The sequence below is a fragment of the Chiloscyllium plagiosum genome, unplaced genomic scaffold, assembly GCF_037043375.1.
Source record: "Chiloscyllium plagiosum isolate Xiang-an unplaced genomic scaffold, Cpla_swu_hap1 HiC_scaffold_22, whole genome shotgun sequence".
Lineage (NCBI taxonomy): Eukaryota > Metazoa > Chordata > Chondrichthyes > Orectolobiformes > Hemiscylliidae > Chiloscyllium > Chiloscyllium plagiosum.
In genome coordinates, this window is record NW_028270160.1 from 41,943,848 (window position 1) to 42,231,937 (window position 288,090).

The following is a 288,090-nucleotide window of genomic DNA, read 5'->3' on the forward strand; positions in this document are numbered from 1 at the left end:
TAAACATCACTCAAATACTATGTTCATATATTACAAGGTGTGTTAGTAACTTTAAACTGGTAAAGTTGTGCTTCTCAAACCTTTTCCCACTGGGACAATATTTTGAGGCTTGAAAATTGTCATCACCTCTCTGTGAGACCTGAGAGTGCAGCTGGTGTGATGGGGGAGGGGGAGAGCTAATCAGAAGAAATGGCTGGAGCCTGTGAGAACAGGGGACTATCTGTCAGAGCAGATAAACTCAAATTCAAACGCTGTGGCTATTGCCACATCATGAGAGGACCTCCGGTTGCAGAAGCCACACCATGGGGCGACTGTATATCAGACAGGAACCAGAACCAGCTATTCTTGCTGTTGATATTCAGCCACCTTCTTCTACTCCCCTTCCAACTATTGGTAAATTAAGCAGAGTATGGAATCACTCCTCCCCTCTATATCATTGGAATCATTTTAATATGGTACTCAGGAGTGAAAACACAGAAGATACAATATTTGGATAAGTAAACATCTTTTATTATTGCTTTGTAATATTTTATCATTGTTTTATACATCAGGTAAATACTTCTATTTACTGCACTTTCTGATCCACACTCGTGACATTCTAATGTCATTCTATACTCAAATTGAAAAATTATTGGTCCAAAGTATTTTGGACTGGTGAGGTTGAACGAGAGAGTACTCTTGATCAACTGTGTACTGATTTCTAGCAGCTTACAGCAAAAAGATAGCAAAACTGCATAATAGAAGATTTAATATTGTGTCTTTCAATGGACTAGGTGACAATTAGATTTGGTAGTCCATATAGGATGAAATTAAAAGCAGTTTGCTGATTGTGAAATTCTTCTGGATGGTTGCTTGTCTGTAAGGTAAAGTGTCTGGTTAAGGAATCATCTTCCACTGCAAGGGAGAGAAAAAAAACAGAATTCTTTAAGTATGCAACCAAGCACATTATCACAACATATTTGAAATAGATTCATATTTACTCACGTTCACATTTACGTGACTTAAACATATGCAATTAATATGCCTGTATCAAGTTATTGGAAATACACTAAAATATTATTGTTAATCATGGGATACTAAATAATGCATTAATGGTGTAACGATAAGATTTCATATACTGGCAGACACCACTCCTTCAGCTTCAACAGGATCCAGCCAAATCTGCTGACATCCTGGGAGATGAGGCATAATGGACATCTGTCGGGCACCTGAGCTCACCATGAAGGGATCCATTCTGGAGACAAATATTAGGGATTTTTTTTTTAAAGCAACACCTTTACACAGAAAGTTGTGTTGATATTAGCTTCCAATTTCTCAGGGATGCAGATAATTTCACCTCACATTTCTTCATGAGATGCGCTTCCACAGTGCCAATGGTGGCTTAGGGAGGGGCTATCCTGAACTCCACAAATACTTGTCAATGTTTGGGTCAAACTTTGAGTTTGCACTGAAGCAAGTAATGCTGAGTCTTGAGATTCAATGAGTTACAGTGACACCTTTTACATTTTTTAAAATCACAGCTTTTCTCTTCAGAGAAACACACTGATGCTTGAGTGGTCAGTTTCTGGTCTGTGTGGACAACAGGCAGGTACTTGAGATGCAGTAGGACTCAGCCAGTACCTACATACCCTGTGTAAATAAGGCATCCTATCAATGTCCCTGTCAATTCAATGTTGAAGGCACAGTTATTGCACAACCTATTTGGTTCAAGTGGTGTTGTTTTCTCAATGGCCTGGTTACATTGAGCCATGACCTCCATGCTTTCTTCACCATCCCCTCCCCAGGAATATGTGGCAAGTTGAATCACCAGATACCTGCTCTGACTTTCTTTCTGTAACTGTCAGCAATTATTTTAATCCATGCATGGCAAATAGGAGAATGCATATCAATGAGGTGAGATTAAGTACTGGTAGCATGCAAATAAATGCAAATAGACCTCTCACCACTTACTAATGAGATTCACATCTAGCCATTCAAACTTGGTTGGAGAATGTGTTATTTTTTATCTCAGGTGATCACTTTTATCTACTTACCCCACTGCCTTCAGGGATCTATGGAAGAGGACTCAAAAGATCTCTCGCTGTTCATCATTATTTCTCAGAATCCTACCATTTTTTGTGTATTCCCTTGGTTTGTCTGTTCTCCTGCATTCTTATGTTTCTTCGACTTAAGTCCATTGATATCTTACTGCAGTCAACACTTTTCTTCCTTTCTGTTAATCACTGAGCCAGTTTTCCCAAGTTTCTGAATCATACTCCCAATATTTAAGCTAAAATTCACTGCTATACACTATGAACAATGACAGATCACTACTGAGCCCAATGAAATCCACTGGAAGCATCCCATCACAACACCCATTGACCACTAGGTTTGTTTTCTATCACTGCATCAATTTGGATTGAATTGACTACTTTCCCACAGATACACGAGCGTTTAAGTTTCTGAGCAGTCTGCCATATGGGACCTTGGTAAAAGGCATATTAAAATTCATGTATTATATTTCCTAATCAACCTGTTCAGATATGCTATACCATTCCTTTGGAGCAGATAGGACTTGAACACAGGCTTGTCTTCAGTAAAGCCTAGATCTGGGAGTCCTACTGTTTTTCTTTGAAGAAATCAACATATTTGTTCTGAACTGTAATTATTGCCTCTTTGAATGCTTCGAACGGCTCTGAAACTGATTAATCTTCAAGCAGCGATATCCAGTTTATATTTGCAAAATCACATTTCATCTGACTAAAATTTGCCTTTTCCCAGTTTAAAACTTATGCTTTTGATCTATCTTTATCCTCTGCCCCAACTTCACTAGATCTAAATGTGTTATGATTATTGCTTCTAAAATATTCTCTCACTGAGATCCCTTTTGTCTGACAAGCTTCATTTACATTCAGAACTATCCCTTCTCTTGCTGGACTCACTATATATGGGCTTAAAAAGTTATCTCAATGTATTTTAAGGAATCCTCTATACCTTTCAAACTGATTTGCACCTTGTTAATATTACCTACACTTGCTGCCGTACAGGTTCTGTGCCTCTGAACAATTTTCCTCTCTGCTTTGAGATCTAATGTATAGTTCCAGCAGTGTGATTGTCCTTCTTGTTGTTGCTCAGGTCAATCTTAATACCTCATTTGAGACCTTTCTAGCATGTCCAATGAGCTATTCAACTAATATTGCAATCCCTTCTGCTTTTTTTTAATCCTCCTCTGTATTCCTATGTTGAGCTGCCATTCTGCCTTTTCCAGTGATAGCTGTGATATTCCACATCCAAGTCTCTATGATTTGAGTTATTATAGTAACAGGTACCTAAGTATGTGAAATGCTTTGTTTGTGAGCAGTACAGGCAGATCATAGTAAGGACATACAGATCATAGAATGCTTATGCAGAGTGAGGCATACAGATTCCACCAGTGTCTAGATTAGAGTGATGCTGGAAAAGCACAGCAGTTCAGGCAGCATCCGAGGAGCAGGAAAATTGATGTTTCGGGCAAAAGCCCTTCATCAGGAATGAGTTGTGATGAAAGGCTTTTGCCCGAAACATTGATTTTCTGGCTCCTCGGATGCTGCCTGACCTGCTGTGCTTTTCCAGTATCACTCTAATCTAGACTCTAATCTCCCGCATTTGCAGTCCTCACCTTTGCCTATACAGATTCCGCCAGACAGGAGGTGCATGGAGCAAGATTAATATTAGCAAGAGCAACATTATTTGAAGTTAGAGAATCCATTCAACAGTCTAATAACAGCAGGGAAGAAGCTGTTCACGAACCTATTGGTACATGTGTTCACACTTCTGCATCTTCTGCCAAATGGAAAAGGCTGTAGGAGAGCATTATTGGTGTGGTAGGGGCCTTTGATGATGTTGGCAGCCTTTCTGCAGCAATGGGAAGTATAAATGGAGTCCATGGATGGAAAGTTGGCCTCCATGATGGTCTTGGCTGTGCACACCACCTTCTGTGTTTTCTTACGATCCTGGGCAGAGTGGTTGCCATATCAGGCCGTTATACACCCAAATAGAATGCTTTCTATATTGCAGCTGTAAGAGTTGGTGAGGGTCTTTATGCACAAGCTGAATTTCCTAAGCTGGCTGAGGAAGAAGAGGGGTTGTTGTGCCTTCTTGTCCACTGAATCTACATGGGAAGTCCAGGACTTACTTTTGGTTATCGTCACTCCGAGGAACTTGATGCTTTCAACCCTCTCAACCTCCATTCCATTGATGTAGATGGGTAACATGTTCTTCTCCTTTCTTCCTGTAGTCAATGATCAGTTCTTTTGTTTTGCTGACATTGAGAAAGAGCTTGTTATCATTGCATCATGACACCAAGTCTTCTATCTTCTTTCTGTATTCTGATTCACTGTTGTCTAATATCCGTTCTACCACAGTGGTATCATCAGCAAATTTGTGGATGGCATTCATTCAGAATTTGGCTACACACTTGTGGATGTACAGGGAGTACAGTAGGGGGCTGAGAAAGCATCCTTGGGGGGCTCCACTGTCGAGTGTTATTTTGGAGGAGGTACAGTTGTTTACCTTCACTGATTGCGGTCTGTGGATCAGGAAGCTGAGGATCCAGTTGCAGAAGGCAGAGCCAAGACCTAGGTCTCAGAGTTTTGAGATCAGCCTGGAGGGGATAATGTTGCTGAAGGCGGAGCTGTAGTTGATGAATAGGAATCTAATGTAGGTGTTCTTGTCCAGATGTTTGAGGGAAGAGTGCAGGGTTAGGAAAATGGCATCTGCTGTGAACCTGTTACATTGGGACGCAAATTTCAGGGGAGCGAGGCAGGCTGGGAATTGTGTGCCATGGTCATCCTCTCAAAGCACTTCATGGTTATGGAAGTGCTTTCAGCTCAGTTTGCTTGTTAGACTCCTTCCTTTGACAAATATGCTAATAGTTATTGAACAACTTCCTTTTATCTACTTTGTAGCCTTTCTTTTCTTGTCCTCCCATGTTCACTCTCAAACTTTCTGACTTTTAAAAATTTTTTTCACCCCTTTCTCAATCTACAGACACGTTTCCAAGTTAGTTTAAACTGTTCCACCAGCACTAGCAAACCTTCCCATCACAAGTCCTGGCTCTGTGAAAATTCCATCTATAGAAATTGTACTGGTCCCACCTCCTTCTACACCAGTCCAGGAGCCCCAGAAATCTAAAGTTTTCCCTCCCACATTATCTCCTCAGCCACATGTCCAGTTGCATGAACCTTTGATTTCTGTACTCACCAGTTTTGCAAAGTAGGATGACAACTGTTTACATACCTAAAGCATCTGGATTCTTATCAGGCAATTCATCACCATTTGTGGAATCATTTTGTGCTCCTGATTTAATTATTTCAAGAATTGTTTGGCCAGTTGTCTTGCCAACTTCTAACAAATCTAAAAACAAACATGACCATCAATTGTTAAAGTCATCACTCTTAGTATATTCACAAGTTAGCAATATTAACTCATCCAAATATAAATTCAGTAATCAACATAGTTTATTGAGAGCTTATAATTTATAACTTTTAGGCAGTGAAACATTTAAAGTAGTTAATATACTCAGAATAATGCTTGACATTGGAAAATGAGATTCTTGGCATTAACATTTAATCTAAATACAAATCAAGGTAAAGATGAGTGAGTGGTTTTATTCATATAACTCCAGGAATACTTTGTGCATATTCATGCACATTGTCTCAAAGTCATCCATGGAGGGAAAATAATGCAGTTCCTATTCCTAAATGTTTTACTAATATTGCTGTTGTTACTAAAATTGATAGAGACTTCTATTCTCGAGAAATATACATAATTATCACAGGTAAATTCATTCCACTGGTTCCTCAGCGCACACGTGAAGTTGCTTGTGATTTTTTTAAAAATCCGTGGATCCTTGAAGCAATGCACTAGATTAGTCTGACAAACAAACAGTTTTAAGGAAAGGTGAACACTTGCAGAAAAAACTCAGAGGGCCTGTTTTTAACCTTAAATACACACCAGGTGAACTCAATGTCTCCATAATCACTGGAAACCCACCGAGGACCAGTGAACTTGATAGCTGCCTCAAGTAGCATATGCAACTGTACAAAGCAAGTGCGTTGGTCATTTATAAAGTAAATAATAAAAATTGGTTTCCAGTGTAATTTTAGCTGGTTGAGAGAGCATATTGACTGAGTAAAATCTAGTGGAAATTGCTTCATTAAACTGAGTGGCATGGCTAAAAGCAGCATTTGATGGGACATTCACTGCAGGAAATCATTTAGATTCATGTATCATTGTGTTTGGAAGATTGTCAAAATAGTTCTGATGGTTGAATTCGCCTTCTTAGCATTCTTTGATTCCCTTGCCAAGGATATCAAATAAGAAATGCTACAAATGGCTGACATGAAGATAGTGCTGTAATGAAATATTAATATAGTATGCTTTTGTCAGAAACAGAATTTCTGGAAAAGCTCAGCAGGTCTGGAAGCATCTGAATTAAATTTATTGTCATGTGCACTGAGGCATAGTGAAAAGCTTTGTCTTGCAAGCAATACAGGCAGATCACACAGTTAAGTAGCATAGATAAGTAAATAATAGGTAAACAGTGGCAAAAACAAAAACACAGGTACAGGCGAATGGTAAGAGTTTATGAGTCCATTCAGTATTCTAACAACAGTAGGGTAGAAACTGTTTCAAAACCAGCTAGTGCACATGTTCAGGCTTCTGTACCTTCTCCCTGATTGTAGAGGTTGTAGAAAATCATTGCCAGGGTGGGATGGATCTTTGAGAATACTGGCGGCCCTTCCTTGACAGCGGGCCTGGTAGATGGATTCTATAGACGGGAGGTTGGCCTTTGTGATTGTCTGGATCGAGTTGACCATTCTCTGTAACCGTCTCTGATCTTGAATGGTACTGTTGCCATACCAGGTAGTGATACATCCAGACAGAATGCTCTCACTGGAGCACCTATAAAAGTTGGCAAGGGTATTCGCCGTCATGCCAAATTTCCTCAGTTGCCTGAGGAAGAAGCGATGTTGTTGGGCCTTTGTAACCAGTACGTCCACATGAAGAGTCCAAGAAAGTTTGTTGTGGATGATCACTCCCAGGAGCTTGACACTCTCCACTCATCCACCTCTGTGCTGTTAATGAGTAGGGGGGCATGAGTAATATCCCTCCGAAAGTCAATAATGAGTTCCATGGTTTTGCCAGCATTGAGAGCTAGGTTGTTCTCAGTGGAGACAAATCAGAGTTAGTGTTTTGGATTGAGCGAACCTTCCTCAGAACTGATTTATGAGGATTGGGAAGCCTTTAAAGACCAGCAGAGGGTAATTTTTTAAAAGAATTGTGGCCAGGAAAATGAAACGAGAGCAGGCTAGCAAGTAATATCAATAATTTGGAGGTTTCGGTGTTGGACTGGGGTCGACAAAGTTAAAAATCACACAATACCAGGACATAGGTTTATTTGGAGGCACTAACTTTCAAAGCGCTGCACCTTCATCAGGTGGTATAAAAGAAGAAGATTTCAAGCATTCTATTTTAGATATTTAAAAGTTGAGACAGGCAAGAAAGCACATTGGATAGCTAGAAACTGAGACCAGAGTAGTAACAGGAAAAACATAAATGGCAGGGGAACTGAATAAGTACTTTGCATCAGTTTCCACAATGGAAGACATCAGCAGCATATCTGAATTTCAAGAAAGTCGGGGCAATGGTGACTCCAAGTCATTGATTATACTTACAACAGAGCTTTGTAAGGGGATCAAGGGGTATGGGGAGAAGGCTGGAGAATGATATGTGTCTCAACCCCAATCATGATTGATTGGCTGAGCAGACTCAGTGGGTTGAATGGCCTAATTCTCTACCTATATCTTATGGTCTTATGATGGGAGGAACTATCTCCGAGATGCAATGTGCTAATCGTCAAAACGAAGCCTTATTGTTGGGCAACTAAAGTTGTAGTGGGCCAGTAATTGGATCCTTGTTATACTAGATTGCTGGCATGATGTACTTTATGAAAATATTTTAGGATTGCAACCTCCCAACTTGTTTGTACCATCTAAATTCTGAGGCCCTCCAAGTGGTCCAGGAAGCTAATCTGAATGCTGCAGCTCTTTTTCAGAGTCCTATTCACCATCCTTGTATAAGGATGCTGCATAATCTATGATGTCTTCTAAAGCCAGGACCTGTTCCCTGTATTGCTTGAGATCGCCTGCTACAACTTGCACATTCACAATTAGCAAGATTATTACTGGTATTACTATGCAATACTCCCTGATCAGTCCAGCCATCCAAAATCTCACTTAAGCAAATCAATGTCTGTTCTCTTTAATGTCGAATCAAATGTTCCTCATCAGTCATTTATTCGTGCTGCCTCTGTGAACTGAGGATGTATCCTGTCCATGGATTAGAGTTCATACAGTTACAGGATCCACTGTGGACCATTTGAACATTAAAGGAGCGAAGTCCCTTGTAATTCATGAGTGCTTCTGGCTGGCTATAGGAACCCTGATGACCACATGTGGCAGTCAAAGATTTCTTGGACTTGGGGCAATCCAGCCACATCTCCAGAGCCTATGGATCTATTTGATTGATTACCCTCAACCACTGTAAACTTGATGTTGTTGTTGAGGCCTAGGAATTCTGCATGTGTTTCTACTGAAGCACAGATCAAGTCTGAGGCCAAGATATTCAGAGCCACTAGCCACCAGCCTCAATGCAAGGAACTGGAATTGACCTGTACCATCATCTACCATCAAGTTGCACAGAATTATCACAGTCTGTCTGGACTGTAGTTATTGTAGACACTGACACCATAAGAAATGCAAGGCTTAATAATCTAAATCAGATGATATGGGGGCGGGGGGGGAGGGGGCGAGTGGGTGGTCTCATTTCACTCACTGCTTCCCATCCATGATGCTATTTCTTGGTATGATGACTTTAGAAGCCCAAATAGATGTCATGATATGCTACTGTACACCCCTGTACCACGAGAGGTCATCTGTTTTGACACTATTAAATCCTGGCCTCTGATGAAAACCAAAAGCCATGGATAAAAAATTATTCTTTGTTCATTTTTATCAAAATTGATACATTTTATAGATTTAAAAAATGATATTTTCTTTTTTTAAGACATGAAATTTAGAAAGAAATATTTCAAAGTTGGGTATTCACTCCGGTGGTAAAAACAATGACTGCAGATTCTGGAAACCAGATTCTGGATTAGTGGTGCTGGAAGAGCACAGCAGTTCAGGCAGCATCCAAGGAGCTTCGAAATCGACGTTTCGGGCAAAAGCCCTTCATCAGGAATCCCACAAGTTATTGAGATATAAGTCTCTTTATATAAGTCTTTTATGGCTAGTAAAGACAGGAGGCAATGTGGTTGCATCTTGAATGAATAGGGTGCCGTTCTCAAGTGATTTTGTTTAGATAGTCTGCTGCTTTAACTTGGCTGTGTGAAGGGCACAGGGACAGGAGAAATTGTAAATTTATTGAGATTAACATATAATTCAGTCCAGTCAGATCAGAGGTCAAAAATATAAATCATTGAAAAGCAGATTTAAAGCAGGTATTACGATCATGTGTCAAAACATGGATAGTATATACATAAACATTTGGGACAGTTTGGAGCCGGAGCCTACTGCCAATAGATCAAATGGCTTTTCCTTACTCCCAGCTGTTGTTGAATGCTTGTAAAGAACAGCAATGATCAATGCTAAACAAATGCACATACTCCTCCTGGCTTGCAGCTCCGATGCTGCAATTTGAAAGTAGCTACGACCATAATTTTTTTTTCAAAGTGCACAAATCGAACGCCTGACGCAAATGACATGGAAAAGCTTCATTCTAGTTTTGAAAAAATTCTTCAATCTATTTTTATTAGAGTTAAGAATATTGATAAACCTGTAAGAGTTATTCAAAAGTACAAGAATTATAAGGTAGACATGCTAAGATCTTCACATAATGTCAGAGAATTAAAGAAGATGTTATGAAGCAAATTTTTCTCGAATGTGGAGGCTGTGCCTTTTTTTGTTACATGGAATTACCTTTACTTAAAAAAAGGAATATTAAACGTTGTGCAAAACAATTGTAAGACTTACTTTTTGCAAGTTCATTAAATGTTTTGGCATTGTTTTGAAGTGTACTATGCCACTGATTCATCATAAGGCAGCGAACTCCAGTCAGGCTTAGAAGTATTGCTGCATCCATTTGTTTCTCTGTTGACAGCTGCATTGCACTACAGAAGATTAAAGAAAATTGAAATTAGTAAATACTTGGATAACATAGTGAGGCAAAAAAAGTCTTTTTTAGACCAAGGAGAGTGCAGAACGTGGAGTGAACTGTTCACAATAATTTCTCTTAACTGTCCATACAAATGTTGGACATCGCTTTGGTGGCAATCTTTGGGCTAAGTTATTACTGAGAATTAAAATAGTTTGTAATGGACCTCTAATTGTGCCTCTATATCCATCATGCTATCATTGACAAGTGAAACCATTCTCCCATAGCCCCAGTCAATAATTGACAAGTTAGTCCATGATTAAATTTTACTGAAGATTTTTGTGGTGCTTCTTAACTCAACAGCTTCTTGCCATTCCTGACAAGCTATGGCAGGATTTGTCTATGGTAACCTTGCCATTGGAGGTACGTCTGGCATAATTAAAGGATTCAAGTTGAAAACCTGTGTCAAGATATTGGTGAGTAAGGGATATAATGTAGAAGCAAGTTGTAGAGACTCAATGTTCTGTATATTCAAAACTACAACAATGGGATCTACCTGACAATATGGAAAGTCAACCTGATATGTCCTATACTCAAAGTGGGACAAATTGACCCAGTTAATTACTGCTGAAGAAAAAGCATGAGATTGGGATAAGGCAATGATGCTCGTTTGAAGAACCGGTGCATGTGCGATGGGATGAATGGTCTTCTTCTGCATTGCAAGAATCCTGTGATTCTTCCTCAGTGCTCTCCTCCTGATCATCAGTAGTGTGATGGAAGGGGTCATCACAAGTCCTCTCAAGCATTTGTTTCGCAATAACCTGCTTGCTGATGTTCAGTTTGGGTTCCTCCAGGAACACTCAACTCTTGACCTCAGTACAGCCTGAGTCTACACATGGAGAAAAGAGCTGAATTCTGGGGGTGAGGTGACAGTGACTTCTTTGACGATATTTGACCGAGTTTCAAGACGATATTTGACTGAGTGTGACCTCAAGGATCCTGAACAAAACTGGAGTTTGTTAGAACTGGGGTGGCAGGGTTGGGGGTTGGGTGGGGGGTTGCCCGGCAGCGAGTACTTCGCTGCTGGTTGGAATTATAGCCAGAACAAAGGAACATGGTTATGGTTATTGGAAGTCAATCAACCCATCTCCAGAAAATCTTTCAGGAGTTTGTCAGAGTTGTAACCTGGGCCAACCATCTTTGCCTGCTGCATAAATAATCTTTTCACTATCACAGTGTCAGAAGTGGGGATATTTACTGATGATTGCATAACGTTCAGCACTATTCGCAATTGCTCAGATATGAAGCAGCTCCTCTCCAAACGCAACAAGTCTTGCAACATCTCCAGGTTTGGGCTAACAAATGGTAAGTGACATTTTTGTCACAAAGTGCCAGACAATAATCAATAATCATCTCCAACAAGACCAAACCTAACCATCACCCCTGAATGTTCAAAAGCATTAGCATTGCTGAACTCCCCACTATCAATATCCTGGCATTACCATTAACCAGACACTGAAATGGACTAGCCATGTAAGTACTGTGATGACAAGTACAGGACCTGGGAATCCTGCAGTGAATAACTCATCTCCTGATGGACCAAAGTTTATCTAAATCTGCATGGCACGTTTCAGGAGTGCAATGGAATATTTCCCATTTGCCTGAATGAGTGCAGCTCCAAAAACACTCAAGAGACTCTGCAACAACCAGGATAAATCAGCCTGTTTTCGTTCCTCCATCAATAATGCCACCATCAGCTGCAGCATATACTATCCACAAGACTCACTGCAGAAATTCACCAAAGCACTTTCCAAACCCACAACCACTTTTACTGAGAAGGGCAGTGGTTGCAAATACACAAGAACACTGCTGCTTGCAAATTCCTTTTCAAGTCACTAACCATCCAGACGTAGGGATATATCACTGTTCCGTCGGTGTCACTGGGTCAAAATGCTGGAATATCCTCCGTAACAGCATTGTAGGGTATCTATGGCACAGGGACTGTCATGGTTCAAGAACATAGCTCACCTGCTTGAAGTTAACTAGGGATGGGCAATAAATGCTGGCTCAGCAGCTGATGCCCAGATCCCATGAATGAATAAGTTAAAAAGAACAAAACTGAAACTGGCAGAGTTTTGGTCTCTCAGAGAATCAATGGATTTGGGTAGAAAAGTTAAGTTGACATTGAAGTTCAGCCACGATCGTACTGAATGATAGATTAGCTTAAGGAGCTAAAGTGTTGAGAGTCATAGAGTTTTGGAGCGCTACAGCATGGTGACAGGCCCTTTGGCCCAAACTGGTCCATGCCAACCAAAATGTCCATCCATGCTAACCCCATTTCCCTGCACTTGGCCCATATCCTTCTCATCCTTTCCTATCCATGTATTTGTCCAAATGTGGTTAATGTACATGCCTCAACCACCTCCGCTGGCAGCTCATTCCATATGCATACCACCCTTTGTGTAAAAAAGATGCCTCTCAAGTTCCCTTTTATTCTTTCCCCCCTAACCTTAAACTGATGCCCTCTAGTCCTTGAATCCCCAACCCTGGGAAAAAGACTGAGTGCATTCACCCTATCCATGCCTTTCATGATCTTATACACCTCTATAAGGCCCCCGTCCTCAGTCTCCTTGGCTTGAAAGAAAAAAGTCCTAGCTTGTCCAACCTCTCCCTACATCTCAGACTATTGAGCCCAGGCAACATCCTTGTAAATTTCTTCTGTACTCTTTCCAGTTTAATAACATACCTCCTATAACAAGGTGACCAAAACGAAACACAATACTTCAAGTGCGGCCTCGCCAACATCAGTATAACTGCAACAAAACTTCCCAATTTCCTTACTCAGAACTCTGACTGATGAAGGCCAGCATGCCAAAAGCCTTCTTCACTGCCCTCTCTACCTGTGATTCCATTTTCTGAGAACCATGCACCTGAACTCCAAGCTCCCTCTGATCCACTGCGCCCCTTAAGGCCCTACCGTTCACCATGAAACTCCTCCCTTGATTCGACTTTCCAAAATGCAAGACCTCCCACTTACCTATATTAAACTCCATTTGCCATTTCTCAGCCCACTTCCCCAGCTGATCAAGGCCTTGCTGCAATTTCTGTTAACCTTCCGCACTGTCCATGGTACTGCCTATTTTAGTGTCATCAGCAAACTGACCAATCATGCCTTGTACATTCTCATCCAAATCATTGATATAGATAACAAACAGCAATGGGCCTAGCACCGACCTCTGAGGCTCCTAGCCTCATTTGCTATGATGTTATCTTGCCTTTGGTCGCTGTTTAAATTTCAGCCAGTTGGTGTTAACCATTTAACTACAACTAAGAGTCAAAATAAAATTGAGGTTCTGTTTCTGATGGGAAAGAGAATTGCACATAGTCTCCAGTAAATTTGAATTTAAGAAAAGGCAATGCATAAACATTCAAATGCTTAAGAAACAGACAACTTGTTTAACCATGTCAAATTTTCAATGCATTATGCATTACCTCTTTGGTCTGTCCAGAACGGACTGATGACGAAAACTTTGACATGTCTGAGCCAGGTCCAGAATAATCATCAACTGGCATTCTGGGTAAACAGAAGTGACAGAATAAAAGTCAAATCATAAGTTGTTAGAAAGCCAAAAGTTAATGTATCTTTTAATATCCAATCTGATAGTTTTTTATTCTTCCATATACTACTAATGTCTACGCACACAAAAGAATCTATGCCAATATCAAACCTTACAGTTTCAGTCCCTCTGAATTAAATTGCAAAGTGGGAAAAGTGTTGTTCTATGCTGATATGATGAGCAGAACTTTTTTGGGGGGATAGGAACCCTGATATTGTGCAAATTGCTAAATCCCAACCTTGTGTCTCATTGGTGTCAGATAGCTGATGCGATTTCTGTTAGGACAGTCTATCTGAAGTCAAACATCACATTTATTGTCCACTTGAGGATAAGGCAAGCCCCAAGATCAAAGCGTTAATAGAAGGATCTCCGGCAATGACTCAATTTCAGCCTCACCTTCTGAAGTATGAGTTGCCAATGCCTGTAAAAGAGAGGGCATCTCCAGGGAGGTAAAGTGAAAAATCTTAAAATGACAGAACTGCCAGGCTACCATGAAGGAGTAGCCCCTTGACTGGACAATCAACAGTTATAATTGTGGTTCAACTGTCACTAAGAGACATTCTTGGTGGGATGAAGAGCAGCTGCTTCATTCACTCTCTGGTTGGTTTTGTCCTCAGTGGTGGGCCCGGAAGCTCTGAACATTTCAACGATTGATGCAAGAACACGTCAGCAACAATTTTCTGGCTTTCCTATCTCTAATCTTGCCTCTGAAAGGAAATTCTGCTCTATGAAGTCCACAAGAAATATAACCCATGTATAATATTGTTTCAGTGATCCACAGCAAAGTATCAGTCACATGGGAACTTCAGTGGAAGTCAGTAAAATTGCACAGATCATGAAAATCTCAATATATAAGATTTTAAGAGGACTGGACAGGGTAGATGCTGAAAGATTGTTTCAGTTTTCTGGAGAATGCAGGACCAGAGGGCATCATCTCGGAATTCATATTTAAGACAGAGGTGAGGAGAAATTTCTTCTTTCAGAGGGTTGTTAATTTATGGAATTCTTTACCACAGAGGGCAGCTAAGGCTGGAATATTAAATATATTCAAGGCTAAGGTAGACAGATTTTTAATCAGTAAGGCAATCAAATATTATAGGGATAAAGCACAGAAGTAGAGCTGAGAATTATTAGTTCAGCCAGGATCTCATTAATTGGTAGAGCAGACCTGATGGGCTGAATGGCCTATCTCAGGTCCTATGTCTTTTGGTCTCAAGTATTTATCAGAGAGAGAGCTGCATGAGCTCTTCATAATGCTCCTGGTGGTATTTGAAGTCATGGGGCTGAATTTTACCAAAACACAATAAATCACAATGACCATATAAGTTGGCAGTGGGATATCATTGTGAATTTGGCCTCTAGTTTCCATATAACCAACAGGAAGTGTGGGAGCCAATCAATAATGATTGAAGCAGCTGAAAAGGGCACATCATATTTAAAGGGAAGACAACACTTACAACCATGGTATAATAAAGAGAAGGGAAGTGAAAGAGGGTCCTAACTAAGGGAGGCTATGTCAGGGTGGTTGGATTTACAGGAAGGTGACTGCAAAGTTTAGCAATGCCTCTCAGGAACTGTTTCTGAAGGCAGAAAATGCACTTTGGTGAGAGAGAGGTGCTCTTTCCAGTTGACTGAATGGGAAGACTACCAAGCTTTACCAAGAGGTCTGGCTGGTAGTCACATAGGGAATCAACTGCCGTGGAGTGGAATCTCAATGGCAAAGCCACTATCTGAGACAGTGTCACATCATATGGGCAGCATGGTGGCTCAGTGTTTAGCACTGCTGCCTCACAGAACCAGGGTTCGATTCCATCTCGGGTAACTGTGTGGAGTTTGCACATTCTCCCTATGTCTGCGTGGCTTTCATCCAGGTGCTCTGGTTTCCTCCCACAGTCCAAAGAAGTGCAGGTTAGCTGGATTGGCCATGCTAAATTACCCATAGTGTTCAGGAATGTATAGGTGAGATGTATTAGTCTGGGGTAAACAGGGAGTAATAGGGTAGGGGAATGGATCTGGGTAGGTTACTCTTTGGACGATCGGTGGGCCAAATAGCCCTGCAGGGATTCTATGATCATTCTTTGGCCCTTTCCAGCACAGTCAGTCTCATGTCAGTGGGCATTAGTTAGCAAAAGTGGAACCAGCTGCTGAGAATGGCACAGAAGTGTGCATGCAAGCATTCAACAGAGAAACAGACAGCTGCAGCCACCGAGTAGGCAATACTTCAGTGACAATGAGATTCTTGTAGATTGCCACTCCTGGAGTTTTCACCAACGTGGCAGGTGTTGAAACAAGGGAATGACATGTGTGGGCATCTGTCAAACTTTCCAGAGTATTTGATGCCATGCACACACAATGGAGTAGTGGCACCCACTTCTCTGGCTTGATTGCAAGCCTCTTCCATTGAGAGAATAATGACTAACATGTAACATTACATGCATGATATATGAATGTGTGCTCGCCTATACACGGAACTCTGTGGAGTAATGAACCTACAAGATGGACACAGCATACCTCGACCTATTCTCATGCACTCAACAGCTTAAAAATGTGTTACTGGAAAAGCGCAGCAGGCCAGGCAGCATCAAAGGAGAAGGACAATCGACATTTCGGGCATAAGCCCATCTTCAGGAATGAGGAGGGTGTGCCAAGCAGGTTAAGATAAAAGGTAGGGAGGAGGGACTTGGGGGAGGGGCGTTGGGAATGCGATAGGTGGAAGGAGGTTAAGGTGAGGGTTATAGGCCGGAGAGGGGGTGGGGGCGGAGAGGTCGGGAAGAAGATTGCAGGTCAAGAAGGCGGTGCTGAGTCTGAGGGCTGGGACTGAGAAAAGGTGGGGGGAGGGGAAATGAGGAAGCTGGAGATATCCGCATTCATCCCCTGTGGCTGGAGGGTTCCTAGGCGGAAGATGAGTCGCTCTTCCTGCAGGCGTCGTGTTGCCATGGTCTGGTGATGGAGGAGGCCAAGGACCTGCATGTCCTTGGTGGATTGGGAGGGGGAGTTAAAGTGTTCAGCCACGGGGCGGTTGGGTTGGTTGGTGCGGGTGTCCCAGAGGTGTTCTCTGAAACGTTCCGCAAGTAGGCGGCCTGTCTCCCCGATGTATAGGAGGGCACATCGGGTGCAGCGGATGCAGTAAATGATATGTGTGGAGGTGCAGGTGAATTTCTGATGGATATTGAAGGATCCCTTGGGGCCTTGGAGGGAAATGAGGGGGGAGGTGTGTGCACAAGTTTTGCATTTTTTTCGGTTGCAGGGGAAGGTGCCGGGAGTGGAGGTTGTGTTGGTGGGGGGTGTGGATCTGACAAGGGAGTCACGAAGGGAGTGGTCTTTCCGAAACGCTGATAGGGGTGGGGAGGGAAATATATCCTTGGTGGTGGGGTCCGTTTGGAGATGGCGGAAATGACGAGGGATGATCCGATGTATCTGGAGGTTGGTGGGGTGGTAGGTGAGGACTAGTGGGGTTCTGTCCTGGTGGCGATTGGAGGGGCGGGCTTCATGGGTGGAGGAGTGGGAAGTGGAGGAGATGTGGTGGAGAGCATCGTCAACTACGTCTGAGGGGAAATTGTGGTCTTTAAAGAAGGAAGCCATCTGGGTTGTTTGGTATTGGAATTGGTCCTCTTGGGAGCAGATGTGGTGAAGGCGAAGGAATTGGGAATATGGGATGGCGTTTTTACAGGGGGCAGGGTGGGAAGAGCTGTAATCTAGGTAGCTGTGGGAGTCAGTCGGTTTATAGTATATGTCCATGTTGAGTCGGTCGTCCGAGATAGAGATGGAGAGGTCTAGGAACGGGAGGGAGGAGTCTGAGACGGTCTAGGTCAATTTGAGGTCGGGGTGGAAGGTGTTAGTAAAGTGGATGAACTGTTCAACCTCCTCGTGGGAGCACGAGGTAGCGCCGATACAGTCATCAATGTAATGGAGGAAAATCCAGTCCCTATACACTTCGATCCCCCATCACGAAGGCCTCAAAGCCCTCCGCTTCTTCCTTTCCTGCCGAACCAACCAGTACCCTTCCACTGACACTCTCCTTCGACTGATTGAACTGGTCCTCACTCTTAATAACTTCTCCTTCCAATCCTCCCACTTCCTCCAAACCAAAAGGAGTAGCCAATACCGAACAGCCCAGATGGCCTCCTACTTTAAAGACCACAATTTCCCCTCTCCACCGCATCTCCTCCACTTCCCGCTCCTCCGCCCTTGAACCCCGGTCCTCCAATCGCCATCAGGACAGAACCCTACTGGTCCTCACCTACCACCCCACCAACCTCCAGATACATCGGATCGTCCTTCGTCACTTCCGCCACCTCCAAACGGACCCCACCACCAAGGATATATTTCCCTCCCCACCCCTATCAGCGTTCCGGAAAGACCACTCCCTCCGCGACTCCCTTGTCAGATCCACACCCCCTACCAACTCAACCTCCACTCCCGGCACCTTCCCCTGCAACCGCAAAAAATGCAAAACTTGCGCCGACACCTCCCCCCTCACTTCCCTCCAAGGCCCCAACGGAATCCTTCAATATCCATCAGAAATTCACCTGCACCTCCACACACATCACTTACTGCATCCGCTGCACCCGATGTGGCCTCCTACACATTGGGGAGACAGGCTGCCTACTTGCGGAACGTTTCAGAGAACACCTCTGGGACACCTGCACCAACCAACCCAACCGCCCCGTGGCTGAACACTTTAATTCCCCCTCCCAATCCACCAAGGACATGCAGGTCCTTGGCCTCCTCCATCGCCAGACCATGGCAACACGACACCTGGAGGAAGAGTGACTCATCTTCCGCCTAGGAACCCTCCAGCCACAGGGGATGGATGTAGATTTCTCCAGCTTCCTCATTTCCCCTCCCCCCACCTTTTCTCAGTCCCAGCCCTCAGACTCAGCACCGCCTTCTTGACCTGCAATCTTCTTCCCGACCTCTCCGCCCCCACCCCCTCTCCGGCCTACCACCCTCACCTTAACCTCCTTCCACCTATCGCATTCCCAACGCCCCTCCCCCAAGTCCCTCCTCCCTACCTTTTATCTTAGCCTGCTTGGCACATCCTCCTCATTCCTGAAGAAGGACTTATGCCTGAAACGTCGATTGTCCTTCTCCTTTGATGCTGCCTGGCCTGCTGCGCTTTTCCAGCAACACATGTTTAAGTTCTGATCTCCAGCATCTGCAGTCCTCACTTTCTACTAGTTGATTTCATGCACTCAACACTCAACATGGAGCAAGGGAAATGGGCCTTGCTAAGGTGGCAGAACAGGTGTGTGAAGCTCATGGGTACTCCTTTCATGATGGCTCAACAACATTGCATCAAGCCATGATGACAGAAGCAGCTCATGAACAGGTAGCAGGTGGACCTATGCTTTACCATTCTAGGTTTCAGGCATCCAAAGGACATCCAACACTGTCATCTAAAGCCACAAAGGAGCAAGGCCAGCAGCCTGTCTCCACTTCAACTGCATGTGCTGGATAGCACAAAATAGAACCACTCACAAGTGTTCATGTAAATCCATTTGATTACTCCTCGATTCAAACACTAAATAATACTTTAATGTATAACATGTATAACATGAAGGGTGTGGAATAATATATCAACAAAAAGTCTGGTTTTGTGTTAGATGCTACCTTGATTGCTCATTCAACATTTGTGGACTGTTCAGAGCTGTCTTGGGAAAGAGGTCATGAACAGGTCTGAATTGTATATGAGTAATGGTGCACAAATGCCCGGGCTTAAGTCATGATGGCCTGATTAGCAGGGGTGAGAGAGGCCAAAACAAACATAATTTAAAAATCTCTTATAACAAAGGATCATGAATGCATTATTGTGCAAAGCAGCCAATTCACTGCTGTCTGAGGGACTGAAAAATTATAGCAGGTTTTAAGGACTATTGGTGACATTCAAATGTTTCTAGGTCAGTTTGAGTTAAAAGAATGAGGCCAAACCGTTGCGGATGTGTTCAGCAAAATGTACATTACCTCTACCTGAGCACGCCATTACTGTTCCAGATTTATTTACAAACAAAATGATCAGTGAAAGCATGGTAGCATTTTAAATAGTATTATAATTGTAAAAGAGGGCCAGATAGCGAGAAAGAATTTTGAAGCAAAACCATTTCCTCGATAAATTTCTTGAACATTTTTTTTGTTCTGACACACAGTCCATTATCTCAAAGTACACATCGAATATGCAAGCCTTCAGTGTCATGCACTCTAACATGTCCTGACAGAATGTGAACTAGCACAGATTAGATTAGGTTACTTACAGTGTGGAAGCAGGCCCTTCGGCCCAACAAGTCCACACCCACCCGTCGAAGCCCACCCACCCAGACCCATTCCCCTACATTCACCCCTGCACCTAAGAGTACGGGCAATTTAGCATGGCCAATTCACCTAACCTGCACGTTTTTGGAATGTGGGAGGAAACCGGAGCACTCGGAGGAAACCTACGCAGACACGGGGAGAATGTGCAAACTCCACACAGTCAGTCACTCGGGTCTCTGGCGCTGTGAGGCAGCAGTGCTAACCACTGTGCCACTGTGCCGCCCACATAGGAGAGATTGTTGTCCTATATAATTGTAGGATAATTGGTAAGTGATCACATGATATAACCAGAACTTTTTGTAAGAAGTTTGAACTGCAACTGACATGAGAAGAACTCAGAAATCTTAATCATACAGCTCAGTATAACATGACTAACTATACCTGGAAGATTCATGGAAATGAGTTTTGAAGGTAATACATTTGCAAGAAAACGCTCTGTTCCATAAAAGACAAACGCACTGCAACTTTTTAGCATCTCTTCCCAATTTGCATGACTATGAAAGAAAGAAAATACCATTGATTACTCAATTGGAAAATTAAAATGCAAAAACTTGGGACGTCAGGGTGAACAGGAATTCAGAAAATAGTTATAATGCAGCTTCCTAAAGCAAATATTTACTGTACCTCAGTCATGAAGCACGTATCCAATTTTGGAGGATCATTTATTGCACTCAATGCTCACATTTTATCAAATATTCCCACTGCAAAAGCCATAGATTGCAATCAACGTTTCTTTAGGAATTCAGAAAATTCATCTCATTGCCAGACCATGCACAAGTGAAGAAGAGTTGTAATCAATAGAGTCTTTTGATTATTAGAAAAGTGATGGAAGGGATTGTTCAAAGTACTATCAAGTAGCATTTACTTTGCAATAACTGGCTCATTGATGCTTAGTTTGGGTTTTGCAAGGACCACTCAGTGTCAGATTTCATGACAACCTTGATCTAATCATGGACAAACAGTTAAATTCAGGAGGTAAGGTGAGAATGACATCAAGGTTGCATTTGACTGAATGTGGCACCAAGGAGCCCTGGCAAAACAGAACAATGTAAACTCACCAACTTCTAACTCTAAATGTTCTACCTGGTAATTAGATTTTTTTAAAAAAGTTCCTGAAAATGTGGCCTGAATCTTCCAAGCAGTGACAATACTGAGTGCAGTGCCTTGGTACACAAACATTCTCTCCAACTGACCCAGACATTTCTTCCGAGATCTTTTCAGGGGGCAACTTCTCCATTCATTGGAATCACATCCAGCACAAAGGAAGATGGCTGTGGTTTTTGAAGGCCAATCCCAGAGCATCCCTCCAAGAGTTCCTTAGCAGAGGGGCCTTCGACCAACAATCTTCAATTGCTGCATTAATGATGGAATACAATCCTTCACCATAAGGTGAGCAGTGGAAATGTTTGTAGATCACTGCACTATATTCAGAACGTTTGAGATTCCTCAGGTACTGGAGCATATGCAGCAAAACTGGAGCAACATTCAGGCTTGACCTAATAAGTGGCAAGTAACACAAGTACTGGACAATTAACATCTCAGAGAATCTAATCTTCATCACTTAACATTCAATGTGATGGCCATTGTTAAATCAGCATACAGGGCATTACCATTGACTAGAAACTGAACTGGGCTGATTACATAAACACTGACTACAAGAACAGATCAGAGGCTGGGAATTCTGTGGAGAGTAACTCATCTCCTGACTCCCAAAAGCTTGGTCGCTATCCTCAATGCACAAGTCAGGGGTGTGATGAAATATTCTCCACTTGCCTCAATGAATGCTAATTCAAAACACTCTTTAGAAGCTAACAGCATCCAAGACAAAACCACCAACTTAATTAGCATATTCAGAATAACCTCGGTTATCTGAACATCAATTATTCGAATTTCGGATTATCAGAACAAGATCTCAAGGTGCTGTAAAAACATTATCTGTTATCTGAACAATCAGTTATTCGAACAAAATACTCCCTGCCCATCTCGTTTGGATAATCTTGCTCTGTATACCCAAGCATTTTAAACATTAATTCCTCCCAGTACTGAATCACAATAGCAGCAGTGCATATCATCTAGAAGATGCACCACTGCAGCTTACCAAAGTAGCTTCTAAACATACAACTCATACCATCTAAATGGAGATGAGTCAAAACTTCAAAAGAACATCACCAACCACAAATTCTCTGGCAAGCCATTCACCATCCTTGGTGTTGGAGGAAACCAGGACATGCCCACCTGTCGTCCACCTTTTGGCAACAAGAGTAAATGAGTGAGATGGGTAGTTGTGTGATAAATGGATTAGGTGGATAAGATGGACAGCTAGATTATTGGGTAGGTCCGTAAAAGGGGTGAGACGGTAGCTGGATGTCAATAATTCAAATTGTCTAACATCATCCAGATAACTATCAATGTAAGTCATGTATATCTGTTAAAAATATACCTATTGCGAGATTTAAGTTGCATCAAATGCAATAATAATTACAAAGGCAAATAACATGGAAAAGAACAAGCAACAGAGTAGAAATGAGGATGTAATTAAGCACTTTGTTGGGACACTCACCTTCATTATAGAACCTTTTGACAAAACTAAAAAAGAAACTGAACAATTCAACATACCTTGGAACATAGTCAATACCCATGATTCCATCCCAGTGTGCTGTGAACTGTAAAAAGTATTTTTCTATAATGTCTGTCATTACTTTCACAGGACTGAACACTCCTAAAAAACATAGCAAATTAGCTGAGTATAGTCCAATTCTAATTAGTGTTTTAATGTTGCATTTAATAATTTTCAGATCACGGTACTCAATTTGATTCATGCAGACATACAAGTAGTTCATTTTAAACATTAAGTTATTTTAGTAATTATAGAGATTGTAGGTAAGGTTTAGGGTACACAATTTCTTGTGACTAGATGTTTAGAATAAAAAAACTCAACAATCTTAAGCACAGCTACTCAATTAAATAATGCAAGAACATGCTTCAGCCTCAAGCTTAAAAGAACACTGTCAATTTGACAGACTTTTATTTCCTATTGCCTTTCAATGGCCCTTAATGGACTTTGGCTGCATAACTGAAAATAATCTTCCCAACTAAATGTTTGGCAACGCAGAACGTTTGCTCAAAATAATCCAGAATTCAGTGTTTTTACCATATTCTTTTTTATCAGATATTTCAGCATTTTTCAAGTATTTCATACTGACAACATAAATAAAGACATTTAAGCTGTTCTTTTAGCTTAAAACTAAAATAACTCAAACCCTGTGCTTTTAGATGTATACACATTTTCTGCTGTAATATGGCCTCTTGTGTATAGTAGGCTGGTCCAATTACCTGACTATCTCTTTTTTTTGCAGCCAAGATAAAATTCATAGCCATTTAACCTTTAACCTAATCAACTGACACTTTTCTTAGTATTAATTGTGTCGAGTACTGATCTGAGCACTTCAGGCATTATGGTCCAGACATCACACTTGGTTTAAAAACCAATCAAATCTCAATTAAGTACTCTTAGAAAATATTTGCAAATAATCTTGACGTAAGAACAACCTCAAAAAGTGACAACATTAACTGACAGTTAACTAATTCAAGTTCATAGTTATATAATTTCCAAGGAAATATCTAAAGTGGAATCTTAAAAACAAAGGCCAAGTTAGCAGCTAAACATTTTAACTGCACATTATTAGGAAGCCCATAAGAAAAACCAAGGAAAATCAACATTTGACTGCTTCGCTATATCTGCTGGGATATCCAATGATGATGAATGTGATCAGTTGTGAGGTTCCTCTGTTGCTTTGAAACCTAACATACAGACTCACTTGTGAATGCACATTTATATTCTCCTTACCTGAGTCATTAGTTTCATCATAAGGATCCACAATATCTGACAAATCCAATTAAGGTTAAATAGTGGAGGCCACTTCCACTTTCAACCAACAGCACATAATCAATCTGCTAGCAGGATTATTGATATTGTCTTCCTCGATGTCTAAAAAGCTCACCCTTCCCTCAGGTTCTATAGCAGTAGTGTGAACTTGTCAAATTGGTGTTATCAGTGTTTTAGTAATCATATCATTTCAAGTGTTAAACTTAATCATCTCAGTTGGGAAAAAAGCAAGACAAGATGATCTTTCATTCTGCTTTGGATGCTATTTTAGAAAACTTGGGGAAAATGGGGTCTCCTTTACCCCAAGTGTTAGAAGCAAATTTGACCATCAGCAACCCAAAACAATTGAAATAAAGGAAACAATTGCGTGTATAATTATTTTATTTAATCAAACCTTAGGAAACACATGAAAGGGAGGAAAGATAAACCACTTCTATTTGAAGTCTTTTAAGATGAAGAGGTCCAACGGCCTTAAAACAACGACAATCTGCTGGAATACTGTCCTGAACTAGAGTCATTCCTAGTTCAAAGAAAAAAGGCTATGCTTGTCAGAAGCTAATCAGCCCAGAACATCAATGCAGACATTGATCAGTGCAGTGTCCTTGTCCCAACCATTTTAGATGCTTTGTCAATTACTTCCTTTCCATCATAAGATCAGAAATGGAAACCTTTGTTGATCATTACACAATTGTGTTCACATGTAAGACTTAGTTGGTAATTCCATCTCGCATTTGTGCCACACAAGTTCTAGGCAAGGACTAGGTCCAATGAGACAGAGTACAGAATGTCACCTTGACATTCAACTGCATTACACTATCAAATCTCCCACTAAGTATATAGTGTACTAAAGTATAGTATCAAATATACTAAAAGTCACCATTCACCAAAACATTAATTGGATCAGTTATGTAAATAACACAACAGAAGGTAAGAAGCTGAGCTCCACAAGAAATCACTAACTGTTTGACCCACAAAGCAACTCATTAGGCATGAGTCAGGAATAGGATTGATAATCTCCATTTGGCTGGTGAATGCAATAGCAACAATATTCAGGAAACTCAAACTTAACTGGAAAAACCACACACACTATGTTTGCACTACCTATACTATTTACTGCCTCCATCACTAAAACACTATCACTGCTTTCATGCCAGGGTAATTCACCAATATTTATTTCATCGCCAACACTTTGCAAGGAGAGGGTAGCAGGCACGTGGGGACTCCATTATGATCACTGATACAGTTCTTCTGAAGTCTGGGTCACAGTATGAATCCTATAAGATATGTGGATTTTATTACCCACCCCAGACTCACTAGTTTTGTGTGCTGGTGTGGGTTTTCTTCAAAGCCCTAAAAGCTTCCCTCAATGACAAGTTTGTGACCACTGGGGAAGGTGTACTGAGGAATCAAGAACATTCTGACTGGCAAGTGTTAAAGGCTTTGTAAATTTAAATGTCACTATTACATGCCGTATTGTTATAAACATTATTGTAACAGCTGTTATTGCTGATTTATCATATCGTGCTGTCCTGAAATTGAAGTCAAGCATGACATTGACCAGTATTGTCCAAATAATGTAAAGTTTTCCAGAGTAGACCTCCAAATTTGTTTCCAGTTCTGGGTAAGACACTCAAATTTTGTTATCATCTGGTTAAGTCTGACTTACATTTTTATTACAGTAGGTGAAATTTGAAGTTCCAGTTACTTATTGAGAGAATAAAACTACAAGATACTTTTAAAAAGATAAATATTTACAGTTTAAAAGTCAACAATACCAACAACTATATACTTTAATATTCCAAAATAACAAGAAGAAAGTATGAAAATATGAAAATAAGCATTTTATGACTACTTAATGTACAAATAAATGTTTTCTCATAACAACATTCAAATTAGATCATCTGGTCCTTTAAGCCTATTCCACCATTTAATAAGATCATGGGTGATTTGATTGCCGTTGAAAACAAGCTGAATGATGTTGACAATAAGGAACATCTTATGGGCAACCATGATTTTTATACTGCAATATCAAGCCCCCCAACAGCGCCACCTGAAACCCAGCCGTAGTCTGGTTGATTAACTGAAGGAGAAATTGTTGAGATTTTCAGCCATGTAATTGGAATTGCAACCTTCCCGTTTATGTCTTTGAAATAATACCCCTAAGCAATGACAACACAATGCTTCTCAACTGCATTCTCATGCCTTCTCCTTGTAACACTCAATCCTATTACATATCTATCTGTCTTAAATTCACTCATTGACTTGGCCTCCACAGCCTTCTGTGAAAAAGAGCTACATTGAATAACCACCCTCTGGTTGAAGAAACTCTTCCTCATCTCAATTATAAAGTGTCCCTTCACTCTGAGGCTATACCCTCAGTCCTAGTCTCTCCAATTATTGGAAACATCTTCTCTATATCCATTCTGTCCAGGCCTCTCAGTCGAATTAGAATTAGATTTATTGTCACATATATTCAAGTACAAAGTACAGGAGAATAGTGAAATGTGTTGCCACACACGGCATCGTCTTAGCACCTGCATATTGAAGCGCCCCATAATTATTAACATAGTGCCCATTGTAAATGCCTTTCCTTTCTCTTGATTTATTTTCTTCCCCATATCCTGATGACTTCTAGGAAACTTGGATACAACTCCCATCAGGGACTTTTTGCCATTGTAGTTCCTCAACTCTACCCACACAGTTTCCATGCTTACTGGCTCTAAATCACTTCTTGCTAACAATGCAATTTAATTTCTTGACAAAGAAATTCCATCCCTTCTACCCATCTGCCTGTCCTTTTGATAGGATTTGTATCCTTGGATATTTAGTTCCCAGTCTTGATCACCTTACAGCCATGTCTCTGTGATACCCATGTTGTACCTGCCAACTTCAATCTGCACTCCTAGCTCATTTATCATGTGCATTTAACTACACCAGCTTCAGTCCTGTATTGATTGTCTTCCTTTTCATAGTTGTCCCCTTATCGGCTATACCTGAGTTAGATTCATGACCACTTTCATACACTCTGTCCTATTACTTGTTTTGAAACTTTAACAATTTTTGCTTAAACTCTCCTCCACCTTTAACATTTTCTATGCATCTGAGTCCACCTCCCCTAATTTTGTTTAGAGCTCTATCCACAGCCTTAGTTAGGCAGTTCATAGGACTCTAGACCCAGCACGATTCAGGTAAAGCACATCCCATCGGAACAGCTCCCTCCTTCCCTAATATCCCATGAATTTGAACACGTTTCTTTCACACCAATCTTTCAGCCTTGCATTTACCTCTTTAATCGCATTGACTCGGTATCAATTTGCTTGTGGCTGAGGCAGTAATCCAGATTTTATTATCTTTTTGATTCTGTTTTCTGATTTAGCTCTAAGCTGCTCATAGTGCCTCAGCAGAACCTCTTTTCTCTGTCTATCTATATTGTGGTAGCTTTGTGGACCACAACAATTGGATCGTTCCCCTCCCACTCCAAGTTCCTCTGCAGCCCAGATGAGATATCCTGAACCTGGGCACCAGGCTGGCAACACAGCCTTTGGGACTCTCGATCCTGGCTACAGCCAGTAGTGTCTATTCCGGTGACCTATCTTATCCCCGTGCTGGTAATCACACCCTCCTGTCTTTAATTACTGACCTTATTGGAGGTCAGTGGTTAGAGGGATATAAACATCTTCTGAAACATAGATCCAGGTAACTCTCCCCCTCCCTAATGTGTTGCAGACTGAGAAGCTCAGATTCAAGCTCATCAACTCTGAGCCAGAGTTCCTCAAGCAACCAATACTTACTATAGATGTGGTCACTGTGAACCACAATGGGGCCTACCAGCTACCATATTGTGCAGTTACATGGCATGCCAGACCCAGCATCTCTAGGTTAATTACTAACTCAATTTGATTTTTAAAAAATTCATACTGGTCTTTTAGTTTGTAGCCTGTAACTATTCTTCCTATTTATCTTCAATCCAAATGTAACCTACAATAGATAGTCAAATTGATTTACAGTTTTTCTGCTCAGCGACTGATCTTAGGCTTCAATTTATTCTGTTTAAAAAAATCCTTACAAACTAGGAGATAAACAAAAGAGAAATAAAAAAGCTAAATGCACTTCGTCTCCTCTGCACTGAATTCCCAAGCTGCCTCAGAATTCTCCAAACTACTTACTCATTTAGGCAGTGTCTCACTCTGAATGTGATCTCTCCTTCCTGATTGTGTAAAGCTTACTTATAATACCAGTCAATTTCTCACAATATATTTTACCAATCTCTTTAATCATATAAATGACGTAACAGGTTAGAATGAACATTTTCAAAGAAATCTTAATAATGGAAAGGATACATTTGAAATTGTGAGTGTCCACTGGAAAACAGCTCGATGGCACAACACGGTTAATTGGTACCTGTAATTTAATGGAAGACAAGTGGCACACTGAAACTATCACAAAAATCAGTCAGGATATTGCATTTGGCAATAATCAACAATTACAAAAATCCTTCAAGTTTTCCTGACTACATGAGAGTTTTATATCCCTGATTTAAAATAAACAACAAGGGCTAAGTCTGCTACTACTTTGGTGGGAGTCTATTATAACACTCATAAACCTGGAAAATAGATTTTGCAGGTCTCAGCCATCAGACACTATTTTCAAGTGACAATAGGAAGCCTCCTAAACCTTCTAAATGGAGAGAAAGTCTCTAATTTGAGAGTTAGATCTTCAATTGGGTTGTAGACTATTATTGGCTAGTACGCCTGGTCACTAAAGAGTAAAAATGGCAGTGATGAATCTCACAGAGTCTTGATGGATTAGATGTGTCATTGAAGAGTTCTCTGCATCAACTTTTAGGAGGCCTCCAATACAAGACCCAGATCCCCACTTTCAGATGTCTATCCAAATTCTTCCCGAGTTTCCTAGATCTTTTTGCAGGGTAGCTGGGAGAAACACATACTGTAGCTGTAGCACTCCCACAGCGCAAATGTCTCATGTGCCTGTGTTGCTCAGCCTCACTCTTATTCACAAACATGCTCTCAGCCTCTGTTTTTTCCCCAAAGCCCTCACTATAATTTTTAGCTGAAAGTTTTTGATTTTTATTCTCTTTTTATAAAATTATTTGAACAAATGCTGCGATATGTAAAATACCAAAAATTCAATAAAAATATTCTGATAATACAGATAACTGAGCAGTACTGATGCATTCTAAAAATGTTGGACACTCAATCTTGACCTGCATAATCCAGATTCAAATCAATGTCTTAAATCTATGTAAAAATATCGAATTAAAGTTTATATTTTTGGGAAAGGCTAAGGCCAACAAGTAAAAAAAAGCATGAAGATTTCGAAAAAGAGTATGTAATTAAGTATAGGTATTTAATCGTTATTAATTGAACATTTTTATTTTGTTTAAAACAGTGGTTAATATGTTTCTTTTCTGGGTTCAAGTGTTTTGTCAAGTGCAAATCATGACACTCTTTCCACCATAATTTGAATCAAATTCTCTCTCACCATTTTCCACTCCTCACTTCATTCACTGTATAACAGGCTCTTGGATGTATTTCTTGAGGAACCTCACACACCTGGCACATAGGAAGATGGTTGTGGTTGATGGAGGTCAGTCATCCCAGTTCCCAGATGGCTCTGCAGCAGTGTACTGTCCTAGGCCCAACCATCTACAGTTGCTTCATCAATGCCCTTCCCTCCATCATAAGATCAGAACTGAGGATGTTTGCCAATGATTGCACAATGTTCAGCACCATTCGCAACTCCTCAGATACTGAAGCAGTCCATGTACAAATGCAACAAGATGTGGACAACATCCAAGCTGGGGCTGACATGTGGCAAGTAGCATTCGTGCCACACAAATGCCAGCCTAAGATCATTACCAATAAGAGACAAACTAACCACAGCCACTTGCCATTCAATGGTATTAGCATCACTGAAATACCCAATATCAACATCTTGGGTGCTATCATTGACCAGAAACTTAACTGGATTCACTACATACACATAGTTGCTACAAGAGCAGGTCAAAGGCTAGGAATACTGTGGCGCGTAACTCACCTCCAGACTCCTCAAAGCATGTCTATTATCTACAAGACACAAGTCAGGAGTGTGATGGAATACTCAACACTTGCCTGGATGAATGCAGTTCCAACAACACTCAAGAAGCTTGATACCATCCAGGACAAAGCAGCCCGCTGGATTAGTATTACATCCACAAACATCCACTCCCTCCATCACCTACAGTCAGTAGCAGCAGTGTATACTATGAACAAGATGCACTGAAGAAATTCACTAAAGATCCTCAGACAGCACCTTCCAAACCCACGATCACTTCCATCTAGAAGGACAAGGACAGCGGGTACATGTGAACCCCATCACCTTCAAGTATCTGTCCAAGCCACTCACCTTCCTGATTTGGAAATATATTGCAGTTCCTTTAATGTCACTGGGTCAAAATCCTGGAATCCCCTCCCTAATGGCAGTGTTGACCAACCTACAGCAGGAGGACTGCAACAGTAAAAAAGGCAGCTCACTACCACCTTCTCAAGGCCAATTAGGAATGGGCAATAAATGCTGGCCAGCCAGCGATGCCAACATCCCACAAATGAGTTTTTTAAAAATTGCACACTTGTAAATGTACAAGTGCTCACTACTGTTAGGAGCTTTTGGCATTCACACCACTGGGATCAAAGTTAAAGCCCAAATGCAGACACTTCAAATGCTACAAGCCAGAAACAGCCCCCCACACTGTGTCCAAGGGCAGTATGGTGGCTCAGTGGTTAGCATTTCTGCCTCACAGCATCAGATACCCATGTTTGATTCCACCCTCGGGTGACTGTCTGTGTGGAGTTTACATATTCACCCCATCTCTGTGTGGGTTTCCTCTGGGTGGCTCTGGTTTCCTCCCACAGTCTAAAGATGTGCAGGTTAGGTGGGAAATGCAAGGTTACAGGGATGGGGAGTGTGGGGGGGGGCGGGGGGGGAGGTGGTCTGGGACAGATGCTCTTTGATGTGGACTTGATGGGCTGAATGGCTGCTTCCACATTGCAGGGATTCTATGACATGGCCCAGAGGAAAGGAAAGTTCATGCCCAGCTTTGCAGGGGTCATGGAACTGGGTGGGACAGGAGATGATGTTTGTGTTTTAAATTCTGCTTTCCTACTTTGCTGTTAGAGAAACAAATCAAAATGTATCTACCTTCATCTTTAAAATATTCAATGACCGCATCTCCCCTGCCTTTTGAAGCTAAGCAGTCCAAAGTCACAGGACCTTCAGAGAAAATATCCCCTCAACTTTATTCTAAAGGGTGATCCCAATTTTAAAACATTTCGGGAGCCACTCTTTAGAGTAAATATCCTTTCCGCACTCACGTTATTAAGACATTCAGGATCTTAGAAATTTCTTTCAAATTACCCCTTAGTCTTCTGAACTCCAATGAAAACAAGTCTAGCCTATCCAATCCTTCCCCATATGACAACCTGTTCAGTCCAGGTGTCAACCTGGTAAATACAGTGTGACTGCTGTGAAGCATGGTCTTCCAGTGCTAGCTATGGAACATGTTTGTGAAATGGAGACTTCAGACGTTGCTTAGCTGACATGACAAGGAGACAATTAGTGAGCACAATATCATGGTTGAGATTGCTTGTGGCAATAATTCTTCATGTATGTTCTTTGACAATGAATGACCTGCTGATGAAGAGCAAATTGAAGCCAGCTGTGTGGTTTTACTGATTCAGTGGAAGCATAATTCCTACAGTTGCCCTTGGCAGAGCTACAAATTCCAAACGTCTTATGCTGCCTTCAAAGAGAGGAAGACTAAGGTTACTCTGTCCTGTTTGCATGCAGTCACATTCATGTTACAAAGTTATTCTGCAGATGAATTTCAATTGGACATGGCCAGGGTATAATTTTGTTTCATTGCCAGTGCAGGCTCTACCTGGGAGGCATGAATTTCCCTTATCCTTCTTGTTCTGATTTGTTTTGCTATCCCTGTAGTTCTATGACATTTCAGTGCCTCTCAATTTCCATTCAGTGTCTTTATATCACTATTAAAGTAATCATTTTATCCCTAATGCCCATGACTTAGGATATTCATGTGCCATTATGGGCCCTATTCCCGCTGCATGGAGTTACCATGACCTGTTTGAATTTCTATTCCAGGGCTCCTAGTCTCTACTGATTCACTATAAGATACTGTCTTACTACTACCAATTGCCACATCTTTCCTCAGTGAGACACGACAACAGAGTCCATCCACCTTCCCAGAACTCCAAGGAGTTCGTGGTAAGCCCCTGAATAGTATTGCTGACACTCCTGGCAGTGACCATATCCCAGCCCCTGGACTGATTTAACAGGACAGCACCAACTGACCGCAGCCCAGCTGCAATATAATTTTGTCACAGCACCACGACAGACCCATCTGTGATCCCCAGTTTGCTTACACTTGACCTGCAAGACTAACTGTGGTCCAATCCTTGGAGAGATCCTCTGACTAAGAAGACTAAATAACTGGCCTCCAGACAAGCCCTAGATTGATTGTGGCACTGTTACTCTTCACCCCTTTAATGGTTGCTCCCCTTTGATTTACATACATGGTCATTTGATGCATATGCAATATGTTTGCTGCTATATGTCTGATGTTGATGTAACAGAAACTCGTCACAACAGGTTGTGCTACATAGAAACAACATGAGCCTCACAGAGGCTGCTGACCATAAGTCAGTGCCGAAGTCAGCAAGTGTGCGTTTGGAAAGTCATAAGCTGTATACAGAGGTTGACACCCTTCAAATCAGTGAATGGGAAAAAGCAAGCTAAGAGCCAGAGATATATCCTGTGCAGATGCATGGGATGCTTGTATGCTCTTGCTCACAAATCATCTGACAAAAGCATGTAAGTCATGGATGTCTCTGAGCTCCAAATCAACGTCCCGAAGGGCTGACTGGTGGATGAATTGGTTTGACAGCAGACACGGCAAAGTAGTGAGGCTGATGCTGACCTGCGCGCGTGAAGAATTGATGAGGATGCTGAGCATGAAAGGACATGGGTGAAGAAATCGTTGGATGATAGTTGGGACAAGCATTTGGCAAGCTGCAGCTACAGCTCACAGCTCTGATTAAAATGTCAGGAATTTCCACAGCTGGATTTCTTGGGGAAGGAGAGAAGGACTGGGAGCTACTTGGAAGTAAGGCAGATTGGGTATCGAAAGAGATGCAGATTCATGGAAATAAGGTAGTTGCTTTTCAATGGTGAGGTTCTGAACTTGTCATTTAAGGCTTGAGGGGATTATTGCAACAATCTTTTTTGATGTCAAGATTCTGATATTTTCATTTTCTCCATATTTCGCTGTTATTCTCATCATTGCTCATGCTACCTCACAGAGGGGGATAGTCCACCCATTCTGACAGATATTAGATGATTCAGTTATTTAAGAAAACAAAAGGCTGAAGACATAGGCTGAGTTTTCAATGAATTGTGCATCTTAGAACAGAATTTAACACTTTCATAGGTGCATTTAAAAAAAGTTATGCAGGCACTGATTAAATTTGATTGTCAAATCTGAAGTCATTTTGAAGTGATCTTTGATCACCATAAATGAGTTATAAATAGCATTTGTGTTAAATGCATTTCAGTGATGAGGTTCTACCTTTAACAATTTCAGTTATGTCTGTCACATGGCACCATAACAATAAAAAAGATGTTTCCTTCTGAAACAATTGAGCAAATTATGAGTTACATAATATTCACAGAAAAAAAGTGACATGTTTGTAATTGTCAACGATTAAGATATTTGTAGAGGTTACCATTTTAATGGCTTTCTTGTGATCTCCTTTTGCTTTCGGACTTCTTGTGTCCTTGCGTACAGTGTCTGTTCAGAAAGGGAAGGCATCAACGTTTAAAAATTAGGAAGTCTCTCAGAGATTCAGACACATATAAAACAGTGCTCCCCCTATCTAATGGTTTAAGCTAATAAATATTTGTGAGCAGAATCAATACCTGCACTTTCTTAGTCTTTAAAAACTTTCACTCTCATGAACAGCCCATGTAAATCTATGAAGCTGCCCTTTTAAGAAAACCAGTGCCAATAGAAATGGCACAAGATTTCTACTTCCTTCACATTCTTTCGCTATGTTGATGGGTTAAATTGAACAATTCCAAAAGCTGGTGCAAGGAGTACTAAGTCTGAGTAAATCGTGCATTGTTGACTGAAATGCAAGCAGCATGCCATCTTTGTGTTGCCTGCTAACTGGAATGACTACTGTGTGCAGCTGTTGCTATCTACCTTCTACATCAGCAGAAATAATCCAAAACTGCAACATCAGAGTAATTCTTAGACTTTGTGCTGATTAAAGCTAACCTGCACCTCTTGGAGGGAAGTGTACTGCAGCTGGAGCAGGTGCTAGCTGTCATGCAAAAACTAATTCCAGTTTGGTTTGGGGGAAATGGTGGGAAATGCACAATGTGGGGAAGAAAGCAGGTTCTAAGATTTTTGGAAGCTTTGATAGAATGAGACAAGGAAGGATGTCCTCTAGACTTGACATCAACAGGCAGTGGGAGTAAGGAGTAGAGAATGACTCCTCATTTCAATCTCTATTTCAATTTATCATGCTGTCTCTCTTTTCAGTTCATTGTCTTCAGCTCCTCTATTAACTAGCTTCCCAATCCACCTCTCAGCAACTCCCTTTTAGATAGAAATGGGCTGTGAAAGAAAAATCAAAAGGGGCCAGGCTCATTGCCAATTTTTAAAATCTGGGCTTTTATTGCAACAAACTCATAGAACATAAAACATAGAACAGTAAAGCACAATACAGGCCCTTCAGCCCTTGATGTGTGCTTGGGTTCAAATTTCACACCAACTGATACTACCATGAAGGGCTCGCCTTCTTAACCTCTCCACTCACCTGCAGTATGGTGGCCCTCAGAGTAAACCACCACCAGCCACCTCTCTCAAATATGAGAACAGCCCTATGGTCTGTTAAGACTATAGCAACTTTACCTTTATTCCCTTCACACACCTTATGCTTTTTGGAAGATTTTTCTATCTTATAAATGTTAGGTGATTTTTCTGTGAACTGAACAACTTCAATTGATAAACCTATTATTTCATATTTTACCTGATGCATCTTTGTGTAGGCGATTGTATAGCAACTGTAATGAAAAATCTCTTGATACTGAGGTGATTGCATCCTCCTGCAAAACACTCAAAACCTCCAAAGGCAGTTCCAACAATAGTTTGTCAGCCAAGATGATTATAAATTCCCCTAAATCTTGAGAATGGCCTGCAACAAAAATGATAAAGTAAAACTAAGTTAGCTGCATAATAATTGTTTTAAAAAATTCAATATTTGTAATGCTGAGACCATCACTGTTTCTATTTTTCTCACTTTTGGTTTGGAACTGAGAGTCGGTGTTGAGAATTTAACTTTGAACAGCAGCTTGTTTTAAGAAAAGAAAACAAAAGACTGATGCTTGGTCACAAAAACAAAAATTGGTGGAAAAACTCAGCAAGTCTGGCAGCATCTGTGGAGAGAAAGCAGAGTAAATGTTTCAGGTCTACTGACTCTTCTGAAGAACAATTCCCAAAATGTTAACTCTGCTTTCGCTCCACAGATGCTGCTAGACCTGTTGCGTTTCTCCAACAATTTCCATTTTTCTCTCTGATTTCCAGCATTCACAGCTCTTTGGTTTATTTGTTGATGTTGGGTACTGGCACGAGAAAATAATGCAGATTATTTACTGCTGTAAGAACACTGGTGTTGGAGATAGACCACCGGATACTGTTACGCTCAGGAACTGGCAGCTGTTTCGGAGTTGAATTGGAGAATCAAGGGAGGACTGGTGCTGGCCAGCCAACGGGAGGAAGGAAAGGAAAGGAAGAAAGGAAGGAAGGAAAGGAAAGGAAGAAAGGAAGGAAGGAAGGAAAGGAAGAAAGGAAGGCAGGAAGGGAAAGGAAGAAAGGAAGGAAAGGGAAAGGGAAAGGAAGAAAGGAAGGAAGGAAAGGGAAGGAAGGAAGGAAGGAAGGAAGGAAGGAAAGGAAAAAAGAAAGGAAGGAAAGGAAAGAAGGAAGAAAGAAGGATGGAAGGAAAGAAGAAAAGAAGGAAAGACGTTAGTTAGTTAGTTAGTTAGTTAGTTAGTTCTCTGTTCAGGGAATTCCTAGAGGTTTGGCACTCATCCACAGATTCAATCAGTAAGCACATCGACCTGGACCCAATACACCGACCACTGCAACGGACAGCTGGAACTGACAACCGGAAGCGGCAGATTCAAACCACTACAAATGCCGGAGAAAAGATCACAGAAGCGCTTCACAGGAGGCTCCCAAGCACTGAGGATGTCACCTAGACAGGGGACGAAACGTCTGCAACACAAATTCCCAGCTTGGCGAACAGAACCACAACAACGAGCACCCGAGCTACAAATCTTCTCACAAACTTTGAGTAGTAGAAGTGTATTAAGAGGGATATCAGGAGGGCAAAAAGGGACTTGAGATAGCTTTGGCAAATAGAGTTAAGGAGAATCCAAAGAGATTCTAGAAATACATAAAGGACACACTGATGTTAGAAAAACCAAATAATGGTGGAGCTATAAATCAACATAATCCAAGATTAATCTCTTTAAAGCTTGTCCATGAAATCCTTTCCTAGATAACTGTCACATACCTGGAGTTGACTTTTCACCCACTGATTTTTCATCTTTCTTTTTGGATTTTGATTTCGCTGAATCCGCGGGTGCTACTGGGGAAGGCTGTTGACTAAAAAGATGCAAGATAAAAACATTCATTCAAAAAGGTATTCATCTCCCATACATCTTAGAAATATAGCCAATATTTATTGGTTTTAGAGCAGTTTTATTAAGCTATTTATTTGACCATTTGCTGCTCAGTCATCATTTTGCCCTGGATTTCACACAAACCATACTATAATTGTGGATGTCTTTGCAACACAGAGAATTTGAGATATTAAGAGTGCACTCGGATTATCCACATTGTGGTTTCATTGTTGTTATAGATTTTTAAAAAACTGGAACAATTTCTTCCCTGAATGAACTTTGAGTGACTACCTGTTTTCAGGTTTTCTGCTAGATATTGCTAGGTGGATGGAATTTAATGCTGACCCCCCACGTCGGGTATCGCGGTGGTAATGCGTTTAATCAAACCAGGGGATGGGGTTGGGGACCCAGCCTTTTGGTCAGCTATAAGCAAAACTCCTGTCTTATTTATAACAAAATGCAGATTGACAGGATCAGAGAAGAGAGAGAATGAAAGAAACAGATAGAGAAAGAAGAAGAGCTGCTTTGAGGCAGACCTGGGAACAAATATTAACATTTCATGTCAATTCTGCTACCTGTGGTGTTCTTGCTTCAGAACTGTTTTGCTAGAAGTGGGATAAACAAGTTAGTGGCTATCAGCCTGGCAATCAGGGTATCCAGTTAGAGTAATTAGATGCCTATTAAGCAACATACACTAACACTATGATTTCTTACCACAGCACTGGGCCTGGTGCAAGGCCTCATAGCCTTTCTACATGCTGCTTAATTGACCCCATTGAACTGTCTGAAGAAGTCATGCCAGACTCAAAATATTAACTCTGTTTTTCTCATTCGTAGATTCTGTGAGACTTGCTGAGTTTCTCCAGCATTTTCTGTGATGGTTTCAGATTTTCAGGATCCACAGTATTTTGCTTTTATCTAATTGACTTAACTGGATATCCCAAATGCCAGACTCGTAGCTATTAACATCTTTGTCCCCCCACTGGCAAGTTTTTGGAGGCAGGGACATCACAAGGAGCTGACCTGACATAAACCTTTCATATTTGTTCCTGGCTGTGCCTCCAAACAGCTGTCATGGAGCCGGGAAGATTTTGCTGTGAGTATCATGTGGCCACATTGAAGTTCATCAATTGAAAAACGGGTGAAACACTTTGGTTTAATATATAACAAAGTCGAGGCCTGTCATAGAAATCAATACTCCTTTCATCCCAATAAAATATTTTACACCTGAAATTCTGTAGCCTCGTAGTTTGTCAGACATGCTAGAAATTAAGCCATGGTCTGTGCTTGTTGTATCCTTTTCTGTCAATTTGTGAGGGGCTTCATTTTGGGTTAGACCCTCCACCAATGTCACAAGATCACATTACAGAGGTCACATGGCAGGAGGAAGAACCTCCCAACCCAGCTGAAAATATTCATTTTGCCACCCTGGGAAGAGTGACAGCAGCTGCATTGGCTTCCAGCTGGCATATATAAAATCCACCAGCAAATACAGTTGCATGATAGCTTAAGCTCCAGCAAATCTCGAGATGTTGCATGTCTTTATATTTAGAATCCATTGAGCCTTATGGGCATGTTTTTGGGTTGGAAAGATTTTTGTGGAGGGGAGACACAAAACAAAGCAGATAGCAATGATACATTTTGTTTCCTTCCTACACCAGGCTGCCTAAGACTAGCTGGTGGTGGCATGGATACCTATACAGATTAGGAAATTCAGAAAGCTACTCCTCAGTCAAAGTTTGCTAGAAGGCACACCCCAGCAGCTATACTTGCTAATCTTATAGACATTTAAGTTAGGGACTCTCAGGTGTTTTTGTTTCCCTCACCAAACAGAAATTCAAAGGCTCACCAAACCAAGTCAGATATTTTTTATGGCTGTTATGAGGAATGCATTGTGAGTACTTACGGAGAAAATGTAAGGTCAAACTGTGACAGAACGGGATTCAGGTAATCCTCCATAGTTTCAATAATACTGGAGAAATCTGCATCGAGGCTGAGTTCAAATCCTTGAATACTTTTTCCTTTCTTTTAATTTGAATATGAAAAAAATAAATTAAACTCCTAATCTTAATATCTTATACACATTTATTACTAATATGATAAACCACTTCGCAATAGACTTAAAGTGACTAATTCTGTTTTTATTGTCTGGTGTTCTAGAACTTACATAGCTTTCTGAGATTGAATTTCATGGCTCTTCATTTTCTGTGAAAACTGTAAACCAATAACTGTGTTGAATATGTAATGATGCTTATTTTCTTGAACGTTGTAAAAGAAGATTTGTTTTTTGACTCCACCTCAGTTGGGTGTAGTAAAAAAGGTTTATTTTAGAAACTACAGTCTAAAGAAGCTTTTAAGATGGATTAACTACTTCTTTTGTTTCTTTTCATTCATTGGATGCAAGTTTATTGCCAAGACAGGCATTCTTGCACAACCATCATGGAGTTGTGGACTTCGCTACCAAGGACAACATTTATTGCCTAATTCTAGTTACCCTTTAGAAGATGGTGGTGAGCTGCCTTCTTGAACAACGACAGTCCATTTGGTATAGGTAGACCCACAATATTGTAAGGGAGGGAGGGAGTTCCAGGATTTTGACCCAGCAACAGCAAAGGAACAGAAAAACATTTCCAAGTCAGGTTGGTGAGTGATTTAGAAGGGAGCTTGAAGGTGGTGATATAGCATGTATCTCTTTCATTTGTCTTACTTGATGGCAGTGGTCAAAGGTACTATCTCAGAAGTCTTGGTGAAGTTCTATAGTACATTTTGTAGATGGTACATACTGCTGCACTGTGTCTCATCAGAAGTAAATGTTTACAGATGTGGTTCCATTCAAGGAGGCTGCTTTGTCCTGGATGGTGTCAAGCTTCCTTGAGTTTGCTGGAACGACACTCATCCAGGCAAGTTAGGGAGTACACCATCGCACCTTATGATGGAAGCATTGTAAATGTGGGCAGACTTTAGGGAATCAGGAGATGAGTTGCTTACTGCACAATTCTTAGCTTCCGCACTGGTCTTGTAGCCACAATATCTATACAACTCTAGTTCTGTTTTTGATCTATAGTAATCCCAGGATGTTAATAGTGGGGTGTTCAGTGATAGTAATATCATTGAATGTCAAGGGGCGATTGTCAGAGGCACTTGGTACTTGTGTAATATGAAAGTTACTTGTTACTTGTCAGCAAAGCCTGAATATTGTCAAGGTCTTGCTGCATTTGGACAATGGACAGGTACAATAGAAAAATACAGCGCAGTACAGGCCCTTTGGCCCTCGATGTTGCACCGATCCAAGCCCACCTAACCTACACTAGCCCACTATCCTCCATATGCCTATCCAATGCCTGTTTAAATGCCCATAAAGAGGGAGAGTCCACCACTGCTACTGGCAGGGCATTCCATGAACTCACGACTCGCTGAGTAAAGAATCTACCTCAACATCTGTCCTATACCTACCACCCCTTAATTTAAAGCTGTGCCCCCTCGTAATAGCTGACTCCATACGTGGAAAAAGGTTCTCATGGTCAACCCTATCTAAACCCCTAATCATCTTGCACACCTCTATCAAGTCACCCCTAAACCTTCTTTTCTCCAATGAAAACAGCCCCAAGTGCCTCAGCCTTTCCTCATATGATCTTCCTACCATACCAGGCAACATCCTGGTAAACCTCCTCTGCACCCATTCCAGTGCCTCCACATCCTTCCTATAATATGGCGACCAAAACTGCACACAATACTCCAGATGCAGCCGCATCAGAGTCTTATACAACTACAACATGACCTCAGGACTCCGGCACTCAATTCCTCTACTAATAAAAGTCAGTACGCCATATGCCTTCTTCACCGCACTATTTACCTGGGTGGCAACTTTCAGAGATCTGTGTACATGGACACCAAGATCCCTCTGCTCATCCACACTACCAAGTATCCAACCATTAGCCCAGTACCCCATTTCTTGTTACTCTTACCAAAGTGAATCATCTCACACTTACCTACACTGAACTCCATTTGCCACCTTTCTGCCCAGTTCTGCAGCTTATCTATATCCTGCTGTAACTTGCCACATCCTTCCTCACTGTCAACAACTCCACCGACTTTCATATCATCCGCAAACTTGCTCACCCAACCTTCTAGCCCCTCCTCCAGGTCATTTATAAAAATGACAAACAGCAATGGTCCCAAAACAGATCCTTGCGGAACACCGCTAGTAACTGCACTCCAAGATGAACCTTTACCATCAATTACTACCCTCTGTCTTCTTCCAGCCAGCCAATTCCTAATCCAAACCTCCAACTCACCCTCAATGCCATACCTCCGTATTTTTTGCAGTAGCCTATCATGGGGAACCTTATCAAACGCCTTACTAAAATCCATATACACCACATCTACCGCTTTACCCTCGTCCACCTCCATAGTAACCTTCTCAAAGAATTCAATAAGGTTTGTGAGGCACGACCTGCCCTTCACAAAACCATGCTGACTATCCTTAATCACATTATTCCTATCCAGATGTTCATAAATCCTATCCCTTACAATTCTCTCTAAGACTTTGCCCACAACAGAAGTGAGACTCAACGGCCTATAGTTACTAGGATTATCCCTACTCCCCTTCTTGAACAAGGGAACCACATTTGCTATCCTCCAGTTTTCTGGCACTATTCCTGTAGACAACAAGGACATAAAAATCAAGGCCAATGGCTCTGCAATCTCCTCCCTTGCTTCCCAGAGAATCCTGGGATAAATGCCATCAGGTCCAGGCCCAGGGGACTTATCTATTTTCACCCTTTCCAGAATTCAGAATCCAGAATGTCTGAGGAGTCGCAAATTGTGCTGAACGTTGCGCAATCATCAGGGAACATTCCCCACTTCTGACCTTATGATGGAAGCAAGGTCATTGATGAGATAGTTGAAGGTGGTTGAACATTTCCCTGAGGAACCCCTACAGGGGTGTCCTGGAGTTGAGATGACTGACCTTTAGCAACCACTACTATCTTCCTTAGTGCTAGGTTTGATTGTGTGAACTGCGCCTATGGACAACTGCAGTTCACATCAAATAGGTGTGTTTATTGAAGGAATCACAATATAGTTCCAAGCCAGCATTATATGTACTTGAAGGGAAACCTATTGGTGATGATGTTCTCATGTACCTGTGGGCCTTATTCTTCAAAGTTATTGAGGTTGTCTGTTTGGAAAGTCATATTTAAGGCTAATCAATGCCTGATCGCAGGTGTGATGCTAATGTTACAGGTCCCTTAACAGTCAAAGGGTAATGGACCTGCTGAGGAACAGGTTACATCTCGCAGATGTACATTTTGCTATCACTGTGTGTTAGTGTGGTGAAACTGAATGTTTAAACTTCTGCATGGGTTCCATGACTCTGAATGGTGCTCGACTTTGACTAGTGATGGGAAACATTGTTGAGCATCAAGGAGAGAATGAGGCGAGAGTACATGCCTTTGATATCAAAGCAGCATTTGGCAAAATATAGCATCAAGGAGCTGTAGCAAAAGTGGGGTCAATGGGAATCAAGGGAAATCTGTCCCTTGGCTGGAGTTATCTCCAGTATACATGAAAGTGGTTGTGGTTCTTGGAGGCCAATTATCTCAATCCTGGGGCATCACAGCAGGATGTCCTTAGGGTAGTGTCCTATGACCAACTAGCTTCAATTGCTTTATCAATGACTATCCTTCCACCATGAGATCAAAATTGGGAATATTTGTTGATGTTTGAACAATGTTCAGTATCAGTTTTGACTCTGGAGAAATGTAGCAGACTATGCCCATATGCAGCAAAACCAAAACAACATCCAGACTTGTGCTGATAGGGGCAAGTAACATTTGTGCCACATACTTGTTCAGGCATTGACTGTCTCTAACAAGAAAATAAAACTATCTCCCCCTTCAACAGAATACCATCCCTCATTATCAATTTCCTGGGGTTGCCACTGACCAGGAACTGAACTAGACAAGTCACATAGATTAGACTACATTACAGTGTGAAAACAGGCCCTTCGGCCCAACAAGTTCACACCGACCCGCCGAAGCACAACCCACCCATACCCCTACCCCTACATTTACCCCTTACCTAACACTACGGGCAATTTAGCATGGCCAGTTCACCTTACCTGCACATCTTTGGACTGTGGGAGGAAACCGGAGCAACCGGAGGAAACCCACGCAGACACGGGGAGAACGTGCAAACTCCACACAGTCAGTCGCCTGAGGCGGGAATTGAACCCAGGTCTCTGGTGCTGTGAGGCAGCAGTGCTAACCACAGTGCCATCGTGCAGCCCGCACGATACATGAGTGTGTCAGAGATGAAGGAATTCTCAGGCAAGTAACTCACTCACTCTATCCATGTACACAGTATAAGTAAAAAATATGATGGAATATTCTTTATTTGCCTGGATGGATACAGACCTTAACACTCGGAATACTTAAGATGCTTGACACCTTTCAGGAAAAAGCCATCAACTTCAATAGCATCACATTCAACACCTTTGACTTTCACTGCCTTCACCATGTTACCACAGCATCTGCTCCTTAAACAGAACATCCAAACCCACAGCCTCTACCACGCAGAAGGGCAAGGGCAGTAGATGCAGGAGGACATTAACATTAAATAATATTCCCCTCCCAGCCACACACCATCCTGACCTGGGACCAAACTGTCATTCCTTCACCGTTCCTGGATCAATGTCCTCGAACTTCCTATCGGCATTCTGGTAGTATCTACAACGCATAAACTATCAGTTCAAGAAGGCAGATCATCAACATCTTCGTAAAGGCAATTTGGGATAGGAATTAAGTGCTGGTCTAGTCAGTGATGGCCATCACCTATACACAGATAAAAAGCTTGCTAGATTCCCTCTTATTGGAGATGTTTATTGTCTGATGGAGACATATTCAAGGACAAAACAAATTCTCGTTTGGAGAATTGTGAGTAAATAAGAAATAACCAACATGGATTTCGGACAGGCAAATCCATCTGATTAATGTGAATTAATTATTTCATGAAATTACTGTGGAAGTTGATGAAGACAGTGCAGTACATTTTTTGTATATGACATTTCAAAAGATGTTTGATAATGTATACAAAACAGACTTATTGGAGAAATAGAATGACTGATATGAAAGGGACAATGGTACCTTGGGTATGAAATTGGAGATACGATAGGGGGCAAAGAGTAGTTGTGAATGTAGTGATCACTAATTATGCTTTAGCTGCTGTATTGTGTAAAAATCAGGCCACCACATCTTAGGCATGACATTAAAGTTAGTAATTTTTGAGAAGATTTGTAGAAGGTGAGTGATGTCATTTCCGGTTTTTTTTCAAGGGTAGGTAGGTAGGATCTAAATTGATGTGTTTACTGATGGAGTTCTGGTTTGAATGCCATGCCTCTAAGAATTCTTGTGCATGTCTTTGTTTCACCTGTCCTAGGATGCGTGTGTTGTCAAAAGAACCAGAAATTACATCATCAACCTTAAGAAACCAAGACCTATAAGTAGAGAGATGGAACATACCATCAGCACTTCACCGGACACTCTTAGTGATGATGTTACCTAGTATGGTGATGAAATGTCAGAAAACAAACCTTCCAGCTCAGCGAGCTAACTTACATACTTATGATGTTAACGTCTTGATGAGCATGTGGAAAGGCTTACTGGGACAATATTAGGAAGATGGAATTTCTGTTATGTGGATAGATCGGAGATGCTGAGGTGGTTCTCCTTGTAGCTGAGGAAATCAAGAAGTGATCTAATTCAAAACTATGTGGAGTCATTTAATAGAGCAAGTTGGATCAAGCTATTTCCTCTAGCAACCAGAAATTATAGTTTTAAAATAATTAGCAAATAAATCAGAGTGAACTTGAGAAGCAATTGAAATTGCAGTAGAACCAGATTACACAGTAATTTTAAAAAGGGCAATGGACATGTACTTGAATAAGACTAATTTGAATGGTTCTAAGCAAAGCTGGGGAACAAGCAGAGATGATATAGCTGAATGGTCTCCTTTCAATTTTTGGACAGTTGTGCTAATTACTTCAAAATTCATTCAGTTTGCATGAAAACACAGTCAGCAGGCCATACGGATTCAAGTTCCTACAAGTGCAGGGTACAATAATTGCCTCCCTCAAATATCTTAACAGAAAGGGATACCACTTGGAACATGACCAGATTGTCTGTGACTACATGCAAAAGCTCCTCTTTACCATTGCCAAATGTATTAGAAGATAATTAACCCTGGAAATATGCTGTACTTGATCTGTACAAAAAAAGATGTTCAACTAAATTGTGAATGACAAAGAGTACCCCTTTCACCCATGAAAAATAATCTTCCGAAAATAGCAAAACATCAGTTGAGAAGGGCTATACTGAAATATATGTTTCTCTAAGAAATAGTAGAGAGAATAACCTGGTCTGAGGGGACAAAATAGTTGTCTTGTAACATTAAGGGTCACTATATTAGAAGTCCCAGAGCCAGCATGTATCCTATAATGGTTTGCTGAGGTCTGCAAACTATAGTCATCCAAAAGGACCTGAACATGGTTTCTGGTGAGACAGATATGTTTCTTTTGCCTAAAATGAAGATTTTTTTTCCAATTTGCAATAACATATTAGATCTGGGATATAAGTATAGGTTATTTATTGTTCCAAAATGACACTGCAAGTTGCTCGCAAAATGTCAAAGTGCAATGTTAGTGTTAAGAAAGATTTGCATACAAATATTTATTAAATAAAATCATGATATCTGTGTTATACAGTATCATAATGTAATTTGGTAGATTTGCAACAGAAAAAACATATACATAAAGCAAATAAACAGTTGTTTCTATAGAAATATTAACCTCTGTCTGAGTGACAAAGTGTATAAAAAATAATAATTGGCAAGCCAAATTAACTCACAACATCTAGATTCATGTTTTTTTCAAAATGTTGAAATTCGTCCTGCCTTTGCATCTTGTAATTACGCTGGTATTCGAGTTTTACAAAGTACTGTGCAAGCTTCTGCTTATAACTGGAGACTCTGGCCAATATGTTTGAAAATAATTCATGATTTACAAAACTACGAACAATTTTAGCTTGTGTTGGACTTGGATCTGAATCAATGAAATAAACATTAGTTCAGTTAAACTTGACAATAATCAAAGACAAGATAAACAAAGTTATGCTAAAATATTGGTGACAAAACAAAAACTCAATCAGCATTATACCAAGGTAATTATTTATCCAATAAATTAAAAAATAAATAAATATGATAATCTCGCTCTTTCATTTTATTTTAATTTCAAATCCTGTCTAGATTTATGTAATAAAACCTTGTAAAGAATCAAAAAAAATACAAACACATTAGGAGCAAGAATAGGCCACTTGGACCCTCGAACCTCCTCCCGCATTTGATGAGACTGTGACTGAACCTCAGCTCCACATTCCTGCCTTTCCCAAGAATCTTGCACCATTCACTAGCTTAACAAGAATCTAACTATCTTTGTTAATAATATTCAAACACTGCATCCACTACCTTTTGAGGAACATAGAACATAGAAAAATACAGCGCAGTACAGGCCCTTTGGCCCTCGATGTTGCGCCGATCCAAGCCCACCTAACCTACACTAGCCCACTATCCTCCATATGCCTATCCAATGCCCGTTTAAATGCCCATAAAGAGGGAGAGTCCACCACTGCTACTGGCAGGGCATTCCATGAACTCACGACTCGCTGAGTAAAGAATCTACCCCTAACATCTGTCCTATACCTACCACCCCTTAATTTAAAGCAATGCCCCCTCGTAATAGCTGACTTCATACGTGGAAAAAGGTTCTCATGGTCAGAGTTCCAAAGACTCACAACTCTCTGAGAGAAACATCTTCTCATTTTTGTTTTAAATGAACAATCTCCTTTTTTTAAAAATGGTGACACCCTAGTCTAGGTTGTTCCACAAGATGAAGCATCCTTTCGTATGCATCCTATCAAACCCCTTCAAGATTTTATATGTTTCAATCAAGTCACGTTTTACACTTACAAACTCAGTGGATACTAACCTATCCTATCCAATCTTTCCTCATTACGCAATCCACCATTCCATTAGTCTGTCAAATCTTCTCTGAACAGTTTGCAATACATTTATATCCTGCCTTAAATAAGGAGACCAATACTGTACACAGTACCCCAGAGGTGGTCTCATCAGTTCCTTGAATAACTGACACATATTTGCTCTCCCTTTGTATTCAATATCCCTCACAATAAATAATATTCTATTGGCTTTTTAAAAATTCTTACTGTACTTCTACACAAGCCTTTTGCTCTCAGCCTCTGCAATCTTTCGCTATTTAAAATAATATCCTTCTTTTTCATTTTTCTTGCCAAAATAGACAATTTCACATCTTTGTATACCATATTCCATTTGCCAGATCTTTGTCCACAATCCCTTTTCCGTCTCCTTGTGTTCTCTCAATAACTCAACTGCCAATTATCTGTGTTATAAACAAATTTACCGGCTGTACCTTCAATTCCTTCATCCAAATTATTTACATATTAGGTTAAATGCTGAGGCCCCAGCACCAATGCCTGTGGCATATCACTCATTACATCGTGCCAACCAAAAAAAAGGTACCTGTGCCCACTCCTATTAGGTAGCCAATGTCCTATCAATGCCACTGTGTTACCCTTTACATTATGGATTTTATTTTCTGCAATAATTTTTGATGCATCAATTTATTAATGTGCCAAATGTCTTCTGGAAACCCAAGTGCAGTCCATCCATTGGTTTCTATTTACAATAAGCTACTTCAAAGAACTCCAATAAATTGGTTAAATGTAAGTTCCCTTTAACAAAACCATGTGGTTCTGCCTAATCATCTCAATTTTTTCAAGGTGCCCTCCTTCTTTAACAACAGCTTCTAATTGTTTTTGTAAACCATACATTAAACTAACTGACCTATAATTTGCTGCATTATGTCTCTCTCAATTTTTGAATGAAAGAGTTACAGTCACTACCTTCGAATTAATGGATTACCTTCCCAAATTTAGGAAATGTTGCAAAAATTGAATCAATACATCAAATAGCCCATGAGCCAATTCTTTTAAGACCTTGAGATAAAGTCCATCAGGACCCCAGGATTGTCCGACTACAGCTCCAACAAATTTGCTCAGTCCCATTCCCTGGTGATTGTAATTTTCTCAAATTCCTCCTACCCTCTTATTTCCTGATTTATAGCCATTTCTGGGATGGGTTAACCAGCTTGCTCTCATACTTTTAATTTTTCCCTCCTTATTGTTCAGTCATCCTTTGCCTCTTTTTATATTCTGTCCAATGTTGTGACTTGCCACCCAATTGTGCAATTCAATGTTTTTTCTTAAAGTTTGCTACAATCTTTAAGTGTTCACATAACCATAGTTTTTTTTTAGGTCCTTCCTTGTAAGTTAAGGAAGAGGTAGACAGATTTTTAATTGGTAATGGACTGAAGGGTTATGGAGAGCAGGCAGGAAGCTGGAGGTAAGGCCGAGATGAGATCAGCCACGATTGCATCAAATGGTGCAGCAGGCTTGAGGAGCGGAATTGCCTAATCCTGCTTGCATGTATCCATGCTGTGTATTCTCAAATATTCCTATAGATGTTTGCAACTGCATTTCTATTGACCTATTCTTTAATCAACTGTGAAAGTTCATTTTAGCTATATCTATTTTTATGCCTAATTAATTAGAGTAAGTGGTTTAAAATGCTAGTCTTGGACACTTACTCCTCACCCTCAGCCTGAATGTAAACTTCAATCATATTATAATCGCAGCAATCTAGGGGCAGTGTCACTATCAGGTTATTAATTAATCCCATCTCATTGCACAATACCAGGTCTAGTAATAGCCTGCTCTTTGGTTAGCTCCAGAAGCACTGTTCTGAAAATCTATGAACCTTTCTTTAAGACTACTCTTGCCCATTTGATTTTTTCAGTCTGATTATATATTGAAATCCACACTATATCTTTCTGACAAGAAACATCATCCAAGCATTCAGTCTGTCTACCTTAGTCAAAATTTCACTCATTTCAATGAGATTTCCTCTCATTTCTCTCAATTCCAATGAATATAGGCCAGATTGATTTTTTTTTCTCTTCTCATACAGTACCTCTGCGGCAAACATATTCTTTCTTACATAAGGAGGCCAAAACTGCACAAAACATGCCACATGTGGGCTCACCAAGGCAACGCACAACTGCAGTAAATCATTCTTAGTCTTGTGCTCAATACCTTTTGCAACTAAGGCCAATATATAATTTGCCTCCCTAACGGCTTTCTGCATCTGCATGCTTGGTTTCAGTAAGTAGTGTACAGGGACATGTTTGTTTGTACATCAATTTTTCCCAATCTCAATTTAAATGATAAGGTTTGTGAGCAAATGAGGCTATTTGGTCCATCGGGTCTGGGTCCACCACTCAGAGTCATAGGGATGTAGAGCATGGAAACAGACCCTTTGGTACAACTCATCCATGTCGACCAGATATCCTAAATTAATCTAGTTCCATTTGCCAGCATTTGGCCTATATATCTCTAAATCCTTCCTAGTCACATAACCATCCTGATGCCTTATAAATGTTGTTAATGTACCAGCCTCCACCATTTCCTCTGGCAGCTCATTCCACGCATGAAAAAGTTACCCCTTTAGCTCCCTTACATAATCTTGCCCCTCTCACTCTAAACCAATGCCCTCTAGTTCTGGACTCCCCCACCACACGGAAAAAACCTTGCCTATTTATCCAATCCATGCCCCTCATGATTTTATAAACCTTTATAAGGTCACTCCTCAGCCTCTGACACGCCAGGGAAAACAGCCCCAGCCTATTCAGCCTCTCCCTACAGCTCAAACCCTCTAACCCTGGAAATAACCTCGTAAATAATTTCTGAACCCTTTCAAGCTCACACCATCTTTCCGATAGGAAGGAGACCAGAATTGTACACAATATTCCAACAATGGTCTAGTCAATGTTCTACACAGCCGCAACGTGACCTCCTAATTCCTATACTCAATTCTTTGACCAAACACCTTCTTCATTATACTATCTACTTGTGACTCCACTTTCAAGGAACTATGAACCTGAACCCCAAGGTCTCTTTGTTCAGCAACAGTCCCTAGGATGTTACCATTAAGTGTATAAGTCCTGCTCTGATTTGCTTTTCCAAAATGCAGCATCTCACATTTATCTAAATTGACCTCCATCTGCCACTCCTCAGCATATTGGCCCATCTGATCAAGATCCCATTGTACTCAGAGGTAACCCTCTTCGCTGTCCACTGCACCTCCAATTTTGGTGTCATCTGCAAACTTAGTATACCTCCAATGTTTAAAGCCAAATAGTTTATATTAATGACAAAAAGCAGTGGACCCAGCACTGATCCTTGTGGCACATCACTAGTCACAGGTCTCCAATCTGAAAAGCAATCATTCACCACCATCCTATGTCTTCTACCATTGAGCCATTTTTGTATCCAAATGGCTTGTTCTCCCTGTATTCCATGAGACCTAACTTTGCTAACCAGTCTACTATGAGGAACCTTGTTGAACGCCTTACTGAAGTCCATATGGATCATGTCCACCACGCTGCCCTCATCAATCCTCTTTGTTACTTCTTCAAAATACTTAATCAAGTTAGTGAGATATGATTTTCCATGCACAAAGCCATGCTGACTATCCCTAATCAATTCTTACCTTTCCAAATACATGTAAATACTGCCCCTCAGGATTCCCTCCAAAAACTTGCCCACTACTGATGTCAGGCTCACCAGTCCATAGTTCACTGGCTTTTCCTTAGCACCTTTCTTAAATAGTGGTACTACGTTAGACAACCTCCGTCTTCCGGCACCTCACCTGTGACTATCACTGATACAAATATCTCAGCAAGGGGCCCAGCAATCACTTCCCTAGCTTCCCACAAAGTTCTAGGGTATACTGATCAGGTCCTTGGGATTTATCCACCTTTGTGTGTTTTAAGACATCCAGCACCACTGTCTCTGTCAAATATGGACATTTTTCAAGATGTCACCATCTATTTCCCCACATTCTATATCTTCCATCTTCTTCTCCACAGTAAGCACTGATGCAAAATACTTGTTTAGTATCTCCCTAACACCTGCAGTTCTACAAATCGGGCCACCTTGCTGATCTTTGAGGAGCCCTATTGTCTCCCTAATTACCCTTTTGTCCTTAATGTATTTGTAGTGTCCCTTTGGATTCTCCTTAACCTTACTTGCCAAAGCTATCTCATGTCCCTTTTTGCCCTCCTGACTTCCCTCCTAAGTATACTCCTACTGCCTTTATACTCTTCCAGGGATTCACTCGATCTATCCTGTCTATACCTGGCATATACGTCTTTCTTCAATCATGGCTGATGTGTTTCTCACCCTATTCTCCTGCTTTCTCTCCATAATCCTTGATTCCCTTAATATTCAGGAACATATCTATCTTTGTCTTAAATACATTCTACAATTTGGCCTCGACAGCTTTCTATGGTAATAAATTCTACAGATTAATCACCCTCCAGCTGAAGAAATTCCTCCTCATCTCAGTTCTAATGGGTTATCTCTTCATTCTGAGGCTATGCCCTCAGGTCCTAGTCTCTGCTACTAATGGAAACCCCTTCTCCACCTCACTCAATCCAGGCCTCTCAGTCTTCTGTAAGTTTCGATGGGAATCCTCTCTCATCCTTCTAAACTCCAGAGTCCTCAACCACTTCTTGTATCACAAGCCCTTCATCCCTGGAATCATTCTTGTAATCCTCCTCTGGAATTCCTGCAATGCCAGTAAATCCTTCCTTCAATATGGGGCCCATAACTGCTCACAATATTCCAAATACAGTCTAACCAGACCCTTATACAGCCTCTGTAGTACTTCTGTATTCTAACCCTCTTGAAATTAATGCATTGCCCACTCTCCGAATCCGTCCAAGTCCTCTGCAACCTCCCCACTTCCTCAACACTACCATTTATCTTAAGTGTCATCTTCAATGTCGTCAGTTCCTTTGTCCATATTGTTAAGAGTCATAGAATCCCTGCAGTGTGGAAGTGGGCCATTTGGCCCATGGAAACTGCACTGACCCTCCAAACAGTATGGAAGTTATTCTGACAGTTATGTGGTTAACTTAGTGTTGCAATGCATGCCCAGGATCATGTTACAGGGCTCCAGGAACAGATAATGGTAGGGCATTGTGACAGGTTAGTTAAATGACTGGGAGATGAGCTAATGCTGAAGGTGATGGTGTTGTAATATGATAGGTCAAATGTGATGGAGGGAACTAGTTTGCCAGACGATGATCAGTTTAAAAAGGCAAAGCAAGCCAGTATGTTTGGGTATGCTAATGCAATCTGATAAGCACGGGAAGAATACCTGTATAAATTGCAGGAGAACAAAGAGATTGGGGAAGATATTTTGCGGGCTCCCACAGCTTTGATTTTTCAAGGATAAGGTTTAATTTCATGAAGGATTTACTGCGTCTCCTGGTAATTTTTTTATAGAGCATTGAGTGATTCTTCCACAACAAATTTGGCGACAAGGATGAGATCGGAAAGAGACCATTCCCTCTGAAAAGAAGATGCAGCTTCAAGGCACTTTTCAGCTGAACCAAGAACTTCCCTGAAGCAGAGAAGGGCTGGCCACCCACAACAACGATAAACATTTTGCTGTTAATTCGGACTATAACCTATCAAGTAAGGGAGGTCCTGGAAATGCAGAAGTGCAAAGAAAGCTGTTGGTGGATCTCTCCGATTCAAAGAACCAGAAGGTGGATGGTAGATGAAAGTTTGGGGAGACACAGAGGATTGTTCAGGAAAATTGCGCAGAGGGGTGAGTAGTATAGAATAAAGAGATTTGTAAAAATTCCACATGGTGGTTAGTAAAAATTCCACGTGATGGTTAGTAAAAATTCCACATGGTGATAATAAAATTCCATGTGGTGGTTAGTAAAAGTCCATGTGGTGGTAGTAAAAATTCCATGTGGTGAATATAAGACCCAATAGATACCACCTCGCGGGAAACAAGGGCCTGAACAGATAAGGCAGAATAAATAAGGGGAAATTGTTTTACTAAAAACACTAATAGACCTGTTTAGAAAGCCTGCAGATTGGTAGTGGATGGTTAAAAGCAAAATAGTAGAGAACAGTCATTGTGTTAAAGTGTTACTAGACTGTTGAATGTTTTAGAGGCCTGTATGATAATCAGACTGTACTTCTGGAAAACAACAAAGGATCTGTTTAGGCAAGGCTCTGAGAGAGAGAGAGACAGAAGCTCTGGTTTGTAGAAAGGCTTTGTCTGTGTGAGAGAAAGAGCAGCTCTAGCTTGCAGAACGATTCTGTGTGTGTGTGTGAGAGAGAGAGAGAGAGAGAGAGAGACTCTATAGTTTAATCATTGTGATCTGGTTTGTATGCATAATTGTTTGTTGGTGGTTGAATGTTTGTGTTTTGTTTCCCTGGAGCTCGAGATCTGGGGGTATTTCGATTTTATTTTGCACTGTCAGAATTTAAGAGTTTTTCAAGAAACTGTTAGTAATTTGCAGATGCACTCCTACATTGGTTTAAGCTGAATAAATGAGAATAGGTTGTTTGTATTAATTAGCTGCAATTGAAGACGTTTAGGAACTGATAGATTGATATGGGACTGAAATTGAGATACTGAGCAAGAAATTTCCAGTGTAAAAATTTCTGGAAAATATGAAAAAAGAACTAAGTATTTATTAATTAAATGGCCAAAAGAGGATACCTATGATAGAAATATGTGCACTGATATGAAAGGATTAATTAAGAATTACTGACCTAAGGGTAAATCAAACAAGAGGGAATAGGAGTAGGAAAGTTTTACGGCTGTATGGAATTTAGGGAAGGTTTGGGAATGACTTTCCAGGCACCAGTTGCGACCAGGGGGTGCCAGAGAGCAGGATGAGCAGTTTCTCTGCACAAAAGCTGGGATGAGAACATCTCCATGTTTAGTGCAGAATAAAGAAGCTTCCAGTATGGAGGCCCAGCAGGGGTCCACATCTGTATTTCCTGGGTTGGAAGGCTTGGGGCAACTCTCCCCCATTTGGGTGAGGAGAATGTAACACATTGTCTTGTGATAAGGGGACAATAGAGACAATGGGGGAATTAGATTTGGATGCAACTGATCCAGAACAGAATGTGTTTAAAAAAAGAAACAAGAGGGAGGACAGGTAACGAGGCAGTAACACAGGGGAGGATGCTGAAATACATGTTAGGTTAGAATTGAAATCTGGTGAGGAATCACAATGTAGCAATTTCAATAAGGGAAAGAAGCTCCCACTGGGGAAGGTGCTACGTTTGTTTATAAAAGAGGGGAGACAGCTGTTATACATTCCTTGGGGAACCCAGGATCTGGAAAGGCTGAGAAATGTGTTGCCCAGTTTACATGATGGAGTAGGAAAGTGGATTAGAGCCTTTGAAAATGAAACCACAGGACAGTTGTTGGCTGTGAAGGCACCGCTAATACAGTGGTGGGACTCTCAACATTAAGAGCGGTAATGGACTGAGCCCACCTGAAGAATGTGGTGGATAATCCGATGATTGATGGTGCTGGGTTTGATTGAATAAAACAAAGGCTATGGCAGGTCCTTAGACTGTTGCCCACGTAAGACTGATCCCATAGCTTTGAGAGGGGATCCATTTGGAGACACTGAAAACCAAGCAGCCTATTTGGACAATCAGTTGAAAAGATGGAGGCTTGAAACAGAACAGGCTGCGGAAGGTAGTCAGCTGCTGACCACGATGTTTCGGACTGCTATTGCTGAGGCAAAACCTTCTCAAGTCAAAGCTAAGTTGGAGGAGGTAGTGGGTCTGATATCCATGGCCCACCAGGAGTTCAGAGAACACATAGTCCATGCGGTTGAAAGATACTGGAAAGACATAAAGGAGCTGGCTGACCAGTAGGAGGAGGTGCAATGAAAGTTGACACTGCTGCAGCTCAGGAACTTAAAAAGAAAGAACAAGGGAAAAGCAAGACAATGTTGCCAGTGACAACTGGGCTGATCGGCGCTACTGTGATGAATAATATGCCTGTCCATGGAGCACCCTCTAACGCCACCTGGCAAGGGCCTGAAAACCCCATGCCGGTAATAAACATTTTTGGAGGGGCTTTTCCACAAGTACCATACCAAGGGCAAAACAAACTTAATCAACTGCCTAGACTGAACTGGGGTCTCCAAGGACAGGGACGAGGAGATGGTGGGGCCAAGCAGTATGGAGAGAAGTCAGATTCAGAGAACATCAGGAATAGTGTGTTGGGGGTGTTATCTACCAAGCCATTTTAGAAGAAATTGCCCATATCGTACCTGGCCCTCCTGGCCCCAGAGTGGACCTATGAGTAAGGGATATCCAGCTGTCCTGCCACAAAATCCCTGTACGGGCCCAATTGGCCTGTTAATCCGTATAGGGTGTGCTGAGGGTGCCCAGGGAACCCGAGTAGGAAGAGACAGCACCCTGTGATTATATACAGGAGGCTGAACAGAATCCTGTTTTACAGGTTAGTGTAGAAGGACGGTTTATGCCTATGATGATAGATACTGGAGCTACATATGTTTGCTTCCAACCTCAGTATGCCTCCCACCTTCCTATGCTGGGTAAATTTATTAGGACCGTAGTGTTCTCGGGTAGACCGCAGTTGAGTAGGCTTACAGTTTCAGTACGGTTACAAATGGATAGTTAACTAGTAGTTTTGCCTTTATTAGTCTCTCGGTAGGTAGGGATGCTTTATTGCAGTTAGAATTAAAATTGGGATGTACACATGAGGGGTTTAGTGTACGTAGAGCGACTTCTCACTTGCAGGAAGTCAGATAGGCCAATGTATATTGGATAGGCGACATAGATGGTTATATTTGGGAAACTTGGGGAAAATGGTGGACAGCTGCTTAAGCTTTACTGCCTTTGGCTAAGCAACCTTAGTCTGAGCTGCATTGTACAGTGATTTTTTGACGAGACTTGGAGTAAAGTCTTAGGGGAGTGGTGGCACTGTGAGGTTGTCAACCTGCAGCATTTACAGAGTGAAGCTGTCGTGATAAGGGGCTTCTGGAGGAGCAATGAGGATCCCGTACAACATTGGCAGCAGCTTGTCAAGTTGACAACCACATTGATGAAGCATCATTGATGATTATACAGTGTCAGACACACAAGGAAGGTGGTGATTTGGTGGTTAAGGGTAATCAGGCAGCAGATGAAGCAGATGGACTGGCTTGTGTCCGCGCTTCGGCTGTCATTGCGCTCCAGGTTTGTTTAGATCTGGAGCCAATCATAGTCGACACCATTGTGATACAAGGTGAAGCGACCTTTAAAGGCAAGGTTCGTGAACCGTGGATGACAGGAGAAATCAAATGACTAGCCAAGAGGAAAAGGGAAGCGCACGTAAAGGCCAGGCAAGGAAGAACAGAACAGGCTTTGAAGGAATATCGGGAGATTAGGACCAATCTTAAATGAAGAATCAAATGGGCTAAAAGGAGCCCTCTCAGATATCTTTGTAGCATCCATAATCACAGATGGGGTGCCAAAGGACTGGAGGGTTGTTCGCGCTGTCCCCCCTGTACAAGAAGGGTAGTAAAGATATTCCGGGTAACTACAGACCAGTGAGCCTAATGTCAGTGGTGGGAAAGTTGCTGGAGAAGGCACTGAGGGATAGGATCTATTTATATTTGGTAAAGAGTGCACTTATCAGTGATAGGCAACATGGTTTTGTTCGAGGGAGATTGTGCATTACCAACTTAATAGAGTTATTCAAGGAAGTGACCAAGTTGATAGATGAAGTAAGGGCTGTAGTTGTCATATACATGGACTTTAGTAAAGTGTTTGATAAGGTTCCTCATGGTAAACTAATCGAGAAAGTGAAGTCACATGGTGTACAGGGTGTTCTAGCTAGGTGGATACAGAACTGGTTGAGCAACAGGTGACAGTAGTAGTTGAAGGGAGTTTCTCGAAATGGAGAAAGGTGACCAGTAGTATTCCACAGGGATCAGTGCTGGGGCCACTGTTGTTTGTGATATACATAAATGATCTGGAAGAGGGTACTGTCGGTCTGATCAGTAAGTTTGCAGATGACATGAAGTAGTAGAAAGCACAGGGGACTATCAAAGAATACAGGAGGATATAGATAGACTGGAGAGTTGGACAGAGAAGCGGCAGATGGAGTTCAATCCAGGCAAATGTGAAGTGATGCATTTTGGGAAGTCCGGCAATTCTAGAGTGAACTATACTGTAAGCGGAAGAGCCTTGGGAAATGTTGATGAGCAGAGAGATCGAGGAATTTAGGTCCATTGTACACTGAGGATTGCTGCTCAGGTGGATAGAGTGGTCAAGAAGGCATTTGGTATGCTTGCCTTCATTGGACGGGGTATTGAGTATAAGAGCTGGCAGGCCAAGTTAAAATTGTACAAGACATTGGTTCAACTGAATTTAGAATACTGTGTACAGTTCTGGTCGCCACTTTACCAAAAGGATGTGAACGCTTTGGAGAGAGTGCAGAGAAGGTTTATGAGGATGTTGCCTGGTATGGCAGATGCTGATTATATAGAATAGGTTAGGATTGTTTTCATTAGAAAAAAGGAGATTGAGGGGGGACCTGATTGAGGTCTACAAAAGCATGAAGGGTATGGGCATGTTTAGACAGTGGATTTAGATTGGCTCAGGCTTACAAGGCCGGAGGGCCTGTGCTGGGCTGTAAATTTTCTTTGCTGTTTGGGGGGGGGAGGGTAGGCATAACCAGGAAGGCCTGTGGTGCACAGAAGAAGGTTTGTTGGTGGCACCCACCCGTTTGTTGACCATTCTCACCTCGGCAGCACATGGGTTGGATCACTGTGCTAGAGGGGAAGTGCTGAGGTAAATAGAAATGGATGGCTTTTGGTCACCTTACTTGTAGGGTTCAGTGGGTTATATATTATCGCAATGTGATATCTGTTCTCAAAGTAATGTCAGAAAGGGGATAGCAACCCCTGCAGGACATATGCCTGTATCTGATGGGCCATTTAAGCATTTGGTGATCAACTGTGCAGACATGATAAGGACAGTGAGAAAAAAGGGCGATCTGTTGGTGGTCATTGACAGGTTTAGTAGATGGGCAGAAGTGACCCTGTTGAAATATTCAGGGGCAGGCACAGTGGTAACGCTTTAAACGGCTGAAGTTATTCCATGGTTTGGCCTACCATCAGAGATCAGTTTGGGTAATGGGTCTGCCAATGACTTGGCAGATTAAGCAAAGGTTTGGTTGTGTGTATCATCCCCAGTCCCAGGTTATGGTGGAATGGATTAACAGTACTTTGAAAGCTAAGCGGAGTAAGATTTGTGCGAGCTCCAATCTTAACTGGGTTGATGCGCTGCACTAACTGAGCTACCATATGCAAACTAACTTGGTGCTGCATGAAATGCTTACCGGTAGACCCATGCCAGTGCCCAAGTGGAGGGATCCATATGAGGGACCGAGCTTGGAACAACTGGAACTTGAACTTAAGTAATACATGCAACAGCTAACTATCATACATGAGTCTATCCACACACAGGAAATACTGAGGGAGCCAGTGTCTGGTAACAGGAAGGGACCTATTGGTGGACCTGGCAGATCTCGCTTGCTCATGCCACTGCCCTATCATGCCCTAAACGGGAGTATGTCCCTGGTCTAGTAATACACATCCTTGGTATTGGTTAGCCAAGGAGTGTCTCCAATATGTTTTGGACCAGGAGTGACATTGCCCGTGGGCTGGGAGTCACTTATCCCTGCCACTGGGATTTGCACGAATGCTGGGTGGATTAATTATATCTGTTACGACCAGCAGCAATTTATTGATTAATCTGCTGATGCCCTCTCTGCAATGGGTGAGTAATTGGATGCGACTGGTCGGGTGGCATGGTGGACTCAGCAGGCCTTGGGCTGATTAGATGGTGTTTTGGGCAGATCAGGGGCTTGGTTTGCTGCATTTGGGATTGTTGCGGGTTTTGTATTGCTTGTTGTTGTCTTAGTCTTTTGCTGTGCTCTTCCTCTTGTTAAGTCTTTTTTTAAGTGTGTCCTGCTGTGCGACGGATCCCTGCTGTTCCAGTGGACTCTGGCCCAGTCCCCTCTTCCACTGCAGGTTCGCTGCTTTGCTTCAATAATCTGATGTCTGCTGTGGTGCTGAAGCCTTGTCCCAAAGGAGATGCCTGACTTGCATGTGTTGCGTGCACGTTCAGATTGTGTGGGGTCTTTTGGTCTTTTTTCCTGTTCCTGTTATTGGGGGACAGGTTTTTGGCCTGTGACTCCAGGTGTGGAGAGAGAATCCTTTGAGGTTTGGACCCTGGAAATTGTTATTGCCCGCTTTTGGAGATCTGGTGATAGATTTGGCCTTTGGGTGTTCACCTCCTTGTATTCTTTCTCTGTGTGAGACCTGTTGGTCTGAGATGAGCTAATGCTGAAGATGATGGTGTTGTAATGTAATAGGTTAAGTGTGCTGGAGGGAACCAGTGTGGCAGATGATGATTAGTTTAGAAAGGCAAAGCAAGCCAGTATGATTGGGTATGCTAATGCTATCAGATAAGCGCGGGAAGAATACCTGTATAAATTGCAGGAGAACAAAGAGATTATGGGGAGTCAGGAAGACATTTTGCTGGCTCCCACAACATTGATTTTGCAAGATTAAAGTTTAATTTCGTGAAGGATTTTCTGCGTCTGCTGGTAATTTTTTTAATAGAGCATTGAGTGATTATTCCATAACACCAGCATTCCATCCAGACCCACCCCATCCCTCTAATCCTGCATTCCCCATGGCTAGTCCACGTATCTTGCACATCCCTGAACACGATGGACAATTTAGCTTGGCTAATCCACCTAATGTGTGCATCTTTGGACTGTGAGAAGAAACCAGAGCATCCCAAGGAAACCCATGCAAACACGGGGAGAAAAGGCAAACTCCATACAGTCACCTGAGTGTGGAATTGAACACAGGTCCCTGCCACTATGAGGCAGCAATGCTAACTACTGAGTCACTGTGCTGCCCTACATTGTTAATGTATTATGTGAATGTTTGAGGTCTTCACACTGATCCCACGGAACTTCATTTATTATATGCCATCCTGAAAAACCCTTTATCCCCACGCTCTGCCTCCTGCCAGTCAGCCAATCCTCTATCCACACCAGTCCCTCACCCCTAACACCATGGCCTCTTATCTTATTTAGCAGCCTCTTGTGAGGCATCTTTTCAGGGGCCTTCTATAAATCCAAATAGATCACATCCACTGGTTCTCCATTGTCTAACTTGCTTAATAACTTCTTAATGACTCCCTAATCTGTTTTTCTCACTGAAATGGACAACTTCATACTTAGCAACATTATAAAATGCACCTGCTACAAATTGGTCACTCACTTAACTTGTCTATATCATGTTTAAATTGCTTTATAACCTGTTCACCACTCACAACCCCACCTAGCTTTGTGTCTTCAGCAAATTTTAAAGTATTAAAATTAAGGTCTTTTTTCCTGTTCCTGTTCCTGTTATTGGGGGACAGGTTTTTGGCCTGTGACTCCAGGTGTGGAGAGAGAATCCTTTGAGGTTTGGACCCTGGAAATTGTTATTGCCCGCTTTTGGAGATCTGGTGATAGATTTGGCCTTTGGGTGTTCACCTCCTTGTATTCTTTCTCTGTGTGAGACCTGTTGGTCTGAGATGAGCTAATGCTGAAGATGATGGTGTTGTAATGTAATAGGTTAAGTGTGCTGGAGGGAACCAGTGTGGCAGATGATGATTAGTTTAGAAAGGCAAAGCAAGCCAGTATGATTGGGTATGCTAATGCTATCAGATAAGCGCGGGAAGAATACCTGTATAAATTGCAGGAGAACAAAGAGATTATGGGGAGTCAGGAAGACATTTTGCTGGCTCCCACAACTTTGATTTTGCAAGATTAAAGTTTAATTTCGTGAAGGATTTTCTGCGTCTGCTGGTAATTTTTTTAATAGAGCATTGAGTGATTATTCCATAACACCAGCATTCCATCCAGACCCACCCCATCCCTCTAATCCTGCATTCCCCATGGCTAGTCCACGTATCTTGCACATCCCTGAACACGATGGACAATTTAGCTTGGCTAATCCACCTAATGTGTGCATCTTTGGACTGTGAGAAGAAACCAGAGCATCCCAAGGAAACCCATGCAAACACGGGGAGAAAAGGCAAACTCCATACAGTCACCTGAGTGTGGAATTGAACACAGGTCCCTGCCACTATGAGGCAGCAATGCTAACTACTGAGTCACTGTGCTGCCCTACATTGTTAATGTATTATGTGAATGTTTGAGGTCTTCACACTGATCCCACGGAACTTCATTTATTATATGCCATCCTGAAAAACCCTTTATCCCCACGCTCTGCCTCCTGCCAGTCAGCCAATCCTCTATCCACACCAGTCCCTCACCCCTAACACCATGGCCTCTTATCTTATTTAGCAGCCTCTTGTGAGGCATCTTTTCAGGGGCCTTCTATAAATCCAAATAGATCACATCCACTGGTTCTCCATTGTCTAACTTGCTTAATAACTTCTTAATGACTCCCTAATCTGTTTTTCTCACTGAAATGGACAACTTCATACTTAGCAACATTATAAAATGCACCTGCTACAAATTGGTCACTCACTTAACTTGTCTATATCATGTTTAAATTGCTTTATAACCTGTTCACCACTCACAACCCCACCTAGCTTTGTGTCTTCAGCAAATTTTAAAGTATTATATTTGATTTCCTCATCCAAATCAATGATCTTCATTGTGAATAACTGGGGTTTAAGCACTGAATTTTCTGGTACCCCAGTGCCTTCTTACTCTGTTTCTATTTCCTGTCTGCTAACCAATTCTCAATCTATGTGGTCATATTACTCCCAAACACATGCGCTTTGTTTTTATTTTATGTTTGTTGTGCTTTCAATATTTTTTCAAAGGTTTTAATTAGATTACTTACAGTGTGGAAACAGGCCCTCCGGCCCAACAAGTCCACAACGACCCTCCAAAGAACAATCCACCCAGACCCATTGCCCTACATTTACCCCTTCACCTAACATTACGGGCAATTTAGCATGGCCAATTCACCTGACCTGCATGTTTTTGGACTGTGGGAGGAAACCGGAGCACCCGGAGGAAACCTACGCAGACACGGGGAGAATGTCTGCAAACTCCCCACAGACAGTTGCCTGAGGCGGGAATTAAACCCGGGTCTTTGGCGCTGTGAAGCAACAGTGCTAACCACTGTGTCACCGTGCCCACATCCACTGGTTCTCTCTTATCCATTCTACTAGTTATGTCCTTAAAAAGACCAGAATGCTTGTCAAACATGATTTCCCTTTCATAAATCACTTTTGACTTTTTCTAATCCCATTGATATTTTCAAAGTGCCTCATTATCACATCCTTTAAGTAGATTCTAACATTTTCCCTATTAGTGATGTATATTGCTCCACAATTGGTTAACTGATCTATAATTCCTTATTTTTCCCTAAACCCCACATCCTCCAGCTTTATTAAATAATGAGGTTACATTTGCCACCTTTCAATTTTCCAGGACTGTTCAAGAATCTATAGAATTTTCAAAGGTGACAAGCAACTCATCCACAATTCCATGGTCATGTCCTTTAGTACTCTGGGATGTAGATGATCAGGTCTTGGTGATTTATCAGTTTCAATCCCATTAATTTCTCTAGCACTATTTTTAAAAAAGCACTATCAAATTTCATTCAATCCTTCTTCAAAATTCAACCTTTGGTTCCCTACAATTTCTGTGAAGTTACTTGCGTCTTCTTCTGTGAAGGACACTGCCACGTTTGTGTATTCTGGTATAGAAACTCCCGTAGTGGACATAACAGATTTACATTTATCTCTACTAATCGTTCTCTTTTTAAATACTGATTAAAGCTTTTACACTTGTAAGTTTACTCTCATGTTTTAATTTTGCCCTTTTCTCAGCACTTTTCTCCCTTCCATGTGCTCTTCCATTTAGCAAATCTTTGTAAATTTGTTCCCTTGCCTCCAGTATGTAGTTCAGTGGCCTCTATAAGGATCTGAAGGATCAAAGCTTCCCAAAAATACTAGACAACACTCAACTGCCCTAGAGCAATCTTGGCAAATGTTGCCGCATCCAATGTTAACTATAACATTTTGTTTTTGAGCATAACAGTTTTTTTCCCAGGATGTGCTACTTGTACATTTTTTGCATAGCCACACAAGCTCAATGTTTGTTTCATAAAAAAGGCCCATGCAGTGCCTTTCCAGCTGCTACCTGTTATCAGCATATGAAAGCAGCATAAGGATGAAATGGTGATATTTAGAAGGCATAGTCTAGAGTGAGAATTTCAAATTTAGCATCCAGGGAGATGAAGACACAGTCACCAATTGTGGAGCAATATACATCATAGATTTATATTAGGCCAGATTTAAATAAACACAGAGATCTCAGAGGGCTTTAGAACTCAGGAAGGTGAAGTCAGAGAGTGATTTGAAATCAAGCATAAGAATCAATGATTTATTAAATTTCACAAAATTTCCTCAGATGAGGAATGTTATACAATTGCTTCTTTGTTAAGCTATCTTTTTCATTTTAAGCTATTATCCTAGTGCTATTCTTCCATGACATGAAAATGCATAACAATTCATTTTAGACCTTGGACTTTACATTCAGACGGGTAGAATGGTTTCAGAGACAAAGGATTTAAGCTACATGGTTAGATACGAGAAGCTAAATCCCAATTGTCTTAAAGAACTTGAGCAGAAATTTGATAGAAACATGCAAGGTTATGACACATTCACTAAGACATGCAAGGAAAGCATTCTCCCATGAGTCAACAGCACTAGGATTAAATGACATAGATTAAAGATTCTGGGCAAGAGATACAGGTGGCAAAGCATACTACCATAAAGCAAGTGAGATCATGACTTGGAGCTTGTTGTCTACAAAAGCTGGTTCAAACCGAGATGATCATTGTATCCAAAAGGAAACTGGAAGCGCTCTTGGAAGGAGTTAAATGTACAGGTCATGGGGATAGAGTGAGGAAATGGAACTGATTAGATTTGTCTACAAATAATGGGTTTAGATTTGACAGGCTGTTTCTGTGTAACAACTCTATTAATAAACGACATTTCAAAGTGCAAATATTACAATTTCATATTAACAAAAAACAGCAGATATCATTTCAGAACATTAACAGTGAATTAGCTTACTTTGACCGCCTTTGCCCTTTTTCTCAATGCTTCTTGATTTTGGTTTCTCAAGAAGTGCTCCATATAGCATGGATCTGTAAGAGACCGCTATATTAGTAAGTTTTCATCTTCCCAAGAAACTACATTACAGAGAGCTTGATATGGCTGTCACTTTTCACACATCTCTCTACTGGGTCAATTTAACGAGCTAGTTCCTGATTAAAGTTATCAAACTTTTATCTTCTATTACACAAGTCAATATTACTTGAAAAAGAAAAGACTTGGACTTATACAGCACTGTTCACAACCTCCAGATATCTCAAATGCAATTATATAGCCAATTAAGCATATCTGAAGGTAAGATAAAGGTAGTGTTGCTATAGTCCCAAAGAACCATAAGGCTGCTCTTTCAAGAGAGAGATGATTGGTGGTGTGTTTAAGCTGTGGGTCACCACTTCATTATTGTGTGATGTCTGAAATGCAATAGAAAAAGTGAGGACTGCAGATGCTGGAGATCAGAGTCGAGAATGTGGTGCTGGAAAAGCACAGCAGGTCAGGCAGCATCAGAGGAGCAGGAAAATCAACATCTTGTGCATAAGCCCTCCATCAGGAATGAGGCTTGTGGGCCGGGGTTGGGAGGGGTAGGTCAGAGACAAGTGGGAGGGGGGTTGGAGTTGGGTGGGGGGGGAATGGTAGCTGAGAAAGCAATAGGTAGGTGAGGGAGAAGGTGATAGATCAGGGGGAGAGGTGGGAGCAGGTAGATGGGAAAGGTGATGGACAGATCAGGACTGCAGTGCCGTGTTGGAGGCTTGGGACTGGGATAATGTGGGGGCGGGGGGGGGGGAGCGGAAATGAGAAAACTGTTGAAATCCACATTCATCCCGTGTGGTTGCAAGGTCCCAAGGCGGAATATGAGTCGTTCTTCCTCCAGGTGTCGAGTGGTTAGGGTCTGGCAATGGAGGAGGCTCAGGACCTGCATGTCCTTGACAGAGTGGGAGGGGGATTTGAAGCGTTCAGCCACAGGGTGGTGGGGTTGGTGGATGCAGGTGTCCCAGGGATGCTCTCTGAATTGATCCGCAAGAAGGCATCCTGTCTCGCCGATGTAAAGGAGACCACACACCAGGTGCAACAGAAACAGTAGATGATATTGGTAGAGGTCCAGGTAAATTTCTGTCAAATGTGGAAGGATCCTTTGGGCCCTTCGACGGAAGTGAGGGGATTGGTGTAGGCGCAGGTATTGCAATTCTAGCGGTGGCGTGGGGAGGTGGACCTGACAAGGAGGGAATGGTCTCTCCGGAATGCTGATAGGGGTGGGGAGGGAAATATATATCTCTGGTGGTGGCGCCCGTTTGGAGGTGACAGAAGTGGCGGAGGATGATGCGATGTATGTAGAGGTTGGCAGGGTGGAAGGTGAGGAGTCGGGGGGTTCTGTCCTTGTTGTGTTGAGAGGGGTGGGGTTCAAGGGCAGTGGTACGGGAAGTGGAGGAGATGCACTGGAGGGCATTGTCAATCACATGGGAAGGGAAATTGCAATCTTGGAAGAAGGAGACCATCTGGGATTTTCTAAGATAGAATTGGTCATCCTGGGAACAGATGCGGCAGAGGCGAAGGAATTGGGAATAAGGAATGGTGTTTTTACAGGAGGTAGGGTGGGAGGAGGTGTAGTCTAAGTAGCTGTGGGAGTCAGTGGGCTTGTAGTAGCCAATTTTGCACACAGCAATCCAGAGGTTCCACAAATAGCATTGTCATATGGATTAGATAATATAATTTTGGAAGTTAATCAAGAGATAAATATTGACCAAGACACCAGGGTAATTCTGCTGCAATTCTTCATAATAGCTCCATGCAATCTCTTTGCACTTGTCTAAGCAGAAAATAGGGCCTTACTGAATTTTTCATTTGAATGGTGGCACCCCTTACAGTAATCCTCAACCTTGACTTCTTATGCTTATTTCCTTGAGTGAGAATTGAACTCAGAAGCATTTGACTTAGCGATCAGCTTGTTACTACCTGAGTCATTGATGGCAGAAGATTTCAAACATTTGGAAACTATATGTAGCTTTAAAAATGTAATTGTCTTAATTTGGACAATGTGCTTGCCTGTTTGTGGGCCCCATTCTTTATTATTTCCATTAACAGAAAGAAGAGCATCACTTCCCAAAATCCATCTCAGTTTCTCTTTTCTATTTTCCAAAAGAGTGTTCCCACGTTTTCCAACTGCCTAATCAACAGCAAACTGGATGAGCAGAAATTTCTCTTAACCTCAATAGCAATAAAAACATTGTCATTATTTTTTAGCTCATGGCAACACCTTTGCTTCTGATATTGATTCCAGGAATTCAGCAGATAACAGAATATCTGGATAAGAATGTAGAGACATCAAAATCAAAGGTGAAGTATCTTAAAGAATTGCAGAACCTTTTTCAAATCTATCCCATTACTAAAACCTCTTTGTTCTATCAACAGAATTGTTCTACCTTCTCTCATTTTGTTCCCTCAAATGGTTCATTTTACACCATGACATTTGTTCAACAAGTACACCCTTGCCCTCTTGAATGAAGTCATCTCTGGAATCCGGAAATGGGGAAGAGTACAAAACCAGGATTTTCAGATTGGTAACATTACTTTCAATAATCAGTCTGAAATTTCCCAACTGGCTGTCAATTCAAAGAGTTTCATAAAGGGTTTCTTTCCTTTTAACCCAGCTGCAGATCCCAGGACAGCACTTTGAAGTAGTGGGAGGGAAGAGAAAAATAAAATATGACAAGCGTGCATGGGTGGTACAAACGGCCCTTAAATGTGCATAAAATCTGACATTTGTAAAAGTATATTCATTTTACATGGTCGGTTGCGTGAATGACTGTCATTTTAGCTGTACCTACATGAATGAGGTTATAATCCTGTCTGAAGGATAGTGATTCTTTCCATTGTACCTATATTAGCTTGTCATTTTTGAATGAGGGAGCATCAGATGTTGTGGAGATTTCTATCAGCTTGTAACATTAACTTTTATCAAACAACAGGAACGGCAAAGAAAGAAAAAGAACTGGTAAACTGCATCTGCAATTGGGATTTAACAAGGAATGCTTGTCTCTCCAGCATCAATATATTTACACAGTCAATGAATGATAATAAGACCATAAAACCATAAGAAATAGGAACAGGAGTAGGTCATTCAGCCCCTCAAGCCTATTTCACCATTGAATAGGATTATGGCTGATCCAACCTCCTTTACGTCCACATCTCTACCCTGTCAGATAAAAGACTGTGGGCCTCCTGCATTCTCTTTTCATTTTGAGGGGCCTTTTGTTGGAAACTCAGTGTTGGGAGGCATGCTCACATGGCTGGATGTTGCTGCTTGTCCTGGGCTTCTAAACATGTGCTCCTTAATTTAAAAAAAATCATAGCAGACTTCCTTTCAATTTTAAGATATTATTTCAGCAAAATACATGCCTAGAAACAGAATATAGAACTCCTCTTCCATAATAATCAAAAGAGAACATTGAAATAAAGATATAAATGCTTTGTTTACCTGTCTTCAGAATGCTGAAGAATAAATACATTAAAGTTAGAAGGAAATTCACTCAGGAAACTAAGGTGCTGCAGCTGAACAGTGACATTCTTCCAAGCCTATAAAGAGTTGAGGAAACAAAACATGAAACTACCATTTCTTTTTGTTTTGACAGGTGAGATTGTGCTTGTCTAGCTGGTGGTTAGAGGTTGCTGAAGTACAGATTACTAGTCAACATAATACATAAGACTGTTGATTTCTCATGATGTGACATCCCACTAAACTCCATGATCAATCATTATAATTTACAATGATTTCCAATAGTGTGATTTTTAAAATATATACTTTTGCTTTTAAATTTTTTTCCAATTGAATTGAGTATTTTAAGCAAAGGACCAGCACCTATTGTAGCACTGCTCTGAGACAGATGTAGCTCATACGTACTGCACAGCACGTTATATCTATCAATAATTAGGTCATACCTCGGTTGAGTCAGGCACTCAAATTTATATGTCGATCATTTAACAACTAGGCTGAAAGATGTTACTATTATTATCTGTAAACAGCCCAAGTTGTCAATGCAGAGGGGGAAATATCTGACAGTGAATCTGTACTTTTAACATCTTTCCATTTTGTGTATCACTTATTGACATTCCTGCATTTTTCAAATGACATTTAGTCTACTTTCATTTCTCTTTCTGGAAAGTAGGCAGGTGTACCTTTTTGCTCTTTAAATGTCTCCTTTCTCTTTTTACTGAGGTTTTTCATTCTGCATTACTCTCCGGGACGTGTCCACTACCAATTCATTATTTATTAACTGGGGATAGCAAACTTAATCAATATTTTTCCAACCAACATACACAGATATCATATATGCATGTAGAACATACTTAGCTGACAATGTATGACAGTAATAAGGACAAATATATAAATGCTTTGCTTATACTTCTTCAGAAGGCTGAAGAACAATTACATTCAATTTAGAAGGAAATGGCCCTTTTGCTTTTCTCCTTCTTATATCACGGATATCTCAAGCTAAACTTACCATCACCCCAGTTGAAAGCAGTTAATTTACTACACAGATCAATGGCCAACTGTCAGATTTTTTTGTCATATAGAGTTCATATGAATATAGAATAAACATTTCTTGAAGAGAGATAGAGTTAGGCAACAAATGTGGGCTAACCAATTATGCTAACATCCCACGAAAGAATAAAGACATTTGGCCCTGAGATTAGTCTATTGATTGAGTTAAAGAATCATACAAAATCTTGAATAGTTGTTAACTATTACTAGGAATTTACAATGTCTTGTTCTGTTTATGAGGATGAATCAGTGATAGTGATCACAATTTTGAATTTTATTACCAGCTACATAATCATGACATCTCGCTTAGACATGCTTAAATGGGAACCATCTTGGATGACCTTGACATCTAGACTTGAGTGAAAGGAGAGGAGCAGAGGAAATATCAGCTAGGAATCTAACTACCTACTGAAACCTGCAAATGATGGGTTGAATGAAGGCTAAAGACCTCTGAACAAAACGCCAAAAATAGATGTCCTCAAAAAAAAGGGAAAAGTGAAGCACAATTGGAGAAAAAAAGTGATTGTTTTTCTATTCAATGGCATTAAAACAGCAAAATGGTTGCTTTTCTTTCAATTTGTTCAATTTCTTTAAGTGACAACTGTAATTAGCGGGAACATAACTTAACAAGTAATAGAATTCAGCCCTGTTGAAACAACAAAGATTCTCTTTGATATTCTGAATTATAAACCTTAAAATTTGGTAATTTTCAGACATTAAAAGTCACTAATAATGTGGACAACAGCATGCTTTACAAGCAAGAAATTTCCATTCGCCATTGTAGGAAAGCAAAATAGGCGCCGAACAGGCCTGTGTCTGAAACAGGCATTGGCACTTTTCTGATATTTGAAATCTGCTGTACAGAACAAAATTGATCTGAACACCACTGGCACCAGGTTGGTGGTATTCAGCTCCACACACTCCCAAACCAATGATTGTTAAAATGACAACTGCTGTATGCCACCAAAAAGATTAATTTTAAAATTATGAACCTGCAGCCAAGGCCACTGCTAGCCACACTTTGATCACAATCTTGGTTGCCCCTCACAATTGTCCTCCCCTCCCCAGTTGCTGTTGCCAATTGCCTTCCCTTTCTAGTTTGGACTCTTCTCAATTACTCTCTCTTTCCTGCTGCACCACTCTACGGCCCCAAATCAACTCCTCTTTTTCATCAAGCACTTACCTGAGGACCACTAACTATGAAGCAGTGCCTGAACTTCCGAGGATCTGCATAATTAATCTGGGAATTCTCTATTCTGTGGTTGAAGACCATTTTTGTGTGTGAGGTTTTAAGCAAATGTAATTCAACTGATGTTTTTCAATTTTTAGCCATTAGGCAGGAACCAATGATTGATGACAGTATAAAAGGACAGTTTGAATATTCCAAAGGCGGGGATGAATGTATCAAATGTTCTGAAGAGTAGATTTTCTGAGTTGTTTTCCTGATTGACATTGGGGCTTAAACTCTAACCAATGAAGAACCAAATGAGAACACTATAGAAGAATGACTAAAAAAAAGCAAAAATAATAGTTAACAAAATTATTTTAATAAAAAAACAAACATTTTGAAGAAATAGCCAGACTGATAGAAATAAAACTGCTACCCCTTTCACCTTAACTCTAAGACATGCATGCATCAGAACATTAGAAAATGGCAGATGCCATTTAAGAAGTGACAACTTTCAGGTACTGTACCTTAAATTTTGTTTTAAGTCTTTCATTAACTGTCTTGAGCATATTTTTCATGGTTCCATCTTCTTGCAGTCTTTGTTGAAGATGTGCAAGTGCTGCAAGCTGGGAACTGCTGGTGTCAAATCCTGCTTTCATCAAGACATCTTTCATCATCATTGAAGCTGTGCAGCTCTGGAACAAGTTCACAAGCATGTTAAATTTTTTGAACAAATTTTCAGAACCCTTTAAAAACTGGATCCTAATTATGCTGCAAGCCTTTTGCAGATTTGTTTATTTTTATGTGATCCACCCTACAATCTTTATGTTAAACACATGAAACAGTTAAAGAAGGCAGCTCACCACCACCTTCTCTCAGGCAATTAGAAATGGACAATAAATGCTGACCTAGCCAGCAATGTTCGTATCCAGTGAATGAATATAACTTGTTAGTAATGCATTATCATTGACGTTCTCAACTAGGAGCAATGGACACTACAGAGCTTGTTAAGTTGTAAACTCATCAACTATAAGAAAAAATTATTTACACTAGATCAGCAGCACACATTAAAGATAAACATAAGGAAGTTATCATTTCTATTTAAATAAAACACAAATCTTTGTTATCCATGGTATTAGCCTTAGAAGTCATTGCTGGAAGGGTATTCAAATACTCCATGGAGGGACACAGATGGACAAGAGAGCTCACCAATTCTATATTAAAAAGGGCCAATGATTTTCTGAGATTTACCACAAATCCTGATATTCTCAGGTAGTCAGAGTTTAATTTGGTTCCATAGCTGGATTTCCAGAAGTACAAAGGGCAAATGATTGAATATACATCTCAGATATCCTTGAGAACAATCAGCAGCATTCATAAACTAAAAAAAATTTCCTCCCATCAAGGTGCTGCTGATATGTGACAGCTGACGCCAAATCCTGAAAGTGTGGGCTTGCATTTGGAGATGCTTTTATGACTCAAACAATCTCAATCACTTTCAGGTGCCATTACTATTTGCTCTCCATGCATAACTGCAATATGGGGATGAGGGGGAGGGATCCTCAAAAATCCTAGTGACACTTTCACAGATTCCTCAAAATCCAACAGAGGAGAGGTACAATGTCTCCTGCAACTCAACCAGGTCAGCAGTAGAACAGATCATCGGATTGCTGAAGACCAGGTTCCAATCCATGCACCATCAGGCAGTGCACTGCTTTCCATGTCAGAAAGGGTCTCTCAAGATCATTGTGGATTGCTGTGCCCTACCCAATGCAGCACTGTGAAGAAGTGAAAAAATATCAGCTGGGGAGATAGAAAAGCCAGATTCATTTGAAGATGAAGTTGAAAAGGTCAGAAAAATCTGAGACCCTCAGTGAATCTTGATTTCAGCCAGAGTGTGGCTTGTGAAAGCCTGCTTGATTTTCATGCTGAAATATCACTGTGGAGGTATCACCACATTTGGGGCACTTTGACTAAACTAACTTTAGACCCAAGAGTTCTGGCATCATGTTTATATTTGCTGCTACTCCAAGGTTTCACAATAAATTGTGTGCACATAATCCCACATCAACCATCATTGAGTTTCAATTATGCATCAAGCCCTTAAAACCTGTTGCATTTCAAAAGTCCCTAACAATAAGAAAATTCAACACACATTTACTCACAAACCTACCATAGCATTGAATGCTTGGACATTTGTGCCATCTTTGTTCCATTTGAAGGTTTTTCACTTGCATTTTCAATCACTACACCTGGTGCAATCCTGGCATTGACAGTTTAGTGGAGACAGCTGGCAAAGCATTAAGCCGCATTGTTTAATATGACTGTGGTGGGTGTCCTCTGGTGATCCAAGGACTGTAGGGCACCGATCAGCTGAGGACAGTCTGCATATGTACTCTCTTGGGTTGAACTACTGGAGGCATTGAGGTCACTGGCAGGATAGGAAGCGGTTGTAATTTGTCCTGTGATGTCAGATATGAGTCCTGATTGATGGGATTGTTGGTGAGTGAGGGATGGGCATGTCATTATTTGGATTACTGCAGTGGTTCAGACACTGTGTTATGGATCAGACCAAAATTCAGAATAATACATTTGTCATACAGATAACCTAGCAGCAAAGAGGAAGCCCAGTTTGTAGCTGTAACTAAGAGAAAAGATTATTTCTACTTCTTCAAGCCCACAGCAGCAACTGCTGAATCTCAAAGCTAAAAAACCTGGTCTGAGAGAGCTGGCCACACCCAGCCAGGCTGCTGCTCTTGTTCCAACTTTTAAAAAAAACCCAAGGCCTCACAAGCTGTTTACCTCAGTGGTTTTGGTAGATTGCTCAACACATCTAGGCAAAAGTGAGGACTGCAGATTCTGGAAACCTCCAGCATTCCATCATTCCTGATGAAGGGCATTTGCCTGAAACATCGATTTTCCTGCTCCTCGGTTGCTGCCTGACCTGCTGTGCTTTTCCAGCACTACTCTGATCTAAACCCCATGCTCAACACATCTGCCTCACAACCCCTCTTTTAAAAAACCAGAACAAAATAACCTCTCAAAGCCATTGCATTAGTGACCTCAGACTAAGCCCCACTCTCTGCAACTGGATCCTCAGTTTCCTGACCCACAGGCCACAATCAGTGAAGGTTGGGGACAATATTTCACCCTCACTAACACTCAACACTGGAGCACCCCCCCCACCCCCCAAGAGGTGAGTATTCAGCCCCCTACTGTACTCACTGTATACCCATGACTGCATTGCCAAATACAAGATTAATGCCATCTGCAACTTCACTGATGACACCACCATAGTCAGTCAAATCTCAAATGGCTACAACCCAGATTATAGATGGGAGGTGGCAGACCTGGAAAAATGGTGCACTGGGAACAACCTAGCTCTCAATGCCGGCAAAACCAGTGAACTCATTATTGACTTTTGGTGGGATGTTACTCATGCCCCCCTACTCATTAACAGCACAGAGGTGGAACGAGTAGAGAGTGTCAAGCTCCTGGGAGTGGTCATCCATAATAAGCTTTCTTGGACTCTTCATGTGGACGCACTGGCTGCAAAGGCCCAACAATGGCTCTTCTTCCTCAGGCAGCTGAGGAAATTTGGTATGATGGCGAATACCCTTATCAACTTTTATAAATGTGCCATCGAGAGCATTCTGTCTGGATGTATCACTACTTGGTATGGCAACTACACCATTCAACATCGGAGATGGGTACAGGGAGTGGTGAACTCGGCCCATCAATCACAAAAGCCAACCTCCCATCTAGTGAATCCAACTACCAGGCCAGCTGTCAAGGAAAGGCCGCCAGCATTCTCAAAGATCCATTCCACCCTGGCAATGTTTTTCTACAACCTCTACCATCGGGGAGAAGGTACAGAAACCTTAACAAGTCGGTTTCAAAATAGTTTCTACCCTATGTTGTTAGAATACTAAATTGACTCACAAATTCTTAACATTCGCCTGTACCTGTGTTTTTGTTTTTGCTGCTGTCTACCTATTATTTACTTATCTATGCTACTTAACTGTGATCTGCCTGTATTGCTTGCAAGACGAAGCTTTTCACTGAGCCTCGGTACATATGACAATAAATTCAATTCAAATCAATTCAGTTCAACTGGACAATTAATCCACTGGTGCAGGCTAATGTTTGGGGACAGGGGCTCAAATTATGACACAAATTTAAATACAATTAATTTAATCTGGAAGCAAGCAAAGAACTGCGGATGCTGAAGAAATGAAACAAAAACAGAAACTGCTGCCAAAACTCAGCAGGTCTGGCAGCATCTATGAAAGAATTAACATTTCAAGTCGGGTGACTCTTCATTAGAGCTGTTAGCAGCGAGGAACACATGGTTTTTATACTGAAGTAGTAGTCCTGGTCAGCTATCCATAACCTTCTTGTTTATCTACCCCTTTCATGTCTCTTTCTCTCTCTCGCTGGGCTGCATCTCCACATATCTGCTCACTCTCCCCTTACCTTGCCTCCCCAAACTTTTTCTTCAGTATAAATACCATAATTTCCTTGCTGTTACCAGTTCTGATGTCACATCGCTGACCTCAAAAAGTTAAATCTGTTTTCTTCCCAAAGATTCTGCCAGACCTGCTGAGTATTTCCAGCAGTTTCTGTTTTTATAATAAAACCTAGAACAGTAATCTATGCTCAGCAGTGGTCACCATGAAATTATCACTGATTGTGGTAAGAACCCATCTGCCTGTTAATATTCTTGAGGGAAGGGAAATGGTCATCCAGCTTCTCTGTTACTTCAGATTCAAAACAATGTGCTTGAGTCTTACCTATTTTCTGAAATGACCTATCAGACAATTTAATTCAAGTACAATTAAGGACAATTAAGAAAAGGCAACAAAAACAGCCTTGCTGGTGACATCCAAGTTTCATTAAATTAATTAGTTAATTAATTAAGCTGTATTTGCGGTCAGTGGTGCGATACCATGCTTGGGCCTTTGAAGGTGCTTTTATTGACTTTCACAACTCGTGTGAGCTAATCAATCTCCTTGCAGCACTGTACTGCAGACTGGAACAGTCAGATGGGCAAAAGTAGTCTAGATGAGAAATTCATACTGTTTCCAGGATAGTTTCTTCAAACGATATGCTCTGGAGACGACCCGAGAGAACGCTGTACTCAAGCTGGTACAGTACTTCCAAGTGTGAAGGCATTCCTAGGTAGCAGCCACCATGGTATGACTGAATTTTACATACAGTTTCAGGGAGACAAGAGAGTGTATCTGAGACAAACATTTTAACATTTAAATGAGGGGAATCACAGGGGTATGAAAGTAGAATTGGCTAAAAGGAAATGGCAATTTAGGTTAAATTGGTTAAAGAATTTAGGTTAAAGAGTAATTCAATAGAGATGCAGTGACAGATATTTCAACAAATATTTCAAAATAGATACATTCCAAACAGTAAGAAAATTATGTTTGCTATCTTCCACTCTAATGGGACCATCCCTGAACCAATTTTATATTGAAAATTAAACCAATATATCAAATAATTCACTAGCCACTTCCTTTAGAACCATAGGATGAAGTCCATCAGATGTGGGCACTTACCAGGAATTTACTCAATGCCAATTTACTGGTGGATGTGATCTTTCTCGCTCTCTACTTTCCATTTCCTGATTTATCACTGCTGCTGGGATGTTTGTATCCTTGTAAAAACTGATGCAAAATGCTTATTCAATTCGTTTGCTATTTTTAATTTCAAATATTAATCCTTCCTGCTCACTTTCTACAGAACTGATGCCATTTTGTTAAGTCTATTCTTCTTGAAATAGTTATAGAAATTCTTATTGTGTATTTTATATTTCTAGATCACTTCCTCTTATACTCTACTTTTCCTCTCTTGTCTTGTAAGGTACAACACCAACGGTAACATGAATGGGGGAGCATATTTTTATGGATAGAAGATTGGCTAGCTAGCAGGAAGCAGAAAGTAGGTATTAACTTTTTGTTCAGATTGCACTGCACAATGATGTGCCACAGAAATTGACACTGGGAAGTAAACAGTTCAGTTTGCCTGAATGACTTTGATTAAGGGACTGAAGGTATTGTTGCCAAATTTGCTGATGACACAAAAATAAGTAGGAAAGTAAAACCTGAAGTGGATATAAGGAGGCTATGAAGACATTTTGGCAGGTTAGGTGAGTAGGCAAAGATTTGTCAAATAGAGGATAATATGCAAACTATGAAATTGGCCATTTTGACAGAAAGAATAAAAAAGAAGCATCTTAATGAGTGGTGAGAGTTTGCTGAGGCAGAGGGATTGGAGAGGGTGAGCTGTTGTAAGAGATGAGTGTGCAAGTACAGCAAGTAATTGTAAGTCTAATAGAATATATCAGCTATCACACAGGAGTTGAATGCAAAAGTAGGGAGATCATGCATCAGCTGTACAGAGCACTGGTGAGACTGCATATGGAGGCGATACACTAATGCAAATCTTATATATTGAAAGTTGCAAGTGCGCTGGAGGCTGGTCAGTTTATGAGTTGAATACCTGGAATGGGAAGGCTTGTCTTACGAGGAAAGGTTGGACAGGCTAGGCTTGTATCTGCTAGAGTTTAGAAGAATAAGTGCTATCTTGACTAAAACACATAAGATCACAGCATCTTGACAGGATAGATATAGATAGAATGTTTACTCATTTGAGAGAACCTAGAAATTGGAGGGGAAACACTATTTAAAAATCAGCATCATGCATTTAAAACACAAATGAGGTGGAATTTCTTCTCACAAATGTTAAGATTCTTTCAAACACTCTTCTTGAAAAGGATGTGGAAGCAGAGCCCTTGAATATTTTTAAGGCAGCGGCAGGTAGATTTTGTCAAAGAAAGGGTGAAATGTTAACAGGGATGGCAATAAGGTGGAATTGGTGCACAATCAGATAATTTTATTGAATAGCAGAACAGGATTTAGGGTCTGAGTGGCCTACTCCTGCTCCTAATTCATATCTTCATATGTACATTGTGTTCACTCCTGAGGCTTGACTCCTCACATTGACATCCATGGTTGTATGCTCCAACAGCCTCTCAACTATGGGTCAGGAAGATCTCTTGGCCCTCTGTAGATATATGACATTTCTCTTATTTTGCACCATCTTCGCAAAGTCCTCCAGCTATGTCCGAAACCTTGGAGACTACTCTCAACCATGTTGTGCCATTAAACAAAGCTTCCAAGGTCATATTCAATTCACTTAGGACTTCAAAGTTTGTGAGAAGATTTGTAGCTCGGGTGCTCGTTGTTGTGGTTCTGTTCGCCGAGCTGGGAATTTGTGTTGCAGACGTTTCGTCCCCTGTCCAGGTGACATCCTCAGTGCTTGGGAGCCTCCTGTGAAGCGCTTCTGTGATGTTTCCTCCGGCATTTATAGTGGTTTGTTTCTGCCGCTTCCGGTTGTCAGTTCCAGCTGTCCGCTGCAGTGGCCGGTATATTGGCCGGTACACCTATACAATGTATTCACCAAAAACGGATACCCCCGCAATTTCATCAACAGATGCCTAAGGGAAAGACAACGGAATGAGGACAAGCCACAACCCAAAGGACTACTATACATCAAGAACATTTCTGAACTGACAGCCAGACTACTGCGACCACTAGGACTCATAACAGCACACAAACCAATAGCCACTCTCAGACAACAACTCACCAGGACAAAGGACCCGATACCCAGCATGAGCAAAACCAACGTAATGTACAAAATCCCATGCAAGGACTGCACAAAACACTACATAGGACAAACAGGAAGACAGCTAACGATCCGTATCCATGAACACCAATTAGCCACGAAACAACACGACCAACTATCCTTAGTAGCTACACACGCAGATGACAAGCAACATGCGTTTGACTGGGACAACACTACTATTATAGGACAAGCCAAACAAAGAACAGCCAGGGAATTCCTAGAAGCATGGCACTCATCCACAGATTCTATCAACAAACACATGGACCTAGACCCAATATACCGGCCACAGCAGCGGACAGCTGGAACTGACAACCGGAAGCGGCAGAAACAAATCACTATAAATGCCGGAGGAAACATCACAGAAGCGCTTCACAGGAGGCTCCCAAGCACTGAGGATGTCACCTAGACAGGGGACGAAACGTCTGCAACACAAATTCCCAGCTCGGTGAACAGAACCACAATTACTTAGGACTTGCTGACACTCCAGCCACAGTGCATCTCCCCTTTAAGAAGTGCAAGTTAACTTTAACTAGTGCTAGCCACTTAGATAACAAAACCTTGGTCAGGTACTTAGTTAAGGATCAGCAAGGTTTGTGCTGTCTGGACACTGTAATAATTTCAAATAACAGTCAATCAGCATGGGTTAATTCTGCCTTACTACTCTTGCACCCAACATCTAGGCCTTTGAAATTTAGCCCCATATCATTCAATATTTGTGTTTCTGAATTAAGTTTCCACATTTCAGCTATTTTGTAGACATATATATTTTCAATTAGAAATAAAGACATGAACTGGCAAATAATTATATTTGAATGATAAATTGCAATGAAACAAATGACAAAAGGTAGCTCGTCATTAACTCTATTCCTTTGAATGAATCTCGTAATGCAAATATAATTCCACATGCCTTAATCCCTTGAAGGTCAGTTAATACAGATCCAGCTATCTATAGTCGTTATTTGCTCTCTATCTTTTTACAGACCTATTATAGTTGTAAAGTAACTTCTTCAAAATAGCATGATGGTATACTTCTAGTCCCACAAATTTTGAAATAACTAATCAATATCTACAGAGCAAACAAATGCCTTTGTAGCAGATACTGACATTGTAAGGACTGGAGGAGTATGTAGACCTGGAGTTAAACTCTGAAGTTTAAATAGTAATCAGGGATGGAAAATTCTCGTTGTTTTTGAGACGAGCACAATGATAAGTTTGATTTTCAGAACTAATTTGTTACATACCTTTCAACTACTGGCTTAAGTGACTTATAATGAAGAAGTTAAAATTGATTCTCATCTTTAAAAAGAAACAAATACACCTGAGCAGTTTCACTGATGAAACTATTTCACAATTTCATGTTATGTATACAGTATCTCTATTCATCTATTCTGTTAGACAGAGTCAACAGTAAGCCGACTTGCAATAAATTACCATACCTGATGTAGTGCTAAGTACTGAGTTGCTGAAATTGGATCAAATTGGCCAAAACATTCAACCATGTCAAGACTGGCTGCTGCTAAAATCTGAGTAAGCTGGTTGTTTAATGCCAGGTTCATGGACTGGATCAAAACTTCACTGGCATGAGCCAAGTAGACCCGAGCTATTGCTCGTTCCTTCTATAAAATGAACAGAAATTAACATGAGTTAACAAATACTAACTTATTCTGCCATAAATGTCCTTTTGAAAGTTTTACAAAACCTTATAATGCAGCAAAAGAATTTTAAACATCATTGAAATGTTAGCGCAATTAATCACGATAGAATTAGATGAAGATGGGAGGCTGAAGGCTAATTTTTAACTAGTTGGGCGAAAAGATAGGCAAAAGTGAGGACTGCAGATGCTGGAGATCAAAGGCTAGATTAGAGTGGTGCTGGAAAAGCACAGCAGGTCAGGCAGTATCTGAGGAGCAGGAAATCTCTATTAATCAGAATGATAACGTTCAGATCCACTCATGCTACCTTCAAGTTTTCCATGCACTTGTTGTTCATACTGACTGACTACTTTGTTCAGTTCTGGTCAATATTCCAAAATAAGAACATAGTTGCATGGTAAAGAGTACAGAAAAGAGAAACATGACTGGTCCCATATTTTTCTTATTCATGCAAAGGATGTGGGTGCTTCTGGCTAGGCCAGCATGTATTGTCCATCCCTAATTGCCCTTGACAAGATAGATGTGAACTGCCGTCTTGGAACTGCTCGTCCTTCAGCCATAGTTTTACTCATAGTCAAGTTAGGAAAAAGTTCCAGAACTTAAATCCAGAAAAAAAAATAAAGGAATGCCAAACTAGCTCCATAGTGGGATCATGTGTAGCACAGAGGGGACTTTGCAGGCTATGGAGTTCCTGAGTGACTGTTGCCCTCATCCTTCTAAGTGATACAGTTTGTGGGTTTGGTGTATGTTGCCCAGTAATTTGACGAGTTACTGTAGTGCATTTTGTAGATTGTACACTGGTAGCAGGGTGTACTAGGATGGAGCAAAGATAAAAGATTAGAGAAACACATGGTTTAAAGTCGAGAATGAAGGTAGCCAAGGAATGACCTTTGCAAAATACATAGCAGCAAGTAACAAAGATAAAGTAAATTCACAATTTTACTTCAAAGCAAATGAGGAACAGAGGAAGCAAAAGACTTAAATTTAACATTTCAAAATAAATATAAAACTTATATTAAGAAGATTGATAAATGCTTAACCAGGTGGGATGGTAGATAACAGCATTGGGCAGGTTTAAAATGTAATTAGATACTGAGTGATAGGAGTTAAAATATTAGAATGCCGAGCTATAGTGAACTTTCTAATCCATTCTCATGTTTTTTATGTTCTTCATGAACCAATAGTTTAATTGAAGAAGATTTTACCTTAAGACGTGCAGCCTTTGCAGCACATTTTTCTATTTGATAGGTAGAAAGCTGTAAATCTGGACTTTCATATTTTGATTCCTCTTGTTCACTTTCTTCCTCAGCAGAGAGCTGCAAATCTACATGCTGAGACTTTGATTCAAATTCATTCTCTTCTGTAAATTTGGCCGGTTTTGGCAGATCATTATTTTCCCCCAAATCATGCTAAAGAAATAAGAAGATTAACAAAAATGCAAAACAGTATAAATCTGTGATTACAACTAAATATTCCATATTGGAGTTCAGTCCATGCCAATGTTAAATACACTATTCTTAAAATCACAAACAAAGTGTAAACAAGGCAGCAGGTTTTGAGTGTTACTGCAGTGCCTGGCATTTAGTATTGGAATTTCAGCTATTCAGACAAGTGAAAAGCATGGAATCACAATCCTGATACCAATTTTGTACATGGTAAGGAGGCTCTGGAAGTGAAGCACTGAATAATGTGCTGCTAAATTCTCAGCTTTCGTTCATGTGGAATCACAGAATCCAACCAAGACAGATAGAGACCTTTCAGCCCACCAGGGCAGCATCGACACTTTGAATAGCACCCCATCCAGACCAACCACCCCTATCCCAATAATCCTGCATCTACCCTGTCTGATCCATTTAGCCTACACATCCCTGAATACTACTGGGCAATTTTACCATGGCTAATCCACCTAACCTGCACATCTTTAGATTGTGGGAAGAAACCAGAGCACCCGGCTGAAGTGAGTATGTGTGAATAATCAAGGGAAGAAGCTATCAGACTGTCTACATGAGAATTGAAAGCACTATTTAAGTTAAATCCCTACATGAGAAAGAAAAGGAAATTATCTCTTGCTATGGACAAGACCAGAGCCCCCAACGTATATTATGGAAATAGTTAAACCTTAACTTTTTTTTTGCAAAAGGGCAAGTTTAAGGAATTATGTTCAGTTAGGATTCAATTATTCCACCATTAATCTTTAATCAAAACACAATTTATTCTTATAATACAGTTAAAATACAAAAGGAGGAAGAATTGGCATAACTTTAATCTATTTAAATACTTAATTAGACAACGTATTATTTAACAATTAATCATCAATTGTTCCAATATAGGCAACTTCCCAAAAACACAACCTTGGCAAAGGCAAAGAAAATTCAGCAACACACTTATAATTCTCACATGCTGTCTCTCTCCGGTCCAGGAAAAAGTAAGAAAAAAGCTGCTCCATTATGATTTTTAAGTGGAAGCCTCTCTGTCTAAGATTTCACTCTAGCAACAGAGAACTCAAGCTTTCAGCTCCAGCAGCTAGCAAAACTCTGGCCAACAAACTGAAAGGAAAACTAAAGTCTTCTCAGTCTGTGAGCCTGACTCCGTACACTTATGATTCTTTTGTCTTACTTCAAACAAAAACACTTAAAGCTGTTTTTCATCTGCCTGTCTGAAGGAGACATTTCATCGCCACTGTGACAACACCCGTCTGCAAGAGAGACAGGACAGAACATGTCTATAAAAGGCACAGTATTGTCACACTCTAGTGTTCAGGTGTTATATCCGGTTGCTGTTAAGATGGATGGAATATGTATTTTACATTAAACATACAACCAATGACAGTCCCAATTCTCTTGCAATAAACACAAAATTATACCAACCCTAAAAGGTGCATTTCTAATTTACACAGCCATGAATGCTACAGGGAAGTGTTTCAGGAAACCAAGGCCAACTGTTCTCATTTCCATGGAGTGAGCTTCAGTCTTCTAGTGAAAATGTCCATACGTATGGAAAAAGTACTGTAATCATTTACCATTGCCTTCTGCTTCTTGACTGACCAGGAAACATGTCTGTTTCTATCTGCTATTAAATATATTGGAAGGCTTTACGGTCTGACAGTCGACCGGTTTGGCCAGATCAGAGCAGAGCTTGCATGGTCAACAAATCATGGCATGCAACTCAGACATGAAGGGTCTGGTCAGAGGAACGGATGGAATTACTGCACCACAAGAGCTCTACACAGAAACCAAGACATTTGGTAAGAAAAATTAATTGCTAATATTTACTGCATGTAATCTCTTGATCATTACCAGTTCAAATAATATAAGATATAGAATTGTTTATGAAAAAGAATTAGAATCAACCTTACCAGCATTTGTTGAACCCAATTGAAGCCTGGGTTAATTGGGTCTACTTGTACAGATAACAACCGCAGGCACCTGCCAGTTAGATAGAGACATTTGGATCTAATTTCTTCAGAGCCATTGCTCAGGTTATGTGCACTCTCAAGTTGAGCCAGAGCTTTTTGTCCCAGTGACCTGGCTACAGTTACCCATTCCTGAACAAAAACAAAGATTCATACACAATTACATAAACAACAAAACACATAAAATGCGACACAAGTGCTCATTGAACATTAGAACTTGGGATTCTTAAGTTCCATAACCTCCATGAGGGTCTGAGGTGCGACTTCACACATTAACAAACATTTCAGGACAAACTATGTTCAAATTCTGCATGAATCAGTGTAAAAATAAAATATAATGAATTGTTTAAGAAAAAGAATATAGAATTAATTAGACTTGATAGTGCAAGAAATGAAGAACTCAGCTCTAATGTCTGTGCAGACATTAAGGAAGAGGATGCAGTATCTTTTCAGAGGGTCTCCTCCTCCAATCTTCCAAAGGGAGTAATCTTCTAACTTCCTGCACTTTTAAAAGCTTGGGAGAAAACAGTTTGCCCAGTCCCATGGATCTGCCAATGCCAACTGTATTATGAGTTGGGCAAGATAATAAATTAATAATTAATTTCAATTTATTAAATTGAAAGACTCATTTATTTATTTATATATGCTGGGTGGGCTGCTGATTCTGGAGTGGATAAACTCTCCATATTATAGCAGTGAGTTGGAAGATTCTCTGCTCAAAACGCACATGGACAGGCCATGTAAAATCCAGCTCCAGGTATAATGATGACAGATGAGTGGAAGAAGGCTTTAGCAAATGTTTTTACAGGCAATGAATGGAGCAGCCAATGTTACAAAGATGATAAACAAAAGACTAACTGAATTAACAGTCCATTTTCTTTTTTACATTTATATTGGATAAAAAGCTATTATCTCAAAATTTAATTGGCCTTCATAATGTTACCATTAAACATTTTGATAAAAATATACTAACCAGAAAGTGCCAAAATATTCATTTGCATTCAGGTTTCAGATTGCTTATGTACTACAAAAGGTATCCCTTTTTTTTGGCAGACTAGCTGTTTTAAAAAATTCTCAAGGTCAGGTTCGTAGGAGAGTAGTCTGACACAGAACAAACGACCAAGAGGCGAGTCTGCTAGAATATGAGCATTTTATTCCCCGCAGCGTCGCCAAAACCAGGTCTCATCTTATAACGGGTCTGGCTTATACTCACTCTACATGTTACCGGAACTGGGAGCCGTCAGTTCTCGTAGAGCGGTTGCCAACAACCCACGCTCGGCGGTTAAACGTAACCCCGGAGCAGACTCCCGGGTCTGGCTTATACTCACTCTACATGTTACCGGAACTGGGAGCCGTCAGTTCTCGTAGAGCGGTTGCCAACAACCCACGCTCGGCGGTTAAACGTAACCCCGGAGCAGACTCACCGAACTGGAGACTTTTCCAGCTGATATACTCTTTTCCAGATATAAACATTCATGTGAACAGCAGAGCAAGGCTAAAAAACACATTCCATTCTGGTTACATACAGATAAGAAGATTCACACGGGACTAAGCAACACCTCCATTCCGGTTAGATTCACACATGTATTGGGACATAATTTTTAACCGTTTCACCACATTCCACTGCTTGGAATTTTACACCACATTCCACTGCTTGGCCCAATACATGTGTTACATTATGCTTAATTCAGTTCAATTCGTTTCAGTTAATTTCAGTTCAGTCAATTCAGTGTAGTTCAATTCAGCTCAGTTCAGGTCTGTTCAGTTCAATTCAATTGTGTTCAATTCAGTTCCGTCCATTTCAATTCAATTTAGCTCAGTTCCATTTTGTTCCGTTCAATTTGATTCACTTCAGTTCCACTCAGTTCAGTTCAGTTCAATCCCATTCAATTCTGTTAACTCCGCTTCAGCTTTTTGGACATGCCCACATCCTCCGCTGTACCCCAGGCAAGGGGTTCTTCGGCAGGACTGGGATCCTCTCAAGGGTGGACAGCAGCGACCCTGGGGTTCCTCTGGTCGCCCCCCACCATTTCTCAAACAAACTGCCACGTCATGCCATCCCGGGACGGTCGGGACCTCCACAGTTTGTTCTTCTGGTTTCTTAGTCTTTTTCCAAAACATTGTTCTGTATCAAAATCTCTCCTCAATTGCGATTGACCCTGCTCGACTACGCCAAATGTTTTAAAAAATTCTCAAGGTCAGGTTCGTAGGAGAGTAGTCTGACACAGAACAAACGACCAAGAGGCGAGTCTGCTAGAATATGAGCATTTTATTCCCCGCAGCGTCGCCAAAACCAGGTCTCATCTTACAACGGGTCTGGCTTATACTCACTCTACATGTTACCGGAACTGGGAGCCGTCAGTTCTCGTAGAGCGGTTGCCAACAACCCACGCTCGGCGGTTAAACGTAACCCCGGAGCAGACTCCCGGGTCTGGCTTATACTCACTCTACATGTTACCGGAACTGGGAGCCGTCAGTTCTCGTAGAGCGGTTGCCAACAACCCACGCTCGGCGGTTAAACGTAACCCCGGAGCAGACTCACCGAACTGGAGACTTTTCCAGCTGATATACTCTTTTCCAGATATAAACATTCATGTGAACAGCAGAGCAAGGCTAAAAAACACATTCCATTCTGGTTACATACAGATAAGAAGATTCACACGGGACTAAGCAACACCTCCATTCCGGTTAGATTCACACATGTATTGGGACATAATTTTTAACCGTTTCACCACATTCCACTGCTTGGAATTTTACACCACACTAGCCCATACAACTAATAATAAGCAATTTTAATCACTACTGCACGTTGGTGACCAATGTTTAACCAAGTGTTTATAAAGCATTTGATTTATTTCTCAATTTAAACACATATTGTCCACATAAAATCAAGGGATTTCTACTCCAAATTGGAGAAAATGTGAGATGACACCTTCAATGTTGAACCAAAATTGCCCACTGAAAGGTTTTTATTTTAAAGTCCAAAGAAGATGCTACCAAGTGTCTTTGAATTACCTTTTCCACTGGTGTGTAATCCGGTGTGGAACTAATGAATTCCTCGACAATGAGCTGTAGCAGTCCTTTCTGTCTTGCTGCTTCAGCTTCTTTTTTATCTTTCATTATAACCAAATGGAGCATGTTCAAAGACAACTGCACAAAAGTTAACTTCAGAGAGGCCAGCTTCCTCATCAGAGGCAAACTTAAATGAGTCATCTGAAAATAAGTATTAAACAATACTTTTAAGATGAAAAGGAAGCGTTCAAAAGTTATGCAACATGAATAATCTGTTTTTTAAGTAACTTAAATCTGAGTCGCAGGCCTATTCAAAGATCAAGCTTGTTTATAACATCTGTTTCTGTTTACCATAACATGCATTAAAATGACACATCCATTGTTTTCTTCACTTATGTACAGATAATAAAATAAGAAATATACTAAAGAATGATATTTGACTTATCAAGTTTGATTTTTTTTCCAAAAAGATCATGCACAATTACTTTCTTAAAGGGTAGCTGATATATACTAGATTTGCAAGATCATTCAAAACAAGAGACTCAATTTCACCTGAATTCATCCACGTGTCAACTTTGGTGAGTTTTGTGGAGGGATTTTCTCCATGAGTGCAAGCAAAATTTCTCATACTACCTTCCCACACTCAACTCAGTATCTATGTACTATGGTCTATTGTCACATCAACTCCCTCGCAATGGGCAGGAGTACTAGCCATAGCCAGGACCTCTAGGGATTCCTGGCACTCGTGGCATATTTAAAATACTGTTGTGCACCAGCTCAAGTACTGGCCATCACGACCTGCCCTGCACAGTTCTTGTTAACTGTGACTCAGAGATGTCAGACAAAGAGAAATTCGTACCTGCTTCACTGATAGGGACCTGGAGGTCCTGGTGGATGGGATATTGCAGAGGAGGGTATGACTCCCAGATCCTGGTAGTTTAATGTGAGTTTGCTACCTCAGTCAGTGCCAGGATTCAGCGGAATGCCCAAAGGTGAAGGCAGTAGATCAATAAGCTTCCCCGAGAGTCATAGAGATATACAGCACGGAAACAGACCCTTCGGTCCAACCTGTCCTGTCCATGCTGACCAGATATCCCAACCCAATCCAGTCCCACCTGCCAACATCCGGCCCGTATTCCTCCAAACCCTTCCTATTCATATACTCATCCAAATGCCTCTTAAATATTACAATTGTACCAGACTCCACCACATTCTCTGGCAGCTCATTCCATACACATACCACCCTCTGTGTGAAAAAGTTGCTCCTTAGGTCTCTTTCATATCTTTCCCCTCTCACCCTAAACCTATGCCCTCCAGTTCTGGACTCCCTGACCCCAGGGAAAAGACTTTGTCTATTTATCCTATCCATGCCCCTCATAATTTTGTAAACCTCTATAAGGTCACCCCTCAGCCTCCAATGCTCCAGGGAAAACAGCCCCAGCCTGTTCAGCCTCTCCCTATAGCTCAAATCCTCCAACCCTGGCAAAATCCTTGTAAATCTTTTCTGAACCCTTTCAAGTTTCATAACATCTTTCCAATAGGAAGGAGACCAGAATTGCACACAATATTCCAACAGTGGCCTAACCAATTCCTGTACTCAATACTCTGACCAAAAAAGGAAAGCATACCAAACACCTTCTTCACTATCCTATCTAACTGCGACTCTACTTTCAAGGAGCTATGAACCTGCACTCCAAGGTCTCGTTGTTCAGCAACACTCCCTCGGACCTTACCATTAAGTGTATAAGTCCTGCTAAGATTTGCTTTCCCAAAATGCAGCACCTCGCATTTATCTGAATTAAATTTCATCTGCCACTTTTCAGCCCATTGGCCCATCTGGTCCACATCCTCTCGTTATCTGAGGTAACCTTCTTCGCTGTCCACTACACCTCCAATTTTGGTGTCATCTGCAAACTTACTAACTGTACCTCTTATGCTCGCATCCAAATCATTTATGTAAATGACAAAAAGAAGGTGGCCCAGCACCGATCCTTGTGGTACTCCACTGGTCACAGGCCTCCAGTCTGAAAAACAACCCTCCACCACCACCCTCTGTCTTCTACCTTTGAGCCAGTTCTGTATCCAAATGGCTAGTTCTCCCTGTATTTCATGAAATCTAACCTTGCTAATTAGTCTGCCATGGGGAACCTTGTCGAATGCCTTACTGAAGTCCATATAGATCACATCTAAGGCTCTGCCCTCATCAATCTTCTTTGTTACTTCTTCAAAAAACTCAATCAAGTTTGTGAGACATGATTTCCCATTGCACAAAACCATGTTGACTATCCCGAATCAATCCTTGCCTTTCCAAATACATGTACATCCTGTCCCTCAGGATTCCCTCCAACAGCTTGCCCCCACTGAGGTCAGGCTCACCGGTCTATAGTTCCCTGGCTCATCTTTCCCGCCCTTCTTAAACAGTCGCACCACGTTTGCCAACCTCCAGTCTTCCGGCACCTCACCTGTGACTATCGACGATACAAGTATCTCAGCAAGAGGCCCAGCAATCACTTCTCTAGCTTCCCACAGAGTTCTCGGATACAACTGATCAGGTCATGGGGATTTATCCACCTTTAACCGTTTCAAGACATCCAGCACTTTCTCCTCCTTAATCTGGACATTTTGCAAGACGTCACCATCTATATCCCTATAGTCTATATCTTCCATATCCTTTTCCACAGTAAATACTGACGAAAAGTATTCATTTAGTATCTCCCTCGTTTTCTGTGGGTCCACACAAAGGCCGCCTTGCTGATCTTTGAAGGGCCCTATTCTCTCCCTCGTTACCCTTTTGTCCTTAATGTATTTGTAAAAACCCTTTGGATTCTCCTTAATTCTATTTGCCAAAGTTATCTCATGTCCCCTTTTTGCCCTCCTGATTTCCCTCTTAAATATACTCCTACTTCCTTTATACTCTAAGAATTCACTCGATCTATCCTGTCTATACCTGACAGATGCTTCCTTCTTTTTTTTAACCAAACGCTCAATTTCTTTAGTCATCCAGCATTCCCTATACCTACTAGCCTTCCCTTTCATCCTGACAGGAATATACTCTCTCTAGATTCTTGTTATCTCATTTATGAAGGCTTCCCATTTTGCAGCCGTCCCTTTACCTGCGAACATCTGTCTCCAATCAGCTTTCAAAAGTTCTTGCCTGATACTGTCGAAATTGGCCTTTCTCCAATTTAGAACTTCAGCTTTTAGATCTGGTCTATCCTTTTCCATCACTATTTTAAAACGAATAGAATTATGGTCACTGGCCCCAAAGTGCTCCCCCACTGACACCTCAGTCACCTGCCCTGTCTTATTTCCCAAGAGTAGGTCAAGTTTTGCACCTTCTCTAGTAGGTACATCCACATACTGAATCAGAAAATTGTCTTGTACGCACTTAACAAATTCCTCTCCATCTAAACCTTTAACATCATGGCAGTCCCAGTCGATGTTGTGCAAGGGAAAGCACAAGCATCTTCTCATGACTTTAAACTCACTTTGTCTTGCTCCTGCATAACTTCACACCAAGACTCATGGGTATTACTCTCAATGTCGAATGCAGCATCTTTCCTCACTCACTTTTATCCCCCGATCCCTCCTGCTACTAGCTCTTGAATGTCTCTACACCTCATGCTCATTTGGGGAACCTCACAACTCTTGCTTCTCACTAACAGCGGTGCCAGCCACTTTCATTTCACTTAATTTCTCCCTTTGTCTCAATCCAGGAGGAAGCAGCCCACAATAGGACAGACAGACCCAAAACTGTGGGATGGCCAACAATTGGCTCTTCACCCCACACAAGGAAAGGATCCTAGCCCTAGCCAATGAAGCCCACAAGTATTCATGTGGGAATGCCAGAACCTCCATGTTGCAGCAACTAAGAATCACTGTCCATGACGTATTGCTCTCTGGTGACTGCCATGTAGTCTTGTATTCCTAACATGTCTGTACTTCTAAATGCTGTTCGTGATGCTTTCCCCCTTTTGTCTCCTAAGATGATGACTGCCACCTGCACAGTCTCATCAGCCAAGAGGGTAGTCCAACAGAACAACTCCTCTTCCATCTCAGAGGAAGAAGCTACAGAGCCCTCAGAGGGAGCAGCAGCAAGGTTACCTCCTGCACCCTCTACCATCTCAGATACTGACCTCAGTAGGTATTTCATCCAGATTAGATTCAGAAGCAACTGCTAGTGAGTGCCATGTCTCTGCAGATAGACAAGGGAGAAGCCCCCTGCCAGGTTGTTGACATTTTGAGAACTGTTGAAGGCCAAGTACCTGCTCACTCCCTTGGAGGAGATGACCCCATGGTTTTGGTAATTAATAACTTAACAAATGCACGGGAATACACAGGAGGAGCAGACAGGTGTGTCAGAAGCACTGATGGCCCCTAAAGTTCCTTGACCTGTAGTGGACAGACTCCGGGACTGGCAGTGGCGGACTCTCTTCACAAACCTGGATGCACAGCACTAATTTCAGGACTAATTTCTTTGCAGCTCGACTGACTTAGTGCGAATCCTGGACTGGTTGTGCTGGACATACACAGCTGACTATGATCCACTCCCTGAAGTGTAGACTTGGACATCCCAGACAACTGAGTGACCATGCCCAAATTCCTGAACTGATGTCCAAGGTTTCCACTAACCTTAATGCTTTGGGACCCACTGACTGAAGGGTGTCTCCTTTGATTTGACTTAGGACTAGTCCACCTTAGACTTTGAGACATGGCCATTTGATTGAAGAATGTTTACTATGTTTTCCATGTATCCAGTTGGCACAGTGCTGTAAAACAGGTCTCTTCGCTTGACTGATGACTACTAATAATAATGACAAGGCTCTTGGCTTTATGTCTGCAGTAAACAATATAACAACAAAGCAGTATTGGGCTTTTAAGATCTGGTTTGGCAGGCAAAGTGTGAAAAGGCAAGGCAAGTCAGAATTGCTCTGAGAACTAAGAGAGCAAGTGAGAGGCCCTGCAATGTGCCTGGCCCAACCTAAGAGATGAGTGCCTGTCCTTAGGTACAAAGTGTCCTGGTCACAGCACTGCAATGAGAAGTTGTACTCCAAAGTGCAGCATCAAATTATAGAACCACGTTTTTAGTGGGTCAGTATTAGAGCATAATGATGCAGTGAGAGTGGTATGTGTTTGCCACTAATGTCCAGGGATGAGGTTTGCATGCAATCACTGCCCATGGAACATGGCCGGGGATGCTGGTGACTGCTGTCCAAGTTGGACTGCCAGAGGTGGCACGGTGGCACAGTGGTTAGCACTGCTGCCTCACAGCGCCAGAGACCCGGGTTCAATTCCCGACTCAGGTGACTGACTGTGTGGAGTTTGCACATTCTCCCCGTGTCTGCGTGGGTTTCCTCCGGGTGCTCCGGTTTCCTCCCATAGTCCAAAGATGTGCATGTCAGGTGAATTGGCCATGCTAAATTGCCCGTAGTGTTAGGTAAAGGGGTAAATGTACGGGAATGGGTGGGTTATGCTTCGACGGGTCAGTGTGGACTTGTTGGGCCAAAGGGCCTGTTTCCACACTGTAAGTAATCTAATCTAATCTGTAAGGTGCAAATAATGAGCTGGAGACTCCAGGTACCTGCTTGGAACTTCATGTCAGGAACTATCAATGTCTAGTTTCTATCTAGGAGAATAGGAAATTGCATGTCACTGAGGTAGGATTAACTGACAATGAGAAGTTAAAGCATGCAAATAGGCCTATACTTGATGCTCCTATTAATTAAGCCACTGTATGCTTTATTAGCTGCTCTCTCCACCTGTCCTGCCACCTTCAATGATCTGAGCTCATGTACACCCAGGTCCCTCAGTTCCTGCATCCCCTTTAGAATTGTACCCTCTATTTTATATTGCCTTTCAACATTCTTGTGACTAAAGTCTACATTGAAAATCATCTGCCACCAATCTGCCCACTCCACCAACTTGTCAATGCCATTTTACAGTTCCACATTGTCCACCTCCCCAGTTTACAATTCTTAAAAAGTTAGTCTTATCTGCAAACTTTGATATTGTCCCATGTACGCCAAGAGCCAGATCATCGTAACATATTAGGAAAAGTAAAAGTCCTAAGACCAACTAAAAATCATTATCTAATCAAACAGCGGCAGTATGGTTTCATGAAAGGGATATCCTGTCTGACTTTTTATTTTTAATAAGAGATTTTTAAGGAAGCTTCAACCAGAGTGGATAGAGGGGAACCAGTATATAGTATTGGGACTTCCAGAAGGTACGACAAGGTATCTCACAAAAGTTAAGTCATAAGTCATTGTGTTGGAGGCAGTATATTGGCATGGGTAGAAAATTGACTAATGGCAGGAAGCAACGAGTGGGGATTAAGAGGTATAGTTAGCAAGTTTGCTGAATAAACCAAAATTGGAGGTGCAATGGACAACGAAGAAGGTCACCTTAGATTACAACAGAATCTTAATCAGATGGGCCAATAGGCTGAGAAGTGGCAGATGGAGTTTAATCTAGATAAATGTGAGGTGCAGCATTTTGGGAAAACAAATTCCAGCAGGAGTTATACACTTAATGGTAAGGTCCTAGGGAGTGTTGCTGAACAAAGAGACCTTGGAGTGCAGGTTCATAGCTCCTTGAAAGTGGAGTCGCAGGTAGATAGGATAGTGAAGAAGGCGTTTGGTATGCTTTCCTTTATTGGTCAGAGTATTGAGTACAGGAGTTAAGAGGTCATGTTGCAGATGTACAGGACATTGGTTAGGCTACTTTTGGAATATTGTGTACAATTCTGGTCTCCTTCCTATTGGAAAGATGTTGTGAAACTTGAAAGGATTCAGAAAAGATTTACAAGGATGTTACCAGGGTTGGAGCTATAGGGAAAGGTTGAATAGGCTAGAGCTGTTTTCCCTGGAGTGGAGGCTGAGGGGTGACCTTATAGAGGTTTATAAAATTATGAGGGGAATGGATAGGATAAATAGACAAAGTCTTTTCCCTGGGGTCGGGGAGTTCAAAACTAGAGAGCATAGGTTTAGGGTGAGAGGGGAAAGATATGAAAGTAACCTAAGAGGCAACGTTTTTACTCAGAGGGTGGTATGTGAATGGAATGAGCTGCCAGAGGAAGTCTGGAGGCTAGTACAATTGCAACATTTAAAAGGCATCTGGAAGGGTATATGAATAAGAAGGGTTTGGAGGGATATGGGCCGGGTGCTGGCAGGTGGGACTAGATTGGGTTGGAATATCTGGTCGGCATGGACGAGTGGACCGAAGGGTCTGTTTCTGTGTTGTACATCTCTATGACTCTAAGAGCTTATTTTTCAGGTTCGCTCCCTGTAACCAGTGGGTTTCCACAGGGATCATTGCTGGGACCACAACAATTTACAATTTATATGAATGAGTGGGAGGAAGGAAGTAAATGTATTGCAGACAGAAAAAAATGATGGAAAGGCAGATTGCGAGAAGAACATAAATACTTTACAGAGTGATATTGATTGGTTAAGGCAGTGGGTAAAAAGTTGGTACATGGAGCGTAATGTGGGAAAACATGAAGTTATTTATTTTGGAAGAGAGAACAGAAGAACAGAGTATTATTTAACTGGTGAAAAACTGCAGAAGCTGCAAAGTATAGGGGTACTCGTGTATGAAACTCAGAAAGCTAGCACACAAGTATAGCAGGGAATCAGGAAAGCCAATAGAATGAAGTAGAGAAGTCTTACTGGAACTATACAAGATGCCGATGAGACCGCATCCGGAGCACCGTGAGCAGTTCTTGGTCCCCTTATTTGAGGAAAGATATTATTTTATTGGAGGCAGTTCAGAGAAAATTCTTTAGGAAGATCTCCAATATGGAGGGATTGTCTTATACGAAAAGGCTAAACAGGTTGGGACTCTGCACCCTGGAGTTCAAAAGAATGAGAGGTGATCTCATTGAAACATATAGGATTCTCAAGGGGATTAACAGGATAAATGCTGAGAGGATGTTCCCACCTCATGGGAGAATATAGAACTGGACGGCATACTCTCAGAATAAAGGGGTGCCAATTTAAGACTGAGATAGGGTTGTGGGAGCAGAGTCCTTGTGTACATTTAAGACTGGGATAGATAGTTTCCAGATCAGTCTGGATTATGGGGAAAATGCAGGCTAGTGGACATGAGGAATGTTGGATCAACCATAGATCCTATAGAATGGTGAGCAGACGTGATGGACTAAATGGCCTACTCCTGTTCCTCTTTCTTATGATCTTATGGACTCCTAAGGATTTCCACTACAAACTTACCTCTCGTCTAAAAATATCCATTAACCATTACTCTCTGTTTCCTGTCATTTAGCCAAATTGCTAATGTCTCTTTTACACTATGATCTTTAACTTTCCTCACATGACTCTCATGTGGCATTGTATCAAAAGCTTTCTGGAAATCCATGTGGACCACACCAACAATGTTACCCTCATCGATCATTTCCAAAAAAATTCCAGTAAGTTATATAAACGTAATTTCCCCTTTAGGAATCCATGCTGACTGTTTGTATTAACCACCTTTTTCCATGTGATTACTAATGTTGAATTTTGACCAAATTCTATCTAAAGTTCTTACATCCTCGTCATTTACTGCCTAATCATGGTCATGTTTACAAGAAATGGGAGCAAAAGTATGTCAAAGCTGCTCTGCCATTCAGCATGAAGATGGCTGATCATCAGGTTTATCTCCCGTTTCCTTGCCTTATCCTTTAACTTCGTAAGAAATGAAAAATACATCTGTCACAGCATTAAACATATTCAATACTGGAGCATCCACAATCCACTGGGGTGGAGAACTTTAAAGATTCACAACACTTTGATTTAAGAGATTTCTTCTCATCCCAGTCCAAAACAATCGCCCTTAGCCTGAGACTGTGCCTTTGTTTTATTGATTTTCCCAGATAAGAGAAACAACTTGTGTGTTTAGCCAATTAAGTCCCTTCACGAGTTTGTAAGCTTAGTTCGATGATCCCTATAATGACTAATATAACCTTTTCAGTTGAAATTGTGCTTCTAACTCACTTGTTTTTATCACTCATGTGGCATGTTTGTGTACAGAACTCTTAATCTAGTTAACTGTCTCACCTCCAAATAACCTGCCAACTTTTTTCTCACTTTTGACCTGTGTAGATTTTCTTTTCTCAGATCCTTAAATACTTCACATCTTTTGTCACTTCCTTTTTACCTTTTCTGCAATGAGACGTGTAGGTGCAGGCCATCAGGTTAGACATTGTCATATAGTAAGCTGCCTGGTAGCAAGGAACTGCTAAGTAATATGAACTAGAAAACGGACTTTCACTCGTAATTTGACCAGATCTCAAATTAAACATTTTGAAGCATATTCCAAAAAAAATCAGCTGGATTACAGAACTAATTTATCAACTGTCAGCTTGATACACAACAAACCTAAGATGAGGTGTTTTATCTGATTATTTCTATGAAAATGAAAACTTAGCTCAAAATAGTCTGACTTTCCATTATCTCAGGTTTCCTAGCAATGGAAGTGAGCATTGAAAGCAGTATCTGTTTATGTGCAGAAATCAAGTTTTTAGCTCCCCTGAAATGCACATTGTGAATATAAAGGTCAAACAGCCTGTCTTAACAAAGATTGAAGTGACAGAATTTATATTGAATAAATAGTCTTTGAAAATAATCCATTTTAGTTCATTGGAAAGCTCTGAAACAACATATTAGTGATAAATCAGTTGTGCAACAAACAATATTTAAAATGACTCATCATTGGCTAACCAGCATGTGTTCAAAACAACACAGACAACTCTGATCAATATAAACAATTTTTTACGAAACAGTACAAATTATGAAGTTGAAACAAAAATAGGGAAATAGGCTTTGGGAATTAGGCTGGAACTTCAGTGTTAAATCAGCAATCCAGATCACTGAGAGAACTGAAGTATGGAAATGCTACACTAACACAGCAGATCGTGCATCAAGTTATTTCTGGGCGATAATTCAATGTTTAGTGAGTTTGAAATACTTATTCTTCTTTGTGTCCACACTTATTGGATCAAATTTGATGCAAAAATATTTGAATAAATATATAGTATTCTGCAAAGTTTATCTGTATTTGCTCTTTTTGCCTTGTGCATGCTTTGGAAATAGAAGCAAGGAAGACCCTATGGTGCAGAGCTCTGAAGTAAGCACAAGAGACTGGATAAAGCTAATCGGGAAAAACTGTGCCCACTTGTAAAAGAATCAAGAATGACAGGGAACAGATTTTAAGTAATTTTCAAAAAGGAGGTGGCATGATGTGAGAAAACATTTTTTACACGGGTGTTTCAGGTCTGGAGTGCATTGCCTAGTGGTGTAGTGGAGCTTCAACTGAGGCATTCAAGGGCTTTGGATGAGTAATTGAACAGAAACAGTGTGAGACAGTATGGAGAATGGCATTAAGTTATGGTGCTCAAGGCAAAAATGTTGGGAAAATATGGTGAGAATGAGAACAATCAGATTTGAAATGTCAAGTACAGAAAGGCTGATTTTCCCCTTAGCGTTATAACAGCAAATTCAGAAGCCTGCTAATGACCTTAGTGCCATGCATTTCATTTTTATGCTTAGCTAATCACAGGTCATTTCTATGCAGCTCTCCATTCTCCTCACCCAGAGCAGTTACTTACATCAACTCACTGTTTGTTCCTCTGGCCATTCATTCAGCTCCACTGTTGCCATTACTTTGATGCATGCCCCATGGCCACTGTCCTGTTCCACACTTCCTTCATGTAAGTGGGCATCAGCAAGCCACCAGTCTTAGCCTGTTATTGGAACTGTTTTTGGAACAACTCATACATCATTTCAGCCATTCAGGACCTGACTTTGGAGCTCACACCCACTTATGCGTTGCATTTTTTGTTCAGGTTTCTTTTTTTGTGCAGGGATACACAAACACAAACACACACATGCATACACACACACTCTTAGCACTGAGAACACTGGACAGTCAAGGAGGTGTGCAGCACTAGGCTATACTAATGCCACCTCTCCAGCTTGTGCTTGCAGCTTATGTGACAAACACATTACATTGTCCTTTAATCAAATGACCATGTACAAATATCACTGGTGACCAATCCTTTAATGGAATGAGGTGAGATTATGGGTCAGCCAGGGTGTGACACCAACTCAATCTAACTCGGGGCCAAATTACACGCCTAAAACACTCCATGAAGTCATGGTTAGCCATGAGGTGTATCAGCAGAAGTTTTCAGTGCATCATTCAGTCACAGGAGCACTTGAATGGAACTATCAGATGCTAAAAACAATAATCAAGGCACACTATCATGAGTACCTCAATGACTGGGATAAAAATCAGATAAAGAACTGGGATAAAGGAAGCTCCCTGTTGACTTAGTTTATGGGCACCAAACAGGAGGGCTTTGGGAGAGGATTTTAGAACAGAAGGAGGAAGGCTTCATGTTAGATTATATAGCACAGCATCAAGAGTGACTATCTTTAGCCTGCAAAGCATCCCAATAACATTTGAAAATCTCCCAAACAGTAGTGAAACAAAAAGCAGACAAAATGCCAGGGCCTGAACCTTTTAGCTAGGAACTGTGTCAGCTCTTGCGTAAACACCAGGCAAACTCCTAAAGTCCCAGTTTATTGGCGTGAATAGAGGAGCAAAAATGATTATATGTTTATCTGATTTGAGAGCCAGAACAGAGGGAAAAAAACAAAGGCTTTATCATGTCAATATGAGAAAGCAACACCACTACAGATATGGGGGACAAACAGATAATGGTCTGCCCCATTACCAGCAACCTACAGGACAAGGGTAGTAGTGAGAATGGACCAGAGGGACAAATGGGTAAGGTCAATATTGAACTGTCTACTATCCAGCTAATTAATACCAAAATACTAGCCAGGTTAGATTTTTTATTCATTCACATTCTTGCAGAGCAGTGAGCAGACTCAATGTGGTTAATGCAGAGTCAAACCGGTTTGCACCACCCTTGCTCAACATGATGTGGATATGGAAGAGAACTCTTCACAAAGCATAAACTCAATTGGCTAGACCCTGAAGGGCTGGCCCAGGTTTGAGCGGAGGTCATCCAAATGCTGAAGCTCCAACTGACAGAGCTTGGCAGCAGTAACTGGAGCTCAGCAGTTGTACTTGTGTCCAAATCAGACAATGCCACAAGGCTCTGTAATGACTACTTAAAATTTAATGCAATGGCTGGGCTGACTGCTACCCAATACCCTGGCTGGAAGATTACATGGAATGGATAAGTAAAGCCAGCCATTTTACCAAAATAGAGTCACTCAAGGGGTACTAGCAGGTTCCCATAACTCCAGACGAGTTATATGAGCATTCAGTCATGTCATATGGACTCCAAAATGCCCAAGCCTCCTTTCAAAGACGGATGAACCAGATAGAGACTGGTTTATCTAACTGTGTATTGTACCTTGACATATATCCTAATCGACAGCAGCACCTGGGGGGTGTATTTACAGCAAATAGAAGCCCGCTTCTGAAAAATATTGTCAGCTGACCTAGTAGTCAACGCTGCAAGGAGTGAGTCCACCACCTCCCAAGCCACCTTTGTGGATACGTAGTGGTCAAAGATGAGTTCTACCCAGGGCTGCAAAGGTACATGCAGTAACACAGTTTCCCGTTCCTGCAATAAAATGAGAAAACATAGGGTCCTTGGGAATCTGTCAGCTCTATTGAATGTTCCTTCCAAACCTGCCCTAAACTTTAGCACAGATCCTGCTCTGCTGACAGATCTAATACAGAAAACAGCAAAGGTAGACAAGACTGAGAAAACCCAAACTGATTTTGAAAAGCGAGCCAGTGCCTACATCTCCAAAATTCAAACAAGCACTCAAAGTAGCCATCAATGTGGGTGATATCAAAGTAACAAATCCATAATAGAGACACAAATCAGGTTCTTCTCCAAAAAAGCCAAACAACTATGAAAGATGGCACTGTATAGTACAGTTTAGTACTCGCACTGAGACACTTTAAAATACATGTTGTAAGTTAGCTCGCTGAGCTGGAAGGTTTGTTTTCAGACGTTTCGTCATCACGCTTGGTAACATCATCAATGCGCCTCTGGTGAAACGCTAGTGTTATGTCTCGCTTTCTGTGTACGTATCTTGGTATCTTAAGGTGGGTGATATCATTTCCAGTTCTTTCTCTCAGGGGTTGGTAAATGGAACTTCAATAAGCAGAAGAAAAATACCTATACAGCGTATTCAAGAAGAACAGGTACCTGTTACGACACAGGGTAAACCTCTCTGCTAATTTAAACCCAACACACAGAGAAGCTTACCTCGCACACTGTAATCTGTTAAACTTTGAGAAGCAAAGAACTATCCCAGAGGCCATTATTTAAAGTAAAAATCAACAATTTTATTTTTTAAGTGCAAAAGGGAAAATTAGACAACTATTTACTAATCCTTTCTCTTAAACCTATCTTTTACTTCCCACTTTATAATATAGGTTCGATAAAAAGATCCTGATTAAGATTTGCAAAATAAAAATTCACGTTTCAAAACCAGTCAACTTTGTCAATTCTCCTTCGTAGATTTTTCTCTGTATTGTCCTGGGTCGTCTCTTCTTCGATCTTCTGCTGCACAACTTTTCTTATGGACAGATATTTTCCAGAAAGCAATTTGACTAGCAGTCTGTACATGTTGGTGCTCTTTGCTGTCCTCCTCCTAACTGTTTAAAATGTCCAATTTTATACCCCAGTGCATCAGATCATTTCATTGGTTTGATGTCATCAAAACATTAAATTCAAATTCATTTGGACTTTGGTATCTGGGGCATAATTTAAACTGATTGGCCGAATTTTAATTTATTTTTGTACCACGGGAACACAGCACCAGATATTTGTGTCAACCAAAAGTGACATTTTTAAATTGTTCAGCACACTCTGTACTTTCAATCCTTGCTAGCTTCCTCTCTCTCTTCAAGGTATTGTACACACCTACACCTTCATAACATACCCAATAAACACAGTCGGCCAATTCCTAAACAACAAACCCAAACAAGCAGACACAATGCATCCAGAAACTCTAGCCACATTACCATACGAATTAGAATTAGAATCCCTACAGTGTGAAAACAGGCTCTTAGGCCTAATAAGTCTACACTGACCATCCGAAGAGTAACCCACCCAGACCTACTCACATACCCTATATTTTTTTTTAACCCCTGACTAATGCATCTAAACCTACACATCCCTAAACACTATGGGCAATTTAACATGGCCAATTCACCTAATCTGCACATCTTTGGATTCTGAGAGGAAACCGGAGCACCCAGAGGAAACCCACGCAGACATAGGGAGAATGTGCAAACTCCACACAGTCACCCGAGGCTGGAATCGAACCCAGTCCCTGGTGCTGTGAGGCAGCAGTGCTAATCACTAGCCATCATGCCCCCCCACTGAGCCACCGTGCTGCTCTGGAATGACTTCCAGACAACTCCGACCTCTTGGCATCATGGGAGTCCACAAACCTACCAACACACTTCAACAGCAGCTGATGAACCTAAAGGACCCTAAACAACTAGCAAAATGAATGTAATTTACAAAATACCATGCGAGGACTATGACAAACACTACATTGGACAGACAGGCAAAATTAGCCACCAGTCTATACGAACACTAACTAGCCACCAAAAGACAGGACCCACTATCACTAGTATCCTTATATACAGATGAAGAAGGATACCACTTCAACTGGGACAACACTCCCATCCTAAGACAGACTAAACAGAAACACACAAGGGAACTCTTAGAAGCCTGGCAGTCAAAGCGGAACTCCATCAATAAACACATCGATTTTTTTAGATTAGATTACTTACAGAGTGGAAACAGGCCCTTCGTCCCAACAAGTCCACACCAACCCTCTGAACAGCAACCCACCCAGACCCATTCCCCTACATTTACCCCATCACCTTACATTACGGGCAATTTACTATGGCCAATTCACCTAACCTGCACATCTTTGGATTGAGGGAGGAAACCGGAACACCCAGAGGAAATCCACGCAGACACGGGGAGAATGTGCAAACTCCACACAGACAGTTGCCTGAGGCGGGAATTGAACCCGGGTCTCTGGCGCTGTGAGGCAGCAATGCTAACCACTGTGCCACCATGCCGCCTGATTTGGACCTCATTTACCAACCTCTGAGAGGAAGAACCGGAAATTATATCACCCACCTTAAGAAACCAAGACACATAAATATAAAGCAGGACATAACACCAGCGTTTCACCGGAGGCTCACTTACGATGTTACCTAGCATGGTGACGAAATGTCTGAAAACAAACCTTCCACCCGGTGAGCAAACTTACAACCTGAACCTCAACCTGAGCTACAAATCTTCTCTTTAAGATACATGCTTGAAATGGGTACCACAATCTATACTGGCAACAACCTGTTAAACTCTGTGGAAAGATTATTAAATCACAATGCCAGGTTATTCCAGTGGAGCTTGTTCCTTCACTGCACCACTTTAAAATCACCCACATTAGCAGAAAATCAAATGTGATTGCACAGGCCCTACACAGAACTTAAAAAGATCTGGTTAGAACTCAAAAGATTAATTGACCAAGGCTAAGAAAGTGCTTCCATATGAAACTGTGTGTTGTTTAAAATTGGAATTCATTTTTGCTTTTTATTATTTTGTTAAAAAAAAAAGACTGGATGCCATTTCATTCGTCCTGCAGGGTAAGTATTATGTCTGTGTTAACCATCAGGAATACACAAGACCGGGAAGTTAAAAAGTCAACTTTGACTTTATTTCGAGCACTAGTGGGATTGATCACTTGGATGTATCTACCTGGGAATGGTTGGATACAGCCCAATTTATGAGAGCTGTCAGTCTAACAATGCAAGAATCAACTGAATGCAGCCAGTGGTTATGTTATCTCATGAGGGAAGAGGATGATGAAAGACAACTCCTATTCTGTGATACAAATTATCAGCCAGATATCATGACTTTATTAATTAAAGGAGAAAATGAATCCAGTGCATTTTATGTACTCATTATTATTTTTGAGATGGCTTCTGACTCCTGTAAAGAATTTTAAGGTAAATAATGCAGATTAACATTTGAAAACCTGTTTTTTTACCGCTTTAAGTGGCAACAAGCTCATCAGGTCACTGAAGGCTTCTTCTTCAATCAAGATGGCCTTCATGATCAGTGAGTACGCATTTAATAGATTATGGTGCTTCTTTTCCTCTTCCTCACTGTATTTACTGAGCATCCTTTAGGAATAGAAAGTTGCATCCATAAGTAAAACTTAATCTAAATTAAAGCTTTCATTTTTCTTACTCCACTCCCCAAAATAAAAACAACAAGGGTGCATTGTTCAGTGGGGAAAATATAGCCAGCCACATAAACATAGAAGTAACAAAAGTAAAGGCTAGTCAGCAATTACCTTTCTGACTTGCATTCAATATACACTCAACATAGAATAAATAAACAAATACATAAATATTGCATTTATATGAACCTACATTAGTATCTCGGTATGTTCTCTCATTACATCTACTGATTCTTCTCTGTATCCATACTGCAGCATAACATTTGCAAACTTCTCCATTTTAGCACAAGCTGATGACAACTTTTGCAAGTTTTCTGGTTTCTTTAAATAAGGATCGCCTAATGCTTTCATGGATTCAATTTCAATTAATTCCAACCTATATTGGAAAATTAAAAAGCTTTAATGTACAATATACACAATAAATAGCCAATAAATTTTGTTTTGAGAAAAGAAATATAAATGACTGGGAAAGGAAGGAAATGTAGAGAAAGAGCAGGGAAATGGGATTCTCAACAACCCTCTGAAAAGGAACCATTGAACTATGTTCCAGCTTTTCTCTCCATCAATAATCCATGGGTTTTCCCATCTGTTATTGGATGTGTACGCATAAGGGGGAGTTTATAAAAGGATGAGAGTTTGAATTTATAGAGTCATATACCTACGGTCCATAATGTATTCCTCGTAATGAGAATCTATTTACTTGTAATAAGTCGTAGTTTCTGTTAAGTATAAAAACCCAGTCTATGCTTTCTATCAACCTGTGTCTAGGAAAGAAGTAAATGGGTATTTTGAATACTTCCTTTAAAAAAACTTTAGGTTTTGTGATGACTCCGAGAATAACAGCATCTGATTTTCAATGTAAAAATGTAATTAACTAAGGTGCTAACAGAACTAAAAAATATCCTCACATATTCATGCACAGATAGGAAAGGATATTATGGCTGGGAAAATAACTTTGAAAAATAACATTCTTGTAGAGCAAAAGTCCAAACTATAAAGGTGGAATGAGCTGATATCCTATGGAAGACTACACTTCAGGAAAGGAGCTGAGTGGGAGTGAGTGGAGAGCAGCCAGTGAAGGTAAGTGATATAAAAATTTACCTCAGGGGCTAGTAGCCTTCACTTCAGAACAGGAGTTGCGAGTGTGGTGCAGGAAAAGTGCAGCAGGTCAGGCAGCATCCAAGGAGAAGGAGAATCGACATTTCGGGCATAAGCCAGAGGAACTGAGCGGGAGCGAACAGAAAGTATCCTGGGAAGGTTGTTGATATAAAAACTTACCTCGGAGATTTGCAGCCTTCACTTTGGGAGAGGATCTGAGCAGGAGTGAACAGAAAGAAGCTGGGGAAAGGTTCTGAAGGTTTCCACTGAGGGGGAAAACCAAAAGGTGACATCACAGGAGGGCTGTGATTTGATTGGCTGATACAGGGTCTGCTAAATTTGAATCTGTGTTAAATATAAACTTGTTAATTTATTGGTTACAACTTATTTATTTGTTATAACTTGCAATCAGATTGAGAAAATAAATAGAGAAATTAAAACAGCCAAAAGAAATTCAAAATTAATTAAGAAAGGATGGACAGTCAGGTGATGTGTTGTCTCTGCATGCTGTGGGAGCTGATGGACCGTATTGTGGTTCCCAGTGACCATGTCTGTGGTAAATGTTGGTTGCTGGAAGATCTCTGGCTCAGAGTGGATGAGCTGGAGTCTGAGGTTCAAACATTTCAAGAAGGGGGAGAGTTACCTGGACACTGTGTTTCAGGAAGCAGTCACATCCCTAAGACTAACTCGAATTCTGCCATTGGTCAGGGACAGGAGGGTGTGGCTGTGAGTGAGGCAGGTGGAGTTGCAGGAGTCTCAGCTCCTGTCCTTCTCCAAAGGGTTCAAGAGTTTTGCTCCCTGCGTGGATGGGAATGGGGACTGTACGGAGGATAAACTGACTGACCACAGCAACTTGGGGCAGGGAATCATTCAAGTGGGGGGAGAGAAGAGAAATATTGTTGTACTTGTGGATAGTATAGTTAGACACATAGACACTGTTCTCTGTGACTAGGATAGAGAGTCCCAAAGGTTGTGTTGCCTGCATGGTGCTTCGGTTCAGGATATCTCATCTGAGCTGCAGAGGAACTTGGTGTGGAAGAGTAAAGATCCAGTGGACGTGGTACCAACGACATAGATAAAACTAGAACAGAGGTTCTGCTAAGAGAGCAGGAAGTAAGTGCTAAATTAAAAAGAACCAAAAAGATGATAATCTCTGGATTATTACCTGATCCACGATCTAATTGCCACAGGGTCAATAAGATTAAGCAAGTAAATGCGTGGTTCCAAGATTGGTGTGGGAGAAATGAGTTTAAATTCATGGACATTGGCACTAGTACTGGGCACGAAGGGACCTGTTCCTCTGGGAAGGTCTTCATCTAAACTGTGCTGGGTCGAGAGTCCCAGCGAATTGCACAACTAGGGCTTTAGACAGGGCTTTAATTGGGGGTTGCTGGTTCAGTTATAGGGGAAATTAGTAAACCCGAATTTAAGGAGGAGGTAAGTGTGCAGAACCCAGGAGAGGTTATGAAAATCTCTAGTACAGACACAAATAGCATAGGCTGTTTGGAAAGCGTTAGCAATCAAACTTCAACCACACTGGACAAACGAATGACAATGAGAAGGGGATGGTTAAGACAGGACTGAAGATGTCATATCTGAATGCATGCAGTATAAGGAGTAAGGTAAATGAGCTTGTGGCGCAGATTGATGTGGTGTGCATCACGGAGACCTGGCTGCAAGGGGATCAGGATTGGGAGCTGAATACTCAAGGATAAACATCCTATCGAAAAGATAGGCAGGTGGACAGGGCTGGGGGAGGGGTTGCCTAATTATATTTCAATATGCATGTGGACTGGGAAAATCAGGTTGGTAGTGGATTGCAAGGAAAGGAATTTATGGAATGTCTATGAGATGGCATTTTGGAGCAGCTTGAGGTGGAGCCCACTAGGGAACAGGCAACACTGGATTTAATGTTGAGCAATGAGGCAGGCTCAATAAGGGAAGGAACCCTTAGGAGGCAGTGATCATAATCTGATTGAATTTACTCTGCAATTTGAGAGGGAGAAGATAGAATCAGAGGTAACGGCATTACTGCTGAATAAAGGCAACGACAGAGGCATGATGGAGGAGCTAGGTAGAATTGACTGGGAGAGGAGCCTATGCAGGAAAACACAATGGAACAGCAATGGCAGGAGTTTCTGGAGTAATTCAAGAGACACAGCAGAGATTCATCCTGAGGAAAAAGAAAGATACAGGGAGGATGAGGTAACCTTGGCTGACCAGGGAAGTTAGGGATAGCATAAAAACAGAAGAGAAAGCATTTAATGTGGTGAAGGGCTGTGGCAAACCAGAGGATTCGGAAGCTTATAAAGACCAACAGAGGGCAACAAGAAAAGAAAGAAGGACCGTGAAGATTAAATATGAGAGTAAGCTAGCTGGTAATATAAAGGAAGCCTGTAAGAGTTTCTTTAGATACATAAAGGACAAAAAAACAGGCAAAAGTGGACATTGGGCAGTTGGAAAATAATGCTAGAGAGATGGCAGTGGGGAACAAGGTAATGGCTGAGGAACTGAATAATCACTTTGTGTCAGTCTTCACAGTGGAACACATGAGAAATATCTAAAAAATTCAAGGAAGTAAGGAGGCGGAGCTGAGTATGGTGGCCATCACCAAGGAGAAGGTGCTAAAAAGCTGAATGGCCTGAAGGTGGATAAATCACCTGGTCCAAATGGACTACACTTCCTAGTTCTAAGGGAGATGGCTGAAGAGATAGTGGAGGTGTTCATGGTGATCTTTCAGGAATCACTAGAGTCAGGGAGGGTCCCAGAGGACTGTAAAATCACAAATGTGACACTCCTGTTGAAAAGGGAGTAAGGCAAAATATGTAAAATAACAGAATGATTAGCCTAACCTTGGTCATGGATAAGATCCTGGCATCCATTCTGAAGGATGAGATTTCTGAATACTTGGAATTGTATGGTCAACTCAGGCAAAGTCAGCACGGTTGCATCAAGGGGAGGTAATGCCTGAGAATCTGTTAGAATTGTTTGAGGAAGTAACAAAGAGGATAGACCAAGGAGAGCCAATGGATGTTATCTACCTGGACGTCAAGAAGGCCTTTGTCAAGGTGCGGCACAGGAGACTACTAAGTAAGATAAGGGCTCATGGTGTTAGAGGCAAAGTGCTAACATGGACAAAAGCTTGGCTGTCTGGCAGAAAGCAGAGAGTGGGGATGAACGGGTCTTTCTCTGGGTGGCAGCCGGTGGCAAATGGTGTTCTGCAGGACTCAGTGTTGGGACCACAACTTTTCATTTCATACATTAACGATCTAGATGAAGGAATTGAGAGCATTCTGGCTAAATTTGCAGATGATACAAAGACAGGTAGAGGGACAGGTAGCACTGAGGAGGCGGAGAAGCTGCAGAAGGATTTCAACAGGTTATGAGAGTGGGCAATGAAGTGGCAGATGGAGTACAACATGGGAAAGTGTGAGGTCATGCATTTTGGTAGGAAGAATACAGACATTTCTAAACGGGGAGAAGATTCAGAACTCTTGAGTGCAAAGGGACTTGGAAGTTCTAGTCTAGGGTTTTCTCAAGATAAAACTTGCAGGTTGAATCAGCAGTTAGGAAGGCAAATGCAGTGATGGCATTTGTTTTGAGAGGACTTGAATATAAAAGCAGGAATGTACTTCTGAGGCTCTACAAGGCTCTGGTCAGACCACATTTGGAGTATTGTATGCAGTTTTGGGCCCCATATCTCAGGAAGGATGTATTGGCCCTGGAACGTGTTCAGAGGAGGTTCATGAGAATGGCCCAGGAATGAAAAACTTAACATATGACGAATGTTTGAGGACTCTGGATCTATATTTGATGGAGTTTAGAATGACAAGGGGGGATCTAACATTCAGAATACTGAATGACCTGGACAGAGTGGATGTTGGGAAGATGTTTCCATTGGTAGGAGAGACTAGGCACAGCCTTGGAGTAAAAGGAAGGCCTTTTAGAATGGAGATAATGAGAAACTTCTTCAGCCAGACAGTGGTGAATCTATGGAACTCATTGCCACAGAAGGCTGTGAAGGCCAGGTCATTGAGTATATTCAAGACTGAGATAGATAGGTTCTTGATTGTCAAGTGGATCAAGGGTTACAGGGAGAAAGTGGGAGAATGGAGTTGAGAACTTATCAACCATGATTGAATGGCAGAAAAGACCCGATGGGCTGAATGGCCTAATTTCTGCTCCTATGGCTTATATTCTTATGGAGTAAGGCCAATGTTGACAGTATTAGGGGAGAACTTTCAAAAGTTGTTTGGAAGAGGCTATTCGCAGGGAAACAGATGTTTGGAAAGTGGGAGGCCTTAAAAATGAGATAGTGAGAGTCCAGAGGGAGTATGTTTCTGTTAGTGCAAACAGCAAGGCTGGTAGGTTTAGGAAATGCTGAAGAAACTGAGGTTCCGGTCAAGAAAAAGAAAGAGGCATTTAGTAGGTATAGACAAATAGGATCAAGTGAATCCCTTGAGGAGTATAAGGGTAGTAGGAGAACACTCAAGAGGCAAATCGGAAAGGCAAAAAGGGAACATGAGAAAACTTTAGCAAATAGGGTTAAGGAGAATCCAAAGAGATTCTACATTAAGGGCAAAAGAGCAACTAGAGAGAGAATCGGGCTCCTTAAAGAGCAACAAGGTCATCTATGAGTGGATGAGATACTAAATGAGTATTTTGTGTCAGTATTTATTGTGGAGAACATTATGGAAGCTGGAGAACTTGAAGAAATAAATAGTGATATCTTGAAAAGTAGAGGATGATGTGCTGGACATCTTAAAACATGTAAAGGTAGTTAAATCCCCATGACCTGGTCAAGTGTATCCTAGAACCATGTGGTAAGGAAGTGATTGCTGAGCCCCTTGCTGAGATATTTATCTCATCAATAGCTGCAGGTGAAGTGCTGAAAGACTGGAGGGTAGCTAATGTAGTGCCATTTTTTCAGAAAGGTGGTAAGGAAAAGCCAGGGATCTATAGACTGGTGAGCCTGACATCAGTAGTGGATACGTTTTTGCATGGGATTCTGAGGGACAGGATTTATATGTATTTGGAAAGGCAAGGACTGATTACGGATAGTCAACATGGCTTTGTGCGTGGAAAATCATGTCTCACTAATTTGAGTTTTTGAAGAAGTGGCAAAGAAGATTTATGAAGGTAGAGCAGTGGATGTTGTCTATTGGACTTCAGCAAGGCATTCGACAAGATTTCGCATGGTAGACGGGGTTAGATCATATGGAATCCAGAGAGAGCTGTCTATTTGAATACAGAATTGGCTTGAAGATAGGAGACAGAGGGTGGTGGTGGAGAGTTGTTTTTCAGACTGGAAGCCTGTGACCAGTGGTATGCTGCAAAAATCAGTGCCGCTGGGTCCACTGCTTTTTGTCCTTTATATAAATGATTTGGATGTGAACATACGAGAATGGTTAGTAAGTTCACAAGTGACTCCAAAATCGATGATGTAGTGGACAGTGAAGAAGGTTACCTCAGAGTATAACGGGACCTTGATTAGATGGGCCGAGGGACCAAGGAGTGGCAGAGGGAGTTTAATTTAGATAAGTATGAAGTGAAGCATTTTGGAAAGGCAATTCAGTGCAGGATTTATACACTTAATGGTAAGGTCCTAGAGGGTGTAGCTGAACAAAGAGACATCGGAGTGCAGGTTCATAGTTCCTTGAAGGTACTATTACAGGAAGACAGGATAGTGAAGGCAGCATTTGGTACGCAAATAGGAGCTGGGAGTTCATGTTGCAACTGTACAGGACATTGGTAATGCCACCTTTTCAAGCAGAGGGTGATACTTGTATGGAATGAGCTGCCAGGAGAAGTGGTGGAGGCTGATACAATAACATTTAAAAGGCATTTGGATGGGTATATGAATAGGAAGGGCTGAGAGAGATTCGCACCAAATGCTGGCAATTGGAATTAGACCAGTTTATGATATCTGGTTTGTGTGGACGAGTTGAACCGAAGGGTCTATTTCCATGATGTACAATTCTGACTTGAGTTCCTTCAGTTCCCTCTCAAGTAGATCAAGTTGCTGTTGGCAGAAGTGTCTTGGGAGATCCTCAGTTTTGTTGAAAAATCAGTCAGACCTTAGTCTTTGGATTGAATGAACTATTTTGCTTTCAGAATTTATAATGAGATCAGAGATACTGATTTCTGGAACTTCCTATAATTTCCAAAAAAGAAGATATTTGCTGAAATATTTTTACAGCTGGATTTCTTTTAAGTGTTATTTTTTACTGAATGAGACATAGAGAGGCAGAGTAGATAAAACAGATTATATAGAGATGACAGAGATGAGACAGACAGACAGGTAGACAGATAGGTAGACAGACAGACATAGGAAGACAGACAGACAGATAAATAGATACATAGATAGATAGAAAGAACTTGCTTCTCCTTGGAAGCATCTACTACAGTTGCCCCACCAAGGTGTGCACTGACAAAACAAGTTTAGTTAACAGGATTTTGCTAGGCAATCTTTAGTATAGATCCAAGGTTTAGAGATGTCCACAAAGCAGCCCTGACAAGGTCAAACATCCCCTGGGAGTCCCTGACTTGACCAACCAGAAGAGGGTTTAGTTGGGAAGACACTGAGTATATCGAGAACTTTGTTAGGAGAACAGAGGCAGATGCAAAATCCTGACAGCAGAGAAAGTGCACATGCATCCAATATTTAATTTTTCTGCCACGTATCGTCCATTTCAGGACACCGTGGAGTGGAAGCAAGCCATCTACAATCTTAATGGACATCCTAAGACACTGAAGATTATTGCTCAAATCTTCCAATTACTGTTGGAACAGATCTAACCGCCAGTAATCCTATTTAAGATTGCCCATTTACCCATCAATGATTTTCACAGCCTGACTTCATAATCTGACCTGTAATGATGTTTCCATTGTAGGAAATTGGCTTACGATCCACTCATTGCAGGATCACATTTGGAGGCCAAGATACATCCCTTTTTGTACAGCAGTAACTACTGTGTTCTAGATAGTAAAATACTTAAGGTCCCAAAGTCTTTTCCGCAGTTATTTAGAGAAATTGGAGATGGGAGTAGATTGGAACACGAGATGGTGAAGGGAATGGGGCTTCGGGCAGATAAAAGGGTAGCCTGCCAGGTGGGGGAGGGGTTTGGGTGGCAGGTGGGTGAGATTGTAGGTAGCAGGTGGGTATACATGTAGGTATACATGTGGCATGTGAGTAATTAAGAGTTCTTTAGAGGACTTCAGTATGGGGAAATGAGTGTAGAGGGGCAGGTGTATGGGAGAGGGGTAGGGTGGTAAGTATTTGACAGCTCATGCGTCATTGATGAAAGATTAAGAGGCAAGTTGACTAAGGGTTCAAGGTGCCAGGTCAGTGAGGGGATAGGCTGACAGGGGAGGGTGTACATGGAGAAGGGGGACAGTGGTGTTAGATGTCCACTGGAATTGGGTCGAGTGACTGGAGGATATATTTTGTAGTGTTAGCCACAACCCTGCCACACTGGGCAGCACACTACAAGACCCCAAGCTGCATCTTTCAGGCTAGGTCTGATCTGCAGCTATCTAGAAACCAGAAGATCAAGAACTATATGCATAGTAACATTGAACACAAAATCCAGCAAGGTTTTGTATTCATAGAATTTACTTAACTAATTTGAAGAATTTTCTAAGATTATAGAATTGATAGAAATGGGTCCAACTAAAAATGGACAATCCACAGCATAAACCTCAGTAATATTGTGCTCTCCTATGGTGATACAAAGGTATGTTTTTTTCAATTTTGTCTCGAAGATATCATTCTTTTCCAAGTTGAATTTCACACAAAATACTGAGACCCAAATACCTGTGTTTTCTTTTTAAACAGAGACTGACCTACTCTAAAGTCCACAATTTTGTATCCCACCAGATGGGATATGAAACAGAAGATCAAAATCGTGAAGAATGTGAAACATCACATCTCTTTTGTTTCACACCATCCTGAAAGTTTTCAAATGTTTTTGAGATAAGACATCAAAATGTAACTGTTTTGAAGCAATATCTGCCGTGAATATGAATTCATTGTCAAACTGGAATGTACCAATGAGCAAGGGCCTTTTTCCAAATGGGAGAGACACTACCCAAGAGTGCTGTCCAGAAGCTCTCTCTCTCTTTCTCTCTCTCTCATTTTAGCTCTGCAAATGTGATCAAGTCTGCCTGAAATCTAATTATGAAGTAAGATCTTCCTAAACATTGAAATCTGCTGTGCATCTGGTTTCCATCTGGCTTACGAATGTCCTTGACAGAAGAAATTCTGCCATTCTGGTCATACCACTCCAGATTCACATCAATGTGTTAACTCTTAGATGCCATCTGGGCAATAAATGCAGTGCCAGCCAGCATGAATATGTCCCATGAATAACTGTATCCAGGAGAATACCTAAGACAACAATCACAACTTGAACTTACTACTCCAAAAGCAATCTAGGAAATGCTAACGGTATAGTCTCTCATTTTAACCTTCTGGGATTATCATCTCCTTGTAAGCTTTGCCTTTTGCACCGAGATCGATAGTTGTGTGTATGCAGACAAATGTGTGTGACTGTATGAATGGTGTTGTACCCAGACCTTCTGAGCTCAGGGAAAACAAAAGATAATTTCAGAAAACTTGCAGGTCTTGTTCATCAATTCACCTAAGGAAACCTGTCAGTGTAAATTATTCACAGCCTCAAAACATAAATAATGGGACAGAGATGCCAAAAGTCACCTCCTTTAAATCCATGATAAAAACCTACTACTCAAATGAGCAGTGGAATAATCAAGGGAGTCATTTCATCCTTCTTCACCAGTCATAACAACAGCTAGAATAATTCTCTTCAAATCACAGAAATTCTCCAACACTGCCTTACTATTCCACAGAACTTACTTGGCTTCCATTGAAGTAATCATAAATTTAAGAACTGCATGTCGATGAGGTTTTTCTTCCAAAACAGACTGTAATTTTTCAATGCCCTGCTTTAAGATGCTGCAAACCTGAAAATATAGTAATACAAGTTTTTTATACATGTAACCAAAACATCATAAACAATAATTTTTTAAAATGTACAATTTTATGTCATTTGTGCAGCATACTCTTGAAATAACACTTTCACTTTTATTCTTGAAGGTAGTGACAAAGTGGTGGTGTCACTGCACCAATAATCCAGAACCTCAGCCAATGTTCTTGGAACATGGATTTGAAACACACCATGGAAAATGGTGAAATTTGAATTCAATGATAAAAAATATCTGGAATAAAAGCATTAACTTAACAGTGACTATGTAATACTGTTAATTGTTGTTAAAGATCCCATCTGATTCACTAATGTCTGTGAGAGAAGAAAATCTGTCATCCTTACCTGGTCTGACCTACATACAACTCCAGATCCACATCAATGTGTTAACTCTTAGCTGCTACCTGGGCAATAAATGCAGTGTGAGCCAGCAACACATACATCCCATGAACAAAAACTAAAAAAACTTGAGGTTGGACAGACCTTCATGTCTGGCTTTGTCGAATGTTTTAAAAAGTAAACAAAAATGCTCCAAGGTAGTGTGTTGAGGCAGTATTTGCCTAAAATTAACATGGCGATATGATTGATAAACAGAAAATATTTAAACAAGCTACACAGGTTCCATGTTGACAGAGTTCAATTAGACAACTAGATAGATATATAGGATATATAGTTGAAGGGTATATAGTTTCTAGCAGTTTGGAAGACTGGTATAGAGTGAAGCTAGCTCAAGTTTTTAAGGGTTAAGATATAGTGTATTGAATGTAAGATTAATTTAGAACTGCATAGACACAGAGGAGACACAAGCCATTTAGCTACACAAAAAGACATAAACATGATTATGTTTGTAAAAGCAGAAACTTGTTAACGTTACAGAGAGGTGGTTGCTGTAAATGTGAACACATTTGGACAGGGTTACGAGCTTGATTCGCCTTCCAATGTAATGCATCCTAACTGCAACATCTGAAAGAAACATCAATACTTTTTGGTACAAAATAAATGGTATACCACAAAGTGTACAAGAATGTGAAGAAACCTTAGTTCACTGAATAGGATTTCTCAGGCTCGATGCCCACAGACATGTGGTCCAAATATTGTCACACCTAATACATTAGTGAATCAGGTTTTTGATTTTTGAAATCAATTATAGCTTTACGGATACATTACTGAGGCTAGCTTTCATTTCCAGATGTGTTCATTAATTGAATACAAACACCATTAGCAGCCATGAGAGGATATGTACCCACATCCCCATGTATTTCCCTGGTACTCTGAAATCTAGTGACTTCAATATACAAAACTCTAAATAGGAGCACAAGTACGATATCTCTCCCCCCACCCCACAACAAGTCTGACCTGCCATTCTATAAGATCACAGAAGATCTAGTCTAGCCCTCAACTTCCTAGAATTTCAAAATGTATCAACTTTCACTTTGCATATTCTGGTGATCTAGCCTTCACGACTCACTGGGGTACAGAGTTCCAGACATTCAATACTCTCCAAGAGAAGAATTTGCTTTGCATCTCTGTTTGAGCAATGAATGTCCCCTTATTCTGTAACTAAATGATCTAGTTTGAAATTTCTCCACTGGTGGAAACATTTTCTTAACATCGACCCTGTCCAGCCCCCTCAGAATTGTGTATGTTTCAATAAGATCACCTCTCATTAATCTAAACTTGAATATATAAGGGTTTAATGTGTTTAGGTGATTCTAATAAGCCAACCTATCATTCCAGGAATTAACTTAGTGAATATACTTTAATGAGCTTCAATAACAGTAAATCCTTTCTTAAATTTGACCAAAACTGTACACAGAACTCCAGTTGCAGCCTCATCAATATCCTGTGCAATTGTAACAAGATCTATCTATTGTTAAACTCTAACCTCCAACTGATAAATGTCTAAAATCCATTTGACTTCTTAACTCCTGACTGTCCACACATGCTAATATTTTGTTTTATGCACACGAACAACCAGATCCATCTTGTGCTGTACTTTTTTTTTGAGTTTCTTTCTCCATTTAGTAACTGTCTGTCTTTTGATTCTTCCTACCAATGTGCATGGCCTCACTTGCTTACATTAAACTCCATTTGCCAAACTTTTGCCCACTCACTCAGCCTAGCAATATCCCATTGCAGATTCATTATGTCCTCATGACAATGTGTCTTCCCACCTATTTTGTATCATCAGCAATTTTGGATACATTACACTCTTCTTCAAGTCATCAACATAGATAGCAAATAAATTGAGGCCTTAGGATCAATCTTTGTGGTATTCCAGTAGTTACATCTTTTCCAACCTGAATAAGAGCCATTAAATCCCGACTCTCTGTTCTCTGTGTGTTAACTCTGAATCCATGCTAATGCATTACTCCCAAAACTGTGAGCTCCTATCTTGCGTAATAACTTTTCATATGGCACCTTATTGAATGGCTTCTGGAAATAGTAGGCCATCTTCTGTTCAATTAAAGTTCTAGTGAGATGGTAGCATAATCAAGGTGAAATATCTAGATGTACTGGAACTGATACAGTTGCATCAGAGCAGAACTGACTCAATGGTTTCCTTGGCTAAACTAACATATGATCCATTTTTTTTTTGAATGTGATAAACTTTTGATTGTGTAAGTATTTATAAATTAATGCACCTGTTGCAATGGATCAAGAGTCCTAATTCCAAGGAAGAAGGAAACCATAAATGTGATTACAGTACTGGTTAATGCCAATTCAGGTATGCTGAAGATACAGTTAATTTACCAAACAGCACTGAGAGCTTGATCTACAGGAATTGTAAAGAGATTTTACTGCCCCTCAGGAGGAAGGGATGGTCTAGTAATATTATCACTAAACTATTAATCCAGAGACCAAGACAATGTTGTGTGGACTTGGTAGAACTTGAATTCAATGAAACAAAATCTGGAATTCAGAGTCTAATATTAACTATTAAATCATTGTTGATTGTTGAAAAACCCCATCTGGTCCACTAATGTCCTTTAGGGGCAGAAATTGTCATCCTTACCTGATTTGGCCTACATATGATTCTAGATGCACAGCAATGTGGTTGATTCTTAACTGCCCTCTGGGATAGACAATAAATGCCTAGCCAGTGACGCTCACATCCCGTGAATGAACAAAAAAAAACCAATTGTGTCATCGTTATGGAACAGTCATGACAGATCAACTTCAAAATGTCAGAAGTGATATTGTCCGATAGGTTTTACACTGCAAAATGCAGTAGTGCATGGCAACGGCTCATAGAAACTTTTTTGTTTGTCCTTGTTCCTCATTTTTTCAACAGACTGTACAAAGAAAAACTTCCTACAATATTTCAGTGAAAAGCCATCACCTCTTGGATTGGTACAGATTGGCCTTCAGAAGCATAGGAAAATGGTGAATGTTGAGACTCAAGATAGTGGTTTATGTGTCAAATTTGAATAATGTTCAATGATAAAAGTTGTTTGGACTTTGTCACATAAGCATGAGACAAACAATGAAATTTACTGGCTGCCCGATAAATTCTCCAAATCAAGATCAGAGCCTTTGTTTCCTTAGCCAGCATGTGATATTAGAACCAAATAACTACCAACGCACTAAAGAAGTGCAGTACACTGATGAAGGAATAATTGTAGACTTGAAGTCCAATTGATTTATTACTGTGAAGAATACTTAACTGACTAACTACATTGATTGATTTTCCATGAAAATAAGTCAATAATTGGGGAATATCAAGCCTGGGTTAATTTAGGCTAGGATAGCAGACAAGAGATGTTCAAGTTTGATATGAAGAAAAATTAAGACAAATCCTGAAAAAGTGAATAGAGACGTGGGAGAGTTTAGGATCATTGACCTATTCCTGGAAGGAATAAAAACAGAACATGCTTGAAATACACACTATCTATCCTTGATAACCTTTTGTTTCCTTTCTCATCAAGAATTAACATGAGTCTCTCTTCTTTGAACGGGTTCATTTAATTTGTTACAGAAATTACATTGTTCAGAATGGAATAGCCATTAGTTTCTCACCTGTTCCTTTGAATCCTCATGATTTTCTCCCTGAATTGCGCATATTAGACAGATAATTGCGTCATACCAGAAATATTCATTTCCTCCAATATTTTCGGCTTCTTTCAAGAGCAATTTAGCCTGACCGTGGTTTTTTTCACAATTAGCTAGAACAGCTAGAAGGTATAGGACCTTTGCCAAATTGTCCTTGTCTCCAAACTCCTAATAAAGCAAAAAAAAGAGCAAGTTTTGGGAAGTTTCACCAGGAATGCTAACAGTTAAACTAGAATTAAATGAACAAGTGCCTGGAAATTTCAATGTATATAAATTGGATGTCTTATGTATTCATGAAATATAAACTTGGATATTTGGAATTGGGTTAAGTGATTCAGCACAGTTAAACTATGATGGGAGTATTACAGTGATACAAAATAGAGCTGGAAATTTTAAACTGACCAATGCAGTTTAAAATAAAATCACACTTACTCTGCTTCAAACAAGTTATCCTATACAGATGTAAATGAATTATCACAAAGCAGACAAAATAAATGATACATGGTAAAATCTTGGTTTTGCTTGTAAAAGAAGCATAAAGCATTGAGACAAGCACACTAGTTTGCAGGTGTAACAGAAAGACTCTACAGTCAAGATCTCATGACTGCCATGGGTTGAAGTCAGCTCAGATCAGCAAGGCCTTTATCTGTGATCAGTCATTTCCTCCTGATTCCAGTGGACTAATGCAAAGCTCAGGTCATATTCCTCAATTTCACATCAGGCTTAACAGAAATAGTCCAGATTGCCATGACTGCATGTCATAGAATAGTGTAATCATCAAATCATAAAATAACAGGGATGAACTTTACCTTTTATCCTCCAATGAGTTTGGGGTTAGGATTGTGCAGAAATATCAGAAATCTGAAAAACAAATCTAACACAACTGGAAGTCACCCACGTCTGGTTATTAATGCAATGGAATGAAGGTTAGGACACCAAGGCAGCTGTTTGGTCAATTAAATATTACCACAAAGTGCATAAGCCTTCACTTTCAATCATTCTAATTTTTACTGTAGTAGCTAGATTTCCCAACCCTTAGGGAAACTCAGTAAGAAGCGGAGGAACTGAATCCATGAGCTGAAAGACTTTACATAATTTATTACAGGTCAGGAGGAGTAGGGGTGATTCCTCCAAGCTGCTAACGAGATGACTGGTTGGTGGATTTGCACTCGCCTCTGAACACACTCCTGTAAAATCCAAAGTGGCAGGATAATACAAGACAGGCACTTTATGGGAATTCAAATTCCCACCAAATTTGTCTACCATTTTTATGCGAACCTTTAAGAATTTCAGCTGCAAAATTATGAAAATGTCTATTTTGTGCTTAGGGAATAAATATATGCATTAATAACTCCAAAGTTTATTTACACTTTGACAGGTAACAGCTATTTATTTAATGACCTTTACTTTCTTTCAAAAATCATTAATAGCATTGCAAAATCATCCATGGATGGACATGGAATTTGAATGGACATTTGTTTATTTTGACAGTAAACTAACCTTTGCAACCATGTGAGCCTCTGCTAACAGAGTTCTGGCAGGCTGGTAAAATGCAAGCTGCAGCAAGACTTCTGCTTTACTGATCCACACATCCACCACAGAAACTCCACTTAATTTCTTGCGATGCATCACTGGAGATGTAATATGCATCTTCTATTTTAAAAATTACAAAAGAATTATATATAGGGTTGGATTTTTTTATCCATTTCATGGAAATTGGGCCTTTTCTCAATGTTACAAATCACACACACACACCATTCATGTAAAGACAGTAGAAGGCTGAGTCAACACCATCACCTCTGGCTCATCAGTTATAAGACTTCAAAAATGAACATGTTGGCCAACTATCATGTCTGCTACAAAGCTTTTATGTGTTTGGCTTCAGTTAACAGCATTTTGAAATTAAACCCCATTAAAAGTCGTTGCCCAAGCTCTTAGCCTTACTAATGGATTCACTCCAGAAGAGGTTGTTTACTCAGCTGTGATGGGGATTTTGAACTTTGTTTAATGAGTTTATGAGCTTCTGAGAATGACGTTTATTTCAAGTTTATTGAATGCCTATGTTACTTTTTTTTCACTTGTGGGATGTGAGCATCACTGTCTGGGCAGCTTTGGAGTCACATGTAGGTCAGGCACGTGAAGATGGCAGATTTTTCTTTTATTCCTTCACGGGATGAGGGCATCACTGGCTGGCACAAATTTATTGTCCGTCACAAAGGGCAGTTAAGAGTCAATCACGTTGCTGTGGGTTTGGAGTCACATGTAGGCCAGACCTGGTAAGAATATCAGTTTCCTTCCCTAATGGACATCAGTGAACCAGATGGGTTTTTCTGACAATCAACAATGGATTCATGGTCATCATTAGACTCTCAGTTGCTGATTTCTTTTGATTTCAAATTCCACTGTCTGCCATGGTGAGATTCAAACCCAGTCTCCAGAGCATTACCTGGTTCATTGGATTAATACTGAAAATGTGTTGCTGGAAAAGCGCAGCATGTCAGGCAGCATGCAAGGAACAGGAGAATCGACGTTTCGGGCATAAGCCCTTCTTCAGGAATGAGGAAAGTATGTCCAGCAGGCTAAGATAAAAGGTAGGGAGGTGGGACTTGGGGGAGGGGCTTTGGAAATGCGATAGGTGGAGGGAGGTCAAGGTGAGGGTGATAGGCCGGAGTGGGGTGGGGGCGGAGAGGTCAGGAAGATGATTGGAGGTTAGGAAGGTGGTGCTGAGTTCGAGGGATTTGACTGAGACAAGGTGGGGGGAGGGGAAATGAGGAAACTGGAGAAGTCTGAGTTCATCCCTTGTGGTTGGAGGGTTCCCAGGCGGAAGATGAGGCGCTCTTCCTCCAACCATCGTGTTGCCATGGTCTGGCAATGGAGGAGTCCAAGGACCTGCATGTCCTTGGTGGAGTGGGAGGGGGAGTTAAAGTGTTGGGCTATGGGGTGGTTGGTTGGTTGGTCCGGGTGTCCCAGAGGTGTTCTCTGAAACGTTCCGCAAGTAGGCGGCCTGTCTCCCCAATATAGAGGACGCCACATCGGGTGCAGTGGATGCAATAGATGATGTGTGTGGAGGTGCAGGTGAATTTGTGGCGGATATGGAAGTGTCCCTTGGGGCCTTGGAGGGAAGTAAGGGGGGAGGTGTGGGCTCAAGTTTTGCATTTCTTGCGGTTGCAGGGGAAGGTGCCGGGAGTGGAGGTTGAGTTGGACCTGACGAGGGAGTCACGGAGGGAGTGGTCTTTTCGGAATGCTGATAGGGGAGGGGAGGGAAATATATCACTGGTGGTGGGGTCTGTTTGGAGGTGGCGGAAATGACGGCGGATGATACGTTGTACATGGAGGTTGGTGGGGTGGTAGGTGAGGACCAGTGGGGTTCTGTCCTGGTGGCAGTTGGAGGGGCGGGGCTTAAGGGCGGAGGAGCAGGAAGTGCAAGAGATGCGGTGGAGGGCATTGTCGACTACGTCTGGCGGGAAATTGCGGTCCTTGAAGAAGGAGGCCATCTGGGTTGTACTGCGGTCCTTGAAGAAGGAGGCCATCTGGCCTATCACCCTCACCTTGACCTCCCTCCACCTATCGCATTTCCAAAGCCCCTCCCCCAAGTCCCTCCTCCCTACCTTTTATCTTAGCCTGCTGGACACACTTTCCTCATTCCTGAAGAAGGGCTTATGCCCGAAACGTTGATTCTCCTGTTCCTTGGATGCTGCCTGACCTGCTGCGCTTTTCCAGCAACACATTTTCAGCTCTGATCTCCAGCATCTGCAGCCCTCACTTTCTCTCATTGGATTAATAGTCTAGCAATAAGATCATTTTCCCATTTGATACTACTATCCAAACTTAATTCGAAAAATCCATTTTTCAAGGGGAATTTGAATGGACATTTGTTTATTTTGACAATTCATAAGAATTTCAAAGACTCATAAGTGTAATTATAAGCCCAATGAGTTCTATCCATAGTGGCGAGTGTTTCAAAGACTGAACAGATCTTTAGACTTTAAATCATTTTTCTCTACGAAGCACCCTGTTAATATTTGTGCTGTCAGTCTATGTCAAATAAAGATGGACTAAGAGTGCCTTCCTTTTTAGTACAGCAAGTGAAAGAGAATACTACATCTGATTTTAATTTACTTCACTCGTTTAAAAACATTGGACCAATTTGATGAGGTTCTGTGCTGTGAATGGAGCCTTGTGTGATACATGTATAAACCACAAATATAGGTATTGTAGCCTTGTGCCTGTTCCTAGAACCCTGAATGATCTGTGTGAAGAGATGATACTGAGACTAATGTAAATAGCATAAATATTAAAATCAGAATTCATATTTTCCCAACTCAGATGGCCACTCCATACAAACTTCTCCCCAACTCAACCCTGCAGCATATTTCTTGCTGGGTTTGCACTCAGGCTTTACCGGGAAGGTGATGACCTAGTGGCATTGGCATTGGATAGTTAATCCAGAGATCCAGAAATGTTGTGAAGATCCAGGTTCAAATCCTGCCATGGCAAATGGAGCAATTTGAATTCAATTAAACAAAAAGGAATTAAGAGTCTAATGATGACCATAAAACCATTATCTGATTCGCTAATATTCTTTAGGGAAGGAAACTGACATCCTTACCTGGTCTGGCCAACATGTGATTCCTACCTGCAGCAATGTGATTGACTCTCAACTACCCTCTGGGCAATTAGGATTGGGCAATAAATCCTGGTCTAGCCAGTGACATCCTCATCCTGTGAATGAATTTTTCAACATGCCGAGCATGGCATTCCTTGGAGAGCTCTGAGGTAGTGGAGTAAAGTGGGGGCAAGACTCAATACACACACTTTCATGGCACTAGCTGCCATGTGGTATGTTTAAAGGTGCAGTCTGAATGCTAATTGGTGAATGCATTAACAGGGAGAGTGGGTACATGAGTGGGTTACACTTGCCAGCTGTGTGAGGAACTGGGTAGAGTGTGAGACCATTGAGATGTGGCATTGGGTGGAATGGTAGATGGGAGCAGTGACAGGTGGGAAGTGGTAGGTGAGTCAGGTGTCAGGTGGATGGGAGGGCAGGTGGCTGAGGTGCCAGTTGGGTCTGTGCAGATTGTCAGTTTTTTGGGGAGAGGTAGTTTGGGGATCGGGGAGGGAGGGCTGCAATCAGGATACAGTCACTTGTGTCATTGTGATTGGTTGCAGTGTCCATTTTGGACTTGCCCTCAAGTTACACTGGGTTTTTTCTGTCTGATATTTCCTGGGTAATTATTCAGTTAACTACAGAAGAACTGTCCAAAGTCTGGTTGACTCAGAGTGAAAATGTGTGGTTTAAAATAATATCAGTAATGCAGGTTTGATACCTGTTCTACATGGGGATCTGCCTCCTTACCTAACACCTCAGAAAGGAAGGCAAAGGCAAACAGCACTGGTAGAAAACATCAATGATTCAGGATGAAGTATCACCAAAGAATGAACCAAGGATCTTTGAGACATGATGTGATGTCACCGCTATGGGCAAATTCTGAATCTATTGTTGTTAATCCCACTCTTCTGTAAAATAATCCCTTTGGAGTGAGGATGATTTGATTCTACTATGGTTGGCTGGTCCTGAAATGGTTGATAAGTCCAATAAGAAATCTGCAGACTACACCACACATGGGAAGTTCAGGTAGATAAACTATTTGGAATTTTGTTCCAGAGACAAATCTTCCAATAGCAAAACATCTCAGACTGGAACCTTAAGCATTTATATAATGTTGGTATACTTGGCATCTCAAACTACTACGACTAAAAGTCTGTGTATAATGATGTCATTAATACCGTGCAGAGTGTGTTGGTTCCTAACTTGGGTTTATTTCATAGTTGATAGACCCCCATGAAATATGAGCATATGTGACAAATCTAAGAACATAACCATCCATGAAGACCTGGCTGTCTTTGGACATGGTTACAAAAATACAATTTGCCAGTTAACAAAAAAAAGTAAAAGCTTGGTTTTGTTGTCCTTAAGGACATTGTTGCTCTGCCTCTGGGGCAAGTAAGTTTTATTAAACTGGTTATTGGTATGAGGAGCAATTCCTTTGAGGAGAGATTGACTAGGCTTAGACTAAGCCTAGTACCTTGAGTTTAGATGAATGAGAGATGATCAAATTTGAAAATATAAAATCTGTAACAGACTTGATGTGGTAGCAGCTGAGAAAATGCTTCCCCTAGCTGGGGAATCTAGAACATGGGGTCACATTCTCAGGATAAGAGATCTTCCATTTCACATTGAGATGAAAATAAATGTCTTCATTCAACAAGATGTGAATCGTTGGAATCCTCTATCCTAGATGGCTATGGGTGCTCAGTCAGTGAGTATATACAAGAACAAGTTGGATATATTTTTTGTGAGGTAAGAGGCAGTGTGGAAAAAGGGATTGAAGTAGAAGACCAATCACATTTTGTTGAATGGGGAGCATGCTCAAAGGGCCAAACAGCCTTCTCCAGTTCTTGTTTCTTATTTTCCGAAAAAAATTCACAGCATCACCCAGCGTTTTTTTTCTGAAATGTCATTCAGTACCCTCTGGGAGAAGAAATTGCTTTGCATTGCAGTTTTAAAATGAATTCTGTAAGTATGTCTCCTGATTCAAGATTCCTGCGCTAGTGGAAGCCACCCTTTCAAGTCCTGTCAGAATCTTCTATGTTGCAATAAGATCACCCCTCATTCTTCGAGACTCTCATGAAATTAGGCCTAAATTGCTCAGGTGTTCTTCATAAGACAACCACTTCATGCCAGGAATCAGTCTGGTGAATCTGTGTTCTTCAAGCGTATCCATCACTGCATTTACAACTATCACAACAAAAGATAGCAAATCACAAAAGTGATAAATATTTGCTTTGAAAGTCATGGCTCACCAGTTCTTTGTTTGAACCTTTTAGTGTTTCGCCTAGGTTTTCAGTTTCAATTAATTGCTTTTCTTTTGTAATGTGTAATCGGCGATCTTTCAAATGAGCGACTTCTTGCCGACATCTTAAGAAACATGGACATTCACATTAAGCATTTTTACTATACAAGATTTAAACTAGTCACAAGTAAACATGGTTATTTACAACCACTAATAATATGGTACAGTGCCTCACAGTTGGCTAAAGATTGGTGATGTCCAAAATCAGAACCTTTTAAAACAAATGGGCAATGCAAGAATTTTAATTGCAAATAAGTGAGTGAAAAAACGTACAGTTTATTAAAGGAATAGCTGCGCTGGCATAGCAGAGCACTGAGTTATGCTTTATGTTATTATTGTTTTAAGTTAATTACTGATGAAAATCTTTCAGTTAACAAATCTATAATGCCGATAAAACATCACTAATTTGGCATTACTTACCAAGGAGAAGCTTAACAATAGCTGATGTAACTAACAGGTGTAAATGACAGAAAAGTTAGGCGAACCGTGTTTGGTTGTGCTAATATGATTGGGAGACACAAGCAGTTGTGTATTCAAAAAAGCCAGTGCCCAGCATGTTTCAGGGGGTAAGAATATTTCCTGTGCATTCTTAAGGTAACAAGATAGCATGGAATAAGCAGAGAAATTCATTGGGACTTCATAAGCACTTCATTCCATAGGCGCACACTTATTACACATTAGTTGGGCTTGATGTAAACTGCAAGATGTTATTATTGCTTGCCAATTAATCAGCACATCCTGAGGCTAAGGTTCTTGTAATAGGCAATGTTTGGCATATATTTACCATCAATGATACAGGCAATGGACCAAAGAATTTTTAAGGTTCACAAACTCTAAAGTATGAAGAGAACATAAGAAGTAGGAGCAGGTGGAGACTATTTGACCCCTCAAGGCAACCCTGCCCTGGCTGAATTTTCCCAGGCTTCAATTCTCCTTTTATGCCACCTCTGCATGGCCTTCAATTCCTCGATATTTCAAAAATCTATCCACCACCTCTAAATGTTTCAGCAATTGAGCCTCCACAACTCACTGGGGTAGAGAATATGAGACATTCACTCCCCTCTGAGAGAAGAAATTGCTTTGAATCACAGTTTTAAAATTAATTCTGTAAGTATGTCTTCTGATTCAAGACTCCTGCGCTAGTGGAAGCAGCTTTTCAACAGTAACCCTTTCAAGTCATCTCAGAATCTTGTATGTTGCAATACGATCACCTCCCATTCTTCGAGACTCTTGTGAAATTAGGCCTAAGTTGCTCACATGTTCTTCATAAGTCAACTACTTCATCCCAGGAATCAGTCTGGTGAATTTATTTTGAACACCTCCAGTGCCAGTACATCCTTTCTTAAATACAGGGACCAAAACTGTACACAGTTCACCAGATGCGGTCTCGTTGATACTTTGTACAACTGTAACAGCACTTTCTTGCTTTTAAACTCTAATCTCCTAGCAATAAAGGCCATTAGTCTTCTTAATTACTTGCTGCACCACACACTAGCCTTTTGTGTTTCCAGCATGACAGCATGTAAATCCCTCAGTACTGCAATTTCTCGCTTCATTTAAATAATAATCTGCCTCCTGATTCTTTAAACCTACGCACTCTAGTTTTGAACTCGCCCTCCCTTGGCTATTCACCCTATCCATGCCCCTCATGATTTTCTGAACCTCTATAAGATCACCTCTCAGCCTCTGACACTCCAGGGAATAAAGCCCCAGCCTTTTCAGCCTCTCCCTGTTACTCAAATCCTCCAGTCCTGGCAACATTGTTGTAAAGCTTTTCTGCACCTTCTCCAGTTTAACAACATCCTTCCTGTAGAAAGGCGGCCAGAATTGTATGCAGTATTCTAAAAGTAGCCTCAACAATGTTCTGCACAGCCGCAACATGATATTTATGTGGTCATTTCTTATTTCATTCAGCCACACATATAAAATGGCCATTATTAATTGTATCATAATGTGTCCCCTTAGAGATTCCCACTGTGCATGTGATTTTTTTGGCAGAATGAAAATATGAACAGCCATTTCAACAACTAACACTCTCTCAAAAGCATTTACAGACTGACATGCGCATTATAAGGAGTGCAGGAACTTGCACAAGTTGCAGTCCACTGAAGATCGTACGAAGATAGGTTGAGAGTGCTAGGCCTTTTCTCATTGGAACGGCGAAGGATGAGGGGTGACTTGATAGAGGTTTATAAGATGATCAGAGGAATAGATAGAGTAGACAGTCAGAGACTTTTTCCCGGGTACAACAGTTACAAGGGGACATAAATTTAAGGTGAAGGGTAGAAGGTATAGGGGGGGATGTCAGGGGTAGGTTCTTTACCCAGAGAGTGGTGGGGGCATGGAATGCGCTGCCTGCAGGAGTGGCAGAGTCGGAATCATTGATGACCTTTAAGCGGCACTTGGATAGGTACATGGATGGGTGCTTAAGCTAGGACAAATGTTCGGCACAACATCATGGGCCGAAGGGCCTGTTCTGTGCTGTATTGTTCTATGTTCTATGTTCTATGCTGCAATTTGATTGTGGTATGCATAACATAATGATTTGCAGCCAACTAATGTATGGCCTGCTGAACCTTTGCCTCTGTAAACTTATGCTTGGTGTCCACAACTATCACATGGCCTATTATAAGACAAGATTGTAAAATACCTCAACTCTCAAACTAAAGTAGCTATGTAGTCACCATATTTTAGGTATGATAAGTGGCATATTCACAGTTCTGGTACAAGTCTCAACAGACATCATTTTATGCAGGGTGTTAGCATGGACACAGAGAGCATGCACTGGAGGTCTGGATAGTGGGTAGATTGTGACATCAAGAGCACACAATGTACACACTGAACCTAACCGTGATTTGATGCCAGTGATAGCAATTCAAATTCTGATTAACACCCTCTCTTGAATAGGACACGGATACCCACCCACCCACCCCTCTATTCAAAGGTGAGTTACAGGTGAATGTTGGAAGGCCTCACTCACATACTGGAACTCCTGTATTGCGAAGCTTTCTTGAAACAGAAGGTACTGAAAAATATTGTGGGCAGACAACATTCACTCAGTTCTACCAAGGAATAATTTTAAGTTTGGCGTATGTAAACAGACAACACTGGATTAGCCGTTTACCATGTATCACTCCTTATTTTTAATTTACATCATTTAATATTTTGAAGTGAATATCACTTAAAAATTCATTTGGAAAACTTCACCTGAAATAGTTCTTGGCCTTTCTCATTCAATATTGCATCTAGATAAAATTGTTTACTTTACTTCAATTACACTGAAACTAACAGTTTTAATGAATTAACTTTCAATTAACTTACTGGTTGAAAAGTATACATTGAGTTGTATAGTTTAGTGTACCCACTAGGAAAATTGCTTATTTCAATCTTTCATATTTTTGAAAGTAAGGAATTATTTGTGTAAATATGAACTACACTGTCCTGAACAATAACAAAAGTAGCATACTTAGTTCGTTCTGCCTCATAGATAAATACTGATCCAGGTATCTTTTCATGGTACTGTGCAGCTTGCGTTAGATTCAGTTCCAAACATATCTGGGCAAGCCTGTGAAAAATAAACACTTTATTGTAATTCAGGACAAGAGACAGAATACAAACAAAACATCTGGGAAGTGTAATTTTGTGATTTATCAATTGGTGTGGTGAAGGAAACAGATATAACAAATGTTAAATGCTGCTAGGATTCAAGTAGCTGAAACTGTAATTTGAGCTAATCTATTAAAATATGCATTTTATAATAACAGAGAATTACATATATGATAACAAAGAATGGCTTCTTTGTGAGAATAACATTATCACTTCTCAAACATTCTGGCTCAGTATTTATGTAGGAAGATAAAAATAGTTCAGTGCAGTTACTAAGGGCAAAGTAGAAGGGCCATTAACAAATAGATATGCTCAGAAGGAAACTGCATGAATAAATTAATGGAAATAAAATTTTCCAGGCCCACATAGTGTATATTCCAACACACCTAAAAATTGAAGAATTGTGCAATTTTACCATTTTCTGAAAAGGGAATTATGTTTAAGAACTACAGGATGACAGAAGTTTAATCCCTGTTTAATAAAAGAGAAAGTGATATAATGTATTATTCACCAGTTAGTTTGACTTCAATTGCAGGCCAACAGTGATTGTTTAGGAAAGTATAGTTTCATCAGTTTGGGAAGGGCAAACAATCACAATTTAACTAAATTTTTCAAGAAAACAATAGTGTGCATAGGTAAAGGGTATTGGGTGGTGATTTGACATTGAAGCCTGATGTACAGAATACTACGAGGAATACTTAGTCCTACAGATAGTGAAATAATCCATATGGGGACAGAAAGCAGAAGGAGGGACAAATATTTGTTTTTCAGTTGGTAAAATATGGATGACACATTACCCAAATAATTATGTTGACAATCATTGAAAAAAATGGTATGAACACACCCAAGAGAAATGATTTTTTTTCCAACTATAATAATTTTTTGTAAATATAAAAGAGTGAAAAAGATTGTAGGTGATTTCTGGAGGTGGTCTAGTGACAGTGGTAGAAACACAAGATAGCTTGAGAACATTTTAGAAAAATGGTATTGAAAGGAAGTGAAGAATTGGTAAAAAATCTTAAGAAAGTGGATAGGAGACTGCGAGATCTAAGGATGCAGAGACAGCTGCAAAAGGCACGGTGAAGATCACAAAAATGGCAAATTAATGATCATATTGGTTAAATAGTTGTGGAAGTAACATTTGTAGTTCCAATTAAAGCAAGAACTTTAAGAGGGTTTACGAGTAAGAAGCATTTGGCGAGCGATAAAATATGGAAGACATTTTGTGAACCAATGGACATGACAAAAATTGGCGAAGTGAAGGCTGGTCAATTCTGAAGGCCACAGTGCCATGGTTAAGTGGGAGAGTGAGAATGATGAAGAAAACTTGGACTGAATCTATCTTTTTAAATAAACAAGTAACATAAATTATAAATAAAAATAATGAGATAACATCAACATTACTGAAATTACATAACATTTGGAGATAGTTAATTACTGTATTTTGAAAAAAGTATTAACCTGAGATGGTAAAAGTCAGAGAGACTCTTGCTATCCAACACATCATTGGCTATTAAGTGTGCCAGCTGAAGAATCGGCAACGTCAGGTGGGTATATGATATACCTTGCAACTCCTTCACTAATAAATCCAGGTAGAATAAACTGTAAGTCTTTCAAAAGGAAAATAAACTAGTCAGTCTTATAAAACTAGGTTTTCAAATTTATTTGATTATTCAGAATGCATAAATGGATGATAAGATTCATATGCAGCTGACATTATTATCCTGCAGTCAACGTCATCATAAACATGAGGAGCGGCTTATGTAATAATGGCATTCTCTCTCTCTCTCTCTTCTTCCTTCCGAGGCCAAAATATCTGTGATCCATGAGTATAGTGCTGGAAAAGCACAGCAGGCTGGGCAGCATCCGAGGAATTCCTGATGAAGGGTTTATGCCCGAAATCATTTTACCCAAAACGTCAATTTTCCTGCTCTTCGGATGATGCCTGACCTGCTGTGCTTTTCCAGCACTGCACTCTTGACTCTAACCTCCAGCATCTGCAGTACTCACTTTCACCTACCTGTGATCCATGCCGACCTACCCAGAGGTTTGACACAACATGTTCAAATGGGTTGATTAAAACAAAAACATCAAACAATAATGTAACCATTTTTATCTTGATTCTGCCATACAAATTAAAGCTCAATTTTTCTGTCTATATTGATTATAAACTTCAAACAGATACTAAGATCACCTTCAGATAACAGTTATAATGATGTGCCGTCTTAGTTGGTAACAAAAAAAATCAGAAATTCAGTAAGCTATTGCATTCCATTTGATTCAGAAATATGGCATGCATAACTGAACCACAATGTAAAAAATGTTATGAGTTGCAGAGCATGGGATAGATACATCAATTATTTTTAACCACTAATGAAATTTAATACTTTCAAGTGAATGCGTATTCACTCTCATGTTGCATCTTATGAAATCATTTTCTTTGATATTACCAATGCATACCATTTTCCTGCAGTTTAATGATTATGCACATTTATTATAGTGTTTTTTAAAAACAGTTCTGACCAGGAATTATCACAAATTTTTATCTACAGCTGCCCTGATTAATTTGTGATCAGGTAGGAGAAAGTGAGGAATCCAGGTGCAGGATATCAGAGTCAAGAGTGTAGTGGTGGAAAAGCACACCATCCGAGGAATTCCTGATGAAGGGTTTATGCTCGAAATGTCGATTCTCCTGATTCTCAGATGCTCCCTGACCTGCTGTGCTTTTTCAGCACTACACTCTTGACCTTAATTTGTGGTCAACATAACTTAAGATTAATTACATTCTGTCCACTCATTACATTTTCTGGCAAGTCTAACAGACGCTTTTTGATTATTTCACTGTTGTGCTTGTAAACATCTCGAGAAAGACGACAACGCTTGTCACACTTTTTTTAAAGCTATAATTCACTATATTCATGGTTTATCTTGATTCTTACTATTTAGCCTCAATATAAATTATGAATCCTACTTCAATTTTTCTCTTCCATGTCCAAGTTATGAAACATAGTAATCATATGTCCATGTCTCAATTTGTCAAATGTTTTGGTGCAATCTATGAAACATAAGTATACAGCTTATTTAACTTTCCAACATAGCTGTAAACACAAATATTGATTTTTCTGCTCCTTTTCCTTCAATTAACCATGTTGCTTTCTGATATCTCTGGTCTACTGCTAACACTCTCATTTCCATGATTCTTAGAATGATTTCAACTATTAACCGTATAGGTCAGTGTAATTGGTCTTTTCAAAATGTGGTTGCCCATAGACATTCAGTTATCTCATATTGTGAAATGACTGCAATCTTATACCAATTGTATTTTTTTAAATTGTTTTACATGGGATGTAAGCATTACTAATAAGACCAACATTTATTGCCCATTCCTAATTTTCCACAAGATGATATAGTGAGTCTTGAAGCACTGCAGTCCATGTGGTTGTATCAGTATCTGAGTTGTGAATCGTACTGGATGTTATGCAAACATCATCCATGAACATCCTAACTTCTGACCACACTGTGGAGACAAAGAAATGAAAAGAAAAATTGGGGGTATAAGAGCCTATGAATTCTGTGGCAAGTAACTCACTTCCTGACTCCCCAAAGCCTGTCTACAATCTACAAGGCACAAGTCAGGAGTGAGATGGAATACTCCCCACTTGGCTGGATGAGCGCAGCTCCAACAACAGTCAAGATGTTTAACACCATCCAAGTCAAAACAGCCTGCTCAGTTGGCACCACATGCAAAATAGTCACTCCCTCCACTATTGGAGCTCAGCACCAGCAGTGTGTACCATTCATAAGCTGCACTGTAAAAAATCCACTAAGAGACTTTAGGCAGCACCATACTAATCTGCGACCACTACCATTTAGAAATTAAGGGAAGTAGATACATAGGAACTAAATCACTTGCAAGCTCACCTACATGTCAAGCAGCATCCTAACTTGGAAATATATCACTTCCTTCAGTGACACTGCATCAAAATCCTACACTCTCTCCCTCACATTATTATAGAAGTACCTATCCAATCGAATCACAGCAATTCAAGAAAACAACTCACTACCACTTTATCAAGGGCAACTAGGGATGGGCAATAAATGCTGGCCAGCCAGCGATGCCCTCTTGGATGAATGAATAAAAACATTTTTGAAATCTTCATGCAGTTTCAGGCTCAGACCACTGGGTGACAGCATAGAATAGTACGTTGCAGCAGCCGGCTATGAAGCTCCACTGTGGCATAAGATGAGTTGCCAGATTTTAAGTCGCGTTATTACATTATGTTATTTACAATACATTGACTGCTATATTTAGTATGTTCAGTGTACCACAACAAATTGTTCAAAAACAGTCTGTAATGTAGTACACTAAGCCACTCTTCAAAAACATGTGGAGGACTTGGGGTGTTCAACATATTACCTCTTCTGCTCACTCCTCTCTGTCAAAAGGTCTCATGAAATTCACTGCTCACACCATAAGACTCATCGTTATTTGTTTATTAGTATGTCCAGATTTTCATTTAAATCTATGCGCCACCCTTTAAGCAATGGTTTAGCCTAACTAACAGTTCTCATGTCTTGGAGTCAGATCACTCAGTTCTTATCCTCCACAATCTTATCACTGAACTGCATCTACACGATGCCTTGTTGGAAAGAAGGGAAAAAATCTCAAGAGTTTGATCACAAGGCATGCATACAGTTACGCCAACTTGAACCAGGACAAAGCAAATGCATTTGAAATTTTCACATGAATACGTGGGTTCGTGGGAAACTACAATGCTATTATGTCCAGCCTGTAACTGTGTAATGAGCAAAGCTCAAGTGCTGCAAAGAAATAGATTGTATAGTTAGTAAGCTTGCAGATGACACCAAACTTGGAGATGTATTGGACAGCAAAGAAGGTTACCTCAGTGTACAAAGGGATCTTGATCAGATGGACCAATATGCCAAGGAGCGGCAGGTAGAGTTGAATTAACAGAAATGCGAGGTGCTGGATTTTGGAAAGGCAAATCATGCAGGACTTATACACTGAATGGTAAGGTCCTGAGGAGTGTTGCTGAACAAAGAGACCTTGGAGTGCAGGTTCATAGCTCTTTGAAAATGGAGTCACAGGTAGATAGGATAGTGAAGGAGGCATTTGGTATGCTTTCCTTTATTGGTCAGAGCATCGAGTGTAGGAGTTGGGAGATCACGTTGCGGCTGTACAGAACATCAGTTAGGCCACTTTTGGAATATTGCGTGCAGTTCTGGTCTCCTTCCTATAGGAAGGATGTTGTGAAACATGTAAGGAAAAGATTTACAAGGATGTTGCCAGGGTTGGAGGGTTTGAGCTATAGCGAGAGGCTGAATAAGCTGGGGCTGTTTTCCCTGTAGCTTCGGAGGCTGAGGAGTGACCTTATGGAGGTTTATAAAATCATGAGGGTCATGGATAGGGTTAACAGATAAAGTATTTTCCCTGGGGTGTGGGAATCCAGAACTAGAGAGCGTAAGTTTAGGGTGAGGGGGAAAATATTTAAAAGGGACCTAAGGAGCAACTTTTTCACACAGAGGTTGGTCCGTGAATGGAATGATCTGCCAGAGGAAATAGTGGAGGTTGGTATATTAACAACATTTAAAAGGCATCTGGATGGGTATGTGAATAGGAAGGCTTTAGAGGTTTATTTGGCAAGTGCTGGCAATTGGGACTAGATTAGGTTAGGATATTGAGATTAGATTAGATTACATTACAGTGTGGAAACAGGCCCTTCGGCCCAATCCACCGAAGCGCAACCCACCCATACCCCTACATTTACCCCTCACCTAACACTACGGGCAATTTAGCATGCACATCTTTGGACTGTGGGAGGAAATCGGAGCACCCGGAGGAATCCCATGCAGACACGGGGAGAACATGCAAACTCCACACAGTCAGTCGCCTGAGGCGGGAATTGAACCTGGGTCTCCGGCGCTGTGAGGCAGCAGTGCTAACCACTGTGCCACCGTGCCGCCCACAAAGATGTCGGCATGGAGGAATTGGACCGAAGGATTGTTTCCATGCTATACAGCTCTATGACTTTATTATTCTATATCCGGACTCCATATCATCAACCACTTGTCAGTGAGAATGGCCACTCTGATACTGACTATATCATGCCAGACAACAATCACACATTTACAACATTCAGAGAGAACATCCCAGACTGAAGCAACATTACTAGGTTTTATTCACTTGGGCCAATTGTACATCTATGAAGAAGTTATCTGAATGTGGACATAATTTATCTGTGTGTATCGTTGTACATCTTCATCAATGAAAAGATTCCTATCCTTTAAAGGAAAAGGGAGATATGTATAATGACACAACTCCCAGACCAGACAAGTGTGCACCTTTAAGATAGTTACAAAACATCACATCATCTTCGAACACTCATGTAATAGTAGTGTACAGTAACATAAGTGACCATAGAACCTAGACTATACATAAGCCTGCGAAATGGTAGCTATGTAAATAATCAATTTGCAACAAAATTATTTGTCACATGGACAAAAGTGAGTTAATTGAAGAAAAGCAGCATGTGTCTCTTAAGAGAGAAAATTTTTCAACTAACTTGCTGGAGTCCTTTTCTTTGATGAGAAAACAGAAAAGGCTGATCAGGATAATACTGTTGATATGACATATAAGATCTTCTAGAAGGCCTTTGATACAATGTTGCACAACACATCTAAGTTAGAGCTCATGGAATAAACGGGACATTAGCAACATGAACACAACATAGGCAATGTGATATGAAACAAAGAGTAATGGTTAATAGATGTTATCCAAGCTGGAAGAAGATTTGTAGTGCAGTTCTCCAGGGATCAGTGATGGGATCTTTTCATTTCCTGATATATGATAATGATCTAAATCTTGGTGTACAGTACACAAATACAAAAAACTTGAAAGCATTGTCACCTGTAAGGAGGACAGTGCGGAACTTCAAAAGGATATTGCCAATTTGGGGGTGGAAGGATAGCTGACAGTTAAAGTTCAGTGTGAGTTAATACATTTTGGAATGAAGAACATGGAAAGACAATATAAATAAAGGATACAAGTCTAATGGGGTGCAGGAGCAGAGGGGATCTAGTGCATTTATGCATACCTGTAAATCATTCAAGGTGATAGGAGAGGTTCAGAGAGCAGTTTAATAAAGTGTTAGGATTACATTATTCTAGATACAGTTTCCTATGCTTTATTTACAGAGGTAGAGAAAACAAGAACAAGGATGGTATGTTGAATGTGTATAAGATACTAGTTCAGTCTCAGCTAGAGTGTGGAGTCCATCGCTGCGTGCTCTTCGGAAGGACATGATTGCATTAGAGAGTTGGGAAGAGGTTTATAAGAATGGCCCTGAGATAAATAATTTCAGTTATGAAGATAAATTGGAGAAATTAAGATGGTTTTCCTTATTGCAGACTAAAAGATGATCTGATAAACGCATTCAGAACCACGACAGGTGTGATCTGGAGGTGCTGGTGTTGGACTGACAGAGACAAAATTAAAAATCACACAACATCAGGTTATAGTCCAACATGTTTATTTGGAAGAATTAACTTTCGAGGCGCTGTTCTTTCATCTACCACCTGATGAAGGGGCAGCACCTCAAAAGCTAGTGCTTCCAAATAAACCTGTTGGACTATAACATGGTGTTGTGTGATTTTTAACTATGACAGGTGTGAACAGTGTAAATAAGGAAAACATTATTCCACTTGTGAAAGGATCAAATCAAGAGGGCAGATGTACATTAACAAGTAAAACAAAGGGATATGAGCAAAAATGTTTTTAAGCAATATTTGGTTAGGTCTAGAATGCACTACCTGAGAATGTGGTGGAGGCTGGTTCATTTGAAGCATTCAAAATAGAATTAGACCTTTCTTTGAAAGGAAACAACATTCAGGGTTACAGGGAGACAGACAGACGAATAGCTTCATTTGGGGACCCAGCACAGATTAAGGACTGAATGACCACCTTTTGCACTGTAACAATTCTGAGATTCTGTGGGAAATCTTAGGGATGTAAGGGTGGTGTCTTTTTATGCTTGTGCTTTAAAGCCATGGATTGAAACAAGAAAGAACTATTTGAACTCAGTTTGAACAAGGATGGTTGCATATTTTTAAAGGAAAGAATTTGATATCTGTTATGAATCCTGTTTGTATCACTTCACCGTGAGTTCCAGCAATGTGATGAACTGGAGCCGAGGTTTGTTTACAAGTGAAGCTGATTGGTTTGTAGTCTAGGGACCAATTATCAATGAGAAAGCTCCTCTGTCTGCCAACAAGGTGACTGGTTGTCAATTAGCTAATAGTGTGGGCTGTGAGCAAGACAGAGAGAAGCTAATCAGACCAGGACAGACACCAGCAATTCTGCAGCTGCCAAAAAACTCTTGTCAGTTCTTTGCAAACACCACTTCAAAACAGAAGAAAATCCGCTTAACTTTCTTTCAGCCGGTGCTACATTGTGACATTGAATTAGGTAAGTCACATATCCTTCATAAGCTACCCTGCATCTCTTGTAAGCCAGAGGAAAATTTCAGAGAAAGATCGAGAAGAAGCCTCCAGATCAGATCTTGTTTCTACAAAGACAACTGAACTATTTTTTTTCAGTTTACTCTTCACCTATTTTTCCTGCTTATGTTTGGCTGTGTTTGTGTAAGGAGGATTTACAATTGTTGAAAAGTGTGGAGCTTCTCAAGAAATGTTGATTCTCCTGCTCCTCGGATGCTGCCTGATCTGCTGTGCTCTTCCATGACCACATTTTCCAACTCTGATCTCCAGCATTTGCAGTCTTCACTTTCTCTCAGGAGTTTACAGGTGGTTCAGAGATAAAAATTGTCAAGTTTGTTTAATTTAGTGTAATGATTTAGCTTTACCTAGAATCTAATGTCTTGCAATAAGTAGTGATTTCTTGACAAGTACAGAAACCTGGTCCATGATTTTTATCAACCTTGGTGTGAAAATCAGCTAGCTTGGGAAATTTGCACATTTCCTTTAAAAACTAACTTTTGTGATGACTCCCGGAATAGTGGGGATTTATTTTTCATTACCTAAATGAGTTGGAAAAGGGAAAATGTTTCTATTTTTTAATGAGTAAAAAATTAGAGATCATAAATATATAATCATACGTGAAGAAAACCAATGAAGAATTTAGTAATTCATGTTCTGAATAGCATATAAGCCTTTAGGAGAAACTGGATAACTGCATGAGTTAGAGAGTAATTTAGATGAAGTAGAGTGGGAAGGGGTTCATGTGGAGCAGAATGAATTATTATTAAAATAAGGACTGAATGTACAACATGATCCAACTGTCCTTCGCATTCCAACATCACCTGTTACTTGGCCTTGACTCTTTATGTTCAACTTTTTTGGAGATTAACTGATTGTGGCAAGAAAAATATTGGTACATATGCTGAAGATGGGATGAGTGGGGGAGTAAATGGTAGGCAGAGATGAGGCAGAGATGAGGCCCAGTGAGAGAACACACAAAGGAATGGGAAACGGTCAGCCTGGGAGAATCAATAGCTGCTAATGGGACCGTTAATGGCTGACAATGGGATGGTTGTGGTAGCAGCCCATGTGATGACAAGGCCTGGTGTGTGGGGGTGGGGGAAAACATGGGGAAAGATGCACAACCCCTAAAATTGTTGAACTTGATATGGAATCCTGAAGGTTGCAGAGTCAAAGTGAAATGCTGTTCTTCCAGTTTGTGCTGAGCTTCACTGGAACATTGTAACAAGCCTGTGAAGAGATGTTGGCCAGGGAACATAGCAGTGTGTTGAAGTGGCAGGCAACAGGATGTTCAGGGTCATTTTTGCAGAGAGAACATAAGAATTCTGCAAAGCTGTTGCCCAGTGTGTGTTTCAACTCCCCAGTGTAGAGGAGACCATATTGTGTGCAGTGAATACTGTAGACTAGATTGAGTGAAGTGCAGCCAAGTGAAGTGCAGTTGAGGAAGAAAGTGGACATTGCGGACGCTCCCTTCTTGAAGTTGGCATCATCAGAACAGATGTGACAGATGCAGAGAAACTGAGAATATGGAAGCAGGGTGTGAGGATGTATAGTCAAAGTAACAATGGGAGCATCCGCATCCACATCAAAAAGATTATTAGTTGCCCAAAATTAGACAAGTAAAAAGGTCCCCCAGGAGGAGATTATGCATGACATGTACAAAATGAACTTTAAAACGGGAAATGGTCATAAGTAGGAATGCTTTCGATTGCAAAAATGCTGCAATTTAGTTAGACAAGGCTAGTTTTAATACCCCTGTTGTTTTAAAATGCAAGCTGACTGACGAGACTACGTTGAAAATGTCTTTTTCAACACTGTGAAAGGTTGAGATGAACAACTGAAGATGCCGTAATGATAAAGTAAGAATAATAGAATAAACTAGAACAATAACATTGGAAGAAGTGTTCACTTCTCTGACATCACATAATATTCATTAAGACAGCGGATTTTATTTTCATTGTACTTGGGAACAAACAATGTCTCGTGTGCAATGTATTGCGGAGATGTGATTGGGCTCTGTTGCAGGTCTGCTCTTTCTTTCTTTCGTTACTTTTTTTCCCTATCCAGTGTCTAAAAATCCTTTACACCATATAGCATAGCCTTGTGGCTGCACGGGCCACTCAAAATGATGGATTTATGGTGGATTTATGAAAAATGGGCAAAAAATGAGGCTTGCTGGGAAATTCAGACAAGCCTTGACCAAAGTGACTATGCTAATAAGCATGCTGCAGAATCCAGAGAGTCTGCAACTACAGACAGACAGTATGTAATTGACTCAGCAGCTGCAGACAATAGAATATGCAACCTGAATGCCATCTCCGGGACAATCAGAAACATCAGGTTGTTTGCCACAAGGACACCTTGCACTCTTATTTGGAAAGGGCTATCTGACCTATGTGCGTCCAACACCTCCTGAAATGTATGCCTAAGGACCACCCTGCCATCGACATGCCAATATCTGGTTGGGTTTGATTCATCAGGGTGATTGGAGGACATTGTAGACCCTCCCAAAAGGGCGCAAACAGCTACTGAGTATAAGAATCACTGCAACACCATGCTCAGGAGTGGTAACTAGAGACCAACACCAAGAAGAGAAGACAACCCTGACACCATTGGGAGAAGACCAGACAATCATTGCCATGTGGATCAAGGAGAAGATTTAGTGTGGTGGTGGTATTGGATCATCCAGAGTTAAGTTAAAGCATAGTTAATTAGATTTTATAGAGCAAATTGTTAGTTTGTAGTGTATTTTGTAGTGCCCGTGCAGCCGCAAGTATTAATTGTGTTAAATAAATAAATGTTATCATTTAGTATTATTAAGAGTCAACTGGCATTTTCTTTGCTGATTTAAGAGTTAAAAACTGTACGGCAGGTGCAACAGCCTATTAGCAACAGAGAAAAGACTCTGATGAACACTGCCAAACATACAGCTGAGTATGCAGTCGTGAATTAATGATTCATTGTAAACTGACCACAGGTTCATAAAGCAACAGAAACCAGTAAATCAAGAACTTAAGTTGGCAACAGAGAAAGTTACTTATTAATACAATGTACACAAAAAAATGAAGTAAATAATGAAGCAACTGGCATCGACAAATACATAAATTAGGACGGCAGTGCTTAAATCAACAAATCAGTGAATCAATGAAATAACAGATAACAGGAAGTTAATACATCTGCTCTACCCTGACTGCAAAACATGCTTGGAGAAAGTGAGGACTGCAGACATGCTGTCCCATACCACTGGCAATTTACTTTTCCAAGCACTCGTAATATACTTACTAACTGTAAGGGCAAGTAAAACATTCCAAAAGACTTTTCCAGTTAAAAGAGATCCTGTTATCTTGCTTCGAAGATTGAACAGTGTAAACAGAAAAATTCACACTCTCACATATGGCAAAGTTGACTTCAGAAAATATCTGATTAACTGGCACAAAATTTATAATTTCTCCCAACTTCCAAAAATATTTTAGATACTTACAGGTCTCAGGAAACTTTTCTTGTTGATCATGCTGCAACTTGAGCTCTTCTTAAACACATCTCGAACTTCACTGGGGCATACAAAATTTGCCCATTCCTCTGGATTAGTCGGCATCATTGCAGGCAACATTTTTAATTTGCCCTTATCTTGTGTATCCAACATTGTCTATTAGAAAAAGAAAAAACTCGAAAAATTAACTGTCAGAATACTCACATTATACTGCTAGTCTTGCAACAAAGAAACAATTCTACCCTCCTGGACATCCCAAATTTCTTTCTTCCCTCCATTGAAAATGGTCCTTGCAATTCCTTTTTTCATTTCTCCACAACTTTCTCATCCTTTAAAATACTACTAAAACATATATCTTTGACCATACTGTTCACCTGCCCTGATATCTTACGTGGCCTGATTTCAAATTTTGTCCAGCAAGGTAAAAGGTAAGTTACTGTAGTCCTACTGGACCAAAGGGCTGCTCTCTCATTAGAAAGAGAGAGAGAGAGAGAGAGAGAGATGACTGGTGTGGTTTAATATGAGGGCGCCCATGGCCTAGGTGAGGGGAGAGATTGAGAAGGACCATGGTAACCTCAACCGGTGCAGTAATTGAACCCACACTGTTGGCGTTACTCCGCATTGCAAACTAGCCATCCTGGTAACTGAGCTAACTGACCCCCTTTGTCCAGTTCTGCAAAGAGCCTTTACTTATACTGTTTTATTTCACAATCCATCACAAGATTGACAATTACTCCTAAAATACAGCAAAATCCACCATCAACCATGTATTATGGTGACTAAATTCTCCTGTTTAGTCCAAGAGGAAATTAAATTCATTCTGTTGCAGTTATGTTCTGGCTAAAACAAATTGTCAGAATTTATCGCAGGATTATATAGAAGGAAAAATAAGTAGCAAATCAAAGATGACACAAATAATTAAAACAGAATAATAATGGAACCTTTTATAACAAGTTAAACAAACTTCAGAGTTTAAAGCTTGAATCAAAGGACACTCCTCAACCCTGTACTGCCTGTTCCTGCTTATTCTAAGCACTATTAGCATCCCAAGAAGTTCTTCAAGTTAGGCAGAAATTCAGTACTGTGGTAGCAGCTAAAAGGAAAGCAAACCAGCCCAGATAAATGGGGAAGGCTAGTAGCAGGAAAAGCATCCTGATGTAAAGTTATGTGCTTGTTGTGAAGGACTGAAATGGAAGCAGCTTGATTGAATCTCCACAAAACACAGATAAAGCTGAAAGTGAAAAGAAATAGAGTAGGTAACAGGCCCAAGGCCATCATTTTGTCTGTGTAACAACTGGCACATTGTGACCTTGCATCTAATATTTCTCTGGGAAAACCTGTCCACAAATAAAGGACTCTTTAGTAAACATACTAACTGAATCCAGCAAAAGAGGAGATCAGATTTTGGTTGAGGAATGGGCATAAACCAGGTCCATGCAAAGAGATGCAATGTTATCTTGGCGATACCAGAATAGTCAGTGAACCGAACCTGGCATTAGGTGTTGTGCTATTGGTGGTGGGTTTAAAACAAACTGAGCTGCAAATCTGAGCTAACTGGGAAACATGGGATCATATGTCCTATAATGTGTGTTAAATAAACATTAATTCAAATGTTTCTTTTCAGATTTATTGCAGATTACCTCTTTCTTGCCCTTTGATTTATTTGACTTCATTCCTGTGTCAGTACGGATCGTAGAAGTAGTCATAGATAACTCTTTCATAATTGTCTCTGCTGCTGTCAATGATACCTAAGTTTAAAATGTTATGAAACAAAAGAAGGTTAAAAATTATTAATTACAAACACTTAACTTTAAATTGAAGCTATATTCAACAGTTAGACAACATCCTTGCTTATTTAATTTTACTCATAAACAAATTAGACTGTTAGCTAAGAAATGTTACGGACAAAAGGAAAGGGGAAGGCATGACAATTATATACCACTTGCATGACCTCTAGACGTTCCAAGTTGCTTCACAGCCTGTGAACTACATTTTCATGTGGAAAACTTGTTTGAGCAGTAATGAGATAATAACTAGATAATTAAGAATTAGGAGCTGTGTCGAGTTGTAAATATTATTCCGGACACTGGAAAACTCTTGCTTTTATTCAAAAGGCTAAATTATTCTTTATTTCAGAGCAAAATAAGGAACATCATAAATAAACCAAACTTAGAATTCTTGATCTTGCACAAAGCTAAGTGAAAATGCAGAAACTCGAGTTCATAACAAAAGATCGGATATATTTGAGGCAATCCAACATTGACTAGAGCTCTAGTATAAAATTTTTAAAATGTGGCTATATATGTAAGTTTAGATGATATTATGGACACTATAGTCTAGAACAGGCTACCTTCTATTGCAATTCAAAGACAAATCGTACAAGTGTAATTTGGTATAGCAACACAGTACAAACGACAACCATTTCAACAAATATGGCAGGGAATGAATCTCATAATTCACAACATAAATAAGGCAGAAATGTCTAGTTTAAGGGGAGTTGAGCAAAGGGAGAACAGCAGTAAGGCTGTAAGATTTTTTTCTTGGATCAAGGCAGTTTTAATGTTCTTCCTGGCCCCACAAGTTAAATAGACATTTTATTATTTCTCTCTTTGAATACTCTTCAGTGATTCCTTTAAGGACCACCAGTTTAATTTCACTTGTGAGCCACACCACTGCTTGCACTCCACAAAGTGGAAAATCAAAATTGAAATGATGTCCTAGATACATTTTTGCAATTTAAATATATTAACATGGCTCTCAACTACTTTAGGGTGAGCACTACCCATGTATGTAGAGGTGCATTCGAAGTACTTCAAACAAACGTCTGAAATTAAATTGGCATAACTTGCTAATCCATGATCACTCCAGTCCCCCTAAAATGCAATGCTAAAATAAAACAATTATTGGAATTCAGACAGGTCAGATTAAATCTGACTTCTGTTTCAGTGAACATGTATGACCTCTAGAAGGTTTGTTTATACAAAACTGTTCTGATTATAGCTATTTCAAATAGCTTGAATGTGGGAGTATAAAAAGGATTAGATAAACTGTAATTAGAGAATATATAAATACAGAACAGGAATCATGCAGCACTCACCTGCCATATGCACATAACATAACCATACGCCATTAAACAATGCTGCTTGCATGACTCACGGCCTGCAATTATCGCCATTATTGTTTGAGCAGTCACTAACGTTTCCAGTTGCCTTACGTCTTGTAAGTTTTCTAAGGACAGGTTAGTGCCAATATATTGTACGCCAATCAACTGTTGACGCTTTGTTGGAACTAAGACGTCATTTTTTGATTGATTCTCCTTTTCGAAGCGGTCTTCTGAACATGAAACCAAAACAAAAATAATAAATATGTCTATACCATTCAAAGTAACAATGATTTTAAATAGACATTGTAGTCTTTACATTTAAAAAAAAATTACATGATGGGGTGTATTTGTTCTCGACAAGTGGGATTGCAACTTCTTTTTTTAGCACACTCGTGGAAAGACACTACATAACTCAGGAAACACTTGGCCGATCTGGTACCATCTATGGAGAGAGAAACAATTAATACCTCAGCTCTGTGACCAATCAGAAAATGAAATATCACAGATTTGAAAAATTTCCTGTTTCTCTCACTGCTGATGATGCCAGACTTGTTTTCCATAATTTTACTTGGGTACTAATTTGTACAGTCATCGGTTCAGCACTGGACTGATGACTATGGGCTGAATCTTGCCAAGCCTGGAACAATGTGGGCTATGCTACAAAACCTGGGAGAATTAAGAGAGAAGTTAAACAATGCTTTTCTCAATTTTGACAGCAACTCACTGCATTTTCAAATATAGTTCTGGGAGTCAAGACAAGATTCTTCCTCGGCACTGGTGAGATACCTATTAAGGGGGATTATTGCTTGTTAATAGGCCTACTAACTGCAAATCTGGCCTCATGAATATGCAGATTGCTATCCCACCATCTGCCACGAGGAAACTGTACATTCGTGAGGTCAGATTAGGCCAGACACTTTGACATCTTTTGCTTGCTCCTCTGGGCTGCCATCTCGGAAACACAACAACAAAACTCAGGGCAAACTCAATGAGCTGCAGCCGGCCCCACTTCTCCTTCACTGAACAATCCATAGGCAAAGGCATCCAGCCTCTCTGCTCATGGCACATCTCTGATCCACTACAAGGGCACATGCACAACAATCAGTGCTGCAAAGGCACTTATCTGCAGGGACAAACACCCAGCTCTCAGTCTAGACCAGGCTGCTTGCTTGCTCGCTCACTCACTATGATCCGAGCTGGATGTTCACAGCATCCCAGTCTTGCCATTCCCCTCAGCCGAGCCATCAGTCTCACAGTGCTTCTGTATTTTCTTCTTTAATGAAGACACAGTCAGGAAATTTGTTATGATCGTCAGACGTCCTCAGTCAAGGCCAGGGGTGACAGCCTTCAGTCAGGATGTTCTAGCACACTACATCCAGGGTTGCCTCCAATGCCAGTTCAGGGGTGTTGACACAGTCAATCAACCACTCAAAGTAGTCAGAGTCAGGATCCTCTCCTCGTAAGGGGTAAAGATTTCAATGTCAGCCAGTCCACTAAATGTCTTGGTTCTTTCTGCCCTACTGGATGCTGTTCCTCCTGGAGTGAGAGAAAGGGAGGTATTGATGGAGATGAAAGTTGTTAGTACTAGAGGAGGAAGGGGAAAGCTGGTGGAGTATTCAGTGGGAGAGGGTAGACAGTGAAGAGGGCTGCTGCATTAGTGTCTGATGGGTTAGGGTGGGTGGGAGCAAATGAGAGATGACTCTGAAGCAGTAGTGAGAGAGTTAGAGCATGAGCCTTGAGGGTGGGTGAGTAGCAGAGAGCAGATGTTGGCATTTATACTGAAGGAATTGAACTTCTTTCTACACTGCTGGGCATTCCTGCAGAAGGCTGAAACTAATATGGTAGTCTCTGATAGCATGGCATCCTTTGCCCTGAGGGAAGAGGACGTCCTATCTCTGTACCATCCCATCCATCAGGACCTCTAGATGCCTGTCCACAGAGCATAACACTAATTTATCCTTATCCACCATGCTAGGGAAAAATGTCACATGCTATATAGGACAGCTCCAGATTGGAATGGCTTACCCAGGTGCAGAATAACCTTCTAAAGATGATAAGGGTGCCAGTGATACTAGTCTATTTGGGGATACAGCACTGTGGCAAGTTCTTTCATTTATGGTGAGTGATAGAATCCAGACATCATTGGACAAGAGGGGTACGATAGTGGTTGGTAGTTAAGAGATGAGTTTGGAATGATGGTGCAAGAAAACGTGTTAGGTTTCACAGAGAGAAAATATTCCATGAAACTCGACAAAACTGCCACTTTGCCAAAAATGACAAGATTCAGCTCAGTATACTTAAATGTAAGACAGAAATTAGAGAGAAGAGAGAAATGTTACAATGTCAGTCGGTAAGGTGATTAAGAAGATAACCTGTGTTTTCAGTAGTTTAGTAAAAACAGGTTTGAGCAAGCATTATGAAGTCCTATGCCAGGCAGCCACAAAAACCTGAAACTAGAAACTGGTCCCTAAATTCTGGATTAAAATTGAACAGGTTACTCAGCAAAGTACGTGGTGGTATTTCACATCGGCCTAAATTTTCCCTCACAGATCAGGAGCATCAATTCAGGAACAAAACCAGCTCCACCAACCCAAGCAGGGAGTCTGTTCCCTGGATGGTCAGGTTTTCATTCCAGGGAAGAGGACTGAAACAGACATACTTTTTAATGCGCACTCATTTCTATGCTTCACAATATTGAACACCATTTGCCTTTCCCAAAGGTGTCCTGGTACCAATCTTAAAGGGCATCTTAACTGTCCCAGGAATTGCACTAAGTTTGTACCTCCTCCTTTTGGGACTAATGTGTGCAAGTCATGTTTTGGATCTCCCACTGATCAACATGTGCAGTTGCCTCCATGAAACAAGGACATGCAAATTATAAGCAGCTCCCATTCCACTCATTTCTCCCCAACCTCTTGTAAAAATGATAGTAGTAGGAAGGGGTCTTCAGCTTCATTTCCATAAAGACAGGGGCCTCTCATCAGTGCAAGGATCCAGATGCACAGTGCCTTTAGGTAGGCCAGCCAAGTGGAGAATTAGTGCTGTCCTTGAATACCAGATTAACATCCAATTGTTCAGGGTAGATCAGCCCCAGCTTAAAAGTTCCGTGCTTGAAAAATATGTATTCAGCCAACCTGCTTCCTCTTTAATCTCTAAACTCGGTTTCATGCTCAGAAGTAAATCCACAGCCCAGTCCAACTGGCAGTAAGCATCGCTTTGAGAAAATCCATTGCAATATAGCCATTCACCAAATGCAATCAGTTGGTTGATTTTCTGCCAGTTACTTTCTGGATTCTGAAATATCAAAAAACATTAATAAATGCAACAATACTTGTAATCACACACAAACAATTCTCACAAGTAAGTACAGGTCATAAATATGCCTCAGCGCACAGTGACATGGAGCTTATATCTTGGGCTTGTGGCAGGGAAAAGAGAAGACACAACAGCAAAGGGTGGTGTGCATTAAGCAAACATATATCGCCTTGCAGGACTTCAATGGGACTACACTGGGAAGAATTGGAGATAGAATCATTAGGAAAATCTTTGATGAGAGACGTGGTGAATATGTGTTTGATGCTGTGGCACATTGCAAGAATTTGAATGAAATTAAGAACATGATATTCATTTTACACTGCATATTGTTTAATGAATAAATTGCACAAAATACCTTCAGAACATCTATTGAATTTTGGTAACAAGTTAACTGATCTGTAATGTCTTTCGAGAAAACCGCCACACGATGCCACATGTAAGATACATATTCTTCACTGTCATCCTTCAATTTCTGCATGTCCATGCTGATACCGTGACCAAGTCTTGTATTCACCATAATTCTATGTTTGAAAAGAAGCCTTCAAATAGAGATTAACAGAAATACTTTGTGAATTACTAAAATGATTTCTCCATACTTAATCGATACTAAAACTTAAATTTTAACTGTAAATGTGAAATTTGCAATATGAAGTGGTGTTCCTTCAATTTTTGTCTACTATTGAACTTTTGACACTTTTTATTGCTAGAAGCAGCATGAACAATGCTATTCCTCAAAGAAATAAAACATGAGCTCAGAGATCCAAACCTAGCAAATGGTGCAATACATGCTTGGAGTCTACTTAGATCAGTGCTCCACTCCACCAAGCCACCATCCCATACAGGAGACAAGGTCAGGAAAACTTGCTACATTGTTTCTATATTTATTCATTTCCAGGGAATTAACATTTATTGGATCATAACTTATTTTTACTTACAGCCTTTGTTTACACCTGGGCATAACCCTAATGCCATCATCTAACACTTTCAGTCCAGCTTTCCAATCTCCTTTATGCATATGAATATGGAATAAAAGACCGCACAGTGCTGCCATTAACTTCGGATCATCATCAAAATCATCAACAGCTTGAAACAAAAATACAATCAGGTATAAGTTATTACACATCTATCAGATGTACCTAGGGCAGAAATAAAATACTAATTATACTTCATGTTTATTTAGTGCTTAACATTGTAAAATGCCCCACTGCATTTCATTCAAGCATAAATAAAACAAAGTGCATGATTCAAAGGAGGTGACCAAAAGCTTGATAAAAGGGACAATTAATAGTGTGATTTTCTTGCTGTGATATGTAGGATATGGATGGAACAGAACAAATAACAGGCAATTTTACTCACTTGGACAAGACAGAAAGGAAAAACAAATAAAGAAAAATGAATAACATTTATTTATATAAAAACTCAGGACATCCTAAATTTTAAAGTGATTAACTAATTTTGAAATGTTCATTACTGTAACATAGAGAATGCACAAGTCAATTTTAGGTATAGCAAATTCCCACAACCCACAATGTGTTCATGACCAGACAAGATATTGTTTTTAGTGTTGGTCATTAGTATGGATGGGAGATCATGGATAGAATCTCTGCTTTCCTTCACAACTGGGAAAGTAAATCTAGCCTTGGTTTAATAGCTCATCCAAAAAATTGGCACCTCAACATGCAACAATTATTCAGGCTTGCATTGTAATGCCTGCCCATATTTCTGTGCTCAAGCTTCTGAAATAGAACTTATACCCACCCATTCTGGTTCAGAAAAAAGAGTGATACCCAATGAGCCACAGATGTTACAGGGAAGGGATAGAATTTCAATATCTCGTAGACAATATGCAGAAAATCAGAGTTATTTAGCAGAAAATTAAACAAAAAGACAAAAAAATGTCTGATGGTCATAAACAAACTTGCTGATGTAAAATGCGAAACTAAGGTGAAGATTTTTGGTGATATCATAGTCTTGGTTTCCTGGTTCATATCAGCAGAGATTTCCAGCTAGTAAAATCATTACCTCGCTATTTAATTCATCTCTAAGTAAAATGAGTATGTAATCTGTCAATCTATTGAGGTGTGACTCCAAATGGAAGATAAAGAACAGAATTTAGTTGAAGTGGCAGTTTCCCCGCACAGTAAGAGAACCACTTAAAACTCCTCATCGCCTTTCCATGAAGGCTCACTGTAGTTTAAGTGTAATCAGGAACGTTCCTGGACAGCATATCTCAATTAAGTCTTTGAGCAGAAATACTATCTTGAGAGCTTTCACCCAATCAGAGGAGTGGGAACTGATGCCTGAAAAGCATTGCTGGATCCCTGAAGATCAGCAAGTGAGAAGATGAAGGTCATGAGAAGAGTGTGGTGAACAAGGGGATAGTGGCCAAAGTGGAATGTCAAAGTAGTGGTGGTTTTCAACTGCAACCCCTACCCAATGCAGATGCAATTAATCGTGAGGAATCTCCACTCCATTCCCATGAAGTTTAAGGAAATACTTTTGAAAGATATGGGAGACGCACAAATGTCCCATTAAATCCATTAGCCATCATTAAATCCCAGTAGGTTGAAGGAGAATTATTCAGCTTGTTCATGAGCCTAACTGACCTGTTCAATTCTGGTGAGATTCCTACATTGAGGTCTTGCTGCTCCCCAATAAAGATGGGATAGCTTTCCAGTCACCAGAAATCAGATGAGGGCCATCCCACGCAATTTCCTGATCCCTCCTGTGCCTCACACTTGTACCAGTGGAGTCCATTAAATTCCACCCCATGTCTCAGTAGAGGACAAACACAAATTGGAAGCTAACATTTAAAAAATGCTTTGTTTTAGAATTTACAAGATTGAAAGCTACTGAGGAGGTAAATCTTCAGTTGGCATAAAATGAAGTGAAAGACCTAATATGAAAGGGAAACAAGTTGGGTCAGTTAAGGGAGGATTCAAACCTAAATGAGGGCAGGGATAACACACATCCTAGAAATTATGGGCAAAATGGTAACTGCTAATGGAGAGTAGCAGGTTCAGGAGCAAGCATGGGGTTAAATTCTCAAAACAAAAAGTGCCTGCATGTTGGAAAATTCATGACATTTTAAAATTTCAGCCTTAGCCTCAGTATATTCGGAGGCTTCATGGAGAGCTACTGGGTGTGTAAGATAATGGTTTGATGTGCTAGTGGTTTGAAGGGATAGTACAGTATAGATTAAACAAATGCTGCCTGTCATTCTTGAGGGCTCAAGAATAAAGAAACATTATTTAAAAGCCAAGTGTGCAAGCAGAGAAACTTACTTTACTGAGGAGATGATGAGGTTAATTACCACAAGGAGTTAGAGCTTGAAGTCGAGAATAACTGAAGAATAATTGATGGTTGACAAAAAGAGAAATAAAAGAAAAAGATAATAGAACGGTACATTAACTGAACTATTAGATCCTGTGGAGGATAAAAATCAAGGTCATCTCAATGGAGCAAATGCCCAATTTTAATACTGCAATTTTAATGCAGGACTGAATTGACTGAACTGAATTCAATGATTTATCATTTAAACAAATTAAAGAATTATCTCACATAGCTTTGCAAAACAGAAGGCCAACATATATATTACTAAATTTAAATTTGTATTCAGGCTAATTTGTTATCTGTGATTTCAACACAATGACAACAGGGAGAGAAGGCATTGCTAGCTCAGCACTCCTCTGTGATTCAGCAGAGGCCATGGTGTGAGATATGAATCCCCACCCTGCTTCTCATCTACAACTTCCTGTTCATGATTGTGACTATCAGAAAGGAAACTAAGAATCCTCAGTTGTGTGTGTGAAGGAAGGTTTGGGAACGTGAACATGTGTGTTTCACTTGTTCTGAGTTGGAGATCCATTTCTGTTCCATATTGCTTCAATCCAAGAGTTTGCAAATAATTTTCTCAGTTTTTCACTTACATGTTGATAATGCGCCATGCGCAAAAGGAAGTGCTTGTTGTTTAACTTTGGAATTCGGAATCATTTCTTCTTTTTCTTCCTCCTGCTGGTCAAAATGAAAAAAAAAATGCAGTTATTTAACAAGAACTATGAATCTGGTTCAACCACTAGGCTCGAAGGCAGAACTGTCAGGAACACAATGAGTAAAATTTCAGCATTTATGTTGACAGATACATGCTTAAAGTTGGTGGCTGCATAAATTATTGTAACCATTTTTACCTTTCTGTTCTTGGTAAATGTATTTTGAATAGCCTTTAGAAAAGACTTAACGGGTTCTTCAAGCACAGCTCTTTCAAGAGGAGATGGTATCAAACTTAGACAAGAATTCCAAAAGTGTTTTGCTGAACTCATTACAAGCTTGACATTTCCAGCTTTTTCTCCAAAACTGTAATAAAGAATAAGATCAGATACTAAACATTTTCTCAGCAGGTCTGGCAGTATCTGTGGAGCACAAGAACCTTCTTGAGAACTGATAGTACCTTAGAAAAAATGGTATGTCTGCTGTAGCCAGTGGGGGCAGAACAGGGAGAGAGAGAGAGAAAGAGAGAGAGAGAGAGATGTGTGTATGTTGTCTGTGTTGTGTGTGTGTATCTGTGTATGTGTGTGACTGGATGATAATACGTCCAGCAAATTCAGGACCTGCTGTATACATGCACAGTCTTACTCTAGCCAACATCAATTGTGAGGCGAAAGTGAGCACTGAGGATGCTGGAGATTAGAGTCAATAGTCTGGAAAAGCACAGTAGGTCAGGCAGCATCCGAGGAGCAGGAAAATTGACGTTTTGGGCAGGAGCCCTTCATCTGGATGCAAGAGAGACCGAGGGACCTCAACCTCACTTCTTGTGCACTTTTCCCTTCAGTGAGCCTGGATGGTGCCTGCAGGAATCCAGAGGAAGGACAGTCCACATATAGGATGCTCAGTAACTTCCTCTCAAAATACTCCAAAGGGGCCCAGTCTCTTTACTCTCCCCCATGCCTGCACTGTCACAGCTTAAAGTGGTACAAGCCAAGGAAGGGGGAACACGCCTGTACTTGTGCAGGACAATCACAACAGGTCTTGGCTCTCTAGACGCAAAAGCTCCCCAGGAATGACTAACCAAGCCTTCCAGGTCAACAGGGACAACTGCCATGCAGGTTTCGTCACCTCATATATTGGACTATGACATAGTGGGAAGTAAAGGAAGACAAATACTTAATGGGGACATATAAACTTCCTTGCGTTTTGCAAATAGAATGCACTTGCACTTCTCTTTAGAATTCTCAGACCTGGTGAGTCACACCCTTCTGAGGGATGAGCTTCACCTTCAGAAACCAAGGATGAAAGACGTTGTGATGGCCAAGCCAACTCTTTGACTGCAGGTACCATCAATGTCCTGGATCCTTGAACCATGAAACTGATGACTGTAGCCAAGACATTACATCTAATGAGAACAACACTGAGGCTAAAAGCAATGTGCAGGATTTTGGGAGTACTTTCCCCACAGAAATCTTCCAACCTTATACCCATCTTGTGAATGAGAGTATGGAATCAATTACGATTATTCTGTAGCTCTTGAGGCAAAGTGTCACTCTATCAGCTTTTCAAGGGAATGTGATGTTCTCAGTCTGGGAAGGTGGCACTTCCATTCTCCTCACAGCACAGAGGTCTGTGAGAGAAGGGACATGACGCACCGGCTCTCAGGTTAAACACTCCCCTTTAGGATTCCAACATTTCAGGACAACTTATCAGTCTATATGAGCTCTGAACTGCTGAAGGCTAACCAATGTGGAAAGGGTACAAAGGAGCTATCTCAGGGTTCCTTATAGCTTGCTATCTATCCAACATAGAAAACACTGGAAGTGAGCTGGAGTATGTCAGGTTTCTAGGCAAAAGTGAGTACTGCAGATGCTGGAGTTCAGAATCAAGATTCGAGTGGTGCTGGAAAAGCACAGCAGGTCAGGCAGCATCCGAGGATCAGGAAAATCGACGATTCAAGCAAAAGACTTCGTCAGAAAGGGCTTTTGTCTGAAACTTCGATTTTCCTGCTCCTTGGATGCTGCCTGACCTGTTGTGCTTTTCCAGCACCACTCTAATCTTGACTATGTCAGGTTTCTGACATGTCAGGTTTCTACTTTTATGGCATTTATCCCCCATTTATACTCAAATCTCTCCTTTCCTGACTTGACAATATAAATTCTTCCCATAATTTCTGATGCTATGTGCGACTAAAATGATTACTACCATTATAGCACTACGCCAGAAATATTTCAAAACATGCCAAGGGAATCTCCCTTAAAGTTTGAAAATTATCACCTTTGTTATAAAAATCTATAAGCACTATGGTCCAAAACGGAGATAAAGTTACCTTGCACTCAATTCAAATGTTCTAATGGCAGAGATAAGCATTTCGCTGTCTCCGGCTGCATTCTTCATCAAGCTCTGCCCTTTAATACAGGCAGCAACACTCAGCAATTCTTGCTGAACCTTGTAATTGCGCCTGTATACAAGACAAAGAAAACTCCACTTTTTAATTCACATAAATATACATAATGATTATTTATCAAAAACCTTTGATTCATTTAAAGACATCGCAATTTCACAAGTTAGGGAAGTTAATTTGTTCAGTGAGAGACTGAAGGCCAACAAGTCCAGATTTAAACCCTGCTGATTCTGGATCAGTGGTGCTGGAAGAGCACAGCAATTCAGGCAGCATCCGACGAGCAGCAAAATCGACGTTTCGGGCAAAAGCCTAGAGCAGTTGATCTTCGGTAATTACACCGGCACCACTCCCCACCTCTTCCTCCGCTACATTGATGACTGCATTGGCGCCACCTCGTGCTCCCGCGAGGAGGTTGAGCAATTCATCAACTTCACCAACACATTCCACCCTGACCTTAAATTTACCTGGACCATCTCTGACACCTCCCTCCCCTTCCTGAACCTCTCCATCTCCATTAGTGACGACCGACTTGACACTGACATTTTTTACAAACCCACCGACTCCCACAGCTACCTGGATTACACCTCTTCCCACCCTATCTCTTGCAAAAATGTTATCCTGTATTCCCAATTCCTCCGCCTCCGCCGTATCTGCTCCCAGGAGGAGCGGTTCCACCATAGAACACACCAGATGGCCTCCTTCTTTAGAGACCGCAATTTCCCTTCCCACATGGTTAAAGATGCCCTCCAACGCATCTCGTCCACATCCCACACCTCCTCCCTCAGACCCCACCCCTCCAACCGTAACAAGGACAGAACGCCCCTGGTGCTCACCTTCCACCCTACAAACCTTCGCATAAACCAAATCATCCGCCAACATTTCCGCCACCTCCAAAAAGACCCCACCACCAGGGATATATTTCCCTCCCCACCCCTTTCCGTCTTCCGCAAAGACCGTTCCCTCCGTGACTACCTGGTCAGGTCCACGCCCCCCTACGACCCACCCTCCCATCCTGGCACCTACCCCTGCCACCGCAGGAACTGTAAAACCTGTGCCCACACCTCCTCCCAAGGCCCTAAAGGAGCCTTCCACATCCATCAAAGTTTTACCTGCACATCCACTAATATCATTTATTGTATCCGTGGCTCCCGATGCGGTCTCCTCTACATTGGGGAGACTGGGCGCCTCCTAGCAGAGCGCTTTAGGGAACATCTCCGAGACACCCGCACCAATCAACCACACCGCCCCGTGGCCCAACATTTCAACTCCCCCTCCCATTCTGCCGAGGACATGGAGGTCCTGGGCCTCCTTCACCACCGCTCCCTCACCACCAGACGCCTGTAGGAAGATCGCCTCATCTTCCGCCTCGGAACATTTCAACCCCACGGCATCAATGTGGACTTCAACAGCTTCCTCATTTCCCCTTCCCCCACCTCATCCTAGTTTCAAACTTCCAGCTCCGCACTGTCCCCTTGATTTGTCCGGACTTGTCCGACCTGCCTAGCTCCTTTTTCACCTATCCACTCCGCCCTCTCCTCCCTGACCTATCACCTTCATCTCCTCCCCCACTCACCTATTGTACTCTATGCTACTTTCTCCCCACCCCCACCCTCCTCTATCTTATCTCTCCACGCTTCAGGCTCTCTGCCTTTATTCCTGATGAAGGGCTTTTGCCCGAAACATCGATTTTGCTGCTCGTTGGATGCTGCCTGAATTGCTGTGCTCTTCCAGCACCACTGATCCAGAATCTGGTTTCCAGCATCTGCAGTCATTTTTTTCCCTCGTTGATTTAGACCCTGCTGAGTTCACTCAGCCTTTCATTTATTCAAGGCACACAAACTAATTCTGTCGCATGACCAAAAGAAAAGCAGTGCAATTGCCTCCAGAACAAGTGTACCAGTCTTGAGTAGCCAGATCTGCTTGAAGTCTATCCCATTTAGCACAGTGATAGTGTTACACAACATGATGGAAGTTAATTTTCATATGAAGGCGGGACTTCGCTTCCACAAAGACCATGCGGTGGTAGCTCTTACCAATACCATAATGGGCAGACACATCAGCTGCTGGCAGATCAGTAAGGATGAGGTTGCGTATGTTTTTCCCTCTTTTTGGTTCCCTCACCACCTGCCACAGATCCAATCCAGCAGCTATATGTTTTATGACCCAACCAGCTTGATCAGTAGCATTGCTACCGAGCTACTCTCGGTGGTGGACTTTGAAAACTTCAATTAAAGTATATTCTGCAGCCTTGCCACCCTCAGTGTTTCCTCCAAGTTTCCTCCAAGATTTATCAGCTGAGGGAAGACAGTAGACGGTAATCAGTAGAAGGTTTCCTTGCGAATGTGCAACTTGACGTCCTGAAACTTCATGGGATCCAGAGTTATTATTTAGGAGTTCCGGAGCAACTCCCTCCCGATTGTATCACACTGTACCGCAACGTCCGCTGGGTCTGTCCTGCCAGTGGGACACAACATATCCAGGGATGGTAATGGTGGTGTCTGGGACATTGTCTGTAAGCTACGATTCTGTGAATATGACTGTGTTTGACTAGTCTGTGAGACAGTTCTTTCGATTTTGGCACTAGCCTCCAGATTTTAGTAAGGAGGACTTTGCAGCATCTGACAGAACTGTTTCTGCCTTTGCTGTTTCTGGTTACTGGGTCGATGCCAGATGGTCTTTCCGGTTTCATTTCTTTGTTGAGTCTTCAGAGTGATTAACACAACTGAGTGACTTGGTAGGCCATTTCAGAGGGCAGTTGGCAGTCAACCACATTACTGTGGGTCTGGAGTCACACGTAGGCCAGACCGAATGACGATTAGATGACGGATTTCCTTTTCTGGAAGACACCTGTGACATTTTCCGACAATCGACAATGGTTTCGTGGTCTTCAGAGATTTCTAATTCTAGATTTTTTTTTAAATTGAATTCACATTCCACCATCTGTTGTATGGCGGAATTCAAAAATTAGCTGAGGTCTAGATTAATAATCTTGTAGCATACCATTAGGCCAGTCCCTCCCCTCATCCTCAGGAATGGTATAAAAAGGTTGAGGCCCCAGCACAGACTCCTGCAGGACTGCACTGTCACAACCTGACAACCAGATAAAGACCAATCCTTGCATACTCTGCTTTCTGCCATCCAGTTAATCTTCCATCCACACCACACACACGTACCTTGAACTTTTATTTTTTGCAAAAGTTTTTGATGTGGCACCTTATTAAGGGCCTTTGGAAATCGAAGTATATTGTGTTTTGAGGCTCCCGTTTATCTACAGCATGTGTTATTCCTTCAAAGACACCAACAATTGGCTAAATATGATATTCTTTAGTGGAACTACACTAACTCTTCCAGTGCATAGCTATAACCTCTTTAATGGTCAATTTGAACGCCACCCTACAACAGATGCCAAGCTAGCTAGCCTATAGTTTTCTACTTTCTGCCTCCCTTCTATCATGATTTTGAGGTTATATTTGCTACTTTCCTGTGTCTGGGGGATAATGGAAAATTAATGTCAATGTATCTACTACCTCAGTAGCAATCTCTTTTTAGTCCATAGGATGAAGTCCATCTTGACCAGGAGACTTGTCAACTTGTAGCTCCATTAGTTTGGCACATGTTACTTCCCTCATGATTGTAATTTTGCCAAGTTCCTATCTCCCTTCTGCCTCCTGATTTACAGCTAATACTGGAATGTTTTCAAATGCTTTAAAGTCAGAAGCAAATTATTTGTTCATTTCATCCACCATTTAATTCTCTAAAGTACTAAAACTTACTCTTCAGCTTTTTACATATCCATAGAAACTCTTGCAATCTGTTTTTATGTTCCTAGTTACTTTCTTTTCATATTCTCATTTCTTTCTTCTGATTAACCTTTCTCTGCCATTCCTTACATTCTGACCAATCATTTCACCTGCCACTCATCTTTGCATAGTTACATTCTTTTTCTTGAGTTTGGTGCTTTTTCTGAATGTTTAGTTATCACATCTGGTAGGTCCTCACTTTAATTTTTTTTCTTTATGGTAGGAATATACTTATTCTCAATATTCTGAAATATCTCCTTAACATCTACATTTCTATTAATCTACCCATCAGCCTAGTATGGCAGTTAACCTCAAGCAGCTCAGCTTTCATTCCCACATTGTTTTCCTCATTTACCTTTAAAGCACCAGTGTAAGGTCCAACCTTCTCCATTTCAAATTGGACACAAACTTCAATCATATAATGGATGCTACTACTTAGGGACATCATAACTCAGACGACACTGTTACTGTCACATTACGTTATAACAAGTCTAACTAACCAGTCTGTTCACAACCTTGGTGCCATAATTGACTCTGGAGCTTCTGGCTACATAATGACATCACCATTAAGACTGTCCTTTTCCACATCTGTAATGTGACCCAACTCTGCCTCTGCTTCAGTTCATCTGCTCTTGAAATCCTCATCCATATTTATGTTACTCAACTATTCCAGTGCACACCCACTCAAAACCCCACATTCTACTCTCTATAAACGTGACAGCCATACCTATGGCCTTACTTGCAATATGTTCCATTCATCCAACACCCCAATGAATGCTGACATATATTGATTCCCACTGAGGGAAGTCCCAGAATTTAAGCATTTCTTCTGTTTTCAAATCCCTTTGTGGCCTCAACCCTCCTTACCTCTGTAAATTCCTTTATCAACCTCCATATATCCATCAGCTTTGGCTGCTTGAGCATTCATTCAGCTGTCAAGGCTCTAAGCTCTAAAATTCCCTCTTCACCTAAGCCTCTTCACCTCTCTCTAATCCATTAAGACACTCCATGGAACCTACCTCTTTGACCAAACTCTGGTCATCTGCTATATATGTGTCAAATTTTGTTTTACTTCTTGTAACGTATCTCAGAACTTTACATTATAAAGTGACATAAATACAAGTTGTTGGTGTTTTTGTTTATTAAGCTCTTAAATTAACAATTGTTCCACCACGCTGAAGGGTGCAAGAAATTTTCTAACGCTGTATGCCATGGGCCATGGGTCCTCTGCTCCAACAAGGTTTGGCCCACTGAATTTTGTGTCAAAGCAGTTTTTAAAAGATGAAAATCAAAAAAATGCTCAAGCACAAAGCCTGTATTTATTCTGAAACTCAAAGTTATATTATTTTCTTTTTCAATTCAAGATAATAATGAGCAAAATTATTTACCTATTTGACAAAAATGAAATAATTTTAAGTTGCATTAAATGATACACTCACTTTTCATGCATCTTGGAATCAATGCTTGAAGCAGTATTTATATTCAATTCAAATGCTTTCTGGGCACATCGCATTAGTAATGAATCATCATTATTCTGGTTAGCAAGTTGCATCAAACGTATCCATACTTCCAGCTCCAATAGTTGATCAGACCAGGTACAGTCTAAGATTTGCTTCTCCAACTGAAAAAGTGAGCACAGGTATTAAGAAATCTAAAAACTGCTCTGGGAATGATCACAGCAGTTTTGGACAGGTCGTGCCTGCTGCTGAAATCTGCCAGTGACCCAGCCAAACATTACTGGTTTGATGAGTAGCTGCACACACTGAGGGATTAGTTACAGCTTTTTCATACAGTGACAGTAAAGGAACAGTGATATATTTGCAAATCACAGTGATAGCTAGCTTGGCGAGGAACCTGTAGGTACTCCCAAAACTTGTCCCTTGGCTGGTGGAAGTTGCAGGTTTGGGAGGTGTTGTTGAAGGTGTTTAAACAAATTGCTGAAGTGCATTGCTTCTGTCACTATGTACTATAATGACCCATTTTGGAAAATGGATTGATTCTCAAGCCCCATTACTCCCAGGGTTTCCACAAAATTGAGAGAATGAATCAAACCACATAAAAACACTGACTTATCTGTCTGTCGAATTAAAGTTAATAGCAAACAGTGGCCAGATCCCTGAACTTAACAAGAACTATTTATTACGAATAAGCAAATTCTAGTCACAACGAAAGAGCTATGAATTATTAATATGTAGCTCGACTAGTTAAACTCTAACTCACTTTTTAAACCTCCCAGATACACATAAGATCAGAGACAGACAAATAAAATACATTGGTTTTACAGGTGGAAGGAAAAATGGAAACACAATACCACCAGTCCACAGAGTTCATTGAGATGATCATTTTGGCTTGCCAGGACTTTATGTTCTTCAATATCTTTCCTTCAAGTTCCATCACTTCTTTGCAGAAGGTACATGGTGATTGATACACTAACTGCAAAGTCTCTTAGTTACTAGTTAAGGGCAACAGGTTACAGCAAGCTGGTGGGGAGGAAGTGGCTTCAGGTACTTTTCCTACAGTGAGTGAGACACACAACCTGTCCCTCCAGAGGTTGTTCATATCCACAAGCTGTTCAGCTACCCAAGAACTAATCGATCAGAGAGTTGTCATCAGGCTGATGACATCTGGCATCCACAACTAGCTACCATTGCACAATCAATCAGCTATTTGTTGCCAGTGGCAGCCAAATCTCAGTCTGTATGCATCCCTGATTCCGGGTCATCTACAAGCAGATATACCCCCACTGTTGAACACAGCAGCAATGTAAACACCACACACAAAGAGTTTCAGTGACTTGTTTTTAAAAGTGCAGCAATTCTTGCCTTGGTTTTAAAACAGTCCTTATTTTTTCACATTTCAGTCCACAATCAAAAATATAGAAAATAAAATGCAACCATCTTAAAAATACCTGTGGTGGAGGGAATTTTTAAGGAGGTTACTAAGTTGTTAATCAAATGGGCTGCTTTGTCCTGCATGGTGTTGAGCTTCGGGAGTATTTTTGAAACTGCGTTCACCCAGGCAAATGGAAAGTAATCTGCCTAACTCATGATTTATGCCTTGTACATAGTGGACACACGTGACTTGTTGTTCTAGGGGTATGATTCTGGCTTTGGTTGCTATACTACGCAGATATGCAAGAGGTTCTGGATTCAAATCCCCGGCGAGTCTTCATTTCTTACGGTGGCATACTGGCTCAGTGGTTAGCATTGCTGCCTCACAGCGCCAGGTACCCAGGTTCGATTCCCGCCTTGGACGACTGTCTGTGTGGAGTTTGCACATTCTCCCAGTGTATGCGTGGGTTTCCTTCAGGTGCTCCGGTTTCCTCTCACAATGCACAGGTCAGGTCAATTGATCGTGCTAAAGATTGCCCATAACGTTCAGGGATGTGTAGGTTAGGTACATTAGTTAGTGGTAAATATCGAATAATAGGTTCGGGGAATGGGTCTGGTTGTTTTATGCTTCAGAGGGTCAGTGTGGACTTTTTGAGCCAAAGGGCCTGTTTCCACATTGTATGGATTCTAAAATTTGGGATGGGTCAGGAGGTGAGTTACTAAACACAAAAATTCCAGCCTGGCAAAGTCTTCCATCCACAGCATGGTTCACTTAGTTTTCAGAAAGAACAGTCTGAATGAGCATTCATGACATGGAAAATATGGGGTAACAAAATCATATGTTTATTTTAAAAATTTCCCTTCATAATTCTAAGGACAATGGCAATTGCTTACCTCTGGAAGACTGGGAACAGTAAATTTCATCAGGTTGCTGTTGTTACAAGAGTACATCTCCAGAGCAATAAGAGCCTGGATCATTGGAGCCTGGCTATCATTACTCTGCTGTAAAAGATAATGAATCGTTTAAAACATATACGACATCAAAACAAAAATAAATAGAACCAAAAATCTGATACCTTAACTGAAACAGCATTCTTATTTTACTTATGTGATAGTAAAACAAATCTACCAGATTCTTGCACGGATTTACATTAGTTAGCAACAAGCTCTGAGAATAAAAAGCAATAAAAGACAGAAGTAATTTATGGATAACTACTTCTATTGTCAAATACAGAGGATCCTGGAAATCTGAAATAAAAACAAAAAGTGCTGGAAACAGTAGAGCATCAGGAAGCAGTTGTGCAGGGAAAAACAGTTATTGTTTCAGGTCCACGATCTGCTGGGAGAATTGAAAGATGTTACAGATATGACAGATTTTGAGTAAGAGCAAAAGCAAGAAACAGGAGGTAAATAAGGAAATTAAAAATGGAAGGTCTGAGATAGGGTGGAAGGAAGGAGTGATTTAAATGCCTGTTACAATTCTAGTTGATGTTACCACTGGACAAGTAAGAACCCAGAATTAAATATAGCTTGATAAATTATATTTTGTTTTAGTGTGATGGTGTTTTACTCAAACATAAGCACACATGGCTCCAGATTTGATGTTAATAATAAAACAGAAATCTCCAGAGCTGAGCTTTCCCAGCAATTTCTGCTTTTGTTTCTGATTTACGGTATCCACAGTTCTTTCAAGTTTGTATTTGAGGATTGCTCACTTGTTCTCTTCTCACTTGCTCACTTAGTACCTACTGCATGTTTGCAGCATCCAGGTTTAGCATTGCCTGTTAGAGTACTGGAGCTTCATCCAGAGCTAGACTATCAGCACTGTTGTACTGACATGCTCTTTTGCACAGACACGCAAACAGGATGCTTCTCAATCTTGTCAATCGGGGGTTCTGTCTGGGGTGGGGGGAGTTGGAAAATATCTTGTTCAGCAGCACAACTGAGATGTCAATCAAATACCTAAACATTTGCCAGCTGTTTGCATGGCATATATACTGTAGGTTTAATCAATCAAATGGCCATATTGGAAACTGAGTGGGAAGCCTTCAGTGCACTGTCGGTCAGGGGATCCCAGTAGCATCAGTCACAGGCATAATCCAGGGACTTGGCCACAGTCATCTGCTTGGGCCATTCAAGTTTAGGAGATCTGTCCAACTACAGTCCAGAGATTGAGCAATGGTCCACCCTTTAAAGCCAGTGCCTACAATCAGAGGAATCCTACATTGTCAATAATGGAGCAACCAAAACAATCATCAGGGGCCCAGTCAGTAATATCTAGGAGCTACTTGTCAAAGTCAGTCAGAAGTCTGGGATGAACACAGTCTTTGGGTCTACCTGCCAATTATTGAGGAGGGGTCCTATAGGGGCAAGAAAGGGGATCACAAATAAAGAGTGGGGATATCAAGGCTTCAGGGTGGAAAGCAGAGGGGAAACATACAGGATTCTTAAAGGGTTTGACAGGGTAAATGTTGAGAGGATCTTTTCACTTATGGGGCTGTCTAGGACCAGAGGGCACAGTCTCAGAATAAAGAGGCACTAATTTAAGACTAAGATGGACAGGAATTTCTTTTCTCAGAGGATTGAGTGTGTTTGGAACTCTGTGCCACAGACAAATGTGGGGACAGAGTCCTGGCATACATTTAAGGCTGAGATAGATAGACTTGTGATCAGTAGGGAATGAAGGGTTGTGGGGAAAGAGCAGGAAAGTGGATGTGAGGAATATTGATCAGCTATGATCATATTAAATAGTGAAGAAGGTTCGAGAGACTGAACAGCCTACTCTCGTTCCTATTTCTCGTAGTGTTACAGTCCATTGGTTTTGTTTGCATTCACCTTTGGTAGATGTAAATAGAAGTCCAAATTTGGAATTACATAAAGGCAAATGATCTGACAGTGTTTCCCTACTGGACAATGATGAACTGTGTTGACCATTGACATTGGGAACAGAGCAGCGATGACTTGAGAGTGTCTGGTGGAACGCAGCTCAGAACAGGTAAATAGTGTGGTGTTGTAATTAAACAGAGTAGGGAGTTTTATGTATGAGCAAATGTAAGCCATTAGCATGTGCCATGAACAGTGTAAATTGTGGCTCCTCTGCCATTAGATTATCGGTGAGGGAAAATGTCAGATTGCCAACAATTATCCAGTCACACTGCAACCTTTAAAGGTGGCAAAGATGCAAAGGATTCTGGTCTTTTGGCAGATATATGCTGAGTGTTAAAATGTTTGGGAATAGCACATGGTACAATAGGCACAGAATCAGACATGAGGGATACAATATGAGCAGGCTATATGATGCGGTGAGCTTGGTATGATACCGTGAGGAAATTTGCTCGGCCTTGTCACAAGAAACCCTCCAAAAAATATAATATGACTCGCACAAAGCCAAAAATCTAAGATTCAGCCCTCTGTTTCTCTCTCCACAGATGCTACCAGTCCTATTGAAATTTTCCAGCACTTTGTTTTTATTCCACATCACCATTCTTCATATCCAAATTATATTTGTCTATTGTTTTTCCAACTATTTGGGCATTTAAGTGCCAACCCCTTGTTAACTCCCTGTAAAGCAAACTGGATTTCCATACTGCAGTCTGAAGTGGCTTTGTCACCCCAGCTCGAGTGCAGCTGCACAAACTTATTCAAAGAGGACAAAACCATTACATTAATACTTTACCTCATCATCTGTTACCAGACTTGGCCAGATCTGTTGCTGAAGAAGCTGTTTAACTTTGACCCATGTAACAACAATCTGATGTCTCACAGAAATGGGAACAACATCAGAGGGTTCATTTCCATTTGTAGCATTCAACACATATTCACAGATCTATTGTCCAAACAGAGATACAGAACATTCTTCAGTTCCTACTTTGAATAATCTTAAAATACACTGAGCAAATAAGCATCAAATAATTGTTCTTTATTGAATATGAATCTTAATCAACCTGCTATGTTGGTTTGAACTCAAGAATAGAAGAATGTCTGTAAAGATCAGATCTTTTTATTTTTCTTTATTTTTGACTGTGGATTAAAATGTTAAAAGTATCATTTTAAAAATCAAGGATGAGGGAACAAATTGCTGTACGTTTAAACCTCAGGTGGCCAGAACACATTGGAAGTTGTGTTACACTGCTGCTTTGTTTAAGCAATAGGGAAGGTGAGATAAAACCTTGATTAGGTAAGCCAATGGGTCGAGGGAGATGGAGTTTAATTTAGATAAACATGAACTGCATTTTGGAAAGGCAAATTAGAGCAAGACTTATACACTTAATGGTAAAATCCTGGGAAGTGTTGCTGAACAAAGAGATCTTGGAGTGCAGGTTCATTGTTCCTTGAAAGTTGAGTCACAGCTAAATTGGATAGTGAAGAAGGCATTTGGTATGCTTGCCTTTTTTCGTCAGTACATTGAGTTTAGGAGTTGGGAGGTCATGTTACAAGAGATTGCTGAGGCCACTTTTGGAATACTGCATGCAATTCTGGTCTCCCTCTTATAGTAAGAATGTTGCAAAACTTGAAAGAAAAGATTTACAAGGATGTTGCCAGCATTGGAGGGTTTGAGCACAGGGAGAGCTGAATAGGCTGGGGCTATTTTTCACTGGAACACAGAGACTGAAGGTGACCTTATGGAGGTTTATAAACTCTTGAGGGGCATGGACAGAGTGAATAATTATGGTCTTTTCCCTGGGCTGGGGGAGTCCAAAATAGAGGGCATAGGTTTAAGGTGACAGGGACAAGATTTAAAAAAGACCTGAGGAGCAACTTTTTTCACACAGGAGGTTGTGCATGTAAGGGGTGTAGAGGCTGGTACAATTACAACATTTAAAAGGCATCTGGATGTGTATATGAATAGGAAGAGTTTAGAGAGATATGGGCCAAATGCTGGCTAATGGGACTAGATTAATTTAGGATATCTGGTTAACATGGACAAGTTGGAGAGAAGGGTCTGTTTCTATGCTACACAGCTCTAAAACTCTAAGATGGTATGGCACTGGGGTGTGGGCATGGTGAGATTTGGCCTGCTCCAGGCAGCTGATTGGTTTGTGCAATTGCGAGCAGTTGTCAGGTCATCAGCCTGACAACAACTCTCTGATTGTTCAGCTGCCTACAAACCAGTTTGAGAGGGTGAATGATACAGGGACAAACTTCTCCAGACTGGAAGAAGCAAGGTCTATCTCAATAACTCTGCAGAGTCGAAAAGTGTGGCGCTGGACAAGCACAGCAGGTCAGGATAGGTTTATGCCCGAAATGTCAATTTCCTGCCCCTCGGATGCTGCCTGACCTTGCTGTGGTTTTCCAGCACCACACTGTTCTGCCCTGACTCTGCAGCATCTGCAGTACTCATTTTATCCTCAATAGCTCTGTAGCAGTCAATTATTCTCTCCTAACCATTTGCTTTAAGACATTGTCTCTAACCAGTGACTATGAAACTGAACAGGTAATATGTAAATATCCTGGTTCTTGGCAAATAACTGAAAATCTAGAAGGAGACAAAGAACAGAAGGTCTTGACAAGAGAAAAGGAAATCTCATCGAAGCCAGTGGATGGATGCTTTTGAACTGGGATTCCCAATATTTTTATTGCATCCAGAGCACCTTTTTATGTGTGAGTCAATCTGTGTGCGTGTGTAGGGGTTTTAAAACCATGGTTAGAGTTTCAACCATTAGAGTTATATGTTGATTGTTAAAGTGTTATTTACTAGAGGCCAGATTTTGTCTGTTCATAATAAACAACAGTTCATGTTTAGTGCAGAACCTGATCAGAGTTTTCTGTTAACCTGATTTCTTCAAACAGGTAAATTAGGATTCAGCTTACTTTGATTAAATAATTAACTTTTGTGGCGGTGGGGCATGTGAATCATCACTGTCACAGATGGGACATAATAGTCAAGCAAACGCAGCACCAGTTTAATGATGCATACCAAATAGGTAATTCCCTAACTTTATTTCCTAATTATGTGAAACCTGCGTACACAGGAAAAGAAGATGGGAGAACTTAATGCTGCACACACTCTTAAAATATAATCAGATGTTGCATGTGCAGTATTCTTCCAATCCCACTATGCATGAAGCTTAGGACATTGTCACTGTCACAGGTCATTTTTATTTGAAGGTAACTTAGCCTTACACTTCATATGATATCCCACCCCACCCTCCAGCAAACACACACCTGTAGTAACTATTTTGAAGAGGGGGTGCATTTGTGTTGTGTGAAGGAATCGAATCACTTAAGAGAAATAAATGGAATATACCAATAAAATAATGTATTGCTTTTATATTAAAAGAAGTCCTACATCTTCCAGAGCATACTGTGATGAAATTCAGTGGAGAGTATTTGCCAATTTATGGAACATAAGGATATAAGAAATAAGAGCAGAAGCAAACCATTCAGCTGTTTGATCACACTCCACTATTCAGTGAGATCATGGTTGATCTTCCACTTCATTTTGCTGCATTATCCCGATATCCCTTGACATTCTTAAGGTGTAGAAATCTACTGATCTCAGTCTTGAACATACTGAACAACTGAGCTTCTGCAGACCTCTACGCAAGTGCAAAGAATCACTACTTTCTGAGCAAAGAGGTTTCTCCTCATGCCAGTCCACAGTGCTTTGTCCTGAAGTCTGAGTTGATATTTCCTTTTCTCAGTCAGAGGAATTGTCTTCCTACATCCATCTTATCACTCCTGTAAAATGGTGAATATTTGAATGATCACCTCTCATTCTTCTAATCTTTAGGGATTATGTTCATTTAATCCTTCCTTGGATAATTCCTCTATCCCAGGAATTAGTTTGAAAAACCTCTGTTGCACTCCCTCTATGGCAATTATATCTTTCTTTCATACAGCATGGAAACAGACCCTTTGATCCAACCAGTCCATGACAACAATGTTCCCAAACTAAACTGGTCACATCTGCCAGGGCTTGGCACATATCTCTCCAAATCCTCCTATTCATGAACTCATCCAAATGTCTTTTAAATATTCTAACTGTATCTGCATCCACCACTTCCTCTGGCAGTTCATTCTACACACTAACCACTCTGCGTAAAATCATTGCCTCTGTTGTCGCTCTCAAATCTTTTTCCTCTCACCTTAAAAATATGCCCCTTAGTTTTGAACTCCTCCACCTGAGGGAAAAGACCCTTGTCATTCACCTTATCTATGCCCCTCATGATTTTACAAACCTCAATAAGATCACCCCTCAACCTCCTATGTTCCTGTGGAAATTTGTCCCAGACTTTCTGATCTATTTTTATATCTCAAATTCCATTTCCGACAGCATCCTGGTAAATCCTTTCAGAATCCTCTCCAAGAAAATCTTTTCTCCTCTACTCAGACCAATTTCCATTTTCCTTCTTAATTGTTTGCTGCACCTATATGTTGGCTTTGAGTACCTCATGAATATGTTATTTACATGATGAATTGCCCAGTTGTGTGATGGATGCACTGACTTTGGTTCCAATTTTTGAAAGTCAGAAACACTGCAACATCAGTGTTCTGGGAAATGGGATTGTGACTTTGAGGTCCTGAAGGTGATTTAAATTTCTGGAAAATAAGACTATAATCTAAGGTTGCTAGGTCACAGATGAAGATTGAAACCAAAAGGAAAGCAATTGAGCCCACAGAGATCAGATTTCAGTCGCAGAGCAGCACAAACTGACCAAGGAGAGGATGTATGTGAAACAGCTTAAAAGAAGAAAATCTGGAAGGTGGGTTTGACGGTGAGGATAAGACAAATACATGTACTACTGCTGCTTGAATTCTTTTGAAGAGACCGATTTGGCAGAACTGGCATTTTTGGTACAGGCCATATCCTTATGACTAAGAATGATTGGAATCAATTCATGCACATAGGAACTGAAAATCTTCCAGAGAAAACAGAGATCCGAAGGATTTTGTGATTGAATGCACAGTGCCATACTTGGTAAACATGAGGAGGAGTTCTCGGTATTGGACTGGGGTGGACAAAGTTAAAAATCACAACATCAGATTATAGTCCAACCGGTTTATTCAGAAGTACTAGCTTTCAGAGCACTGCTCCTTCCTTGGGTAGCTAGTGGCACTGAATTTATCGCACAAAATCATAGTGTCATGCAACTGATAAAGGTCTGAAAGATCTACCTTCCTTGTATTTGGTACTTAAACTGTACATTACAGTTTATGTTGAATAGAATTTCCCAATCAAACCATGTTTAATTTGTGTTACTTTGGTTTGATCATTAGTTACAAAGAATTAAATTTTGGTTAATTTGGTTTCCTTTTTTTTAACAGGGAGCACAACAAAATTAGAATCTTGGAAGGGGTGCATTTTATATAAAACAGACAGCACCAGCTGTTGGAAACAATTTTTTGATTAATACCTTTATAATACTCTTTCAATACATATATCACAAATATTCAACAAAAGATTAAGGCAGTTGCAGTTCTGAAGTAAAATTTCATATTTAAAAATAGGAATACATTTTGTGAAGATATTATAAAATATACTTAGGTAACAGTTTTAAATAGTACAACTTTCAAACCACTCAGTGTATTCGCATACCTGGAGAGCCTCAGTTATTTGAGGAATACCTTCAGGATCAACAGTTACAGTCTGTGAAACACTCGGTTTTTCAGCTTTCTTTGTTGATGACTTTTTGATGTTAGCAGCAATGGAACTCTTTGTAACTTCTCTTTTTTCAGTCGGTATAGGGCTTGGTATCCAAGGTTGAATCAAGCCCTGACATAAGCTGTTACACAGCATGACCAAAAAGATGGTTTCCCTACAGTGCAGCAAGAATAGTTTTTGTGACATAATATTCTTAGCATTTTTCCTATGGCAATACTCCAGGATTACAATTACAAACAATCATTATATATACAGTTCTGAATGAGATCAGATGTTAAAACTAGCTTTCAAAATAGTAGACAGTGTTACCAGTGTATCATCAACATAAAATGAACAATTTGGCCATTTCCCTAAAATGCCAGTATCTTTGGGTAGATGGGCACCTGGAGGGGAATAGGGGATGATATTCCTCGAAAACTGCATGGACCCAAAAGTTCTCAGACAAGCTGCACACAAGTAGCCAGGTATGCATACAATATAATAAAATGTAAAGGATTCCTGTACTTAAATCGGTTCTGCACTACAAAAAAAAATTAGCTATTTTGGTGATTGGATCCTTGGAGGAAATACCATCTTTTTTTTGAAACTACACTCAATTCTTCCACGTGGTGCTTAGCATCACAAAACCCCACAATCTTCCACCCTCCCACACTTTGCTAGCTCCCTCCAAGCCAACTGTAGAGTGCACAGACTGCTTGTGTGTCATTCCATTCATGGCACAGAAGTACCATTTCAAGTTATAGGGCCAAGAGATATACAGCATGGAAAAAGACCCTTCGGTCCAACTTGTCCATGCCGACCAAATATCCGAAATCAATCTAGTCCCATTTGTCAGCATTTCACCCATATCCCTCTAAACCCTTTCTATTCATATACTCTTCCAGATTCCTTTTACCAGCCTCCAGTGCTTTCTCTGGCAGGTGATTCCATATACACACCAGCCTCTACATGAAAACCTTGCCCTTAAGTCCCTTTTAAATCTTTCTCCTCTCACTTTATACCTATTCTCTCTACTTCTGGACACCCCCACCCCATGGAAAAGACCTTGTCCATTTACCCTATCCATGCCTCTCATGAATTTGTAAACCTCTATAAGGTCACCCTTCAGCCACTGACGCTCCAGGGAAAAATAGCCCCAGCCTATTTAGCCCCTCCCTATAGCTCAAACCCTCCAACCCTAGCAACATTCTTGTAAATCTTTTCTGAACCCTTTCAAGTTTCACAACGCCCCTCCTAAAGCCAGGAGACCAGAATTGCACACAGTATTCCAATAGTGGACAGCATCATTAAGTGAAAATAAGGGCCACAGGAATTCAAATCAGAGTTTCTGCCATACACACATTAATTCATGCACTTAATATCTTTGGGTGCTAAGTAACAATCCTGCCCATTAACCTGAAGAATACTCTTCTGGCTCACTCACAAGATTTAATTTTGCTGACAAATTTAATGATGCTGATGCCTATAAGACTCAGAATGCACCTAGATTTCACCTCGACTTCAACAGCTGTGGTTGAAAATGCACACAAAGTGCACCCATGTGGCATTTCCTTTATTTAAATTAGGACCAAGCCAAATTCACATATTCAGTTTCTGTGAGCATCATTGCTCGAGAACAGTGCTGGGAGAAAGAAAAACTGGTTCTGCATGATTTGCCATCAGTCCTGTAAAACTTACCCAGAATGTCCTGTCTGCTTTAATGCATCAAGTAGTGTTCGAAATGTTTCAACAAGCTCCTTATATCTTCCAGCAACAAGCAGGTGGTTGTTATGGTTCCATATATAGATAGCTGCATTGCACACAATGGATGCATCACCTATCTGCATGCCCAGTTCTGCAGCTCGCAAAAAATTCTTGGTTGCATAAGATGACAGAGAATCTATCCAATTACTGAAAATAAATAATGCAAAGCATGAAGCTAGATTTTACAATAGTGTTGAAGTTCTGAACCATTAGCATGAATCACTGGGTTCAATTTTAATGGCAAAGGGAAGGCGGATTCAGGTGTCAATGGAAATCAAATCCCTGAAGCGTGGCATCAGACTAGGAACTGAGATGATCCTTTAATAATACTGGATTTGATGGCTGTTTGTTTGTGGATGAGCAGTGAATGCCCAAGCAGCTGTTGGATAAACCATTACAAGATGCTAAAGGTAATTAACTTTAAATTTCACCCTGAATTCTGGCTTCAATCGTCAAAAAACAGTTTCTTGAGCTCTCGGCAATTCTTCATAGCCAAAAAGGCAAGTACACAGTAGGGTGTGCATCTTTAAGAGAGAACAAAGGTTGAAAGCCTTCAAACAGTTCAATTAAGTAGCTGACACCATGACAAGGTGACACGTTATTGCTAACAGAACTTTTATCCAATCTTACTGCTTGGCAGAGGAGCAAGAGGAGTCATAAAGACAACACCAAAAGCAAATCTCCTTAGCCACTGCTTAAAGCAGAGGAGAGGGACATAAAGCTCCAGCTCAAAAGAGGCATAGGTTCCACAGGCAGTGAATTGGTTCCCTTGATGTGCATCTGCACCAACCCCTCATGAGGTTTCAAAATTCGTGGCAAGTTGTTGATGGCATCTGGTATATCCTGAAATAAGAACTCTTTGCTCGTACAGGAGAGCACAGATTACCAATGGTAGCTATCAAAGAGATCTCCCCACGCCTGATTCTCTACTTCTCCATGGTGTTCTGCACTCTGTTCTCCCTCCTTGAAGGAAAAGGATGAGTTGTGAATAATCGATTATGTGGAGGCACTGAAATCCTGATCATAACAATTCACTGTGCAACAAAGAGTTCTCCTAATCTCTTTCTTGTGCTTTGCTGATTATTCTACATCTGTGCATATACTTATCATACAAGAGCAGGATTGGGCCAATCAGCCTTCGAGCCTGCTCCAGTATTTAATAAGATTATGACTGATATGATGGCAATCTCAAATCCACACTCCTATCTACTCCTAACAACCTCTCATGTTCCAGCTTAACAAAAAACTATCCACCTCTACCCAAACAAAAATTAAAGACCCTGCTTTCATTGTCTTCTCAGACTCTCAACCCTCTATGTCAGAACTTTCACCTCAGCTCTATTTTAAAGAAGCAACCCAGTATTGTAAATATTGACCCTGGTTCTAGATTCTCCCAGAAGAGGAAAATGTCTCTTAACATTTACCCTATCAAGATCCTTTAGCATTACTGACTCTCCCGCCAAGAGAATCAACTTCTCCTTCAGAATCGCCCCCGAACGTTCTCTGCTTGGAAGAAGAAGCCCAATCCTCCATCACTCAAATCCCTGGTATCATTCCAGAAAATCTTTGCAAATTCACCAAAGCCTTGACATTCTTCTTTTTAAAGAAAAGAACCCAAAATAAAATCACAAAAACATAAAATCTCAAATACTCAAAATACCTGTAAGTTATCCATTCTGGAACACTCTCCAGAGTTTTGACTCCAAATTCCTGAAGTTCCTTCTGTTTTTCTTCTGGGAAAACTGCATGGTTGTTATACTGAACATCTTGTGATTTTAACAACTGAATGGTTGCCTGGACATATAATTTATCATGTTAAAGTTCCTTATATTAAAATAAATATCACCATAAAATGATAGCTCTCAGCTCTCTAAATCATTAGTACTTATTTCTCCAGGAAAAGTCGATTCATTAAATTTGATTTTGTTCACTGTATGTAATTGTCTAATATGCAAAAAAGTCCAGGTTGTCACCTCCAAGTGAAAATGGTCTCATTTTACATTTGCAGAATGATATGATCGTCGGGTTTATTATTCTTCACTATTTTGTTAATTCCCACAATATGAACATGGAGCTTCAATTGTTATTGAGAATGCAAACTAGAAGATATATTTGCAGAGCAACTAAATATGTTTCAACGCTATTACAAACATTGGTATAGACTGGGTTCAAGCTGGTAGATTCACTGACATTCATGATGCAATGTACAGGAATTAGAATTAGAATCCCTACAGTGTGAAAACAAGCCATTTGGGCCAACAAGTCCACACCGACCCTCTGAACAATATCCCACCCAGTCCCATTCCCTACATCTATTACTCTACATTACCCCTGACTAATGCACCTAGCCTACACATTCCTGAACATTATGGGCAATTTATCATGGCCAATTCACCTAACGTGCACATCTTTGGACTATGTGAGGAAACCAGAGCACCCGGAGGAAACCCACATAGACAGTTTCCCAAGGCTGGAATCGAATCCAGGTCCTTGGTGCTATGAGGCAGCAGAGCTAACCACTGAGCCACCACACTGCCCCTAATAGCTACTCATAAGGGCATTGATACCTTTCAACAAGAATGTCACAATGCTTTTATCATTTAATGCTCTTAAATGGTTAATACTTGCCTGATTGTAGATGCAAGCAAAACTTTAACTCAGAATAAGTTTGTCCAGAAGAGAAACTGCATGTAAAATGCTTTCTAACCAACAAGAGAATTCAGGTGGTACTTCACAACCACCTGATGAAGAAGCAGCGCTCTGAAAACTAGTGCTTCCAAATAAACCTGTTGGACTATTTCGTCAGGTAGCTTTAGAGAGTCAAGACTTTTTTTTTAGATTAGATTAGATTACTTACAGTGTGGAAACAGGCCCTTCGGCCCAACAAGTCCACACCTACCCGCCGAAGCGCAACCCACCCATTCCCCTACATTTACCCCTTTACCTAACACTATGGGCAATTTAGCATGGCCAATTCACCTGACCTGCACATCTTTGGACTGTGGGAGGAAACCCACGCAGACACAGAGAGAATGTGCAAACTCCACACAGTCAGTCGCCTGAGTTGGGAATTGAACCCGGGTCTCTGGCGCTGTGAGGCAGCAGTGCTAACCACTGTGCCACCGTGCCGCCCACAAAGCTTAAATATTTAAAGGCTTGTTTCGAACTATTATTCTTCAATATAAGCTGAATGTGACTTTCAAATCATTTGGTTGCAGATGGAGAGTGACTGTTGGCTTTACTGCAAGCTGAGAGAAGTAGTACCAGTCAGGAATGAAGCATTGTCTCTTACCCCTCTCTAAACATAGTCAGCCCCATTACAGAACCTGTCACTTGTTGAACTAAAATCAAACATTATCCTCTTTCAATTCTTTCTCAGTATTCAATTTTTAAAACATTGCTGCCTAATATTATGCTTGCCTGAATATAGCTTTGTTTGATACAGGAATTAGGAAAGGGTATGCTATTTAAGAATTTGTTTACACCAAGAAGAAAAAAATAAAGAAAGCGTGCAATGAGGTTAAGAAGAGTGACAATGGATTATAAGATAGTGCGTGACCCTATGTTTAGAAAGAATTGGGGAAGTATTGAGAAAAGCAGAAAATCAAAACTTTCTTGTATCTATATTTTTTTCAGGGTATAGGCAGGAGGACTTAAACCACCCACAGTGCAGAACTGCAGCGTGCAGAAGAACCATGAAACAAAGTCACAAATTCTAAACACCAGACAAGGAGTAATATAACTCTCAATTGTGCCTTGTAATTACTGCCAAAAAACCATAATGTATTGATTCTTATTTATGCAGGAATAAAATCTGTAAGAATTAGCAATATGGTGTCAGTGTTGAACAATTGAATAGACAGCCTAAAAGGAGTAGTAAAAGTATTACGGCCTCAAACTAATACTCTTTTTTTTAGCGTACCGGATGAAATTTTGTGTTTTGGGGAAATAGACTCAAAAAGTATTCAGCCTCTCCTTACGAACATAGAAAATTTGGAATATGGGGAGGCGATTTAATCCTCAAGTTTGTTCCACCATTCAATCAGATCATATATGATTTTATATACCTGTCATCAATGCATAACACTTTTATTACTTTTATTTCCAAATATTTTCATCAGTCATAGATTTAAAACCAATAACTGATCTGACATGAATTGCAATTTGCGCAGGCAGGTTCCAAACATCAACCACGCTTTGTGTGTAACAGGGCTTCCTAACACTGCTTTTAAAAGGCCTGGTTTCCATTGTTAGACTATACCTCTCTAGCTCCAGACTCTCCAACAAGCTGAGATAGTTTCATTCTTTCTATCCATTTCCCTGAAGAGCTTGAAAAAAAAAGGAACTTGATTGTGTAGTCACTCCTGATAATTTAACCCTTGGAATTTAGGGAACAGAAATTTGAGTCGGGCAGTAACCCAACAGTGATTTTGAATTAGCTACCCATTAAACACAGCATCCGAGATTCAATTCCATTGCTGTCAAATGTTTGCACTAGTCATGAATAGAGATTATGCCACATCTTCACAAAACACTGTTTTATTGATATTGATATATGCTTAAAAACTCAAGTTGGGAATTCAAGCAAACTCATTACTGAACCGTACCTACCTCTGCATTAATGAAACATACTTCAGCAATGATTCTGATTAAAGAGGCTGAAGAATGGCCTACTTTGTGTGGGGACTGTATTGGTAAAGATGTACTTCCATCAATACTTCCCTCTGATCTGGTAAAACTTCCATCTGATTTATTAACAATTCCCTCTGAGACACTTGACTTTAGTTTTGCAGGTTCTTCTGAAATAAACCAAAAACAGAGGCAAAATATATTTTCTCACTCATGGACATAGAGTTAACAGTTTGTTGGTGGAAAAGAATCATTCTTCCAATCTTACCAACAGACAATCTTTCCATTTTCCATCGTCCATCATCATACAATAGGCAAAAGTGACAAGCTGTACGACAGACATCCCAAACTTCTTGCTTTCGTGCAACTTTAGCGAGATCAGCCCAAATTTTCACCCTAGAAATCCAACAGAATCTTTTCTGAATTTACATTAGGAATGAATCTGAAATGCAATTATTGTCCTGGTATCATAACTTAGCTTGCAGCTTTCCATAAATACTGCTGCAAGGTTCATAAAGAAACACTGGAATCTACTTGGTGAAATGTTTCGATCATTCCTGTCTCCTAATACTGCCACATCAGGTGAATGACGTCCACAAAATCATAAGACTGTTACCTCTAACAGAATTTAAAGGAATAACACAAATAAGACTACAGCCTAATGTTGAAGCTCAAACACCTCTCTCGTTCTGGAGACTCTCAATTAGAGGAGGACACTCTCCAATTTTCAATGGTGAATATTACAAAAATTAATGACAATCAGGCAACGTAAAGCTGAATTACTCAGGGTACCAGATTCCCTGCCACAACCAACCCCAATGCTATGGTATAGCATGTTGTACAACTGTAGGTACCATAGCTGCTTTAAAATAACTGCCAGACACAATCCACTTCCTATCATCCTCCCCATCCCCCAACCACACCCCCACCCCATGCCACTTCCGAGTTGAATGCACATTTTCTGTGAAAAACACAGGGCAGGGGAACAATAAAAGTTTGTGAGGGCCCTCAGATGGCTTCAAGGATACTGTCAACGAAGTCACGTTCACTCATCACCAGTCCAAACAGAGCATCTGTCCAACTGTGTTTGCCAGGTGCCTCTTCTGCCACTGGTTAAGGCCCACTGCTATCAAGGGTGATGAATGCCTCAATTTGCCCAATGGGGTGAGCATGGGGTGTCTGGCACCATTCAAGTTGCTGACGCACTTGCAGTGTAGCAGAGGTGATGGCAGGATGCCACATGATTTAATAAACTCCCCAGTACTGTTGAACCAGTTATGTCAAAACTGAATAGCAACATGAGGATCTGTAGGGTTCAGAAATTCACTTTATTTCCTTGTTGTGAACAGAAATAATGTTTTCTGATTCTTAATTGTATGAGTCTTCACGGTTTGAGAAAGATGATTTAGAAACAGATCCTTCTGTAAGACAGTCTGACAGTGAAAACATATGCTTGTATTTTTAAGCCTTCAATTATTATACCATTTTAGAATTGTTTTGCTGATTGCGTCAGTGCATTCAAATGGGGATTTTGCCATTAATCATACATTTTAGACCTGTTTTCAGCTAAAACAATATTTATGAAATATTGGTTTAGCCAAAGGAATGGAACATGCAAAATTGTCCCTCTCAACAGAGACACTGTACTACTTTACACTCCCTTATCACCCATAATTTGTGCTCGAACTTTACCTACCTCAATTTATCATTTACATTTTCAAGTCGTTCCAAATATCCATGTGTTTGTTGCACAGAGTTTAAGTAATTCTGAGCCTTGGCAGCGAGTAGCCCAATGAAGCCTGTGTTACCCTGGGCAACAAATACTGAGAAACATAACACAATAATATCAGTTTTGAATCTGTGGGAGCCTCAGACTTTTGACTGCTCACTCTCCTTCAGGGACTTGAACTTTTCTTTGACTTGTTGATAGCATTTAAATGAATCCAACACAAAATAAATTAATTCTTCTCTTACATAGGTTCAGAATAGCGGGTCCAAGTACCTTGAAGCAATCACCAAATTTATTTTCTCAATCTGCAATCAATTACATTCCAATTGTAATTCCATATTAATGTAAACAATTATATACCTGGCAGTTAAATATTTTGTGAATTGCATTATAGTTACAAGGTTGCAGCATTCTGTATATTGCAACCAATGGAAGCCGACATTTAAAAATGAGAGTGAAAAGTCTTATGAAATTTATTTAAAGTTGAAACAGTACTTTAAAGATGCAATTGATGACAAAAGAAAATCTATGCATTTAATAATGATCAGGGTGTCAAACTAATTGGTCATTCAATTCTTCAAATAGTCAGTAGTAATATAGAAGTTAACAAATAATGTAATGCTCCAGAATTCTTTCCATACTTTTAATTTTTATTTGACAAAGAAAACAGTATATTTATAAGGTAATGGTGCAGACAGTAGAACAGACCCCAAACAGATGGAAGGTACCAGCTGGCTTCTGCTCCTCAGTCTAAGTACTTTTACAGTACTGCATAACAGCAATTTTGTCCTTTCTCCTCACTCAAATACAAACAGATTATCATACTAATACCATATTCCTGTTAGATTTAAAAGATACCCTATGAGCTGGCTCAACAATACATTCTCTATCTTTTAATACTCAGAAACACAAGCCAATAACTTCAGTTCCTGTTATCAAGGAAAATTCAGAATTAGAATGAAACATGAAACAAAATCAGTTTATACCCGTAAGGGACAAAAAAAGCCAATGATGAACTAAGTAAGAGTCAACCTGAAGCCATACAAAAATGAAAAGAAGTGCACAGATCCTAGTAAGTGGGAGATATATACACACCAACAAAAGGGGATAGAACAGACAATATAAGCTACAAAATGTGAGTACGAAAAGAAATTCACAAGGGGAATTAGAACCGAAGAAAAAACGTGGAAAGTATGAGTTTTTTTTCCCAGTGTGGAGGGGAAAAAGGCAGATTTTTAATGTGGTGAGTGCCTGGAACGCATTGCCAGAGGAAGTGGTGGCAGCAGAACAACAGGAGCATTTAAGAAACACCTGGACGAATACTTGAATAGGAAGGGAATAACTGTAACTGAAGACAGTTTTAGCATGGAAGAGCAAAATGTGGCAGCCCAGGCCTGGTGGGCCGAAGGGCCTGTTCCTATATTGTATTGTTGTTTGCTACAATTGTCTTGGGCGAAAAAATAGTATGATCAGGAAGAAATACACAAAGTGCTGGCGAAACTCCACAGATCTGGCAGTATCCATGAGGAAAGAAACAGATTTAATGTTTTGAATCCAATTTGACATCTCTGTTGAGTCTTCTGACTCTAGAAATTCTGAAGAACTTAAAACATTGACTGTGTTTCTGACCTGTTAAGGACCAGACCAGATCACCTCAAAATATTTTAAGGAGGTAGCTTAGACCGCAATTTTTTTCTTATTTTAAAGGTAGGTGTGAGGTAGGTGTGAAGTAGGTGTTCCAGATATGATGCAACTCATTAAACCAATCATCTTTAACCAAAATACAATTTATTTAAACACTTTGGTTAAAATACGAAAACAGAAAGCAGAATTTAGAATAACTTAACTCTTGGCGGATTGTCCACGGCTTCAAGATGGTGGTATGGCAGCAGCTTGCAGCGGCCTCTCCCAACTTAGGCCCTACTTAATTTCAGGCACAGGAAACCCAGTGCTTGCAGATATTGTTACAGTCTGCAAACGTTGTTACAGTTCAGGAACCAGCCAAAAACGAACCTGACTGGAGAGCTGCAAAAGGAGTTACGCAATCTCGGCTTGCTGCAGAGACTGGGGCTCGGGTCCTTGTCCTCGTCTGATGCCGGTGGCCAGGTGTTGAGACGTCGGGAGTGGTTTGTGAGGACGCAGAAGTGCGGCAAGCATGGAGGAGTTCATGCCAGGCTAAAAACAAACATTAGCTGGCCACCTCTCCCATCCATTCTGCTCTCCAATGTCTGCTCCCTGGACAACAAACTGGACTGCATTCGACCGCACAAGGTTATCAGCATGAGTTCAGAGACTGCTGCTTCCTTGTTTTCACAGAAACATGGCTCAGCGACAGAGTTCCAGATTCCGCCATCTAGCTAGACGGGCTCACCTTGTTTCCCGCCAACAGAAATGCAGCTCTGTGCGGTAAGGCTCAGGGTGGGGGGTCTGTTTGTCTACATCAACACAAAATGGTGCAAAGACTCTGTGCTAGTCTCCAGTTACTGCTCATCACTGGTGGAGTTTGTGACTGTTAGGTGCAGACCATTTTATTTGCCATGGGAAATCACCGCTGTCTTTATAGTCGGGATGTATGTTCCACCCAGTGTCAATGCTAAGGAGGCACTCTGTGAACTGTATGGGGCTATTAGCGGACTGCAGAACGCACACCTAATGGACTGTTTATTGTTGCTGGAGATTTCAAACATGCTGATCTCAAATCTGTGCTCCCTAAATTCCATCAGCATGTGGACTTTGTGACAAGAGGGGTGAACACACTGGATCTTAGCGAGTTTTGAGAAGATTTGTAGCTCAGGTTGAGGTTCTGGATATAGGTTTGCTCGCTGAGCTGGAAGCTTCATTTTCAGACGTTACGTCACCATACTAGGTAACATCTTCAGTGAGCCTCCGGACGAAGTACTGGTAATGATTCCTGCTTTCTATTTACATGTTTGGGTTTCTTTGAATTGGTGATGTCATTTCCTGTTCTTTTGCTCAAGGTGTGGTAAGTGGGATCCAAGTCAGTGTGTTTGTTGATAGAGTTCCGGTTGGAATGCCATGCTTCCAGGAATTCTCATGCGTGTCTCTGTTTGGCTTGAACGAGGTTGGATGCGTTGTCCCAGTCGAAATAGTGTCCTTCCTCATCTGTATGTAGTGATACTACTGAGAGACGGTCATGTCGTTTTGTGCTAGCTGATGTTCATGTATCCCAGTGGCTAGTTTTCTGTCTAATGGTCCAATGTAGTGTTTGTTACAGTCTTTGCATGGTATTTTGCAAATGACATTAGTTTTGCTTGTTGTCTGTGTAGGGTCTTTCAAGTTCATAAGCTACTGTTGGTGGGTTTGTGGGCTACCGTGATGCCAAGGAGTCTGAATAGTCTGGCAGTCATTTCCAAGATGTCTTTGATGTAGGGGAGAGTGACTAGGGTTTCTGGTCGTGTTTTGTCTGCTTGTTTGGGTTTGTTGCTGAGAAATCTGCAGACTGTGTTCATTGGGTACCCGTTCTTTTTGAATACATGTAATCAAATGTATTCAAAAAGGATGGGTACCCAATGAACACAGTCCACAGATTTCTTAGCAACAAACCCAAACAAGCAGACAAAGCGCATTTGTGTTGTCCACGTAGCACCTTTGTCCTGGAGGAATGCTGTCTCGTTTTTTAATTTTCCGTTGTATATGGTAAAAATAGCAAATAAAGCTACTCGACTCTTGACTATTGGAAACCTTACCCAAATACTTGTTACAGTAAGTTGACTAATTAACTGACCCAATGTAATCACATCCTTTGGCAAAAAGGTAAATTTAACACAGATTTTTATAGACAGGAGGGAACAACATCTAGATAGATTTCAGAGAAAGTCAGTTAGGAATCATTCACTGAAGCTTGCAACCCTTCTGGTACTCAAAACATCTTGTGACAAATTAAAAAAAAAACTACAAAGTCTCAACTGGGAGAACTGGCCATTCCCCTTCCATTGTACAACTGTTTTAAAAAAAACTAAAGGCCTCCTCTGATTGACTTAAACAATTTCACATAGCTATTTCGGCACCTCTGCCTTTACAACCTCTCTTTAAGAAAATCCAGTCAAAATAACCTTTTTAAAGTGACAGAATCATCACAGTCTCCAAAGATGCTGGCAGATCTGCTGAGGTTTTGCAGGATTTCTTATTTTTATTTCAGATATCCGGCATTTTGTTTTTATGATCAGGAACAATGAGAGCCCCTTAAGAACAGATAATGGTGATACTGTTCAATGAAAGCAAGAAAATGACAAGGCATGTTGACTAATTTGGGGAGGTGATGGCCTCCTGGTATTATCACTCAACTATTAATCCGGAGAACCAGGTAATGTTCTGAGAACCTAGTTTAAATGCTGCCATTATAGTTGGTGGAATTTGAATTCAGCAAAAATCTGGAATGAGGTATCCAGTTATGACCGCAAAACTATTGTCAATTGCTGGAAAAACCTATCTGGTTCACTGATGTCCTTTAGGGAGGGAAACAGCCATCCTTTCCTCATCAGGCTTACATGTGACTCTGGATCCACAGCAATATGGTTGACTCTTAGCTACTCCCTGGGCATTTAGGAATGGCCAATAAATGCTGGTCTAGCCAGTGAAGCCCATGTCCCCTGAATGAATAAAGACAAATTGCTTTGCTTTAGTACTGACAAAAGAGGAAGAGAACAGAATGTCAGACGTTCTAAAGAATGTTTCTGAATCAAAGACAAAGACCACAACATGAGCCACAATTCATGGTAGCCCTTGCTCATTGAGATTGAGGCAGGAAAGAAACTCAGTAGTTCACCAATATTATCAGTGTCATCCTAGTTCCTGGGTCTCCAGTGCTGATCTCTACTGCACAACAAAGTTGACAACTTCAGCTGACCAAATGTTAGCCTACTTTGCCTTAAAGAGTAGAAGGAAAACAAGTTGGTGCAATGTAAATTCTTGGAAACTAGATGCCAGAGAAAAGAGAGGAATCTAGTCTGATGAACGCAAACTGCAAGCATTAGAGTGCAGATGGGTGGAAGGGATGGTGTCCTACTCCAACGTCACTCAGGAGATTCTGAAGGATGACCCACAGACCAATGAACATTGGGAACATTGGGCTAAGAGAAGAAGTTAGTCATTTGGCAACTAGGCCAGCTTTGTCATTTGATAAGATCAAACCTGATACGGTTATGGTCTCAATTTTACTTTAATTTCTGTTGTACTATGAACCTTAATTCCCTTAGTTGTTTATAGCAACAAAAGTTTTTGGGAAAGGTCAGAAAGGTGAAGTCCTCAAATGCGGGCATCAGGGACCAAGCAGAAACCACAAAAGGTTAAATGCCTTCAGAATATAGATCAACGTCAGTAAATGCATCTTCCTGTCACATCTTCAGCCACCCACAACACCAGCTGCTTGCTCTGATCAAAACGCACCATCCTCATCACTCACCCAAAAGCATTTTCTGGTAGTCAGGACTCTCATTTGACATCAAGGGACTCTACCTCACCCTCACATTCCCATCAATGCTGTCCATCTCTCATACATCACACAGCTGGGATCAGCACATGGAAAGTCATCAGGCATTAGTGACTTGCAGTCAAAGCAAGGGAAAAGGGAATTTGCTCACTCACCAGAGGGCAAAGTGGCTGGCAAGTACTGATGTACAGTGACAGAATGGGATGCAGAGGAGCACTGAGTCACATGCAATCTGAGATGTTGGATGCATTCATTGATCTACTAGATAGCTTCCTCTCATTGCATGTTTTGAGCAGGCTTCAACCAACCAGAGACAGGGCATGGCACAATCTGCTCTGTACACTTCTGTTCTTTCTCAGAGTGTCACCAAGAGGCACAACAATTGTTACCCCCATGCCTCTATGTGAACATCTAACCAATACCTCTGCTATCCCTGTGAGATACAGCAAAGTTTCAGACAAATGCAAGGATGCACCTTAACACTTGCAAAACATTCCAGAGTACACAGCGGATAAAGTTCCACAAAATTGATTTCGCCGAAATCCCTTAAAATTACTCTAATGTAGGATTATCCTCTTTGCTACTTCACGCTTTGCTTCTTCATTACTGAATCTCATTTGGGTTATGAAAAATCAGGATATCACAGCTTGCAAGTGTTCAGACACACAGACTGAATGCAGCTGTGTGTGAGAATCACTGCAAAGGCTACACTCGGCTTCGGGAAGCAAGGTAATACTGCCACACATGAATTTCACACTCAAAGTCTCATTAATCCCCAATCAGATAAAAAAAACTATAATCGAGCAAGTAATATAACTAAAGGCAAAAACCCAAACCTAATGCCTTCCATCACAGTCTTTAAAGGAAGAGGTGAAAAGGTTATTGATAGCCAAACTTTAATCTACTAATACTCTCTCAATTCAGGGTCATTTCCATTAGGTTGGGGAATTACGTGTCTCTGCTACTTAAGAGAGGAAAGGGAAGGGAACCAGTTAGTTAAATGCACCAGTTAGTATAAAATGTGTTATCAGGAAATTACTAGATTTTATACTAAAGAAGAAAATAACTGGACATCTTGAAATTTTAACTCATTGAAGAGAAACAGCATAAAAAGAGGGCCATGCCTGACAACCAATGTGAATTTTTTTAAAGGGTAACAAAAGTATTGAACAGGGACCATCTGTGGTTGTCATTTATAAGGACTTTTGAAAACTCTCAATAAGGCTCCTAGTAAGAAATCTTTAGTCAATATTGAAGATTAAGAACTTGAAGACAGATTATTGTCAGTTGGGAAAGTTGCAAGAAACAAGAGAACCAGAATAATGGACACGTATATGTACTCTAATTAACAAACTGTGGCTGGTGATGTTCGACTGGAATCTATGTTGGAACCTTAAAATACTCACTATATTATTAACAATTGAGGTAGTTGGATGGAGAGCTAAATATCCAAGTTCGCTGAAAACACACCAGCATAGATGGCATCGTAAGAAGTGCAAATAGAAGCATAATATTGTTAATAGATATTAATAGATTAGTTGAATGTATAAAACAGCACCAAATGTGTTTAATACAGACTGGTGTAAGGCCATCCATGTTGCATCTAAGATAGGTAGAACAAGGTAATTCATTGAGGAGAAAGTGAGGTCTGCAGATGCTGGAGGTCAGAGCTGGAAATGTGTTGCTGGAAAGGCGCAGCAGGTCAGGCAGCATCCAGGGAACAGGAGAATCGACGTTTCGGGCATAAGCCCTTCTTCAGGAATGAGGAAAGTTTGTCCAGCAGGCTAAGATAAAAGGTAGGGAGGAGGGACTAGGGGGAGGGGCGTCGGAAATGTGATAGGTGGAAAGAGGTCAAGGTGAGGGTGATAGGTCAGACTGGGGTGGGGGCGGAGAGGTCGGGAAGAAGATTGCAGGTTAGGAAGGCGGTGCTGAATTTGATGGATTTGACTGAGACAGGCTGGGGGGAGGGGAAATGAGGAAACTGGTGAAATCCGAGTTCATCCCTTGTGGTTGGAAGGTTCCTAGCTGGAAGATGACGCGTTCTTCCTCCAACCGTCGTTTTGTTGTGGTCTGACGATGGAGGAGTCCAAAGACCTGCATATCCTTGGTGGAGTGGGAGGGGGAATTGAAATGTTGAGCTACAGGGTGATTGGGTTGGTTGGTCCGGGTATCCCAGAGGTGTTCTCTGAAACGCTCCGCAAGTAGCCGGCCTGTCTCCCCAATATAGAGGAGGCCACATCGGGTGCAGAGGATGCAATAGATGATATGTGTGGAGGTGCAGGTGAATCTGTGGCGGATATGGAAGTTTCCTTTGGGGCCTTGGAGGGAGGTGAGGGGGGAGGTGTGGGCGCAAGTCTTGCACCTCCTGCGGTTGCAGGGGAAGGTGCCGGGAGTGGAGGTTGGGTTGGTGGGGGGTGTGGATCTGACGAGGGAGTCACGGAGGGAGTGGTCTTTACGGAATGCTGATAGGGGAGGGGAGGGAAATATATCCTTGGTGGTGGGGTCTGTTTGGAGGTAGCGGAAGTGACGGCGGATGATGCGCTGTACATGGAGATTGGTGGGGTGGTAGGTGAGGACCAGTGGGGTTCTGTCCTGGTGGCGGTTGGAGGGGCGGGGTTCAAGGGCGGAGGAGCGGGAAGTGGAAGAGATGCGGTGGAGGGCATCGTCGACCACGTCAGGGGGGAAATTGCGGTCCTTGAAGAAGGAGGCCATCTGGGTTGTGCGTTTTTGGAACTGGTCCTCCTGGGAGCAGATGCGGCGGAGTCGAAGGAATTGGGAGAATGGGATGGCGTTTTTACAGGGGGCAGGATGGGAGGAGGTGTAGTCCAGGTAGCTGTGGGAGTCGGTCGGTTTGTAGTAGATGTCCGTGTTGATTCGGTCGCCTGAGATAGAAATAGAAAGGTCGAGGAAGGGGAGGGAGGAATCTGAGACTGTCCAGGTGAATTTGAGGTCGGGGTGGAAGGTGTTGGTGAAGTGGATGAACTGTTCAACCTCCTCGTGGGAGCACGAGGCGGCGCCGATACAGTCATCGATGTAGCGGAGGAAAAGGTGGGGGGTGGGGCCAGTGTAGTTGCGGAAGATGGATTGTTCCACATATCCTACGAAGAGGCAGGCATAGCTGGGGCCCATGCGGGTGCCCATGGCTACTCCTTTCGTTTGGAGGAAGTGGGAGGATTGGAAAGAGAAGTTGTTCAAGGTGAGGACCAGTTCAGTCAGTCGAAGGAGGGTGTCAGTGGAAGGGTACTGGTTGGTATGGCGGGAAAGAAAGAAGCGGAGGGCTTTGAGTCCTTCATGATGGGGGATGGAGGTGTACAGGGACTGGATGTCCATGGTGAAAATAAGGCGTTGGGGACCGGGGAAGCGAAAATCATGAAGCAGGTGGAGGGCATGGGTGGTGTCCCGAACGTAGGTGGGGAGTTCTTGGACTAAGGGGGACAGGACGGTGTCAAGGTATGCGGAGATGAGTTCGGTGGGGCAGGAGCAGGCGGAGACAATGGGTCGGCCGGGGCAGTCAGGTTTGTGGATTTTGGGCAGGAGGTTGAAGCGGGAGGTGCGGGGTTGTGGGACTATGAGGTTGGAGGCGGTGGATGGGAGATCCCCCGAGGTGATGAGGTTATGGACGGTCTGGGAGATGATGGTTTGGTGGTGGGAGGTGGGGTCATGGTCAAGGGGGCAGTAGGAGGAGGTATCTGCGAGCTGGCGTTTGGCCTCAGCGGTGTAGAGGTCGGTGCGCCAAACTACTACCGCGCCTCCCTTGTCTGCTGGTTTGATAGTGAGAACAAGGTAATTACCAAATAATGAAAGGTTAGAAACAGCAGAAGTTCAAAGATCATGTTCAAGGTTATCCATAGTTACAGACGATTAAAATGTCATTAAAAAGATATTCTGTACAGAAAACAGAGTGCGAAGATAACCAAAGCTGAAAAAATAATTACCAGTGGGTATACAAAGACACACTCAGCAGTACTGAGTTCAGGTCCAGATCACTTGAAGTGAGTGCATTGACAAATGAACAGACAGAATGCCTCAACATTGCACAAATCGCAATTGAAAAGGCAAAAGAAAAAATTTTTTTTTAAATATCCCCATTATCTATCTGGAAAGTCTCATGCTCTCCTGAGGATGAAAAACAAATTGCCACTTCCCACCTTCTCCACCAAGACCACCAAAATCTGGATACCCATATTCTCCCTTGGTCAGCCATTCTTCAGTTTTCCCAAGTTGGATTTGGTTGCAGAACTTCACCAAGCCATCTCCTCCTGTTTCAAGACAGCTTGCATTTAAGAGATGCAGGTTAGCTATAAGAGTGCAAATTTCTAATGATTCCAAAACCTCTGCTAATGCACAGAGTCAAGACACAGTGCAGTTCATGTTTGCTGGATATGGAAGCTATGATAAGCAGACAGCACAAAGTTGGCTACCTGTGTGCATTATACTGAATTAATCCGGGTGAATCGCACATCAGCGGTTATCCAATTTAACCCTCATTAAATCAGGTATCAAAGTGGTGAAGCTACAACATAAGGCTACTTGCACACCAAACAGTGGAAGCAGCATGCAATAGACAGTTAAGCGATTGCAAGACTATCAGATAAGGTCTAGCCTTTGCAGTACTGCCACATTCAGATCTAAATGGCAATGGATCATTAAACAACTCACTGGAGGAGGGGGAGACGGCTCCACAAATACCTCCATCCTCAACACTGGGGCAGTCCAGCACATTACAAAAGGCGAAAGTATTTGCATCGATCTTCACTGCTGAACAGATGATCCAGCTCAGTCTCCACCTGAGGTCCCCAGCATCACAGATACCAGTCTTCAACTAATTTGATTCACTCCACAAGGTATCAAGAAATGGCTGAAGACATGGGATACTGCAAAGGGTAAGGATGCTACCAACATTCCTATAATAGTACTGAAGAAGAGTGCTCCAGAATTAGCCACTTAAACAAATGTTATTCCAGGGCAATTACAACACTAGCATCTACGTGATATAGTAGAAAATGACCAAGATATGTCCTATGTACAGAAAACAGGACAATGGACATTTACTGTCCTGTAAGACTGCTTTCAATCGTCAGTGAAGTGATGAAACAGGCCGTTGACGTTGCTATCAAGTGGCATTTACAAAAGAATAACCTACTCACTGATGCTCAGTTTGGATTCTATCAGGGTCACATGGCTCCTGACTTAATTACAGCCTTGGTCCAAACATGATCAAAGGAGCTGAGCTTCATCAGTAAGGGGAGAATGATTGCCTTTGACTACCAGTCAGCATTTGACCAAGTATAGTATCAAACAGCTCTTACAAAACTAGAGTCAATGGGAGTCAGGGGAAAACTGTCTGCCAGTTGGAGTGATATCTAACACAAAGGAAGATGGTTGTGGTTGGTGGAGTCAATCATTTCAGCTACAGGACGTCATTGCAGAAGTTCCATTGGGTAGTGTCCCAGCCCCAACCATCTTCAACTGTTTTATCAAAGGCCCTCGCTCAACTATCCAGGTTGAAAGTGGAGACATTCACTGACTCCTCAGATACTGAAGCAGTCCATGCCCATAAAACCAAGACAACATCCATGCTTCAGTTGATAAATGGCAAATAACATTGGTGCCATGCAAGTATTGCCCCCAGGCACTAATCATCTCCAATGGAAAAATCTAACCATCATCTTTTGAATCACACTCAATAACATTACCATAATTGAATCCTCTACTATCAACATCCTCTGGGTTGTGATTGACCAGAGACTGAATTGGACAATTTACAAAAATACTGCAGCAATAAGACCAGATCAGAGGCTAGAGATTTTGTGGAAAATTATCATTTTCTGTTTCATCAATTGCCTGTCCATGATCCAAAAGGCACGAGTCAGGACTGTGATACAACACTCCCCACTTTCCTGGATGGGGGCATCTCCAACTAAACTCAAGAAGCTTGACACCTCCAGGACTGGCACCCAGACCAGAATTACAGAGGTGTTGCAGTACAGAAAGATGTGATTCAGCCCAGTTTGCTCTGGCTCTCCAAATGAGTGCCACGTCCAAGTGCCATTTTCCTACTTTATTCCCACACACTTTATATACGAACAATCATACAATGCCTCACTGTTTTAAATCCATTCAATTTATTGATGATTACACAACATTCAGCACCATGCATGACACATCTGATACCGAAACAATCTGCGTCCATATGCAGAAATACGAGGATAACATATAGGTTTAGATTGATAAGTGTTAAGTGACATTTGTGTGCCATAGGAGCGCTAGGCAATGACAATCTCCAAAAAGAAAAATTGTAAGCATTGCTCTTTGACATTCAGTCACATTACCATCACTGAATTCTCTACTATCAACATACTGCAGGTTATCATTGATCATAAACTGAACTGGACCAGCCAAATAAATCCTTTGACTCAAAGAGAAGGTCAGAGGCCAGGAATTCTGCAATGCGTAACTTACTTCCTGTCTCCCCAGGTATAAGGCACAGGTCAGGTGTGTGATAGATACTCGTCACCTGTCTGGACGGGTACAGCTCCAACAACATTCAAAAGGCTTATTATCTTACAGGGCAAAGCAACCTTCTTAACTGGCACAAATCCAATATCAACATTCACTTCCTTCACCACTGATATATAGTGGCAACACTGCACCATCCACTGGATGTGCTGCAGTAACTCACTATGTTTCCACTGACACCACCTTCCAAACTCACCACTTAGAAGGGCAAGGGCAGCAGTGGAATGGAAACACGACAATCTGCAAATCCCTTTCCAGTAGCACTGTAAGTATTCCAATACCTCAAGGATGATACGGTTCAAGAAGGCAGCCCACCATCACCTTCTTCTGAACAATTAGCAATAGGCAATAAAGGATAGAACAAACAAAAAAATGAGAATGGTTTGTAATGCACCCATACTTCAAATTTTGCATCAATACTGTTTCAACTTTGCACCAATGTTAAACTTGAGGTGTTTGAGTCAGATGTCAATAGCTAAAATTCATCTGCTGATTAACAGAGGATACTACCTCCTGGAGGAAGTCAGATTCTACTTACTCATGTTGAATGCTGGATTTTACACTATTTTGCACTATAACTGCAGCATCAATGCAGTGAAACCATTTAGCACCAGCATTAGAGCTCCAGTGTAAATGTACTAAGTACAGTATTTGGAGAACTACAGTTGAAAGAATTAAAATATTTTGAAACAATATAAGTACATGAAGGTTTTTTTGTAATACTATTCTAACCAATAATTCTGTTCATAGTAATATCGGAATTCAATTTATTAAGGGTTGTAAAACAAAGTCATAGAGATGTACAGCAGTAAACAGACCCTTTGGTCCCACCTGTCCTTGCCCACCAGATATCATAAATTAACCTAGTCCCATATGCCAGCATTTGGCCCATGTCTGTCTAAATCCTTCCTTTTCATGTACCCATCCAGATGCCTTTTAAAATAGTGTTATGGTACCAGCCTCAACCAATTTCTCAGGCAGGTCATTCCATATACGCACCACCCTGTGTGTGAAAATGTTGTCCCTTAGGTCGTTTTTACATCTTTCCCCTCACCTTAAATCTATGCCCTCTAGTTTTGGATTCATCTACCCTGGGAAAACGACCTTGGCTATTCCCTCTGTCCATGCCCCTCATGATTTTATAAAACTCTATAACGTCACCCCTCAGCCTCCAATGCTCCAGGGAAAATTGACAGCTCAAACTCTTCAAACCTGGCAAGATCCTTGTATATCTTTTCTGAACCCTTTCAAGTTTAACAGCATCTTTCCTATAGCAGTGTTAGGAATGCCCATGTCTGATCTGCACAAAATGGCCAACAACTGCCCCTGACAAACTCTGTGGAACATGGTTGACAGTAGTTAGAGCATGTGGGAAAATACTTGCTTAATGTAGTCTCAGCAAGTCACACAATAGCAAGAGTATTTAATCAAGGTTACTGGCTGGGATGGAATGTTGATATACAGGAGACAAAATTAGGTTGCAATCAATAAAAAAGAATATTGAGTGGACCATATCACTGGCATTCCATCTGCTATCCTATTTTGTGGCAATGACAAAATTAAATTTCTCTTCCATGATAACGTAGCCAACTAACTGTGGGCAGCATGGTGGCACAGTGGTTAGCACTGCTGCCTCACAGCGCCGGAGACCCGGGTTCAATTCCCGCCTCAGGCGACTGACTGTGTGGAGTTTGCACGTTCTCCCCGTGTCTGCGTGGGTTTCCTCCGGGTGCTCCGGTTTCCTCCTACAATCCAAAGATGTGCAGGTCAGGTGAATTGGCCATCCTAAATTGCCCGTAGTGTTAGGTAAGGGGTAAATGTAGGGGTATGGGTGGGTTGCGCTTCGGCGGGTCGGTGTGGACTTGTTGGGCCGAAGGGCCTGTTTCCACACTGTAATGTAATCTAATCTAATCTAAACTGAAACAAAATTCTACTCCTATTATATCAAGATGCATGTGTTAGATTCATGTACAGTAATTATATCATGAAAATTAGCATGTCACATCTGCTCTACCTAAAGGCAGGTCCTTGGCCTATTGTCCATTGATGCTTCATCCTTTGGCATTGTCTTGGCTGATTTGGTCATTAGAATTTGCCATTGCCTTCTACTCTCAGGAACTGGGTGAGGAGACTGGTCCTAACTTTGCCTCAGTTCGAGCAGGCATCGAACTAGCATCATTCTGGTCCTCGAGCTAGCCATTTAAGGTAACCAGTTCTCTCTATTTGCATGCAGTAGAGCAGTTTAATGACTCACCTTTAGCCTCGTTTTCACCATCTAGCACCAGTTGGAAAACATCAGAAGCCAAAGCCAGTCCAGCCTTAATCAGTAACGATCGACTGTGTTGCAAGTTGCTATTTCTTCGGACCTTCCACAGAGGAAAACAGTCTTTTCTCAATTTGTGAAATTGCTTCGAAGCAAATACATTATCAATTGTGTCAAGACTGTGCACATTTTGCTTTCAACAGGTTGCCATCTAACAAGTAAAGTATACTTTGTATTCCTATTTCTTAGATATAACATACCACCACGACCACCAAAAAGGAACAGGTTAAATATAGTAACTAAAATCTAATGGGGTAAGTAAATTTACTTAAACAAACTGAAACACAAATGACAGGTTTTCTTTCTACCAAAATTTATTAAACAAAGTACTTGTTATACTGTGGAGTTGCCATTTTACAAGCTGTTTTGTACCATCCATTTGTCTAAAGGAGTCCTGCTCCAACAGCACTAAAGAAACTCAGCACCATCCAGCGCACTACTGCCTGCCTTCAACAGTCAATCCCTCCATCACTGATGCACAGTGACAGTGCATATCACCACACTGCACTGCAGCAAACAAAGAAAATTACAGCACAGAAACAACCTTCCACGTTTGCACCGATTCAAATCCTCTATCTAAACTTGTCGCCCATTTTCCACAGATCTGTATCCCTCTGCTCCCTGCCCATTCATGTAACTGTCTAGATACATCTTAATTAACGCTATCGTGCCTGCCTCTAATCTCTCCACTAGCAACACGTTCCAGGCACCCACCACCCTCTGCATAAAGAACTTTCCAAGCATATTTCACTTAAACGTTTCCCCTCTCACCTTGAACTCGTGACCACTAGTAATTGAGTCCCCCATTCTGGGAAAAAGCTTCTTGCTATCCACCCTGTCTACACCTCTCATGATTTTGTAGACCTCAGTCAGGTCCCCCCTCAATCTCCGTCTTTCTAATGAAAATAATCCTACTCTACTCAATCTCTCCTCATAGCTAGCACCCTCCATACCAGGCAACATCCTGGTGAACATCCTCTGCATCCTCTCAAAAGCATCCACATCCTTTTGGTAATGTGGGAACTAGTAATACTAGTACACGGTATTCCAAATGTGGCCAAATCAAAATCTTATACAACTGTGACATGACCTGCTAACTCTTGTACTCAATGAAGTACAATGAAGGAAAGCATGCCATTTGCCTCCTTGACCACTCTATCAACCTGCAATGCCACCTTCAGGGTACAATGGACCTGACCACCTTGATCTCTCTGTACATCACTTTTCCCCATGGTTTTTCCACTTATCATACAGTTCATTCTAAATTTGGATCTTCCAAAATGCATCACATCGCATTTGCCCGGATTGAACTCCATCTGCCATTTCTCTGCCCAACTTTCCAATCTGTCTACATTCTGCTGCATTCTATGACAGTACCCTTCACTATTTGCTACTCCACCAATCTTCATGTCATCTGCAAACTTGATAAATAGCAACTCAATGAGATTCTTTCAACAGCGCTTACTAAACACCTGTAACTGTGGTAAGTTCTTTGTTTGTTGTACCCATTTGATCTGTGTAGGACCAGCAATCTGTGAATTGGAACATTCGAGAAAGAAATGTCTCTAATGGGTTGCTGTATTTGACTGTTAGACCAATAAATTCAATCCTGCCTGTCAATAAGAGCAGTGCTTGTTCTGATGCTTTCAGCAGGTCACCCAGAACAGGTCAAGGATTACTGAACAGTCAATTTCAAGCAGTTGGATGGAGACAGTCAAAGGAAAGTGTTGTTACCTTCAGGCTACAAGTTAGCCAGGCACTTAAAGATCAGGGAGAAGAGCCTCCATCTCAAAAAAGGTGATGCTATAGCAAGCTTCCAGCAGTTAGACCTTAGGAGAAGACCTGGAAGCCAGGAAGGTGCAGTTAAGTGTTGGGCACAGGAAAGAAAAAAGCCCATGTGTAATAGTTCAGTCCAGTGATCGAAGAGTGATCGAAGTCCACAAACAGTATTTGCTTCATGCAGCTGCAAAACTCTAGCACTCAGAAACACGTGTGGGATCAGTACCAGCATGGCAAGGCTAGCCACCTGTAGACAAATGGAAATTATGCCTATGTATAGCAACAAGAGGGCAGTTCTCAGAACCAAAGCAGTATATTCCAGATTGCAAGGGTGAACTACCAGAATATGAGCAGTCTTTGATGCAGTCCTGACAGAGTGGCTTCTGACAGAATTCCAAAGCTAGGTCTTCAAATATGAAGAATTGGATTGTAAAAAAAATGGAAGAATATAAAGTTTTAATGAGATTTTATGACCTACAGTGACTAACATCTGGGGGTTGCTGTGAAATATACTGTATCTGCCTTAACTACATTTGTTATTTGATCTATTCTGTGCAATATTCAAGCACAGTTTGTTTGTTATCTATAGATGCATTGTATTAATTTTAGGATGATAGACCATAAGTTGTTTGTGTATAGACATCCAGAGTGGTGTGTAGTACAGCTCTAACTTTGTACAATAAAGCTTTTTGCTCTCTGGTCAAAACCATGGTTTCAGGAGGCTCCACTCTAGTAACTGCCCAAATTGCACACACTGTTGACATTTATAAAAACTCCTGGCCCTAGCAAGATTGTAACAGAAATTTGTCAGTCAAAGGACAAGGGCAGCACAAGCATGGGAACACCACAACTTGCAAGCTCTCTAAGCTACATACCATGCTGATTTGGAACTATATCTCCATTCCTTCAACATCTCTGGGTAAGCATCCTGGAACCTAATTAACAATACTGTAGACCTACTCCCAATGGTTTGCAGCAGTTCAATAAGGAAACTCACAATATCCTTCTGAAGGGCAACTTGGAATGGGGAATTTCATTCCTGATGAAGGGATTTTACCCAAAATGTCGATTCTCCTGTTCCTCGGATGCTGCCTGACCTGCTGTGCTTTTCCAGCACTACACTTTTGACTCTAATCTCCAGCATCTGCAGTCCTCACTTTCATCTAATAAACATGGTTTTAGCCAGTGATGCCCACATCCTATAAATAAAGTTTTAAAGCCCTCACTTTCTTTTATTATTTACCATCTATTTTAGCTTCACAGTGTTTTATTAAAATGTAATAACTTCACTTTTTCATTTATTCTTTCCTGTATTCATAAAGGTTTCTACTTTTGCTCATTGATTATGCCAGATATATCTTCTTTACCCACAGAACAAATGATTGTCAGCAAATTGTTGGGCTTAACAACTGTTACGTATCTAATATTCAGCATCTATTCAGGTGTGACTACCTGATTCAAGCTGCCTTTTATAGCTGTCGAGTCAGAGATCTAACTGTCCATCTAAAATCTTGCTCTCAAAGAAATTAGAAGATACTCTATATCAAAAGATACCTTTTCGTGTTAAACTTACTTGCAGTAAAAAGAAAGGAGAAAACCCAGAGAGTTCAGCAAATGGAAGACTGAAGACAGCGGAGAAGGCAGAGACTGCATGGATTTGAGATGTAATGTTTAATAAGTGCGTTATTGGAACAGCATTTTTATAGAGTTGGGGTCAGATAGTAAGTAGCTAAGAAAAAGGGGGCTTGGATTTGTGAACAGTTTTTGTTTAGTGTTCACTATTAGAGTTAGGAAAATAACTTGTTATTTTTCTTTAAATAGTGGAAATTAAGAGTTGTCTGTCACTTCCTCACATTTTATCAGATTATAAGCAAGGTGAGATTTTCTGGGCATTTGGTTTTAATTAACAGAAGGGTTCGACCTCCACAACATGCCGCATCACGGAAACTTGCACTTAAATTTTTCGGTTTGAATTTTCTTAAATCTGGAAATGGTTTCCAGAATTAAAATACTGTGACTGCCCCATTTCCAGATGTCCTGAACCCAAACCCTATATCCACCATTTTTACTGGAAGTGTTGGGGGCAGGAGCGATCTCTTGGATGACTTGTGGTTCCTGAATTACTGACACATAGGTTACTGAGGTTGTCGCACATGCTGACCTCAATCAGATCAGATTTTTAAAAGTGGGCTTCAAACCTTTCTCAAGCTTCTGCAGTGATTTTGATAGGTGGGGTATACACTTTGAGAAAGGGCAAGGAAACGAAAGGAATGTCTTTTGCACAGATCTATCCAAACACACTGAAACTGCTTCAACCAAATAGCCATGTCAAAAAGTCAAAGGGGAGTAATTCCTGGTGAAACAAGAGGGACTATAGTCAGTCACAGGGTGCCACCACAATCAGTCAATGGCCTTCTACAATTCCAGACTTGGCCACAGTCACTCATGCATTTGGCTCTACCAGAATCTGGGGACCTGTGCCATTGCAATCTGGGAATTAGGCCATGGTCAGTCCTACAAGTCCAGTGCAACAACCTGGAGATTATAGTTTGAGATGCTGTGGAGTCATCAGTCCAGGAGGTGGGCCAATGTTTCCTGCAGTGAGATAGAGGGAGGGATAGAAAATGATGAAAGTGGTTGGAAGAACATTCAGTAATGAAGCAAGGAGACGGGTTGGACTGAAGGGTCTGTTTTCATGCTGTACATCTCTATGACTCCATGACTCTATGACACGAGAGGTGATGAGGTGTACCCAGAGACGATGTGGGAAGTACAGAGGTCAGGAAGAGTTGGACATTTGGGAGGATCAGGTGCATGAGAGCTACTGAGTGGACATGATGCATGTAATAGTGAGATTGGCAGTCCATCAGCTACAATGAGATGTGCGTGAAGTGAGAAAGTCAGAGTGAGTGCTGGCCTGATGGTTGTGAAGCAAAACAGTGGTGATGGTAACACATACACAGAAGATCACTGACAACTTCAGAAATTGCTGGAAAAAACTCAGCAGGTCTGGCAGCCATGCTTGGAGAGAAAGCACCATTATGTTTTGGGTCCCATGATCTTTCTCCAGAGTTCTTTGGTTTTGTTTTTTTTACAGGAGATCACTGAATTTCTTCCTGCACTGCAAGGAGTTTCTCTTGCTCTGGGACACAAGGCAGTCCAGGGCTACTATCTGGATTCGAGTTAGCTGTGTTTGGTGGTGTGGCCTGCAGCAGTAAGTAGGAATAAGCACTGCTCTTCTTGCCACCTCCTCAACATTGCCAAATCACTGTCTGTGAAGCAGGCACTAGCATTCTATTCCGGACAATGTCTCAGTGATTGTGGTTGAGTGCCACAGTGTGAGGGGCAGCTTCTGGCTTGCAATATCAGAAATGTATGTGGCTTTAAGTATGATATCAGTGATTTGAATACAGCATTTCTCAACTCAGGAGTAAAAATCTAGGCCTTACACTCCCATCTCCAACTGTATAACTAATTACTTGCCCATAGCACAAACATCAGTAAAAATACATTGGTCCCATTATTTACATAAAAGCCTTTCAGCTGAAGCAATAAATTTAGGTCAGACATCTTATATATTCGCCAAAATTATGCATTTTTATGTGCCTTAACTTCTCGATCTGCTGGATTGTTATGGCAGACTGTAGACATCACAAATTTAAAAGAGGAGCCCCTGGACAAAAAGGCACAGAATGGTACAGTATTTTTAGTGTTCTTTAAAGATTAACAGCAGGGGAACCCTTCCCTTTGAAGCTCTATATTAACTGAATGACAGGGGCTGCCCCTTCTGACATCTAACAGCGACTTTCTACCATTTAAAAGTTAACACACAATATTCCCTGACCATATGACTCCAGGCAGGGAGTTTAAAACAGGATGTTGTGGTTCTATTCCTGCACTGTCTTATATTTACATCCATCTTATAGTAACATATTTGCATAGTTACATGTATTATTTGGATCTACTTATGTGTATAGATTGCAAAACCTAATGAGGTACAGTATATCATGAAGTGAAACACAATTGGGTTGGTCTCTCAATCTGTAATGAAAAATGTTTAATCTGTATGTTTTCAGTACATTTCTTAAAATCTCTGCATTTTACCTGTTCAATCATCTTGAACACTTGATCTTCTAGCTCTTTAGGAGAGTCATAAACTCCTGAATATACTTGCAAACGGTGCAGTTCATTGGTAATATATTTTTCATACTGTCCTTGGTTACAGAGAGAATAAGCTTTTTTAAGATGCTCCATGGCAACTTCTATCCGTTCCTCATCTTCTTCAATCTGAGCTATTTCTATATGAACTTGACAGCGGAGCTGGGTCAAAGAACTACACAATTTAAAAGAGAGGTGCAGAGTTGAAGAAATGCAACTTAACATTATATATTAAAAAAATTTAAGTTGGAAATGTTATTCTTCCGAATTACAAAACAGAAAAATGTATTATGACATTGATGTCAATGGTCATGCATTTAGAATTTCGTGGCATAACCCAAAAAATTGTAACGTACAATTCAGTCAGAAAATATTTCTAGTAAAATTTAATTTTAATGCCTTATCTATTGGTCTGTTTGCATATCACCATTATAAGTCTAGAGAGCCTGAAAATGAATTACTTTACTAATTATTTCCCAGAAAATCGAACCATGGAGATAAAGCATCTCCACTGAGATGCTGGAGTTCTGAAATAAAAACACGAACTGCTGAAGGCACTCAGCAGGTAGAAACAGAATTTTCCACTCCCTTCAAGAATGCGGACAATAGCAAGAAAATTAGGAAAACACCCTGAGAATGGTAAAACCAGATCTCGATATGGAAAATAAAGTTTCAGTTCTCACGTTAGGGTTTAAACAGAGAGTTATGGATTACACTAAAGAGTTGCAACTTTATCATCAAGCTGCAAATTTTGTGAACAAAGGTTTCCATTCAAACAATGTCCAGTTTATCTGTGACTATTGATAATAGATTTTGAAGGAATGCAGAATGTATCCTGAAATTTCAACGATATACAAATATTGGGCAAAACACAGGTTCCTCCATCCTTCCAAGGTCCTCTGGCCATGCAGGAATATGTGCTGGGAGACAAGCCAGCCCAGCATTGCCCCAGTTGAGAAGTTTGCGTGGACAATTAAAGATGATATAAGGCCAGATTCTCCCCTGCTCCAATTTTCAAACTGGCAGGAGGAGCTCAGGGCAGGGATGAGGCCAGCAACGTGACCCTGCTCAGCACTCATTTGGAGATGGTGGGCACCTCCATGAACTCAGGATTGAGTATCATTCCCCCACTCCAGCAAGGTCTGACCCTTGCAGGTGCTACCATCAGAGCCTCCAGAGCACCATTGCTACTCCATTCTCTGCACATTCCTCAAGGCCTCATCTCCCTAATCACCTGAAATTCAAACAATTAGTCAAGGAGTGTCAGCTTGGCTTGCAGCCCAAAGCTCCCAGTCCTGGCTTTTGGTACTGCTGGGAGCATTGGACTACAAGCCAAGCTGTTTCTCCAACAGTTGCAGGAGGTGGTGAATTCCTCCCGAATGAGGAGCAGAAGTCACAAACTCACACAATTATTGCTCATCACCAACACTTTCCATGTGGGAGCGGGAAATCACATCTTCAAAATCTTGTCCAAAATGGCAAAACCTACATGCATATCCAATTTTATCACTTCAGAATTTCTGTCACAGCTTCTTGAAGACTTTTCCAAATGTTCATTCAGAAAAATCTAACTTGTACTAATGATATTCTAAATCTTCCATCCAAGAGGAGGAAAGAAACATGAAGGTGGGTTTTCTTCTCTTGTTTATGTTGGATTGTGGTGGAAGCAACGTGGTCTTTGCACCCATGCCAACAGAAGTTTTAGAAGATGTTAATGGTGGGAGAAAATCTTTCTATTGGATGGCGTGCAGCTATTATTTCCCAGTCAGGCATTCACCCAGCAGAATCTGAAATCTAGTGCTGACTTTCTGCTCGATCTTCAACATACTTTCCATTATCCTGCAGGAATCCTGTATAATTTCTCCATCTGCCAAATATTTATACGATATGCAGCCTGTGGGCTTATGCCCAAAATGTCGATTCTCCTGTTCCTTTGATGCTGCCTGACCTGCTGCACTTTTCCAGCAACACATTTTTAAGCCTGTATTCCTGACCTACTTCACTTCCACACAACTCTCTCAGCATTGTTACATTGCAATGTACCCCCACCGGACCTGATTCAGAAGCAACTGATATTTGTATTTTGTTTTTAAAAAGTAACTATTTTACATTGTAGTTACCTGTCAAGATCACTGAGAACTGAAGCCACATTGTTCAGTTGTTTAGAAATATTTTTGCGCAAATTGGGTTGAAGCAACGGTAGGCAAAGTTTCCACTGCGTTATACACACAACCTGGACTAGATTCCAGTTCTTTGCACGTACAGCATTCTGCAGAACTTCATCTATTCGTTGAATTACTCTCAAGCAATGCTATGAAATGGAAAATTACAAAACCAGATTAACAGCAAAATCCATTATATAATCAAAGAACAAAGAACAATACAGCACAGGTACAGGCCCTTCACCCTCCAACCCAAGCCAACACATACTAACACCCTTCTATACTAAAACTAAAATTGTCTTCACTTACAGGATCCGAATCACTCGATCCCCTTCCTAATCCTCTATTTGTCCAGGTGCTTCATGAATATTGCAATTGTATTCGCTTCCACCACTTCCTGTGGCAATGCATTTCAGGCATTAACCACCCTTTGTGTGAAAAACCTGCCTCACACACCTATTTTAAAATTCCCCTCCCTGTGTCCCCGAGTAGTTGACTCTTCTACCCTGGGGAAAAAAAAACCTCATTGTTTCGACTCTATCCATGCCATTCACAATCTTATAAACTTTTATTAGGTCACCCCTTCACCTCCTGCATTCCAGCGAAAACAAACTCAGTCTATCCAACTTTTCTTCACAGCCAAAATCCCCCATACCAGGCATCATGCTGGTAAACCTTTTCTGTACCCTCTCCAATGCATTCACATCTTCCTGTAGTGTGGTGACCAGGACTGCATGCACTGTTCTGTATTCAATCACTTACCAAAGTTTTAATATATGTTCCATATGAACATAAAGTTATTAAATTTACTTGGATAAATTAAATACAAAAAAATTGTAAACCAAATATTCTGATTGTAAATGCACTTAAATCAACAAATAGCTGATATCCAAAGACCAGTGAATGTCCAACCAATAATTAACAATCTAGGAATGTTTCTAATATCACGCATCAAAGCACCTGGACTTCAAATTTTTTCTTTCAAAACTGATAAGTAATTGGTCTTATTCTATTTTGTAGAAAATAGCATATTTCACAAACAGCACCTTTAATCATCAAATCATCCTAAAACTACAATAAGTAACGGATACAATGATCCACTTTCACAATGAATGTTGCAGGACAATCAGAGCCAAAAGAAACTAAGTAAACAACCATACTTTTACAAAGCCTTTGGTGCATTTCTCTGACTTAGCTCCAAGTTTCAGTACTGAGAGTTCTGATTCCACACATTCAACTTCCATTGCTGTTCCTTTATCCTGCACAACAAAATTAATAACAGTCATGCATCACATTATAAAACTGAAATTACGTTACATAAAACTCAATGACGTTAACGTGTTTATTTTAAATTCTTTTGACTCCTATCCTCACAAAGATATTTACCTTCTACTATAAACTAATTAGTAGTTTAATAAAATTGTATTAATATACAAGTTACTCACTTTGAATGTTGGATTCCCTTAGAAAATTTAAATATGACTTTCCTTATTGATATAAGGAATCCTTCCAAAGATTAAATCAACCACTCTCAATAGAGAGAAACAAGACAAAAGAAGAGGTGACTTGCTCACATTACTGAAGGAGAAACAATCTGAGCTGAAGAATGTGGAGGCAAAGCGGAAATAGGTGACCACCTGGCAATTATACAAGACCAGATAAAAGGATCCCCTGAGTGATTCTTCCTTTTCAACTAGCATTTAATTCTGAACACTGGTGAAGTTAATGATCCCCCTCTAGACAATGCAGCCAGAGCTAAGTCCACTGCAACACAGATGTCTCAGTTGTGTTTTGATATTTTTTCCAGTTCCCTTCAGCATTCGTCCAAGTAACTCTCCTGTTTGCTTTCTTTTTCTTCAAGACTCTGTGGATGTTTCCACTATGTCCAAGCTATAATAAGCTTCCAATTATACTATCCCTCACAAAATTAAATTGAGCTTCTGTCTCCGTGCAGAATATGAGTGAGGCTTACGAAATAAGCATTTTCTCTGCTTAAAATCCAGGCCTAAATAACTGGTGTCTACTTTGGCTATGATTTGGCTATGCTTTAGCAAACTGCATTTGGCAAGTCTAAGTTACAACTCTGCTCTTACTAAGCACTCAGATAAATTAAAACGGGAGGATTTCCTTAAACTCCACCCATCTCCACAACAATGTTGCATATTCTGGGGTATCCTTGATTTATTAAGCACAAACTGACTTTATGTAGTACAGGGTAAAAACAATGCCTGCAGATGCTGGAAACCAGATTCTGAATTAGTGGTGCTGGAAGAGCAAAGCAGTTCAGGCAGCATCCAAGGAGCAGTAAAATCGACGTTTCGGGCAAAAGCACATCATCAGGAATACAGGCAGATTGCCTGAAGGGTGGAGAGATAAATGAGAGGAGGGTGGGGGTGGGGAGAAAGTAGCATAGCGTACAATAGGTGAGTGGGGGAGGGGATGAAGGTGATAGGTCAGGGGCGGCGGGAGGGTGGAGTGGATAAGTGGAAAAGAAGATAGGCAGGTAGGACAAGTCATGGGGACAGTGCTGAGCTGGAAGTTTGGAACTAGGGTGAGGTGGGGGAAGGGGAAATGAGGAAACTGTTGAAGTCCACATTGATGCCTTGGGGTTGAAGTGTTCCGAGGCGGAAGATGAGGCGTTCTTCCTCCAGGCGTCTGGTGATGAGGGAGCGGTGGTGAAGGAGGCCCAGGACCTCCATGTCCTCGGCAGAGTGGGAGGGGGAGTTGAAATGTTGGGCCACAGGGTGGTGTGGTTGATTGGTGCGGGTGTTTCAGAGATGTTCCCTAAAGCGCTCTGCTAGGAGGCGTCCAGTCTCCCCAATGTGGAGGAGACCGCATCTGGAGCAACGGATACAATAAATGATATTAGTGGATGTGCAGGTAAAACTTTGATGGGTGTGGAAGGGTCCTTTGGGGCCTTGGATGGAGGTGAGGGAGGAGGTGTGGGCGCAGGTTTTGCAATTCCTGCGGTGGCAGGGGAAGGTGCCAGGATGGGACGGTGGGTTGTAGGGATCGTGGACCTGACCAGGTAGTCACGGAGGGAACGGTCTTTGGGGAAGGCGGAAAGGGGTGGGGAGGGAAATATATCCCTGGTGGTGGGGTCTTTTTGGAGGTGGCAGAAATGTCGGTGGATGATTTGGTTTATGCGAAGGTTGGTAGGGTGGCAGGTGAGCACCAGGGGCGTTCTGTCCTTGTTACGGTTCGAGGGGTGGGGTCTGAGGGCGGAGGTGCGGGATGTGGATAAGATGCATTGGAGGACATCTTTAACCACATGGGAAGGGAAATACAAAGTTAAAAATCACACAACACCAGGTTATAGTCCAACAGGTTTAATTGGAAGCACACTAGCTTTCGGAGCGATGCTCCTTCATCAGGTGATTGTGGAGGGCTCGATCATAACACAGAATTTATAACAAAAATTTGCAGTGTGATCTAACTGAAATTATACATCCTCCAAGATGGACTTCGGGACAGGCAGCAGAGGAAAGTGGCCGAGCAGAGGCTGATAGCTAAGTTCGGTACCCATAGGGAGGGCCTCAACCGGGACCTTGGGTTCATGTCACATTACAGGTGATCACCATTGCACTACACACACACACACAGATATTTCTACACACACACACTCTCACATGCACACGGACACAGATACACACAGACGCGCACACAGACACCCACACATACCCTTATAGACACACAGACTCCCACACATAACCCCCTCACAGACTTAAGATACTCTGCACTCACTACACACACACAAACACACTTTCTCACACTCACAACCCCCACCCCAGACAGACACACACACAGACAGACAAAGACCCACATGCACATATATATTGTGCACACAACACCAGCATCTCCGAATCATAGGAAGGGAAATGGCAGTCTCTAAAGGAGGAGGCCATCTGGTGTGTTCTGTGGTGGAACTGCTCCTCCTGGGAGCAGATACGGCGGAGGCAGAGGAATTGGGAATACGGGATGGTATTTTTGCAAGAGGTAGGGTGGGAAGAGGTGTAATCCAGGTAGCTGTAGGAGTCGGTGGGTTTGTAAAACATGTCAGTGTCAAGTCGGTCGTCATTAATGGAGATGGAGAGGTCCAGGAAGAGGAGGGAGGTGTCAGATATGGTCCAGGTAAATTTAAGGTCAGGGTGGAATGTGTTGGTGAAGTTGATGAATTGCTCAACCTCCTCGCGGGAGCACAAGGTGACGCCAATGCAGTCATCAATGTAGCGGAGGAAGAGGTGGGGAGTGGTGCCGGTGTAATTATGGAAGATTGACTGTTCTACGTAGCCACCATACGTGTGCCCATAGCTATCCCTTTGGTCTGGAAGAAGTGGGAGGATTCGAAGGAGAAATTGTTAAGGGTGAGGAGCAGTTTGGCCAAACGAATGAGAGTGTCGGTGGAAGGGTACTGTTGGAGACATCGGGAGAGGAAAAAACGGAGGGCTTGGAGGGCCTGGTCATTGCGGATGGAGGTGTAGAGGGATTGGATATCCATGGTGAAGATGAGGCGTTGTGGGCCGGGGAAACGGAAGTCTTGGAGGAGGTGGAGGGCGTGGGTGGTGTCTCGAACATATGTGGGGAGTCCCTGGACTCGGGGGGATACATTAACTGCCTCTACCTGTCTGCCCCCCTCCCCCAGTCCAACCTCTCACCCTCACAACACCCTCCAATCCCTTTGCACCAATCCCAACCTCACCATCAAGCCAGCAGATAAAGGGGGCGCAGTGGTAGTCTGGCGCACTGACCTCTACACCACTGAAGCCAAAGCCAACTCGAGAACACCTCTTCCTACCGCCCGCTCGACCATGATCCCACCCTCCATCACCAAACCATCATCTCCCAGATCATACAGAACCTCATCAGCTCAGGAGATTTGCCACCCACAGCTTTCAACCTCATAGTCCGGGAACCCCGCACTGCACAGTTCTACCTACTTCCCAAGATCCACAAGCCTGACCACACTGGCCGACCCATTGTCTCAGCATGCTCCTGTCCCACTGAACTCATTTCTACCTACCTCGACACTGTCCTATCCCCCCCTAGTCCAGGAACTCCCCACATATGTTCGAGACACCACCCACGCCCTCCACCTCCTCCAAGACTTCCGTTTCCCTGGCCCGCAACGCATCAGCTTCACCATGGATATTCAATCCCTCAACACCTCCATCCACCATGACCAGGGCCTCCAAGCCCTCCGTTTTTTTCCTCTCCCCAACAGTACCCTTCCACCGACGCTCTCATTCGTTTGGCCGAACTGCTCCTCACCCTTAACAATTTCTCCTTCGAATCCTCCCACTTCCTCCAGACCAAAGGGGTAGCTATGGGCACACGTATGGGCCCCAGCTATGCCTGTCTCTTTGGTGGCTACGTAGAACAGTCGATCTTCCGTAATTACACCGGCACCACTCCCCACCTCTTCCTCCACTACATTAATGACTGCATTGGCGCCACCTCGTGCTCCAGCAAGGAGGTTGAGCAATTCATCAACTTCACTAACACATTCCACCCTGACCTTGAATTTACCTGGACCATTTCTGACACCTCCCTCCCCTTCCTGGACCTCTCCATCTCCATTAATGACGACCGACTTGACACTGACATGTTTTACAAACCCACCGACTCCTACAGCTACCTGGATTACACCTCTTCCCACCCTACCTCTTGCAAAAATGCCATTCCGTATTCCCAATTCCTCCGCCTCCGCCATGTCTGCTCCCAGGAGGACCAGTTCCACCACAGAACACACCAGATGGCCTCCTTCTTTAGAGACCGCAATTTCCCTTCCCACATGGTTAAAGATGCCCTCCAACGCATCTCGTCCACATCCCGCACCTCCTCCCTCAGACCCCACCCCTCCAACCGTAACAAGGACAGAACGCCCCTGGTGCTCACCTTCCACCCTATCAACTTCGCATAAGCCAAATCATCCGCCGACATTTCCGCCACCTCCAAAAAGACCCCACCACCAGGGATATATTTCCCTCCCCACCCCTTTCCACCTTCTGCAAAGACCGTTCCCTCCGTGACTACCTGGTCAGGTCCACGCCCCCCTACAACCCACCCTCCCATCCTGGCACCTACCCCTGCCACCGCAGGAACTGCAAAACCTGCGCCCACACTTCCTCCCTCACCTCCATCCAAGGCCCTAAAGGAGCCTTCCACATCCATCAAAGTTTTACCTGCACATCCACTAATATCATTTATTATATCCGTTGCTCCTGATGCGGTCTCCTCTACATTGGGGAGACTGGACGCCTCCTAGCAGAGTGCTTTAGGGAACATCTCCGGGACACCCGCAGCAATCAACCACACCATCCTGTGGCCCAACATTTCAACTCCCCCTCCCACTCTGCCGAGGACATGGAGGTCCTGGGCCTCCTTCACCGCCGCTCCCTCACTACCAGATACCTGGAGGAAGAACGCCTCATCTTCCGCCTCGGAACACTTCAACCCCAGGGCATCAATGTGGACTTCAACAGTTTCCTCATTTCCCCTTCCCCCACCTCACCCTAGTTCCAAACTTCCAGCTCAGCACTGTCCCCATGACTTGTCCTACCTGCCTATCTTCTTTTCCACTTATCCACTCCACCCTCCCGCCGCCCCTGACCTATCACCTTCATCCCCTCCCCCACTCACCTATTGTACGCTATGCTACTTTCTCCCCACCCCCACCCTCCTTTAGCTTATCTCTCCATGCTTCAGGCTCTCTGCCTTTATTCCTGATGATGTGCTTTTGCCCGAAACGTTGATTTTACTGATCCTCGGATGCTGCCTGAACTGCTGTGCTCTTCCAGCACCACAAATCCGGAATTTATGTAGTACAGGCAAGTGCTAAGTGATGTTAGCTGAGGACAAACTTGGTTTTCCTAATGGAAAATACAGTAGCATATTTAGCACTGAGTTGAATAGTGTTAAATTCATTAAAATAAAAGTATCCCAAGTTCAAGATACTATTTGCAAAAAGCAAACAGAAAGCAACAGAAATCAAACAATGAATTCTGGAAATTTGTGATAAACGACACGTGTGGTGTTTTCCTCAATTTGCTGGCGAGTTTGCATGTTAATAGAGAATAGAGTTGCTATCATACACATGTTTTTTTCCAGCAATTCTGACTAAATATTTCAAGCAGGCAGAAGGAAAAGCTCAGATTAAGTATGGCCCCCGCAGAAACTGTTAACTTCTAAACCATTTAAATTTGCAGTAACTGACTTAAAAGAAAAGTATAAAGTTTTGAAGACTATTAGTGCAGCACACAAATTAAAATCATTATTGTGGGAGATTAGAAATGTTGTTTTTGCAGATGGGTGAGGGGGGTGTAGTGGGGGGAAGGGAAGGGGAACATTATACAAACAGTCGTGGAATTCTTGTAGCATGTAGCATGTAGCATACTTAAGGCTAAGACTTTAATGAATATAGAGGGTCTTTTAAAGAAAATAGTTTTAAGCTCAGAAATAACTTTAAAGGGTTGTAGCTGACCACAAAAAGAAGCAGCAAGGGCATTTCACAATAAAGCGTATAATATGATAAGAGAAACTGGAATAAAGAATAAGCTGTAACAAACAAGGAACAAAGAATGCAGACAAGGACAGCAGGATGGCCAGATAAGAAAATAACTAACAAGTGAGGTAATCGGCTTATGATAGGATGTGAAAAGGGAGGCGTGATTCCGCAACTTTGTAAACTGAATAAGAATGCTTTAATGTGCTATTTTCGCGCGCATTTCTGCTTGATTACAGAAGCGTCCAGTTCTTGCTAGACTGTAATAAATTGTTCGTGTTTCCAAGGCTTTGTCTCAGGCTGGAGAAAGTGAGGTCTGCAGATGCTGGAGATCAAAGTTGAAACTTTATTGCTGGAACAGCACAGCAGGTCAGGCAGCATCCAGGGAACAGGAGATTCGACGTTTCGGGCACAGGCCCTTCTTCAGGAATGAGCAGAGAGTGTTCAGCAGGAGAAGATAAAAGGTAGGGAGGAGGGACTTGGAGGAGGGGCGTTGGAAATGTGATAGGTGGAAAGAGGTCAAGGTGAGGGTGATAGGTCGGAGTAGGATGGAGGCGGAGAGGTCAAGAAGAAGACTGCAGGTCAGGAAGGCGGTGCCGGGCTGGAGGGATTCGGCTGAGACAAGGTGGAGGGAGGGGGGATGAAGAAACTGGTGAAGTCCAAGTTCATCCCCTGTGGTTGGAGGGTTCGACAGGGGATGAACTTGGACTTCACCAGTTTCTTCATCCCCCCTCCCCCACCTTGTCTCAGCCGAATCCCTCCAGCCCGGCACCGCCTTCCTGACCTGCAGTCTTCTTCTTGACCTCTCCACCTCCATCCTACTCCGACCTATCACCCTCACCTTGACCTCTTTCCACCTATCACATTTCCAACGCCCCTCCTCCAAGTCCCTCCTCCCTACCTTTTATCTTCTCCTGCTGAACACTCTCTGCTCATTCCTGAAGAAGGGCCTGTGCCCGAAACGTCGAATCTCCTGTTCCCTGGATGCTGCCTGACCTGCTATGCTGTTCCAGCAATAAAGTTTCAACTTTGTCTCAGGCTGATTGATTTGTGAGTGAGTTCTGTTTCTCGCATTATCAATTAAAGGTAAGAATATTCATTGTTTATAAAGTAAACTACAAAAAACCCTTCATTAATGTCTCAATAATGCCTCTAGGTTTTACGGCACACTTTCTGGAAATTGCAATTAATTACAATAAATTGGGAAAAGTGGAAGATTCCTCAAATGTAAATAGCAGGGAGAGGAAAGTAATTAAGTAATTGATTAAATAAAATATGACAGTGATGGCAAGATGGTGATGTGTTCCTGCTGCACCATGATGAAGCTGCTAATCTGTAATAAGCACTTGCAGTTCAAGAACTTTTGATCTGAGTTGAGGAATTGAAATCCAAGATGCAGATGTTGAGAGCAAAGAAATGTTATCTGGAGACTTTACATGCGGTAAATAAAAAGTTAAATTTGCTACACAAAGCATCTCAACTCCCCCTCCCACTCTGCCGAGGACATGGAGGTCCTGGGCCTCCATAAAAGGGGAGGGGGGAGGGGGAGGGGGAGGAATGCATCTCAATTGGCACTGGCGCAAGTACTGGGGTAGAAGGGAGCTGTTGTGGAAAGGGAATAGGTAGACTCACAAAGCAAAAGATTATGGAAGCATTGCAGGACAAACTTACGCATTAATACTCAGAACCAAAAGCAGGGAGTGCACAAACATTATTTAAAATCAGCAAGTAGGATGTTGTGAAATTTGAAGGGATTCAGAAAAGATTTACAAAGATGTTGCCAGGGTTGGAGGATTTGAGTTATAGGGAGAGGCTGAATAGGCTGGGGCTGTTCCACGGAGCGCCAGAGGCTGAGGGGTAATCTTATAGAGGTTTATAAAATCATGAGGGGCATAGATAGAGTGAATAAAGAAAGTCTTTTCCCTGGGCGGGGGAGTCCAGAACTAGAGGGCATAGGTTTAGGTTGAGAGGGGAAAGATATAAAAGGGACCTAAGGGGCAACTCTTTTTTTCTAAATCATTTCTGAATCCCTTCAAATTTCACAATGGGACTAGATTACGTTAGGATATCTGTTTGACATGAACAAGTTGGACTGTACATCTCTATGATTCTATGACTCTAAATCGGGTCAATGGTAAAGAAAAACATTTGTGAGTCTTTACTTAACAGCATATATTATATGAAGTAAAATAAACTAATTAATGACACATAAAATTGGGGGTACAGTGGAGAGCGAAGGAGGTTACCTCAGAGTCTAGTGGGATCTTGATCAGATGGGCCAATGGGCCGAGGAGTGGGTGATGGAGCTTAATTTAGATAAATGTGAGGTGCTGCATTTTGGAAAGGCAAATCAGGGCAGGACTTATACACTTAATGGTAAGGTCCTGGGAGTGTTGCTGAACAAAGAGACCTTGGAGTGCAGGTTTGTAGTTCCTTGAAAGTAGATTTGGAGGTAGATAGGATAGTGAAGAAGGCGTTTGGTATGCTTTCCTTTATTGGTCAGAGTACTGAGTACAGGAGTTGGGAGGTCATGTTGCGACTGTACAGGACATTGGTTAGGTCACTTTTGGAATATTGTGTGCCGTTCTGCTCTCCATCCTACAGGAAGGATGTTGTGAAACTTGAAACGGTTCAGAAAAGATTTACAAGGATGTTGCCAGGGTTGGAGGATTTGAACTGAAGAGAAAGGCTGAATAGGATGGGACTGTTTTCCCTGGAGTGTCGGATGCTGAGGGGTGACCTTAAAGAGGTTCATAAAATCATGACGGGCATGGATAGGGTAAATAGACAAGGTCTTTTCCCTAGGGTGGAGGAGTCCAAAAATAGAGGACATAGATTTAAAATGAGAGGGGAAAGATTTAAAAGGGACCTAAGGGGCAACTTTTTCATGCAAAGGTTGTGTGTGGAATGAGCTGCCAAAGGAAGTGATGGAGACTGGTACAATTACAAAATTTAATAAGCATCTGGATGGGTTTATGAATAGGAAAGGTTTCGAGGAATATGGGCCAAGTGTTGGCAAATGGGACTAGATTAATTTAGGCTATCTGGTCGGCATGGTCGGAAGGGTCTGTTTCCATGTTGATTATCTCTATGACTCTAAATAAGGTTAATGGATATGACCTTTTTGCCAATACCGAGAATGGGGCTGTATATTTCATTTTCTTTGCTAAGTGCAAGTTACTTACAGTTTTTTGGAGAGAATGTCACTGTGATATCTATTGTGTTCTTTTCCTCTGTCTTACTAAACTGATATCTTTAATTGCCTACCACTCCCCCGTCAGGTCTCTTATATCTGATTTTAGCCCCATCTTACCATGCACACTCCTGGAATAATTCGCCACTCAGCAGATATCCCAGAATTCACCAGCATTACTTGCACCTAAGTCATCTTCAAAATCCAAATGTGCACCCAGACAAACACCACCAGTCCAAAGCCACCCTGTATGGTTCCTGAAATTTGCCTCAGATAAGGAAGAAATCGGTGTCCCATTTAAAGGAGGGCCCTGGAGGTTATGCTGATCAGGGATTTCCTCTTTCCTAGGACCATCAGTGGAGGCCACAATACCAGACCATGCCAGCTTAGTCCAAGCTTGCAGCTCGGGTTAAAGCTATCTGAACCATCTGCAGGGGCGCCCCATATATGTAGGAAGTAAGTGAATGTCATTCGTAACTCAGTCAGTGTACATTGCACCATCTTCTCTCCAATACCTCACACTCACCTGAATAAAGAATCTGGTCCAGTCCATAAGCTGGGTGCAGTGCTCTTGCAGCAGCATTACACTGACAGCCGCAGGTGCATCCCAAGGTGCAGAACTGACATGCCAAAGCATGCTGGAAGTGAACTGGAGATGTGCCATGAGGGCTGTTAGAAGCTGTTAGATGCCAGTGCCCGTGGACATGAAATGCATGTGGCTGCTGACCATGGTACACACATGACTGGTGCCCACAGTGTTCCCATGATGTTAGTGTCTGGTTTTCAACATAGTTTGGGATGATGGTCAGCATGGACTGGTTAGACTCAAGGGTCTGCTTCCGTTCTGGACATCTCTGACTCTATGTCATGGTCACTGTTTTCCTGGGGACCTTTCATTCTGAGCCATGCTGTATGACTATGAAGGTCATTTAGAGCAAGCAGCAAGCTATATGCAAGCGTTTCCAGCATCACATTCTCGACACAGCAAGCTACATGTGCCAGGTGCTCGCTCTTGCTTCCTTGTCACATTTCCCCTACATCAAATTTGTTTGACCACTTCGGTAAGATGGGAAGCTGAATATTAATCTCATCATAGCATGTATTGTTTAGACCCCTATAGGATTTCACCTGTGGTTCCAATGAGGTCAAAGATGGAAACTAAATATTCAGGTGTGTGTCGAAAAGACAAGAATGGTGGAAAGAGTCGTAGGGTAGCTTTGTTAGTACAAAATAGAATAAGTATGTAAGCAAAACTGATCTCGGATCAGAAGATAGAGAATCCATACGGTTGGAGATAATAAATAGCAAGGGGAAGAAGACCCAGTCGGAATAGTCTACAGGCCCATAAATGTAGCTATACTGTCAGACAGAAAAAGAAACCAGGGCATGAGGAGGGCACGTAAAAAGAAGTACTGGGGTTCCAATTTATGAGCATCCAAACGCAGTCTCATACAGGAAAGTAATATTAAAGATCCGACATATAAACATTTCCTGATCTAACAAATGACTTTTTTATATTGTCCTGCATTGTTTTCTGATGTGTACAAATTGACTTGCAGATGGAATCCAGAAAGACACCCGTTTGCAACCCAGGGAATGTACATTAATCATAGGTGACTCCAAGGAGATTTTGAAAATCAACAAAGTGAAATTAGCCACAGTGAAGAATTCATAGTGTGTATTTGGGACAGTTTTCTCAAATAATACTTTGCGCATACAACCAGGAACCAGGCGAGTTTGAATATGTATAATAGGGTAGGTTTAACAAATAGTCTCAGAGTGAAAGATCCCCTGGGAAACAGTGACCATAATATAGATTCATCGAGTCTGAGAGATATACGGAACTGAGACAGATCCTTCAACCCAACATGTTCATACCGACCAGATATCCTAAATTAACCTAGTCCCATTTTCCAGCACTTGGCTCATATCCGTCTAAACCTTCCCTATTCATATACCCATCCAGATGCCTTTTAAATCTTGTAATTGTACCAGTCATCTGCAAACCTAATAACTATACCTGAGGAATTTAGCATTCAGTTTGAGAATGAGATACTTGGCATGGAAACAACTATGCAAAACATAAAGACAAATACAAAGGAATGAGGACCGAACTAGAGGACTAGATTGTAAAGGAGTTTACCAGAAAAGACAGATAAATAACAATGTCAGACATTTAAGAAAGCACTTGAAGATACACAATAAAAATATATCCCAGTGAAGGAAGAATCTAGGAAGTGGTTGAAACAACCATAATTAAATAAGAAAGATAAACAGAATATGAAATTGAAAGAAAAAATATACCATATGGAAAGATGTTTGATAAGTCAGAAAGTTGGGAACAATTTGACCAAAAAGAAATTCAAAATAAACATTGATAGTAAACTTGTATGTAATGTAAAACAAACAATGAGAGCTTCTTTAAGTATAGAAAAAAAGAGAAAGGCCAAAATGAATACATGTTTCTTAAAGAATCAGGCAGGGAAATAATAATGGGAAACCAGGAAATGGCAGAAGAGTTGAATAAATATGTTACATCAGTCTTCATCGTAGAAGACACAAATAGCATTTGAAAAATTCTAAATAATCAAATGATCAAAATGCATGGAGATATTTTTATCATTAGAAAAAAAAGTATGAGGGAAACGGGTGCATTCTAAGATTTTAAAAGAAATAACTATACAGAGAACAGATGGATAGATAGTAATCTTTCGACAATACTCAAATTCTGCAAGAGTGCTAGAGGATTGGAAAACTGACACGAAAAGGATGCAACAGCAGAGCATTTAGAAATAACCTAAAATTCATAAACCTATAATCAAACAGAGTTTGTGTGGCTTCATGAAGTGGAAACCATTCCTGAAAAATGTGTTCAAATTCTTTGCGGAAATAACAGCAAGAAAAAGGACAACCGGTTTTGCCAAGGTTCAGCAAATTAGGCTACTTACTAAGATAAAAGTCTATGGTGTTGGAGATAGAATACGAAGGACAGAGTTTGGATAATGGGGGTATTTTAAGGATGTGCTACAGGTAGTGGACTACTAATGGGATATGAGCAGGGGCTATAATTAGTTACAATGGAGATGAATGATCTGGATGAAGGAAGGGAGTGTATTACTGTCAAGTTTGCAGACGGCACAAAAATAGATGGGAAGACAAGTAGTGAAGATGACACGAGAGTCTACAAAGAATATAGACAGTTTAAGTAAGTTGGTCAAGAATTGGCAGATGGAAGATAATGTGGGAAAATGTGAGATTTTCACTTTGACACAAAAGTAGAAGAGCTGAATATCATTTAAATGGAAAAAGATTGCAGAAAGCTGCTAAGACTTTGCCCACTTAACCTCTCTATGCCTCTGTAAACTCTGCGTCATGATCAATAATTGCCTCCCCTCCCATTTTAATGTCATAGAATCTCTGCAATTCTTTACAACAGAGAGCTATAGAGGTTGAGTAGCTAAATACATTCAAGACTGAGATAGACAGATTTTTTAATCAGTCAGGGAATCAAGAGTTATAAGGAAAAAAAAATTAAGTGGAGTTAATGATCAGATCAGCCATGACCTCAATGAATGGCATAGCAGACTCAAGTTTCCAAACTGATATCCAGCAGTTAGCTCCACTTCAGTGATTCCTTCTTCTAGCCTTGCCATGGAACACTTTCCGGTGACCTCATTGACCACTTGGGATGGGTTTTAACTTTTGACCTTGCCATCAATGTCAACATGCCGTGAATGAATTTTTAAAATTCTCATCACGGTGGAAACACTAATCTAGTCACATTTCTGTGTTCATATAACTTATAGTCTAAAATTAATCTTAATGTCAAGCTTTGATTGATATACATACATAGACATTGCTACTTACAATTCGCTCCGCTTTCAGGAGATCATTAACACAGTTTGATGCCAGTTCAGTATCCTTTGCCTCTAAGGCGAGGTGGGTTACATCCAATAGCAAAGAAAGCCTAGACACAATGACAGTAAGTTGAATGCAATGTTAGTCATAACAGACTAATTCAAAACGTTACACAGCATAGCAATCTAACTTCATCTAACAAATCTGAATGCAATGTATACTTTAAACATTGTTATGGTTTGATTCCTATCATGAAAATAGGTACCAACAAATTCTAAGAGTATAGATTTATCCTGTTCCAAAACTTTTAGAAAAAACAGAACACAGCTGTAATAATAGTCAAATTATGAATGTGAGCTTGCCTGGATTTTGTTTTCATTCTTGTCACTTTGGGAGGAAATGTTTCAAAAGTTGTATTTCATTCCCCATAGTTTAGGGTGCCATGATGATGTGTTGCATCAAATATTAATTTCTGATTTTCATCGTCTGGAGTCATATTTCAGAGTTAAAAAGAAAAAAAACCAGCTTCAACTGGAAAAGGACATTTCGTTGAAACAAAGGGACACTGACCAGCATTAAAATTGCTGCCAAGTTGTATCATTTTAGGCACTTGCTATTTCATGGAGATGGGCTACCAATGAGGACTAACAGGGATAATACATTCTTGAAAAGGTGTAAACAGCCTCCTTCCTCCCTTACCAAAAATGAAGATTCAAAATGCACAACAGTATTTTACTTTGTAATATCATTATGAGCAAATGAGGAATGTGACTATCAATATGAGCTAACCCAAGCTGTCTTTTTGGAGTAGACCGTGGATTTTTGTACTTCAAGCAGATAGTTAGAGAGAAGTGATATAAGTGAAGCTTCGTATGTGTACTTTAACTTGGACTTAAAACTCGTAACAGAGTGAAATAACTGCACAGAGGCCAGTATCCTGTCACCAAATCACTCTTTATTTACTTGTACATAATACACTGACTGTAGCTGAAAATGTGTTGCTGGAAAAGCGCAGCAGGTCAGGCAGCATCCAGGGAACAAGAGAATCGACGTTTCGGGCATAAGCCCTTCTTCAGGAAGGACAGCTTATGCCCGAAACGTCGATTCTCCTGTTCCCTGGATGTTGCCTGACCTGCTGCGCTTTTCCAGCAACACATTTTCAGCTCTGATCTCCAGCATCTGCAGTCCTCACTTTCTCCTCATACACTGACTGTAGCCAGCCAGCTCGAAGTCAACCCCTTGGCCTGAGGAGATTCTAATTCCCTTGCTTATATATATTTTTTCTTTTTTTAATGATGTGTGTGAGATACAGTGAAAGAAACAGTTCTGCAGGCTTTGAACATGCCTGCGGGGATCCCCCATTTATTTTGGTCAGCCAGGGCTTCTTGATTGGCCCAGGTTAACAACCCCAAACAAGGATCTCATAGTCAACAAAGTCCACCTGCTTCCAATCACTACATCCCTCCCGCCACACCCGAGTCCAGGAATGTAGGCCTGGTCTTTCTCTTGTAGCTTTTCCTGTAATGTTTTCGCCCCAGCTCTGGTTCCACTGACTCGGACTCTGATTCGATTATGTACCAGACTGTAGCCCGTCTCTTGTGTACGGGGCGTCTCAGGAAGGTTTCCTTCTCTTCTTCCGGAGGCAATGGTATCAAGGCTGCATCCATCTCGGACTCTCTCATTGCCTGGACACCTGATAGAGAGGGAGAACCTACAGTTTCTCACAGGCCTTCTGGCTGTTCTGAGGGGCAAGGTATGTTTTGCTTCTGCCCAGTGTGGAAGATAACAGCTTTCAGGTGATCCACACATTTGTTCAGGACTGTATCACTGACCTAAACATTGTAAGCCACAGCACCCGTCCTTCCACCAACTTTACCTCGTGCCCATCCAAAGCCATTTCCATGGTTCCAGAACCAAACTTCATCCCCCAAATTAAATTGTCTCTCTTGCTTAGAGGCGGCACGTCACCCGCTTTGAAGTTCCTGCTGTTGTTTCACCATGCCCTCTAAGGTCTGGGAATAACAGGTTTAACCTGGTGAGGAGTCTTCTCCCCATGAGCAACTCACTGGAGCTATCCCTGTTAATGCGTGTGGGGTAGACTATAATTGTTCATGAACCGAGACAGTTTGGTATTGAGTGAAGCTGGAGGTTACTTCTTTATGCCTGCCTTCAATATTTAGATTGCTCTTTCCGTCAGACCATTGGATGATGAATGGTATGGAGCTGTCCTTTTGTGCTGAATGCCATTCGACTTTAGGAAATACACAAATTCCCTGCTAGTGAATGATGGCCCATTGTTTGTGAACAATATTTCTGGTAGACCATGTATTGTGAATGATGCTCGCAGCTTCTCAACTGTTGTCCTGGGTTTGCATTGCTGACAACCTTTTCCATCACTTCATTGATCAAAAACATACTAATTGGGCAATGTTTAGCCTGATGGAGTTGGTACTGCTTTTTTGTACAAAGGACATACCTGGACAATTTTTCACACAAGGTCATAGCTGGGCAATTTTCCACATTGTCAGGTAAATGCTGTACTGGAGCAGCTAAGCTAGGGGAGACAATCTAGGACTAAGATGAGGAGGAATTCCTTCTCTCCTAATGTTGCGAGTCTTTGGAATTCCTTCCCACAGACAGCTGTTGGAACAGAGTCCTTGGGCACACTAAAGGCTGAGACGAATAAATTTTGATCAGTAGAGGAAACAAAGGTTCCAGTGTAAGCGCAAAAAAGTGGGCATGGGGAATCGCAGATCAGCCATGATCCTATAGAATGGCAGAACTGGTCCGAGGAGCCAACTCCTGTTTGTATTTCTTATGGTCTTACCTCATTTGAGAGGATAAGTTGTTAAAAGTTTTGCTAGAACATTGTCTTGGCAATAACCTTTGAGATCTGCTGGAAATGGCAATTGGATTTCTCCATTTGGATCCCACCTACTGCTTTCTAAGGCCTTGAAGTAGTTGTAACTATGCAGAAATCTGGTACCTATAATCAGCAATGGTGAACAAGAAACGACCAGGGTTAAAGTAAAAAATCATCTTTTTTTTAGGGAAAGGATTTGCTTCTCTTTACTTGATCTGGCGTAAAGTTGGTTTTTTAATTTGTTCATGGGATGCTATTTATTGCTGATCCTAAGTTCCTTTCAAGGTCTGATACATGCAATAGGTTAGTTACCTCATAAATGCCCTCCGAACCTGCCTAGCAAGCCACTCTGTTGTAACAACTACAGGATAGCTGATGAAGAATAAAACTAGAAAGGATCATCCAGCATCAACCTAAAAACAAACCCTGTCAACTACGTGCAGCTCTCCTTACTAACAATTGGAAACATACTAAAATTGGAAAAGCTTCCCACAGACCTGACCACCAATAGACTGGCACAGTCACCCTCACAGAACCAAACCTGAGAGCTGACATCCCAGAATTCTCACCAGCTTTCAGTTTCCTTGTTTTGTGACACTGCCACTGGTGGACAGGGTTTGTTAATTGTGATTTGATTAATTTGTAAATTTCATAATTGAGGGGCCTTTCAAAAAAGAGCTGGGTTATTTTCATTCCCTCCCTTTTTCCCTATTTTACACTATCACATTGTAATTTGTTGCTTGTTAATTGATGGATGACACAACTTGATAGCGATTTTACAGGAATTAAAAAAAGGACTGGATTCTTCTCTTTTTGACTTTTGTTGCTGTTACCACTAATGGGCAGTGCTTGTAACATATTAATTGGGTGGTTGTTTAGATAGAAATGGTGTGCAGAGATGTGGGGAAAAGGCAAGCAATTGATGCTAAGTATTAGAACCCAGTACAGGGCTGACAAATTGGCTGAATGGCTTCTTTGCCATCCAAAGCCTGAAAAACGGGGTGCTCAGCCCACGACGTCATTCACAAGTTTGAGGTGGCTCCGGTCAGCAGTAGCCTCCTGTCAGAGCTTAGTCCTGTGTGAGCATACTTGACCCTGTGGTCTAGGACCTACTCCATAAACCAGCAGCACCACCCCTCCCCCCAACATAAGCCAACTCACGGAAATTCCCTCTGTGTCCTTCCACGTGGCATGGAGGAGATTCCTGTAAGGGTTGCTACTGCACACCCTGTGTTGCTTCACCTTCATCTGCCGCCCAAACATACCCTCAGCAATCCTTCCTCCTGCCAGGCAGGCGCCACTAGAGGGCACTCTATGCAAGGATTCCTCCCATTTTCCATCAGGGATCGCAGGTGAAGGGTGTTTCATACAGGAGTCCTGCAGGATTCTAGGCCAACTGACTCTTCTGTGGTGCTGTGGAGTCTGTGCACCGTACATGTTTGCTTTTTGAGAGATTGTTCTTTGTGTTGCATTTCAGGCCTATGTACCTGGTCTTTGGGCACCCGATATGGGGACAGCATGGGCAGGTCGGAGGATATTTTTGTGGGCCTGCTCCTGTGCTTACCTTAAGTAGACATCAAGAAATCCAGGCAGTGGGCCACGCAGGGGTGGGCCCGACTGCCTGCAACCATGTGTCCTTGGAGAACGAGCTCACAATATCCACTACCCTTGGAGCTTTTTGGGATGTGAGTAACATAGGGATTTTTGTTTCGTGCTTTCTTTTCTCCTTCAAAAGAGCTGGGTTCTTCCCTATTGTGTGTGGGCTTATCTTCCACACAGGGATAGGATCCAGAAGAGAAGGATGGATACTGGCACTTGTGTTATCGGTTTATCATAAATCCCTTGCAAAACTCTGAATCTTTTGCTGCCTAATTAAACAGATGGAGATCAGCCTGCAAAACAACCTGCTTCAAATCAAGGATCAAATGAGGTACAAAGAAAGTGGCTGTGTATTTAGGGAGCTATGACAGATCCTTCACAGTTGACACTGGCTGCAGCTCGCAGATCTTTCAGAACACAGATAATTTTGTGTTTCATTGGCAAGTTTGGCACAGAAATAAAAACAAAGGAGAATGTCCTGACACTAAAACTGCTTTGCTGCTCCTTAAAAGTCAATTGTAAATAAATATTGAACTTTTTAAAAAAAGAGAACTTCCAAGGATCTTTTTGCTTGATTTAAATGCCTGAACCCAAATTGTAGATACTTCATAATCAAACTATTCAGACAAGTTACAACTCGAACCTTCTGGCCCTGAGGTAGGGACATTACCACTGCACACAAGCGCCGTCTTGAACCAAAATTATATTCTGACACTCAGTACACATTCCAGGAGCAACAGTTCTGGTTTTATTTAATTATATTAAGGAGTACTAAAACAAATACATAATATTCTTCGAAAATTACCTTTGTTTTAGAGAACATGTTGAACTTAATGGGCCTCTTGCATCAGAAAAATAATAAATACATTATAACTACTATGCTTATGTATTAACATATTTTTAAACGAAATGGTTATATTTGTCTCTAAAAAATGTGATATAACTAACTCCCCTCCAATGCCAGACAGACTATCAAACAGTATTGTAATTTCAATACAATACTCATGTTGCTGAATTTTGTCTCCTACTGTTCTTATTTTCAGCTCTGCAAATGAAAGGGGTTAGTTGCAAGCAACCATTCATTTTTTTTTATCCATATGGTTCTGATAAGGTTTTGCACGGACTTTAACACAAAAACATACAGCATTATTAGGGAAAGGGAAGAATGTTTTCGTGAGGTGGAATAAAACAATGGATTTCAATTTAAATTTACCGAACATACCTTTCACTCTCGGGCAGCTGTGCAGATTTTGCAGGGGATTGTAGTCCAGTTGCCCGATCTGAACTTGCCAATGTACTTGTTGTTTTAGTAGAGGCTAAAAGTTGATAGATATGATTTAACTGAGCTGAGAGGTCCTTTGGAGTTTCTTTGGCTTCAAGTTGACTGAAAGGGTCAAAATTACAGCCTTAGATAATTTTAAAGCAAGGAATTGTATTATCTTCCAAAATGTGCAAGTCTTTCCTTATTATGTCTCTGTAAACTGTGAAAATGTTCCAAATCCTATAATTGCCCAGCGCAATCTGTAAACTGTGCACTGTACCTTCTAAGGTGACAACATCTTTGGATGTGCAGAGAAAACCAAGCAAACATAATATGTCAAATGAATTGTAGGATCCATAAAGTGCTTGCTCTGCATAAATTTCAGACCTTCATCTTAAAATTTTGTGACAACATAGAGGGCAGCAGGAGGTAGGCGGTTAACATTAACCCATCCACTCCCTGAACTCCGTAAGATGGACAGGAATTACGCAGAGTGGGTTCAAAGTTATAGATTGGGAAGTCTGACCTAAATCTACTCCCAACATGCGCACGTCCAGTTTTAACAATGTCAGGTCACGGCAGATAACTAACCTCTTCTCCAGGTGCAGATATTCAATCAAATATTGAAGCTACCTATTTTAAGTTTTATGTTTATTTCAGGAAGAACACAAGCAGGTCAGATTTCCCAGGACCAAAAACAGAAATTGCTGGAAAAGCTCAGCAGGTCTGGCAGCAACAATGGAGAGCAATCAGAGTTAATGTTTCAGGTCAAGTGACCTTTCCCAAAACTGATGGTAGTGAAGGAAATGTTGGTTTCATGCAGAAGATATGGTGGCAGAGGGGTAAGGAATAAACGATAGGTGGGGTTAGAGCCCAAAGAAAGAGAGAAGAACAGTTGGACTGATAAAGGTAACAATCTGGCTAAGAGAGTGAATAGCTACTAATGTTAGTGGCTAACGATAGGTAGTGTGTAAAAGCAGATTATGTGATAACAAGGCTTAGCTTTGGAGGTTGAGGTAAGGACATGGGAGACTTCTTTTGCTAAAAGTGGACAGCATGGTGGCCCAGAGGTTAGCACTGCTGCCTCACAGCACCAAGGTCCCAGATTCGATCCCAACCTTGGGCAACTGTCTGAGTGGAGTTTGCACATTTTCCTTGTGTCTGCGTGGGTTTTCTCCGGGTGCTCCGGTTTCCTCTCACAATCCAAAGAAGTGCAAGTTAAATGAATTGGCCATGCTATATTGTCCAGTGTTAGGTGCGTTAGTCAGAGGGGGGTGTGTTACTCTTCGAAGGGTTGGTGTGGACTTGTTGGGCCAAAGGGCCTGCTTCCACACTGTAGGGAATCTAATTTCAAAGCCCTACTGCCCTCAACCAATATTGAGTGCAGAAGGTTGCAGGGTCACCAAACACCTCATTTCCTGCTGTTCTTCCAGCTTGCACTGAGCTTTGCTGGAGCACTGCAGCAAGATCGAGACAGAGACGTTGGCCAGGGAACTGGATGGTGTGTTGAAGTAGCAGGCAACTGGAAGCTCAGGGATAATAGATGTGGAGCTGGAAAAGTACAGCAGGTCAGACAGCATCTGAGAAGCAGGAACATTAACGTTTCAGACCGAAGCCCTTCATCAGGACTTCTGACAAAGGGTTTCGGCCTTAAATCTTGATGTTTCTGTTCATCGGATGCTGTCTGACCTGCTGTACTTTTCCAGTTCCACATCTATTGACTCTGGCTTCCAGCATCTGCAGTCCTTACTGTCCCCAAGTAACTGGAAGCTCAGGGTCTTTTTCGCAGGCAGAAGATGGGTGTTTTGTGATGCGGTCACCCAGTCTATGCTTTGCTTCCTCAATGTAGAAGGAACCACATTGTGAGCACCAAATGTAGCAAACCAGATTGTATGAAGTGCAGGTTTCCCACGTCTGAGGAAACGGGGCTGAAAATGTGTTGCTGGAAAAGCGCAGCAGGTCAGGCAGCATCCAGGGAACAGGAGAATCGACGTTTTGGGCATAAGCCCTTCTTCAGGAATCCTGCGCTTTTCCAGCAACACATTTTCAGCTCTGATCTCCAGCATCTGCAGACCTCACTTTCTCCATGTCTGAGGAAACCCAACAACTGAAGCATAGCAGTATTAACTGAATCAAATTGGCATATATCTTTTCAGTTCTGCTTGTGGGCCAGGAGTGCATCCCATGACACCAAATCCATGAAGCTGAGAAAGTCAATCTCCCTACAGTCAGATCCCCATAGTTGTATGATTCCCACTCAATAATCCCTCTAGGGACCACTACGCCCATGTCCACCCTGAACCAAATATTCCCAATTTCACTAATACCAATAATTTCTCAGAGCAAACCCTTCCTGTACACCCCAAAACTCAGCAATCTCTCCAGGTCACTGGCTGGTCTGCTTGAACCCACAATTTCGCCAGGATATGTGCCTTATCCACTCCCCCCAACACACAGTTCTGAGCGTAAAAGACCCATAAACCTTAATACTTTGCTGCAGCCCACTAGTAAACACTAACCAAATATGAAAATCAAACTTTTAGGATTTATTATTTAGATGTCTTACAGTGTGGAAACAGGCCCTTCGGCCCAACAAGTCCCCACCAACCCACCACCCACCCAGACCCATTCCCCTACACCTAACAGTACAAGCAATTTAGCATGGTCAATTCATCTAACCTGCACATTTTTGGACTGTGGGAGGAAACCAGAGCACCCGGAGGAAACCCACACAGACACGGGGAGAATGTGCAAACTCCAGACAGACAGTCGCCTGAGGCAGGAATTGAACCCGGGTCTCTGGCGCTGTGAGGCAGCAGTGCTAACCACTGTGCCACCGTGCCACGCTGGCACCGTGAGGCAGCAGTGCTAACCACCGAGGCAAGTGTTTTTGTCATATGTCATTTCAAAGCTTTATGTCTTCACTTTGGACAGTCCAGTACATAATGATACTCAAAGCAGGATGTCCCAGTCCTGGGATGATCGTGTGGGAGGCAGTGGAGAAGGGTATTGGGGTGGAGAAAGATTGGACGACATGGGGAGGGACATTATACTGCAATTGAAAAATACTGACTCAAGCCAGATACTTACGATTTCAATCTCTGAATTCTGTAAATGGCTGTCAATTTGGTGGAGCCTTTGATCTCTTTCGACACTTTCACATAATCCACAAGCTTATGATACACCTGAAGGACATTGATTCCATGCTTAAAATGTATTCTCAAAAGTATTGAATAAAAGCATAAAATACTTAGCCCAGGTCTTCCAGAATTATAGGATTTTATGGTTCAGAAACCCATCATGTCTGTACTGGGTTTCGAAAGAACTACCGAGCTAGTCCCATTCTCCAGCTCTACCTCCACAGCCCCCTAAATTCACCACTTTGAAATATCTACCCAGCTCCCATTTGAAACATTCTATGGAATCTGCCTCCACCACTCTCTCAGGCAGCACATTCCAAATCTGTGTAAAAAAAAGATTTTCTTCAACTCATTTCTAACTCTCTTGCTTACAATTTTAAAATTGTGACCCCCTTGTCACTAACATACCAATTAGTGGAAACAGAATATCCTTCTTTATCCTGTTGAAATTATTCGTAACTTTGAACACCTCCATAAATTCACATCAATTTTCTCTGCTCCAAGGAGAATAAACCCAATTTCTCTAAGCTTCCCTTGTATCTAAGATCTCTCATTCCTGGTACCATTCTAGTAAATCTCCTTTGCAGCCTCTCCCAGGCTTTAACATCCTTCCTGAAATATAGTGTCCAGAACTGAGTACAATACTCCAAATTATTTGTGAAGAGGCAGCATCACCTACTTGCTTTTATTCTCTATGCCTCTATTTATAAACCCAAGAATCCTACAAACTTTCTTAACAATTGTTTTAACTCGGCTGGCCACCTTCAGAGAATGATGCATGTGAATGCCAAGGTCCCTATGCTCCTGTACACCCCTCAAAGTTGTACCATTCTCACACTAAATGAAGAAGTCGCATCCCTGGAAACCTGGAATCACTGTCTCTGTCCTGCTTATATTCTGGCCATTCTTGTGTGATCCTTAACAGAAACAGTATTGTCTGGTTGGGATCAGTTTACTCAGTTGGCTGACTTGATGCAGTTTGCAATGCAGAGTGATCCCAACAGCAATTCCCTTACTGGCTGAGGTCATCATGAAGAGCCCAGCTTCTCAACCTCACCCCTCACCTGAGGCATGGTGACCCTCAGGTTAAATTCACCTCCTTCATCTCGCTCTAATGAGAAACCAGTCTGTAGTCATTTGGAAATTTGTGACTGCTTCATTTCACTAAAACCTGTTTAGTCCACATCAAACCCATACATAAAAGTAAAAGATTTTGACTCCTACAACAATTTTATTGTACACAATATCGGACTACTGGAAAGAGCCAATATTTGAATACTCATCAGAGTAACTGAAATTAGTCTCCAAGATTATTTAAATTGCTTTCAGAAGCAATCAATTGATAGGGCAAGACAATTCACCATTCCATATTCTGACTAGCCTCAAAAGTGAGTAAACTTTAACTGATCTCAAAGTTCAGTTTTCTCAGCAAACAATTAAACTCAAACTTAATTAGCAGAAAAGACTTATTCAACATTCACTGCATGATACTCCTGTCCTAATAAATTTACTACAAATTTAACATGATAATTTGTATCAAAAAGAAATAAAAGAATGGTATTTCATGACGATTTTTCCCCTGAATTTTGAGAGGCATCCCAATTTAAATAAAAACATACAGTTCTACGCAAGCAGTTTGTGCTTTTTTTGCAATTAAGGACCATATGTATTTGCTCCACTATCATGACAATAAAGTAAAGTAAAACAATCTTGGTTACACCTAAATGTAATCTTCAGTTACTTTGGCTGGATTTCCCAACCCAGAAGATAGGTGATGGAGAAAGAGGGTGAGCGAGAGGGGTGCTATAGGGAAGCTAATTATTCTGTAATTACCGATATTTTTATTACTGAGTAATTTTTATTGCTGAGCTGTTCAGCTGAATCACAGTCTAAAATGTGTACTTTTTAAAAATGTCTAGTAAAATATTTTACCTGTATAGAAAATATCTTCTTATACATGTGTGGAACATGATTTTGAATATATTCCGCTGTACTGTAGGCAAACATTGTCGCATCCTTGATCATTCTAGCGTCCAAATAACATTCAACGAGAGCACTGAGAAAATTAGAGATTTAAAAATTTGAAAACAAAACTGTAGTACTTTATGGTTTAAAAATATTTTAAATTCCATTTGAGATGACATCAATGAAGCTCACACAGAATGGGAACTGACTGTGGTTGCCTCCAACTCAATACCACAGGGTGGCGCTTTGGTTTGTAAGTCGTAGTAAGATAAAGACTAAATAAAACTAATTCTGTACATTGATCCTTGAAAGATATTTGAGGTTAAGACTAGACAAATACTACAGTGAATCTGTTGTGCTCATAATTGTACAAGCCAGTACTGCTATATACTACCAATATTATGCAGATCCCTATCGTTCCAGATACCGGTGAGCCAAATTTTTCAATTAAGACCAACCGTACAAAAACACTGCCTCACCTTGGATAGTACTGCCAAAAATGTAATAATGAATCTAACAGAGATGCTCAATCAAAAGGGGCATAAGCCATATTGTCCTATAACCCTCCTGCAATATGGATGAAACACAGGTCATTCCCCAGTTGTACCAAGGGGCAGAACTACCGCAAGTGCAGCTAATGCCTATCTCTGCCCAGATAATGGATATTTAACAACACTGTATATTGCAATTAATCAAATAACATTTCTTAATGACTTTTATAATTATTTATTAATACTCAATGATCAAAAAATTGTTTGAAAGTTTTTCTTCAGTAACACTAAAAAGTAAGCATTTTGTACTATATACTATTACTCCTTTATATTAAATAATATAATACATTTATATTATTTGTAGTGTTATAAATATTGATGTTGGACCACAAAATTATAATTCCTACAATGCTACATTTTTGATTGATAGTAGCATACTGGGTTAAATATAAGATTTAATAATTAAATAATAAAATAATAAGTAGCTTACATCCTTAATTCAGCCGTCCATTCATAGTCCAAATCTTTAACAGCCTGCAATCCTTTTATAACTTCATGGAGGCTTACGACCACATGGTCACAGAAACCAGGTTTTATAAATGGTCTTACCATCCTCCAGTACAGAACTGATGCATTATAAACCAAGAAGTGGTATCTGCAAAGTAAGATTTTTAATTATTTTAAGGCTCACTTTGAAGACATGACCCATTGTTTAGGATCGAGTATCTACCAAATGGAAGCATGTTAGCTTTGCATGCTTTGTCGAGCTTTGTATTGCTATTTATTCTTTTAAATTCAGTCACACAAATAAGCAATTAGACAAGAAAATGGTGATTTAGTATCATGTAGCAAGCTTATTTTTAGGTAATAATTCAAGTTGCATTGATAATCACTCAAGGACAGGAAGTTTCCAAGCTTAAACAATGCTATGTTAAAATTTAGGTCGTCAAATGTTACATATTCCAGTTGTATTTCGCTGAGATATTAAAGATCAAATGTGCTTAAAGTGAGAAATATGCGTTTAAGAAAGCAACTAATCATTTGGAAGATCTGAAACACCACAAATTTAAAAAGCTGCAATTGTCCAATAGTTCATATGTTAACAGTGTTCCTCAATACAGGCAGAAGTGATGTATCCCAAATTACCCATGGATTGATTGTGCTTGTGCCATTCACTTCAAGTGGGCCTGAAGTAACACAGACTGGAATAACAGTGCAATGTGATCAGGCTTTCTTACGAGTTCCTTAATAAATTTGGAGGTTGTGCCATAGTTACACTTAAAGAATCAAACCACACAGAAAATGGCATAGACACTGCTATCATTATCCCCACCCAAAGGGGAAGGAAACTGTTTATAAAAAAATACTTAGAAATGAACTCACTAGAGCCTCACTTTGAGAGAAAATTTAAGTTAAGGTAGACCAGTACCAGAAGGGCTGAATGGTAAGGAATCTTTGCCCTTTTTCAGGCTTCAGACAATTCGCTACATCTGATATTGAGACAGCTGAAGGAACAGGTTATTGCAAAGGAAGTGGGCCCAACAACAGAATTGAAGACTTGAGCTCCAGAAGCTTTGTGCATAGGAAGTCATGTCACACTTTTCTCAAGAAGTGATAAAGAAGATTGATGAAGGCAGAGTAGTGAATGTTCTTGATATGGATTTCAGTAAGGCATTCTATTAGCAAGGTTAGATCACATGGAATCCAGGGGGAGCTAGCCATTAAGATACAAAATTGACTTGGAGGTAGTAGTCAAATGATGGCGGCGGAGTGTTGTTTTCTGGACTAGAGGCCTGTGACTAGCAGTGTGCTGCAAGGATCAGTGCTGGGTCCACTGCATTTTGTCATTTATATAAATGATTTGGATGTCAAAATACAAAGAACAAAGAAAATTACAGGACAGGAACAGGTCCTTCGGCTCTCCAAGCCTGTGCCAATCCAGATCCTCTATCTAAACCAGCCACCAATTTTCTAAGGTTCTGTATCCTTCTGCTTCGTGCCCATTCACCTATCTGTCTAGATACATCTTAAATGATGCTATCATACTCACCTCTACCACCTCCGCTGGCAAAGCATTCCAGGCACCCACCACCCTCTGCGTAAAGAGCTTTCCATGCACATCTACCTTAAACTTTCCCCCTCTCACCTTGAACTCGTGACCCCGAGGAACTGAGTACCCCAATCTGGGAAAAAGCTTCTTGTTATCCACCCTGTCTATACCTCTCAAGATTTTGCAGACCTCAATCAGCCCCTCAGCCTCCATCTTTCTAACGAAAATAATCCTAATCTACACAACCTCTCTTCATAGCTAGCGCCCTCCTTACTAGGCAACATCACGGTGAACCTCCTCTGCACCTTCTCCAAAGCATCCACATCATTTTGGTAATGTGGCAACCAGAACTGTATGCAATATTCCAACTTTCGAGCCAAAGTCCTACACAACTGTAACATGACCTGCCAACTCTTGTACTCAATACCCCATCCAATGAAGGAAAGCATGCCGTGTGTCTTCTTCGCTATTTTATCGATCTGCATTGCTACCTTCAGGGTACAATGGACCTGAACAGCCAGATCTCTCTGTCCATCATTTTTCCTCAGGGCTTTTCCATTTACCCTATAGGTTGCTCTTGAATTGGATCTTCCAAAATGCATCACCTTGCATTTGCCCGGATTGAACTCCCTCGGCCATTTCTCTGCCCAACTCTCCAATCTATCTATGTTCTCCTGCATTCTCTTACAGTCCCCTTCACTATTTGCTATTCTATCAATCTTTGTATCATCTGCAAACTTGCTGATCAGACCTCCTGTACCTTCCTCTAAATCATTTATGTATATCACAAACAACAATGGTCCCAATACGGATCCCTGTGGAACACCACTGGTCACAGTTCTCCATTTTGAGAAATTCCCTTCCACCACTAGTGTCTGTCTCCTGTTGCCCAGCCAGTTTGCTATCCATCTACTCGTACACCCTGGACCCCATGCAACTTCACTTTCTCCAGCAGCCTACCATGGGGAGCCTTATCAAATGCCTTACTGAAGTCCATGTATATGACATCTACAGCCCTTTCCTCATCAATCAACTTTGTCACTTCCTCAAAGAATTATATTAAGTTGGTAAGGCATGACCTTCCCTGCACCAAACCATGCTGTCAATCACTGATAAGCCCATTATCTTCCAAACGTAAATAGATCCTATCCCTCAGTATCTTCTCGAGCAGCTTCCTTACCACTGACATCAGGCTCACCGGTCTATAATTACCTGGATTATCCCTGCTACCCTTCTTAAACAAGGGAACAATGTAAAAGGCATGTCTAGTCAGTTTGCAGATGACACCAAAATTAGTGATGTAATGGACAATGAAGGTACCTTGTTCAGATGGTACCTTAGACAGATGGAGATTAATTTAAATCTGAGATATTTCATTTTGGTAAGGCAAATCAGGGCAGGACTCATAGAGTTAATGGTAGGGCCCTGGGGAATATTGCCAAACAAAGAGACCTAGTGGCACAGGTGCATAGTTCCTTTTAAGTGGAGTCACCGGTAGACAAGGTGGTGAAGAAGGCAGTTGGCACACTTGTCTTCATTGGTCATAGAAGTATTGAGCATAGGAGTTGGGATGTCACGTTGTAGCACACAGGACATTGGTGATGCCACTTGTAGAATACAGTGTACATTTTTGGCCTCCCTGATATAGGGAAGATGTTGTTAAACTTGAGAGGGATTAGAAAAGATGTACAAGAATGTTGCTTGGATTGGACAAAACAGCTGGGCTCAAAGGAGGAGGTGAATTTAGACCTCAATGCAACATTTGATCGGGTCAGGCCGAAAGGAACACTGGCAAAACTAATGTCAATGGAATCATAATAAAAACTTTCCAATGATTAGAGCCAATCGTAGCATAAATGAAGATGGTTGTGGTTCTTGGTGATTGATCATCGTAGACTGAAGGCATCACTGCAGAGACTCCTCAGTGCTGCACCCAAATATTTTCAGCTACTTCATCAAGGACTTTCCTCCATCTTAAGGTCAGAAGTGGGGATATTCCCTGATAATTACACAACATTCAGCACCATTGACAGTTCCTCAGATACTGAAGCAGGTTATGCCCATATGCAGTAAGATGAGGACATTTGGTGTTGACCTGCCAAATAATATTCATGTCCCAGCCAGCAACATCCTGATCCCAAGGCTGGATAAAAAAAAATGTGCATCATACCAGACCTTAATTTTAAAAGTTATGTAATTTAAGCTGATGTATTTTTAAATGCTTTAAACGTTTGCATTATTTTTCTTGCTTGTCCTTGGAGAAATTTAATAACAACACAAAAATGCATAGGTGAACAGTGGAAGAACTGAAAATGGATTACATGGGCAATTTCAGTTTTCATCTGAAAGATAAAGAAAGGTTTTAGGAAAAAGCCAATTTATCTTTCTTTCTCAATTTCATATGACTCCTCATGCGCTTTCTCAATAATATCTGAACTATTTTGTACTTGTAAATGGCATTGGTTAACTGAAATTATCATACCTTGCTTCATCTTTTGCATATGATATAGTCGTGAGGATGCAGCGTATAGCTTTTTTTAGATCAGACTGGAAGAGAAAACATGCAGTTAGGCAGATAGCATTAATTACGTTTTCCAATAAATGAAATGCAAAATTAGAAACGAGGTACTTTCCTATTGAGGATGCTCAAACAATTCTCCGTCAAAATATTTAAATATAGCATCAAGCTTTACAGTTGAAATAAAGCACAAATATTGGAATTACATAAAGAAAGTCAGGCTTTGAAAAATACATATAGGCTAAACTTTTAACAAGTATTCATGAATGTCATAAATATTTTATGATGTGTTAATAAAATTGTATTCAATATGTTTTGAATAAGAATAATGTATGATTCATGTCTGTTTCTTATACTGGACAGATTTTAAAAATGAGATATTATCGATAAGTTTACAAATTCTGTTGAAAAAGCACTGCACGATCATTTGAGTGCAATTCCCATTTCATAAAAATATTGAAATTGAACTATCTGAATTTTTAAAAGTTGGACAGAACTTTACTCCCTGAAAACAAGGTGGGTTCAGGTCCAGCAAGATGTTAACATTTGAATGTCCAAAGCTCCATTTACCAAACATCCCTCTGTACACCACTGAGAAACAGCCTCAAGGAGGTTAGGAATTGAGAAACTGCACAAGAGGGTTAAGATTCAAAGACATTTAATAATAACATCCCCAAAAAAATACGGATTCATCAAATAGCATTTGGAGCCAGCACGGGCTGAGTGATTACCTTGATAATGAAGATCAATATTTCTGCTGTCCATTTTTTGTAGTAAAAAATGGTATTTTAGTTTAGATTAAGTGTGTTTAGAGTATAAGGAATAAGGTAAGGTTCCTCTGGTATACACTTAGTATTCTTTAAACCAGAGAAAGCAAATGGAAAGACAGTAACTTAAAGGTAAGTCATGGCAAGGCAGTTCGACCAGATTGAATACTTTACCAGAATAATATGGACAGTGATCAGGGACACTGGAGTGCATGAGTCTCTCTCTTTCTAACAGATTTTCCATTTTGGATACTTCTGGAAGAGAGGGTTTCTTAGGTGATTGCACCAAGTCCCTGGCTCAGCTGCATGGCTTTTGTTTTTTGGGGAACAGAAGGGTGAGACCATCAGTGGTAGGGGATCATTTCATAAGGATTGAAGGACTTTCTGCAGCCGCAGACTTTACATCAGATGATACGTTGCCTCCCTGATGCAAAAGTCAAGGATGTGACGAAGCTGCTGCAAGGCATTCTGAAACTATTTTTGAGGGATTGAGGAGTTGCAGAAGGAGAAAGAGAGAGAGAGAGACAAACAGACGACAGACAGAGGTCATGATCCATAACAGTACAACTATTTAGTTAAAAGAGGGATGAGATCCGGCCAGCAGAATATAGGGAGCTCCAAAATAAATTAACTTCAATGGATAGTTATCTCATGATTACTCCCAGTGCCATTTGCTAGCAAGGTGAAGGATAAAAGGATAGACCATATGAAAGGACAGCTGGAAGAATGGTAAATGATGGGGGGAATTTACATTCTTAAGGCATTGGGACTGATTATGGAGAAGATAGATCTGTATAAGCTAGATGAGTTGCACCTTGTGGGCTGGGACCAAAGTCCTCGCAGGAGCATTCACTAGTATGATAGAGAAGGGTTTAATCTAGAGTGGTAAGGGGACAGGAACCTAAGATGGAAGGCAAATGTGAGGGAAACAAAGACAGAAATGAAAAACAGAAAAGTAAAAAGTGAAAGTGGAACACAGGAGAAATAAGAGCAAGCAACAAACAGGGCTGGAATACAAAAATATGCTTAAAAATGTCAAACAGAGAAGTCTAAAAATACTATATTTAAATGCATGGAGCATTTGCAATAAGGTAGAAATATTAACAGCACAAACAAATGTAAATGATTGTGATTGTTGAAACATCCAAAGGTACTCAATCTTTGGGAATGACAGGCAATGTGGAAAAGGAGATAGTGTGGTATTAGGAGTGAAGATGAAATCAGTGCAAGAGCTAGAAAGGATATTGGTACAGAAAATCTAAACATGAAATCAGTCAGGATGGAGCTAAGAAGCAAGAGAGAGTGGAAAACATTAAGGAGAGTTGTCTGTAGGCCTCCAAACAACAGTGCCGAGGTAGGGAGTGGCCGAGCAAGAAATTGGATATGCATGCAACAGGGGTGCTATAGTAATCATGGGTTATTTTAATATACGTACAGACTGGGCAAACCACATGAGCAATAATACTATGGTGAATGATTTCAGAGTAAGATGTTCTTTTCAGACCACTACATTGAGAAACCAATTCATGGGCAGGCTATTCTAGGTTTGGTTTTGTGCAATGAGAAGGCGTTAATGAATAATATTGTTGGGAGAAGTTCTTTTGAAAAATATAACTTGATAAAAATCTAAGTTGGGATAGAAAGTGAAATCGGCCAATGCAAAACTAGGGTCCTAAAACTAACAACGGAAACTAAAGGTATGAGGACTGAGTTAGTTGTGTTCTTGAAACTTAACTGAAAGGCATAACAGTGGATAGACATTGCTTAATATTTAAGGAATGAAAGCAGATAATATCGTAGTAATACCTTCCTTTTGGACAAAAGTGGCCCAACTATGCTTAACAAAAGAAATTAAGGATTATATCAAATCCAAAGAGAAGTAATTGAAAGTTGCTTAGAAAAATAGTAGCAAGACTGGAAGCAGTGTAGAATACAGCAAAGGAGGACCAAAGGAGGACATAAAAGAATAAGTATAAGAGTAAACTTGGCAGGATCATAAAATTAAGCTGTAAGAGAAATTCTAAGGATAGTGAAAACAAACAAACCCGAATACTCTGAAATGGTAGAATTGATAAATAGAAAACCAAAGAAATAGCAGCACAATTATTTAATTACTTTTATTCTGTCTTCACAGAAGAAGACACAAATATCTTCCCGGAAGTGCGAAGGAAGCAAGGGTGTTCTAGCAAGGAGGAATTATCGGTATTAGTACAAACAAAACCTGGAGACATTAATGGGACTGAAAGCTGAAATCACAGGGCATGATCAACTACTTGCCAAAATATATTAAAACAGGTGGCCATGAAATCTGTGCATGCATTGGTTATCATCCTCCGAAATTCTGTACATCCTGGAACAGTCCCAGCAGGCAAAAAGGTGGTAAATGTAACCCCACTGATAAAAAAGGAGGGAAGGAGAAAACTGGGAATACAAATTAAGCCAACTTCAGGAGCAAGCAAAATGCTTTTTTGAATGATGCAATAATACAACCTTCAGAAAGTATCCCTCATACTTCACCTTCTTTCTTCCTTAAAGAATATACCATCCTTATTACTGACTCTTGACAAAAAGAAATTGATATCTCTGAGTCAGATGCAGATTGAAGTGACAGTTGCATTTACCTTGATAATTATTGTTAGTATGATATCTTTATAAACATCAATTCTTTTGGTATTTAATTGACATTAAAGAACAATAGAGCCATTGCCATCAAAAATGTATACTTTCCAAAAGGATCAAATATTACCCCGCCAGCTAAACTGGTGACCTCCATGATCAACAACGTCAGTACCAATTAATAAATTGTTTTATGCTGCAGGGTTAGAATAAAACTTCCAACTCTATGCGAGTCAATAGATAAGTTAATACTCAGTTCACACACCCATAGTGTATGGTACTAATAAAAGTCGTGTGTAACAATCGATCCAATAAAACCAACTTCACATTGTTACTCAATAGCTAGCTTACCCTCTATTTAATATTGACTGAAAGAAAAATGTTGGCTACCAGAAAATTTCTCTGTTCCCCAATCCCTGTCATAGGGATTTATCATGCACCAAATCAATTTTAGTTTGCAGCGGAGGGGAGAGACAACAAAAGTGGTTGTGGTTCAATTTAACATTTAATCTGGAGAATAATACCAACTTTATGGCACTCCCTTACGACACTGAAGTATCAGGTAAGACTTTGGGCTCAAATTCTATCTTGGATTTTGGAAATGAAAATGTAAAAAGTATGTCACATTTACAAAGTATCAGAAGAATGAAAATCGTGGAAATAGTGCCAATTATTTAACATTCATCTGCTCTAAATTAGAAGCTTGCAACAACCTCCTGTCAGGTAACAAGACTCCTTGAAACACCTTCAGAGGAGGTGATAGCCCAGTGATATTACTCCTGGACTGGTAATCCAGCGATTCAGGTAATGGTCTGAGGTCCTGGATTCAACTCCCACCAAGGCAGCCTACGGACTTTGAATTCAATAAAAAAATTGAAATTAGGAGTCTCATGATAGTCAGGAAAAACCCATCTGGTTCAATAATGTCTTTGAGGGAGGGAAACTACCAGCCCTATATGTGACTTCAGGCCCACAGCAATGCGGTTGACTCCAAATTGCCCTATGGGCAATAAATACTGGCCTAACCAGTGGTGTCCTCATCCTGTGAATGAATAAAAAAAATCTTAAAAATGACAACTAAACTTTGTAAGTGTATCAGAAAGAGTCAGCAGGATTGAATGCACTCTAGCCACTCTTGGCAATGTAAGCTCTGTGTATTTTGATATCTTGCTTTCATTTGAATGCCACAGGTGGGGGCTATCTATGGATGCTAAGCTGGAAACCCACCGTGGCTCACTAGCAATAGGTTCAAGCCCTACCTAGGAGACAGTGAGGTCTGCACATCAGAGTTCTTTAGTGGGGCTGGAGTTTGAGGTGGGATGGGAGCTAGGACCTGGAGTGGGGCTGGAAACGTGTGTATAGCATCTCTGAACAGGTTGATTATAAAATATCTGTACCAATCATCTGGCAAGACATCAACAAGCAATGTGAAACCACTGGAGAAGCACCCATCATTGGTTAGGGACATCCTGCCTATTTTTAAATCTGAAGATTACAATTGTGTCCTTGCAAATAGCACAGAACTCTGCTGTTCATGTTTAACATTTGTTCTTCTTCTCATCTGTTTTCAGCAGGCCAGCTGCTCCCCTCTTTTAGACACCCCTCTTGATTCATTAGGATGGTGATGGTGTCTGCCTTCTCCCAACCCAATCTTCATTTGCCAGCCACCAACTTTCCAGGTAAGAAGAAATCATTCCCTTTAACTTTTAGAAAAAGCAATCTTGTATTATAACCAAATATCATCTGAATTGTCAACAGCAATGCCACAGGAGGTCTACAAGTGGATCCAAATACGAATGACTACAAATAATCTTTTCATACAGTTCCAAAAGTCACTTCATTTGGCAGTTAACAGTCATTTTTTAAGAAAGATATTGTTTCATATAATTTTGATTGTATTTAAGTAAGTAAAACAAATCTTACTACATGCGCAGAAGACTTTGGAGCATACAGTTCAGCTTGGCAAAGATATGCTCTACCCAAAAACTGATTGTGAGGGAGTGTTCCCTTGAAGTACATACTCAAGCAATCCTGGCTAATGTCGCGTTGCTCAAACTGAAAGAAAAACAGTTCCAACATTTAGATGAACACAATTACAGGAGAAATTTGTAAATGTTACTAAATATGTCAAAACACAATAAATATCAGCCACAAATAAGAAACATAATACCACAATTATTTTGTCTCTTCAACTTTATGGAAGTAAAATGTTTGAAAACTTGAACTCTGACACATGTATGGTATAGATTTGCAAGCTACACAGTACGTTCTGCTATAAGGCATTAGTTCCGTTCTCGTGCAATCCTGTGTTGTAAGAAAATCATGTAATAGCAGCACCATTTAAACTAATGGAGCTGGAATCACATTAGAACCAATACAACTTTAAAAGTTTGTGCTTTAGAAACAGTGTCCCCAATTCATCCATTGTATTTTAGCATACTCACATTAACAAAATGCGTGCTATAGCAGAACGACCTGTACTAAATCTAAAATATCATTGGGTGCATTTACAAAGAACAAAACTTCAAATGATGGAAATATGCAGTAAGGTATTCAGCATCTTGGCTCCAAACCTCTTATAGCCTTAGACCTAACATGGACAAAAGAAGTGAACTCTACAAAGGCAATGACAACCCTTGACATCAATGCAGCATTTGATGAAGTATAGCATCAAGAAACCCTGGCAACATTGAAGACAATGGGAAACGGTGGCAAAAACACTTCACTGTTTGAAGTCAAACACAAAGGAAGTTGTTTTAGGCCAGTCATTTCTTTCGATTTGTTCATGGGAAGTGAGCATTGCTTGTCCAGAATTTACTGCCATCAAAAAGGTGGTGGTGAGCAGCCTTCTTGAACTCCTGCTGTTCAGTTGGTGTAGATACACCACAGTGCTGATAGGAGGAAAGTCCTCAGCAACAGTGAAGGAACAACAATATAATTTCAAGTCAGGATGGCATGTGGCCTAGTGGAAATGTGCAAGTAACAGTGCTCCTTTAAGGTGAAAGGAGCCTTGGTGAGTTGTTGCAATGCAGCCTGTGGATAAATTAAGCCCAACCCTTTTCTTTGCTTTATAGAATCATACGCTGGTTACAGCATAAGAGGCCATTCAGCAAGTCTGCAAACGCAACTTAATCAGTCCCATTCCCTTGCCTTCTGCCCTTTGTTCTGCACATTTCTCTCTTCAAATAATTATACAATTTGCTATTGAATTATGATTGAATATGTCATCATCACTCTCCCTCAATGATCTCCCCTCCGTCCCAAGAACAGAAGAGGAACTGTTTGCTAATGCACAGTGTTCAATGCCATCATAACTCATCAGATACTAACATACAGAAAGACTGGGACAATATGGACTGATATCCAGCAAGTAACATTCATACCATACAAATGCCAAACAATGCCACCTTCAACAAAAGAGAATTTAACAATCTCTCTCCCCAAACATTCAGCACCATTACTGTCTTGGGTCCCAAACTAATAACATAGCAAAGCTTATCATTGAATAGAAATTTAACTGGACCAGTCATATAAACACAATAGCAATAAGGTCAGAAACTGGTAACTCTGAGGTAAATATTTATGTCCTAACACTCTAAAACCTGACTACCATCTGAAAGATCCAAGTCAGGAGTGTGATAGAATATTCGCCATTTGCCTGGATGACGTTGATTCAACAAAATGCTCAATAAAATTCAAGACAAAACAGCCCATTTGACTGGCACCATCTTCAATATTCACTCCCTTCATCACTGGTGCACAATGAAAGCCACATACTATCTACAAGATGCACTTCAACAATTTAACAGATCTTCTTCAACAGCACCTTCCAAATCTGCAATCTGAATTACTTTGTTAGAACCCTCACTTCTGTTTTATTATTTTTTATTTCATTCATAGTCATAAAGTCATACAGTCCAACAGGTCCACATCAATCATGCTCCCAAAATAAACCTGTCCCATCTGCCTGCATTTGGCCCACATCTCTCCAAACTTTTCATATTCATGTACTTATCCAAATGTCTTTTAAATGTTGTCATGCTCCTCATGTCCTTTTTAAAACTTTCTCCTCTCACTTTAAAAATATGACCCCTAGTTTTGAACTCCACCACCCTACAGAAAAGACCTTTGTTATTCATCTTATCTATGCCCCTCATGACTTTATAAACCTCAATAAGGTCACTCCTTAACCTCCTCAGCTCCAAAGAAAAAAGTCCCAGTCTATTCAGCCTCTCCTTATAACTCAGACCTTTCATTCCCAGCAATATCTTGATGAATCTTCTCTGAACCCTCTCCAATTTAATAATGTCCTTCCCATAGAAAGGCACCAGAATTGCACACAGTACTCTAGAAGAGGCCTCACCGATGACCTGTACAACATCAACATGTTGTCCCAACTCCTACATTCAAAGGTCTGAGCAATGAAGGCAAGTGTGTTTTTTATTAATTTTGGGTTTGGTGCTGTGAACTGACCACTGTGAGCTGAAAATGACCTGTGAGCAGCAGCTTGTGCTAAGGAAAACAGAACAAACAAGTTTGTGAGGTATGTGAAAGAATTTCTTAGACATTTCACCTCTGGAGTGGCAGTATGCATAACCAGATATCAGATGTTTGCCCATTAACAAAGTCAGTACCTGGGAACTGGTGCCAGCAAGTGTGAAGGGAAGATTATGGTCAAACCGAGACTGGGACCTGAGTTTCAAACTGGTTTTTGGACTGTGTTTCTGAGCTACTGGAAGTTCAGATAATAGAAACTATACAATAGTTACAATTACAGTCTGTTCTGATATAACATGATAGTTCTGTTCCCATGCGATCCCATGTTATAAGAAAATAGTGTAATCGCAGCACCATTTGAATCAATGGGACCGGAATTGTGTTATAGCCAATACAGGTAAGGAAAGTTGGCATTCTATAAATAATGGTCTAAACTCTTCAGTCATGTTATAGCCAATTCGCTTCAAGAAATGCATGTTATAGCAGAACCGATTGTAAGACTGACTTCCTCAGAGTCAACTGCAAAGGTTTCCCTGATCATCATCCTCAGAAAATTAACTAAGAAACAATCACATATTGCCTGTGGAATAAAGCTTTATTAAAACCACTTAAGCAATCTGGTCAGTTTTCTTTTATCTTTCCCTGAACTGTGTTTGTTTCTCTGTCTGACTTTTATGCAAATAGGCCTGAAAAAAAGGGCATTGGGTTTAAATCATCGGCATCACTTAGATTACTTTATTGTTTAATTTTGCGCTGCTAAAGTAACTGTATCATTAATTATTTGTTAACTATTTTGATAAAGCTACAAACCTGCTGTCTAAAATTAATTATTCACAGAGTCTGGGATTTGTAATTTGGAAAATCTGTTTATGAACCATTGTGGTCAATTTTGAGAGTTTAGTTTTACTATGCTATGAATACAGAGGTAGAAAGGTTTATCTGATTCAGCTATGAGTCTCCCTGTCACAACAACTTTGAAAGTCAAGGAAGCAGGTGTAAGGTACATCATCACTTGCAAGTTCCCCTACAATTTGTTTCGATTTTATTTCGATTAGATTACCTACAGTGTGGAAACAGGCCCTTCAGCCCAACACATCCACACCAACCCTCCAAAGAGCAACCCCTCCCAGTCCCATTCCCATACCCTATATTTACCCCTGACTAATGCACCTACCACTATGGCAATTTAGTATGACCTGCACATCTTTGAATTGTGGGAGGAAACAGGAGCACCTGGAGGAAACACATGCAGACATGAGTCCCTGGTGCTGTGAGGCAGCAGTGCTAACCACTGAGCCATCGTGCTGCCCAATTCTCCTACAATTTCCTTAAATAGTGAGAAGCTAGAAGGTGTTGAACTTCAAAAGGTACTTGTGCGCCCTTGTTCATTAGTCACAAAGTTAAAATGCAACCAGCAATTAAGTACGCAAATGATTTGTTGAATAGAGGAATAAAGGTGTCTTACTGCAGTTATGTGAAGCATACCTAGAATAGTCTGCAGTTTTGATCTCCTTACCCACTGGAAAATTCATCTGCCAAGAAAATGTATGTCATCAAACTAATTCTTGGGATTAAAGAGATTGTCCGATGAGACTGGACCTTTATTATCTGGAATTTAGAAGAACTGAATTGAATTGAATTGAATTGAATTTATTGTCACGTGTACCGAGGCACAGTGAAAAGCTTTGTCTTGCGAGCAATACAGGCAGATCACATAGTTAAGTAGCATAGATAGTAAATAATAGGCAAACAGTGGCAAAAACAAAACACAGGTACAGGCGAATGTTAAGAGTTTGTGAGAACAAGAGGTGATCACATTCAAATCTACAGAATTCTTAACAGGGCTCAACAGGGTAGATACTTTCCCCTGGGTTAAGTGATCTAGAACCAGAAGACACAATTGCAGAACTAAAATGAGACACTTATTCTCTCAGCAGATAGTGAATTTTTGGAGTTCTTTGGCACAAAAGGCAACAGCAGCTCAGTAATTGAGTATGTTCAAGATTGGGATTGATAGATTTCTACAAAGTAAAAACATCAAAGGAGGCAGGGATAATGCAGAAAAGTCAAGGTCAATCTTATTCTGATTGAATGGCAGAGTAGGCTTATAAGAAGGAATGAACTATTTCTGCTCCTTTTTTTAAGTCCTTGTGTAAGTCACACACCACATCTTCACTTACAATTGAATTACCATTTCCTCACTTTCACTGGGACAAAAACCCAAAGTCCTTCCAAACACACTGTAGATATGCTGACATCACATGAACAGTAGCAGCTCAAAAGCGTGACTCACCACCTCTTATTCAATGGCAAGTAGAGTTAGCAACAAATGCTGGTCTTGCTAACAATATATAATTATAAAAGAAATGCATTATAATCAGCTAATATTGCAGTAGAATGATAAACATCAGCACATTTCCAGTCTTAAACTGAAACAAAGATATCAATATTCAGAGTGGGAAAAACAGCTTCATTTTATATTGAGTTCAGGTGTCTCACTACCTGTAGTGCAAGTTCTGCACAAAGCACATATAAATCCGGGCTAACAGTTTGTACTCCAGCCAGTGTTGGTTTCTCTTCAGTGGCTACTTTTATTAAGTCATAAGCTTTTTGCAAAGTGCTGAAATCTAAAACAAAATTAAAAGGAAAAAAAAAGTGATATATACAGAAGTGGTGAAACATTTCAAAACACAAGTAACATGGTCCTTAAAATAAAAATAAACAAACTTCGACCTGTATTTAAATAGGATAAGAAAGAATGTCATAATAAAAATGTTATCAGTGACAGTTACTTGTCAACCCAGTTACTTGGCATTTTGAGATAATTTCTCCCCCATTTCCTTACTTGGTCTTGCTGTCCGAGGTACTGTGAAAATTAAGTGGATAAAATATTAATAGGCATCAGCAAATACCATTCTGATTTCAATGTTACAAGGTATTCAGGTACATCGCAGGTTAACTCATAATATGGAAGCAGGTGACCTTTGTTTCATCCTCATTCAGTCTCATTAATTTTATAGCTAGTTATGCATTTTTCAACCATCACATTAAATTTTATTAACATTTTGAGTACCCACTTGAATAGCTGACACATGTAAGTATTCAAATCTTTTGCCGTATCTTTATCTCAAATCATTCAGCATCCATGCACACTTTACAAGACAACAAGTATCTGTACTAAACAACAATACCTCAATAAATGCTATACCTCTCAAAATCTGAGTAGTGTCCTTCAAAGGCTAGTAATCACAAAATGAGTTATCTTCTCAAACCCACATAGCCTGTGTCCAATCTGATTTCATATAAATCAAGACTGGAATATTGAGGAGCTCAACCAAGCAAAGCTGAAACAATACATGGTAAGTTGCCACCAGGAGGCAGTCTCTCACATACCGTTTGTAATTCACAATGGTACAAACCAGAGGAGGTTGAGGTGAGAGTTTCTTGTGCTGTTGAATTCTTAATCTAATGAACAAATGGATGCCAGTAGGGGGAGCAGAACTCCTGTTCAGATAGTGGTGTGTGCTTTAGAGGATTTCCACTACAATTTTGAGTGTCTTTGTGAAGCTACTTCAAATTGAATCAAAGATACAGTTAGTGTCAAAGTGTCAATGTAGAGACACTATAACCAGCAGAAGAAATGGTTGGTTCAGATTTTTCATACTCCCAAGTCTTATTGCAACTTTGAGGCAGTTTCAACAAGGCAGATTTGTTAAAGCTGTGGACTAAATAAACAAAGTGAATCGGGGCTGATGCTTTAATAAGCAAACAACCTGACATCCCCTAACCAAACCAATAGGCCCTCCTCTCCCTCCCACACTCTGAGCTTCTACACCCCCTCCCCACACCCTCTGCTGGATGAGCAACAGACCACCTTGTTGTATACAGACAAGGTGCAACAGACCATGCAGTCAATCAAGACCACACCACCATTCAATAAGATGAGGTAGTATAAATCATAGATTCGCTAAGTACAGACAGAAGCCACTTGACCCATCAAGTCAACACCAACCTTCAAAGAGCATCTCACCCAGACCAAGTCTCCTTACCCTATCCCCATATTCACCCTGGCTAATACATCTAACCTGCCCTCCCCAAACTTTGCTTCTAATTATTATTATATATTTTTGCACGTAATTACCATTGCCACATCCCTCCCGAAGTCTCTGACTTCAAACTTCAGGCAGTCTAGAACATATTCTCTTCAGGATCAGAAAACTGGTAGATCTCTGAGTTGAAAACTGTTGACTTTACAAAACAAGGAACAAAGAACAAAGAAAATTACAGCACAGGAATAGGCCTTTCGACCCTCCAAGCCTGCACCGATCCAGATCCTCTATCTAGACCTGCCGCCTATTTTCTAAGCATCTGTATCCCTTTGCTCCCTACCCATTCATGTATCTTCTAGATACATCTTAAATGACACTCTCCTGAATGCCTCTACCACCTCCGCTGGCAACATGTTTCAGGCACTGTAAAGAAATTTCCGTGCATATCTCCTCTAAACTTTTCCCCACCTACTTTGAACTCATGACCCCTAGTAACTGAGTCCCCCATTCTGGGAAAAAGCTTCTTGCTTCCACCCTGTCTATACCTCTCATGATTTTGTAGGCTTCAATCAGGTCCCCCCTCAACCTCCATCTTTTCAATGAAAATAATCCTTCTCTACTCAACCTCTTTTCATTGCTAGCACCCTCCATACCAGGCAACATCCTGGTGAACCTCCTCTGTACCTTGTCCAAAGCATCCATATCCATTTGGTAATGTGATGACCAGAACTGTACGCAGTATTCTAAATGTGCCCAAACCAAAGTCTTATACAACTATAACATGACCTGTCAACTCTTGTACTCAATACCCCGTCCAGTGAAGGAAAGCATGCTATATGCCTTCTTGACCATTCTATTGACTTGTGTGGCCACCTTCAGGGAACAGTGGACCTGAAAACCCAGATCTCTCTGTACATCGATTTTGATTTTGTTCCTGACAGTGAGAGGGCAGGAAGTCCCTTTTGGGATGGAGATCATTTAACATCTAGTATTTCCTTTGTGGAGGACATCTTTCCAGCTCAAAGAAGCAATTGTTCTATTGCAATATATACAGGACCGTTAAGTATTTCCTTAGTGCAGGACAGCTGTATTGTTACACACATGCCATTTCTCTTCTTCAGTAACCCGAGTTAGTAACTCAGGCAATTTCTTCCTGGTTGTATTCTAGATCTATGTACATTGATCATCATTACCATTTCATTAATCTGTGTCAGATGTTTATTTTCAATCTGCCAATAAGTCTGTGCTGAAGTCCGTGGACTCTTTGTTTTGTTGATTAATTTAGATGCTTTCATTCAGCCTCAGCGAATACACTATTTGTTCTGCTATTTGAGGATATTTTATTTTGGTGGTTGTGATCTCTATGACTGGTACTGAGGATTCTTCTTGGAAAGAAAAGGAAATTAAACTCTCAGTTTAAACTTGCACCTTACAACTCACTTCCACGTCTAACATTAAATTTAAATCGGTCATAAGCATGTGTGCACAAAGCTGTGTTGCACACTGAGTTACCTCAATGAGCACAAAAGGGTATGCTGCTCATTGACTATCCAGCTGCTAGTGTTTGTTTATCAACTTTCTGACTGGTGTTTGTTTATAAACTTTCTGAACTCTCTTCAGTGTTAGTAATAATGAAAAACATTTCTGGCAACCATGTGCTCCCAAATGGGTAATGGTAGCTTCAATATTTTTGGAGATTGCACACCACAACACCACTGACCAAGCTCTGGTTCTGCATCCAACAATCTCCAAGCATCTTTAGAGTTCCCTTTCCAGGTCAGCTTCCCAAAGTGAAGATGTAACTAGGCTTCCACTGTACACCATAACTGCCAAATGCTTTTGGTGCTCAAAATATACGTTCATAATCAACCCTTTGGGCCTTAGGTCTGCTTAAAGCTTTGACGTAACACCAATGAATGGTGAGACATTTTCGATTTCTTTTCCTGCTCTTGTCATACTTGGTTGAACCAATTGTGGCATATTGGCCACCATTTCTTTTAGGCAGCACAAGACAAATGTTGTACGCCAACATAGTTAATCTCAGTGCATTCTGTCAATTGTTTGGGTTCTGCCAAGGATCTAGGGAGATTTACAAAATCCTCCACTGGTTGTATTTTTTTTTCTTGACTCATGGTTTCTTAATCAATTGTTCCTATACCTGCTGTACCAGGATGTTTCTTCCATGACCAGTTATTTCTTGATTTTAACTTGTTTAACTCCTGCATATAAAAAAGACTGAGGTCAAGGTAAGCATTCAAACTTCACTCACCATCCCAACAGCTCTCCCTAGAGTTTTGACTGCGACAAATTTGACAAAAGCTCATCAGCAATTCCATCAACAATTCTGTCTCTTGTGACTTTGGACTTTAAATAGTTATAGTTGCATTTTTCCACTAATGTGTAGAGATGATTAATGAAATTTATTTGTTGAGATTAAAGTAATTGTCAAAGAATTTCACTACTTCTTCAAAAGCAACCATTATGTCTTTTACACTTTGACAAGATATACAGTCATCAGTCACAGACAGCAATTGTACGTAAAAGTGTATTAGCTCCTTCACATCTAGGTCAATATCAACTTTGGAAACCATACTATATCTTAAGGATTGTTTTCTCCAAGATGTAAAACCATAGTCTATATGGTCCATCACTGAAATTACATTTTCCTGGTAATGCTATTCCTGATTCCATAACTTTCTGATAGAATTATTTATTTTCTTTGCTTAAAAGGCTTTTAATTTCCCAAGAATAGCATGAAAGCTACACTATGCTATAGCACCAGAGAATTTTCTTATGATGTCCACTCACTGTAATAGCAATTTCCAATCTATGCTGTAAAAACTTTTGTGGTTTGTTTATTTACCAAGCCTGTAACATTGGGCCATTTTTAAAAGCTTTCCCTATCCATCATGGATTTTAGTTTTACTGAGTCGTTGTTCACTCTCCGGGTGAACACTACATGGGATCAGCAACACAATCTGTAACTGCATTGGAATAACCAACATTCCAGCTCCAGTGAGTTCCTCACTCTCCCACCATACTGCTTGTCATCGATCAAATTCGGCCATTGTTGTATCTCACTGGGGTAGGACCTGGAAATTAAGACCTTCTATTCCTGGAGTTGTTACATAAGTTAAAGATTTTCAAAAGTATATAGATTTCCTGACTATCAGACCCTATTGACAGAAACCATGGACTAGGTTTCTGTACCTAACAAGAATAATTTGTGACTATTTATTACAAATAATTAGACTCGAGAACAACTGTGAACCATGGAAATATAACACAAGTTCAAGCATTAATGTTTTATGCCTGTTTTATACATACACACACAGAAAAATACATTGGGGTTATGGGTAAAGCAGTTCAGAAGTCTGTTCATAGATCTGCTGAGATGGTCCTTCTGCTAATCAGGATGCTGCTCCTCAGTCTTTCTTCTCCAGATGCTTCCACTGGTTTGCAAGAGGCTCAGGGTAGCTGGTTCACACTTATAAAAATGTCTATGATTTACTAAATAAAACTCAGCAGCTAAGAAAACTGAAGGCAACATATTTTCTACCGGCTGACAGTATTTTTTACTGCAGTGAACAGAGGAAGCTCTTGAACTGATGCAGTTCTGATAGCTTCTCATTATTGTATTTAGAGCAAAATCTGCTGAGCTACTTAAGAGCCAATCACCAAGTTGCTGGCAGACAGAAGGCCCTTGTTGTCATTTACACGTTATTTGTCACAGAACAATCAGATACTTGTTGCTGGGTGAATCTCTATTTGTACATGCTGTCAGTTCCAGTTCCTCTGGACTACATTTGAACTGCTGCTTGAAACTATAAGTAGTGCTTACAAAAAATGTCACGTTCATGGTTTTAAAAGAAACTGCAGCAATACTTCAGTAAATCCTTGACTTTTAAAATAGTTATTTGCCCCATTTCAGTTCACAATAAAAATAGGGAAAAAAATAAGAAAACATGGTCTTTACACCATGTTGAAAACTCATCACCAAAGTTGTTTTCTGTTCGGGTTTTGAATGCTCAGCTCTTCCTGCTCCAGAGTAGGATTTTCAAAGTTACATCACCAGAAATTTTCAAGTGCCCACCACTGCCAACACAAGGCAGCGAGATTGAACTGTACCACTTGCCACTATGTTGCATGACGCTGTCTGCACTTTAGGTCAGTTTGCAGCAACCATCCTCTTTTAAGCTGGTAACTACAAAGGCCACTTGATCTGGCGTACCAGAGAAAAAACACTTACTACTCTGATGAGAAGAGGTTCTTGCTTTAAACAAGACATTGTTTATTAGTATGTTATCAACTAAATACAAGAAACACTGATAACATTGGCCCAGATATTCTGATCAGCTTGCAGCAGATTCAACCAGTGGTAATCCTCTTTAAAATGGAAGTTTACAGCAACTGGGGAGTAGTAAGCATGTAAGGTAAGTGGTCAGGAGGAGGATTGGTTCTAAGGGTATCAGGGCTGGGGATGGAACTGGGGGTTGCAGGGATCACTTTACTCATTATCCTATGGTTCAAGTTGCTTTTCCTTCATCCTCTAGCTTTTCTGGTGTAACTCTTAAATTTAAGTCACTTGCAACCCTCTGAATTCTCTGACTTTGATGGACCATTTCAGAGGGCTCCAGGCACAAGAGAACTGCCCACCAGAAAATATAATCTCTTAGACAACTCCCATAGAGTCAGGTGCATTGGGAATTCCACATGGTTCAAATGCACAACTCCAGTTGGCACTCCTCTACAACTCTCTGGTTATTGGAATACCTGGACCATTGTTACTGAGATTATGTGGAGGACCTGTATGGTGAAAACCCAATATAGATCTCACTCCCTTCAGATCCTAAGCTGTCCTCACAGGAACTTCATATATTATCACAGTGGATGGTGCCTTAGTCATTCCTTAATATTAACCCATTTCGTACATCTTACACAATGCATTCTGTCCCTCAAATCCCCTCTTCCCACCCCTCCCCTCCATCCCAGTGCCCAAAATTGTCCTCCTCAAACACTTGCCTCTTCTTCAACATCCACTCCCCTTTTTGCACCCAACCTCAATACTCCCTTCCAACATTCCAATTACAGAGCATCACCCTTCCCTTCTTTCTCTCTGCTCTCCTACTTCACCTCTCCACAATTCCACCTCCCCATCCTTCTTCTCCTTAGTCAACCCTCTTCCTCCTTCTCTACCCACTCCCCCTCTAACGCACCCCGTCCGATCACACCTTCCATCCCTACTATCCCCACTATACATCTATCCCTTCCCCCACTCTACCCTTCATCCTTCCTCCCAACACATCCCCTCCAGCCCTCCTCCCCAACTCCCCCTACACCACTCCTCCCCATTCCCCCGACTCCCACTATCCCTCTTCCCCCAATTCCCCTTAATCCCTCCTTACCATTCACCCTACACTCACACCCTCCTCCATCGCCCCTCAATCCCTCCTCTGCGACTTCCCCCACATACCCCTCCATTCATCTCCTCTGCCACTCCCGACTCTATCCCTCCCCAGTACCCCATCCATTCCCTTCACTCCACACTACATCCCGCCACCATTCCCCACTCCACACTTCCCTCCATTCCCACAACATCCCCCCAATTCCCCCTCGCATCCTTCCCCGACACACGACTCCATCCTTCACCCACACTCCACTCCACCCCTCTCCCCACTCCCACTCGCCACTCCATCCCTCACCTCACTCCACACTCCATCCCTCAACCCACTCCAAACTCCATCCCTCACACCACTCCCCACTCCATCCCTCACCCCACTCCCCACTCCATCCCTCACCCCAACTCCCCACACCATCCCTCACCCCAACTCCCCACACCATCCCTCACCCCAACTCCCTAATCCATCCCTCACCCCACTCCATCCATCACCCCACTCCATCCATCACCCCACTCCCCACTCCATCCCTCACCCCACTCCTCACTCCATCCCTCACCCCATCCCTCACCCCACTCCTCACTCCCTCCCTCTACCCAATACGCACTCCATCCCTCTCCCCAATCCCCACTACATCTCTCACACCACTCCCCACTCCATCCCTCACCCCACTCCCCACTCCATCCCTCACCCCAACTCCCCACACCATCCCTCACCCCAACTCCCCACACCATCCCTCACCCCAACTCCCCAATCCATCCCTCACCCCACTCCATCCATCACCCCACTCCATCCATCACCCCACTCCCCACTCCATCCCTCACCCCACTCCTCACTCCATCCCTCACCCCACTCCTCACTCCATCCCTCACCCCACTCCTCACTCCATCCCTCACCCCACTCCTCACTCCATCCCTCACCCCACTCCTCACTCCCTCCCTCTACCCAATACGCACTCCATCCCTCTCCCCAATCCCCACTACATCTCTCACACCACTCCCCACTCCATCCCTCACCCCACTCCCCACTCCATCCCTCACCCCAACTCCCCACACCATCCCTCACCCCAACTCCCCAATCCATCCCTCACCCCACTCCATCCATCACCCCACTCCATCCATCACCCCACTCCCCACTCCATCCCTCACCCCACTCCTCACTCCATCCCTCACCCCACTCCTCACTCCATCCCTCACCCCACTCCTCACTCCCTCCCTCTACCCAAGACGCACTCCATTCCTCTCCCCAATCCCCACTACATCTCTCACACCACTCCTCACTCCATCCGTCTCCCCACTAGCCACTCCATCCCTCTCCCCACTCCATCCCTCACCCCAACTCCCCACTCCATTCCTCTCCCCAATCCCCACTACATCCCTCACCCTACTCCCAACTCCATCCATCACCCCACTCCCCACTCCATCCCTCACCCCACTCCCCACTCCATCCCTTACCCCAACTCACCACTCCATCCCTCTCCCCAACTCACCACTCCATCCCTCTCCCCACTCCATCACTCAACCCACTCCATCCCTCACCCTCTCCCCAGTCCATCCCTCAACCCACTCCCCACTCCATCCCTTACCCCAACTCACCACTCCATCCCTCTCCCCACTCCATCACTCAACCCACTCCATCCCTCACCCCCTCCCCACTCCATCCCTCACCCCACTCCCCACTCCATCCATCACACCACTCCCCACGCCATCCCTCACCTCAATCCCCATGTCATCCCTCACCCCAATCCCCACTCTATCCAACACAACACTCCCCACTCCAACATTCACGCCAACACCCCACTCCATGCCTCAACCCACTCCCCACTCCATCCCTTACCCCAACTCACCACTTCATCCCTCTCCCCACTCCATCACTCAACCCACTCCATCCCTCACCCCACTCCCCACTCCCCACTCCATCCCCCACCCCAATCCCCACTCCATCCCTCACACCACTCCCCACTCCATCTCTCTCCCCAATCCCCACTACATCCCTCACCCTACTCCCAACTCCATTAATCACCCCACTCCCCACTCCATCCCTCATCCCACTCCCCACTCCGTCCCTCACCGGGACTCAACACTCCATCCCTCTCCCCACTCCATCACTCAACCCACTCCCCACTCCATCCCTTACCCCAACTCACCACTCCATCCCTCTCCCCACTCCATCACTCAACCCACTCCATCCCTCACCCCACTCCCCACTCCATCCATCACTCCACTCCCCACTCCATCCATCACACCACTCCCCACTCCATCCCTCAACACAATCTCCACTCTATTCAACACAACACTCCCCACTCCAACATTCACGCCAACACCCCACTCCATCCCTCATCCCACTCCCCACTCCATCCCTCGCCCCACTCCCCACTCCAACCCTCACCCGACTCCCCACCTCAACCCTCACCCCACTCCCCACTCCAACCCTCACCACACTCCCCATGCCATCCCTCACCCCACTCTATCCTTCATCCCACTCCCCACTCCTTCCCTCACCCCACTCCCCACTCCATCCCGTACCTCATTCTATCCCTCAACACACTCCTCACTCCATCCCTCACCCCACTCCCCACTTCATTCCGCACACCACTCCCCATGCCATCCCACTCCCCACGCCATCCCTCTCCCCACTTCCCACGCCATCCCCCACACCACTGCCCACGCCATCCCTCACCCACGCCATCCATCACCCCACTCCCCACTCCATCCCTCATCCCAACTCCCCACTCCATCCCTCGCCCCACTCCCCACTCCATCCATCACCCCACTCCCCACTCCATCCCTCAAACCACTCCCCATGTCATCCCTCAAACCATTCCCCACGTCATCCCTCACCCCAATCCCCACTCTATCCATCACAAAACTCCCCACTCCATCCCTCACACCACTCCCCACTCCATCCCTCACCCCACTCCCCACTCCATCCCTCACCCCACTCCCCACTCCATCCCTCACCCCAACTCCACACTCCATCCCTCACCCCAACTCCCCACTCCAACCCTCAACCCACTCCCCACCCCATCCCTCACCCCAACTCCCCACTCCATCCCTCAAACCACTCCCCACTCCATCCCTTCACCCCACTCCCCATGCCATCCCTCACCCCACTCTATCCCTCACCCCACTCCCCACTCCATCCCTCACCCCACTCTATCCCTCAACCCACTCCCCACTCCATCCCTCACCCCACTCCCCACATCATTCCTCACCCCACTCCCCACGCCATCGCTCACTCCACTCTATCCCTCACCCCACTCCCCAATCCATCCCTCTCCCCACTCCATCCCTCTCCCCACCCCTCACGTCATCCCTCACCCCACTCCCCACGCCATCCCTCACCCCACGCCCCACGCCATCCCTCTCCCCACTCCCCACGCCATCCCTCAACACCACTCCCCACGCCATCCCTCACCCCAAGTCCCCACTCCATCCTTCTCCCCACTCCCCACTCCATCGTTCTGCCCACTCCTCACTCCATCCTTCTCCCCACTCTCCACGCCATCCCTCACCCCAACTCCCCACTCCATCCCTCACCCCAGTCCATACTCCTTCCCTCGCGCCACTCCCCACGCCATCCCTCACCCCAATCCCCACGCCATCCCTCATCCCATACCCCACTCCATCCCTCACCCCACTCCCCACTCCATCCCTCACCCCACTCCATCACTCACGCCACTCCCCACTCCAACCATCTCCCCACTCCATCCCTCACCCCAACACCACACTCCATCTCTCTCCCCACTCCCCACTCCATCCCTCACCCCATACCCCACTCCATCCCTCACACAACTCCCCACTCCAACCATCTCCCCACTCCATCCCTCACCCCAACACCACACTCCATCCCTCACCCCACACCCGACTCCATCCCTCAGCCCACTCATCACTCCATCCCTCACCCCACTCCATCTCTCTCCCCACTCCCCACTCCATCTCTCTCCCCAATCGCCACTCCATCCCTCACACCACTCCCCACTCCCCACTCCATCCCTCTCCCCACTCCCCACTCTATCCCTCAACCCACTCCCCACTTTATTCCGCACCCCACTCCCCACTCCATCCCTCACCCCATTCCCCACTTCCCACTCCATCCCTCACTCCACCCGCCACTCCATCCCTCACCACACTAACCACCCCACTCCCCACCCCATTCACCACTCCATCCCTTACCTCAACTCCCCCCTCCATCCTTCCCCCACTCCCCACGCCATCCCTCACCCCTATCCCTACTCTATCCATCACAACACTCGCCACTCCATCATTCACGCCAATACCCCACTCCATCCCTCTCCCCATTCCCCACGCCATCCTTCACCGCACTCCACAATCCATCCCTCACCCCACTCCCCACACCATCCCTCACCCCAACTCCCCACTCCATCCCTCACCCCATTCCCCACTCCATCCCTCACCCCAACTCCCCACTCCATCCCTCACCCCACCTTGCCACTCCATCCCTTCACCCCACCCCCATGCCATCCCTCACCCCACTCTATTCCTCACCCCACTCCCCACTCCATCCCGCATCCCACTCCCCACTCCATCCCTCACCCCACTCCATTCCTCACCCCACTCCCCACTCCATCCCTCACCCCACTCTATTCCTCACCCCACTCCCCACTCCATCCCGCACCCCACTCCCCACTCCAACCCTCAACCCACTCCCCACCCCATCCCTCACCCCAACTCCCCACTCCATCCCTCAAACCACTCCCCACTCCATCCCTTAACCCCACTCCCCATGCCATCCCTCACCCCACTCTATCCCTCACCCCACTCCCCACTCGATCCCTCACCCCACTCCATCCCTCACCCCAACTCCCCACTCCATCCCTCACCCCAACTCCCCACTCCAACCCTCAACCCACTCCCCACCCCATCCCTCACCCCAACTCCCCACTCCATCCCTTAAACCACTCCCCACTCCATCCCTTAACCCCACTCCCCATGCCATCCCTCACCCCACTCTATCCCTCACCTCTCTCCCCACTCGATCCCTCACCCCACTCTATCCCTCAACCCACTCCCCACTCCATTCCTCACCCCACTCCCCACGCCATCGCTCTATCCACTCCATCCCTCACCCCACTCCATCTCTCACCTCACTCCCCACTCCATCCTTCACCCCTCTCCCCACTCCCCACTCCATCTGTCACGCCACTCCCCACGCCATCCCTCACCCCACTCTACCCGTCACCTCACTCCCCAATCCATCCCTCACCCCACTCCCCAATCCATCCCTCTCCCCACTCCATTCCTCTCCCCACTACATCCCTCTCCCCACCCCCCACGCCATCCCTCACCCCACTCCCCACGCCATCTCTCTCCCCACTCCCCACTCAATCCCTCTCCCCAATCCCCACTACATCCCTCTCCCCACTCCCCACTCCCGACTCCATCCCTCTCCCCACTCCCCACTCCAACCCTCACCCCACTCTACCCGTCACCTCACTCCCCAATCCATCCCTCACCCCACTCCCCAATCCATCCCTCTCCCCACTCCATTCCTCTCCCCACTCCATCCCTCTCCCCACCTCCCACACCATCCCTCACCCCACTACCCACGCCATCCCTCACCCCACTCCCCACGCCATCCCTCACCCCACTCCCCACGCCATCCCTCACCCCAACCCCCCACTCCAGCCCTCACACCAACTCCCCACTCCATCCTTCTCCCCACTCCCCACGCCATCCCTAACTCCACTCCCCACGCCATCCCTCATCCCATACCCCACTCCATCCCTCACCCCACTCCCCACTCCATCCCTCACCCCACTCCATCACTCACGCCACTTCCCACTCCAACCCTCTCCCCACTCCATCCCTCACCCCAACACCACACTCCATCCCTCACCCCACACCCACTCCATCCCTCAGCCCACTCATCATTCCATCCCTCACCCCACTCCATCTCTCTCCCCACTCCCCACTCCATCTCTCTCCCCACTCAATCCCTCTCCCCAATCCCCACTACATCCCTCTCCCCACTCCCCACTCCCGACTCCATCCCTCTCCCCACTCCCCACTCCATCCCTCACCCCACTCCCCACTCCATTTATCTCCCCACTCCCCACTCTATCCCTCATCCCACTCCCCACTCCATCCCTCACCCCACTCCCCACTCCATCCCTCACCCCACTCCCCACATCATTCCGCACCCCACTCCCCACTCCATCCCGCACCCCACTCCCCACTCCATCCCGCACCCCACTCCCCACTCCATCCCACACCCCACTCCCCACTCCATCCCTCACCCCACTCCCCACTCCATCCCTCACCCAACTCCATCTCTCACCCCACACCCCACTCCATCTCTCTCCCCACTCCATCCCTCTCCCCACACCCAACTCTATCCCTCATCCTTACTCCCCACACCGTCCTTCTCCGCACTCCTTCCCTCACCCCACTCCAACTCCATCCCTCACCCCATTCCCCACTCCCCACTCCATCCCTTACTCCACCCGCCACTCCATCCCTCACCACACTCCCCACTCCATTCCTCACCCCATTCCCCAATCCATCCCTCACCCCATTCCCCACTCCATCCCTCACCCCACTCCCCACACTATCCCACACCCCACTCCACACTCCATCCCTTACCTCAACTCCCCACTCCATCCTTCTCCCCACCTCCGACGCCATCCCTCACCCCAATCCCTACTCTATCCATCACAACACTCGCCACTCCATCATTCACGCGAATACCCCACTCCATCCCTCTCCCCATTCCCCACTCCATCCTTCACCGCCCTCCCCACTCCATCCCTCACACCACTCCCCACTCCATCCCTCACCGCGCTCCGCACTCCATCCCTCACCCCACTCCCCACTCCATCCCTCACCCCAACTCCCCACTCCATCCCTCACCCCACCTCCCCACTCCATCGCTCACCCCACCTCGCCACTCCATTCCTTCACCCCACTCCCAATGCCATCCCTCACCCCACTCTATTCCTCACCCCACTCCCCACTCCATCCCTCAAACCACTCCCCACATCATTCCTCACTCCAATCCCCACTCTATCCATCACAACACTCCCCACTCCAACATTCACGCCAACACCCCACTCCATCCCTCACCCCACTCCATCCCTCACCCCACTCCCCACTCCATCCCTCACCCCAACTCCACACTCCATCCCTCACCCCAACTCCCCACTCCATCCCTCAAACCACTCTCCACATCATCCCTCACCCCTATCCCCACTCTATCCATCACAACACACCCCACTCCAACATTCACGCCAACACCCCACTCCATCCCTCACCCCACTCCCCACTCCATCCCTCACCCCACTCCCCACTCCATCCCTCACCCGAACTCCACACTCCATCCCTCACCCCAACTCCCCACTCCAACCCTCAACCCACTCCCCACCCCATCCCTCACCCCACTCCCCACCCCATCCCTCACCCCAACTCCCCACTCCATCCCTCAAACCACTCCCCACTCCATCCCTTCACCCCACTCCCCACGCCATCCTTCTCCCCACTCTCCACGTCATCCCTCACCCCAACTCCCCACTCCATCTCTCACCCCAGTCCATACTCCTTCCCTCGCGCCACTCCCCACGCCATCCCTCACCCCAATCCCCACGCCATCCCTCATCCCATACCCCACTCCATCCCTCACCCCACTCCCCACTCCATCCCTCACCCCACTCCATCACTCACGCCACTCCCCACTCCAACCATCTCCCCACTCCATCCCTCACCCCAACACCACACTCCATCTCTCTCCCCACTCCCCACTCCATCCCTCACCCCATTCCCCACTCCATCCCTCACCCCAACTCCACACTCCATCCCTCACCCCAACTCCCCACTCCAACCCTCAACCCACTCCCCACCCCATCCCTCACCCCAACTCCCCACTCCATCCCTCAAACCACTCCCCACTCCATCCCTTAACCCCACTCCCCATGCCATCCCTCACCCCACTCTATCCCTCACCCCACTCCCCACTCGATCCCTCACCCCACTCCATCCCTCACCCCAACTCCCCACTCCATCCCTCACCCCACTCCATTCCTCACCCCACTCCCCACTCGATCCCTCACCCCACTCGATCCCTCAACCCACTCCCCACTCCATCCCTCACCCCACTCCATTCCTCACCCCACTCCCCACGCCATCGCTCTATCCACTCCATCCCTCACCCCACGCCATCTCTCACCTCACTCCCCACTCCATCCTTCACCCCTCTCCCCACTCCCCACTCCATCTGTCACGCCACTCCCCACGCCATCCCTCACCCCACTCTACCCGTCACCTCACTCCCCAATCCATCCCTCACCCCACTCCCCAATCCATCCCTCTCCCCACTCCATTCCTCTCCCCACTACATCCCTCTCCCCACCCCCCACGCCATCCCTCACCCCACTCCCCACGCCATCTCTCTCCCCACTCCATCTCTCACCCACTCCCCACTCAATCCCTCTCCCCAATCCCCACTACATCCCTCTCCCCACTCCCCACTCCCGACTCCATCCCTCTCCCCACTCCCCACTCCAACCCTCACCCCACTCTACCCGTCACCTCACTCCCCAATCCATCCCTCACCCCACTCCCCAATCCATCCCTCTCCCCACTCCATTCCACTCCCCACTCCATCCCTCTCCCCACCCCCCACGCCAGCCCTCACCCCACTACCCACGCCATCCCTCACTCCACTCCCCACGCCATCCCTCACCCCACTCCCCACGCCATCTCTCACCCCAACCCCCCACTCCAGCCCTCACACCAACTCCCCACTCCATCCTTCTCCCCACTCCCCACGCCATCCCTAACTCCACTCCCCACGCCATCCCTCATCCCATACCCCACTCCATCCCTCACCCCACTCCCCACTCCATCCCTCTCCCCACTCCATCCCTCACCCCAACACCACACTCCATCCCTCACCCCACACCCACTCCATCCCTCAGCCCACTCATCATTCCATCCCTCACCACACTCCATCTCTCTCCCCACTCCCCACTCCATCTCTCTCCCCACTCAATCCCTCTCCCCAATCCCCACTACATCCCTCTCCCCACTCCCCACTCCCGACTCCATCCCTCTCCCCACTCCCCACTCCATCCCTCACCCCACTCCCCACTCCATTTATCTCCCCACTCCCCACTCTATTCCTCACCCCACTCCCCACTCCATCCCTCACCCCACTCCCCACTCCATCCCTCACCCCACTCTATCCCTCACCCCACTCCCCACTTCATTCCGCACCCCACTCCCAACTCCATCCCGCACCCCACCCCCCACTCCATACCGCACCCCACTCCCCACTCCATCCCGCACCCCACTCCCCACTCCATCCCTCACCCCACTCCCCACTCCATCCCTCACCCAACTCCATCTCTCACCCCACACCCCACTCCATCTCTCTCCCCACTCCATCCCTCTCCCCACACCCCACTCTATCCCTCATCCTAACTCCCCAGACCATCCTTCTCCACACTCCATCCCTCACCCCATTCCCCACTCACCACTCCATCCCTTACTCCACCCGCCACTCCATCCCTCACCACACTCCCCACTCCATTCCTCACCCCATTCCCCAATCCATCCCTCACCCCATTTCCCACTCCATCCCTCACCCCACTCCCCACACTATCCCACACCCCACTCCACACTCCATCCCTTACCAAAACTCCCCACTCCATCCTTCTCCCCACCTCCCACGCCATCCCTCACCCCAATCCCTACTCTATCCATCACAACACTCGCCACTCCATCATTCACGCGAATACCCCACTCCATCCCTCACCCCAGTCCATCCCTCACATAACTCCCCACTCTATCCCTCTCCCCATTCCCCACTCCATCCTTCACCGCCCTCCCCACTCCATCCCTCACACCACTCCCCACTCCATCCCTCACCGCGCTCCGCACTCCATCCCTCACCCCACTCTCCACTCCATCCCTCACCCCAACTCCCCACTCCATCCCTCACCCCATTCCCCACTCCATCCCTCACTCCAACTCCCCACTCCATACCTCACCCCACCTCCCCACTCCATACCTCACCCCACCTCCCCACTCCATCGCTCACCCCACCTCGCCACTCCATTCCTTCACCCCACTCCCAATGCCATCCCTCACCCCACTCTATTCCTCACCCCACTCCCCACTCCATCCCTCAAACCACTCCCCACATCATCCCTTACTCCAATCCCCACTCTATCCATCACAACACTCCCCACTCCAACATTCACGCCAACACCCCACTCCATCCCTCACCCCACTCCATCCCTCACCCCACTCCCCACTCCATCCCTCACCCCAACTCCACACTCCATCCCTCACCCCAACTCCCCACTCCATCCCTCAAACCACTCTCCACATCATCCCTCACCCCTATCCCCACTCTATCCATCACAACACTCCCCACTCCAACATTCACGCCAACACCCCACTCCATCCCTCACCCCACTCCATCCCTCACCCCACTCCCCACTCCATCCCTCACCCCATTCCCCACTCCATCCCTCACCCCAACTCCACACTCCATCCCTCACCCCAACTCCCCACTCCAACCCTCAATCCACTCCCCACCCCATCCCTCACCCCAACTCCCCACTCCATCCCTCAAACCACTCCCCACTCCATCCCTTCACCCCACTCCCCATGCCATCCCTCACCCCACTCTATCCCTCACCCCACTCCCCACTCCCCACTCCATCCCTCACCCCACTCTATCCCTCAACCCACTCTATCCCTCAACCCACTCCATCCCTCAACCCACTCCCCACTCCATCCCTCACCCCACTCCCCACTCCATTCCTCTCCCCACTCCATCCCTCTCCCCATCCCCCACGCCATCCCTCACCCCACTCCCCACGCCATCCCTCACCCCACTCCCCACGCCATCCCTCACACAACTCCCCACTCCAGCCCTCACACCAACTCCCCACTCCAGCCCTCACACCAACTCCCCACTCCATCCTTCTCCCCACTCCCCACTCCATCCTTCTCCCCACTCTCCACGCAATCCCTCACCCCAACTCCCCACTCCATCCCTCACCCCAGTCCATACTCCATCCCTCGCGCCACTCCCCACGCCATCCCTAACCCCACTCCCCACGCCATCCCTCATCCCATACCCCACTCCATCCCTCACACCACTCCCCACTCCAACCCTCTCCCCACTCCATCCCTCACCCCAACACCACACTCCATCCCTCACCCCACACCCGACTCCATCCCTCAGCCCACTCATCACTCCATCCCTCACCCCACTCCATCTCTCTCCCCACTCCCCACTCCATCTCTCTCCCCAATCGCCACTCCATCCCTCACACCACTCCCCACTCCCCACTCCATCCCTCTCCCCACTCCCCACTCTATCCCTCAACCCACTCCCCACTTTATTCCGCACCCCACTCCCCACTCCATCCCTCACCCCATTCCCCACTTCCCACTCCATCCCTCACTCCACCCGCCACTCCATCCCTCACCACACTAACCACCCCACTCCCCACCCCAATCCCCACTCCATCCCTTACCTCAACTCCCCCCTCCATCCTTCCCCCACTCCCCACGCCATCCCTCACCCCAATCCCTACTCTATCCATCACAACACTCGCCACTCCATCATTCACGCCAATACCCCACTCCATCCCTCTCCCCATTCCCCACGCCATCCTTCACCGCACTCCACACTCCATCCCTCACCCCACTCCCCACACCATCCCTCACCCCAACTCCCCACTCCATCCCTCACCCCATTCCCCACTCCATCCCTCACCCCATTCCCCACTCCAACACTCACCCCAACTCCCCACTCCATCCCTCACCCCAACTCCCCACTCCATCCCTCACCCCACCTTGCCACTCCATCCCTTCACCCCACCCCCATGCCATCCCTCACCCCACTCTATTCCTCACCCCACTCCCCACTCCATCCCGCACCCCACTCCCCACTCCATCCCTCACCCCACTCCATCCCTCACCCCACTCCCCACTCCATCCCTCACCCCACTCCATTCCTCTCCCCACTCCATCCCTCACCCCACTCCCCACTCCATCCCTCACCCCACTCCCCACGCCAACGCTCACCCCACTCTATCCCTCACCTCACTCCCCACTCCATCCTTCACCCCACTCCCCACTCCATCCTTCACCCCACTCCCCACTCCATCCGTCATGTCATTCCCACGCTGTCCCTCACCGCACTCTATCCCTCACCCCACTCCCCACTCTATCCCTCACACCACTCCCCAATCCATCCCTCACCCCACACCATCCCTCTCCCCACTCCACCCGTCACCCAAACTCCCCACTCCATCCTTCACCCCACTCCAACCCTCAACCCACTCCCCACCCCATCCCTCACCCCAACTCCCCACTCCATCCCTCAAACCACTCCCCACTCCATCCCTTAACCACACTCCCCATGCCATCCCTCACCCCACTCTATCCCTCACCCCACTCCCCACTCAATCCCTCACCCCACTCTATCCCTCAACCCACTCCCCACTCCATCCCTCACCCCACTCCATTCCTCACCCCACTCCCCACGCCATCGCTCTATCCACTCCATCCCTCACCCCACTCCATCTCTCACCTCACTCCCCACTTCATCCTTCACCCCTCTCCCCACTCCCCACTCCATCTGTCACGCCACTCCCCACGCCATCTCTCACCCCACTCTACCCGTCACCTCACTCCCCAATCCATCCCTCACCCCACTCCCCAATCCATCCCTCTCCCCACTCCATTCCTCTCCCCACTCCATTCCTCTCCCCACCCCCCACGCCATCCCTCACCCCACTCCCCACGCCATCCCTCACCCCACTCTACCCGTCACCTCACTCCCCAATCCATCCCTCACCCCACTCCCCAATCCATCCCTCTCCCCACTCCATTCCTCTCCCCACTCCATTCCTCTCCCCACCCCCTACGCCATCCCTCACCCCACTCCCCACGCCATCCCTCACCCTACTCCCCACGCCATCCCTCACCCCAACCCCCCACTCCAGCCCTCACACCAACTCCCCACTCCATCCTTCTCCCCACTCCCCACACCATCCTTCTCCCCACTCAATCCCTCTCCCCACTCCCCACTCCCGACTCCATCCCTCTCCCCAATCCCCACTCCATCCCTCACCCCACTCCCCACTCCATTTATCTCCCCCCCTCTCTATCCCTCACCCCACTCCCCACTCCATCCCTCACCCAACTCCATTCCTCATCCCACTCCCCACTTCATTCCGCACCCCACTCCCCACTCCATTCCGCACCCCACTCCCCACTCCATCCCGCACCCCACTCCCCACTCCATCCCACACCCCACTCCCCACTCCATCCCTCACCCCACTCCCCACTCCATCCCTCACCCCACTCCCCACTCCATCCCTCACCCCACTCCATCTCTCACCCCACACCCCACTCCATCTCTCTCCCCACTCCATCCCTCTCCCCACACCCCACTCTATCCCTCATCCTAACTCCCCACACCATCCTTCTCCACACTCCTTCCCTCACCCCACTCCCAACTCCATCCCTCACCCCATTCCCCACTCCCCACTCCATCCCTTTATCCATCCGCCACTCCATCCCTCACCACACTCCCCACTCCATTCCTCACCCCATTCCACAATCCATCCCTCACCCCATTCCCCACTCCATCCCTCACACCACTCCCCACACTATCCCACACCCCACTCCACACTCCATCCCTCACCCCATTCCCCACTCCATCCCTCACTCCAACTCCCCACTCCATCCCTTACCCCACCTCCCCACTCCATCGCTCACCCCACCTCGCCACTCCATTCCAACATTCCAACACTCCCCACTCCAACATTCACGCCAACACCCCACTCCATCCCTCACCCCACTCCATCCCTCACCCCACTCCCCACTCCATCCCTCACCCCAACTCCACACTCCATCCCTCAAAACACTCTCCACATCATCGCTCACCCCAATCCCCACTCTATCCATCACAACACTCCCCACTCCAACATTCATGCCAACACCCCACTCCATCCCTCACCCCACTCCCCACTCCATCCCTCACCCCACTCCCCACTCCATCCCTCACCCCAACTCCACACTCCATCCCTCACCCCAACTCCACACTCCATCCCTCACCCCAACTCCCCACTCCAACCCTCAACCCACTCCCCACCCCATTCCTCACCCCAACTACCCACTCCATCCCTCAAACCACTCCCCACTCCATCCCTTCACCCCACTCCCCATGCCATCCCTCACCCCACTCTATCCCTCACCCCACTCTATCCCTCACCCCACTCCCCACTCCATCCCTCACCCCACTCTATCCCGCAACCCACTCTATCCCCCAACCCACTCCCCACTCCATCCCTCACCCCACTCCATCCCTCTCCCCATCCCCCATGCCATCCCTCACCCCACTCCCCACGCCATCCCTCACCCCACTCCTCACGCCATCCCTCACACAACTCCCCACTCCAGCCCTCACACCAACTCCCCACTCCATCCTTCACCCCACTCCCCACTCCATCCTTCACCCCACTCTCCACGCCATCCCTCACCCCAACACCACACTCCATCCCTCACCCCACACCCGACTCCATCCCTCAGCCCACTCATCACTCCATCCCTCACCCCACTCCATCTCTCTCCCCACTCCCCACTCCATCTCTCTCCCCAATCGCCACTCCATCCCTCACACCACTCCCCACTCCCCACTCCATCCCTCTCCCCACTCCCCACTCTATCCCTCAACCCACTCCCCACTTCATTCCGCACCCCACTCCCCACTCCATCCCGCACCCCACATCCCACTCCATCCCGCACCCCACTCCCCACTCCATCCCTCACCCCACTCCATCCCTCTCCCCACACCCCACTCCATCCCTCATCCTAACTCCCCACACCATCCTTCTCCACACTCCTTCCCTCACCCCACTCCCCGCTCCATCCCTCACCCCATTCCCCACTTCCCACTCCATCCCTCACTCCACCCGCCACTCCATCCCTCACCACACTAACCACCCCACTCCCCACTCCATTCCCCACTCCATCCCTTACCTCAACTCCCCCCTCCATCCTTCCCCCCACTCCCCACGCCATCCCACACCCCAATCCCAACTCTATTCATCACAACACTCGCCACTCCATCATTCACGCCAATACCCCACTCCATCCCTCTCCCCATTCCCCACGCCATCCTTCACCGCACTCCACACTCCATGCCTCACCCCACTCCCCACTCCATCCCTCACCACGCTCCGCACTCCATCCCTCACCCCACTCCCCACGCCATCCCTCACCCCAACTCCCCACTCCATCCCTCACCCCATTCCCCACTCCATCCCTCACCCCATTCCCCACTCCATCACTCACCCCAACTCCCCACTCCATCCCTCAACCCACCTCCCCACTCCATCCCTCACCCCACCTCGCCACTCCATCCCTTCACCCCACTCCCCATGCCATCCCTCACCCCACTCTATTCCTCACCCCACTCCCGACTCCATCCCTCACTCCACTCCCCACTCCATCCCTCACCCCACTCCCCACTCCATCCCTCACCCCACTCCCCACTCCATCCCTCACCCCACTCCATTCCTCTCCCCACTCCATCCCTCACCCCACTCCCCACTCCATCCCTCACCCCACTCTATCCCTCACCTCACTCCCCACTCCATCCTTCACCCCACTCCCCACCATCCTTCACCCCACTCCCCACCATCCTTCACCCCACTCCCCACTCCATCCGTCATGTCATTCCCACGCTATCCCTCACCACACTCTATCCCTCACCCCACTCCCCACTCTATCCCTCACACCACTCCCCAATCCATCCCTCACCCCACACCATCCCTCTCCCCACTCCATTCGTCACCCAAACTCCCCACACCATCCCACACCCCACTCCCCACACCATCCCACACCCCAACTCCCCACTCCATCCCTCACCCCAACTCCCCACTCCATCCCTCACCCCAACTCCCCACACCATCCCACACCCCAACTCCCCACTCCATCCCTCACCCCAACTCCCCACTCCGTCCCTCACCCACCTCCCCACTCAATCCCTCTCCCACCTCCCGACTCCATCCCTCACCCCTCTCCCCACTCCATCCCTCTCCCCTCTCCATCCATCACCCCAACCCCCTACTCCATCCCTCACACCAACTCCCCACACCATCCCACACCCCACTCCCCACACCATCCCACACCCCACTCCCCACACCATCCCACACCCCACTCCCCACACCATCCCACACCCCAACTCCCCACTCTATCCCTCATCCACCTCCCCACTCCATCCCTCTCCCACCTCCCCACTCCATCCCTCACCCCTCTCCCCACTCCATCCCTCACCCCACTCCATCCCTCACCCCACTCCATCCATCACCCCAATCCATCCATCACCCCACTCCCCACTCCATCCATCACCCCAACTCAGCACTCTATCCCTCTCCCCACTCCATCCCTCTCCCACCTCCCCACTCCATCCCTCACCCCTCTCCCCACTCCATCCCTCACCCCACTCCATCCATCACCCCACTCCATCCATCACCCCACTCCATCCATCACCCCACTCCCCACTCCATCCATCACCCCAACTCAGCACTCTATCCCTCTCCCAACTCCATCCCTCACCCTACTCCTCACTCCATCCCTCTCCCCACTACCCACTCCATCCCTCTCCCCAATACGCACTCCATCCCTCGCCCCAATACGCACTCCATCCCTCTCTATCCAATACGCACTCCATCCCTCTCCCCAATACGCACTCCATCCCTCACCCCCCTCCCCACTCCATCCCTCACCCCACTCCCCACTCCATCCCTCACCCACTCCCCACTCCATCCCTCTCCCACCTCCCCAATCCATCCCTCACCCCTCTCCCCACTCCATCCCTCACTCCACTCCCCACTCCATTCCTCTCCCCACTCCATCCCTCTCCCCATCCCCCACACCATCCCTCACCCCACTCCCCACGCCATCCCTCACCCCACTCCTCACGCCATCCCTCACACAACTCCCCACTCCAGCCCTCACACCAACTCCCCACTCCATCCTTCACCCCACTCCCCACTCCATCCTTCACCCCACTCTCCACGCCATCCCTCACCCCAACACCACACTCCATCCCTCACCCCACACCCGACTCCATCCCTCAGCCCACTCATCACTCCATCCCTCACCCCACTCCATCTCTCTCCCCACTCCCCACTCCATCTCTCTCCCAAATCGCCACTCCATCCCTCACACCACTCCCCACTCCATCCCTCTCCCCACTCCCCACTCTATCCGTCAACCCACTCCCCACTTCATTCCGCACCCCACTCCCCACTCCATCCCGCACCCCACTCCCCACTCCATCCCGCACCCCACTCCCCACTCCATCCCTCACCCCACTCCATCCCTCTCCCCACACCCCACTCCATCCCTCATCCTAACTCCCCACACCATCCTTCTCCACACTCCTTCCCTCACCCCACTCCCCGCTCCATCCCTCACCCCATTCCCCACTTCCCACTCCATCCCTCACTCCACCCGCCACTCCATCCCTCACCACACTAACCACCCCACTCCCCACTCCATTCCCCACTCCATCCCTTACCTCAACTCCCCCCTCCATCCTTCCCCCCACTCCCCACGCCATCCCTCACCCCAATCCCTACTCTATCCATCACAACACTCGCCACTCCATCATTCACGCCAATACCCCACTCCATCCCTCTCCCCATTCCCCACGCCATCCTTCACCGCACTCCACACTCCATCCCTCACCCCACTCCCCACTCCATCCCTCACCACGCTCCGCACTCCATCCCTCACCCCACTCCCCACGCCATCCCTCACCCCAACTCCCCACTCCATCCCTCACCCCATTCCCCACTCCATCCCTCACCCCATTCCCCACTCCATCCCTCAACCCACCTCCCCACTCCATCCCTCACCCCACCTCGCCACTCCATCCCTTCACCCCACTCCCCATGCCATCCCTCACCCCACTCTATTCCTCACCCCACTCCCCACTCCATCCCTCACCCCACTCCCCACTCCATCCCTCACCCCACTCCCCGCTCCATCCCTCACCCCACTCCATTCCTCTCCCCACTCCATCCCTCACCCCACTCCCCACTCCATCCCTCACCCCACTCCCCACGCCAACGCTCACCCCACTCTATCCCTCACCTCACTCCCCACTCCATCCTTCACCCCACTCCCCACTCCATCCTTCACCCCACTCCCCACTCCATCCGTCATGTCATTCCCACGCTATCCCTCACCACACTCTATCCCTCACCCCACTCCCCACTCTATCCCTCACACCACTCCCCAATCCATCCCTCACCCCACACTATCCCTCTCCCCACTCCATTCGTCACCCAAACTCCCCACTCCATCCCTCACACCAACTCCCCACACCATCCCACACCCCACTCCCCACACCATCCCACACCCCAACTCCCCACTCCATCCCTCACCCCAACTCCCCACAGCATCCCACACCCCAACTCCCCACTCCATCCCTCACCCTAACTCCCCACTCCGTCCCTCACCCACCATCCCACACCCCAACTCCCCACTCTATCCCTCATCCACCTCCCCTCTCCATCCCTCTCCCACCTCCCCACTCCATCCCTCACCCCTCTCCCCACTCCATCCCTCACCCCACTCCATCCATCACCCCACACCATCCCTCTCCCCACTCCATTCGTCACCCAAACTCCCCACTCCATCCCTCACACCAACTCCCCACACCATCCCTCACCCCAACTCCCCACACCATCCCACACCCCAACTCCCCACTCCATCCCTCACCCCAACTCCCACTCCGTCCCTCACCCACCTCCCCACTCAATCCCTCTCCCACCTCCCAACTCCATCCCTCACCCCTCTCCCCACTCCATCCCTCTCCCCTCTCCATCCATCACCCCAACCCCCTACTCCATCCCTCACACCAACTCCCCACACCATCCCACACCCCACTCCCCACACCATCCCACACCCCACTCCCCACACCATCCCACACCCCACTCCCCACACCATCCCTCACCCCAACTCCCCACACCATCCCACACCCCAACTCCCCACTCCATCCCTCACCCCAACTCCCACTCCGTGCCTCACCCACCTCCCCACTCAATCCCTCTCCCACCTCCCAACTCCATCCCTCACCCCTCTCCCCACTCCATCCCTCTCCCCTCTCCATCCATCACCCCAACCCCCTACTCCATCCCTCACACCAACTCCCCACACCATCCCACACCCCACTCCCCACACCATCCCACACCCCACTCCCCACACCATCCCACACCCCACTCCCCACACCATCCCACACCCCAACTCCCCACTCTATCCCTCATCCACCTCCCCACTCCATCCCTCTCCCATCTCCCCACTCCATCCCTCACCCCTCTCCCCACTCCATCCATCACCCCACTCCATCCATCACCCCACTCCATCCATCACCCCACTCCATCCATCACCCCACTCCCCACTCCATCCATCACCCCAACTCAGCACTCTATCCCTCTCCCAACTCCATCCCTCACCCTACTCCTCACTCCATCCCTCTCCCCACTACCCACTCCATCCCTCTCCCCAATACGCACTCCATCCCTCGCCCCAATACGCACTCCATCCCTCTCTATCCAATACGCACTCCATCCCTCTCCCCAATACGCACTCCATCCCTCACCCCACTCCCCCCCTCACCCCACTCCCCACTCCATCCCTCACCCACTCCCCACTCCATCCCTCTCCCACCTCCCCAATCCATCCCTCACCCCTCTCCCCACTCCATCCATCACCCCACTCCATCCATCACCCCACTCCCCACTCCATCCCTTACCCCAACTCCCCACTCCATCCGTCACCCCAACTCACCACTCCATCCCTCACCCTACTCCATCCCTCACCCCACGCCAAACTCCATCCCTTACCCCAACTCACCACTCCATCCCTCTCCCCACTCCATCCCTCACCCCACTCCATCCCTCACCCCACTCCAACCCTCACCCCACTCCCCACTCCATCCATCACACCACTCCCCACGCCATCCATCACACCACTCCGCACGCCATCCCTCACCCCAATCCCCACTCTATCCATCACAACACTCCCCACTCCAACATTCACGCCAACACCCCACTCCATCCCTCACCCCACTCCCCACTCCATCTCTCTCCCCACTCCCCACTCCATCTCTCTCCCCACTCCCCACTCCATTCCTCTCCCCACTCCCCACTCCATCCCTCACGCCACTCCCCACTCCCCACTCCATCCCTCACCCCACTCCCCACTCCATCACTCACCCCACTCCCCACTCCATCCCTCACCCCACTCCCCACACAATCCCTCACCCCACTCCCCACTCCATCCCTCACCCCACTCCCCAATCCATCCCTCATCCCAACTCCCCACTCCATCCCTCACCCCACTCCCCACACCATCCCTCACCCCACTCCCCACTCCATCCCTCACCCCACGCCCCACTCCATCCCTCACCCCACTCCCCACTCCATCCCTCACCCCACTCCCCACTCCATCCCTCACCACTCCCCATTCCATCCCTCACACCACTTCCCACTCCATCCCTCACACCAACTCCCCACACCACCCCACACCCCACTCCCCATACCATCCCACACCCCAACTCCCCACTCCATCCCTCACCCCAACTCCACACTCCATCCCTCACCCACCTCCCCACTCCATCCCTCACCCCAACTCCCCACTCCATCCCTCACCCCAACTCCAACCCTCACCCCACTCCCCACTCCATCCCTCACCCCAACTCCCTACTCCATCCTTTCACCCCACTCTCCATGCCATCCCTCACCCCACTCTATCCCTCACCCCACTCTATCCCTCACCCTACTCTATCCCTCACCCCACTCTATCCCTCACCCCACTCTATCCCTCACCCCACTCCCCAATCCATTCCTCAACGCCAATCCATCCCTCACCGCACTCCCCACTCCATCCCTCACCCCACTCCCCACTCCATCCCTCTCCCCACTCCCCACACCATCCCTCACCCCACTCCATCCCTCACCCCACTCCCCACTCCATCCCTCATCCCAACTCCCCACTCCAGCCCTCACACCAACTCCCCACTCCATCCTTCTCCCCACTCTCCACGCCATCCCTCACCCCAGTCCACACTCCATCCCTCGCCCCACTCCCCACGCCATCCCACTCCACACTCCATCCCTCACCCCACTCCCCACTCCATCCCTCACCCCAACTCCACACACCATCCCTCTCCCCACTCCATCCCTCTCCCCACTCCCCACTCCATCCATCACCCCACTACACACTCCATTCCTCACACCACTCCCCACGCCATCCCTCACCCCAATCCCCACTCTATCCATCACAACATTCCCCACTCCAACATTCACGCCAACACCCCACTCCATCCCTCACCCCAATTCCCCACTCCATCCCTCACCCCAACTCCCCACTCCATCCCTCACCCCAACTCCCCACTCCATCCCTCACCCCAACTCCCCACTCCGTCCCTCAAACCAGTCCCCACTCCATCCCTTCACCCCACTCCCCATGCCATCCCTCACCCCACTCTAACCCTCAATGCACTCCCCACTCCATCCCTCACCCCACTTGATTCCTCACCCCACTCCCCACGCCATTGCTCACTCCACTCTATCCCTCACTCCACTCCATCTCTCACCTCACTCCCCACTCCATCCTTCACCCCACTCCCCACTCCATTCCTCTCCCCACTCCCCACTCCATCTGTCACACCACTCCCCACGCCATCCCTCACCCAACTCTACCCGTCACCCCACTCCCCAATCCATTCCTCACCCCACTCTCCAATCCATCCCTCACCCCACACCATCCCTCTCCCCACTCCATCCCTCTCCCCACTCCCCACGCCATCCCTCACCCCACTCCATCCCTCACCCCACTCCCCACTCCATTCCTCACCCCAACTCCCCACTCCAGCCCTCACACCAACTCCCCACTCCATCCTTCTCCCCACTCCCCACTCCATTCTTTCCCCCCTATCTCCACGCCATCCCTCACCCCAACTCCCCACTCCAACCCTCAACCGGGTCCACACTCCATCCCTCGCCCCACTCCCCATGCCATCCCTAATACCACTCCCCACGCCATCCCCCATCCCATACCCCACTCCATCACTCACGCCACATTCCACTCCAACCCTCTCCCCACTCCAACACTCACGCCACTCCCCACTCCATCCCTCACCCCACTCCCCACTCCATCCCTCACCCCACTCCATCCCTCTCCCCACTCCATCCCTCTCCCCACTCCCCACTCCATCCCTCACCCCACTCCATCCCTCTCCCCACTCCATCCCTCTCCCCACTCCCCACTCCATCCCTCTCCCCACTCCATCCCTCTCCCCAATCCCCACTCCATCCCTCACCCCACTCCCCACTCCATCTCTCACCCCACTCCCCACTCCATCCCTCACACCACTCCCCACTCCATCCCTCTCCCCACTCCATCCCTCACCCCACTCCCCACTCCATTCCTCAACCCACTCCTCACTCCATCCCTCACCTCACTCCCCACATCATTCCGCACCTCACTCCCCACGCCATCCATCACCCCACTCCATCTCTCACCTCAGTCCCCACTCCATCCTTCACCTCACTCCCCACTCCATCCCTCTCCCCACTCCCCACTCCATTTGTCACGCCACTCCCCACGCCATCCCTCACCCCACCCTATCCGTCACCCCACTCCCCAATCCATCCCTCACCCCACTCTCCAATCCATCCCTCATCCCACACCATCCCTCTGTCACTCCATCCCTCTCCCAACTCCCCACGCCATCTCTCACCCCACTCCCCACGCCATCCCTCACCCCACTCCCCACTCCATCCCTCACCCCACTCCCCACTCCATCCCTCACCGGAAATCAACAATCCATCCATCTCCCCACTCCATCCCTCTCTCCACTCCATCCCTCTCCCCACTCCATCCATCACCCCACTCCCCACTCCATCCCTCACACCACTCCCCATGCCATCCCTCACCCCACTCCCCACTCTATCCATCACAACTCTCCCCACTCCAACATTCACGCCAACACCCCACTCCATCCTTCACCCCACTCACCACTCCTCCCTCACCCCACTCCCCTCTCCATCCCTCACTCCAAATCACCACTCCATCCCTCACCCCACTCCCCATCCCATCCCTCACCCTACTCCCCACTCCAACCCTCACCCCACTCCCCACTCCATCCCTCACCCCAAATCCCCACTCCATCCCTCAAACCACTCCCCACTCCATCCCTTCACCCCACTCCCCATGCCATCCCTCACCCCACTCTATCCCTCACCCCACTCCCCAATCCATCCCTCACCCCAATCCATCCCTCACCCAAATCCATTCCTCTCCCCACTCCATCCCTCTCCCCACTCCATCCCTCTCCCCACTCCATCCCTCTTCTCACTCCCCACGCCATCCCTCACCCCACTCCATCCCTCTCCCCACTCCCCACTCCATCCCTCATCCCAACTCCCCACTCCATCCTTCTCCCCACTCTCCACGCCATCCCTCACCCCAGTCCATAATCCCTCCCTCGCCCCACTCCCCACACCATCCCTAACACCACTCCCCACGCCATCCCTCCTCCCATACCCCACTCCATCACTCACGCCACTCCCCACTCTAACCCTCTCCCCACTCCATCCCTCACCCCAACACCCCACTCCATCCCTCACCCCATTCCATCCCTCACCCCACTCCCCACTCCATCCCTCACCCCACTCCCCACTCCATCCCTCACCTCACTCCATCTCTCTCCCCACTCCTTCCCTCTCCCCACACCCCACTCCACACTCCATCCCTCACCCTAACTCCGCACACCGTCCTTCTCCATACTCCATCCCTCACCCCACTCCCCACTCCATCCCTCATCCCACTCCCCACTCCATCCCTCACCCCACTCCCCACGCCATCCCTCACCCCACTCCCCATGCCATCCCTCACCCCACTCCCCACGCCATGCCTCACCCCACTCCCCACGCCATGCCTCACCCCACTCCCCACGCCATGCCTCACCCCACTCCCCACGCCATCCCTCACCCCACTCCATCTCTCTCCCCACTCCTTCCCTCTCCCCACACCCCACTCCATCCCTCTACCCAATCCCCACTCCATCCCTCACCACACTCCCCACTCCATCCCTCACCCCACTCCCCACTCCATCCGTCACCCCACTCGCCACGCCATCCCTCACCCCACTCCACACGCCATCCCTCACCCCACTCCACACGCCATCCCTCACCCCACTCCATCTCTCTCCCCACTCCTTCCCTCTCCCCACACCCCACTCCCCACTCCATCCCTCACCCCAACTCCCCACTCCATCTCTCACCCAAACTCCCCACTCCATCCCTCACCCAAACTCCCCACTCCATCCCTCACCCAAACTCCCCACTCCATCCCTCACCCAAACTCCCCACTCCATCCCTCACCCAAACTACCCACTCCATCCCTCACCCAAACTCCCCACTCCATCCCTCACCCAAACTCCCCACTCCATCCCTCACCCAAACTCCCCACTCCATCCCTCACCCAAATTCCCCACTCCATCCCTCACCCAAACTCCCCACTCCATCCCTCACCCAAACTCCCCACTCCATCCCTCACCCAAACTCCCCACTCCATCCCTCACCCAAACTCCCCACTCCATCCCTTCACCCCACTCCCCATGCCATCCCTTCACCCCACTCCATCCCTCACCCCACTCCATCCCTCACCCCACTCCATCTTTCAACCCACACCCCACTCCCCACTTCATTCCGCACCCCACTCCCCACGACATCCCTCACCCCACTCCATCTCTCACCTCACTTCCCACTCCATCTTTCACCCCACTCCCCACTCCATCCCTCTCCCCAGTCCCCACGTCACGCCACTCCCCACTCTATCCGTCACCCAACTCCCCAATCCATCCCTCACCCACACCATCCCTCTCCCCACTCCATCCCACCCAAGTCCCCACGCCATCCCTCACCCCACTCCCCACGCCATCCCTCACCCCACTCCCCACTCCATCCCTCACCGGAACTCAACAATCCATCCGTCTCTGCACTCCATCCCTCACCCCACTCCCCACTCCATCCCTCACCCCAACTCCCCACTCCATCCCTCTCCCCACTCCATCACTCACCCCACTCACCACTCCATACATCACCCCACTCCCCACTCCATCCCGCACACCACTCCCCACGCCATCCCTCACCCCACTCCCCACGCCATCCCTCACACCACTCCCCACTCCATCCCCACTCCATCCCTCACCTCAACACCCCACTCCATCCCTCACCCCACACCCCATTCCATCCCTCTCCCCACTCCATCCCTCTCCCCACTCCCCCACTCCATCCCTCACACCACTCCCCACTCCCAACTCCATCCCTCTCCCCACTCCCCACTCCATCCCTCTCCCCACTCCCCACTCCATCCCTCTCCCCACTCCCCACTCCATCCCTCACCCCACTCCCCACTCCATCCCTCACCCCACTCCATCCCTCACCCCAACTCCCCACTGTCCCTCAAACCACTCCCCACTCCATCCCTTCACCCCACTCCCCATGCCATCGCTCACTCCACTCAATCCGTCACCCCACTCCATCTCTCACCTCACTCCCCACTCCATCCTTCACCCCACTCCCCACTCCATTCCTCTCCCCACTCCCCACCCCATCTGTCACACCACTCCCCACGCCATCCCTCACCCCACTCTACCCGTCACCCCGCTCTCCAATCCATCCCTCACCCCACTCCCTAATCCATCCCCCACCCCACTCCATCCCACTTCCCACGCCATCCCTCACCCCACTCCATCCCTCACCCCACTCCATCCCTCACCCCAACTCCCCACTCCATCCCTCACCCCAACTCCCCACTCCATCCCTCACCCCAACTCCCCACTCCATCCCTCACCCCAACTCCCCACTCCATCCCTCACCCCACTCTCCATGCCATCCCTAACCCCAACTCCCCACTCCATCCCTCACCCGGGTCCACACTCCATCCCTCGCCCCACTGCCCACGCCATCCCTAACACCACTCCCCACGACATCCCTCATCCCATACCCCACTCCATCACTCACGCCACTCCCCACTCCAACCCTCTCCCCACTCCAACCCTCACCTCAACGCCCCACTCCATCTCTCACCCCACACCCCATTCCATCCCTCAAACCACTCCATCCCTCTCCCCACTGCATCCCTCTCCGCACTCCATCCCTCTCCCCACTCCATCCCTCACACCACTCCCCACTCCATCCCTCACACCACTCCCCACTCCCGTATCCATCCCTCTCCCCACTCCCCACTCCATCCCTCTGCCCACTCCCCACTCCATCTCTCTCCCCACTCCCCACTCCATCCCTCACCCCACTCCCCACTCCATCCCTCACCCCACTCCATCCCTCACCCCACTCCATCCCTCACCCCACACCCCACTCCATCCCTCATCCTAACTCACCACACCATCCTTCTCCAAACTCCATCCCTCACCCCACTCCATCCCTCTCCCCACTCCATCCCTCTCCCCACTCCATCCCTCTCCCCACACCCCACTCCATCCTTCATCCTAACTCACCACACCATCCTTCTCCACACTCCATCCCTCACTCCACCCGCCACTCCATCCCTCACTACACTCCCCTCTCCATCCCTCTTCCCATACCCCACTCCATCACTCACGCCACTCCCCATTCTAACCCTCTCCCCACTCCATCCCTCACCACAACACCCCACTCCATCCCTCACCCCACACCCCATTCCATCCCTCACCCCACTCCCCACTCCATCCCTCACCCCACTCCCCACTCCATCCCTCACCCCACTCCCCACTCCCCACTCCATCCCTCACCCCACTCCCCACTCCATCCCTCACCCCACTCCCCACTCCATCCCTCACCCCACTCCATCTCTCTCCCCACTCCTTCCCTCTCCCCATACCCCACTACCACTCCATCCCTCACCCTATCTCCGCACACCGTCCTCCTCCCCACTCCATCCCTCACCCCACTCCCCACTCCATCCCTCACCCCACTCCATCCCTCACCCCACTCCATCCCTCACCCCACTCCATCCCTCTCCCCACACCCCACTCCCCACTCCATCCCTCACCCTAACTCCGCACACAGTCGTCCTCCACACTCCATCCCATACCCCACTCCCCACTCGCCACTCCATCCCTCACCCCACTCCCCACTCCATCCCTCACCCCACTCCCCACTCCATCCCTCACCCCACTCCATCTCTCTCCCCATTCCTTCCCTCTCCCCACACCCCACTCGCCACTCCATCCCTCACCCTAACTCCGCACACCGTCCTCCTCCACACTCCATCCCACACCCCACTCCCCACTCGCCACTCCATCCCTCATCCCACTCCCCACTCCATCCCTCACCCCACTCCCCACTCCATCCCTCACCCCACTCCCCACGCCATCCCTCACCCCACTCCCCACGCCATCCCTCACCCCACTCCCCACGCCATCCCTCACCCCACTCCATCTCTCCCCACACCCACTCCCCACTCCATCCCTCTACCCAATCCCCACTCCATCCCTCACCACACTCCCCACTCCATCCCTCACCCAAACTCCCCACTCCAAACCTCACCCAAACTCCCCATTCCATCCCTCACCCAAACTCCCCACTCCATCCCTCACCCAAACTCCCCACTCTACCCCTCACCCCACTCCATCTCTCTCCCCACACCCCACTCCCCACTCCATCCCTCACCCTAATTCCGCACATCGTCCTTCTCCACACTCCATCCCACACCCCACTCCATCCCTCTCCCCACTCGCCATTCCATCCCTCACCCCACTCCCCACTCCATCCCTCACCCCACTCCCCACGCCATCCCTCACCCCACTCCCCACGCCATCCCTCACCCCACTCCCCACGCCATCCCTCTCCCCACTCCATCCCTCAACCCACTCCCCACGCCATCCCTCACCCCACTCCCCACGCCATCCCTCACCCCGTTCCCCACGCCATCCCTCACCCCACTCCCCACGCCATTCCTCACCCCACTCCATCTCTCTCCTCACTGCTTCCCTCGCCCCACACGCCACTCCCCACTCCACCCCTCACCCAAACTCCCCACTCCATCCCTCACCCAAACTCCCCACTCCATCACTTCACCCCACTCCCCATGCCATCCCTAACCCCACTCCATCCCTCAACCCACTCCATCCCTCAACCCACTCCATCCCTCAACCCACACCCCACTCCCCACTTCATTCCGCACCCCACTCCCCACGCCATCCCTCACCCCACTCCATCTCTCACCTCACTTCCCACTCCATCTTTCACCCCACTCCCCTCATCACCCCACTCCCCAATCCATCCCTCACACACCATCCCTCTCCCCACTCCATCCCACCCAACTCCCCACGCCATCCCTCACCCCACTCCCCACGCCATCCCTCTCCCCACTCCAACCCTCACCCCACTCCCCACTCCATCCCTCACCAGAACTCAACAATCTAAGCCTCTCCGCACTCCATCCCTCACCCCACTCCAAACTCCATCCCTCACCCCAGCTCCCCACTCCATCCCTCTCCCCACTCCATCACTCACCCCACTCCCCACTCCATCCATCACCCCACTCCCCACTCCATCCCTCACACCACTCCCCACGCCATCCCTCACCCCACTCTATCCATCACAACTCTCCCCACTCCAACATTCACGCCAACACCCCACTTCATCCCTCACCCAACTCCCCACTCCATCCCTCACCCCACTCCCCACTCCATCCCTCACCCCACTCCCCACGCCATCCCTCACCCCACTCCATCTCTCTCCTCACTGCTTCCCTCTCCCCACACCCCACTCCCCACTCCATCCCTCACCCCACTCCCCACGCCATCCCTCACCCCACTCCCCACGCCATCCCTCACCCCACTCCCCACGCCATCTCTCACCCCACTCCATCTCTCCCCACACCCCACTCCCCACTCCATCCCTCTACCCAATCCCCACTCCATCCCTCACCACACTCCCCACTCCATCCCTCACCCAAACTCCCCACTCCATCCCTCACCCAAACTCCCCACTCCATCCCTCACCCAAACCCCCCACTCTACCCCTCACCCCACTCCATCTCTCTCCCCACTCCCTCCCTCTCCCCAGACCCCACTCCCCACTCCATCCCTCACCCTAATTCCGCACACCGTCCTTCTCCACACTCCATCCCACACCCCACTCCATCCCTCTCCCCACTCGCCACTCCATCCCTCACCCCACTCCCCACTCCATCCCTCACCCCACTCCCCACGCCATCCCTCAGCCCACTCCCCACGCCATCCCTCACCCCACTCCCCACGCCATCCCTCTCCCCACTCCATCCCTCACCCCACTCCCCACGCCATCCCTCACCCCACTCCCCACGCCATCCCTCACCCCACTCCCCACGCCACCCCTCACCCAAACTCCCCACTCCATCACTTCACCCCACTCCCCATGCCATCCCTCACCCCACTCCATCCCTCAACCCACTCCATCCCTCAACCCACTCCATCCCTCTCCCCACACCCCACTCCATTCCTCATTCTAACTCACCACACCATCCTTCTCCACACTCCATCCCTCACTCCACCCGCCACTCCATCCCTCACTACACTCCCCACTCCATCCCTCTTCCCATACCCCACTCCATCACTCACGCCACTCCCCATTCTAACCCTCTCCCCACTCCATCCCTCACCACAACACTCCACTCCATCCCACACCCCACACCCCATTCCATCCCTCACCCCACTCCCCACTCCATCCCTCACCCCACTCCCCACTCCATCCCTCACCCCACTCCCCACTCCATCCCTCACCCCACTCCCCACTCCCCACTCCATCCCTCACCCCACTCCCCACTCCATCCCTCACCCCACTCCATCTCTCTCCCCACTCCTTCCCTCTCCCCATACCCCACTCACCACTCCATCCCTCACCCTAACTCCGCACACCGTCCTCCTCCACACTCCATCCCACACCCCACTCCCCACTCCCCACTCAATCCCTCACCCCGCTCCCCACTCCATCCCTCACCCCACTCCATCCCTCACCCCACTCCCCACTCCATCCCTCACCCCACTCCCCACTCCATCCCTCACCCCACTCCATCCCTCACCCCACTCCATCCCTCATCCCACTCCATCTCTCTCCCCACTCCTTCCCTCTCTCCACACCCCACTCCCCACTCCATCCCTCACCCTAACTACGCACACAGTCCTCCTCCACACTCCATCCCATACCCCACTCCCCACTCGCCACTCCATCCCTCACCCCACTCCCCACTCCATCCCTCACCCCACTCCCCGCTCCATCCCTCACCCCACTCCATCTCTCTCCCCATTCCTTCCCTCTCCCCACACCCCACTCGCCACTCCATCCCTCACCCTAACTCCGCACACCGTCCTCCTCCACACTCCATCCCACACCCCACTCCCCACTCGCCACTCCATCCCTCATCCCACTCCCCACTCCATCCCTCACCCAAACTCCCCACTCCATCACTTCACCCCACTCCCCATGCCATCCCTCACCCCACTCCATCCCTCAACCCACTCCATCCCTCAACCCACTCCATCCCTCAACCCACACCCCACTCCCCACTTCATTCCGCACCCCACTCCCCACGCCATCCCACACCCCACTCCATCTCTCACCTCACTTCCCACTCCATCTTTCACCCCACTCCCCACGTCACCCCACTCCCCAATCCATCCCTCACCCACACCATCCCTCTCCCCACTCCATCCTACCCAACTCCCCACGCGATCCCTCACCCCACTCCCCACGCCATCCCTCACCCCACTCCCCACGCCATCCCTCACCCCACTCCCCACGCCACCTCTCACCCCACTCCATCTCTCCCCACACCCCACTGCCCACTCCATCCCTCTACCCAATCCCCACTCCATCCCTCACCACACTCCCCGCTCCATCCCTCACCCAAACTCCCCACTCCATCCCTCACCCAAACTCCCCACTCCATCCCTCACCCAAACTCTCCACTCTACCCCTCACCCCACTCCATCTCTCTCCCCACTCCTTCCCTCTCCCCACACCCCACTCCCCACTCCATCCCTCACCCTAATTCCGCACACCGTCCTTCTCCACACTCCATCCCACACCCCACTCCATCCCTCTCCCCACTCGCCACTCCATCCCTCACCCCACTCCCCACTCCATCCCTCTCCCCACTCCCCACGCCATCCCTCACCCCACTCCCCACGCCATCCCTCACCCCACTCCCCACGCCATCCCTCTCCCCACTCCATCCCTCACCCCACTCCCCACGCCATCCCTCACCCCACTCCCCACGCCATCCCTCACCCCACTCCCCACGCCATCCCTCACCCCACTCCCCACGCCATCCCTCACCCCACTCCCCACTCCATCACTTCACCCCACTCCCCATGCCATCCCTCACCCCACTCCATCCCTCAACCCACTCCATCCCTCAACCCACTCCATCCCTCAACCCACTCCATCCCTCAACCCACACCCCACTCCCCACTTCATTCCGCACCCCACTCCCCACGCCATCCCACACCCCACTCCATCTCTCACCTCACTTCCCACTCCATCTTCACCCCACTCCCCACGTCACCCCACTCCCCAATCCATCCCTCACCCACACCATCCCTCTCCCCACTCCATCCCACCCAACTCCCCACGCGATCCCTCACCCCACTCCCCACGCCATCCCTTTCCCCACTCCAACCCTCACCCCACTCCCCACTCCATCCCTCACCAGAACTCAACAATCTAAGCCTCTCCGCACTCCATCCCTCACCCCACTCCAGACTCCATCCCTCACCCCAACTCCCCACTCCATCCCTCTCCCCACTCCATCACTCACCCCACTCCCCACTCCATCCATCACCCCACTCCCCACTCCATCCCTCACACCACTCCCCACGCCATCCCTCACCCCACTCTATCCATCACAACTCTCCCCACTCCAACATTCACGCCAACACCCCACTCCATCCCTTACCCAACTCCCCACTCCAACCCTCACCCCACTCCCCACTCCATCCCTCACCACACTCCCCACGCCATCCCTCACCCCACTCCATCTCTCTCCTCACTGCTTCCCTCTCCCCACACCCCACTCCCCACTCCATCCCTCACCCAAACTCCCCACTCCATCCCTCACCCCACTCCCCACTCCATCCCTCACCCAACTCCCCACGCCATCCCTCACCCCACTCCATCTCTCTCCTCACTGCTTCCCTCTCCCCACACCCCACTCCCCACTCCATCCCTCACCCCACTCCCCACGCCATCCTTCACCCCACTCCCCACGCCATCCCTCACCCCACTCCCCACGCCATCTCTCACCCCACTCCATCTCTCCCCACACCCCACTCCCCACTCCATCCCTCTACCCAATCCCCACTCCATCCCTCACCACACTCCCCACTCCATCCCTCACCCAAACTCCCCACTCCATCCCTCACCCAAACACCCCACTCCATCCCTCACCCAAACTCCCCACTCCATTCCTCACCCAAACTCCCCACTCCATCCCTCACCCAAACTCCCCACTCTACCCCTCACCCCACTCCATCTCTCTCCCCACTCCTTCCCTCTCCCCACACCCCACTCCCCACTCCATCCCTCACCCTAATTCCGCACACCGTCCTTCTCCACACTCCATCCCACACCCCACTCCATCCCTCTCCCCACTCGCCACTCCATCCCTCACCCAACTCCCCACTCCATCCCTCACCCCACTCCCCACGCCATCCCTCACCCCACTCCCCACGCCATCCCTCTCCCCACTCCATCCCTCACCCCACTCCCCACGCCATCCCTCACCCCACTCCCCACGCCATCCCTCACCCCACTCCCCACGCCATCCCTCACCCCACTCCCCACGCCATCCCTCACTCCACTCCCCACGCCATCCCTCACTCCACTCCATCTCTCTCCTCACTGCTTCCCTCTCCCCACACCCCACTCCCCACTCCACCCCTCACCCAAACTCCCCACTCCATCACTTCACCCCACTCCCCATGCCATCCCTCACCCCACTCCATCCCTCAACCCACTCCATCCCTCAACCCACTCCATCTCTCACCTCACTTTCCACTCCATCTTTCACCCCACTCCCCACGTCACCCCACTCCCCAATCCATCCCTCACCCACACCATCCCTCTCCCCACTCCATCCCACCCAACTCCCCACGCCATCCCTCACCCCACTCCCCACGCCATCCCTCTCCCCACTCCAACCCTCACCCCACTCCCCACTCCATCCCTCACCAGAACTCAACAATCTAAGCCTCTCCGCACTCCATCCCTCACCCCACTCCAGACTCCATCCCTCACCCCACTCCCCACTCCATCCCTCACCCCACTCCCCACTCCATCCCTCACCCCACTCCATCTCTCTCCCCACTCCTTCCCTCTCCCCACACCCCACTCCCCACTCCATCCCTCACCCTAACTCCGCACAACGTCCTCCTCCACACTCCATCCCACACCCCACTCCCCACTCCATCCCTCACCCCGCTCCCCACTCCATCCCTCACCCCACTCCCCACTCCATCCCTCACCCCAACTCCCCACTCCATCCCTCACCCCACTCCCCACTCCATCCCTCACCCCAACTCCCCACTCCATCCCTCACCCCACTCCATCACTCACCCCACTCCCCACTCATCCATCACCCCACTTCCCACTCCATCCCTCACACCACTCCCCACGCCATCCCTCACCCCACTCCCCACTCTATCCATCACAACTCTCCCCACTCCAACATTCACGCCAACACCCCACTCCATCCCTCACCCAACTCCCCACTCCATCCCTCACCCAATCCCCACTCCATACCTCACCCCACTCCCCACTCCATCCCTCACCCCAACTCCCCACTCCATCCCTCACCCCAGCTCCCCACTCCATCCCTCAAACCACTCTCCACTCAATCCCTTCACCCCACTCCCCATGCCATCCCTCACCCCACTCTATCCCTCAACGCACTCCCCACTCCATCCCTTCACCCCACTCCCCACGCCATCGCTCACTCCACTCTATCCGTCACCCCACTCCATCTCTCACCTCACTCTCCACTCCATCCTTCACCCCACTCCCCACTCCATTCCTCTCCCCACTCCCCACTCCATCTGTCACACCACTCCCCAATCCATCCCTCAACCCACTCCCCAATCCATCGCTCTCCCAAATACATCCCTCACCCTACTCCATCCCTCTCCCCACTCCCCACTCCATCCTTCTCCCCACTCCCCAATCCATCCTTCTCCCCACTCTCCACGCCATCCCTCACCCCAACTACCCACTCCATCCCTCACCCGGGTCCACACTCCATCCCTCGCCCCACTCACCACGCCATCCGTAACACCACTCCCCACACCATCCCTCATCCCATACCCCACTCCATCCCTCACGCCACACCCCATTCCATCCCTCACCCCATTCCATCCCTCACCCCACTCCATCCCTCACCCCACTCCATCCCTCACCCCACTCCATCCCTCACCCCACTCCATCCCTCACCCCACTCCATCCCTCTCCCCACTCCATCCCTCTCCCCACTCCCCACTCCACCCCTCTCCCCACTCCCCACTCCACCCCTCTCCCCACTCCATCCCTCTCCCCACTCCCCACTCCATCCCTCACCCCACTCCCCACTCCATCCCTCACCCCACTCCATCCCTCACCCCACTCCATCCCTCACCCCACTCCATCTCTCTCCCCACTCCCCACTCCATCCCTCTCCCCACTCCCCACTCCATCCCTCACCCCACTCCATCCCTCACCCCACTCCATCCCTCACCCGACACCCCACTCCATCCCTCATCCTAACTCACCACACCATCCTTCTCCACACTTCATCCCTCACCCCACTCCATCCCTCAGCCCACTCCATCCCTCATCCCACTCCATCCCTCTCCCCACACCCCACTCCATCCCTCATCCTAACTCACCACACCATCCTTCTCCACACTCCATCCCTCACTCCACCCGCCACTCCATCCCTCACTACACTCCCCACTCCATTCCTCACCCCACTCCCCACTCCATCCCACACCCCACTCCCCACCCCATCCCTCACCCCACTCCATCTCTCACCCCACTCCATCCCTCACCCGACACCCCACTCCATCCCTCATCCTAACTCACCACACCATCCTTCTCCACACTTCATCCCTCACCCCACTCCATCCCTCACCCCACTCCATCCCTCACCCCACTCCATCCCTCACCCCACACCCCACTCCATCCCTCATCCTAACTCACCACACCATCCTTCTCCACACTCCATCCCTCACTCCACCCGCCACTCCATCCCTCACTACACTCCCCACTCCATTCCTCACCCCACTCCCCACTCCATCCCACACCCCACTCCCCACATCATCCCACACCCCACTCCCCACCCCACTCCCCAATCCATCCCTCACCTCAACTCCCCCCTCCATCCTTCTCCCCACTCCCCACGCCATCCCCACACCCCACTCCATCCCTCTCCCTACTCCATCCCTCACCCCATTCCCCACTCCATCCCTCACCCTGCTCCCCACTCCATCCCTCACCCCACTCTCCACTCCATCCCTCACCCCACTCCCGATTCCATCCCTCTCCCCACTCCCCACTTCATCCCTCACCCCACTCCCCATTCCATCCCTCTCCCCACTCCCCACACCATCCCTCACCCCACTCCGCAATCCATCCCTTACCCCACGCCCCACTCCATCCCTCACCCCACTCCTGACTCCAACCTTCTCCCCACTCCATCCCTCACCCCACTCCCCATTCCATCCCTCTCCCCACTCCCCATGCCATCCCTCACCCCACTCTATCCCTCACCCCACTCCCCACTCCATCCTTCACCCCAGTCCCCAGTACATCCCTCACCCCCTCCCCATTCCTGCCCTCACCCCACTCCCCACTTTATTCCTCACCCCACTCCATCGCTCACTCCACTCTGTCCCTCACCCCACTCCATCTCTCACCTCACTCCCCACTCCATCCTTGACACCACTCCCCACTCCATTCCTCTCCCCACTCCCAATTCCATATATCACGCCACTCCCCACGCCATCCCTCACCCCACACTACCCGTCACCCCACTCCCCAATCCATCCCTCACCCCACTCCATCCCTCTCCCCACTCCATACTCCATCCCTCACCCCGCTCCATCCCTCACCCCAACTCCCTAATCCATCTCTCACCCCTTCTCCCCACTCCATCCCTCACCCCACTCTCCAATCCATCCCCCACCCCACTCCCCACTCCATCCCTCACCCAACTCCCCACTCCCTCCATTCACCCCACTCCCCATGCCATCCCTCACCCTACTCTATCCCTCACCTCACTCCCCACGCCATCAATCACCCCACTCTATCCCTCACCCCACACCCCACTCCATCACTCACCCAACTCCCCACTCCATCCCTCACCCCAACTCCCCACTCCATCCCTCACCCCAACTCCCCACTCCATCCCTCACCCCAACTCCCCACTCCATCCCTCACCACAATTCCCCACTCCATCCCTCATCACAACTCCCCACTCCATCCCTCTCCACAACTCCCCACTCCATCCCTCACCACAACTCCCCACTCCATCCCTCACCACAACTCCCCACCCCACTCCCCACTCCATTCCTCACCCTATTCCCCACTCCATCCCCCACCCCACTCTCCACTCCATCTTTCTCCCCACTCCATCCCTTACCCGACTCTCCACTCCATCCTTCTCCCCTCTCCCCACTCCATCCCTCACCCCACTCCCCACTCCATCCCTCACCCCACTCCCAACTTCATCCCTCACCCCACTCCCCACTCCATCCGTCACCACACTCCCCACTCCATCCTTCTTCCCTCTCCATCCGTCACCACATTCCACACTCCATCCTTCATCCCTCTCCCCACTATATCCGTCTCCCTACTGTCCTCACTCCCCAAACCATCTCCCCCCCACTCCTCCCTTCCCCGACTCCTTCCCAAACCCCCTGTATCCCTTCCCCAACTCCCACTCACCCCATCTCTCCCCCTCCTACCCCTCTCCCCATCTCTCCCCCTCATACTCCTCTCCCCCCATCTCACCCCCTCCTACCCCTCTCCCCCATCTCTCCCCATCCTACCCTTCTCCCACCCCTCTCCCCATCTCTCCCCCTCCTACCCCTCTCCCCCATCTTTCCCCCTCCTACCCCTCTCCCCCCATCTCTCCCCCTCCTACCCCTCTGCCCCATCTCTCCCCCTCCTACCCCTCTCCCCCATCTCTCCCCCTCCTACATCTCTCCCCCTCCTACCCCTCCTACCCCTCTCCCCCATCTCTCCCTCTCCTACCCCTCTCCCCATCTCACCCCTCCTACCCCTCTCCCTCCACTACTCGTCTCCTACCCCTCTCCCCCATCTCTCCCCCTCCTACCCCTCTCAAACGTCTCTCCGCCCTCCTACCCCTCCCATGTCTCGCCCCCTCCTACCCCTCTCCCCCTCCTACTCCTCTCCCCATCTCTCCTCCTCCTACCCCTCTCCCCCCACCCCTCTTCCCCATCTCTCACACTCCTACCCCTCTCCACCCACCCCTCTCCCCATCTCTCCCCCGCCTACCCCTCTCCCCATCTCTCCCCCACCTATCCCTCTCCCCCTCCTACCCCTCTCCCCCTCCTACCACTCTCCCCCTCCTACCCCTCTCCCCCTCCTGCCCCTCTCCCCATCTCTCTCCCCCTCCTACCCGTCTCCCCATCTCTCTCCCCCTCCTTCCCCTCTCCCCATCTCTCTCCCCCTCCTTCCCCTCTCCCCATCTCTCTCTCCCCCTCCTACCCCTCTCACCATCTCTCTCCCCCTCCTACCCCTCTCCCCATCTCTCTCCCCCTCCTACCCCTCTCCCCATCTCTCTCCCCCTCCTACCCCTCTCCCCATCTCTCTCCCCCTCCTACCCCTCTCTCCCCCTCCTACCCCTCTCCCCATCTCACCCCCATCCCCCGTCTCTCCCCCCCACCCCCCTCCCCGTCTCTCCACCCCCACCCCCCTCCCCGTCTCTCCCCCCTTCATTCCGCACCCCACTCCCCATGCCATCCCTCACCACACTCCATCTCTCACCTCACTCCCCACTCCATCCCTCACCCCACTCCCCATTCCATCCCTCTCCCCACTCCCCACGCCATCCCTCACCCCACTCTATCCCTCACCCCACTCCCCACTCCATCCTTCACCCTAGTCCCCAGTACGTCCCTCACCCCCTCCCCATCCTGCCCTCACCCCACTCCCCACTTTATTCCTCACCCCACTCCCCACGCCATCGCTCACTCCACTCTATCCCTCACCCCACTCCATCTCTCACCTCACTCCCCACTCCATCCTTGACGCCACTCCCCACTCCATTCCTCTCCCCACTCCCCACTCCATATATCACGCCACTCCCCACGCCATCCCTCACCCCACACTACCCGTCACCCCACTCCCCAATCCATCCCTCACCCCACTCCATCCCTCTCCCCACTCCATACTCCATCCCTCACCCCGCTCCATCCCTCACCCCAACTCCCTACTCCATCTCTCACCCCTTCTCCCCACTCCATCCTCACCCCACTCCCCACTCCCTCCATTCACCCCACTCCCCATGCCATCCCTCACCCTACTCTATCCCTCACCTCACTCCCCACGCCATCAATCACCGCACTCTATCCCTCACCCCACACCCCACTCCATCACTCACCCCACTCCCCACTCCATCCCTCACCCCAACTCCCCACTCCATCCTCACCCCAACTCCCCACTCCATCCCTCACCCCCAACTCCCCACTCCATCCCTCACCCCAACTCCCCACTCCATCCCTCACCCACAATCCCCACTCCATCCCTCACCACAACTCCCCACTCCATCCCTCACCACAACTCCCCACTCCATCCCTCACCACAACTCCCCACCCCACTCCCCACTCCATCCCTCACCACAACTCCCCACTCCATCCCTCACCCTATTCCCCACTCCATCCCCCACCCCACTCTCCACTCCATCTTTCTCCCCACTCCATCCCTTACCCCACTCTCCACTCCATCCTTCTTCCCACTCCCCACTCCATCCTTCTTCCCTCTCCATCCGTCACCACATTCCACACTCCATCCTTCATCCCTCTCCCCACTATATCCCTCTCCCTACTGTCCTCACTCCCCAAACCATCTCCCCCCCCACTCCTCCCTTCCCCGACTCCTTCCCAAACCCCCTGTATCCCTTCCCCAACTCCCACTCACCCCATCTCTCCCCCTCCTACCCCTCCCCCCATCTCTCCCCCTCATACTCCTCTCCCCCCATCTCACCCCCTCCTACCCCTCTCCCCCCATCTCTCCCCCTCCTACCCCTCTCCCCCCATCTCTCCCCCTCCTACCCTTCTCCCCATCTCTCCCCCTCCTACCCCTCTCCCCCATCTTTCCCCCTCCTACCCCTCTCCCCCCATCTCTCCCCCTCCTACCCCTCTCCCCCATCTCTCCCCCTCCTACCCCTCTCCCCCATCTCTCCCCCTCCTACCCCTCTCCCCCATCTCTCCCCCTCCTACATCTCTCCCCCTCCTACCCCTCCTACCCCTCTCCCCCATCTCTCCCTCTCCTACCCCTCTCCCCATCTCACCCCTCCTACCCCTCTCCCTCCACTACTCGTCTCCTACCCCTCTTCCCCATCTCTCCCCCTCCTAACCCCTCTCAAACGTCTCTCCGCCCTCCTACGCCTCCCATGTCTCGCCCCCTCCTACCCCTCTCCCCCTCCTACCCCTCTCCCCATCTCTCCTCCTCCTACCCCTCTCCCCCCACCCCTCTTCCCCATCTCTCACACACCTACCCCTCTCCACCCACCCCTCTCCCCATCTCTCCCCCGCCTACCCCTCTCCCCATCTCTCTCCCACCTATCCCTCTCCCCCTCCTACCACTCTCCCCCTCCTACCCCTCTCCCCCTCCTGCCCCTCTCCCCCTCCTGCCCCTCTCCCCATCTCTCTCCCCCTCCTACCCGTCTCCCCATCTCTCTCCCCCTCCTTCCCCTCTCCCCATCTCTCTCTCCCCCTCCTACCCCTCTCCCCATCTCTCTCCCCCTCCTACCCCTGTCCCCATCTCTCTCCCCCTCCTACCCCTCTCCCCATCTCTCTCCCCCTCCTACCCCTCTCCCCATCTCTCTCCCCCTCCTACCCCTCTCCCCATCTCTATCCCCCTCCTACCCCTCTCCCCATCTCTATCCCCCTCCTACCCCTCTCCCCTTCTCTCTCCCCCTCCTACCCCTCTCTCCCCCTCCTACCCCTCTCCCCATCTCACCCCCTCCTACCCCTCTCCCCCATCTCTCCCCCTCCTACTCCTCTCCCCATCTCTCCCCCTCCTACTCCTCTCCCCATCTCTCCCCCTCCTACTCCTCTCCCCATCTCTCCCCCTCCTACTCCTCTCCCCATCTCTCCCCCTGCTACCCCTCTCCCCATCTCTCCCCCTCCTACCCCTTTCCCCATCTCTCCCCCTCCTACCCCTCTCCCCATCTCTCCCCCTCCTGCTCCTCTCCCCATCTCTCCCCCTCCTACCCCTCTCCCCATCTCTCCCCCTCCTACCCCTCTCCCCATCTCTCCCCCTCCTTCTCCTCTCCCCATCTCTCCCCCTCCTATTCCTCTCCCCATCTCTCCCCCTCCTACCCCTCTCCCCCGTCACCCTCCCTCTCCTACCCCCCTCCCCCGTCCCTCCCTCTCCTACCCCCCTCCCCGTCCCTCCCTCTCCTACCCCCCTCCCCGTCCCTCCCTCTCCTACCCCTCTCCCCCGTCCCTCCCTCTCCTAACCCCCTCCCCATGTCTCTCCCCCCACCCCCGTCTCTCCCCCCTACCCCGTCTCTCCCCCCTACCCCCTCCCCCGTCTCTCCCCCTACCTCACTCCCCCGTCTCTCCCCCTCGTACCCCCACTCCCCCGTCACTCCCCCACACCCCCCCCCGTCTCACCTCCCCCCCGCCCCCATCCCCCGTCTCTCCCCCTCGCCCCCTCCCCCGTCTCTCCCCCTCGCCCCCCTTCCCGTCCCGTCTCTCCCCATCACCCCCCACCCCCGTATCTCCCCCCCCTCCCCGTCTCTTCCCCCCTCAACCGTCCCTCCCCCCCTATCCCGTCTCTCCCCCCCGCCCCCCTCCCCCGTCTCTCCCCCCCACCCACCGTCTCTCCCCCCCAACCCCGTCTGCCCCCCTCCGTCTCCCCTCCCCCCACTCCCCCCCCTCCCCTGCCTCTCCCCCCCACCCCCCTCCCCCGGCTCTCCCCCCTCCTAGGCCCACCTCCCCCGTCTCTCCCCCCTCTTACCCCCCCTCCCCCGTCTCTCCCCCCTCATACCCCCCTCCAACGTCTCTCCCCCCTATCCCCTCCCCCGTCTCCCCCCTACCCTCCCCCGTCTCTCCCCCTAACCTCCTTCCCCCGTCTCTCCCCCGCAACCTCCCACCCCCGTCTCCCCCGCCACCCCACTCCCCGTCTCTCCCCCCCAATCCCCACAACCCCCCCCACCCCCCGTCTCTTCCCCCCACCCCCCCCCCCACCCCCCCTCCCGTCTCTCCCCCTCCACCCCCGTCTCTCCCCCCCCTACCCCCCGTCTCTCCCCCCCACCCTCCCTCCGCCCCATTCTCCCGCCCCCCACCCCCCGTCCCTCCCCCCACCCCCTCCCTGTCTCTCCCCCCCTACCCCCCTCCCCGCATCTCCCCCGTACCCCCCTCCCCCGTCTCTCCCCCCCACCCCCCCGTCTCTCCCCCCCACCCCCTCCCCCGTTTCTCCTCCTCCCACCCCCTCCCCCATCTCTCCCCCCCCACCCCCCTCCCCCGTCTCTCCTTCCCACCCCCCCTCCCCCGTCTCTCCCACCATACCCCGTCTCTCTCCCCCCTACCCTCCCTCCCCCCCGTCTTTCCCCCCCTCGCCCGTCTCTCCCCCCCACCCCAACCCCCTCCCCCGTCTCTCCACCCACCCCCCTCCCCGTCTCTCCCCCCAACCCCCCTCCCACACCCCTCCCCATCTCTCCAACCCCACTCCCCCCACTCCCCCCACCCCGTCTCTCCCCGCCACCCCCCTCCCCGTCTCTCCCCCCCCACCCCCCTCCCCGTCTCTCCCCCCCTACCCCCCTCCCCCATCTCTCCCTCCTACTCTCCTCCCCCATCTCGCCGCCCCTACCTCCCTCCGTCTCTCTCCCCCCCTACCCCCCTCCCCCGTCTCTCCCCCCCTACCCTCCTCCCCTGTCTCTCTGCCCCCTACCCCCCTCCGTCTCTCCCCCCCACCCCCCTCCCCATCTCTCCCCCCCACCCCCCTCCGTCTCTCCCCCCCACCCCCCTCAGCCTGTCTCTCCCCCCCGACCCCCTCCCCCGTCTCTCCACCCCACCCCGTCTCTCTCCCCCCTCTCTCCCCCCCCCCGCCTCTCCCCCTCACCCTCCTCACCCCCGTCTCTCCCTCTCGTCTCTCCCCCGTCTCTCCCCCCCACCCCCCTCCCCCGTCTCTCTCCCTCACCCCCCTTCCCCAAGTCTATCCCTCCCGTCTCTCCCCCCCCACAACCCTCCCCCGTCTCTCACCCCACACCCCCCCTCGCCCCCCCACCCCCCTCCCCGTCTCTCCCCCCCACCCCCTCACCCCCCCAACCCCTCCCCGTCTCTCCCCCCCGACCCCCCTCCCCGTCTCTCCCCCCATACTCCCCTCAACCACTCCCACCCCCCTCCCCGTCTCTCCCCGCCACCCCCCATACCCCGTCTCTCCCCCCCACTCCCCTCCCCCGTCTCTCCCCCCCTACCCCCTCCCCCGTCTCTCCCCCCCTACCCCCACCCCCGTCTCTCCCCCCCACCCCCTTCCCCCGTCTCTCCCTCCCTACCCTCCTCCCCGTCTCTCCCCCCCACCCCCTCACCCCCCCAACCCCTCCCCGTCTCTCCCCCCCGACCCCCCTCCCCGTCTCTCCCCCCATACTCCCCTCAACCACTCCCACCCCCCTCCCCGTCTCTCCCCGCCACCCCCCATACCCCGTCTCTCCCCCCCACTCCCCTCCCCCGTCTCTCCCCCCCTACCCCCTCCCCCGTCTCTCCCCCCCTACCCCCACCCCCGTCTCTCCCCCCCACCCCCTTCCCCCGTCTCTCCCTCCCTACCCTCCTCCCCGTCTCTCCCCCCCACCCCCTCACCCCCCCAACCCCTCCCCGTCTCTCCCCCCCCACCCCCCTCCCCGTCTCTCCCCCCATACCCCCCTCAACCCCCCCCACCCCCTCCCCGTCTCTCCCCCCCCACCCCCCCTCCCCCGTTCCCTCCCCCCCTACCCCCCACCCCCGTCTCTCCCTCCCTACTCCCCTCCCCCGTCTCTCCCCCCCTACCCCCCACCCCCGTCTCTCCCCCCCATCCCCCATCCCTGTCTCTCCGCCCCAACCCCCTCCCCCGTCTCT

General features: G+C 44.3%; 1 protein-coding gene across 1 annotated transcript; it reads right to left on the reverse strand.

Moving 5' to 3' along the window:
* Window positions 1–494: 494 nt before the first annotated feature.
* Window positions 495–238,071, reverse strand: cfap46 (cilia and flagella associated protein 46). The gene is made up of 59 exons (XM_087999267.1): window positions 238,065–238,071; window positions 237,759–237,883; window positions 232,683–232,814; window positions 227,341–227,405; window positions 223,299–223,463; window positions 222,285–222,408; window positions 220,303–220,397; window positions 217,174–217,335; window positions 211,499–211,598; window positions 198,098–198,196; window positions 196,896–197,086; window positions 194,722–194,950; window positions 188,770–188,881; window positions 174,515–174,641; window positions 173,087–173,214; window positions 172,801–172,988; window positions 169,850–169,983; window positions 168,124–168,336; window positions 166,381–166,600; window positions 161,518–161,667; window positions 158,736–158,843; window positions 156,450–156,631; window positions 151,136–151,267; window positions 149,010–149,175; window positions 148,752–148,836; window positions 145,758–145,905; window positions 145,178–145,361; window positions 144,642–144,801; window positions 141,502–141,737; window positions 140,045–140,152; window positions 138,396–138,560; window positions 127,859–128,007; window positions 126,258–126,356; window positions 122,742–122,856; window positions 117,378–117,530; window positions 115,845–116,045; window positions 111,698–111,804; window positions 101,918–102,100; window positions 101,530–101,665; window positions 85,463–85,660; window positions 82,391–82,579; window positions 80,241–80,444; window positions 78,820–78,999; window positions 70,213–70,380; window positions 67,453–67,550; window positions 63,942–64,015; window positions 45,657–45,850; window positions 38,660–38,778; window positions 36,645–36,736; window positions 35,100–35,264; window positions 33,789–33,853; window positions 28,329–28,389; window positions 23,950–23,985; window positions 22,719–22,821; window positions 20,484–20,596; window positions 13,669–13,750; window positions 10,056–10,192; window positions 5,257–5,373; window positions 495–894 (listed from the first exon to the last, which is right to left on the reverse strand). The coding sequence occupies exons 1-59, from the start codon at window positions 238,069–238,071 to the stop codon at window positions 770–772; spliced, it is 8,103 nt and encodes a 2,700-aa protein (XP_087855393.1). The 3' UTR covers window positions 495–769.
* Between the last annotated feature and the right edge of the window lie 50,019 nt (window positions 238,072–288,090).

Bases quoted from the DNA above. Each gene is read 5' to 3' on its own strand.
- cfap46 (XM_087999267.1), bottom strand. The intron at 188,882-194,721 runs GTAAAATGCAGA...CCTCTGTGGAAG, and splicing joins TGTTCAAGATGATTGAACAG to GTCCGAAGAAATAGCAACTT. The intron at 80,445-82,390 runs GTAAGGTTGATT...TTATTTCTTTAG, and splicing joins ATTGGGTTCAACAAATGCTG to CATGATTTGGGGGAAAATAA.